Source organism: Anguilla rostrata, chromosome 10 (assembly GCF_018555375.3).
Source record: "Anguilla rostrata isolate EN2019 chromosome 10, ASM1855537v3, whole genome shotgun sequence".
Classification (NCBI taxonomy): domain Eukaryota; kingdom Metazoa; phylum Chordata; class Actinopteri; order Anguilliformes; family Anguillidae; genus Anguilla; species Anguilla rostrata.
In genome coordinates this window covers 18,368,194-18,656,551 of record NC_057942.1, presented here as the reverse complement: position 1 = coordinate 18,656,551, position 288,358 = coordinate 18,368,194, and the positions used below count along the sequence as shown (strand labels likewise).

The 288,358-nt window shown below is 39.8% G+C and overlaps 1 protein-coding gene across 1 annotated transcript; it reads right to left on the bottom strand.

The window, feature by feature from the left end:
• Nucleotides 1–138,040: 138,040 nt before the first annotated feature.
• LOC135265192 (BMP/retinoic acid-inducible neural-specific protein 1) lies at nucleotides 138,041–265,460 on the bottom strand. The gene is made up of 8 exons (XM_064354588.1): nucleotides 264,972–265,460; nucleotides 224,189–224,456; nucleotides 200,061–200,251; nucleotides 195,310–195,479; nucleotides 176,518–176,623; nucleotides 157,822–158,058; nucleotides 155,164–155,386; nucleotides 138,041–142,811 (listed from the first exon to the last, which is right to left on the bottom strand). Exons 2-8 carry the CDS (start codon nucleotides 224,404–224,406, stop codon nucleotides 141,671–141,673), a joined length of 2,286 nt encoding a protein of 761 aa, XP_064210658.1. The 5' UTR covers nucleotides 224,407–224,456; nucleotides 264,972–265,460; the 3' UTR covers nucleotides 138,041–141,670.
• Nucleotides 265,461–288,358: the final 22,898 nt, after the last annotated feature.

Genomic DNA, 288,358 nt, shown 5'->3' with positions numbered 1-288,358 from the left:
CAGCCTCCTCCCCTCCCAGTTCACAAATTCATCCATAAACAGCTCTTAGCTGTTTTAATGGTCTTCTTCTGAAAGATTAATTATGCTAACTACATATTTTCCCAAAGGGCCATGCTCACCACAGACATGATATAAATGTCCTTTTAATTACTCCATTAGATACGATTAGACCCGTTTCTTTTTTGAAGCTGGCAGTATTTTGCTCTTCTCTCTATATGCCTTCCTCTTTCAGAAGCTGAAAGATTACACCTATTTAAAAGCAGACAGACTTATTTCCAACAAATAATAATCCTTGTTGCATTTAGGTACTTGTGGCCCCAGCATATGCCTTTTAAGAACAATATACACATTTTATAAAGCAGCATTAGCTATTTTTTGATTTGAGAAAACATGGAACTATAAACATATTTACTTCTGTAGCCAACATAGGTCTGACCTGTATACGGCTTTTGAAAGTGCACCAAAGAATAAGCGACATAATACAGAAAAGCACTAACATTGATGACACGCACACAAATTTTTTTATTCTTTAGAGAACACTGACTGAGATTAATGTACTCTTATCTAGTAATGCAGTACTGTCTGCCACCCTGTGGCAAAAGGGCATTTTATAAAGCAATTTATACAGGGTTTTTGAATGCCTTTTCTGTGATGCCAATTTTCAGTGACAATAAATGGATTAATTAATTCATTTCAGCCAATTCCTAAAATGTTTTTGTTTACTGCTTGCCTTTGCTGGATGCTTGTTGACTTGAGCTGGATGCTTGATCTGAATGACAGGTTGACCTTTTTAGTCCATCATTTTGTCCATGGAGACAAGTATGGAAGAGACATTAAGTATACATGCACACTAAGATTCAGCCTACCTAGCATGAATTGTGTCCTTACATTTTGTGCAGATATTCTAATATTCCTTATTTCAATTTTGTATTCTGTTGCTGGAGTAGTGCACTAGTTCATTTATATGTAATTTCACTCATTTTGTTGCAAATGAACCAAATTGAACAATTTACAGCCTGTTCTCATAATCATGTCAATTTTGATAAGGTTCTGAAAGCTGAGCTCACTGTCTGGTTCAGTCAGAGCTAAGAAGAGTCAGATGGCCCACACTGTGTTTCTGGAGGGGACTTGTTACTAAACATATGCTCAACTTTGCTAGCGAGTTGAGAGACAGTTCCATCACCTTTGAACTAATTGCCCATTAACAAAACATTGACAAATCTGTCATGAGCCTTATCCCAGGTTTTATCCAAATTTCATCAAAATGATATTATTACAATTAAATATAGATGGGAACACCTGCTTCAATGCTTTTAAAGGACTGTCAATAAAAGAGGAAATGCTATCAGTCAGGAAATAGGAAACAATGCATGATGATTATCAGAAATAGTCTGATAAGGAAACAGCCTTCCTAAATAAGGTACTCGGGAGCAAGACTTTCACTGAAACATGGTTGAATAAGAGGGAATGCTGTGATTCTGACTGAAGAGGTCAGAGTTCTATTCCACTTTGATTGGGTTAAACAAATAACTAGAAAAATGATAGGTTGTGTATATTTAAAAAAAAACGAATCAATGGCGGTGTAGAATGGTGGTGATTATGGGAAATTTGTGCACCCAACTGCCATCATTGTCACTCCTTCCCCTCTACACTCACCCAACAGCAGTTGTGAAAACCATCAAAACCGTACGCCACATGATCCAAAAAGCTACAATCATGTTCTTCAGGTGCGCAGTTATTACCGATTGATTTAATGAGTGACTTTATTCACTGACTGAATAAAGGTTCCTTAAAAAATGTTAAACATCTGCTGATACATATACTCGTCTACCTGGTGTTGTAAAACTTTGGATGAATGAATCCATTCGAAAGACTTTTAAAGCCATTCTGAAACTGCCAATTTTATGTCTAACCATCTACAGACTGGCAGGATGAAGCTGCTCAATAACTACAGGACTGATTGGGCTGCACTGACTGGGAATTGTTCGAGAAATTGTACGCAGACATTGATGAACTAGCAGATGTGGTTATCTGCCATATGGAAGATGGAAGAGTTGTACTTTTGTACCAAAAATAAATTAGCATTTTATCACAGGAATAAAGATGACACGAAAGAGGCACAAAGGAGAAGGAGCATGCGATTAGGAGGGCCAGGTAGAAATACCAGGAGACAGAGGAGGAAAAATTGGGATTGGAAAACACTCGCTCATCTCGGCAAGGGATTAAGGTAATGGCAAAATGAAGTGCATTGAGGAAGAATGAGAATTGAAGATTTTAAATCAGATAAAGACTATGCAGAGGCCCTTAACATGTTTTATACAGTGATGATTTTTCAAATAAATGTGCTTACATGTGATCTAATGGAAAAAAAAAATACTTAAAAGTGCATGACTGGATTAAATGAGCTGACATGGCCTACAATTATGCTTGTCAAGACATTTGTGTGGCAAACTCAATTTCATTTTTCACATATCTCTGTATATTCACAAGGTGCCTTTCGCATAGAAGCTGGCTGCAGTGGTGCCCTTTGCTAAGAAACACACTGTCATTTGTTGAATTATTTTAGATACTGTAGCACTCATATATGTAGATTGCCAAAGTTTGCCGATAGGAGTAAAAAACTGTAACAGTAGATGATACTATTTTAATTGTATTCATTTTATATATAAACACTTGAAAGGAAGCATGTTGACTACTATTTGTTGCCTCCATATCAACATTTAATCCCATTTAGTTGGACTGTTTTGACTTTGCTTTTACGACTTCCTGGCCAGCAGATCCCAAAGAGTGAGGTGAATGCAAATCAAAGGGACATAATTTTACCTTTCTCTCACTTCTGTACATTATACCAATGATGACTGCAGATGCAATAAATGGATAAACAGTGATAAAAGTGAGAGAGGGTACTGTGGTGCATCTGGTGCAGGATCCTGCCTGTGATGTTTTGCGAGGGGGGCTGGTTGGGTTTCGACTCAGGGCTGCATCCTTCAGAGTCATCGTGAAGGTCTTTATGCTTTCTCTGTCCAGATGCCAGCCATCCTATGGATCCCAGGGTCTGAGAATTGGGCAGCATGCCAAGTGCATATTGGGGAGCATCTGCCAATCATCTTGGAGGGGTGGAGGTGACTACCTTGGTATCTATAACCCCCCCCCAAACAGCTTTCTCTGCCACTTCTCTCACTGCCCTGGCTGTACCATGCTACAGGGCCCTCAGGTCATAGGTATCTGTGTATTCTCAGTAGGGGGATACAGAGGAGGCTCCTCAGTGTGCTGTGGTACACCCACTCGGGGAACAGCTTCCTGGGGTCAATGAACTTCCCATTAGAGTCCATCAGCAGAGCCACCTGTGCAGTGTTCCCTGAAACAGGGTTAGGGGATACAAAGAAACAACATAATTCACAAGGCATTCAACATTCTCTTTCAATTGGCCATTCTATTACAGTGGAAAATAAATGGCAAAAATGGCAACCTAACAACATAGCACAATTTCAATTTTGTATCAAATTGTATATGAGTGTTGATTTATTTCTGCTGTAAATAGCTGTGGTATAGCAGAATTAATCACTCAATTTTTTTTTATTTTTTAGAATACACAACTTCAGGGTTACTTTGCTTCAGAACTGTACCACACACTACCATTCGACAGTTTAAACCATTGCTACACAGTGGCAACATGTATCATAGCGCTGTCCATAGGTGTTCAGTAAACGACATCCAGGGAAAGATGCTATTTCCATCCCAATGCAAACCAGATCTTTGCAGCCACAATCTTTTCATTCAATCAGAACGCTGGCAGTTGAGCAGAGCTGCCATTGATTTGGCTCGTAGATGCTCTGTAATCCTTTGTGATTGCACAAGAACATCCCTCTTTCTCCCATTATGAGTCACCATAAACCTTTGGGGTCAGGTGTTGGATATGGTTGGTAACATGCCACAGTGAATTGTTCAGTCTGTCAATGGAAAGTATTGTCCCTTCTTCTTCTTTGCCAACCCTGTTCTTTCCCCTGCAATTCTGAAACCCCCCAGACCCCTGCTCCATCCTCTCGACCCAAGTCACTGGCAGATCACCAGAAAGTGAAATCCTGTTCAATTAATTGCTTCTTGGTAGGGAGCTACATTCTTTCTGAAGCTCATTTATTGCTAGGTTGATGTGAGAGCTTCTGTCTTCTAGGCTATTTGATTAAACATGTTATAGTGTGTATGTGTGTGTGTGTGTGTGTGTGTGTGTGCACGTGTGCATGCATGTGTGTGTGTGTGTGCACGTGTGCATGCATGTGTGTGCATGTGTGTGTGTATGTGCATGCGTGTATGCGTGTGTGTGTGTATATGTGCATGCGTGTTGTGTGTGTGTGTTTGTCAGGGGCTAGGAGGAGGGCTTTGCTCTGAAGATCGACTGTTACATTCTTCAACTCTTGAAAAGAATTGCCTTCAAAAAGACATTGCCAGGAGAAATCCCCATGGATTAAAATAGTTTCTTTTGCATGTGCTGTATATCCAAAATATTAACCAGATCAGCTGTGAATCACTGGTGAGCAGCATCATACTGACCATCTATCATCTCTGCTTCTGTGTACAATCCTAGAAAACATTGCTGGGGAGACGAAATGAGAAAAAGTATGCACAGACTTGTGTGTTTGATACTGGTGCACCCAATGTGCAAGAGAAACCTTCAGCTCCAGGCACATTACTAGAAACTGGTGAAGAGTGAATCCCAATTCACTCAGACAGCAGTGGGATAGGACAGGCCCTTTGAGGGCTGGTAAGAAAGAGGGCAGTGAGGGGCGGGGACTATCGTGCATTTCCAGGGCAATGAGCAGATGCGCTATCCACGGAATCGATGGGCAAATCATCCTGTCAATCATTTGTCACTCCTAATTAATGAGTCTGAACCCTGAGTTTGTCAGATGAAGCAATAATTAACAAGCTAAGTGTGGCATTCATCATGCATTATTTTAAAAGCCACAACTGCAATGTGATTCTGTCCATCCAAGCAGACTTCAATTCATTTCCCTCGTAAATAAACAGCATCCGTTTGCCAGATTAATGTTTGGCCCGTAAAATTAGATAAATTAAACAGTGATAGAGGAGTAATTTTGTAAATGGTGTGTTTATTTCCTCGTTTCTGAACCATGACTATAGTCAGATATATTGTATATTGCATTACCTCCAATGCTGAACTGAAGAGAATCACCAGATGGAGACTTTCATATTCCCCAAAGCACAATTAACACACTGACAGGGAGGAATACTTTTTTTTCTCCCACATGCTGTTATTTCACATACTTTTACACATTAATCCTTTGGTACTGAAACTTCATTGAAGTACCACTGTTAATATCCTTGCTGGCTCTTAGCATTATGTATTGGTATTATGTGGTATTTATGCCATTGGTATATTCTTATTATTATAAAGTGTAAAAGGTCAGTCATTTTATTTTCTGATTTTATTTATTTATTTATTTTTTCAAAACAGCCTTGCTGGTTTTTGGCTCAAGGAAAAAAAAGTTTAAAAAAATCATTATTGAAATATCCCCTTGAATAAAATCCCAGATTTAAATCCAAGGTCCAGCTGGGTGGATCAGCACAGTTGGTGAATATAAGTGGGCATTCCAAATTGGAGGAAAGGAGGGGAGAGGAGGGAATGTGAAAGCTGAAGCCAGGCCACTGATACCTACAAATCAGTCTAAGTACAAGTTCTTCAAGGTAAGTGTGCTGACCATTACGAAAAAAACATCATGTGAAATTTGCCTTTTCACATTTTTATTAAAATATTCAAAGAAAATCACATGTGAACTGGGCATTTACTAATTTTATTTTCTTTTTTTCTCATATGAATAAAAATGTTTATATGTGAACAGAAAATATGAAGTCATGAGGAATTTGTATCTTCACTTTTTCAAATGTGAAGTACAGTTCAAAACGTGACTTGAAACAGCATAGGTTACCATTTGCCATAGTTCATGTCTACTCTTCACATGAGGTTTTTGAACATGTGATGGGATCTACTGTAGGATCAGTTTTGCCTTTAGGCTCAATGTGGATAAGTTATTGGGATGGCAGGTATGCCATCCGGCCAAGTTACGCCTTGGCGGGGCATGCCCCATACCTATACAGCACCGAGACTTTGGCACTTTTCAGGGTTCCCCACAGAAATAACCACAACAGCCACAGACACTCAGCCCTTAAAAACATTAAATTCTGTTCATTCTGACCCCATTTCAACAGACAGAATTCATAAACAACTTCACATGTCCACACAATAAAGCCCCAAACTAAGGGGATTTTGCGTTTTCTCCTTCTTCTTCTTCTTCTTCTTCTACTTCTTCTTCTCTTTCTTCTTCTTCTTCTTCTTCTTCTTCTCATTCTTATTTTTCCTGCCGCCTATCCCACTAACAACATGTCTCCCCATTGGACATTTCACTGACACCAGCCAAATCTGCACCTACACGACCCAATCAAAAACGCGCATACACACGCAAAATACCCATACATTTTTACTCTGAAACATTTCCTGTTCAAACAGCTAGTCTGCCTGTGGCCTAGTGGGTAAGGTTACAGTCTTGGGAACATGGGGTCTTAGGTTCAAACCCAGCTTGGAACACGTTTCTTTAACCTGCTTCAACCCTCACTAATAATTGTCCACTAGCCTACTTATCAATTATTGCTTTTGCACCATATTTACCCGCCGTTCACCGTTCAGTTATTAACCGGCTACAATATTGCTAAGCCACATGGATTCAACGGGAGCTCTTCTGTGCTTACTGGCCTGTGTTCTTTAAAACCACCGGCAGGTTTGCTAATGATATTTCACGCATTGCATAGCTATGGCATGGTGCTGCACTAACGAAGTCACAGACTGGTAAACCTCCGGTTAGAGGCATGAATCCCGACTCGCCCTCAGGCAGATAATTTCCTCTTTTACACTAACGTTTTCTTACGCCTATATTTGCTTTACCAAAACTCACTCACGACCACCCATATGCATTTCATCACGGCAAATGTATTCCTTTTATTAAAAAGTTACACCAGTTCACCACTGTGCCATTTCTACTAACTATATTTCTTCACTTGGCTACCGTACAAAACTTTCATATCAGCAAACGCCACGTTTCTATTTCTACATTCATGTTACCTCGCTCTGTTCTCTATCTAGCCACATACGCTACACACAATTACTACTTATGTACATTCTGCAACTCCGCAGTTTAAACAGCTAATCCGACCGTGGCCTAGTGGGTAAGGTTACAGGCTTGGGAACACTGGGTCGATTGTTCAAGCCCAGCTTGGAACACGTTTCTTTTACTTGCTTCGACCCTCACTAATAATTGTCTACTACTTCTTAATTATTGCTTTTGCACCATATCTACCCGCCGTTCACCGTTTAGTTATTAACCGGCTACAATATTGCTAAGATATATGCATTATGACTAACCGTCTGTACGTTCAGTTATTGACCGGCTACAATATTGCTAAGCCATATGGACTCAACGGAAGCTCTTCTGTGCTTACTGGCTTGTGTTCTTCTTTAAAACCACCGACAGATTCGCTAATGATATTTCACGCATTGCATAGCTATGGCATTAGCTAACGAAGTCACAGACTGGTAAACCTCACTCACTCACGGCCACCCATATGCATTTCATGACGCAAATGTATTCATTTTATTTAAAAGTTACACCAGTTCACCACTGTGCCATTTCTACTAACTATATTTCTTCACTTGGCTACCGTACAAAACCTTAATATCAGCAAACGCCACGTTTCTACATTCATGTTACCTCGCCCTGTTCTCTATCTAGCCACATAGTATCTAGCCACTTACTACGTGTACGTTCTGCAACTCCGCATTAAAACATTACATTTAAAATCATGATTCACTCATAAGTATAACTACTAGCACTGAACATGAGAAAAAAACATTCGTGCAATAGATTACATTACAGTACAGGCAAATAATGAGTGCAATGTTATTTAACCCTCCACTTCAACAACTAACGTTCAATACCGACTGTTATATATACCATTTGATAAGGAATATAAGCTCGCTCATGGTCACTCCATTTACTTCGCACTATACTCCGTGATCATGTCAACCTTCACCTACATGCCCATTCTGCTAAAAACATATTGTTTCAACTACGGAATTTCGTAATTTCATTTTAATTTCTCTCACACTGTTGTTTTCTCTCACATGCAAAGCCTGCTGGAACATATGCGTGTGCTCCTATTCTCCACTATCATGTTTTCCGGTTCTCGTTTAGCAAAACAGCGAAGAGGATTCCTACCTGCAGATAAGCCTATCAAAATGCCTTATAAACCTTACAAACACTAAAAGTGCATCTCCACGAAATAACAGACAATGGAGCAGGACAGAAGGATAAACCTTACAAACACTAAAAGTGCATCTCCACGAAATAACAGAAAACGGAGCAGGACAGAAGGCTACACAAGTTGCGACCTAGGGAGTTATAATTCTACGGCCGTGTTGATTATTTTGTCAGTCAAGGCTCGTTGGATGGACGTCAAATCCGTGAGTACATACCATATTCCATCTGCGTTCCTGATGCGTTTATGCTTACGCCACTGCATCCTTTCTCACAGCCACTGTTTTACATATATAGCAAACCGAAACTGCTGAACGGTACACGCTCATCAGACTGTACAGATTCACACAACGATAGCCATAATCCACAACCGTTTCTTGCAGGGTCGCATTTCTCACTCTCATAATCAAACGCTTTGCAAAAAGAACTGATATCTCATAAAAAACACGTTTTCAACGTACAAAAATGCCAAGTTACTAAAAAGTATTGATATCAAAATGACGCCAAGTTACGATACTACAAACAATATAGGCTATCTTGCCTCACCGAAATGACATAAGATGTATCTCAAAGCAATGCTACCCAATATTTCCTCAGTTCTTTCAAGTCACTTGGCCCTGTGTTTTCTAATCTTACCATTTCACAATGTCATGCAAACTTTCTGTCAGATCAAAGAGACAAATATTTCGAATTGCCTCATGGAACACATTGAACATTGTACATTGAAATTAATGTATAAATTCATTAATGTACAGAACTGCTGCTGAGCAACGACAGGAAGCACATTTCTCCAGAAAACATGTTTATACTTGCTTCTGAACTGAATTTGAGTACATGTGCAAGTTATTGTATATTTGCTACGTACAATAAATACTGCATGTAAAACACATATTGTACATACATACATAGAGAACTTCTTTATCCGCATGGGGACATTTCCCTGGCAGCATCTTACATTCACATTCACGAACACACTTGTACCAAGAAACATACTATCATTCACGCAACAGAAAGCCTGGGCAGCGAAATACATAGGCCTACATACCAATACAAATTGGACATACACACACCTATTCAATCAATCTTGACTGTGAGAGAGCCATCCACACATATGTTTGGCCTGTCCATGTAGTGCATGCTTATACACAGGGCCAAGTGACTTGAAAGAACTGAGGAAATATTGGGTAGCATTGCTTTGAGATACATCTTATGTCATTTCGGTGAGGCAAGATACCCTATATTGTTTGTAGTATCGTAACTTGGCGTCATTTTGATATCAATACTTTTTAGTAACTTGGCATTTTTGTACGTTGAAAACGTGTTTTTTATGAGATAATATTGACAGGGAGAACCTTATCTTAGATCAGCACTCGTACACTGATACGTTTTATAAATAGGGACCTAGATATAAACGGACTCATCTTGGATGACGTTTGTCATGAATAGGGACCCAGATATTCCTGGAATAGTATCACTCTCCAGTCTTACAGAGGTTCTCATTGTATTGATCATTGTTTTCTCTCAGCATCTAAATGTATGTAAAGTGGTTATACATTTTGTTCTATGTCGCTCTGGATAAGAGCGTCTGCCAAATGCCTGTAATGTAATGTAATGTAATGTATGAACTTTTACTCCACTGTTTCAGTAGGATTTTTCCTTCAGCAATGCAAGGGGGAGGGGGGCATGGCTGTTTATGACAGTTATTTCATTTCCTCTCCTTAAGAAAAAACTAATCGGGAGATTTGTTGCCATTTGTCAGATTTTAGTTTCTTGCCAGGCAATCCCCTGACAGGAAATAAGGTGAGTATTTTATGTGCAAGAGCTTTATTTTTCATTGCCATTCACTTAGTTTTCTTCTTTTACTTTTATAGGTTTGAATTATCATCTCAAGGTTTCATGTTCATCTCTAAGCTGTCGCGTCACTAGTAGTATCAATGAGTAGTGGAAGGCTGGTTATTGCCTTGATTATTATTGTCCTTGTTTACTGTATATTACAAATAGAAATAATAACCTTCATCCCACTGGGGTTAGGGTCATGCTCCCACACATACCTTTTGGTTTTGTCTTGGGGAAAACACTACTGTGTCGTGATGCAAGGGGTCACTGCCAAATGGGGTAAAGGTTGGAAAGAAAAAAAGAAAACTTTTTTTGCATCAAATTCAAGGTTTGTGCATCAGTGTGATTTATTAACCTCAGATTTTGTGTGAAGGGCACGCACCATACACCTATGCACAAACTACAGACATAATGTAGACATACTATATGCAGGAGTATATGAACTTTTACTTGTGGCAGTTGTTGTATGAGAAACACATTTCCCTTATCTCTCAAGTGGTGTGGAATTGGAAGAACATAAAGCAAGTATGAATGGAGCAATGTGTTCTTTTGTTTGCTTAGAAGCAACAGTAATATATAAACGTAAACAAAATCTTAACAAAACATACATGGATTCTTACATACCATTAATGGTAGTTAACATAAGTAGGAATACAGTAATAAAAAAGCCTACCAAACGTTTACCCTTGACTATTGTTTAGTTATAAGAGAATTAGTTTTAAGAGAGAAAATGAAAATAATGATCTTTGCAGATACCATACTATATGCAGACTTTCAGATCAATGATCACCATATTTATCATAGAGCTTGGTCAAGTCTGCAGAATTGTATGAATATTGTGATTTACATATTAGACATAGATAGAACTTACATAAATGTATTAATTTGTACCATAGGTGGAGATTTAATTTCAACATTGGTAGAGATACACTGCTGGACCACCTAGTCTCGCATAGTCAAATGCCAAGTCTCACAAGCACACTAGCCTGTCACGCAATTCATTCAGACGGAAATATTGAGGGTGTCATTTCTCCCTGTCTCCACCAAACCTATGTGTGCAATTTGTATGCACATTGTATAAATCATGCTTTATGTACATTTGGTGAACTGTCAAATTTAGAATGAAATCCACTGCATAGAAATAAAGCACCTGGTTTTGTTTTCCTGGTGAGAAGGTAGAAAAACTTACTGAATCACACGTTTTCTACATATAGACGGGTGACCAATTAAAGGAAACACCAACATAAAGTGTCTTACTAAGGTGTCGGGACACCACAGACCACCAGAACAGCTTCAATATGCCTTGGCATAAATTCTACAATTCTCTGGAACTCTACTGGGGGGATGGAAAACAATTCATCGAAGGATATTCCCTCATTTTGTGTTTTGATGATGGTGGTGGAAAGCGCTGTCTAATAAGTCGGTCCAAAATCAATTGAATAGGCGTTCAATTTGATTGAGATCTGGTGACATTGAAAGCCATAGCATACGATTCACATAATGGTCATACTTATCAAACCATTCAGTGACCCCTCGTGACCTGTGGATGGGGGGCATTGGCATCCTGGAAGAGACCACTCCAATCTGGATAGAAATGTTTCATCGTAGGATCAAGGTGATCACTCACAATAACTTTGTATTGATTTGCAGTGATCCCTTCCCTCTAAGGGGACAAGTGGATCCAAACCATGCCAGGAAAATGCCCCCTCATCATAACAAGAGCCGCTGGACCCCTCACTGTAGGGGTCAAGCATTCAGGTCTGTACCATTAGCTTGGTGTATGCCACACACGCACTTGCCAACTTGTCAAGAATATGTCGAAGGATGACTCATCTATCCATATCACATTTTTCCACAGTTGTGTAGGGTTTATGCACTGCAACCCCACAATAATATTCCTCTCTATCTAGTTGTTGAAGGACTGTTCTTACTGACACAGTCAGATCGTGTCCTGAATTAATATTCTCAGTCACCTGAAGAAGTGTTGCTCTTCTGTTTTTCCTTACTTATCACACTAATGCAGCAGCATTCACGGTCATTGAATATGCGCTTTCGACCACAATTTCTGACCCTATTTTCTGATGTCTTTCCCATAGATCTAAATGCACTTTAGTCACCTATTGCAACACTAGGCAGTTGAGCAGTCTTAGTGAGTGAAGCTCCTGCCACCTGAGCCCCAATAATGAACCCTCTTTCAAAGTCACTTAGATCTTTTCCTCTTGCCATCTTGATTCAAAATTGAGGTCAACTGGACCTGCTCAGCATTCGTCATGCAGTACACCTGTATGGAAGCATCTGCATTCATTATGTTTCTCCACTCATTTATTTATGTTTTTCCTTTTTTAATTTGTCATCCGTCTGTAGGGGTGCCTATCAAACTCCCCTGTTAGAGTTGATTGAACACTGCTAGAGTTGTTTTAATACTAATTTTGCAGTGGCGGATTTGTCTTTATTGACTAAGGGAACCGACATGATGCCCTTTGTGAATTCCAGTAGGGTGAGCTGGCTGAAGAAACAAGCCTGTTTGTTTCAAAGAAGAGGCGTGTCAACCTGTATCCCCTATTTCACTGAGTAGTGAACTGCATCCCATCCTTTTGTTTTGTGTATTATACACATACACATAGGTTAGTCTTTACCCCGTGCTTTAGCTTTAGCATTTATACAGTTCAGTTTCCATCTGCTGCTGGGGTGCGGTGTGATTAAAATCATAAAGGTCAAATATTGACTACAAATCCTGATAAATAATCACCAGCCTGGATTCAGCCAATAGTTGTCTTTGTATAGAAATTTCAGATATCAGGAAAATGATCCTGCTAAGCTGCATTTGTGAAGAAAATATTAATCACAAAGATTGTTAGAACCGAGGCCACAGTGTGTGAATCCACTAATGTGAAATAAAGCTGCCGAAAATAACTTTCAAACCATTGGATTTCCAAATGTACATCCAGGTGATGATAGCTAGCTAGGGAAACTTCAAATAGGGCAGGTATCTGGTCAAAAATATATCATTTTATTTTATTTAAAGTATTTATCTGTACATCAAATTGATAGACTGACTATTAATATCAACAAAATGAAGAAAAAATATTTTGGTATATGAATACATTAAGTAGAAAAAAATCACATGCTGTTTCCTAAGCTTGTATATTCCTCTGATGATAGTTATCTTGGAAAAATGTCTTCTTGGCATAGATGCAAGACTTAAAAAAAAAAAAAGTGAATATAACATGCACGTGCAGATTCACTGTTCGGAACTGTATTAAGTTTATTTTTCTCAATTTTATTTGGAACAAAATTTTGTTTCAGCTCTCAGTAAAAGAAAGGCACTAAAGGTCTGTCACATGTCTATGAATATTACAGAAGCTTCATAATTGAAACAAATATCGGTGATTTCCCTCAATGGCAGAAGTATGGTGATTAAATACAAACACACATGTACAGGAATCAGACTGTATGTACAAGCTTCATACACTTTCATCACTTTTCATACGAAGAATAGAATGCTTTCATAACCCTCTAATGGTTCTTCCGATGTACCTGGGAGGACTGGTTGTATTGATTGAAAGTGGAGCCATTCAGGTGAATGGACAAGCTCACATAATTTGTCCAAATCAAAAACATTTCCCATAAAATGTGGAAAATGTGATTTAATTTGAATGTGAAAGATTTAATCAATATAAAAAGAAGCTAAGGAAGAAAGAGATGAATCAAAGATAGAGCAAAGCCTTTAAACTGAATATAAATGCTAATCACAATTTTATTAAGATAAAGAAGTTGTAGAAATTTAGCTTTATTATAATACAGCCACACTTTTTTGAATTGTGACAATTACTTCTCTCACTGATATTTAATCTAAGAATTCATCATAAAGCCGAACAGAACTAAGAGAGGCTCAGGGGAGAATGGATTCATTTCCTGGCTTTCTCCGAAAAGTGATTTCATTTAATCTCCTTTGCTGTTAATTTTAGATCATTTGGTGCGAACATATTTTAAACAATGCTGAGGGGCTGACAACTGCTAATGCATTCTGCGTTACTCAATTGAGAGGAAAGCAAATCTTGAGATGAGTAGCAGGCATTTTTGTGAGCATTGCTTAATTCCGCTCACACAATGATTCTCTGGGATTTGCAATTAATTGTGTCAGTGCATTCACAGAGTGAAAAATGCCACTGCTCCATAAATTAAAATCCGACTAACATAAGGTAATTTTATTATTTTTCAAAGTGCATCTTCGCAAATTGTTCCTTTGGATTGTATAATTCCCTGGCATGATATACATATATGTATAAATATATGCCAATACACTAAACAATGTCATTCCACACAAACTAATGAATGCCCAATCACTGAGTTAGAGAAGATAATCCCTTTGTAGCTCATCTGGTGAATCGGATCACCGTCAGTGCCAGCTGGACCTTATTGTTACAGGGTACATTTGTCAGGGTACAATTATATTTGTCCAGTTGGGTGGGTTTAGGTTGCGTGGGGCTCCTCATTTTGCTGTTAAATTTCTTCCCCCGGGCACTCGCTGGTGACCAGCTGTTTTCAGTGAGATACACAGAATGAATCTCCTCTGTAATACTTGGTGACATAAAGGGTGTAAAACAGTCACAAGATTGTATGGGTGAAGGTGTCAGCAGTGACCCCATATGCATAATTAATTAGTCCAGATCAGGAAGACTAACAAAAAGAGGAAAAAAACTCAATCAAATTACAGTATATATGATGATGCTGTTGTGCTGTCAATGACTCATTGAATCAAGCCAATGGAGTTTTTTATGAAATTTCTGTCATCAAAAAATAAAAATAATAAATAAATAATTCCAGTGAGTGTCATAAATACCACTTTCTCAAAAGATATTTTCCATTAAAATCTGTCATAACAAGCTGTTTCAATTGAAATATTACAGTCTTCACCTACCTTGTTTCTTTCCTCATCTAACGCAGGAGATGAATAATTGATGCAATTGGTGCAGCTGCGTGGTTTCACCTTTGTGTCAAGTGCTAAAAATGTCCACCTTTCCCAGGGAGTAGGAAATCCGCACAGGTAAAAATCTTATTACCTACTAATGAGGAACACTATTAATGTAGATCCATGAAAGGGAAGGGTAAAAAAAGAATAAATTAAAACTCTGATGAGTGTGATTATGACAAAAGCCCCATAATCATGTTTGCTGTTCATATTACCCTGAGGAGGGGGATGTAGACGAGTGAGGGATTTATTTATTGTCCAATCCTCTCATCAAACTGAGTTTCTCTTTCTGGAAAACTTTCACTGAAAGACAGAGCCTGTATGTAGACTGTGACTTCCACCAGCTCACATTACACAATTGATGTCTCCTGGACTATTTTAGGTACCACTGGTCCAGAAAAATATAAGTACAAATGCAAATGCAATGTGTGATTTAGCAGCGCAGATCAAAAGAGGTGTGACTGAATCCATATTTATACTTTTTTCATGAATTAGTGAATATAGCTGAAGCTGGAGCAGAAATTGTGTCTAATGCAAAGCAAAATTGATTGGTACAGATCAAAGGACATATGCCTGAATCAATTTCAGAATTTTTAATGGAGCTAGCCCACGTGGTGTGTGTCGGCTGGTAATAACAATATTGAACTGAAGGTGCAGTGGAGGTGTGACTGTGCTGTGGCCAATCAGGAGGTCCCCACATTCCAGTTAGTTGTATCACCACTGTTAATTTCCTATGTGCAGTACATGTCCTCTGATGCCAATTCTCATAGCAAAGTGGTTGTTGAATAAATACATTCATTCATTTTGTTATAATCAATTTATTCAAAAAGCACAGTGGACCTCAGTGCCGCTGCCTTGTTTGCTCTCTGGACCTTATTAAAATACCAATGCTGTGCTTGCCAACTAGTTCTTCACAGCTATATAATTTAGCATTATAACAACAGGGGACTAGGGTCAAAGGGTACAATCAGTAGTCACTATTGAAATTCAAAGAAAAACAGGTAATATAGATTTTTGATAGATATAGACTCCACCTTTTAAAGAGAGAGTGAAATTAGAGCAAACAAACACACGTATAGGCTTGCTCACTGCTCCAGCGGCATGACACCATACTGGGTTATGGGGTGTTATTAAACCCAGCTTCCTGATTTTGTCTGAAATAATGTATGTTTAACCAGCTCCGGCAGTGGCATGCACAAAGCTACTGCCGAAGAGTGAAGCTGCACATAATCAGGCCAGCCCTCATCAGTTTCATCTTGCAACTACAAAGACTGAGCAAGAATCGGCAAGAGAGGGGAGAAAGAGAAGGAGGGCAGAGAGGGAACAGTACAGAGGAAGGGAAGAAGATAAGAAGAGGGGAAAAATAAAAGGTTGGAAGAGGTAAAAGAAAGGAAGAGACAACAAAAGGGAAAGGGGGTGGAAAGGAATAAGGGGAAAGGAAAGGGGGAAGTGGGGTAGAAAAAAAGGGAGTATGATATAAGGGGAAAGAAAACAAAAGATGGGGCAAGAAGGGAAGAAGAAAGGACTGAGAGGAAGAAGAGGGGTCTGGAGGTAGGCTACTACATTCTCAGGAAAAGGGAGCTTTGGCTGGCCTCCTAAGACCCCTTTCTCTATGGAGATGCATAGGAGCCTTTTGGAACCCTTTCTTCAGAGAGTGTAAAGGGAAGGGGCAGTCATAGAGCATGTGGGACCTCTCCATAAACCTGAACTCCATACAAACTAAGTAAAACCTCATATTTAGCACATTAAGATCAAAACTCAGTAACATTTAATAATTCAATTTATTAACTTAAACTTTAGTACTTGTAAAAAAAGGGTCATAGAATGGTTTATACTATATGTAAATTTCTGGAATGCAAAGGCTGGCTTTATTCTCCAAAGCCAATAATATACTGTACATGGATATTCTTGTACAAAGTAATGCATGCAATACTGGCCATATAAATCATTGGATTTCGTTTTTCATTCAATCTAATCACTTTACACTTTCCAAGAATCACCTATCAACAGTCAATGCTGCTTACTAACTGGTATTCTGATACAAAAGCATTACCAATTTTGAATTTTGCATTGAAACTTTTAAAATTCGATCAATTCAATCAATACAATTTTATTTCTATAGAGAATTTTAAAGATGTGTCACAATTGGCTTTACAGTTCACCCTGGCCTAAACACAAAGTAAGTAAGAGGCAACAGTGGAAAGGCAAAATTCCTTGGAATACGTATAAGAAAAAATCTTGGAAGGAACCAGATTCAACAGGAAAATTCAACAAACAGAATGGTGTTTTATTTTTATCTTTCTGTTTAAAATGATGTGTTTCTAGTGTACTCAAACTGAAATGTTTCAAGTGGAGCACAATGAAAACTTTCCTATTAAACTGAATCATTTTAATAAATAGGAATTGGTAGACAAGGGGTGACCCTCATTCAAACAAGCATGTAAACCACGCAATGCAATAAAACCAAAAGCAGGCTCAGGGATTGTTGTTATATAAAGATGAGATTTCTGCCCTCTCGGTTTATAAGCTCATTGGCCAAGGTATACTAACGTATACTGTTCAATACAGCATTATGCACTTTTCTGATACCCTCACAATAATTGCTTTATTAATTTTCTGTGGATGAAAACATGAGTGTACTTTACCTTTAATAACTATGAAACAATCAAATTTTATATTTTATTATTTATTTTTTATTTCCATGCAGTAAATAGTAATGTATAAGAGCGCACTTCACCGTCAGTGCCAATTCATTTATGTATTTTTGCTTCTATTTGTTTTCATTCTTATGCAGTATTGCATGATGGGTTTGGGTTAAGCAGATGTTGTAGTTAACATACACAGTAACAGTGCTCGACTACCAATCAGATGTCTCCAATGAAAAAGATCACCATCAGCAGAGAGGAGTTAATTAAAGTCATCGATTATTCCAAACGGACACGTGACGAACACGGCCTGGGCCCTGCCACATACAGTGAGGGTATAATTACTGAACCCCATGCAAGGTAAACAGGATTGTATCGAATGGTTCCTGAGTAATAGCATGACAGCGTAGACACTGGATCTTACTTCATGGTACAGCGGTCTCCAGAGTGCGTAATTACATATCAAAGTGCACATGTGTTCTTACATTAATTTTGAGAGCTTATCCAAGCAATAAAAAAATGTCTGAGAGGGTGTCTGCATCACCTGTCTGTGGTGTGCGAGTCTGCTAATATAAACAGGTCTTTTCTGAAGAAATGTGCATCAGTACCATGCTTAGATCAATCATTCCATGCAAATAAGCAAATGCAACAAGCTAATTGAATATATAAACCCTCTGGCATGTAATCTTTGTCTTTTGGCTCTATTCATGCTGTGAGTTTGCAGTAATTATGGTCCAAAATCGTTGTATGACACTCCATGTTTCAAGGTTCTGTAACTAGATGTGTTATGCTAAGAGGAAGAAAACTCGTCCTGTGTGTGTGTGTGTTTCACAGACATACAGTGACATAGACATTTAATACTTCTGTCAATAAATACTCCTAACTTCATTGAAATGTGCTCATTAACTCTGTCCCAGTTTCCACATATCTTCATATTTTTAAATTTGGAATGCTTTTGACAGCACCAGCAGCTCTGACAACTATTTCTCCACAAAATAGTTGTCATTTTTTCATTTAATTTAGTGCTTAAATTAGAGGACAATGAGGGCAGACATTATCTTTTAGAAAGTGATGTGTTTATTGAAAATCCAAACATTTTGTCTGTAAATCAAATTAAAACAAACCTTTTTGCATTGCATTCCTAGTACATTCAGAAGCAAGCATAACAAGAAAGGGCAATGCAAATTACATAATACTGACAGCACACCACATTTTTGACATTATAGATAGGTCATCTTATTTTCAAAGGAGTATATCTGCATTTCAGTCATCTTTCAGCATGAGGTCAGTACAGCCTTCTTTGATTGCTCATGCTAGACCATTATCACACTATACCTTCCTAGGCATCTATGTTAATAAGTCAATTGCTACTTAACAATGATTGACAGCAATGTGGCATACTGCTATGTGCTGCATTTTACATACATAAAAAGTCGGGATATATCATGTGCATACAAATCAAAAAAGAAAGATAAATAGGCTATCACAATGAAATTGGTTGAAAAAGCTACTAAAAAAATGAAAAGACTTTAAAAAGATTAACTTAATTGAAAATGTCAAGCTTAATCTTCTGACTGAATTCAATCACTGTCAGGTCATTGTATGCTTTACATTCCTCTGTCAGTCCTGGATGATGCTCTTTATAAACTTCCCATTGTTCTCACAGTGCTCTCACAGTGCCACTGCAGTGCTGTTTTTTTGTGCAAAAAATTGATGAGTTCATAAGGACAGTTCTTGTCAAATTCTGAAATCGAGTCCATAGTGAGTTTTGTGTGCAATTAGTGGACTTGCTTGTGTTAAAAACCTTAGCAGGTTCAAGTAATGCGTGCACTGTTTGAAAGCAGAAAGCAGAAAAAAGCAGAACTCTTTCTGTTCTCTTTGCCTTTCCCTTTCCATAAACCTTTCCTGCAACTTTTAAATTTGACATATCTTTCCCTACAAAGGCGAGCAGTGAGTCCCACCGTGTTCACAAATGGGAATTCTGCAGATCCCCAAAAGAGAATACATTCAATAGACAAGGCATGCAATACAGAATTCAGTAGTACACGTTCCAGAACTCTTCATAAATAAAAAATATGACTTTAAATATATTTTCTATACTCCTCCATGCCAAGCAGTCACATCAATAAAAACTCTATTTACATGTTTCCAGCACTCATATAAATTCAATGTCAAATGTAATGCACACATTAAAATATTAGCAGTGCCGTCACATTTTATTTACTGTTCAGATGCCAATTAAGCCTCCGAGAAATCAAGTTTTATTGAACGTCATAAACCATAATTGTTTTATCTCTTTTTATGTTTGAGTATTAATAAAGTCATTAATTCTCTCAGTTCAGTAGTTGGATTCACAAAGGTTGGCTGACACCTGCTATATCTTTTTTTAACTGAATGTCACATGTATATTAAAATATGGGTCATTAATTTCGGTTTTGCTTTGCAAGGGAAACACATTAGCAAGTGACATTTGTGTTGGGTGATTTGTATATATCATAGTTTTTTTTGTTCATGTGAAGGCCATGTTTTTAAAGTAATATGCTTTTAATTTTCCAATAACTCAGGGTGAATGAAGCACTCCAGTATAGCAGCCTGAATTCATTTGATAACGATTCTTGTGGCATTTTAAATGTAGATTGCTAAAATAAAGTCATTAAAACATACTTTTAGTCATAACCAGCACAAACATAATTGCTGAGCAGATGAAGTGGATATTTATTGTAATGACTGACATCTAAAGCCTTTCACCATTTGCTCTTTATTTTAATTGAGTGATCATTCATATCACTGCTTTGACTGAAAAAAAAAAAAAAACTTATTTGAAAAGTGTTTTTCAAAACATTTCCCCATTTATGAACTTTTGAAATGTTTCAACTGATAGTTTGGATGCATTTTTTAATCAATGCTGAAGACACAATTAACAAATGTGATTAATACTATTCTTTGTTTTCCTTTCCATAATTTCATTCTTCCCAGTCATAAACTGTCACTGTCACAGATAGCATATGGCCTCATCCATAGAGATCGTTTTGCTTTATGAAGATTTTATTTTAGGACAGTGGTAACCAACCTTGTTCCTGTAGATCTACCATCCTGTAAGTTTTCATTTTGACCCAAATTTGGCACACCTGCCTCTACTAATTAGCAGCTTAACAACAGTCTTTAGCTGTTGAATGAGGTGTGTTTTGTTTGGGTGGGAATGAACACCTACAGGATGGTAGATCTCCAGGAACAGGACTGTAAATCTCCAGGAACAGGATTGGTTACCACTGTTTTTGGGCATCATGCATGCGTGATATTATTAATCAGTTCATACATCATTATAATTATCCATCACCTTCTCCCTTCCCACAATATGAGTTAGTCTGCAGTTTATGAAGACTTGTCAAACTGTGCAGAGTTTTTGAGTAGCATTACACACTACAGTACTCACAGCCTCAAGATTGTTGCTCCATCCAGGTCAGAATTCAATTCAATTCAATTCTTTATTGCCATGTCAACACAGTTGATAGGAATTCGCCTCAGTGCAGGTCTTAAAAACAGACATTAGTAAATAAAGTAGATAAAACAAAAACAGCAAAAACAGTTATCACATTTATACATGTTTTATACAAACATACATAAAACAATACAGTCAAAGGGCCAAAGAAGATTTCAATTTCAGCTGATTAATTCAATAAAAAGCAATAAAGGTAACTGATATATAATCATTATTGGCAACCAATGTATAAGGTAATTAGTCATGTAATAAGCAGGATAATCCCCTCTAAGGTGGTCAGCTATTGGAAAATAATGACGAGTGTGGTTCCTTTCAAGGTTTCTTCATATCTGGTACCAGAGAGTTTGTCCTTGTCACTGTTGCCTTAGGCTTGCTTCTGTGGGGGTTTAGGCCAGGGTTGTTCATGAAGCGTAATGTGACAATTTTTTGTGAAATGCACTATATAAATACATTTTGATTTGATTTGATTTTGACCTTCGTGGATAATGACTTTCTTCGCCTCTGCGGTGATCATTATTTCGTGATAGCTGACCATGAATATTGCCATGAATATTCTAGAACATGGCATTAACTGAAACAGTTAATGATCTTAACAGTAGACTCAAATTACAACTAGATACTCATTTATGTTTTTTTATTTTTTTGTTTACGTGTAATTCATATAGCAATGTCAATCTGGTCTGGTAACTTCCTGAACGAAAGCAATATGCAAAAGTAAGCACGTAAGCACTATGTAGACTGGGTGTTGTCATATAAAATGATTTTTTGCCAAATTAACATACTGAACACATCCACGAATTTATAAGCTTGCATTACTTCATATCCTAAAATAGACTTAATTTTAGTTGGAGAAATGAATCACAATGTGAAATAATTGATTGGCATTCAAACAAAAATACTGCTTCCTCTGCTTAATTTAGCTGTTTTCAGAGATATAAAATCTTGAGTTTTGTATTTCATATCAGTATTCCCAAGATAATGGTTCGAATGGATGCACTTCTGCTATGATTTGCCACCAGTCTGGAACCACAGAAGGAATCGGGTAGCCACAGGGGACTCTGGGATATTGTGGTGATGTAGGAACGTTCTGCATCTTATCCAGAAATGGAATCCATAAACCTTTGAGGTCCAATCTTTAGAATTACTACTATCAATGACAATTAATCTTGACCCTGTGTCCCCCTATTAAACTCCTGGTTGAGGAGGTTTGTTACTAAAAATGAATTAAAAATAATTTTCGGAGATTTATATACTAAAAATTAATTGTAAGGTGACACGAGCGCACACAAACATCTGTTTGATTAATGTTTGAATCCACTTAATTTTAATTAAAAAATGAAAAATTATGATTTTGAGGGAGAAGTTGAACACATAAGACGGAAGTATAAAATAAAAACTGTCAGTTCCATTACTTTCTTCAGCTGCTGAAGAAGCTTTTTAGTTCCCACTTCAGTGAAATGCATGCATATCTCTGAGCTTCTCTCTCCCAGGGAAAGAAAACCTGTGTAGTGTCTCTAAAACATATGTATGTTTCATTTTGAATCTTCAGATTAGAGTTAACAATGTGATAATTAGATTCCAGTAAAGACAGGGAATTTAGTGTATGAATAATACATGTCTACATAACATTATGGGTGAGTTTTCTTTCTCCTGCGAGTAGAGCTTTGCATGACACTTCAGAAATGAATAGGTGTGTTGTTTCCCATGTACTTATGTAAGTTTTAAGATCTGTTCAATGATTTGCTCTTTCCATTAGCAAGCCATTTATATTCATAATTCATATAATGAGCATACATAAGTGCACTACAATGTGGACAATAGTAGAAACACTTGCATATGCGTGTAGGCATGGATCAACGCAAGCGTGCTGTATGTGCTTGGCATATTAACATCTCATTAAAAACACATTTCATTTCACATCTCATTTCAGCTTACAAAAATGCCAAGTTACTCACACTTACAAAGCACTGTCTATAAGTCATTCATTACAACTGGCTAAATATAGGCCTGCCATTAAAAGTATTGATATCAAAATGACGCCAGGTTACTGTACTATAAACAATATAGGCTATCTTGCCTCACAGAAATTAAAGACGCTGTATTCCAAAGCATAGTTTCAAGTCACTTGGCCCTGTGTTTTTTTTAATCTTACTATCTCTCATTGTCGTCATTCACACTTTGTGTCACATTAAAGTGTCAAAGTGCCAAACTGTTGGTGCTGTATAGATATGGGGCATGCCCCGCCAAGGCGTAACTTGGCTGGATGGCATACCTGCCATCCCAATATTTTTGTTCATATTTTTCTCAAACAGACTTTATTTTCCAGTTCACATGGTTTCATTAGCATCCCCTACTGGTCGCTCAGGCACCTAAAATCGGCCTGAGCTGCACGTGAAGGGTCTTTTCCGACTCGTGTCTGTGTGAGCCAGATTTGCAGACTGTGCAGTAATGCATGTTAATGATGAACATGATCAGGCATTCACAATTCAGAAGAAATTTATTTTTAAAAAGATACAAACAGACTAGTGGTATATTGGACCCGGTTTTACAAGAAATTAAAATAAACAATCAGAAACATTTCATGAAAATTTTAATGGCTCACAGAGAAGATTAATGTCATCAACGTTCACTGAATCAAGAGAGAAAATGAAAAATAAATTATCTGCAAGTTCAAAAAAAAGTGTGCAGTTGTAACATTCTGCACAAGTTTGTAATGTAAAGAATATAATTAAGTTAATTATTCTGTAAATAAACAGTTCAATAATAAAGGAACTTAAACAGAAACAGACTTTGCTTTTTCCAGCTCACCAACAGCCATCGAAACATGCTGCAGGATGTCTTAAATGAGAAATATGCCTTTTCTACAATTGGCCACGCTTCTGTCATGTAGTGCTGTGTGTCCTGTTGTATGGAACATAATGGCTTGAAAGCAAAGGCAGTGGAGGAGAGCTAATTACGTCCTTTTAGGTATTTTAAATTATGTATTAATCCCCACTTCTAGGCAAATTATAATGACCTCACTTTATTAACTTTACTGATTTTCTGACATTTTCAATGGAACATGGAACCGCAATGTTTTTAGGCAATGACAATTCAGGCAAAGCAGATGCGTTTGTAGAACTGGCATCAATACTGTGATTACATTTAATACAATACATTGTATATGTCATGGTTCTGTCTTTTTGTTTCTATTTTTCCTTTTTTGGGCCGCCAGATGGCGGTAGTTCTGTTCCTTTTCCCTGTTTAATTGTATTATTGGTTCCAATTATTCTATGATTGTTTTTCAGAGGTGTCTAGTTATCCCTTCCTTCTGTGGTCTGATTGTGCATTGTGCCCTCCTGTGTCTCGTTAGGGTCTTGTCTATTTAAGTTCTCTTCTTCCCTGACTCAGGTGCTGGTTCCTTGTGTTTTCGCTTGTGTTTCCGTGTGTGTTTTTACCGAGTGTCTGCCTGTGTTCCTGCCTCCGAGAGTTTGTCCGTGTTTCCCCATGCCTGTTTTTGTCCGCCTGTTTCTGCCCTGCCTGTTTGGCTTTTTTGTGATTTTTGGATTTGGATTTTGGATCCGATCTGTTTTTGGGATTTGCCCTGCGAGTCATTTTTTGGTTCTTCAGTTTTTGTTATTAAAGTCTGTGAATTTCCCTTTTGGAGTTCTTGGGTTTTTTTAACTCTGCATTTGGGTCCATTCCCTTGCCAATCAGGGACAGTATATACTATCTTTGTAACATGGTATGGACAAAGATAACAGTTGTGTTCCAGACATTTTTATATTTTTTTTGTGAGCGAATCAGATTGTTTCCATTGACTGAAATGCTGATGTTTCATTCAGAAGTACAGAAACCCTATTTATTAGTGCCTTTGTAAGCACAGCGACAGTGGTTATAAGAATATTAATAGTACTTATAAACACAGGAAACTGAACAAAAATACTTGACTTCTCTTGTAAGCAGGGCATATTTTTCCTATAGCCTCTATCTTCGTTTTAGTACAAACATTAGCCATTATTTGCTCTGTGCTTTCTCAAATCAAAGTCTCAAATAAAAATGTTTTTTGCTTTGTTTTGCTAATGTTCCACTGGTAATTTTTGGTATATTCACAGAATGATGAGTTATGAAAGCATTACAATACATTTTATTTATCAGATGCTTTTTTTTTAGTGCATACTGAAGGTCATTGGAACAACTATAGAAGACAGGTAAGATAAGGTACAATTCTCACAAAGTATCAGTTATCCATAGCCATGGACATCGTGTGTAGTTCACACAGTAAACATTGAATAATTCAGTAAGTTATAGCAAGTCAGCAAGTCATAAACTTGATGTGAGGCATGATTACAAGAGATATGATAAAGCGCGACAACATCAAGATCCAGATACAAGTGCTACATAAAAGTGATACTATATTTTGGGTAGCGCTGCATAGGAGGGGATTACCATGGCCTGTATGGGTGCGGTATGTGGTCAGGTATGTTTGAATCCTCCCGACGTTGTTCAGGAGGAATTTGCATTTATAGACAGAGCATTTCCCCACAGAATATTTAATAGCCAAAGAACCAAACACTTTCTTTCCCTATTTTAAATAAAATGTTTTCGTTTCGATTTTATTCTAAACAATTTAGTTTGAAAGAATGTGTTTGATATGGCCATTTTATTTTACTAAATTTCCCAAAATGGGTTGTTTTAGCCCTACATGCTGATTTCTTTACCATGACTTGTTGTAATGGCTGCTTGAAAGAGAAAGTGCTGATATGCGTTGGCTAAGTAGATAGATCGTTTTCTCATAAAATGTAGTCGATAAAATAGTAGCCTTGGCTAGCCTACTTTGAGACATGTTAAAAAAAGTATTGTTATTTCATTTAAAATAAACAGCACACTTGACAGTGATGTTCGATTATTATCCATTTATTATCCATTATTCCATACCGTACCCATTCTCCTCCCCAGAGACTCCTCGCTCCTTGCATTCGTTACAGCAAGAGGAACGAACTAGTGTTGTGTCGTTTGCGAATATTTCAGGCGTACGTCAGTTCAGTGTACCGTCACATTCCTAATACGTTCAGTGAACGAATCGCTGAACTGATAGTCTGCGAACGATAGTCAGTCAGTGAACGACCAGTTCACGTTCGTGAAAGAATCGTTTCCAGTGAACGATCAGTTCACGTTCGCGAACGAATCGCTTCAGGAAGTGATTCAGTTCAGTTCGTTCACCCAAAAGATTTATTCTTTTGAACGATTCATTCACGAACGACACAACACTAGCTGCTGGGCATCCGCACAGCTACTCGGTCGGGCCGCTAGTAATGGCAGCATGGCCGGCCTGTGGCATAAACAGTTTATGCGGTTGTTTAGGGCCACAAGCCCTAGGGGGGCCACACGACCACGAGGGGGGCCACACGATCCAATGTTTTGAGTTGTGGGATGTCAACGGAGAACAAAAAAACTGGAATATGGACACAGAGGAAGGGTCAGACGGGATCTGTTTGGTCACCTAAGTAAAGTTAAGTGAACTTATATCCTGAAAAAATATTGGCGATATCAGAGAAGAAAACATTTTCCCTGTTATTTTCTGTAACAACCTAACGTAACGTTATGTTTTGTGTTCATGTCCTTAACTTAGACTGCAACGTTGTCTAACAGTTAGGATAGCTAACTTAGTTAAGTAAATTAGCTACAGGTAGCTTGTTGGCATAATTTGTGTCTCCCGGCCAGCAAAACATAATATTGAATGTGGTTTATTTGGAAGGTTTTGCTTGTTCTGTTTGCAGCAAATTTTTGTCATGGCATTAATAACGTTACAGTTGGTTGCTGAGTTAACCTAATTTACGGTTTAGCTATAATGTAACATTGTTATAAAGTAATTGTAACGTTCAGCACTGGTGGAGGGGAACGAATTTGAGAGGTAAAGTAACGTTAATGTTTAATTGCTTGTGTTATAACGTTAGCAGTTTTGGTGAGTGGTGACATTGCTACCTCCTTCCTCTGTTTAAGCCAGTAATGAAGCAAATCTGAAAATATTCATTGAAAAGTTATAATTTAACTTACATTTATGATCGCCTCGTGTGTGTGTGTGTGTGTGTGTGTGTGTGTGAGAGAGAGAGAGAGAGAGAGAGAGAGAGAGAGATGACTGGTATGCTCTAAAACTAAACTGGAATCTTAGTTTTTGTGTTTGTCTGTCCCCTGCCTATCCCACCCTTAGCTTGATATGGTCAGATATGACCTATTTCACATTAACACCTGGTTTTACCATCCAAAATGTGAACCTCCACAAACATTGTGTATACTGTTAGACAACTTAGGCTAATCCTGCCCTTGATTAATGAATATTTTATTCAATTAATGAATACCAAGCAATACACCGAATTTGGAATTAATCAAAATTTATATAAAGTTCCATGTACTTATATACATAATATATAAATTCACTGATACTTCTTACTCTAATTCCAGAGACATCAAGGCAAGGTGATGATTTTCAGAGGGAAAAGTAAGTAAAAAAAACAAAAACAAAAAAACATACTACAGGTTGTTCCTCAGAGGATGAATGTGAAGAAGTAATTTTTAAGAAAATGAAAGATGTGAATGTTTTCTAGGTGTTTATTGTAATATAAATCATACTATTTGCCCCACTTAAAAAAATCCTGATCAGTCCAACAGATTGAATGATGCTTCTCTTATCATAGCTACCATCTTCATCTCTCATCTGGTGTTCCTTAACTAGTTGAGGAATTAGTAGAACAAAGGAATATGATACACATGACCTATTCTGTCTCTGTCCCGTCAGATAGTCTTTGCAAAAGGGCAAATGCAGCCTCTGCCGAGATCCAGAACTGCCTGGTGAGTTGCTGTGATGCATTATGGGGTTGTTAGTTTCAACAGCTTCACTTCAGGCCTTCATTCAGCCTTGCAGGTAGCACCCTTTCCCTCTTCTCACACACATCCAAACACACATATTGACACATGATATAACCGGGCCATTGCTAGGAATTCTGGGCCCCCTGAAAGAATATTGGTGTGGGCCAGCGCACGCCAACTTTTCATCGCCAAAGATCAATTTTACACAACTTTTTTTCTTAGATTATGTATGATCATTTTTTCTTTATTTTTCTTTTCCTCTATGTTCTTGACAGTGCCAGACAGAATACACCAATTAGTGCAATTTCTTTTTTTTTCAATTAACCACTCAACAAAGAGTCACTCGGTATTATTATGTAAAAATCAAGCACCTGGTGCAACACACCCAAACTCACATTATACTGGCTTAAGATACTCCACAAGGTGGAGCTGTACTCAAATCACCAAGGTAGGCAGCTATGTGACATCTCTATCTATGATGTATAGCATGTCTAATTTTGCTTTTGGAATAGCGTTTTATAGGTCAGCGTAACCAAAAAATTTCTTATCATTGCATTCACTTATACGCATTCACTCTGTGGTAGAAGTAAAAGACACTGTACCTAACAAAACGTTGTCAACGATTTTTCGTAATGTCTTGGAAAATACTATTATTATTGAGGACTTCTGGGTATAGCCTAAGCCATATGTTTGCTGATAGACCTATCTGACATCGTTTTCTGGAGCAAAACAGAAGCGGATAGAACTGTACCATTGATTTACTGTCTCTGTCTCTATCTACTGAACACAGATACAATTTCATCATTGCTATGTAAGTATTACTGCTCAAAATATTTCAGTTAAATATGTTATTTTTGACATTGAGTGTCTTTAAATAACATATTACAGTTAAATATGTTATTTTTGAAATTGAGTGTCTTTAAATAGGTTAGTGGTATCATATAATGTGGATATTTCACACTGTAATGTAAGCGTTAGTTAGTAGTGTAATAGTTTTTGTGATGCATGCAACAGTGATGATGAGAGTGTTGGAACATTGCCAAAACGTGGTGGACGGTTGAAAATTGTTTTCATATCATCCCATCCCCATACAAGAAAACATACAAGAGTACAGAGTATAGAAATACATACAAGAGTTAATTATTACACATGTTGGTACTGTACAGCATTGTGTGACAATATTGTTGCATTAATTTTAAATCTAATATCAATGTTTCATCTTAAACCTTCATAAGGGGCTCATTTATATGCTTTACAATGGACAAAAAGCATTATATTCTTTTTTGGAGAGATTTTGGATATGTTTCTGGACCCCTAGCTATTTTATACCACTGTACTGACAGAAAGCTTGTAATTACCACTTGAAAATGATGCAACAGTGAGTTTCTTGAGTAAAAACGGTTGGCTAAGCCCCAGGGCGCCTGTACAGCTAGCTTAATACTCTCACCTTTCTTCTTCTTCTTCAAAAAAAAAATCTGTTATATTCTGGGCTCCTGATCTGCTCCTGGCCTCTCTTTCCTTCTTCTCCACTCTTTTTTGTCGTTCGGGAGCAATAATGTTACACGCAAATTCTCAAAAGAGGAGCGAACCATGGACCAAACCATTTTTTTAAAGAAGGGGGTTATTGCTCGGAAAATAGAAACTTCTTTCATCAATATTGCATGATTTTGTGGCTTTGTTTTAACTCTGATGCATTAGTATGAGTATTAGTTAGGCCTATGCATAATTTAGTCATAGAAAGGGGGGCCTACATAATAGGCTACTGGGGTTTCTGTGGGCTCCCCCAAGGGCTGTGGGCCCCTAGAATTGTCATCACCTTTCACCCTTAAATGACATCCCTGTGAAACAGATTCATTTACTCAATGGTGTTAAATATTTATGGTTTGATCCGAAGTTAATATAAACATTGGTGTGTGTAGGGTAGATGGCAGATACATAGTTGGAAACCAGTGCCACCATGCGCAATGATTGGTACAAAGACATGTCATCATCATCATCAAGCCTTTATTTAATTATTGGGAGAACATTGAGGGAAAGACCCTCATGACCCTCAGACATGTCATAACAGGGTAAACAACTGTGTTTACCTTGCTATGATACATCTGTGAAAAGTGTCCACTGTTGTGAATCCACGTCTTTCTTCTTTTGGTGATTCACATTTTTTGTGACGGGAGTGCATTAGGTTCATGTTTACATTTAATAACTAGCACTCTCAAAGCTGACAGTACTCTGTGTTCATACTGCCAGAATGTCTCATAATGGCAAATGTCGGTACAGACAATTTAAATAAAGTTTGTTTATGTTTGTTTAAAGGAATGGTAAAAAATGAAATCCTACTTTTTAAGGGCTTTTCAGTGAATATTAGTGTGTCCTTTTTTTCCCTTTTTTTCCCCCAAGATGCACCAAGGATCCATCTGATTACTGGCGATTTGGAGGAGGCTTGTTCTTTATCTGCTACGTTGCACTGTCACTTCTAGTACAGATTCATTGACCTTTTGTGGTATGTTTTGATTTTACTTATTAATACACTGTATAGTTAGGATTCTGAATTAAAAGACAGTGTAATGTTTGTCCACATATATTATTTGTAATTAAGTTTCCAACCCCACTTTAACTGAAACAGTGATGTATGTTTTCAGTTGAGGATATTTCACAGTAATCATAAAAGCTTATATTTTATGAGAATTTGAAGAAACCTTTCTACTGTTAATCAGTACAGTAGTTTAAATATTAAATGTTGTATTTCGTACTGTAATTCTACAAAAAATGAATAATTAACTATTGTATTTAGATTGTACTTCTACAGGTTTTAACATTACTTTACATATTTAAACATAAATCTAAACAAAAACACTGCAAGTTAAAGTTTGAGGTTATTTTAATGTTTTATACAGTATTTTTAGAGACTTTTTATTTTGTCTTCCAAAATAAAACTGTTATTTTACAATCTTGAGCATGTGTTAACACTTCATTGAAGGTGTTTGATCATAATAATTTAGGAAAAATCTGTAAAATAACAGTGTTTCTCTGCAGAACTTTTAGTGCTATCACTTTATTGAAGGTGTTTGATCGTAATAATTTAGGAAAAATCTGTAAAATAACAGTGTTTCTCTGCTGAACGTTTAGTGCTGTCACTTTATTGAAGGTGTTTGATCGTAATAATTCAGGAAATACCTGTTTCTCTGCAATTCTCTGCAAACCTTTAATGAAATTTTCTGTAAATTTGTTTTTGCACTTTATTTTAATTAGGATATTTTACTTTAATTGTACGATTTTTGTATGACAGCCATTGCTGCCTGTCATTTGACCATTTGTTTTACAATTTTTAAAATTTATTACAGTGTAGCCTGTTGGAAATCAGAGCACTAGGTACAATTTAGTCAGGAAAATGATGAGAATTGTTGGGCTGAATGGCCTGTTCTCGCTATTATGTGACATTATGTTATATTTCATTGAAAACAGCAGAGACCCCAGTACAGATCCCTGCAGGACTCCTGTAACAAGGTGATGAGATGCAGACATAGCCCCCATTCAGGTGACCTGATAAGACCTATCTAATAGATAGGAAGCAAACCAAGAGAGGGCAATCCCAGAAATGCCCATCTCAGTCAGTGGAGATAAGTAGTTTGTGATTGACCGTGCTGAATGGTGCAGACAGGATAAGGAGGACCAGAACAGAGGAGAGGCATGAGGCTCTTGCCTTCACAGCCAGAAGGACAGTCTCTGTTGTGTGCCTGGAACGGCAGCCAGACTGGTGAGGGTCAAGCAGGTTGTTCTGATGGAGAAAAGAGGATAGTTGTTTAAGCACTGCTCGCTCAAGTGTTTTGGACAGAAAAGGCACAAGTGATTCAGGTCGATACACCAAAGGGGTCTAAGGCAGTTTTTTAAGGAGTGGGTTAAACATTTTAAAGTCTGAGGCAACATCGCCACAGGCAAGGGAGCTGTTAATGATGGTGGACAGACAAGGAAGGAGTTCACCGGATATAAACTGAAGGACTGCTGATGGGATGAGGTCTAGCACACAGATAGTTGTATGATGAGTCTGCGTTCTCTAGCATCTTGAAGAAGATCAGAGTAGCGAGTTTGTTTTGGGGTGTAGGGGCAGTGTACACAATTATCTGGTAGCTCCTGTCAACATAATAAATCACATAAAAACCTAAATATTTAGGATACACTAACCATATGCATCCCTGTTCTCACTGCAGCCCAGCCCTTCACACGTTACCCCACCACCACCTGTCACCCGCTTCCTTACCCAAGTGGGAATATTGAATTTGCAATATATTTTTAAAAATATCTTTAATTGCACTATATGTATTGTGATTTTTTTAGTGCATCTTGCCTAAATTAAAGATCTTTATTTGTGGTTTTTAAATGTTTAGAGATGGTATTGTGCATTGTGTATCTTTTTATTTAAAATATACCCTATTCAGAGAAAAAAGTTCAAGAAAAGACTTGAAAAAGTTCATATAAATATGTAAACTCTAAAACATAACCTGGAGCTAAGTAAATGTGTTTCTCAAAGTGTATGTCAGAAGTGAAGCTGGGAAAAACTGCATCACCAAAGGGCTGCTGAAAAGTGTCAATCGTGTATATTTCTGTGGGAGCGGTTTACAATTAGAAACAAACTGTGTGCTGAGTTTCATAATGGGCACTGCATAATTCTGAACTGCATCAGATATATTTGTGGATTGTATGTGAATGTACAACGCACAGTGCACTTTGAACCTCCCTACATATGCAGTGCTTATGAAAGTTCTATATGCTACTTGTTAATGAGCTATATAAAGTAGCTATTGTGTAAGACCATTCAAATAAAGTGTTACTATTTGTTTTCTTTAGCTTTAATGTATTATTTTGACAAAGCAAGGTCCGTATAGTTTGCATTTACCTATCCATAGTATATGATACAAATGGTTACACTTCATTAGGGACAAGGAATGGTGTCTCTGGAATACATTCTATTTAGCTTAAATGACATTTAGAAACTTGAAGATTAAACCATGTTATTTAAATAAGGATCAAACATTCAGCCTGGCTGACTCTTTGGTCTGTGACAGGTATCTATACAATGTCAAGATAAGTAAATATAAAACAATTTTCTTGCATGTACATCAAAGGTTTCTTATTGCGGTTACTGTGCTGCAGTAATAGTGCCTTTTTATATGCATGTCTAGGCAGAGCATTTGAGAGATTACTGAACTGTAATCACCAGCACCTTGTCTCTCAGGCTCCTGTGCTTACACTACATGGCTCGGGTTGACCTGATACATGTTCTCGTGCACAGACTGGACCTACTGATATGTGGCCATGTTTACCTGCACTCTGACTTTACTGGCCATAGTGTATATGATGTGGTTACGATGCCCTGTTATTTTTAACATGGTATACATTATATAACCTATCGTTAACATCCTCATAGGATTTCACTGTGTTTAAGACCTCATTGACACTGGGTACTTCTACTACTGCAGTGCTGCTACAGTATTTGACAGATCCTGAGAGAAAGTGAAAACACAATACAAAGATAAAAGTACAGTAGTTCCTCAGCGGGTGAAATCGTCCCAAATGAGACAGTGCAAAACTATAACTACACACTACTCTCACCACTGCTGTACTACTAAAACAAATAACAATAATAATAATAATAATAATGTAGCGCAACACATATCCCACAATGGTCTACAGTGGTGGGGAACACTCATTTCAACCATCAGTAATGTGCAAACCCCACCTGGGTGATGCATGGCTGCCATTTTGTTTCACGTAGAGAGGGAGAGATTTGTAGCTGGTGAAGAGCCTAGTTTTCCCAGTAATATCCACCGTTATGTGAGCAAAACAACCCATCATTTCCAGAAATTCAATTAAAGAGATTCACTGTGGATCCAATCAATCTTTCACCCTGGGGTGCAGTTCAGACAAGTAAGGAGGTCAAAGGTCTGGCTCACAGCCTCCAAAGAATATTAATATGAGCAAAAACAAACAAGCACCCTCGTTTAAACCATACACCATCCTGCTGAATACCCTGTCTGTAAATAAATGAATCAGCAACAGGAAATGATTAATTCAGGATATCCAGTGTTGTTGACAGAGTGGAACACTAGTAATAATGCATTTTTCCCCCAGCAGTCATTTATGCCTTTTAGCCTTATTATGAAACACGTTTGACAAATAAGTATATGCATATAAGGACAGAACGGTGTGTTTTAAAACCAGTAAATATCGCAATGTGGTATAATGGTTAGGGAACTTGGCTTCTGGCAGTGCTTCAGTAGTGCCATTGTACCCTTGATCAAGGTACTTTACCTGAATTTCTTTAAAAGAATATCCTGCTGTATACATGGATTTATGTAAAACAAATATAAAAAAAAATGTGCAGTAAGCTGCTCTGGATAACAGCACCTGCTAAACATAATGCAAATGCAGCACAACCAGCCATTTGTCTCATAGAATCACTTTGTGTTTGGCAGAGAGCTGCATCAATAAAGATGTACAGATGGATCATGTGTACAGTGTAAACTCTGAAGGTACCCTGAAGAGGGAAGCCTGCCAAGCACATAAATAACATAATCCCGCTGTGTTCATTTCCTTGTCTATGTAAATATAAACGGAAGATCAAGAATACGCTAAAAAATAACTAAATACCAAGAAGTATCAAACGAATCTCTACATGGAAGTGGGACAAGTGGTTGCAATTTAATGGTGTTCATTTCTTCTTTTTTTATTTTATTTATTTTATTGTGCAATCAAGTGGTAACCGAACAAGTGGAGACAAGTACAGGGACACCTAAACAAATGAAAGGGATTGTACAAAGTAAGACGAAGACAAACAACAAAGACACAAGAGGAATACAACATGGGTTCAAACTGGTGGGTATGTAGTAAGAGTCAAGAATCGAGAGGGAGAAAAAAATAATAATGAAGTAGAAATAAATAAATAAATAAAAACAATAATAAACAAAACCATTTTAAGCAGTTTGGTATGAATGTGGTTAATATCAGGGTTGTCAAGGATGACTGTGTCTGTGTTTGTGTGTGTGTGTGTGTGTGTGAGTCTATGGACTGAGTGTGGGGGAAAGAAGGAGAGAAAAGAAAAAACTACAATGACAGATATATAATACTAAAAATGACAATTACAATAATATCAAATAGTTATATTACTTGTCCTAGAAATATTTTAATTGATAATAGTAGAAGCAAACAAAAGAATGGTCATTAAATATTACAAATATTATGAATATTGGGGGAAGCTTCCATACAGTACACAATGAAACAGGATTGCACAGTAACAGTGGAAATGTAAAAGGTAGGATTAGGGCCCAAAGAAGAGTAAAAAAAAAAAAATTTAATAAACTGCATGGTAATTACAGATATATTTTCTGACAGATTGATGCATTTAGGAACCTTCTGAAACTGACTGCAATAAACAATATACTAGTGTTCAATAAAATAACCTCATAGAATGCACACAGATAAAATACAAAATACAAAATTAAGAATGTGTCATTTCTGATTTGAAAAAAAGGAATGAGGGCATGAATGAGTAAATAAGTATAGTGAGTGTTTTCAAACTATGGTTGGTAGACAGGCAAGAAAAACAACAAGTTGGAGGAATCAGGTTTGTAAGATATCAATGAGGGATGACCAGATAGGGTGGGGTTCTGTTGCAGTGTTATTGATGGAGGTGGATAACTTTTCCATGGAGATGTAATCTATGAGTAAGTTTTTCCAGTGTGCCATATGTATGGTGCTCCTCGATTTCCAGTTCATGAGGATAGTTTTCTTGGCAATAGTTAGGGCCACGAGGAGTAATCTAATGCATGTGGCAGCCCAGGAAGAGGGCTAGTGACTCAGTTATTTCTTTCCAGAAGTGTTTAATGGGTGTGCAGTGCCAGGTGGCGTGAACATAGCTCTCCGGGTTGTTTGTGAGCAGTGTTTACAAATTTCTGATGCAAATCCCATTTTAAACATTTTTTGCCCAGTGTAGGGGACATGCCGCTACTTCTCATAGTGGGGCACCAAACTGTAGACGATATACATCAATATCCTCACAGGTGGCACCAGCATGTAATAATCAGTCTCATAATAATTATAAAAACTATAAATTAGCTATTAAAATTAATAACTAATTATTATTAAAATTGCTAATGTATAGTTTGTATAATTATTATGAGACTGATTATTACATGCTGGCACCACCTGTGAGGATATCGATGTATATCTTCTACAGTTTGGTGCCCCACTATGAGAAGTAGCAGCATGTCCCCTACTTTTTGGTGCCCCGTGTGAGGCACACTGGTGATTGTGCGATGCTCTGACATTTGTGTAAATTTCATCAACTTTATATGCAGTGATTCCTAAGTGTTTCATATCTCTGTTTTCAGCACAAACTCAGCTACAATAATAAGACAGCAGTAAGTAGGTCATAATCATGTGTGGATTGTAAACTGCTCTAAAATCACACAAACTGTAAACAGTAGTTTTGAACATGCACAGGAATGTTGTAATAAAACACACTAAACAATTGTGACTAAGACTTTTGGTCACTGAAATGTGTTCATCAAGGTCTTGGGTATCAAAAGATGACAAAATATTTTAGCAAATCCAATGAGAAATATAAAATAAATTGCTAAAAGTTAGTGTTGTGACTACTATTTTTCAACACCAGGTGAGAATGGGCCTTTCTGTAATGAATATGCATTGGGTAGGACGACCTGCCAGCTAAGTAGGCTATCCACACCTGGCCGCATGCCTCCCCACCACTAAGACAAAGACTCAGTGAGCCATTTAGAAGACAGAAACAAAGACATCTTTTGATTTTCAGAACATTTATTGAAGCAAACTATACCCATGGAAGATGAGGTGAGACCGGTGTACTCTTGCAACGCTTGCGTGGCCTCTTAGCTAGTGGTGAACTAGGCCATGTTTCCTGATCAGCATCTCTGTAAATATGATAAAAACAAAATTGTTAGGAAATGTGACATCAAATCAAACTTTATTTATATAACACATTTCCTTCAACAGGTGAAAATTAAATGTGCTTTACAAAAAGGGGCAAACCACTAACTAATGAAAACAAAACATAGGAAATGTGACATGGTTACATCATATACAAACAAAGAACCAAACAAACACAACCACACGCAGAGGGGTAGCCTATAATTTTGAGAAGCAATGGTTAGAATCGTTCGTAGTGTGGGAATTTACAAGCGCGCATATTAGTGAATATTCCTACAAACTCACAGAGAATGTAATACAGCACACATTTACAAATAATGCAAGCTATCAACGAAACAACATTAGCTAAACTAAATAAACATTGATATTCCAGCTCAACTACACGCAACTCATCAATAACTGTTGTAGTCTGTATCTCCCGGTCACTTGTCTCCCCAGTACTGTCTCTGTGTCTGTGTTCCCTGAGCTGCTTCACTCCCCTGCATTTGTGTGATTTCACTATTCGGGTGGTTCCGGGTTTTCGTGGTTTCCCCCCCTTCCTTCCAGTCTCGTTTTTACTTACTTCCTACTTATTTCTAGTTTTACTAATTTCTACTAATCTTTACTAACTTATAGATTGTAAAGTACTAACCTCATTAATATACTAACATGTGAATATTACTAATGGACTAACACACACCAGTTTTGGGTTTTTGATAGTTTAGATCACTATACTAATACATTAACCAGTCTCCCCTTTTCCATGCTGCGCTGTAGCTCCGCCCCTTTTCTTTCTAGCCTGCTCTAACGCCGAGTTCTGCAATTGCCTGCACCTGTCTCTTGCTCTGACTGCACCTCTCTCTCTCTGCACGTGTTTTTACCTGCTTAACCCAGGCCGTCTATTATCATTGTTGTCTATGTGATTCCAGTCCGCGTTTTGTCAGTCCCCTGTCATTTAATTAGTTATCCTAATGTTCTTCACCTGGATGTTGTTTGTTACTCCTCCCTCACTCACTTAACCCCTCCTTGATTGTTACCTTCCCCAGTGTATAAATGTCAGTCTTTTCCACCAGCTCACGGTCAGAACGTTGATCGAATTCATTGTGCCGATATTTAGTAAGCCTTTATTTATCGAGATTCCTGAGACACCCCTTCTGTACGACTTCGAGTTTGCCTGCCCCTTTTGGTTTGTTTGCTTCTGGTTTGACCTTTGCTTTGCTTTGACTTCTCTTTTGCCTGTCCCTTTGTACCTTCGCCGCTCTGATCTCCTGGTTTTTGATTTTTTGCCTGTTTTTCACAATTCTTTTGGAAACTCGATTCGGCACCGTCCTTTCTCTGATTACCTGGCTTCTAACCTCGGACTGAATAAAGACAATGTTTTTTGGATTTCCTTAGTCTGCGTTTGGGTCCTTGCACAGAACATCACAAATAACAATGCCTCAATCTGAACTAGGCTAGATCTGTTTAGCTAAGTGGTTATTATATTGCTATTTCCCGAATTTACTTACAGTATGCTAATATCGATTGTGCAAGGACATCAGTTTTAGAATCCTAGCCACGCCACGGGCTATTTATTACCAATATGATCGAAAAGCATACAGCCTACCGGATACTTCTAACACAACCAGACGCAGAGAGCCTAGCCTATAATTTTGAGATGCAATAGTTTGAATCGTTCGTAGTGTGGGAATTTACAAACGCGCATATTGCTGGATATTCCTACAAACACACAGATACGTTGCAATACAGTACACATTTACCAATATGATCATAAGAAATATACTTACGCATGAAGTTGATCCTCAGCTGGATCAGTTCGCTGTTCGAACTTCATCAGTGTTGGCTTCCGGACGGACCATTTTCCAAAATTAAACAAAATGTTCACCTCAAAAGAAGTGAATTAGGCAACATTTTGACATTCTATCCCGCTTTCGCAGACTTGGCATTTCTCAAATGGATCTCGCATCGCCCCTCCTTTAGTCTCCTTCTATGGAGAGTAATTATAATGTTAACATGTGAATGCAAATAACATGTGAATACGCACGCAGGTCACCCTGAGGACCTGTCAAGGTAACCCTCCAATGCGGGAAATCTGCAAAAGTACTCAGATGGTTTGGGAGATTGTTGTCTGTCCAGTAAAGAAAAGGGGGAAAGCAAGACTTCCCACTTGAAGCCAACAGGCTCAAGTGTTGGTGGAAAAAACCGCAGTTCACGTCTCACAAGACTACCCTTTGCAGCGCCACACAACAAAGGGGGGTAATGATCATTCTCAGAAGGATCCGCTGAGCAGACGCCATGCCTGTAATAGTCGCGGTGACTGTAGGTTCAAAGGTGAAGGCAGAAGGCCTGACTCAAACTTTTTGGACCGGAACAAACCTGAATTTCACTCTTCAGATTCGTTAGCTGACTTTCCTACGTTGTCCGACCACCACAGGACTTTATCAGATGACGGTAGAGACATCTCTGATTATCTCTCTGATTCTGAATGTATTGCATTGCATTGCAGGTATTTAGCAGACGCTCTTATCCAGAGCGACTTACACAACTTTCACATAGCATTTTATATTGTATCCATTTATACAGCTGGATATATACTGAAGCAATTCCGGTTAAGTACCTTGCTCAAGGGTACAACGGCAGTGTCCTACCCGGGAATCGAACCTGCGACCTTTCGGTTACAAGCCCAGTTCCTTACCCACTGTGCTACACTCCGCCCTAGCTACTCTGAGTCACGAATCAAGAGGACCTTCAACCTAAGAACCTACAGAGGTCACTTCTCGCGTTCATAGGAACAAAGTAGCGACAACTGTAGTCCCCAAACTTATGCAAACTACAAATGCATAAGTCCCTAGTTTTAACTAAACCATTTTTCCCATAAGACTGCACACCCACTTGAGCTAAAGGGGGTGGTGCATGGTAGGTTAAACAGGTTTACTGGCATCCTAAAACATACCTTGTAATAGTTAGACCCACTCTGCTTTAATAGTAACACTCAATTGTTAAACCATCACCATAGTTTAATCTTCGTAAGTACACCTGGAACACTTCCTTTGTAGTGCTCCCAATGTGCTCTCATGTTAGGTAGGCAGTGTGCTACTTAGTGTCAGGGTCTGGGGTAGGACTCAGAAGCAGACCAGAGTTACAAAGACTTGGCGATTTATTTTCAAAGTACAAAATCAGAGGCAGTCTCGAAGTCAGGGTACAGGCAATGGTCAAAGTCCAGGGAATCAACACGATCAGGCAGAGGTACAAAAACGGGAGCCGGGAACAGGTCAGAAAACAGGCGAGAGTCGAAAATCCAAAACTAGAGGCAGAACAGGCAGGCTTAAACTCGTAATCGAAAACAGGACAGGCAAAAAGTCGAAAACCGGGAAAGACAACACACTTGAAAGGCTTGAAAGGCTACTCAGAAAAACAGAGGCCAAACGGCATGACCAGATACTCGTAGTGTCCGGTGGGTGTGTTAAACGCGGTCTTCCACTAGTCTCCCTCTCGTATGCGGACCAGATGGTAGGCGCTGCGGAGATCCAATTTAGTAAAGACGGTGGCCCCCTGCAGGAGCTCAAAGGCGGAGGACATAAGAGGAAGCGGGTAACGGTTCTTTACCGTTATTTCATTGAGCCCCCGGTAATCAATGCAGGGTCGAAGAGAGCCGTCCTTCTTGCCCACGAAAAAGAACCCAGCGCCAGCTGGGGAGGAGGAGGGGCGAATAATTCCAGCGGCCAGAGACTCACCGATGTACTTGTTCATCGCCTCGACTTCAGGGGGAGACAGCGAGTAGAGACGACCCCGAGGAGGAGAAGTGCCAGGTAGCAACTCGATGGGGCAATCATACGGGCGATGCGGGGGCAGCGCTGTAGCTCGGGCCTTTCTGAACACTGCCCGAAGGTCCTGATATTCGGGCGGACCAGAAGCCAGGTCAGGGGAATCCTCCTGGGGCGCAGGAGCAGAGGGTAGGAGACACTGAGCAGACCGGAGACAATGGGTGTGACAGTAGGTGCTCCAACCCATGACACAATTTTCTGACCAGTTAATGTGGGGGTTGTGTTTTACTAGCCAGGGGTGGCCCAGCACCACCGGAACCTGGGGTGAGTCGAACAGATACAAGACAATCTCCTCGCCATGGTTGCCGGAAATGAGAAGGCTCACCGGGGCCGTGACGTGGGTAATGGTGGCTAGCCTCTCTCCATTCAGGGCGTTGGCCTTTAATGGAGTACGCAGAGCGACGACGGGCAGTCGCCACTGGGCGGCCAGGGAGGCGTCGATGAAGCTCTCGTCCGCGCCAGAGTCAATCAGAATGGTAACGGGCCGCCGCTGCCCCTCCCAGGAGAGGGTAGCAGACAACAGAGTGCGTTGGGCTGGGGAGCTTGGAATAGAGGTGACGCTCACCAGTACTCCCCGTTCTACTGGTGAGCGTTGCCTTTTAACTCACAGGTGGAGAGGAAGTGCCCAGCCTGGCCTGTACGAGAGGGTAAAATTGAAACGGGCAAAGAACAAGGCCCAGCGAGCCTGGCGAGAGTTGAGGCGCTTGGCCCTCCTGATATATTCCAGGTTCTTATGATCCGTCCATACCAAAAAGGGAATCTGGGTGCCCTCCAGCCAGTGGCGCCACTCCTCTAAGGCCAGCTTCACGGCCAGCAGCTCACGGTCTCCAATGCTGTACTTCTGTTCTGTGGGGTTGAGACAGTGTGGGAAAAAAAGGCACAGGGGTGAAGCTTGTTATCATGACTAGAGCGTTGTGACAAAACCGCCCCCACTCCCACATCGGAGGCGTCCACCTCGACAATGAACTGGCGGGTGGGGTGTGGGCAGGAACCAGGAACCTAAGGGGGAAAAATAACAAAAGCACACCCAAGCACAAGAACACAGAAAACACAACCGCAAGCGAAACAAAGTAAACCGAAAATAAAAAAATAAATAAAAACTAGAAAATAAGAAATAAACAAAAAGAAACAGGAACACAAAGAGAATCAGGCTGGATTCCTGACACTTGGTACCACTAAGGCAAACCACAACCTAGACATGTCCCAGTATTTCACAAGTATAATAAGATCACAATGTCAAATGATCATCATGATACAGCCATTAGGACTTTACAGTCATTAAACAATCTGGTGACACCCTTCTACAGCAGCACCTGACTGAAAGGGCTAAAACTATGTCTGCCTGGACCAGACCAAGTCATTACACTCTAGTCTAAATGTCATCTGTTCCGTAGCGTACCTACAACATGGTGTTTTCGGACCTCTCCAAAAATGGCTATATCATCACATCTGGTACAGACCGAATGCTTTCCAACATCTTAACAGACCATTTATAACACCCGCTGGCCTACTAACATTCCTGTTCCTCAGTAACCCTGATGAATAGGCATACATTTGTTGGTGTTCTGTTTTGTGCTATATCTCTGTCCACTCTCATATTTTGTTTATTTCGACCTTGTCTTTATAAATGTATTATGACATGTTGTTCCTGCTTAGCCAAGTAGTTAGTACCAACAAAATTCCCAGAATGTTTACAGCCAGTATGATAATGCTCAGTGTGTTCACAGCCAATATGAACTGCCCAGATGTTACATGCCTGATCGAACTGTTGTGAACTTTTCAGCTATGGACTGTACTTAACTCCTGTGCTCTCAGGGATTACACCAGCAGTATAATCCTGAGACCAAAAGGGGGGATGTAGGTACTACAAAAGACAGTACACTACAAAGCCCATATGTCTACCTCAGAGTGACTCACGTAACCACGCCCCCTACTACAGCTTTCCTGTAACAGTATTGGCTTACTGTAAATTCAAAACGTGCAGCCTATAATAAAAACAGAGGTTGCCATTGTTTCGATCTCAATTCTCTATTCTCTCTCATTTCTTCTCTTTCCCATTCCGCTCTCGCTTCCATTGTCCTCTCCCTGGACTCGCCACCCTTCTCCCATCTCTCTCGTGTGAGTCCACAGGCCAGGAACAGTTCGCAAGGCCTGCAACGGAGCACGGCCTGAATATCCTTGGCTACCAGCTGAGAGAGGAACGAGGCGCCCGAAGCACTATGATTTGAGGTGGTCGAAGAACCAGGAGAGCCATGCATGACCGACGCATCCTGCAGAGCGAGTCCCAAGAAGCAAGCGTCTACCGGAGGATCCGGTTGCGTGTTTTGGAACAGAAAGGGCGACCAGTTTCCCCTTTCCACCACAACCTCCACAGACTTCGCACTGGAAAACAGGAAGCATTTTTAACAACCAACTTAAAGCAAAGGACACTCAAGTAAGGCTGTAACTCTGGGCTTAGTATAATTAGCGACGGACCAAATTTAGCCACATTTATGATTGGATGTATGTAACTGTGACGGTTATTGTGTTTAATGATTAATGTAAATGTCGGGGGTCAGGAGCAGCCCCAGCTCACTCCCGCCACCTAACAATGTTTTTTTCTGCCCAGGAACCCACCCACCACCAGGAGATCAGGACAAGGCAGGTAAAAGGTAAACTTTTATTTGTTTTTTAATTCATAAAAACAGAGCACGCCACAACCTCGCACCAACCCCACCCTTTCAACATCCCCCCGGCTTCCTTTATCACTCTCCCACTCTGGCCCTCCCCTTCCTTTCCACGGAGCCCCGACACAGGTAAGAGCGACACACCCCTCACACACCACACACTCCTAAGCCGCTGGGGTTCCCCTCACACATGCCCACACTCAGCATAAAAACAGTGTACCCACTCTCACAGGGGGAGTCACTAACACAGGCGGGGTCTCACACACACTCACACCTCGCACTATCACACACGCACCAGACAACATAATTTAAATTAAAGATAGGATGTAGTTGGCCCACACCTCGATGCTGTGCCACTCTACATCCAAAAAAAAAGAAAAAAACCCAAACCCCAAAGGTCCACTGTCTCCCACTCTCCACGTCAGTTTCTGGGCTGCTGGGCGGCGCCCCGGACCACTGTGCCGTCCGCTGCACGTTATTGCCGTCCCACTGTTCGCCACGCAAAATCCCTGCTGTGCCCTGAAGCTGGAGTGCGAGTCAGCGCCGGCTCCGTTCCTGGTCCGCGCTTTGCAGTCTCAGAGAGTGGGAGACTCGCTGTTCCTCCGCCCTCATCAGGACTTGTGTAGAGTCTCCCCTCGCGGCATTGGTCCTCACTGAAGTAGCGCAGTGTCCTTGCCACAGGACCAGTCCAGCTCTGCACAGCACCGCTCCTCCCAGAATCCCACCACATTTTCCAACTCGGCCCGCAGCTCGCTCCTCGTGGCTCCAGTGCAGCATCCGGGACCGCCAGCCAGCCACCGCCAGGACTGGAGACAGCTCAAACAAAAAGGAAATAGAAATGACAATAACAAAATTTAAAAAAAAAAACCCAACCTCAACAAAACCAAACTAACTTAAAGCTAAAAAACCCTCATCTGAGGAACCCAACATTCATCCCTGGCGTCTCTCGCGTTCTCCCTCTCACCTGCCTCCTTAACCCTGCAAGCTCGTAAGGGCAAACACGAAACAGCTGCGCCACACCCCCAACTCCCGCGACCGGTGAATCGGCTTACGCCCTGATCTGCGTGTGCACCCAGACTCCAATAATCAATCCCCCAGCGAATCCGGCTACCTCCTGACATTAACGTTTCGTTTGTTCGGTTGGCTCTAAGCCACAGAACATATCTTGCATGCAATCTATTTTAATTACTAACCGGTCATAACACGACATTGACCTCTATCAAACATCTATAGATAGCTATTCAGTTACCCTATATCTGTTTGGTACGCTTCATACGCCATTGCTTCCCACTAGCTTTGTCTATATTCAAAAACCCCTCCTTTCATACTCCATCTTGTTCCTTTGTTCTCCGTGAACACGTGTCCGCGGTACACAACCCCTCACGTAGGAGAACATCCCAACATCCCTCACTCACATACTCACACGCACACACAACACCTACACAGACATGCACTCACAAAGTTTGTTATACATCATTGTAGAGAATTGTGCTTTGCCTTTTCGGTAGCTACTTTGTGTTTAATAAGCTTTATTATATTTACACGGTTGTCTGTATTTATATTACCCTTGTGTTGAATTGAGTCAGCCGCTGCTAATCCAAAGAACTTAATGCATACCTTCACCCCTTAGCTAAATCATCTATATTAATTTAGTATTAGCTGAATGATATTGTGATTCGGTTAAGATTGACTATAATGTGTCATTTTAATAATAATTAATTTAATTATTAATTTGAATTGCTAATTTATAGTTTGCATAATTATTATGAGACTGATTATTACATGCTGGCGTCACCTGTGAGGATATTGATGGATATCTTCTACAGTTTGGTGCCCCACTATGAGAAGTAGCGGCATGTCCCCTACACCAGTGACGTGAAATCTGTGGTTCTGTGGAGTATCTTGAACTGTATAAGTTGTAGGTTGTCATTTTTGGTCATGAAGTAGATGTTTTTGCAAATTTGGTTCCAGAAACCGGGATCAGAGGTAAAAGAAAGGTCTATTTCCCATTTCCTTGACGGTATGGCTAGTGTTCTATCAGACTGTGATATTATTTTGTATATTTTGGAAAGGAGTTTCTTCGGCGAAGGAATGTGAATTAAATCTGAAGCTGAGGGAGGAAGACCTAGATTGGTGGCCATAATGTTACATTTGGATTGAATGGATGATTTTAGTTGCAAATATTCAAAAAATTGTTTGTTTCCTATGCCGAAACTTTGGACCAAGTGGGAGAATGAAGCCAGGGAATTATTATAGAAGATATGTTTAAGATGTGTGATGCATCTTTTAGTCCATGTGCGGAAATTGAGTGGTTTCTTGTTACTTAGAAAGTCAGGATTGTTCCATATGGGAGTAAAATTAGATGGTGCAAAGGCGATGTTTGTGATTTTGTGGAAATTCCACCAGGCTGTCAGAGTTGCAGGTATTGTTACCGTTTTCAAACAAGGATCGTGTTTGATAGTTTGACTAAGAAATGGTATGTCTGAGATCTGGATGTCTTTACATACGGTTTGTTCTATATCTAACCATGTGTTATCAGATTGATTGGGGTGGATCCATTTGTATACTGAAGCTGATTTGCGAGAATAATGAATAATGGTAAAAATGTGGAGCTTCCAGTCCTCCTTGTGTTTTGGGTTTTTGCAGAGTAGCCAGTTTAATTCTTGGTGTCTTGTTTTTCCAGTAGAATTTGGAGATGATTGAATCTAGGGATTTGAACCAGGTGAGGGTGGTTGAGTTGCAATAATTGAAAATAGGTAATTTATTTTAGGAAGTATTGTCATTTTAACAGTAGCTATTCTGCCCAAAATAGATAGTGGTAGGTTCATCCAACGGTGGAGGTCATCATTTATTGTTTTGAGTAGTGGGGTGAAATTGAATCCAAACAGCTCTGACAGCCTGGGGGAAACATGAATACCTAGATATGTGATGTAATCTATGCATAATGGCACAAGTGGTGTATGGGTTGCCACATCATAGCTGTTACTATGTAATGGAAGGATGGAAGATTTGTTCCAGTTAATAGAGTAATCAGAGATATTGGAGTATGATTCAATAAGCTTCATTGTTTCTGTAGGAACAGCAGGATATCATCTGCGTAGAAACTAATCTTATGATGTGTTTTGGGTGTTTGGATTCCTTTTATGTGGATGTTGTGACGAATGGCTGCTGCTAAAGGTTCAATGAAAATGGGGAGTAGAGAGGGGGAGAGTGGGCATCCTTGCCTAGTCCCCATATGCAATGTGAAGCTTTGTGATGTTTGTCCATTGGTGATGACAGTAGCTGAGGGAGCGGTGTATCATATCTTGACCCAGTTAATAAATGATTCCCCAAAGCCAAATCTTTGTAGTGTGGTAAAGAGAAATGTCCGGTTTACTCTGTCAAAGACTTTTTATGCATCTAAGGTGGCTATGATGGTATCTGTCTGTTGAGCTGAAGAGTGCATTAGATTAAACAGTCTGCGTGTGTTCCTGGATGCATATCTACCTTTAATGAAGCCAGTTTGATCTGGGTGAATTATGGATGGAGTGACTTTTTCTATTCTGTGAGCTAATACCTTGGCGATAATTTTTATATCTACGTTGATGAGAGAGATGGAACGGCTTTGTTGGCTTTGTTATTGGGCATAAGGTTGAGGGCAGTGGAAAGTTCATCCTTCATTATTGGTGAGTCAAGTAAATTGGTTTGTTCTTTACTAAGCTGTGGCAGGTCAATGCTGTTGAGAAATTGATTGATGTCCTCTTGATTTAGGTCTTTTTCTGATGAATATAAATTGGCGTAAAAACATTAAAACATTTTATTTATCTCCTCGGGTGAATTTGTGGGCTTCCCTGCAGTCTCTTAATGGTGGAGATTGTTGCTTTTATTTCATTTAATTTGATTTGCTGATTATTTACCACATTTATTGTTATGGTGGAAATTTTCTTGTCGAAGTCTGTCTATCATGAATTGAGTTTTCTTATTTATAATTTCATTTAGTTTGAGTTTATACTTTCTTAATTCATTCTGGGTTGACTCTGTTGGGTTATTGCATTAATAATTTCGAGTTGCTTGATTTTTTTGTTCCAGTTCAACTTCTTGTTCCTTATCTTTCTTTTTTTTATAAACAGAGAATTTAATTATTTTACCTCTTAATACTGCTTTTCCTGTTTCCCATAGAAGAGTTGGTGATGACTCTGGGGAATCATTTATCTGTAGGAAGGATGCCCACTCTTTTTTAAAATAGCTGTCAAACTCTTTGAGGGGTCTTTGAGGAGAGATGTGTTGAAGTGCCATCTGGTGATGGGTTTATGTAGACTGGTTCTGTTCCATGTAAATGATACGAGGGCATGGTCGCTAATAATGATGGGGTGAATATTTGAATCCGAAATATTAGATATAATTTAATTGCTGGTGATGAAGAAGTCAATGTGTGAATATGAGTGGTGGACCAGTGAGAAAAATGTGTATTCTCTAGCAGTTGGGTGTTGCAATTGCCAACTATCGCCAAGACCAAAATTGCTCATGAACTGTTTTATTTTATCTTTGGATTGCCATCTATGGTTATTGCTTGAAATGTTAGTTTAACACAGTTATGGACCCATCACTTGACAAAAGTCGCCTCCTATTATGACTGGGCAATGAGAAATGTTTGAAATGGAGGGAAAAAAATTATGAAAGAAGGATGGGTCATCAGTGTTTGGGCCATAAACATTACAGACTGTTACTGGGATATTGTTGATTGATATGTTTATGATGATGAAACGTCCTTCGGGATCTGTGACGGCGGTGTTGTGAACAAATGGCACTCTTTTTTTATTATAATACATACTCCTCTTTGTTTTGTGTTGAAATGAGCTGAAAATACATGATCAAATTGTGGTGATTTTAGTTTGCTATGGTCTGATGCTGAGAGGTGTGTTTCTTGTAATAAACATATATCTGCTTGTAGTTTGGTCAAGTGATTCAATACCTTTTTTTTCTTTGCCTGAGAACCAATTCCACATATATTCCAGGTTAGGAATTTGAGTGATGACATATGAGGAACTGGACATTAATGCTGATACAGGAGTATGAGTGTAATTCTCATGTGTGCGCGTGTCTGTTTGGTGTAAGATGTATGGCACAGCAGGATTTGCAGACACAAAACACAAAACAAGGCAAAACAAGCAAATGTAAACACAAAAAGAGGAAACAAAGTGGGGTATAAAAAACATAACGAAACAAAAAAAAAACAGAACGAGGTACTATGAGAGTGCAGTGCTGATCATGGCAGTAGGGTGCAGTGAGACCTAGGTGCAATAATATGATAGGTATAATAAATGGTATGTGTTCAATCGAGTGACTTTAAGAGAGGGGGGGGGGGGCTAGAGTGTGTGTGCATGTGTGTGTAGGTAATGGGGCGGGAGGGAGGGAGGGAGAGAGAGAGAGAGAGAGAGAGAGAGAGAGAGAATGATATATATTACAATACTTTTTGGGTATTATAAATGGTATTATCTCAAGTGACTTTGAAAGAGAGAGAAAGAGAGGAGGGGTAGACCAGGGGGATGGTTTGTGTGTGTGCGCGTATGTAATGGGGCGGGAGGGAGAGAGAGAGAGAGGGAGAGGGAGAGGGGGCATCAGGAGAGAGAAGAGTTGCTTGCGTGCGCTGGGGGGGGGGGTCTAGAAGAGCCAGGGGGTTACGTCCTTATCTCGGCACAACTGTCCATCTGTAAGGGTTGGGGGATGGAGACTAAGCGCAACCGAACAGGGATCTTAATAAAGCGTCTCACTAAAACTGAACACGCCACAAAATCTCTTCCGAGATCGAGGAAGGGTAAAGATAAACGAACGGAAACAACTACTACTTCACGGGAATATCCCAACTAAATAAGAGAATCTCAAAAGGAGGACTCCGAACCAAGGGGGAGGAGTAGATAGGTTCTCCAAAACTCAGAACAAAAATAAAATAAACAATAGCCCAACGGAGTGAGCTGATGCAGACCCAACCTCCAAGCACTGCACTCAAAAAAACCTCCGTAGCTCAGAGAGAGAGAGAACTAACTGCACAACTCGCAGAACAGATCTCCTCCTAACTCTCTACCCCGTGACAATCCTGACTAAAGGAGTCACGGACGTGCTAAACCAGATACCTCCCTTATATAAGTTTCACGCAAGAGATTATTAACGCCTATGGGCATAATTCTTGGACATGAAAAAACCATGACACCATCGATGTATAATTTGTCCACTGAGATTATTGCTTTTTTACCTTCTGTCAGTATCCGTTTTCGAATTGGAAATAGTTTTTTGCGTCTTTGTATGATTTCTCTTGGATACTGGTCATTGAGTCCACAGTCCGTTCCTTTAAGCTGCTTTAGTTGTACTAGTTGTTTTTGTTTGTAGTGCTCAAATTTCGCTACAATTGGCCGTGGTCGGCTATTGGCATTTTTTGATCCCGTATGGTCTACATGGTGGAATGTGATGTTGACAGTTTCTGCAAGTAGTTTGAGCTGTTTGGTCATGAAATCTTTGACTCATGTTTTGGGGTCGTCTGTGAGCTGCTCAGGAATGCCGGTGAAAACTAAATTGTCTCTCATGCTGTGTGCTTGTAGGTCTAAAATAGTTTCTTTCATGGTTTTATTTTCGGCAATAACAGAGGTGAGCTGGGTGGTCATAGCGTTGACAGAATGTTGTAGTAGGGCTGAACGATGTATCGATTTCAAATCGAAATTGGAGATACCAGCGACCGATATTGTGGTGGAAATGGACGCTAATACTCTTGAGAGGGCGGTAGCCGCCCAGCAAGCGACCATTTCTAACCATGGACAGGGGTTACAGCTGCTCCAGGCACAGCAGGTAGCTACGGCTGAGCAGCAGGCACTGATCTTCCGTAGACAGGAAGAAATGTTGGAGCGACTGAGCAGACAACAGGAAGTACTAATAGGGCTCGCAGACAGCTTTCGCCAGTTGGTGAGCGAGTCCCGCTCCCCGATGGCGCCAGTACCGTCACCAGTGGCACAAGCACTGTCACCCACCACACTCCCCCAACCAGGGTTACCGAATGCTAGGGAGCCTAAATTACAGCTTCCGTTGCGCTACAGCGGGATGGCAGGAAAGTGCAGAGGCTTCCTGTCTCAATGCCTAATTTTTTTTAAGTCACAACCCTCCCGTTTTACTACCGAGGATGCTCGGGTGGCGTTCATTTTATCTCTACTTACCGGGACTGCTCTGGCGTGGGCTGATCCTTTAATTCGCGCACAGGCACCAGTGATGAACGATTCCCAGCTCCTGATGCTCGAGATGGCCCAGGTCTTTGACCATGACATCTCGGGCAGGGAGGCGGCTACCCGGTTGACCCGGATCAAGCAGGGAGGCCAAAGTGTGGCCGAGTTTTCGATTCATTTTCGGGCATTGGCAGGGGAGACGGGGTGGGCAGAGGAACCACTCATGACCCTGTTCATAAACGCCCTGTCCGACCCGGTAAGGGACGCCTTAGCCACTCTAGAACCACCGGTTAGTTTGGGGTCACTGATTTCTACAGCAATCCGCATAGACAACCGGGTAAGGGAACGGGAGACCTTTTTTGCTCCATCACTTCCGGGCCGGGATGTCAATGCGGGGCTCAATCAGGTTGCTCATAAGGGGGAGGAGCCGATGCAAATAGACAGCTCGGCTCTTGGGCGGACCAGGAGAGATAAGTCATGGAGAGGGCGGTGTTTCTTCTGCAAACAGCCGGGGCACATGGTCAAGAATTGCCCGAAGTTGACCGTAAAAGCCAGTCTCACTAGTGGAGCGGAAGTCACCAGTGAGACATAATAAAGTTACAGACTTTCGCACCTTTTTATCTGTGGAACTGGCATGGAGAGGGGCTGAAGTCCAGGCGGAAGCCTTTTTAGATTCTGGGCTCAGAACCTGAATCTGCCAGTCCGTTCCATGTCCCATCCCCAATCCCTCATAGCACTTGACGGCCGCCCGTTGGGCACGGGTACGGTGAGGCAAGTAACTGAGTTGGTTTCGATGCGTATTCCATTCCAGGGGCACGTGGAGCGCATTCGATTCTTTTTAGTGGAATCCCCCGCGTACCCACTGGTATTGGGACATTCGTGGCTGGTGGAACACCAGCCCCATATTAATTGGGGTAACAAAATTAATCCTATCGTGCACTGGGGGTCTCGGTGTGATGACCACTGTCCGCAGGTGCGCTCTCCTTCCTCCTCTCCTCTCAACGAGACCGATATGGGGTCTGAGTTGGACGAGAAGGAGACTGGGTCGGGTTGCAGTCCGGCATTGTTTCCTGCGGTCTCTGAGGAGCCAGAGGAGAGTCTAGCTTGGGACTCGGTTTGTGACTGGAATCCGCCGGCAGACGAGTGGGATGGTAGTTTTAATTCCGATTTAGAGGAGGAGTTTTTATCACAGTCTTCCGGTGGTGAGGATGAGGTGCAAATTTTAGGAGCGGTTTCCGTTCCCCTTCCTCCCAATGTGCCGGAGGATTACAGAGAATTAGCTGAAGTGTTCAGCAAAAAAAGGGCCACCACACTGCCGCCGCACCGACCATATGACTGCGCCATAGACCTCTATCCGGGTACTGTGCCTCCTAGGGGTTCGCTATATTCATTGTCGATTCCCGAGGGCGAGGCTATGAGGAGGTACATTCAAGAAGCATTGGCTAGTGGGTTTATTAGACCCTCAACCTCACCGGCAGGGGCCGGATTCTTTTTTGTAGGAAAGCAAGACGGTAGCCTGAGACCGTGTATTGATTACAGAGGTCTCAATACGATCACCATAAAGAATCGGTACCCGTTGCCCCTTATGAATTCGGCATTTGAGCGCCTCCAATCGGCAGCTGTATTTTCTAAGCTCGACCTCCGTAATGCGTACAATCTGGTGCGCATACGTGAGGGCGATGAATGGAAGACAGCTTTTAATACTCACACTGGCCATTATGAGTATTTAGTGATGCCGTTTGGCCTCACTAACGCCCCTTCTGTGTTTCAGGCGTTCGTTAATGATGTGCTCAGGGAGATGCTGGAGAAGTTCGTATTTGTCTACCTGGATGACATCTTAATCTTCTCCACCAATCTCTCTGAGCACATCAAACATGTCAAGCAGGTGTTAGCCAAACTCCTAGAGGCTCACCTGTTTGTAAAGGCAGAAAAATGCGTGTTTCACGCGGACTCCGTCTCGTTTCTGGGGTTTATTGTGTCTGCAGGAAAGATCCAAATGGACCCGGATAAAGTTTCTGCAGTCAAGAATTGGCCAACCCCGGATTCGATAAAGCAAGTCCAACGATTTTTAGGATTTGCTAATTTTTATCGACGGTTTATCCGCAATTTTAGCTCCGTTGCTGCGCCCATCACGGCGCTTACTAAGAAGACGGTGGGGGGTCAGTTCTGCTGGAACCCCCGAGCGGAGTCGGCATTTGTGGAGCTTAAAAGGAGGTTTTGCTCCGAACCCATTTTAATCACTGCTAATCCTTCGTTGCCTTTCATTGTGGAGGTTGATGCCTCTGAACTTGGGGTTGGGGCCATCCTATCTCAGCGGTCTCCCCAGGATCAGAGGGTGCATCCCTGCGCTTATTTCTCTCGTTCTCTGTCTCCTGCCGAGAGAAATTATGACGTTGGGGATCGCGAACTACTGGCTGTCAAGTTGGCATTAGAGGAGTGGCGTCATTGGCTCGAGGGAGCGGAGCATCCGTTCACTGTGTGGACGGATCATAAAAACCTCGAATACGTACGAGACGCAAAAAGACGCAACTCACGACAAGCACGTGGGCGCTATTCTTTGCGCGATTTAATTTTATTTTGACTCATCGGCCAGGGTCGAAGAACACTAAACCTGACGCACTCTCGCAGATTTTCGACAAATCTGACGAGGACCGCCCACCGGAACCCATCATTCCGGTTAATCGGATCCTCGCTCCGGTTTGTTGGAAAATTGAGGCGGCTGTTCGTGAGGCGCTACGTCGGGAGCCTGACCCTGGAGGGGGCCCTCCTGACTGTCTCTTTGTCCCGACTGAGGTACGGGCTCAGGTGCTGAAATGGGGGCACTATTCGCGGCTCACGGGTCACCCCGGGGTCCACAGGACCAAAGAGTTTTTAGCCAGGCGATTCTGGTGGCCAGGTATGGACAAGGACGTGCGAGAGTTTGTATTGTCTTGCTCGGTCTGTGCCCGTAATAAGAATCCACATCTTGCACCATCTGGGCTGTTACGTCCACTACCCGTTCCTAGACGGCCATGGAGTCACATAGCTCTGGATTTTATTACGGGACTGCCACCATCCGAGGGTCACACAGTTATTTTAGTTGTGGTAGACCGTTTTTCCAAGGCTGCCCATTTTATTGCCTTACCTAAACTGCCCTCAGCACCGGAGACGGCGCGGCTTATAATTGATCATGTTTTTAGGGTACATGGTCTGCCGCTGGACATCGTGTCGGACCGGGGGCCGCAGTTTGTGGCGCGGTTTTGGAGGGCATTCTGCGCTCTCCTGGGTGCGTCGGTGAGCCTTTCGTCTGGGTTCCACCCAGAGACTAACGGGCAAACCGAGCGCACAAATCAAACACTTGTGAACACTCTCCGGTGTATGGCGGAAGCAAATCCAACAACATGGAGCCGGTTCCTGGGATGGGCTGAATACGCACACAACACCCTGCGTAACGCTTCCACAGGATATTCTCCGTTTGAGGCTCAGATGGGGTACCAACCGCCGCTATTTCCTTAGTTGGAGGATAACATGGGCGTGCCGGCTGCGGGGGCTTTTATCCAACGTTGTCGGGCCACCTGGAAGAGGGTTCGGGCATCGCTGTTACGCGCCAGCGCCAATCAAAAGAGGCTGGCTGATAGGCGTCGTCGTCCGGCCCCATCTTATCACGTGGGTCAGCGGGTGTGGTTATCCACCCGGGACCTGCCGCTGCGGGTGGAGTCCCGGAAGCTCGCTCCTCGCTATGTAGGGCCATTTAAGATCATCCGCAAAATCAACCCCGTCACGGTGCGGTTGCAGCTCCCGCGGGCAATGAGAGTGCATCCGACCTTTCATGTCTCCCGTCTCAAGCCTGTTCTTATCAGTGCGTTGGCTCCGGTGGAAGATCCTCCACCTCCCCCGCGGTTCCTGGAGGGGGGCCCGGTTTATACGGTGCGGCGCATTTTGGCTGAGAGACGGGTAGGCAGGGGTACCTTATTGTACCTTATTGACTGGGAGGGCTATGGCCCGGAGGAGCGGTCATGGGTCCCTACTAGGGACATTATGGACCCAGAACTGATAAGGGACTTCCACAGACGCGGGGCTGAGGGTTCGTCTGGAGCCGCCCCTTAGAGGGGGGGTCCTGTCATGGTTCTGGGGTGTAGTGGCCTTGTGCTGCCACTAGAGGGCACCTGGCCTTTGAGAATTTCCAGGTGTTCCAGGTGTCTGATTTCTCAATTATTTTCACCTGGGGAGGTGCCTTTATAAGCACTGCCAGAACACCCATCTGCGCTTCTGTGTAAAACCTCATTATCACAAAGCCGGTACAACATTGGTATAGGTGCTCGTTGGACGAATTACAGAATTGTGTTGTGGGTTGGTTCTGTGTCCTGGGTTAAGGCGATTCAGTCTCTTAGCGCTGTGTACGCATTCTGACGCCTTAAGAGTATTCATACTTTTCTTTTGAGCTCGTGTGAGGCGGTGGGTATTGGGACGTTGTCCCTGGTGTGTATTTTGTTTGCGTTTTTCTGAGCTGCATCTCAGGTTTTTCTTTCGCTGAGTAAGTTTTGCGACTCAGTTGTCTATTTTCTTTTAAGACCAGTTTTGGGTTTGGTACCAGAGCCTCGCCTCTGTACCACTGGTCCTCTTCTTTTTTCACCCTGGTTTTTACGGGTCGCTTTTGGTTTCACAAGCCAGTTTTACGGCTGGACAAGGTGGCCCTTCGGAGTGGCTTTTTACTCCGTGTTTTTTGGTTCTTGTTTTTGATCCTTTGTGTGCGGGAGTTACTCTCCCTAGGATCTTATTTATTTTGTGTTTTACTTGTGGGTGTTTCCTTTCCCCTTTCCCTTTGTCCTTCGGGACTTTGTGGCTAAACGCTTCCGGTAGCGTTAGCTTTTCGTTCCCCTATATTAGTCGCTTCTGGTTCTCCAATACCCCCACACCATTATAATACAAGATGCCACATGCAATATAAGTTATTGTATTTTGATTACATTGATTGGCAATTTTTTAAACGTTTACATAAAATGCCCAATTGCTCAAAATTACATCACATTGCAAAACTTAACAGCTCTCATCTCTGTCTTTTGCAGGAGAAGAGGGCTCATGTCAGCACCACAGACGCCGTGCTTCAAAGTGCAGCAGAGGCAGAGCCATCCACTGTGAAGAAGGGAAAGCGGTCATTGGGCAGCTTCTTTAAGAGCAGCGCTGTGCCCCCTGCTTCATCCACTATGCAGTTGGATGCCATAGAAGCTGAACTGAACAGCTACCTGATGACTCCTACCATCGATGGAGAGGAAGATCCCCTGGCCTGGTGGAAGGCACACAATGTTAACTTTCCGATGCCTCACAAATTCCTGTGCATACCAGCCACGAGTTCGCCATCAGAGAGAGTGTTTAGTGCTGGGGGCAATGTAGTCATGTGTCAGCGTTCATGTCTGAAACCAGCAAAGGTTGACATGCTGGTTTTCTTGACAAAAAATCTGTAAAGACCGCACTTAACAGAGTCACAGCTTTTGTGATAATTGTTCTATGTTCTATGCCAATTAAACAAATGTAATAAATACATGTTGGAAGCAATTCATATCTAAGTTCTCATCCTTGCATTAGAATATACAGCAGTTAATATTTTGATGGTATCTCATGTGGTAATGCAGTGAATATTGAACTGAAGTTTGACTTCAAAAAATTATATCGCAAATCAAATCGCAATCGCAATATCTGTCAGACAATCGCAATTAGATATTTTCCCCAAATCGTTCAGCCCTATGTTGTAGTGATTTGTTTTCTTTAGTGAGTGTGTCTATTTGGTCCTGACTGAATTCCAAGCTTTGGCGGAGTGCCTGGAATTCCCTGTGCAGTACTTCAATAAGTGTGATTCTGGCGTCAAGTCCGGTAAGTTTATTTTTGATGGAGATAAGTATGTCGCTTACCTCTGTGCAGCATGGTGGTTTCAGAGATGTGGATGGCATTGTATCTGGGCTGGAGAGTGAATCTGCCATACGGACGCTTTTGGAGGTCGGGGTGGATTTGGCTTTACCCTGTGTATCGTTTGTTTTGTCCTTATTTATGATGCGGAGTCTGTTGAAACACTCGTCTATAAATTCTTCCAGATGATCCAGGTCGCTTGATATTACAGTCCAGTTTTTTTAGTGGAAAAGGGGAAGAATAATACAAAAAGGGGGGGGGGGGGGGGAGAAAAAAAGGGTTTTATGTCCAAGTAGAGATGTTTGTTTTGTTCAGCAGTCTAGCAGCAGCGCGCCGCCATCTTGAGTCTCGCACCATCTTGTGAGAATTGGGTTCGCAGAACTGCCATTCCGCCATTGGTGTTCATTTCTTGATACCGGTGTGTGAGTTGTGGTTTCATTTGGCTTTCGGATCCATCATGTGTCTCTAGCTTTGGCACTTTTTGCAAGAACCCTCCTCCTTGGATTTGAATGAATCGAATATTGCAAAATAAAAACTGTTGTAACTGTGTGTTGAGCACTTAACAAAACATTTTTTGAACAACCAATTAAAAAAAGAACAAAAAAGACCACAGAATAAACAACTGCAAAACAATGCATAGAGGCTTCATGATGACGTGTACGATATCCAATCAACAAATTGCAATTGGTGGGGTGCAACCTCACCGTCAATTACTTCACAAACAAAATATAAATGAAACAGCAGACTTTGATAACCTGACACTTCAAATAATACACACACAATATTACAAAACCTCACCCATCACCTCACCAGAGAGGTAAGAGGTCCTCTTAGATCGCCTTTGATGAATTTATTTAACGTAACCTGAAGTAGTTTTCTCTTCTAAACTGGCAGGGTTATGATAATGTCAAAGCCAAAAATAGTAGGAATCAGTTGTAAGGCCTGGGCACCATTTTGGAGAAATGACGTCACATCACGATCACTGTGTGACACTGATCACATGGACTGGGTACTTCCTGTCGCTGCATGTAAAATGTCCGTTCCTGTCTCTCCTCGCCCCTTCTGCTCTTTGCTGCTCGACAGAAGAGACGTTCACAAGGCACAGGAGTTTGGTTCCAGAGCCAACACTGTGTGTAGAGCTGAGCCCAACTGTTACGACCCCATGGGTCTAGGGGTGCATGGGGTATGTAACTGGATGTTAAAATAGCCGGGAGATGTTAATGCTGTATAAATGGTAACAATAATAAATCAAACACAGACAAAAGCAGCAACTCAGTGCATGGGTGTTTTACTGTGAGAACCAAAACAAAAGGTGCAACAAACTAATACAGGACATACAACATCCCAGACACACACTACCAGGGTCAACGGACGCTGGATGTTGCCAAAAGAACAGAAAAACAAGCTAGCTAAACCAGAGAGTAATTTAATCTAGTGTATCAAGTACACAAACAAAAGGCCTATCTACTCTAACTAGCAGACTGAAAACACAATTGGTTGGCAATCACCCCTAAGGACTAGTGGATCTATAGACAACATAGCCTACGGGGACAGGAGCCCCCAGTCTTACCTGTCCCAAGCCTTGGAAGTGTACACAAAACAAGACAAGTTCAAATGAGTGATTAACAGAGTCAAATACTACACAACACAGAGCAACAAGTCAGACATCCATTATTACAAATAGTCACGGTTTATATAGCAGAGGTGGTGAGTTCTGATTGGTTGTCCAGAATTGACACGGAAGGTGGGGATTGGTGAAGGTGGGACTTGGTGGATGGTGATTGACAGGTGAAGGCAGGGAAGTCCACACAAAAGAAACACATGGCACGTAACACTTCCCCCCTTAAGAACTAACTTAACACATTTATTTATTTATTTTTAAGTTAGTTAACACACATGGTAATATTATACACCACTCCATTCTAAAATACCAAAGTACATAATTACCCTTTTTTTTTTTTTTTTTTAAACAGGCGTACACACATTGTGCCAATTCCCCTTTACATATACACAATTCAACACCTGACATGATATATATTTATTTATTTTTAAAGCCAAGATACAGTTGTGTTGCCGCACTATTACACACAAAATGTATTCAAATGCTTTAGTTACTCAAAACTACGAGACAACATATCAGCCAGTACATTGTCAGTTCCTTTTATATGGTGAATATCTAAATTATATGCTTGTAGAATCAGCGACCAACGCATAAGGCGCTGGTTCTGAATGTACATTCACGACAAAAACACTAATGGATTATGGTCTGTAAAGACCTCGACAGGGGTAGAACTCGAGCCAATGTACACCTCGAAGAACCGCAAGGCTAATAACAGCGCAAGTGCTTCCTTTTCGATGGTGCTATAATTTAGTTGGTGTTTATTAAATTTTCGCGAGAAGAAACTGACGGGGTGATCAATTCCATCTAGATCTTCTTGCAGCAGTACCGCACCACCTCTAACTTAAACGGTTGCGCAAGGTCTGGAGCTGCGAGTACAGGCGCACTGCATAGCAAAAGCTTAACAGCCTCAAAAGCTATTTGGCAGTCTGAGGTCCACACAAAAGGTTTCCTAATACTAAGCGCACTCGTTAAGGGTGCCACAACAACCGAGAAGTTTCCCGAGGAAACGGCGTAACTCACGCCTACTAGTAGGCGCAGGGAAACCAGCAATGGCAGCAACCTTTGCTTCCAATGGCCGAACTTGGCCATGACCCACTTGCTTTCCCAGGTACGTTACTGTCGCTTTGCCAAACTCACACTTGGCGAGATTCAGAGTTAGCGTTGCTTTGGCCAACCTCTCAAACACAAAGCGCAGCACGGAAACATGGTGGGCCCAATTATCTGACCTAATCACCAAGTCATCTAAATAAGCATAACAATCCGAAATACCCATAAGTATCCACTAGCTAAAACGTTATATTGGAGGAAGTTATCGGGGGTAACCAACGCTGAAATCTCAAACGCGCGAGAAGTCAACGGCACTTGCCAATACCTCTTCAACAAGTCAAGTTTAGTGACAAATTTAGCGGCACCAATGTTATCGATGCAGTCCTCCATTCTCGGTAGGGGGTAGGAGTCTGGCACCGTAACCGCATTGACTTTTCGAAAGTCAGTGCAGAAACGTGATGTTCCATCAGGTTTCGGCACAAGAATACAAGGCGAGCTCCATGGACTAGCACTGGGCTTAGCCAAGTTATTTTCTAACGGGTATTGCACTTCCCGCCTCATAGCCTCACGTTTTGCACTATTAACCCAATATGGGTGTTGTCTAATAGGGGCGGCACCGTTCACATCAATGTCATGATGTGTTACGGTAGTCTGAGAGGGGGTATCACCAAAAAGATTTGGAAACTCATATATTAAATTAACAATATCAGACCTTTGAACATCTGATAAGTGAGCAAGGTGGGACGACAAATCTGACAAAGTCTCCGAATTGGTGAGTCTAGCACACTGCTGAGGGGCGTTCCGAAGCACGAGGCCATCCTCATCCTCTGTACAATCAAAACTGGGGTTACTAAGTACAGGGCTAATGCTAGAAACTCGTGACACAGGCAGAACTTTCTTCACATCCTCTGACTGAGGTGTCTTCTTAGAATGATATGCCTTAAGCATATTAATATGGCACACTGACGTGTGACTGACGCTTACGATCGGGTGTTCGAATTAATTGCTTTCACTTAGTTTTTCTTCCACAGTATAGGGACCAGAAAAACGAGCAGACAAAGCAGATCCAGCAATAGGTAGCAAAACTAGGACCTGATCACCAGGTTTGAAATTGCGATCAACAACCTTCCAATCAAAACGACGCTTCATTTCACTCTGAGACAAAGAGAGCGACTCTTTAGCAAGGGAACAGGCATGATGCAATTTCTCTCGGACCTGACTAACGTAATCCAACACATTAGGCTTTATATCCGAGTCATACATGAACTGATCCTTCAAAACTTTTAAAGGCCCCCTGAACAGTATGCCCAAACACTAGTTCAGCAGGGCTGAACCCTAACGATTCCTGTACCGCTTCTCGTAAAGCGAACAGAATGAATGGCAACCCTTCTTCCCAACAATTTCCAGTCTCCAAACAATATTTGCGGAGAGTCTGATGCCAACGCTCTAGTGCCCCCTGGCTCTCAGGGTGGTAAGCACTTGGGATCTGATGCTTAATAGCCAGAGACTGCACAAACTGTTTAAACTGTTTTGAGACAAAGTTAGTACCCTGATCCGTTTGGATAAGTTTAGGGAATCCAAATATAGAAAAGAACTTAGTCAATGCTTTAATTACGTTCTTGGTAGTGATGGTGCGCAATGCAATATCTTCCGGAAATCCATTATTACAAACAGTCACGGTTTATATAGCAGAGGTGGCGAGTTCTGATTGGTTGTCCAGAATTGACACGGAGGGTGGGGATTGGTGAAGGTGGGACTTGGTGGATGGTGATTGACAGGTGAAGGCAGGGAAGTCCACACAAAAGAAACACATGGCACGTAACACCAACTATATCTAGTTGGTACCTCTCAGCCTCACACACCAGCTATGGCTCCTTCCCCACCAGAGGGGTAACGTTCCACGAGCCAAGAATCAGTTTCTGTCATTTGGGCAGATGACACCAGAATCTACCCTGTTCCTACCCCCTAACCAACGGACATTGCACCCAACCCCTACCCTGAACCTTTCGGGTGGTGGGTCCACATGGTTGTCCCATGTAATCTTTTCGGTGCTCGCCTGTGGACACCACCCCCAGACCTGGCTCCAGGGATGTGTCCTGGTAACCTAATTCCATGTAGGGTCAACTGCACATTGTGATTGTCTACCATAAGTAAGGGGTTTGTTGGATCATGTTCGTCTGGGTCCTCACCCCAGACCTGGGAGACCCTACCGGGGGTCCCCGACGACGTAAGTCTGGGGATTATAAAACCTTGCATGCCCTTCCGCCATGACAAAGCCACATGGGCTTAACCCCTTAGCGCACAAGCCAAATCTTGCCAATCCTTGCCCATTTAGGGGGTACCCTATTTAAAACTTCATAACTCCAGATGTGAACACCACAGAGACTTGAAAAATGGCTTAAATGAAGCAAGACATTTGTACAATTTACAATACCAATGCAGATTAGTTTATATTCATAATTTTGGAAGAAATAAAGTGCCACAAATGCAATTGTCTAGACAAAAAATCTAAAATGAATTTGCAATTTTTTAGTTTGCAGTGAAATACTGAGAGATTGCATATATGCAGCAGGTTAAACTATACATGTGCTGGTTCAAAAACGTCTTTACTTGTTATTTATTTTGCTTGTTATCAGAAATAGTCTAGAGGGACTCTGTTGTTATTGTTTGCGGAAGTCTGCCAGAAGTTAGGGCCAGGACAATGCACATGCGCAGTAATGTTTGTTCATGTTGTTACCGTTAAAAGCATCTATATTACACATGTATGTGAATATGCACAGGCTGAAAAGTATCCCATTATTTTAGAGGGCAAACTATTGTGTGTAGAATGTCTCCTACCTCGCTCCTTTTCCTCAGTGAAAAGACAGATGGGGAATCATGGGAGTTAAATATGACATACAGTGGCCTTGTGCTTTTCATTATTTGCTTTATATTAACTGAAATAACAAGGGATGAAGAAGACATATTTAACTGGGAAGCAAAACCTAGATGAAAGGAAGTGCAAACAGGCCACCCAAAAATCTGAATGTTTAAAAATGAAACAGCAGGAAATCATCTTAGTCTTTTGAAGGCCTGAGTTCAAGAAGACAGTCACACTTTTTCTAGTTATGACTGAATTGGCTCAAATGTGCATTAAATCAGAAAATATCAAAACCAAGTTGGACTTCTGCTGATATTGATATTCATGAATCTGACACGAATCTAATCTAATCTAATTAAATTTACTGAGGCTTCCGAAACACCAATAGGTCTGTACGCTTTCAGTTCTCATAAAAATTTTGGTTTAAAAAAAATTACTTTAAACAATTTTAATGTATTTATTTTGTGCTATCCAACTTCAGTCGAATCCAATCCAGTCCAACGGTTGCATAAAATTTGCAGCTTGAGAAAATGCTGAGGTTACAGGGTACCATTGGTGTTACGGCTGGCTCGACTGGCCGCAACAAACAAAGTCCCGATGGATCAAAAACAAGACAGAAACTGATCTAAAAACAAACCCAGACATTTATTAATCTAAATTACAAACAAAAACCCACAAAGTTCACAAAACCAAAGCTCTCCCCACAAATCACAAGCCCCAAAAGAAAATCTCCCCTGCCTCATACTACTGGGCTTATATTGGGCCACAGGCAGGTGGAAGCAATCAGGCAATTAAGTAATTAAGCAACTACCTCCACCTGCACTACCCAGGCAAGCAGAGGCAGGGGACGTAACAATTGGCCTCTGCTGGGAATAAATTTGGTGTAAACTGAGTGTGTCCACAATGGGTGAAATACACAGAATGCCCATTTTGAGCCAATACGATTCACTGGATGAACTTATGGCTGTATAAAACCCAAGCCTGAGGGTGGAGAACAGAGATGTGTATACAGACAACCATGAGTTCTCACCAATTCGCATGGTAATATAAGCGTGGGTTGCCAGTTATATTTCAATTTGTTATTAATTAAATGGACATTTGAATGTGATGTATCACCCTGACAACCACTGAGTGTTTGACTGAAAACTCTGTGTGTGTCTTTGTGTGTGGAGGGGCAAAAGGAGTAAAAGACCAGTATTATCTCAGCTCTGAAATTCAGTGCAGTTTCTGCAAAAAAAAAAAGCAATCTGTGTTTCTTCCCACCACACACTATTGCCTTAGAAATGCACAGATAATCCAATTACCCTCTCTCCAATGAATGTAGGAGGCTGCCCCCGTAACATATGGAAAGACTTTCACCATTTTTAAAATCACTCTGTCAGGGGGAAGAAAGTTCCACCATATGACCAAGCTGAATAGTGAAAGGAATGTGCCTGACACTGTTACACTGTGGGTAATTTAGTTTAGCTCAGCCGAGTCCCAGGAATAATTCAGCATTCCTGAGATTCACGTCTTTCAAAGGCTGACAGTATTTTTTTACCAACTTTTAGGCAGGAGTAAAGTGTGTGTCCCTTCAGTGGTGATAACTAATCCCTTTTCCTCCAAATCTTCAGGCTGGGAGTGCAAACTATTCGCTTATAGGAGAGCTCCAGTCAACAAGCACTGACTTGCACATTACCTGCCAATGCAGAATTAGTGGTCCAGATGAGGAGCAGTGTAAGGTGAGGATGCAGTCAGGAGTTCCTGGTGGAACCACATGCAAGTGATATGACTCTTAGACAGGCTGTGATATATGCCCTTTATTTAGGTCCATACATATTGCACATGTGGTGCTGTGAAATCAGCACACAGAATCATCCGTGCGAGTGAGCAATTCTGTTTTGCTCTCACGAGCATGGAGCTATGACGTGCGCGAAACTTGGTTTTCCTCTGCTCGCAAGTCAAGTCGATTTTGAGACTTTGGAGTCTTACAACACAGCATACCAATATGTAAAGTATAACTTCAATGGTCCCCACATCTGGAAATAACTGGGAAGTTCACCCTTTAAAAAGGACATTCGAGTGCAGAGTGGCAACAAATTTTGTACAAACACATATACTGTATGAATAGCAACAAGATGGCCTTAGATAAAAGTTGCCCTTGGAAGTAAAACTAGTCTGGAATTTGCTTAAAATGTAGAAAGACACCTAACACACCAAAAACAAAAAAGAAACCTTAATTAGGGCCACAGGCAGTGAAACGAACCAGGCTATCAGCTGCTCATGAAGGCCAGACTCCATGACAGCAGAGGGTAGAAAATTCACAAATACATACCACGTGACATCACTGGTAACATTAACTTAATTCAGTATCCTCCCTCCAGCTGGCTGTCCCACTTCTTCGAACCCGCAGCATCTGGTCCTTAACGCTTTGACTCTTCTCTGTCCTCATCCCTCGGTGGTTAGCCTTCCCCAATCATCCTGGAAGGCAGATTCACTTGCTGTTTTCTGCAAATGTCTAAAAATCCACCTTTTCAGACTACACCTCATTATTTCTATTTAAGGAAACTAACCTTTCAGGCCTGTTACCTTGCAGGCCTTTAAGCATGCACCTTGACAGTGGCACATATAAATGAGTATAACTTAGCCTAGTGGTGTTTGCCTTCCATGTACCATGCACTTATGTAAGTTTTTTTTTGGCTAAAAGCAGCAGCTAAATGACTTAATTGTAAAGTGATTTGCAGATGTATGACTTCCCTGACTCCATCACTTTAGCTTTTTAATTGTAAGTGCTGTCCCTTACTGCTGAATTGAATCATCACTCTCCACATTACAAAATATTGCTTGCAACTATTTGTATTTAAAATATTTTCTCTGCCTGGGCAATCCTTAGCATTGTTTATGTTCACTCTCAAGCAGTTCCTTAGCTATTGAGGAACAAGTAGCAAGCCAGTGTGAAAAATTAATAGCAGCGTAATAGCTAGCTCAAATTGGTGGTGATCTATGTGAACTAGCTAGCTATATATATATATATATATATAGTTGGTGGCTTATGAAGCTTAATGTTTGGAGGTAATCTATAAAAGCATGATTACAATGAGGAAGGTAAGGTGGCTATTATTGAAAAGCAAAACAACATTATTATATGTATTTACTGTTTCCTCTTCTACTGTTTTTTTTTTTTTTTTTTTTTTGCATCCCACAGCAGTCACTGCAAATAGGTCACTAGCCCCTGGAGATAACAGACCATTGGGAAAACAGAGTGTTCTCTGTGTTTAATGGAAGGATAGAAGCTGTGACTGGGACAGCATCACAATCACACATCCTATGATCCAGCAGCTAAAAATACATAATTGTTGCTGTCGCAGCGAGGCATATCTCCCAGCGTCAACCCACACAGACTGGTTGGCCTCATGGGACATACAGAACACATGACTTCACAGGACAGACAGACTGCATGACCTCATGGTACTGACAGACTACGTAACCTCACAGGACAGACAGACTGCATGACCTCATGGTACTGACAGACTGCATGACCACACAGGACAGACAGACTGCATGACATCATTGTACTGACAGACTGCATGACCCCATAGGACAGACAGACTGCATACCTCAGGGGACAGACAGATTACATGACCTTACTGTTCAGATGGACCACATGACATGTACAAATAGACAATGACCACAAAACACAGATTACAGCTGAATGTTTGGAGAAATCATGGTCACTCTGGGTACAGATGGGGTTTTCGTAACACACATGCATTTTCACATGCCTGTGGAAACAAAAACAAAAAAAGACTGTTCCAGTTCATGACATCAGTGAATTAGCTCAAGGATGACTTGTGGCAAGACACAGTTGTATACAGCCGTGATGTCCTCCCTTCAGGCACCAAACAACTTGCATTTTGTGGCCTCTGGTGCATTTCAGCATTCAGAAGGGAATGCAGCTGGAAACTCACAAGCCACATTTTCTAGGGCATTGACTCTTTTTCCTGAGCGCAATGGTGCATTAGATCCCACAATACACAGAAATTCCCTCACACAAGTATGAAGCAGCATTTTTCTAATACTGCAGTGTTTCCAAATCTTCAGAGTACAACCGGCTATGCACATGTCCCATTGATGCCAGAATCAATCAATGAACATTCAAACAGAAGCAGACTCATTCACTGAATTTTCAAGAAGTTTGCAATGCAGAGAATGCTGGAATAAATGTTGTGGCAGTGTACCCAGGGAGCACAAGGAGTCTCTCATCTTCAAGAACATTTCTCTCCATCTCCATTTCAGAAACTGAAATACATGAAGGCTGGTTATTAGGTAGGCTTACTGTATCATTTACTAAGACCTCCAATTCCTCTTTGGGAAACTCATATTCCTTTTTACACACAATTTTAAATTGTGGTTCCCTCACCTGTGCCTAAAAATGTCCCTTAAATATTGCTGATGTGTTCATTTACATAAATACAATTAGTATCTCATTCCACTAATTGGAAAACAGAATGCTAGCCTGCCAGCTTGTGCCATACAGCCACTACAGATGATTCAGAATGCCGCTGCCCGACTCATCTACAACCTTCCCAAATTCTCCCACGTTACTCCTCTGCTGCGATCACTCCACTGGCTACCGGTCGCTGCCAGGATCCGGTTCAAAGCCCTGACTCTTGCCTACACTGCTGCCAACAGGACAGCCCCCATCTACTTGCAGGACATGACTCGATTCTATGTGCCTGCTTGACCACTCCGCTCTGCGGCAGCAGGGCGCCTTGTAACCCATCCCACCCGCCCAAAGGGATCACAGAGCTTCTCCACCCTAGCTCCCCAGTGGTGGAACGAACTCCCCGTCCCTCTCCGAACCTCCCCCTCACTACCCATCTTCTGCCGTGGCCTGAAGACTCATCTCTTCAGACTATACATAGACTAACCACCACCACGCTGTATATTTAAATCTCTCTCCCCCCCCCCCCCCTTTTTTTCATGACACTTGTTACATGTTGCCCCATCCCAGCACTCTTTGGTAATTTGTATTTGTCCTAATACTGTAGCTTATTCTTCTGCCTAGTTGGCTTTGCAGAGGTTAGGTTTGAATAGTGTTCACTGTGTGAACTAAACTGTGTTCTTGGCTAGAAATAGCTGTACAAAATAAGTATTGTACCTTACTGAACCTGTGTTAAACAGTTGTCTATGACCATGAAATGCACTTTTTGTAGGTCGCTTTGGATAAAAGCGTCTGCTAAATAAATGTAATGTAATGTAAGGTAATGCTACAGTATTTAGCACTATGCTGAGTAAATCCCAAAGTGTCAAAACATTTTGTTTGAAACTCCCCTTCTCCCACCCTATTGATAATGTGGTGGCAGTGACACATTTCCATATGAACTACCACTCCAAAATAACAGAACACAAAGATGTTTGTTTACATAAATATTTCTGATGCCCACACAGTGAGTCACCAGGTTTTATTTGGCATCAGAGTACAAAAGCAACCTTCAATGCAGAATTAAAATGTCACATTTTAGTGTGGATGCTATCCGCCCTGCACTTTCTATTGCTATTTTCTATTCTTCCAGTTCAGTTTGCAGTGCTGTCTTTACGAGTATCAATGGTGGGATCATGGATGACAATGGAACAATGAGAAATATCCTTGATATAATTAATTTTCTTGACTGTTTTTCTTTCTCATTTAATCAGGACACACCAGACAGTCTGAAGCTGTGTGTGTGTGTGTGTGACAAGCTTTTTAAATATGAGCATCACTCTGAACTACCCTGCACTTTGAATGTTTGTCCATTGTACATTGTGTGGGTTAATGCCCCTATAGATAACAAGCATGACTAATATCATTAAAGTACTTTTCTTAAATTGCTACATCAAATAAGAAAATAATTGTTGAACATAACTTATAAGATATTTAATCAGGCCAAATACCCTGATACTACTTCAAAGAATGATTTAAGAGTATACCTGCATTAGGGATGTATTTGGGCATATGTTGAGTGCATGTGTGCGTGTGTGTGTGTGTGTGTGCGCGTATGTGCGTACATGCATGCCTGTGTGTGAGTATGTCTGTGTGTGAGAGAGAGTGAGAGAGAGAGAGAGATATTTCATATTTGTCATTGTCTGTGCCGCAACTCCATCGGCTTTTTGGAAAACTTAAAGAGACTTTCATCTACACCTCAAGGGATATAATTTACATTATTTAATCTCAGACTCACTCTTTCAGCTCATTAAAGACAATGTGTGACAGAGACGAGACAGAGGAGCTGTTAATCTTTATCTCCAAACACAGTGGCAGCTGTCAAGCTATGGGTTTCAGAAAGTGTCAGTGTGCGTTGATTTGTGTTTGTTTTATTTTTGGACTCGGCATCAATTTTATTGGCTGACGAATGAATTGCCATCACTACAGCGAGACTCAAGGTTCTGAACATGAATGAATTAACAACAAAGAAACCTGCCACTCTGTATGACTTCAACCACATGACTAGCCCTGCTTTCATATGAAATGGGAAAAAATATTGGTGAAACTTTGTGTATTAAAATGTTTGTTTGATAATTACATGAAGATTTTGGTTTCTGTTTTACTTAGCTGCTAAATTGATGCCTGTTTTGTTCTGTTTGTGGGATTGTAAACAAATAATATTTCAAGAACCAAAAATAAAAATATGTTCCAGAAACAGTGATATTTCATGTGAGGAAATAAAGAGTTCAACTAGTGTGTGGACAATGTGAAATCTGTATTTTAAACATAAAAAAATAAAACAAAGCAGGAAAAATTCTCTATCTTACAGCCTGCCTGGTCTCCTAGCAATACATCCGACCCTTTGTTGTCCTCTTCTCTGGCAAGTCAGAGTGCTCATGTGCATAGCAATAAAGTGCCGCAGTTTGAAGTCCTAAAACCCGGACGTGAGTAAGCATTTTTGAGCTATGGGTTCCCTCTGCAGATTTCCAATGCTTTTTTTCCCAAAGGGAGTTCAATTTCTGAAGGAAATAAGGCCTCTGGTTAACATAAGCTTAAGAGTTTCAAATTTTGTTCTATGACATAAATTACACCCATTAATACCTCTAACCTAAATTTCAAATTTTTTATATGCTTTAAACAAGTTCCTACATTTAAAGTACAACAACAGTCACATTCCGCCAACCACCACTCAAGTTTCCATACTAGACCATTTGCACGTGACAACTGCTTTAGTTTCAAATTAGCAACTTCTTAGCAACTTACTTTTATAAAGCATGTAATTGATTTTCTAAATCTTTCCAATGCCACCTGACTTATCTAGATGCACTTAAGAAATGGTTTTTATCACTCAAACAAAACAAAAAAACAAATATTTTATAAAACTTACAGAATACTGAATGCTGTATCCAAATGCACCAAAGGTTTTATCACGGTAACAAAATACAGAATATTGGGATGGCAGGTATGCTATCCCCCAAAGTTACGGCTTGGAGGGGCAGCATGCCTAATACCTATACAGCAAATTTGGCTCTTTTCAGGGTTCTCTAGAGAAATAACCACAATGACCACAGACTCTCAGCCCTTAAAAACATTCATTTCTGTACCTTCTGACCTCGTTTCAACAGACAGAATTCACTATCAACTTCACACATCCACACAATAAAGGGACAAACTTAGGGGCCCCCTTGTGAAAAAAATATCATGCTGAAGTTACTTAATTTAGTATACTGTATACATGTACTTCAAGCATACTTGAGTGTGCTCTTTTGACCCACGTTAATTTGTATTTAAGTTGTAATAAATACATTAGTGCTATATCACAATTTTAAGTATACTTAAATTGGAACAACTTATAGCATATTTAAGTACACTTCTGAGTGATAAACATGAGCATATTAAATTTGTGTTATTAACACACTCTAAGTGTATTACAAGTCACGTTTCAGAGTATTGTCAAGCGACAATAAGTATAAATTAAGTGTATTAAAAATCTGCTATTTGAATACTGAACTTATAAAAATATTATATTTGAAGTATACGTATTTTTATATTTGAAGTATATTAAAGTATACTTAAATCATACTTGAGTGTGTACTTCTGACCCACTTTAATTTGTATTTAAGTTGCAATTAATACATTAAATTTGTGCTACATTACAATTTTAAGTACATTAAAGGTATACTAAAGTATGTTAAATTTGTACAACTTCTATCATACTTAAGTATATTTCTGAGTAGTAAACATGAGAATATTAAATTAGTGTCAATAAAACAATGTAAGTGTTCTGCAAGTCATATTTCAGAGTATCCCCAAATATCAGTAAGTATAAATTAAGTGTATTAAAAATGTTCTACCTGAATGCTAAATTACGGTGGCTCTGAAGTGCAAAACACAAATACAAAAAGAAAAAGCAAAAACAAAAACTTTCGGCCCTGAGCTGCAGATTCTGAAGTGCAAAACACAAATACAAAAAGAAAATGCAAAAACAAAAAGGAGCAGCCCTGAGGTGCAAAACACAAACATACAAAACTAGCAACCCTGAGGTGCAGATGCAACATACAAAAACAAAAACTAGTATCCCCGAAGTGCAAAACAGAAACATACAACAACAAGCAGCCCTGAGGTGCAGATGCAATATACAAAAACAAAAACTAGTAGCCCCGAAGTGCGACAGTGCACCTCGGGGCTACTAGTTTTTGTTTTTGCATGTTGCATCTGCACCTCAGGGCTGCTAGTTTCTGTATGTTTGTTTTTTGCACCTCAGGGCCGCTCCTTTTTGTTTTTGTATGTTGCATTCGCACTCCAGGGCTGAAAGTTTTGTTTTTGCATTTTTTTTTTGTATTTGTGTTTTGCACTTCAGGGCTGCATGTTTTTGTTTTTGTATGTGGCATCTGCACCTCAGGACCACTCCTTTTTGTATTTGTATGTTGCATTTGCACCTCAGGGCCGAAAGTTTTTGTTTCTGCGTTTTCTTTTTGTTTTTGTGTTTTGCACTTCAGAGCCACCGTACTAAATATATAAAAATAGTACTTTTCTTTTGGATTGTAATACATAAAAAGCAGCATTTCACTATACTTATATTGTCATAATTTTGCATTCATTGTAAGATTTAAGTATATTATGTGCATACCTTGAGTGAATTATAAACACATCTACAGATATACTTCCAACACCATACAATTGTATCATCAGTGTAATAGAAAAGTATTTAAAATATGTACAAAATAATACATAAATATGTCTGTAGTCATTTTAAAATACTATTACAGCAATTTAACATTTAAAGTGTTCCCATATTGACACTAAATGGTAATTAGAGTATACTTGTTTTACATGCGGCTGAAACGAGACACTTGTCAGGATCTTTTTTCTTTTATTTCCAAACCTGCAGAACACAGCCTTAACATGCACTTCCGCGTTCCTATGGACTACAATTGAAAAAATGAAAAAATAAACTGAATAAAGTAAAAGTAAGTAAAGCAAAGTGACAGAAGTCGCCATAGATGGGTATAAACTAGATAAAAACGTGGCCCTACGTACGCAGATCAGTGCAATCAAGAAAAAAAGGAAAACATTATATAAAGTATAAATAACATAAATCAAATTTAAAAGAGAATACTGAGTGCTGGTTGTCTACGCAGACGTTTGGGATCCGCAGTCCTGGCTCAGCTTTTGTTGTTACATTTTCTTCTCAGAATATTCCTGATATCCTGAGTGGAAGTGCCATGAAAGTGTTCTAGGACACAGTCAATTAAAATAGGAAAACAAGAATTGGAGTTTCAGTCTCAAAATACAATGGAATGTTTGACACATTGGTAGTAAAAACATTTAAAACTAGAAGAGTGCACTCAGTAGAGTGCAGATCTCCGCCAGGCGTGTTAGCTTTGCTGATGCAACAATAGAGGCTACACAATCAATGCAACCAGACAAATACAATATTACATGTTTTTACCATGTGCCACCGAAAATCCCAAAAACGCCGATTCAGTGAATAAAATACTTGCAAAATATTTGAGAATTCAGGTCATTGACCTGCTGTCAGCATGCACAACACGTATTAGGCTGATCGGCCCAGTAGTATGCGAGATTAGCTGCGGACAGATACACACATGCACACACACACACACACACATGCACACACTCGACCAAAGGCATAATCCCCTCCAGGCTCTCGCTTGGTGGAGCTAACTACAGTAAATAATATTTTATACATTGAAATATCTTTACATTGCTATGATAAATCGAGAGGAATCCGCGAATGAGCACCTCAGTGAAACGCCAGCCATTCAAGATTGCTGCATTGGCCGTCTAGTGTATGTTTTTTTTTTAAATCGAGTGTCATGGAACGACTCAGCTGCAACAAGCGCTTGTCAACAAGCTGAATTTGGCTTAAAGCCATAGTTCACTTTCTGGCGTTTTTTGCTGTAATTTCAGTGTTCAGCAATGTGTTCGACTGAGTGAGACCATTTGTACGTGCATAGACAGGTTTTTTATACTCATATCCTCGGCATCTGACATCCAACAACACGGCTTGCTTTAATGTAGAGGATGAGTCATAGCAGTATAAAAGTCAGGATTCCAGAATCCCAGTCTGCAGGGATCATGCATTAATTGTTCCATAGTCACAGTCACTGCTACACCAGGCTCTGGCATCTGTCAGAGTTTGTTGGAAGCCTAAATGCTTTTGAACTTAAATTAAATCTAAGTGGAATGTGTGCTTACTTACTATGAATTGTATGACTGCTACTATTGGTTGTTAGGATTATGTGATGTAAGTTTAACGTGATATTTTTGTTCATTTGAAGTGTAATAAATCTATTTAATTGAAAGCATTTTCATCCGTGTGGCTGCTTTATAAATATGAAATCATTATACACAGCACGTTCTGGTTTACAGGTGCCAACATAACAGTTAAAATCTGCTTTGCATGCAGGGAGGGAGCTCATTGTGAAAGGTAGAAATCTTGGCAGATTGGAATTGTGTTGTTGATGTCACACAGGAAGTTGCACTATGATAGTTGGTACACCCTGGAAAGAAATTTTGGTACACCCTGGAAAGAAATGTATGTGCATGCACGCAGATTATTTTGATATACATTTTAGCACAATATATTTTAGTGTAGTTTAAGTATAAGCATGTCTACTATGTTTAAGTAAATGCTTTTTTTTTCATTAATTTGATCAATGCTTTGTATAAAGGAATCACAATTTATACAACATGAAATGTAAGTATACTTTGACTCGTATATTGAAGTATATTAAAGTTCACATTAAATAACATGAAATACAAGTATACTTTGAATAGGTATACTGAAGTACAAATGAATGGACATTAATATCAAGTATATTTTGAATAAGTATATTAAAGTATAAAGTAAAATTCAAGAAATTCAAGTATACTTTGAATAAGTATGCTGAAGTACAAATAAAAATGAAGTATACTTTGACTAAGTATATTCAAGTATAAATGAAAAGACAAGAAATTCAAGTATACTTTGAATAAGTATACTGAAGTACAAATAAAAATCATGTATACTTTGAATAAGTATATTCAAGTATAAATTAAAAGACAAGAAATTCAAGTATACTTTGAATAAGCACACTAAATTACCACTATAAGTATTTGCAATTTAATATACTTTTTCGAAGTACACTGAAGTACAGCTTAAAATTAACTAGCATTAAAGGGGAATTACACTTTAAAACACATATGGGCTTATTTTATTTCTAATTTTCTTCTAATGAATGTGTCAACCTTCATTTTTCGATTAGTTATTTCGTTTTGTTAATATTTTACGATGTTTTGTTGCTTACCTTTACAAATTCAGGAAGTAGACCTAGGCACCATATCATTGCACGACTTCAATGCTATGCTTTTCTTCGAAGAACAAAAAATAAAAGGAAACTGTACTACTATGTGGACTTGCGCTAAAAAAAGGTCCTTGTTTCTAACGTTAGACATTTAAAACGAAATAACTAATCAAAAAATGAAGGTCGACATTCATTGGAATGACAATATAAACAAAATAAGCCCATATGTGTTTGAAAGTGCAATTCCCCTTTAAAGTGCACTTTTTGTAAGTATACTTAAATACACTTATAAATAAGTGAAATTAAAGTACACTTTAATAAGGCATACTAATAGTGTATTACAAAGGAATTGAAAATAAGTATGATTTTCATAAGTACACTAAATTACCACTATAAGTATTCGCAATTTAGTATACTTTTTAAAAGTACACTTACGTACAATTTACAATACACTTACAATAAAGTACACTTATTATAAGTATACTGAAATACCACTTTAAGTATTGCAGAATTAGTATATTTATTTTTAGTACATTGAAGTTGAACTTAATGACATCTATTTTGAAGTACACTTTTTAAAAGTACATGTTAAATATACTTTAATAGCTTTTGTATACATACATTATATTTCTAATACACTTAAGTATACTATTTTTTCACTAGGGGGATTTTGCGTTTTTTCTTTCTTCTTCTTCCTCCTGCCTGATTACACAATCTCAAATGCTCCAAGCCCACAAAGAATATATGTCTCCCCATTGGACGTTTCGGTACATCAATAAAAAATAAAAACATTGGATACAGACATGAAATTGACATATATACAAGTGCACGTGTAAAACAGCAAAACCCTTCCAGTCCCAAAGTCTTCTTCCCTTGTAGTGCACCGAATAGCACATTTGCCTTTGGAACTTTTTGGACGAGTGACAGACCCGGGTTCAAAACTCACCTCGGACTGAAGCTGACCTCTAACTCATTACACTGGCTTGTTGGCTAACTAAAAATAAAACATTTAAACTACTACTTTTGCATTTATAAAATCTTTGTGGGAAACTCATTTTTATTTCTGAAATCCAAATAAAATACACCCAAACTTTAGACAGTTCCGCTTTCAGCATTTTCACCGAGTTTAACATTAGCTACCTTGCTAATGAGATAACAGACCAAGTGTATAGCATTAGTACAGATACAGACCCCACTGACTCTTACAGAAAAACTCGGCCTGTCACATCCTGTCTCTGCATAAATGAGCTGCATTCCAAAGCAATGCTACCCAATGTTTCCTAAATTGTTTCAAGTAACTTATTTGCAATTACACTTCCTTGTAACTGAAGACACGCCCACTTCTGTGGTCTATGGGGGACAGCTGACACGTAGGATCTTTAATCTGATTGCTTATTGAGTCAAGTCAGCTTTATTGTCATTCCACCCATATACAATGCAGTTTGCAGTGGAACAAAATTGCGTTTCTCCTGGTCCTTGGTGCAATATATATATATATATATATATACACAAGACATACAGACACGGACAGGGCTGTATGCCCAGGACTAGACATAGTGCAAGTGACAAGACAGTGCAAGTTCAATAGACATGACGAGTGCAACTACATACAATACAATGCAGGACAGTATGAACAGACAGACAGAACAGTAAGTACACAATAAATAAACTAAATGGCTTGTTCCCCGTCCTTCCGGTCGCTTCGCCAGCTTGCCTTGAAGATGTGAAGAATAGACTCTCATTTTAAATATGAATTTGCTTCTCTTCGGAGGGTGTGTGGCCTCACCCTAAGTTTCTATTCAAAACGACAGAGAAGTTATTAAACATTAAATGCTATTACAGATTTTCCATTGCCAGTGACATGGCTGACCCCAGGGGGTTAACATTGACCATGCTGCTTGATTATCTATTCTAACATTTAGAGCTTTAGCATGCAACTGGAGCTGAAGAAAACATGGTAATACAATTAATGCCCTCTCCTGGTAAGTAAGAACTGGTAGGAAGTGATGTGCTTGTATTCCTTGGTTTTTCAGTATTGTTCAATAAAGAAGTGCTTATAATGGGTGGATGTTTTCTATTGTAAACTAGACAGTAGTTTTGGCTTGCCTCTCCCTATTGGGTACATAGCCACTAAGTGTGAAAACACCTGTGCTATAGTGGCACCAGCAGCATCAGCTTTGACACTCAAAGACAAGGGAGTCCATTGAGGAAGGGCAATAGAGAAACATCTCAGTACTTTCGATCCTTTGTTTAAAACAGCTTACACTTCATGGTACTAGAACAACCGTTCAACCTGCACAGCATTATTTTTTGACACACTAATATGAGTGACTGAACTGTGATGATATGCATGGAAAGAAAAATGACAAAAGGCTATAATTACCTGTGGTTAAATACCAAGTATAGAAAATGCAATTTAATGTGCGTGTGTGTGCGTGCATGTGGGCGAGCGTCTATATATGTGTGCCTCTGTGTAAGGGCTTGTATGTGTTGTGAACAGAACAGCTCATATTCTGTTAGCAAGGTCCCCTGTGACTCCGCCCACTCCCAGATGCACAGGAAGTATCATATGGCAGGCCACTGAGATCTTTTTTCTTTTGGCTAGTACGATCTACAAGCTGGCAGAGCAGGTCATGCCAGTTCCGGCCCACTGAAACTGGACCCCACTGACTTTTACAGAAAAACTCGACCTGTGACATCCTGTCTCTGCATGAACGTCCTGCAAAACACTATATTTTAAAATAGACAGAAGTTCTAGTTGGACACCTGGCCAAAAATGTTAATGCCGTATCTTAACCATATGAATATGTCTTCCAATCAATAAATAAATGAATAAATAATAAATAAACATTTGATCATTTATTTTAGCTTTCTGTGAATTTCATTTAATTTCTGTTTATATTTTTGGTCTAAATGCACTGTCCTTCATTAATATATGTTACAAAGTGATGTTAATACCTTTTCCTTGTATTTTTTTTTTATTTTTTAAAATAGAACTATCTTCTCAGCCATTTAATATTTCCAAATAAATGTATGATAACTTCATTACCATTTTGCAAAACCGTCATTTTCTGCCATCACCCTCTTAACTAATTGCTGCAGCTGCGTTAATCTAATTTCTCTGCTTCTCATCAACTTTAGAGTTCGCCAATGTGGCTATAATGATGCCGAAGCAATACTCTTTTGGCTTAGACTGTCAGGCAAGCAGGAGTACAACTTAAATATGAAACTGAAGGCAATTGTGAAATCCAATTATGGTCAGCATTCACTGGGGGACTTATATTTAGTGATTGGCTGACTAATGCTATCCTCCCAGCAAGAGTTCTTTTTTTATCATTTCACTGCATAATACACAGTGGCTTCATTTCTATTTTATTGCATTCACAATAAGCTGGGTGGGAATAAAACATGCCACAAATGTGTCTGTTTGTGACTGTGCGTATAGACATGTGCCCTTGTTGGTTGCAGTCAACATGAAAAAAATACTCACTGTCAAATTTGCAAATCAGAGTTCATTTCACACAGGAAATTTTGCTGTTTACAGTACTGCGATTCCACATGACCATGAGTGTCCGGTAGTAAGTTTTTTTTTTGGGAAGCTATAAACCCAATTAATGAGAACTCTTTTTCCAGTCTTTTTTTTTTTTTTTTTTTTGCAAATTATGCTCTTATCGAGTGAGAGAAATCCAATAATCCAGTTAAGACACTAAGCTAAATAGAATATCATGGAAATTATTCATATTCTTTTTAATTAACAGCTTACTGCTCTTGTGATTAGCTCTCTCCAGATACCTGCACAAAGTGTACTTGAGTCACGCAAACCTCTAATCCTGAGTCTCCTGGGATTACCTTGGTTTCCCTAACACCTATGCTTCCTGGATTAATTACTGTGTATGCATTACATTGTTTATTATTGTTTATGAAGCTGTATATTTTATTTGTATATTTTACCTCTATAAATATTTCTGCAGTGCCCTATCTTTTCAGTTGGAACCAGTAAATTATAAATGCAAAACAGAGCTATGTGTAACCATTACTCATCTTTGTCACTGTAGAGGAATATCTACCGATTAATCTGTCTTGATTATATTGTTTCTACATACACTATATACTGTACATGGAAACAATAGGCACAATAAAGACAAACATTAAAACTGTATACATTCTGCATACTGTTCATTGCAATTTCTGTGTAAGTAATTTCGATGAATTCGATGACTATTTATAAGAACCCAATAAGGATCACTTGTAGCAGAGAAAATTGTTTAAATTTACTGTTTAAATTTATCATATTACTCCACACATCTGTCTGATAATTCTGACGTGGCTATTTGCACCAAAGTAGGTCACATGTCCCTTTAAAACTCAAATTTAATAAGGTCTGCACTGGCTACATCTGACTTACCTTTTGTTTCACATGCAGGCTTGCCGTAGCTTCATGTTCTCCAGGGTTAGATTGTCATTGTTCTTCTGCCAGGAAATGTTAGCTTGGAGTGCTACTGTTTCTGCTTATTAGGAAAAGAACAACAGTCTTTTCGCAACTGATTAAGGCACTGAGCTAATTTAAGGTTAAATTTTGCTAACCTAGTCCGTTTATGTCAAAACATCTGTCAACCTAGATTTCCACCCCTCTAGACACCATCTATTTAGATTAAATCTATTAACCCCTTTGCACAGATGCCAAATCTGGCCAATCCTCGCCCATTTCAGGGGTTCTCTATTTAAGGCTTTATAACTCCTAATGTGAGCATCACAGAGACTTGGGAAATGATTCAAATGCAGCAAGACACCTGTGCCATTTATAATACTAAATATAAACTGAGATTAGATCTATATACACACAGACGGGTGACAAATTTATGCAGCCACTTCCATACAGGTGTACTGCATGATACAATTAAGCCATTAACATCCTATCATGCTCTGTGGCATGTATAAAAATGCTGAACAGGCCCAGTTGACCACAATTTTGGACTAAGATGGCAAGATATATCTAAGTGACTTTGAAAGAGGATTCATTTTTGGGACATGGATGGCAGGAGCTTAACTGGATAGTGTTTCAATAGGAACAGTGACTAAAGTCTGCATAATCTGCATTTAGATCTATGGGAAAGACATTAGTAAATAGGGTTGGAAATTGTGGTAGAAAGTACACATTTGATGACCCTGATGCTCATTAATTAGTGTGTTATGTAAGGAAAACCAGAAGAGCAACTCTTCCTCGGGTGACTGAGAATGTCAATGCAGGATGTGATCAGACTGTGTCAGCAAGAACAGACCATCGACAACTACATAGAGGGATATTATAGTAGGGGTGCAGTGCATAAACTCCTCATTACAAAGAGGAATGTACACTGGAGAGCACAGTGGTGGAAAAACCATAGGCACTGGTCCACAGAGATGTGGAAAAACATGATATGGTCAGATGAGTCATCATTCATCATATTCTGGTGGACGAGTGCATCTGTGGCATACACTATTAAAAGAGTACAGGTCTGAAAGCTTGATCCGTACAGTGAGGGGGTCCTGTGGCTCTGTTATGCTGTGGGGAGCATTTTCCTGGCAGTGTTCGGGTCCACTTGTCCCCTTAGAGGGAAGGGTCACTAAATAAATACTAAATAAAGTTATTCTGAGTGATCACCTATGATGAAACATGTATATGCTGATGGTGAGGGTCTCTTCCAGAATGAAAATGCCCCCATCCACAGAGCACGAGGGGTCACTGAATGGTTTAATGAGTATGAAAATGATGTGAATCATGTGCTATGGCATTCACAGTCACTAGATCTCAACCCAGTTGAACACCTGTGGGAGATTTTGAGCCAATGTGTTAGGCAGCACTCTCCTCCATCATCATTAAAACACAAAATGAGGGAATATCTTTTGGAAGAATGGTATTCCATCCCTCCAGTACAGTTCCAGAGACTTGTAGAATATATGCCAAGGCACACTGAAGCTGTTCTGGAAGTTTGTTGTGGCCCAGCACCTTACTAAGACACTTTATCTTGGTTTTTCCTTTAATTTGTCACCATTCTGTATATGAAATATATAATAAATATATAAATGAATGTGTAAGTAATTATTTTGGTTTGGTGCTGAATTGGTCTGGTTTAGGTATTTCCTTTGCGTGCCCCAGCATGTACTAACCTATGAAACAGGGAGCATGATACATCTCTTCTTCTGAAAGGGAGAAATGTAAAAAAAACTCAACATATCATCCAAGACCAAACCCTAAAATTATGTGTACAGCAGAGCACCTGCTGTTTCCTAAAAGATCATACCGATATCCCTCCAGCACAGAGATGGAACAGGAGGTGTTACCTTGGATCAAATGCATAACTCATTTATCTCAATACCCAGTCAGGAATCAATTTCTACAGTACAGTCTACAGTACATTCCTTGCACATATAAAATAGTGCATCAGCAGTGGTTATTGAAACCCACAGGTAATTCTCTGTGCAGATTTCTGTAGTTTCAGCTGTGCTTCTTTGGAGGGAGCTGTGTGTTCACAGTCCTTGCCATCAGCACAAAACACCCCCACATAAATACCATCTTTAGCTAACACTTATTGTTAGGTAACTGACCTAAAAATGGCAATGTCCCTCACAGACTGACATGCTGAGCTGCTGTATTTATTAAAGATATCATAATTTCCAGACTATACAGGTGAAAGGCACTGGCAATGTCAATTTCATAAGAGTACCAATACCAAAATGTAGCAGCCGACAACCAGAAAGCATTTGTTTAATAGCTAATACAAAAGGAAAGAACAGCCACATCACTTAAACGTTTATGCAAAGTGGAAACTCAAGGATGATAAATGTATGACACATTTGCCAAACAACAATTATAAGAATTTAGGAGGCCTAAATTACAAACATAAATCAATGAATAGTAATTGTTTTATTAAGTGCTGTAATAAGACAGTAATGAGATACAGCCCAGTTTTTGAAGTCCAAGGACGGTGTCTCTTAAGCCTGTACAGCCATTCAAAATCATTACTGCTGACAAAGTGGAGTTGCCAAAGTTCACCTGAAGCTCATGGGATCTGTAAGTCTATCATAAACTCTATGGTGGTCATGGTGAGCCTCTTCTTTCCACACAGTCTGCAACTTTCCCAACAATAGTGGGCTTCCACCATGCCTCACATATTGTGAATTCTGAGGTCAGAATAAAAAATACGGTAATCTGGTTTCGGTCTGGCAAATGACTGTCAGTCCATTTCCTTTCCCTCTGAGTCCACTGCAAGGAGAACCGGACGAGTTTCAATGTGCGCATGACCAGATTTGGCTGATAGTTATTCTGACTGCTCAAGCAGAGCAGGCAGAATAACTATGCCAAAGAGGTGTGAATAAAGAAGAAAAGCAGGAGATAAATTTCACATTCTGAATTGTAATAATAAATCATAAATGGGAAAAAAAATCATTCAGGGGTACTTGTTGAGGACTTTCATGGGGTATCTCCATCTTAGAATGTGTTAATTCTGCAGGGTACAAACAAATGTAATATAATAATTCCAGTCTAGATGTGGAAGATGACTGCTGATGTGAATCAAAGGGTAATGTTGCCTGAACCGTCACCTCTGACCTATATTGAAATGTTGGTTTCAGTTCAATGAATGTTTATTCCTGTAACAGGTCACTGTTTAGAGGAACCAAATACCAGTGATGTTTAATATATTAGATTATGTATTTAATTTATGTATTTATTTTGTAGTCAGATATTTAATACCTCTACCTATCTTATTCTTATTTGTAAGTTTAATGTTCAGTGATGCTATTTAAATATTTTTTTTTTACTCATACTCATTATTCATCTCATTATCTAACAGTCACACAATGTTTGTGTTGCTAAAGTCATCTTATCCAACTCCATAACCAATTGACACCTTTATAAATCAATCATACAAAAGAAAATGATTTACATATACCATATACTTTAAAACTGCATATCTCATGTGGAAGGGAGTGGAATTTGGGCAAGGAGTGGAAAAGGGTACACCACTGGAATGGCCATGACACCGTCAAATTCTCTCCCAGAACACCGTTCCGGTGCACAGTTCAGGACCAATGACATCACTGCACACTATAGGCTTATATGTCATGTTATAGAGGAGATTTTGTCATTTCAGATGATAAAAACCATTATAGGCCTGCTTTCACTCAATATCATAGATCAGTAAAAAAAACCTGCAGAATTTTGATTTAAAAATTGCCTGGAGGTCAGTTAAAAACTTGCATTTTCAATCATTTTATTGTATGGTCAGAACTGAGAGAAACTTGAAACATGAAATGTTCTAAAACTCTGTTTATAAGTCATGATATGTGCTAAAAGCCAAGAAGGGTGGGGGCACCTTTATAATTCTGATGCACTGATCTATTCAATTAATTTAGTTTTAATGTAGCACTATTTGCTGGTTTTATCAAATCCTCTCTTGCTCATCTTCTGACTAAATATTTTAAATGTGTCAGCATTTTATTTTCCAACTGCTCCCTTGTGTAGAATGGCCAGCTTACACTTCTGATCTCCTCATCACTCAAAGTAAACTTAAAAAAAAGACACAGATAAAATAGAGCTCTGTATGTTTTCCATCCATTTACAATGTTCAGCTTACTCACAATTCGCATCCTACATTTCTTTAATGGGTCCAGATAAAGTTTTGAGTTTGGACCATCGTAGAACTGTGTTCTCACCAGCAACATACTGCCCCAGAGTACACTAGGAAGAGGACAGAGACTGCCTTTTTTTTAGCAAACCAAAGTTTGTTCGGTGGAGGATTCACACCTGTCAAAATGAAGCAAACGAAGCAAACTTATAAAAAAGTTTGATTGTTCTGCATCAAACAAGGTAGCTGTGAAAGCACCCTAAAACTCTAAAAGTGTTTGACTCTAGAGGCACCAGGTAAGAAATAAAAAGGAGTGAAATTACGACAGCGTGGCTTGTCTGGCTTCCCGTAATTTCACTCCCCCATATCTCTTTAATGCAGGGACTGATAGGCTGAAAAAATCACTACAGTGGCACATTCTGAACCCTAGTTTAAAAGTTTGAACATATTTGACTCTAGGGATAACAGGTACGAAATTAAGAGTAGAGTGGAATTATGGCAGCATGACTTTTCTGGTTTGCCATAATTTCACTCCTCTTTTCGTTTCTTATGAGTTGGCCATAGAATGAAATTCTTTCAGAGATTCAGAATAGATGTGACATTGCGTTACCTTAGTAAGTTTGCTGTGTGTCAGTGCCTACATTAAATAAATATGGGTGGAGTGAAATTAGTCAGAAGAGCCATGCTGCCATATGTCACGGTTTCTGTGCAGGTAGATCATTTTTCTGTGCCTGCACCGGCTCAGTGGTTAGCATTCCGATTAGCCACTCAGCTAATCGTTATTTTGGTGTGTGGGGACGATTAGTTCGAGCTTGCAGATTAGCCACTCGGCTAATCGTTATTTTTGGTTCCTGTGGGAGGATTGTTCCTGCTTGAACATTCCATGCATTCCTGCAGGGTTACCTCTGATCTGTTTCACCTGGGGGTTGCTCACATCTTCCGCTGATTACCAGCCACACCTGTGGCTGGGTATTTAAAGCGTCAGTAGGCAGTGGAACAGTGCTTGAGTGTAACGTGTTTTGCTCTAGCCAGTTCCCTGTCGTATTCCTGAGCAAGGTGTAAGGAATTTAAGAACAAAGATATTTAAAAAAGAATTCTGACTTCAGTTTGTTTGTTTTTTTGGAAAAAGGTATTAGGATGGTATAGGTCCAGATTCTGAGGCCGGCGGTTTTAAGGGGTTATTGTGTCACCGTTGGGGCACAAACCTTTCTGCCCTTTACTAACCAGTTTTCCCCCCTGGTTTTAGTTGGCCTCAGAACTTCTTCTGTTTGTTTTTGAAAAGACATTTTCTTTTTCTCAGCTTCGGTTCGAAGTTGTTTATTTTTCATTTCTCATTTCCCTGTTCCTTTATTTTCCTTATATACTCCTTCTTCCTCAGTTACCCGTTTAGGGGTTTATTATTCATTATTTGGGATACGTCCCCTAGGAGTATAGCACCCCCTTCTTATTTCGTCTCTCACGAGACTCAGTGGTTACTGGAGTGCCCTTTGGTAACTTATAGATCCCCTGTTTGGTCGCGTCTGGTCTTCACCCTTCCCCGCCCTCACACCATAATTTAATTCCCCACTTTATTTCTTACCTGTTGCCTCTAGATCAGTGGTGGTCAACTCAGGTACTGGAGAGCTACAGGGTCTGCTGGTTTTTGATTTTGCTTGGTACTAAATTGATCAATTAAAGCTGATTGCACGGTTACCTCACCTGGTTTCTTTGGTCTAAGCGGCTGCTGTATTTAGGGTGAAAACAAAAACCAGCAGACCTTGTGGCTCCCTGGGCCCAAGGTTGGCCACCCCTCTTTGAGTGAAATGCTTCCCGAGTTAAAAAACCAGTGGCCAGAATGTGTCACCTCAGTGAATTTCATATCTAGCAGTCCTTGTATTAAAAGACATGGGGATTTGAAATTATGGCAAGGCAGCTATAATTGAGTGATAATTTCACCCATTAAAGAGTTGTAGCATAGACTAGGAATAATTACATTGTCCTCTTCATTTTTTACCTGTTGCTTCTAAAGTGAAATGCTGTCTGAGATTTAGACTTGTGTGGTCAGAATGTGTGCACCTTAATGAATTTGGTGTCAATCAGTCATTGTATTACAAAGATATGGGGGCAATGAAATTACAGCCGCTAGAATTGAGCTTTAATTTTAAACAGCTGTACACTAGAGATGAGAATGGGTCTCCTGGTTAAAACTACTGACCACCAGTACATTAGATGGTGGAGTTAAGGAAAGTCAAAAACTTCACCAACTATTAGTCTTAACATCAAACAGAATTTGAACATGAAGTTACAGCAAAACAACAACTGAGAGACAATCATTAATCAGTTTGCTTGTTTTGTTCCATAGGACCGATTCCTTCATATAATCTTTCTTGTCAAACATATCATAATGAAACAATGCTTTCACTGTTTATCTACTTACTATTTATGATAAGCAGATATAAGGTTGGCACTGAAGTTAAGTATGGAGAAATTAACCAGCATTTTTAAAAAATGAATGAAGGTGAAATAAAATAACCTGCCCACCCTGACAGGTCACATTTTGCTATATTTAGCACAGCACCGTTTTTTTCCTTCAAGCTCTAATATAATATATATGGAGAGCAGAATTGGCTATTGGGCAGTTCTTTTTAAGTTACAGACCACGGTCACAAAAATAAATGCTTTTAATGTTGGAATGCACATAAACCCACTAAGCCAATTAAGTTATAGCTGAGATCACGCCCCGGACCCCTCCTACACAGGGGATCCCCCAGTGAATTCTGCCCACTGAAACCACTACTAATGTGTGATGTAGTATGATCACATTAAACATGTGTTCATATTACTACCACCTGCTAGTAGAACCTTTTCGTCATTTTCTCTCGGCATGAAAAGACACAATACATTAACACACACACACAAATAAAATGTAGAAATCTTTACAAATGAATTAAAAAAACTGGAGGAAAAATAAGGTGGACAAGAAAGTCCCCATCATCAGTCCAACTTTTCAAGGTTGCATATTTTTTCCATTAAAACCTTTCAGCTTTGTGCCATCAAGCTGATCAAAACTAAAATGTGAAGAAAATAGATGAACTCAAATCAAAAACAGTGATGGTTTCCAAGCCCTAAAGCAAGTTTTGATGGGTCATGTTCACAAGGGTACCCACCCCATGTTTTATCATAAGCAATATTTATTCTAAAATGACAATAAAGGGTCCTTCAAAATGTATTATTGAATATGAAGCATTATCTCAATCTAAGTTAACTATAAATGCAATGCATTCTCAATCCCAAATAATGATTACAGGGCCAAGTGACTTGAAAGAATTGAGCAAATATTGGGTAGCATTGCTTTGGAATACATCTTATTTAATTTTGGTGAGGCAAAATAGCCTATATTGTTTGTGGTACCGTAACTTGGCGTCATTTTGATATCAATACTTTTAATGGCAGGCCTGGACTGGTCTTGTATGTGAGAGTAACTTGGCATTTTTGTACGTTGAAAACGTGTTTTTTGAGATCATTTCTTTTTGCAAAGCGTTTTGAGAGTGAGAAATGCGAAGTGACCCCGTAAGAAACGGTTGTGGATTATGGCTATGCTTGTGTGAATTTGTACAGTCTGATGAGCGTGTACTGTTTAGAAGTTTCGGTTTGCTATATATGTAAAACAGTGGCTGTGACAAAGGCTGCGGTGGCATAAGTGTAAACACAACAGAAACACAGGTGAAATATGGCCAGTGTATGTACTCACGGATTTGACGGCCATCCAACCAGCCTTGATTGAGAAAAGAATCAGCAAGCCCGTAGAATTAGAGCTGCCTAGGTCACAACTTGTGTACCCTGCTGTCCTGCTCTGTTGTCTGTTATTTCATGGAGATGCACTTTTTAGTGTTTGTAAGGTTTATAAGGCATTTTTATAGGCTTATCTGCAGGTGGGAATCCTCTTCGCTGTTTTGCTAAGCTAGAACCGGAAAACTTGATAGTGGAGAATAGGAGCAGACGCATATGTCCCAGCAGGCTTTGCATATGAGAAAATAACAACAGTGTGAGAAATTTGGATGAAATGATGAAATTGCGTAGTTGAAACAATGTTTTTGCAGAATGGGCATGTAGGTGAAGGTTGACATGACCACACACTATAGTGCAGAGTAAATAAAGTGATCGTGAGCGAGCTTAGTTTCCTTATGGAATGGTATATATAACAGTCGGTATAAAGCATTAACCGTTAGTGGAGGGTTAAGTAACATGTGAAATCTATTGCACTGATTTGTTTTTCTCATGTTCAGTACTAGTAGTTATACTTATGAGTGAGTCATGATTTAAAATGTAATGTTTTAATGTGGAGTTGCAGAACGTGCATACGTAGTAATTGTTTGTATGTGGCTAGATAGAGAACAGGACGAGGTAACATGAATGTAGAAACGTGGCGTTTGCTGATAAGGTTTTGTATGGTAGCCAAGTGAAGAAATATAGTTAGTAGAAATGGCAGAGTGGTGAACTGGTGTAACTTTTTAATAAAAAGAATACATTTGCCGTCATGAAATGCATATGGGTGGCCGTGAGTGAGTTTTGGTAAAGAAAATATAAAAGCGTAAGAAAACGTTAGTGTGAAAGAGGAAATTATCTGCCTGAGGGCGAGGCGGGATTCATCCTTAAACCGGAAGTTTACCAGTCTGTGACTTTGTTAGTGGAGCACCATGACATAGCTATGCAATGCGTGAAATATCATTAGTAAACCTGTCCGTGGTTTTAAAGAACACAGGCCAGTAAGCATAGAAGAGCTCCCGTTGAATCCATATGGCTTTGCAATATTGTAGCCGGTTAATAACTGAACGTGCAGACGGTACGTCATAATGCAGTGTATACGTTTGGTGAACAGCGGGTAGATATGGTGCAAAAGCAATAATTGAGAAGTAGTAGACAATTATTAGTGAGGGTAAAAGCAGGTTAAAGAAAAGTGTCCCTAGCTGGGCTTGAACCTAGGACCCCATGTTCCCAAGACTGTAAGGCCACAGGCAGATTAGCTGTTTGAACTGGAAATGTTTCAGAGTAAAAAGGTATGGGTATTTTGCATGTGTTTGCGAGTTTTTGATTGGGTCGTGAGGGTGAGGATTTGGCTGTCGGTAAAATGTCCAATGGGGAGACATGTTGTTAGTGGGATAGGTAGGAGGAAAAATAAGAATGAGAAGAAAGAGAAGGAAGGAAAAACGCAAAATCCCTTTAGTTTGGGGCTTGTTGTTGCAAGTTGTTTATGAAATCTGTCAGTTGAAATGGTCAGAATGTACAGAATTTAATGTTTTTAAGGGCTGAGTGTCTGTGGCTGTTGTGGTTATTTCTGTGGGGAACCCTGAAAAGTGCCAAACTCTTGGTGCTGTATAGGTATGGAGCTTGCCCCCGCCAAGGCGTAACTTGGCGGGATGGCATACCTGCCATCCCAATTAAAGATTATTGGGTTCTGGAACACTGGTCCACATACCACTCATTTCTGGCAGTTGGCTCAACTTTCAGAATTCAGATTGACCGGCGGGTCAGCATTATTGCCGGATACTTAATACATCCAGACTTACAACTATAAAGTCCCCAATGATTTGTCCATGTTATTAAATGGCTTCTAAAAATTAACACATCAGACTGTAATCATGCTAACCCATGATTATGAATCCTATGCAAATTTATGAACTTCCAATTTGGGGTCCCTCTTGGACCTGCAACAAATTTAATTCCAAGTGAACTGAAGACTTTCTCAGGATGTAATGAAAGATCTGTACAAAGAATTTTTCTCGGGTATCTTTGATCTGTTGAACATGATGAATTGTTTCAGAACTGTCATAAAACAAGCTTTATTTTCTGTATCAAATTGTTTTTTTACAAAATAGTATAATTCTTCATATTGAAATGAATAATGATCAAAGCCTGAAAATATATTATCCCAAGTGATTTTTACTATGTTTAAGGAGCTAATAAGTATGTGTATGTGTGTGTGTATGTATATGTATATGTATGTATATATGTGTATATATATAGGATATATACAGGATATATAAGGGAGTGTAAGGGAGTATAAAGGTAAGCATCACCAGACCTATCAAGTCCCATACTGTTAACATTTCAGGAGGACTCCTATCTCGTCGCAGTGATTTACCTTTCCGCATGAGAAAATGGAGAGTCTAATTGCTTTAGTTTGTCAGATGGGACAGATGGCAAATTCAGTGAGTTCAGGGGGAAAAAATTTAATTTCTTCTTCACCAGAATTTTCAAACTTGTAAAATTAAAGCTTGTGGAAAAACTTTTTTACAATTTGAGAGGGTTCAAAAATTATAGGAATTCTGGTTGTTTAAGAACCGAACACTTACTAGGGCAGTTTCCATGTTCATTATAAAGCTACCTACCCCTAAGGAACAAGAATTGGACTAACTCTTGGGAACTGTTTAAAATTCTCAGCCGTGGCAGCTTCATAACCAATTTTCTGCATTACTTTCGGCCCTACAATTTCATTTTCAAGTAGGGCAGTGAGCTTTTTGCATGTTTTTAAGTTTAGAAGAACAGGACGTAGATTCTATGAATGAAAGCCTTCAGTACCTCCCAAAATATCAGGACTGACAGAATGATACCAGGTATGAAGCTTCTTTAATTCCATCATTAATACTTTTTGAAGCATCACTCTGAAAGAGAGAGAAAAAACAGTAAAATAGCACCTCTTTGAATGTGGTCCCATTGGTACTGATATTTGTAATCAGCACAAGGCCATGATCCGTCATAAGCATTGACATAATCTCTGTAGATGTAATGCATTTCATAATAACAGGCAAACATAATCTATCTGAGAAAAGGACTTGTGGCAATGTGAAAAAGCATGTGGAATCATAAACGACAGGATTTCTGAGTATCCACATACTTAGTCACTCAAAAAATACTTGAACTATACTGATGTAAAAACAACACTGTAAAAAAGCACTTCTAACTGATGTGTCAGTATGTGGCTCATTCGCATAAGTAAAATCGCTTCTCATGATATTTGGGGCACTGGTAATCTCAAATTTCAGAATCTCTTGTTAACATGAATTGAAATGCATGCCTCCTTGTCAGGAGCATAGTGCGCCCAAAACTTTTCAGGTGGCACAAACTCTAAAGTGGCTGGTTTATGTTCAAATACAAATATTTTTTTCTTCAATCATTTGTTTCTAAAACTAAATATTTAGTTCACATTAACTAGCGAAGCCCTTGGAAAAGTAAGTGGATCGGAACTATACACAGTATGTGTTTGTGTGTGTGTGTGTGTGTGGGGAGGGGACAGAGAGAGAGAGAGAGAGAGACAACCAAATGTGATTTAAGAGAATGGTCTTAGGTGCCTACCTTAACATCTGTCTGCATGCCTACAAAAGACATTCGTCGTTCTCCCTCGGTTCACTGATACAGTCCTCAATGCCTAAATTGCAATAGGTCAGAAAAAATGGACAAAAAAGACGGTGCCAAATGCAGCATCGGCACGTTAGGCTCTAGTAAAAACCATGTCCTGTCACATTAGCTAGCTAGCTACCTAAGCTAGCTAATATTAGCTGACTAGCAGTAATGCAAAGTTGCAAATAATTAGCTAGCAACTGAATAAACATTTTTGAGCGACTTGTCCTTGGTAATTGAATATATTCCAAACCCAAAGTTCAAGTGCTGTCATTTTGCAGTGTTTTGCTTAATTTTATTGGCATCATTTAAAAAAAAAAATGTTCTCATTTTCCACATGTTCTCCATGACTGAAAAACTAGTGTATGCATTTCCAGGATGCGTGTTAACCCCAAGCTAGTAACCCACCAGGCCGAATGAATGATAAACACCACCACAAAGCTAATTTTACAAACTAGATAACCAGATGTTTGAATGTATTTTTTTTATTATTATTTCATTTTGCCACCTTCACAGACAGTGACCTGTCATACTCACCACTCCATTTTGCCAACTGACTGACTGAAGTCCCTCAATGTGTGCCGCAAGTCGGGTACCAACAAAGATGCTCTGATGCTAAGATGTCGCCATGTCCTCTTATTTTTATCTGGTGTTAATGTTTGTTTTGGGTCACTGTACAACCCTGTCCCATTTAGGTAATATCTTGTGACTCGTTTATTATCTCTGATGCCAGCTGACTCTTGGGAGGAACTGGTAACATGGGGAAAAGGGGATTAGGAGTTTACTGCAATATGTTCTGTGCCATATTTATGTTTCATATATCCCAAAGTCATCATGAATATTACAAATGATAAATTCAAAAAAATATAAAAACACTGAAAATTTTGTAGTTTATATTGTGGTTACAGGTTTTATCTTCCCATACAAATTGGAGATTGTGGTGGCAAGAACTGGTTAGGTGTGCTGTACACCTACATTGGAACACACATCGTTATGGTGGGTGTATTTAAATTGAGGTGCGAAACTAACAACATAGTGTTAAGATGCCCCAAGGGAAGAAATTACAGCCAGCACTATGAATTTTCTTAAACCTTCAGTTGACTAGGAACTGACATTGTGATTAAAATCTCTTTTACAAGCGAGACCTTGGCAGGTCAGGGCCAAAGCAGTAAGGGGCATAAAGAAAACAACAACAGCAAAAATAAGCAATAATGAGCAACATATAATCATAAACATAATTGCCAAAATTAGAAATAGAAAATATTTCACAATTATAAGGCAGTGTCAATACAATTTTGGGATTGGAATCAAAGGCTAGTCACTTAGACAGATAAATGATAAAATAAAAAACAAAAAACAGCTCCCCTTTTCTTAAGTTGCAGCTGATCAATAGGAGGAAAAATCTAGTAAAATCTTGAGGTCAATGCAGAATGCAGCATTTTTATCTTTTTTAAAAATCATTGTTTTTTTCTGCTTTCCTGGATAATTAGGTTCTTGTCAGCATAGTGGAGCAATTCCAAGAGTAAAACCTGAGGTCTGCTATAACCAGTACAACCTTTGTTGGCAGCAGAGAAGACCGGAACAAGGTAGAAGATCAGATAACCCCCCTCCAAAATTGTTGCATCTGTTCACAGTGTGATTGCATGATTATTTGTGTTCTAACTGAGTATCTTATTTTGTTGCTCATCTGCAATTACATGAGTCCTCACACCTATGTGCATCTGCAACAGCTTAACAGCTTGGGTTTATCAGCATGTCATATTGACTAACTCAAATTTAACTTCAAAGGTAATGGTGATTACAACCTCCTGTACCAAAAAAAATAATAATATGAAAAAACTAAATTCCCCACAGTTAGATTTGAATGTCATAAAAGCAAGGGACATTGAATTTATGAATAATGAAATGGCTATGGTATAAACAGTAAATAAGGAAAATAAACAGTAGTCAGTAGGCTAAAAAAATAAAATAAACAGTCTCCTAATTTCCTGCACTTGTAACCCTATGAGTCGGTCATATGATCCCTTTCCTATCCTATCCTATTTATTTATTCATTTATTTACTTTCTTTATTCTGCAACTATTTTGGCTGGGTCGCACAGTGGTGCTGTTGGTAGCACTGTCACCTCACACCCAGATGGTCCTGGGTTGGAATCCCAGCCTGGGCCTTTCTGTCTGGAGTTAGCATCTGTGCCCTGTGATAGATTGGAAACCTGACCAGGGTGTATTCCCTCCTCTCACCCATTTTATGCTGAGATAGCAATGAGTGGGTATAGATGATGGATGGAAATATTTAATCTACTTAACCTTTACCAATTCAACATCAAGACATTTATAAAATGTAATAGAATAATTAGTATTAGATTTAACACTGTGTGGGAACTGTGTTTTTATATAGTTCCTGAGCATCTGTAATTTTGTTGAACTGGCATGTACCTGATTGGAACTATTTTGCGGTCAGTAAATTAAAACAGTATCAATACATTTGCACATTTAAATTCTTTATGCCTTATATGTTTCTAATAATTTATTATATTTGAGCTCATAATAAAGGTTGTGTTTAATTTCCTTCCAGAACTGAATTTAATGCATATATGATTTATTATGAATAACTCAATAACTAATTGAGTCAAGGAGGTCTCGCACAATGACGGTAAAAGTTAAACGTGCTGCACATATGAAAAAATGAATAAGCAAAACTTCAATCATTTTAAGAATGGTATTTTAGTGTACTGAGTTCTGATTATGAAGCAACTGTGTGCAAGCTCCGATTAGCCATTAAACAGCAGTTAAAGATGCATAATAACACAAGCCTAGAGTACAATGTGAAATTGTGAATCTAGTTGTTCTGTACCTGTTGGTAGAGAGTCATTTTTTATGACTTCAGCAGAGCCAACCCTTAGTGAGTCAAAGCCCCTCTTCATCAAAATCAGCTAATGACATCTAGGCTCCCACCTGTGAATTGGCAATAAGCCTAGTCTGTGGTAGAGGTAAGATATGTGGTTATTCCTAACTTGATTGGCTATTATTATTATTATTGTTGTTGTTGTTGTTGTTACGTCATTAAATTTGTATGTAAATGTATTGAATCCCGGCCTGGGCCTTTCTGTGTGGAGTTCGCATGTCCTCCCTGTGTCCGTGTTGGTTTCCTACCGCAGTCCAAAGACATGCAGTGTTCCTGCATCTCGCCCAGTGCACGCTGGGATAGGCTCCTCCACCTTGAACACAAATAAGCAGATATAGATAATGGATGGATGGATAGACTCCTGGTGCTTCATACATGAGCTTGTGTAAGAAAAATAGAGACAAAACCTTATTTTAATCTCCCTTATTACACTGGGATAGCCATTGATCCCAAAGCTGATTCAGGCCCACTTTCATTAGTTTGAGTACCTGCTATTAGCACACACCTGAACTTTCACTCTGATCACCCTGGTGAATGAAAGTGAAGAAAACTAGTTTTTTTTTTCTCAAAAGAAACTGCATGATTAGACACTTCCTGTAAAAAGTGTTAAAGTGAAGTGTGATTATAATCTTTTCTTCCCTTTGCATGCGAGTCCCTTTGAATCTGCAGAATTTTTTTTTTTTAATCAGCACTCACGCGCAAATCAGCCCATTGTTCAGGAAGGCTGAGAAAGTGATGACGGGTCAAACAAGGGCACCATTCCCCGTTTGAATGAGTGAAAAGGTTCTGTCATGTTGTGAATATCCCTGCATGAACAGCTTTCACTGGCTCCGAAACAGGCTTTCCTTGAGATCTGACATGCAGAGACCGATTTGCCGTGTGAGTTTAGGAATAACAGTTTCATCAGTGTGCACTGAAACCCGCCCAGTTTTGGATATAAGGCTGAGAGTCCAGCAGAGCATAAATCACCAGCTCTCACCTTCACTCCGCGTGTCTGTGAGGCGTGGCGTGGATATCCCTTACCCCTAGGAGATCGGTCACCCCTAGGTATAGACTCCACCCAGGAGGAATATAATTTGGGTGGGTTTCCCTTTTACTTTTGCGTTCTGATTTTGGTGCTCTGTTAAGCAAGATATGTGATAAAAATGAATTTGTATTTATCTGTGCAATAGACACAGATTCACACACACACACAAGCACTCAGAGACGCCTGCAATATACGAACAAAACAAAATTCATATGTTCATTCACGTGTTATTTGAACAGACTGCAGGAAAAAAAAACTAATTTAAATACAGGGATGCAACACGGAATCTTATAGTTGGAGGCTGCTGCATTTCTACACTTGAAATTCATTATTCAGGGATTAAGCAGAATTTTGAACTGCACTTTGCGACAATGACGTTGGAAATGCTGACCTTGTACAGCCTCTCTTTGTCATGCTATTAGGAACTGAAAGCCCCTGAAGGGTGATGTCAGCATGCTTCTAAACAAGCAAGTTTGCCCAAGCCGAATTGGAGATGTGACTGCAGTAAGCAGGTGCTTCACTTTCTAAACTTGTCTTGATATTGTAGGTTCATCCATTTTTACAGCAGTATTTGTCTAAGTACAGTCTTTGTTTTAGGTTGGTCATAGCTCTGATCATGCTGTTTTCTGTGTCCAAACCATCTCTTTTCCCCTGCTTCTAATCATCCGACATGCAGGTTCAAAATTGATTGTTTCTCACTTTTCTATCACACCGTCTCATTTTTAACCCTGATGTGGCATATATATTATATTTAAACGTCTCAGTGACATGTCCCTCTTTGTCTCCTCTGTTGTATTTTTCCTTTTATGTAGGTTTTCAGTTATTGAACCAAAAGGGACCAGGGGGATTCATGATGACGCGCTTCGCCGGGTGCCAGCCAGACCCGATTGTGTGACCCCCCTGGTTACCGTGGTGATCTATCCTCTCCTCTACCCTGGGACTGTGCTGCTCAGCTTCAACTTTCCACTCTGTGCCCTTCACATCACGGAAAGTACAGAAAGGCTGAGCCAGCACCCTCCTCCCACCGCGTCACAGAAACTCCATGAAGGTTGCGGGCTGTGTCCTCCACACCCATCCCCTCTTCCCCCTCCCACTGCAGCCTCTGCTAGAAAATAGCTAAACAGTCTCTGTCAGGCTTGAACAAAGTGCCTAATTAATTGCTTTACATAAGCTAATGCCCCATAGAAGAGCTGAGTGACAATTCTGAAGCTTGGGGACAGGAGGGGGGAGCAGTGGAGGAGAAAATGAAGGGATGAAATGAAGGTAGAGATACCATATCACCAGTGTGCAACCTGGAAAACTGTAATGCCGTGTCTAGACATAGGGGAAAATGGCAGCCAGTATGATATTGTAGGGAGTCAATTTGAGATGTGTTTGTTATGGACAAAGGAGGAGAAAAATGATGGTCTTTAGGAGTTGTTGGTGAACAGGGGGAAGCACCTTAAAAGCATGGCTCCTGATGACACTGTCCTCACAGAGAGAGGGAGCCCCAGTGTTAAATGGCTTTGCCGTTGTATTTTGGTCGTGGTGAGTCACAATCTGCTCTGTTGGTTATTGACAGGCTTGAGCGGGTTGATTCATCTCGTTCCTGTTTAACACAGTTTATCACTATCTCCACTGAGCAGGGCTTAAAGGTTTACCTATCGCAAAACACCATACAACTCTCCAGTATCAGTCTGGTTCTCGATAAGGGGAATACTTCTCTACCTAACAGTATGGTGCTGTCAAGTAAACCCTAACAGTTCAGGGTTTGAATTTTCACATTCTCTCAAACCTTCAGAATTGTTTTTGTATATATCACATGCATTTATGTGATTCATTGGACATATCTTCCTACACTGGCTAGTGACAGAGAAGAATTTATGAATGCAATTATTAGATGACACGAAAACAAGGAAGAACTCTGAGATGAAATTCTGATACCGCAGCTAAATTAACTATTCCACGTCACTTTTTTCAGCTCCAAGTAAAATATTCAGGCAACTCCCAAAATAAATGAAACGCTTAAGTGAGGGATACTGCACATAGTGATAACAGGTGCACTCACACAGCTGTGGTTGCTGAGTTATTTAAGCAGTTAACATCCAAGCGTGCTCACGTTGTGTATGAAATGCTGGGCCCATTTGGGCTACCATGGCTAAAACAAGAGATCTTAGAAACATTGAAAGAGGGGTGGTAGTTTGGCAGGAGCTTCAGTGAATAAGACTCCTGAATTTCCTGATTTTTCACAAGCAACATTGACTAAAGTAATGTTATTGAAGTCTAAGACATCGTCAACAAGGGGCAACTGTGATCTAAAGTGCACACTCATCAATTGTAATTGCTGTGCATTGGGGGTTTCCCTCGTGCCCCCTACTGGCATGGGCGGCAGCTCCCACAGAATGTGGATTAAGCCAAGATCCACAATTTATTAAGAGATGGGCTGCAGACACGATGGAAATTTGAGTGCCTGAAACTTGTTTCTAGCCACTCGTTCCCATATCAGCACTCAAGGCAATATATGGCAGTAAAACAAAAGGAGCCTCCCCATCAACCACTTCATCGCTTATTACACACTAAACCACATCATGAATATTTTTTTAAATTCTTTCTCCAGTTATGTTGTCTCATTTATTTTTGTAGGAAAAAATCATATACCATATGTCATATATTATATATATGGCTTTATTTTGGAGCAGTGCAAACCAGGTGGAAATTGCCTTTTTAAATGCTTAGGGTAAGGGGGTGAAGATGCAAGGCAAAATGGACAAGTTTGATTTGATTTTATTTTTATTAGGATCCCCGTTAGCTGATGCTAAGTCATCAGCCATTCTTACTTGGCTCCACATATAACACAAAACATTTATACAAACATCTACTAATAAGTAAGCTAAAATAAAATAAATAGAAATAAAACATGATCAATTTAAGATAGTAATCACAAAATAAAACAACCACAGCAATAGAAACAAGTTAAGATACAATTGTGTCAACTTAGAAAATTCAAGACATGACTTGCAAGCAATTCTGAATCATTTGACAGTAAATATCAATCTAGGGTGTGAGCAGGCAGTTCCATCAAGAATTGTCTTTCTGCTAGAGAAAGAGATATTTTTATATATTTGTTTTTTTTTCCCCTTTATTTTCGCAGTTATCTGTACTTTTAATAGTGTCTCTCCCTTGGGGTTATCTCCTGGTTCCATAACAAATAGCTTATCTTCCTTTCATCTTGAGCCTAATTTCCCCGTTGAATAGTGATTATTTGTCTGTTCCAACACCTTTCCTTGCTTTGTGACACCCAGTCACATTGCTCAGAGGTTTAGGTGTCAATTGATCAATCAGCTCGTTAATGGCTTCACACATGAACATTTCATACGGACCACAGTACGAGGTGAAGCCGTTCTGTTGCAAATTTAGAAATTATTTTTGAAGCTCCTCACTGGATTTACAATTTAGCAATTACAATGGCTCAGCTGAGTGATGTTCGCCTATCACAGTACATTCACTAACAGGGCGGTCTACTTAAACAGCCTCCCTCTACTCATTCGGCTGCTCCTCCTGCATGCAAGCGCTGCATGTTGCATTCACAAGTAGCTAGCTCAACAATACGGCACCAAACCTGAGATGCGACTATTGACAGTAATATCAATACCGGTCATTCTTACCTGGCTTAAATATACGATGTCCACCGCCGACCAAGATGAACATCTCTTGACAGAGGACGATGCCGTAGAGACGCAGCCGCAGCCCAACGGTACAACCAGACACGTCCAGGACGAAAACTCCACTTCCGTCCGTAGGAGCTCCCGCCTGGCAACCCACAGCCCCTCCAACCGAAGCGCTTCTAACTGGCCGGTGGAGAAAATCCTGGAAGCCCTATTCCGACGTGGATTGCACCCTCCCCTCGGAGCCAGCCACAAAGAACTCTTCAGTTTTCTGATCGAGAAGGTTTCCGATCTGGATACGGCCACAGCCGCAGAAGGTCCCGCAGCTGCACCATCCGCCCCCAGAAAGCTACCGCCCCCGAGTTCCCTGCCGCAGCCGCCGCCCCCGCCAAAAGGGCAAGAACACAACAGCCGACCAATCCAAATAAGCAAAACGAAGACCCAATCCTTGCCGCCTTGCACAACATGGACGGAGTGTAGCACAGTGGGTAAGGAACTGGACTTGTAACCGAAAGGTCGCAGGTTCGATTCCCGGGTAGGACACTGCCGTTGTACCCTTGAGCAAGGTACTTAACCGAAATTGCTTCAGTATATATCCAGCTGTATAAATGGATACAATGTAAAATGCTATGTAAAAAAAGTTGTGTAAGTCGCTCTGGATAAGAGCGTCTGCTAAATGCCGGTAATGTAATGTAACATCCAATCTTCCCTCTCCCAGATGGACGTCCGGATTCAAGCACTAGAAGCTCCCTCTTCTACCTCAGATCCCCGCTCCGCTACCTACTTCCAAGGGAACAACAGACCCGACATCTCCCCATCCGCCGTCGATGACGTCAGCTACGCGCCACCTCCTACCGTCATGGCACCGCGGAGGACGCTGGCAACTGCAGTCCCCGCGGCCCCGGCTGGGGTGCCCTTCATTCCTCCAGCGGCTGCCATTTCTCCCCAGCTGCGAGCTTCCATTCTGGCAGCTACTGCGGAGACGGGCATCCCAAGTCTGTGTGCCCCAGGCGAATGCGCCTTGTAAACAAGAAAAAGCATTAAAGCCATCTACATTCTGTCAACATTCCAGAGCTGGGCAAAGCTCTGAAGCAGCATCCCAACCGTTCTTTTGTCAATTATTTGATAACCGGGTTGATTCACGGGTTTTTTTTGCTGGTTTATCCTTTCTCCCTAAAGCGTCCTGTGTTTGCCCTAACCTTCGGTCTGCTCTACTCGAACCAGGAATAGTAGACGAACTGCTCTCACGAGAGTCTGAGAAAGGCTATATGATTGGTCCATTCGATAGCTCACCATTTCCACTTTATCGTATCAATCCCATGTAAATACTCCGGAAAAAAAACGCTTAATAATGGACTTATCTGCCCCTCACAACAATGACGTCCTTTCTATTAATAGTCTCATTCCTTCACAACAATTTTCACTATACTATGCCACAGTAGATCACGCTATCGAATTCATAAAAAAATACGGTAAAGGCGCCTGGCTTGGTAAAGCCGACATAACAGATGCTTTTAAAATCATGCCTCTTCATCCTTCTCAGTGGCATTTATTCGGCGTAATGTGGCATCAAAAAATGTATTTTGCGGTTAGGCTCACCTTTGGTTGTCGCAGCAGCCCTCGAATATTCGATACATTATCGGAAGCACTTTGCTGGATACTCTTAAACAACTGTAAACTACCTTTCGTTTTACACCTACTAGACGATTTCCTAGTAGTAGATTTCCCCCATTCCCAGCCAGATCGCTGCATTACAGCTTTAAAAAACACATTTAAGGAACTGGGCGTTCCTCTATCGGAGGAGAAAACTAAAGGCCCCGCTAAAGCCATCGAATTTCTGGGCATTATCCTGGATAGTAACCTCATGCAGGCATCGCTGCCATTGGAAAAACTGGTCCGCATTCGCGAAGCTATTAAATCTGCGGCGGACGCAGAATCTCTTTCAAAAAAGGAGTTGCTCTCATTACTGGGGCATTTTAATTTTGCAACGCGAATAATCCCTCAGGGACGTTCCTTTATATCCAGACTCCTCGACCTCTCAAAAACCGCAAATAACTTGCACGATAATATCACCTTGGACGCAGGTTGCAGATCCGACCTGCGATTTTGGTCTAGGCTATGCGACAATTGGAACGGTATCTCGTTCTTCCATAATGATCAGGTAGAAACGTCAGCCACCCTTAAGTTTTTTACCGACGCAGCACCCTCAATCGGTTTTGGGGGATTCTTCAATAATCAGTGGTTTGCAGATGCATGGCCTAAAGAGCTGCAGTCAATGACTTTAAATGCCCACTCTACAGCACTGCTCGATTTATACCCCATAGTCGTCGCATGTATCCTTTGGGGAAGCCGCTGGCCAAGGAAACAAATTCTAGCCTATTGCGATAATGAGGCAACGGTGAAGATAATTAATAAAGGGCGTTCATTCGTTCCCTCACTTGGATCTGCATCACAAATAATTTTACGCTCCGCGCCGTTCACATACCAGGCCTCAATAATCGAATCGCTGACTCTTTGTCCCGATTTAAATTCCAGGAGTTCCGAACCCTGTGTCCAGACGCCGCACCTTCCAGCCTGCCATGCCCAACCTTCGACCAAACGGTGCTAGACTAAATGCCGCCTTGCAAACATACCTGTCTTCCGCCTCCCACTACATGAGATCAGGACTGGCCAAATCTACATTAAAAATGTACGATTCGGCATGGTATTACTTCTCCTCCTTCGGCGCCGCATTTTCAGTAGCCGTCTCGCCCATCAATATACCAATCATCTGCGCCTTCGTAGTTCACTGTTTTGAATCTAGAAAAATGCAGCCTTCCTCCATCAAGACACTCGTAGCAGGAATCCAATTCCATTTAAGATGTATGGATCCCTCGGTCGGTAGCCTGCTCGGGGATCCATCCCTTCGTCTGCTCTTCAATGGCTTGATGAAAAGAAGCCCTGAAAGCATAGACAAACGTCTCCCCCTCACTATCTCTCTAACTCACAAACTGGTATTGCACTTAAGACAAGGATGTTTTAATCCTTACACAGATTCACTTTTAGAGGCGGTATTTCTGACTGCCTTTTACGGCTTTCTTAGGTGTGGGGAATATACCACTCGCACTGAGAATTGACCCGTCCCTCGATCTCACATACTCAAATTTATCCTTTGATTCACAGTATTTTAATATTCACCTCAAACGCTCCAAAACTGACAAAAATGCTAAAGGAACTCCCATCATTATTGCGCGTACTGTTCTCTGTCCCTTCTCTTCCATGGCACGGTGCCTGTGGTGGCGTCCCCACGCGAGCCCGGACGAGCCTCTCTTCGCCACCGACAAAGGGAATGCCATGACGAGATCATGGTTTGCTGCCCGCCTTCGGCTAGTTTGCCAATCCTGCTCTCCGGAGCTATACACCGCCTACTCCTTCCGCATCGGGGCATCGACGACAGCTGCTACGCTCGCCCCAGTCTCCACTCTGAAAGCCATGGGGCGCTGGTCTTCTGATGCTTACGAACGTTATATTCGACCGGGCGTCGACGAAATAATTTCAGTTCAAAAAGCTATGAGCTCAGCTGCATAGAGTAAAGCATTCCGCCTCCGTCATACGTCTAATAAATGTTCTGCAAGTCTGGCAACGAGTGAGGTTTCATTTACACTGATGCAGTTAGTAGCTTAGTATATTTCCCCTGATTCATTTTAAATATTGGCGCTTGGGGGAAATACCGACAAGCTGTCGGTACACATAGCCTAATATTACTAGCCTATCTCACATAGCATGTTCCCCTGGTTTATTAATTAATAATACATCTAAGTATTGGCTTCAGGGGAACGTTCCAACATGCGTTGGCACACATAACCACTGATCCACACAAAAAAAAAAAAAATACAAAAAAAATAATAATAATTTGATGGCCTCAAGCCGAAAGGCTCGACTGGACGAAGGGCTTCCTCCAGGTGGTCGTACACATAGTCATCACGTCATCGTTGAAAACGTGCTTCGCATCACTGCTCTTACTGCTGCTGCTACTACTGGCTCCTCCGGTAGGCCTATGCAACCAGTGAGGATTCATTTACACTGACGTAGTCGGTAATATATTTCCCCCGGTTAGTTCAAATCTCGGCGCTCGAGGGGAAATACCGACAAGCTGTCGGTACACATAGCCTAATATCATACCACACATAGTATGTTCCTTTGGGTTATTAATTAATAATACATCTAAGTATTGGCCTCAGGGGAACGTCCAACATGCTGTTGGTACACATAACCACTGATCCACGTAAAAAATAGACTGCCTCAAGCCGAAAGGTTCGACTGGACGAAGGGCTTCCTCCAGGTGGTCGTACACGTAGTCATCACATCAGCCGGAGACACTTATTAATAGCATGTCGGCATATGGTTGTTTTGGGGTTTGGCTGCTGGCCTCCCGGCCTTATCCACGCGGGCTGCGTGGTTGGCGGGAGAGCTCCAGAACAGAGCCATACCACCAAACATAACTGTATTGCCTTTATTGTCAATAAAGTTCTACTTGATGACAGAACCTGCCATTTATGTTTAAAGTCATCACTATCCCACTTATTTCCTTATTTCAACCATCTGTAATCTTGGGCCACATTTCCCTAATTGTGCATTTGTAGAAATTCACATGAAAAGCATGCACCAAACAAAATGGAATGAGGCTTGGCCACTTGCAGCTATTCACTAATATTAGGCTTGTGCTTTTTCGCCTCCACCATCTCTGTTGCTCGTATCTTTGAACTTGTATCTGTTGCTGGCACAAGTACTAAAGAAAAAGAAAACCGTTAGACTGTTATGATAATTTCAATACATAAACAGAGGATTTTTAACACAGTAATGGGCAACTTCTTGGTTGAGAAGCTATTGTTGCAGAAGGGCCAATTTAAAACAACACCAAATGCAGACACACTTAATCGCAGTAGAATGTATTTACCAGATTTATTGTAAGGCATGTTATTCATTTCATATGTTTTCAGCTTAAAGGTCATCATTCACAAATGCACCTCTTGATTTCAGGAGAGCTTAGTTTAAGTTTTATTTATTTTTATTTTATTTTTTTAAATTTTTCATGATTAAAGTCTCATATAACGCAAAGAGAAAACAGGCTTCACTCTCAAATTTGTTTGAAGCTTTCAGAGTGCTGGACCAAAAAGTGTAAATCAATAAAGTTGAAAGAAAAGGGCCACACTTAGATTATGCAAAGTGCGGCCTTTTTCTTTCAACTTTAATGATTGAAGTATCATCTGTATGTAGAGTCAAAGGTACAAGAAATGCATGGACTGTGGGTAAGAATTTAATCTGAGCAATTTAACTTTACAGCTCACAAAGATGCACTTCCCAAAACCAAAGCTTAGCACATTATATGAGTTAGAATAGATACTCAGAAAAAAAGTACTTCAATCTCATAATTCCCTCCCCTTTTAAGTTTCTTAAGTCTGAATAGGCCCCCATGGTCTGTGCAATCTGCTCACCATTGATTTAGCACATTAACCATGAACCTTCTCCCCTAATACCATTTCCTAGCAGTGGCTTTTTCAGAAGAACAAATTGACTTGAATCTGTCACTCAATTTATGACACGCTTTAGTGTAGGAACATAGAGAAAGGGAGACCAACTGCCCACAGGAAGCATTCTTCCTTTGCAATTCTTTTCAAAAGGCAAGAAATATCCGTTGTTTTCCCCCCTCCCGTGTTACACTTTCATGACATTATAATGTGTGGCTTTGTTTGTTGTAGACTCTTCTCTCAGTACTGAAGCAGTGAGGTAACACTGTAGTAAGTAGAACAAGGGAACAAGCAGCACTGCCAGCCAACTCTTCTCCACCCTCCCAGATTCAGATTTGGCAGGAACAGGCTGCAATATGTTGATTTTTCAGATGGATGAGACCCCCCTGTGGTGCATTCTGGGAAAGATGTGGGTGAGTTTGGACTCCAGCTGATAAGTGCAGCAATAAATTGATATCCTTGATCCTTTCACATCTGTGTGTATTCTTGCGTGTGTGTGTGTGTGTACGTCAGTGCATGCAGATCTCTATCCTAACCCGTATACTCGCAGGTACACACACACACACACACACACACACAGAGCCATTAACAATAATGAAAAACAATCCTTTATGGCAGAGTAGTTGTGTGATTAAATTAATGCGGGTCTCTTGATAAATAAGTAGCATTCATCTTGTGCCTGGTATCCAGGACCAAACTATACTTAAAAAGTGCAGCATATGAACTGAATAAACAAATGAAATAATGGAGCACAAAAACAGAATCTAGATTATCACATGCTTATATGTGTCAACCTTACAGTCTTATTTTATTTGCTTATACATAGTACCAGAATAGAATGTGAGTAATACTATGCCTGTTTAGTACAGTAAGCAGTTAGTAAACAGGTGATATCAGATTTAATATTTTATACATTTTATCACCAATTTACTTTTTTCTTTCACTTGATACAATGAGTACCAGTATATAATTGCAAATAATATAACAGAAACCTTATGATTCTAGATAATCATATATAGATGTGTAGGAGAAATGAATAGCCTTGCACGAGGCAGCACTTATGTAGGGTATATACTTCTATATTCTCACATTGGGCACCACTTATGTAGGTGTAGCAGTTTAACCACACAATTAAAAAAGTCTCATAAAAGTACAGTTATCTAGAACATCCAACCATACACTTGGGACATCAATTAATAATCAAAATTACAAATATTAGTGATCAAGTAACTAATTTAAAGATTAAAAGATTACCTGAATGATATATGTCTTGGATAGAATATTTTGACTTGCCTAAAATAATTTATTAAACAAACATACAAATGTGGAGCATAGGCCTACACAAACCCATATAACCGGGGTTAGAAGTATCCTAAATATGGGAAGGTTGGAGGGTGCGCGCGTGTGTGTGTACGTGCATGCCGTGTGCGTGTATACAGGTGCAGGTGCGTGTGCACATGTCCCTTTTTCTGTGGTTGAAAGGAGACCATGTGTTTGGTTGTACTCTATGGTTACTAACAAATACAAACACTTACACTGTGAACACAAATAATGTGAATGCACAGTGGTAAAGGACAAATATGAGCAAATTCATATTAACCTCAGTAAACACTAACTAAACTTCTATTGTCTGGAAAGTTCGGTCAGCCTTATTGTCTGTCCATCCACATGGGTAGCGGTCTCTGGTGATCTTTAGTGGGTCCTGGATTCTTTTTTGTGGAGATTTCAGAAGTGAGGCGTGCAAGCTGGGTCCTTTTGCTTTATGCAGCAATGATGTAGTCCCCTAGGGTTAGTCATCAGAAAGGTTCTTCTTCGTGTAGCTTCTCAAGGTTAGCCAACACAGTGCCAGCTGTACGGTGGTTTCCACACAGGATGGATTAGGCTGTCGCCGCCGTAGGTGAGCCAGGTTGGTAGAAATTGGTTACTGCATACAAGAGACTATCAGTGCGTTAGATAAGTCGGGGGCAGCTCGTTCTTAGGCATTCTGCAAGCCTTGGAATTGGATCTCTACAAGTTGTGAGAACTGGAGTTAGGCCCGTGGGAGTCCCACAGTATATGGAAACTCAAAGTACAAGTGATTGCTGTCAGTCACTTTTATTCACCTGGGGTGCGTCCCATTACTTTTCCCTCCACTCCCCCACTAAGGGTGTGTCCCAATACTCAAAAATGTATCCTTCACTCATCTCCTCCAGTATTGGGACACTGGAGGGAGGGAGAACACAAAGATCGGTTTCCAGGGCATGGAGGAGATGAGGTGGTATTGGAAGAATGGAGGAAACATTTTTGGAGTATTGGGACACATCCCTGGTGGGGGAAGGGAATCTTCACATGTGTGTGACGAAGATTAAGAACTAAGCGCACACAGATGATGCCATCTGATGGGTCAGATACAGACTGACTGAGAGTACCAACAGATGTATGAGCAAAATATGAGCATTTTATTGCAATAGTAATAACAAAAATATATTCAATGTCTACACGTTATAATTAAGGATTCATTTAAAAGATTTGTATTACTTAAAAAGTAACTTCAATTGATTCATTTTGAGTCGAAACTCAGTTGAGAATTACCAGTGACAATTTTGCTGTGTAAACCAAGTATTGGTCTGCATGTTTATACTGAGGACAGTGGCTCAAAGTTACAGTGGAAAAGGCTATGCTTTATTTTTCATGTGAGAACTAAAATATAAAACTGCAGTGGGGGAAGCAGAGTGGGCTTTGCGAACAGTAGCTCAAGGACAAAATGATAATGTGTGTTTTACTGTTTGATAACTGCAGATGGAAATCATTCTCCATTGCGTTTGAACCCACGTCCTTGGCTTCTTTTGGTGTTGCGGTTTGTTTCTTTCAGGGTACGGTGGCCTTGTGCTCTGCAGGGAATAACAAGCAGACGATGTGAGAATTCTCTGCACCACACCGTGTAGGAGCAAAAATTGAGCACGTGCTGCTGCACAGAGACTGCAGATAACTTATGACCTCAACTTCAACCTTTGTTTAAAAAAAAATAAAAATAAAAGAAAACTTCAGAAATCCTAAGCATTTCCTGACATTCAGGTGTGTTTTGTGTCACTCAAAGTAGCTCAATGTATACAAACACTGTTTTCACTTGCCAGTTTTCTCTGAAATAACTACCTTGTTTCATGTGGGAAATGGAAACATTTCATCGAGAGATAACACATAGAGCAGCTCTCCTCCTCTTTTTTTGTAAATGTTTTTTTCCTTGAGTCACCAATTTTGTTCCCTGGGCTTTTTTCGCTCACACGGTAATGCAGCCGCAGGTGCACGCAATCCTGATCGCAGAGAGGACACTACCTGGGGTGCATATACTCCTCTGAATGCATGCAGGACTGCAGCTTGCACTCTGCTGGTGCTAACACCCATGACCCAGTGACTGTTTACACCTTACAGACCTCACAGTGCTACAGGAGAGAGCTAGTGCTGACTGGAGCAGGGGAATATTTATCGCAGATAAACACCAGTAACCTATGGGCACCAGGGGTGTCTTTCGGAGTGTCGAAGCCAGTGTATATTCTAGTCAAATAGATTCCATAAGACTTCTGTCAGGTCAGCAAAAGGTCAAAAATGAGTATTACAAAACAACCATGGTATGTCTGGCTTAAAATATTTTTTTTATAATATGGAAATAATGTATTTCCCATTTCTTTTAAAAACTTTATATATATATATATACACATCAGTGGAGCGAAACAAACTGCAAGCAGTCTTTGGGAGAAGAACTGTAAGATGAGACAGGTAGTTAAGTTGCAATATTTCAGCTCTCGCTGGATGGATAGATCTCAGCAGGGGGTCCCAGAAAATGAAAGCTAATCATTAAATAAGGTTCTCTTTCTTTTGCCCATGTGGCATTTGTGCTCCTATTTCTGTGACCAGAGGTAGGAAAGCTGTTAATATAGAGAAAATAATGGTTTGCACAAGTACTTAGACCTTGGCACATTCAAAAATACCACCATTTATTTTGCTCTCTCAAAATATTATTGCAGAGCAGTATACATTTGAAATTAATATCCTTAAATTGCTCATTAAGGATATTAATTTCAAACGAGTGGCATGATCAGTAATTAAGTTTTGGATCATACAGTATGGAAACATTCTTTCTATAAAAATAATGAATAGATAATTGTGAGACAAAATTAATTTGTGTTCCAATTATGAATCTATATAAATTCCAATGCAAGGTTATGAATTTTTATAAAATTTAGGCTTCAAAGTAGTAAATTGATGGGATGTGTATGTGTTTTTGTGACAGCATGCATGCTTATTTCTCTCTGTCTGTGTGTGTGTCAGGGAGGTGCTTTATATTTACCAGGTCATTGACAGGACTAAATAATTACCATTGATAAGTGAAAATGTTGTACCCTTGAAGGGCATCTGGTGTTATGGGCCTCAATGGTTATGATCTCAGTGCAAATACAAATCCTATTACAAGTGTACTCAAAAACACCCCACCACCAGCAATCTGCCACCCACAAGCTCGCTTATATTCTCAGACAACTGGCTTGAAATAAGAGCACTCTTAAATACTGTCGGCTCCCACTATTGGAAACTAATTTGGAAACGTGCCCTTGAAAGTCAGTTTGTATCAGCTAAGGTAATGAATACTCTCAGGATCAGATACAAATAATTTTCTTGAGCAAGATTGATCATTTATTATCCATTATCCATGGCATCACATTCAGAACTTCACCTTCCAGAAATTCTGCTTGCTCTTTAACTGCTGATAGAATTCTGCAGCCCATTAGACTTTCTATAGATAATAGTGTACCTTCAAGCATTTTTACATTTTGCCATTGTTTAAGTAATTATTTTTGAAATCAAAAATTTTAATACAATTTAAAAAACAATACAGAATCTCAATCCATTACACTGTAGATACTGACATCCATTATGGTAGAGAAAGCCACTGCACAGACAGGCAGTTGTTTTGGCAGCCATTATGGTGCAGATGGGAACAGCCATTACAATGCATTAACATGGCAGACACTATGGTGCAGAGAATGACAGATTTTTAACATGGCAGACACTATGGTGCAGAGAATGACAGATTTTTTTACACCCAAATAAATAGCAAATTTCAAGACTGCCGTAGCACCAGAAAAGACACACTATGAGAACATCAGGAACACAGAGTGAAATGTATTTTTGAGAGCTTACTGACTATCTAATTGTGGGTCACTAGCAAGAGGTGAAGGTTCACTTTCAGTTCAGAACAAAATAGGCAAAGACATCCCATCACTATCTGTAAACACCTCCAGCTATTCTCAAATTCATGTCACTGTTTCTGTGTTGGTTCAATTAAAGTTGTTTTCAAATTACAATTAAAACTTTATGAAAAATAAGGAAATATCCTAAACACTCTTATGTGTCTAGATTTTGGAATCCAAAATTACAAGCCTGAGAGGGGCTGAGAAGAAGCATTTTAGTTAATTTACATTTTAATTTATTTTTATTTTAATTACTTGCCAGTTTACACCAACGGTGACAATGTCAGAGAAAAAATGTATTAAGCAGATATTAGTCATCTTCGTTGTACTTTCAGCAGTTGGTATGGCTGTCAGCGTGCGTTTTCTCAATTTCGGTCTATGGGACTTCATTTCCCCGACAATCGCCACCCGAGGGGACAGGGCAACTCCACACAGTCTGCAAGCATTGGCATGGCTGTGGGCTGGATTACTTCTCTCTGTTTGAGTATTCTAACACCAGGTCTGCCGGGAATTCTGGGAGGAGAGAATCAGCTTCAGCACCTCCAGGTGGAACAGCACTGAGTCACCATGACAACCGATTAAGAGTCAATTTACTGTGCACTTTCTCAGCTGGCTGGAACATAGACCACAATCTGCTAGGCTGTGCGAGATATTCTATGTTAGGTATCGTTTTCAATGACCTGGAGCTCTGTCGAATAGATCACAATGTCCTGCTGAAGGTGCAAGATTCTTATTTGCACCATATTCTTGTTTCGATGAGTCATACCTTTTTGAAAGCTGTACCTTGATTACATCTGTGATCACTTCACAGAAGGGGAGCTGCTTCTGGATCTGTTATAGCCAGGGAAGGATGTGGGTGGAGCTGAGTGAAATGGGTGGGGCTGAGCAAAGTCAGTGGGCCTGGGTGCATTGGGTGGGGCTGGATTTGGTTTGGTGGTTGTGGTTGCTCAGATACTAATAGGCATTGTTGTTTGTTCAACTATGTTTGTGGCAGAAGCTGAGAAATGTACAAATATGCATAATATAATCTATTTAAACAAGATTTTATGACAGATAAGTAATTTCTTTCATAAGCTGCCACAGTATAAGCAGTATAATGTACAGCTAATGAGTTCACTGTCACAAAATCAGGCCCGGCATGGTGATACCACCCTAACGCGAAGCAGAGGGGTCTTAAAAATGCAGAAGGGGCTTATTTCGAAACAATTAACTCACTCGCTGTACATTACATGCCTATATCACAGTTACTTGCCACAAAATTTCTGCAACAAAATATTTAAATAGACTTTTTAAATAGACTTAAAAAAATTATTAACACATTTGTACATTTCATGCTTCCGACAGAGGCATAGTTCCAAAAAGCAACTATGGATTTTTGTATTTTTGTAACCAGAAACAGGCTGGTTCACAGCATTTAAAATTTTGCATAGTTTACACTATTTACAAAAGTTGAACTGGACATTTCCTTTTATTGTAAAGTGTATCATGTTAAAGGGAGCTTCTGGGATGCTTCTGGTCAGATTTGGAGAGTAAGTTGATCCCATAAACTGATCCCATAGCATAATCTGTTTATTTACATTTTCTTTTCTTTTTGTTGAGGCTTTTCCCCCTGTATTACCTAGTTAATGTTAGTTACAAAGTGACATTCTGACTACTTGGCTATGTAGTGGTAGGTAAACTCAGACTTGAAACAGTGGTCAATATAGAGAAGTAAGTAACATAAAAACAAATTATGCCATTGGATAATTTGGATATTATGCAGTTATTCAGCCTTTGTCGGGGTTTGGGGGGTTAGGACCCAGGTGCAGAGTGAAACACACGAAGCTGAAGAGGTAAGATGAAAAAAAAAAAAAACTTTAATTTCAAAGAGGAACTCGAAAAAAAAACTTGAAACACGGGGAACAAACAGTGAGGGAAAACAACAGTAGGATCCAGTAAGGTACTGAGCTTAAATAGACAAGAGGGATAACCAGACACAGGTGAACATAATGCACAATCAGACCAGAGAGGGGAGGGATAACGAGACACAGGTGAAAACCATGATTGAATAAGTGAACACAATAAAACAATCAAACACAGGAGAAAGCAATCAGACCAATGAACATGAGAAGTGATGAAATGTTGTCCTCTGGCGACTAGAAAGGGCATAACCGTGACAGCCTTTTATTGTTTTGTTTAAAAAAATTAAGTGTTCCAAATGAAAGGGACCAGTATTTTGTATTAGCTGGGTAATATCCATGATAACCTATTTGTGAAAGTTCTAAATAGGTTTACAGGATTAATAGGATATCTTATGCCCAGTTAGTCTGCTAAATGCTGAATATTAATATATTGTTATTTTTGCTCAGTTTTCACATTTGTCGTTGAAAGTGCAAGTTGGACAAATATTTTACCAAATATAATTTGATTAAAATACTTATTATAAAGAAATTGATTTCTGTCAGGTCCCGTTGGCTTTATTTCCTTCTTAAAGAATGGAGAACCCCTCGATGTCAATCCAAATAACTTGTATGGCCTCACTGATTTGGTGAGCAGGAGGTCAGATTATAGTAGTATCTACTACTGTTATTTTCTACTATGGAAACGATTGTAGTAAGTACCACAGCATACACAAATTGTCAGATTAATTTTCTGATGTCACATTGCTCAGTTTAGACAACAACCTCCTCTTAACCCCAGCCAATGCCCCCTTTTGAGCCAAACTATGGGTATCACTAGGGGGCAACTTCATATCCAGTGGCGAAACTGAGAGCTTGAAAGTTGGCCCCATGCCTAGGACCAACAACCGTACACTAAATGCCCAAAAGTATGTGGACACAGGACATCCAACATCTCATCTAATATTATGGGCATTAATACAGAGTTGTTCTATCCTTTTCTAATATAACAACCTCCACTCTTCTGGGAAGGCTTTGTACTAGATGTTGGAGCATTGCTGAGGGATGTTGGAGGGATTTGCTTCCATTGAGCCTGAAGAGCAATAGTGAGGTCAGACATTGATTGGATGATTAGGCCTGGACCACAGTTGGCTTTCCAGACTGTAACATGAATTTTGTTTTCTAGTATAGCTAATTCTAAGGCTCTACCTTTAAATAAGAAGCTAAACATTGCTAACAAGTTGCCCTTCCCTTTAGTCTTTTCCACGTGAAATTGTAAAAAAGTCTGATACTGTTTATATAAGTAAACTGATAGATATGAATATTTTCAATTTTTAGGGTTGACCACTTAAATAATAACGAAAGCTAAAGACAGTCTATTTCTAGGTTTAGCTCTCACAAGTTTTCTAACTTGACTGTCTTGCTATCCTTAGTAATTTTATACTCAACGATTAGTCCAATAGCCTTTGCTAAATAACTATTGTTGATTTCACATATGTCTCAATAGTAAGATTAGCATGTTTAGATTAATATGACCTCAAAAGATATGATGCATTTGAGTCAGTCTGATGATTTTGGTTCATTCAGAACATCTCTTGCACATTCATCGGTATTATGCTAATTCAGTATTGCTAAATTTTATGGTGTAGCGTTTTTTGGAGAGTTCATATAATAGTGAAGGTGGTGAGATGTCATTGACATTAATATTCTAAAGTTATTTAGAAACATTTTGTTCAAAAGTTTTTTTAACCTATTGAACAGGAAAGGATACATTTGTTCTGTATTCCTCACAAAGTTTTGAATATTTCCTGAACTATAAGTCTGTATTTCATACACTGTTCGTTTCCCAGAATCCTTAACATTAAATGGCTCAAAATGAAATGCCTTTTATAAAACGATTTTAATCAAAGTTCTGGAGGATTCTTGCCAATTAATATATGTACTACTGCATTGTTAATGTATCACTGATCAACTTTATTATGGTTAAAATCATCTGAAAGTACAAATTATCTTTTATTTTGACCCTGACAAATGCAATTTTACACTATACACTGAAGGTAAGATGGATTGTGTGTTGTTTCCTATTTCACAAGTATAATTGAAAGGTTATTAGATATGTCATCTAATTGCATCTGATTGTGTTGTTGACTACTACTCTCTGCGTTTTCAGATATTTCTTCTTAATTTTGTTTCAGCTGTTGTTAGTTAGAGAACATAGTTGTGCGTTAAAAAAATCTTTTCCCCTAGTTTGACTTAGCATAGGTTAGGTCAGAATAATGTTCACTGTGTCAACTGGACTGTGTTCTTGACTATGAAAAACTGTGTAAATCGAGTATTGTACCTTATGGAACCTGTGCTTTGTAGTTGTTCCAATGATCTTGATATGAACTGTTGCACTTCACTTTGGATAACAGCGTCTGCTAAATAAATGTAATGTAATGTACTGTCCTTTTTTTCCAAGGATATGGATGAATCTCAAAAGTACATATATTTCACAAAGATAAGTTGCGTGTGAATATCCCCAGTGATATCTGTGTCATTGTTTTAAATGGGTTATCACATGTCAGCTTTATGTCACTTTATTTGAATTGGTCAATGTACTGAAGAACTCAGTGACTTTCAACATGGCACAGTCAGAGGATGCCACTTTCCAACAAGTCAGTTTGTCAAATTTCTGTCCTGCTTGAGCTGACAAGTTCAAGACTGCCTCTGGAAGCAATGTCAGCACAGGGACTGTTCCTCGGGAGTTTCATGAAATGGGTTTTCGAGGCCAAGCAGCCGCACACAAGCCTTAGATCACCATGTGCAATGCCAAACGTCGGCTGGAGTGGTGTAAAGCGCATCACCATTGGACTCTGAAGAAGTGAAAATGCGTTTTCTGTAGTGATGAATCGTGCTTCACTATCCCGCAGTCTGACGGACAAACCTGGGTTTGGGAAATACCAAGAGAATGGTACCTGGCCGAATGCATAGCGCCAAATGTAAAGTTCGGTGGAGAAGGAATAATGGTCTGGTGCTGTTTAGGCTAGGTTCCTTAGTTCCAGTGAAGGGAAATCGTAATGCTACAAAATATGACATTCTAGAGAATTATGTGCTCACAACTTTGGGGAAGGCATTTTCCTGTTTCAGCATGACAGTACCCCTGTGCATAAAGTGAAGTCCATAAAGAAATGGTTTGCGAAGTGTGGCGTGGAAAATCTAGTCTTACCTGCACAAAGCCCTGACCTCACCCCCACTGAACACCTTTGGGGTGAATTGAAATACTGACTGTGAGCCAGGCCTTATCGCCCAACATCAGTGACCGACCTCACTATGCTCCTATGGCTGAATGGAAGCGAATTCCCACAGCCATGTTCCAAAATCTAGTGTAAAGCCTTCCCAGAAGAGTGGAGGCTGCAAAGGGGGACCAAATCCTTATTAATGCTCATGGTTTTGAAATGAGATGTTCAACAATACAGGTGTGGTTGTGCATACGGGTGTGATGTTCTGGTGTCCACATTCTTTTGGCTATGTTCTATATATTTATACAACAAATGCTGCTGTTATGTGTGTAAATCATGTTTACCAGCAACATAGGGAATGGAAAACTCATTCTTTAATTTCATTGTTTTATCTCTCTCACTCTCTCTCCCATTTCTTTCTATCTGTGTTGGCGGTGATTCATCAGCTTACTGATTACTTTCCTGTCCAGACTTCATTCAGACAGGTTTCTGGTCCTCAACCTGACAGGGGGCCGATGGAGAAGCAGATGGTCAGAGCAGCATGGAGCTCCTTCAGATTGGAGGTCCTCAATGACCTGACCTTATGGTGTTGACCGCACCCCTGTCAATTTGGCACTCCCTCCTCTGCTCACCCTCTACTCCTTTGGTAAAGAAGTCCAGTCCCCCCTCATGCCAAGTTTGTGAAACATAACATATGCTTTCTTTCCCCCTGTTTTCTCTTGCTCCTCTCTCTCCCAGATAACAGCTTCTCAATCTGTGCGGCTTATGGCAGTCTACTGCATGTGCTGTGATGTCACGAGTGGAATGTTAAACGTAAGAAAGCTCTGCTGTCTTATTCTCTCTCTCTCCCCCTCTAGGTCACGTATGCCTTGATCAGATTCACCACCTGCTCTGCAGATGAAGAAGAGCCCGTTGTACGCTACAACGTGAGCCCTCTTGTTCTGCAAGCCAAGCAATATTTTCCTGTTCCCCTGGAAACACCTGCCTCTCAATGATACACAATTCCTTAAAGATTTGTTGTACCTGGACTGTCAGTTTGACCTTTCTCCCCCCATGTCCTCTCAGTCCGCCCCTTGTTTCCACACTGTAGCTTCTCCTTAATTGCTCATGTCAGCCAGCATCACACTCCCTTGTTATAGGCCCTCTATTGGTAACCTGACAGAAACAGCACTGCTGAGGAGTCTATAGCCTGAACTCTGTACACAGTGAGAGAGTAACCGTATGTGCTGTGGATGGATGAGTGCTTTAAATTCCGTATTTCCCATTGCTTTACACTGCCCTGGGGGCGGAGGGAGCCATGAATGAAGATGAAGGACGTGCCATTGCGCTTTTCAATGCATGCGTGCCAGGAGGCACATGCGAGCATGTGCGGCTGCTGGTGTGCATGTTGGGGTGGTGGGGGGGGGGGGGGGGGGGGCAGGTCGGAGATCCAGCCCTGGATGGAAGTAGATGCAGTCTCCTGATTTACCAGTGGGATGGGGTGGGGGTGGCGGGGTGGCAATGAGGCCGTTCTTTAAAAGGCGCCCCCTGGGATACTGGAGGTGGAGGAGTTCCTGGAACACCAAGCCAGAGCTCCCAGCATTAATCTCTCTCTACATGTCCCAGCTGGGAAGAGCAAGAGGCTGTCAGCACGCAGCCCCGGCGTCAGATACGGCCGTCGCGGCAGACGTCCTCCGGGTGCTTTCGGTGACAGATCTTGCAGCCGACTGAGGTTATTAGCATGCTTCCATCCCAGTGTGCACCTGGGAGAAGGTCAGAAAGTGAGGTCATCGCGATGCAAACATTCCCTTCCCGCCTGTCAGTCAAGTCTGCCGGCTGAAAGCCGGGAGTACTCCCCGGGTGCGCCGTGATTGCCAAAAGCGACAGGTTTGCAACCGCTGCAGGATTCCGCAGGCTTTCATTGAAATCCCAAGAAGGTCGTCTTTGTGGAGTGATAAGTACAAGGAAGAGGCATCTCTTTATTTTCTTAAAGGCAAGAAATAGAAAGGCCCACACCATGTACAGATATGGAATTCTCTTGTTAGTCACGGTCTGGACATCACGGTTTTCAATATTTACTTTTGCCTGACCTCCATATTTGCAGTTCAGAGTTCATGCTGAATTAAGCCCTCAAACTAGAGCACCCTGACACATACCGTACACAGTAAAATGTTCTGTGTTAAATCAACTCTTACAGAGTACATATGGTCCCTATTGGACTCACATATACTCTGTTAGAGTTGTATTAACACTGGACATTTCACTGTGTATGTAATGGTTAATGTATTATACTATATATTATGCACTACTGCTAATGTATTACTGTATTATTTTAATCAAATGTATTCTCATGAATGGATTAAACAGAACAAGCCAAATGGTCCTGCAGTCTTAGAATCACAGATTATTTAGATCAGCCAGGTGGCCAGGTTCTGTGTAATATTTTGTGTTAAGATCTTCCATATAGAATAGCAGTATAGCATGCAGACTGCACTACCAGAGTGATGTGCTTTAGGGCACTTGAAATGCTGAGTACTTGCATTATCTAACCACTACTTTAGTAACCTTCAGTTAATAGCACAGAAAGATAAGACTGAGAACAGTTGCTAACACCATCAGTGGAGCTTCATACATGAAAACACTGAATGAATTAAAATAGTCAAAAAGTTACAAATTCAATGAATAGACACCTTTACTCTCCAAGTTACAATATTGGCATAAAAAAGGATCATCATTTTGCCAAAAATTCTAATGAATGACAACAAAAAATGTGAATGACTTTCACATTTGCATCCAGGGCCTGTTATCCTATTTTCAATTTCAACTATAACTCTTTCAGTTGCCAATTGTGCCTAGAAAACTATGAAGGCCATATTTATAATTACACTCAATATATGTAAAATGTGACTCAGTAAATTATTTTTTATCTTTTAAATATTATTATTATGGTTTTCTGTGCTTATCTTCTTTATACAAAATAGGGATGCCTTTAATCCATTTAAATCTTAATATCTTAATCCCTGCTTAATCAAATAGATTAGCAGTCATTTGGAAAAAAAAAAGTAATTTTGATTACAGAGGCAGTCACGGCGCTTTTGAATTGTCTTAGATATTTTTAAGACCCATTTGTTCTGCCTCTATTGATTCTGCATAAATGCATACAAAATATAATATGGATTTATTTCTCAGAGGAAAAGTCCTTTCTCGTGATAGGAAGGTAAGTGTGGTGAACTAGGACTGCAAATAAAATAAATAAATATGAATTAGTAAATACATTTCACATATTAGAGAACCCTGCATTACTGCAAAAACATAATCTAAGAGTAGAAGATGGCAGGGTGAACCTTCCTACGAAGATTCATTCATCAATATCTACTGAAATGTATTTGTTTTTATTTTAAAACAGTTTATTGGGGACTATCCAGTAAATTATATTTTAAAATGTAGTGGCTTTGTGTAGAAATATGACTCCACTCTGAGTTGCACATCAGAGATAGATGAAGGGTCCTTTCCTTTTTGGAAATAGTTATGAGGATTCAGCTGGCCCAGTGCTGGAGTGGTTCTCCTTGTAGCTGGATGGTGTCCTTCGCCTGCATACTGACACTGCGGAAATTCATCCTTCTTGCCCAGCTTTTCTCCAGCAAGATTTCTCCAAAAATTCTACAGCACATCATTTTATCATTTTATCCAGTAAAGTCCATGCTAGTGCAGCTGGTGGAGAATGAGTTTGATTGTGAGATCGCCATTTCTGGTCTGAACCGGCATTGGTTCCTGAGGAACAGTGGACTAATTTTATATTACAAAATAAAACATTGAAGCATTCAAAAATGTCCTCCCCACAGATGTATTCATCTGGGTTGCTTCTGTTGAAGCAATACAGACAGCTTCACAGATTGACACTGGAGACTTGCAATGCATTATCATCTTCTGTGATCTCCAGCTCAAGTCAAACTTGCTAGTATGTGAAATGCAATTTGGAGCAATACAGAAAAAGATCTAATAAAGCCTTATCATGACCTATCCCCAACAACGATATGCATGATAATTTCACTACACATCACCCTGGCAATATTATAAAGTAGGATTTAGACTGTGCAAGGTATGGACATATTTTATTCAGATGTAGTTTTATTATAATTGTGCATACAATATGTACAAATGTTAATAAATGTACATAAAAGCACACAATTCATGTCATGCTACAAAGAGGGGGTCGGCGCTTTATCTAGGGGCACGCTGTCTATTCAGCACCGCAATTGCTTTATTTACTGAGGAGAGCTCCAGGACCATGGACAGCGTCTGCCCAACTCAAAGGCACAGCAGCAACTGTGGCTCATTACACATCATGGCAGCTGCTACCACTAAATTACGATCACTGAGTAGATGTGCTTATCCAGACAAATGTACAGTAGTGGAGAACTACCCATACTCATAATTACCCATAGCCTAATAAATGGCTTTATGTAAAGGCTTAAAATTCCAACAAAATAGCAACATATGAAATGCAATAAAAGAAGTTTCCACTACAACGTACATTGAAAAACTTAAAAAAAAATAAGGTCCACCTCGTCCTGAAAGTTAATTGCATTTTTGGTCTAGTTTCCTCACCCCTCAAAGAGGAGCAAATAAAAGGTAAAGCAAGCAATCTGTTTTTTTCTGAGTTCCACCCATTCACTTCTTTACACAGTAACCACCCCTGGCACTGTGTTACTAAACACTGATTTGTTTTATTTTCAAAGCATTCCTGCATCGATTTGTTAGATAAAGGGAAGGAATTCCTGTACGCTGATATCTTTTTCTTGAATTGTATGCCAAACATTGAGCCATTCATGATGTGTGCTGTATGAAGCAGTTCTCAAACATGTTTGCATTTTAGTATCTACAGACAGTGATTACGTCAGCCAGGTGAACATGGAGCAGCATTTTGAAATGTAGCTTAGATATGTATTTATGAAGTTTTAATATCTTTCAGATGGACAGAATATTTCTTTTCTTACTTTCTCCCACTCAGAGATTTGACTATGACTGGCAATTTTATATTGATGTCTGTTATAAACTCGACTTGATTTTAACAAAAAGGGAGCAATTACAATTATTCAGGAGCAGTGAGTAATTGTAATTGCGCTGTTTGATTTCAGTCATAAAACCTAATCATAAAGTACCTGCAAATATGTAAGAATTATTCAGGTAATTGCCAACCATGCTTGCTAATCAAGGCAATGTAATTATAGTGTATTGAAATGCAAAGATATTTTGACTAAAATATCTGGTCTGTCTGTTTCAGAATCTGGTATGCTGCTTGTATATATGCAGGAAAATTTGGGCCAAACCTAACATCAATATTGGCAGCAAAAATCAATACCTTTACATGTTTCACTGTAAGTCTTTAAGGACAGAGGGCAGGAATTACATTATTTGTACATAAAAGGGTATTAAGTAATATTGACACAAGTAAGGAGAACTCTGGAAACAGCTGAAGAAGAATACTTCCGCTGTTGATAGAAGATTCACTCAGTTACAAGGCACCAAAAGCATATCTGTCTAGCTTTGCTTACCAAGAAGCTAGATACCGTGTCTAGCTTCTACACTTAAAGCATAAGCCAAATATCTCTGCTAACCCTAGCCCTGAACCTCAAAGGGAAATCGGAGGCATCTTACTCCAGACTGCATCAAACTGAATTCCACAAATGGACTCAAAACACTGTTTAGCAGCAATCAGACCCCAGATCAAGCTTCTCTGCTCTTCTCTGTCTTAATCAACTCTATGCAGACTAGTTATCATTTCTGTAAACAGGAAAGCAACATTAAAAACAGGTTTTAAATTGCTTTGCACTTACTATTTACCAAAAGTAATTGGCTTGCTAGCTGCCTGGAAGTTATAATAAAGTGTTTCCCTTTTTTAAGAACAAGTGATATTTCTCAGTTCACTTGAGCCAAAAAATGTGTTTATCCTTAACAAATTACATTAAGCTAACCAGATTTGATCTGTTTGATCTTAAGTTGTGTTGCCCGACATAGGTAGTTATGATTGGGTACTTTAAAAAAATGTACATTATTATTATTATTATTATTGTTGTTGTTGTTGTTGTTGTTGGGGGCAGAATGGTCATCTAATTTTATAAAGGCATGCATTGCTCTGTGCACCTGATACTGAGCTCTCTAAAATGAATATTCTTTAACTCAGCTATCACTGAAGTAGCAGAATGGGATGAGTTCAGTTTTGCTCCCACTGCCACCCCCTTAGTTTGCTATTAATGAGCTGAAACGGCTGGGTGGTGAAATTCACAGAATATTATCTGAGAGACATTCATGACTATGCATTAGTTCATTAGTGTAGCAGGCAAAGACCGTCAATTCACGGCTGGTCTCTTTTCCAGTTTTGCAATGTTAGTGCTAATATTTTGATATATATATATATATATTTGTTAATGGAGGTTTGATGGTTATACACTTTATTTCTGCTTTAAAAAAAAAAAAAAAAAACAGCAGATATTTTCATGTCTCCCTCAGGAAAGTAGTCCTGGATCAGGACCTTTGCTAAAAATTTTAACCAGAGAATTTATGAGAATGCACCTGTATAGTCAATAATTTAACCACTTGCTAAATTTGCTTACTTGCCAACAGTTGCTTGCTAATACATTTTAACCTTTATGGTTTACATTGAAATATCAGAATAATGTAATTTGGCCAAAATATACAATCCTAAGCCTATGCTGTAAACCATAAAAAGCTAACTTTGTTTGCCATAGAAAAACAAAATAAACCAAGCCTGATTCTTTAGTGTGTAATTGTGTGAAGTTTTATCTGATTTGTGTATTTACATGAGGTCAGAGGGAACAGAATTAGATTTTTATAAGTAATGGTCTGTAGTTATGTCTGAAATTCTTCAAGGGACAAATTCTCTGTGGTCTTGATTAGTCTTATATATGTGCTATTGGCAACAACAAAAAAAGAAAGAAAAAGAAGTATCAACTATTACAACTACAACCCCAATGAAGTGCATGTTTCAGATGACAGCAATAGTCAGGCAAAGGCTGTTTGTCTGCGATTCTGTATTCCACAGCATACTCTGTTAATCTAAACCACAGCTGAATTAACAAGAACAAAAATGCTTTGTTTGTCAGTCAGACCTCATTTTGTGCATACTATAATTCTCAGCACAGCCACAGGTGGATTATGCAAAGGGGGCATGCTCTAAAAATTGAAAGGATCTGAGTGCCTTGTTTGTGAACACTTTATCAGACAGCCTATCTCTACCATGGAAACCGCACACCTACCCCCTACCCTCTTCATCCCTATCACCCACCCCAACCCCACCCCCCAACACACAACCTCTTGCTCCGTGTCCTGCTGGCTTTTTAAAGAAACAATAGCAGTCAAAACAGCAAAGATTTTGGTGGCAACAATAATGCCTGACAACCATCTTCAAAATGTACATGCTACAATCTGAGAAGAATGACACAGCAGTGACCTTGGATGCAACTACTCATCTTTTTGAGCAACAAAGTGGTTTAACCCTGCAATGGCCATAGTATCTCACAAGCACAGTATCAATAAACCACAGAGGTTAGAAATGACCTCATTTTGGAGTGGATTAGCACATTGTGAAAAAAAAAAATGTTACATTGACACTGCACAGATAGAAGTGGCAGCTTTTGAAGCAGGTTTGCGCAGCATTCTATACATTAAAATTGTATATCTTCCTAAGATATAACAATTCATGTTGTCCCCTGTAGAAGACATGAGTCTCGGGTCTTTATCTTAATTTTTATTTTTTATATTACATTTTTTTGGCAGATGCTTTTATCCCAAACGACATACAATGGCATACACATTGACGTACAAGATCCTTGGAACAATTACATAGCACAAGTCATTTAATTACAATTCTCATAAAGTAGGAGCTATCCAAAGGCATGAACATCAGGTCTAGTTCACACAGTAAATCATTGGCTAAGTAAGTGAAGTTATGGCTAGAAGGGAGGCATAATTACAAAAGATATGATAAAAGACTACAAGATAAAAATGAAGATACAAGCGCAATATGAAAGTGCTAGAAGATCAAGAAACAAGATACAAGTGTTATATGAAAGTGATACTCGATTTGGGGTAGCTCTGCACAGGAGTGTAATGTTATAGTTAGTCATGGTGGAGTCTCAAGAGGAATGGGGAGTTTGTTCCATTACTGGGGACCTGGGAGGGAGAAGCTCTGCAGTCGGGACAAGTGGGAACTATTCACAATGAGGGCAGTAAGTGCAAGTGACCCTGCTGCAGCAGAGTGGAGTGGTAAAGCTGGTGTGCAGTGTTGAATTGTCCTGTAGGATAGGAAGGGGCAGTCCTGTTGGCTAGAGTGCAGGCCAGAGTCAGGACTTTGAGAAACATATATTCTACTTCGCTGAAACCTACAATACCAGGGACATTCAATCAGTATAAAATGAGCAGTGTACATGGAATGTGCAAAGCAAGTTCTGTCAGGAAACTCAAAATTGCTGCCGACCAATCAGTCGGCCCCAGTAACTGCGTACTCGTGCATTTCTACAATCAACCAATTTCATACACACAACACTTGTCTCTTTTATTTCTACATTTATTCATATTCATGTAAATATATATATATGAGTTGTCCTGACTGAAATTACATTTTTGAAAATGTTTTCACTGAAACATCGAAGACACTTGTTTTATGCTAAAAAATATATTTTTCTGTCTGAGGGGGATATGGAACTGCAACAGCTATGGGTGATGTCATGGGGTTAGGATGGATGAATTCAGGGGTTATTAGGGCAACCATTGAGTTATGGAGCTTACCGATGGGGGGAGGTTGTCCACCACAACACATGGAGTGAATGTTTTCTTGTCCACAAGAACTGTGACTCAAAGCAAACTGCACTTGCACACACGAGTACAGCTGATACCAAGTAGGGAAAATCGGTTTAGTACCTCATTCATGTGTAATGTCCAACAAATGTTTTGTCTTCACTTCATGCAGAAGTAAAAATTTAAACAGAAAAAAGAAATCTTCTGGACCTCTTGAGCCTCTGACCCAACTAAGATAAAGCAAAAAGGAGCTACAGAATAAAATTACAATTTAGAGACATGAAATTCAGGAAGACAGCTCCAAAGACAAAGGAGCCGTGCATATATTATACAAAGAGCTTCTTTTCAGTTCCTTTCAAAATCAATCCCGGCTAAAATAGGTTGGCATGCCTGAATAGCACAGCTGAAGAAAGGATCTGTCAGACCTGCTGTGTTTCATCAGGCCCTGTCTGACAGCGACCGCAATCAATTCACAAAATGTTTCTCTTTCATTTCAGAACCGATTTATCACTCAATAAACGCCCATTTGAGTTTTGCTTCTAATAACCAGAAACTTTCAAACTTTTTTGCTTTCAGTAAAAGAATGTCAGATTCCTGCGTTTGCAGGCCTACTGTGTGTGAGTCTCCTTGACATGCAGTCCAAATTTGACAGTCACTGTCCTGGGATGGCAGCACTGCATTCAGTCTGAACCTTTGTAGTTGAAAGGCCGTGGAGATGCGCAGCTGTCGCAAGCAAAAACAGCACCGCACTGATTAGAGAGCTTGGAATGCTCACTGCTTGCTGCTGGAGTGCTGGAGGTTGGTTCTTTATGCATCTTACATGAGCATGTTATGTAAAGTGTCTATGTGCATGTCTACCATGTAATGTATATGTACATAACTGAGACATAAAATCTACCAGTGTTTGAAATTCTGCTGGAGTGATGCAGCAACATTCTTCTACAAGAAGTAGAGAGTAGAGAAAGTAAATCAACTCAGACCTTAGTGATGGTGAAAAAACTGTTCTTACTGTCTTTGAATTCACATATGGTAAATGAGAAGGCCATGGAAAGTGGAAAAGATCATTGTCAGTCTCATTAAACCATTGGATGAGAGTGCATGCTGTGTGGATAGGGGCATGTATAGCAGCAAAGAAATGCTACAACATGGCATGGAAAGGATCGCTCAGAAAGTCTTTGAACCCTTTGAAGTGTAGGTTTTTTAAAACATTTTTTCAAAATTCTAAGTCAGTGTTCTAGAACTTGACTGCATAGTAATGATTGTTATATAAGCATTAGAATGTTCAGTTAAGAACATTATAATCACATGTTTGTGATCCAACGCCTTAAAGGGTTAACTACAGATAACCACTGACTTTGCCTTTTGAGGGGATGAGTGTACCTGAAACCATGCCTGGACATATAACCTATTCAATTTTGGAAGCCCCAGAACTCTTCACTGTTGGAACCAAGCACTTATAAGCCAATAGGCTTCTGCGTGCTAAAGCTATAACAATCAAGTAGTGATTGATATGATTTCCTGACCATAGTTGATCTTCCCTGATGATTTCATTTACTTGGAGTTCAATGCCGACATCACTTTAAACAGTTCCTAGTGAAATATCGCAGTTGAGTTGTTTTAATCACAGAAGCCCTTGCCAAATGTGCTACAAAAATTATCCCCTTTTCAAAGTCACGGAGGTCTTGCTAGCCATAATTATAGGCAATGCTAGCCATAATTACAGCCCTGCCAAAAATTTTGTCCATTACCCTGGTCATGCTGGGATATTATTTGCTTAATTAACTCCGGAACACCTGTGTGCAAAGACTTGCTTTTCATATACTGTGGTGACTGCACACACACACACACACGCACACGCACACACACTTTTTATTTGTTTATTTGGCAATGATGTTGGTTGTATTTGCATATTCACTACACAAACAACTTGCAGAGGATTATGTTCCTGGCTGTCTTGCTTTGCTTCAGCCCACAGTGAGCTCATTGTCTATTCTGCCGTGAGAACAGACTGATAACCGGGCCACTTAGTTTGGTGATCTATCTGTGCTTAAGTAGCATCCTAGACACAAGAATGTGATTTCTGCTTAAATGAATGACTCCTTAATGCAGAAACACAGTTTCTCTTTTAAACAAAACTAATAAATTCAAATAATAAGGAATAATCTTCCGAGTTCCCAACCTTATGGCAGTCACACCAAGCCCACATTTATAATGGGGAACTTCATCAAGCAGAAGGAATGGCCTTTAGCTGGTTGTAGCTTTCACATTCCCCTGAGCCATAAAAGGGGTCAAGACTCCATTCATATGTTGTATTTGCACTTTGTTTTAATTATCAGTTGATCTGGTTAGCATCGATGGCATTGACAGCATGTCAGCATCGACGGGGTGGATTAGCTGTTGCTCGCAGTTGACGGACCCATCAATGTGTCATTTGCCGGACAAAATTAGGCCTAAAAACTAGATAACCATGCTATGGCATATAATGTAATCTTAGGTAATGATTTTAAGCAATTTTTAGAATGAAGACTGCACACACTCTTTGCTGCTGTATTTACTTTAAGACAATGCAACCATTGTTTTAGCTCTGTGTCAAACAAATTTGAAAGCATAGAGTGTCTTCTTTTTTTGAGGCATTTGAGTGTTTTTAGTAATTCTTAGTGATTGTAATTGTCAATACTTCTTTATAGTGTATTGGTCAAGTAAAAGATTACAGACCAAACAGAATGGACTACCAATTAGACACAGAAATAGAATATTATGGATGATTTCTAAGAAAACTTCAATTTAAAGAAAACAACATCTCAGTATCAATTATGCATTAGTATTGAGTGTTCCTTAGTGCTGAGTAAAAGTTCAGGTGTTGATCCATGGATTACAAACAACAATTTGTTTATCAGTTGTTGTCTTGTTTGTGGGTGAAGTAACAATTTCATGAAAATTGTTTTAATACTACCGATGCTAGGAAGCAGCTGTGTTTTAAACTGAAATAAGATATTTTTAATCCCAAAAAGTGAACTGTCCCTTTAAGTGACTGCATGTTGACAGACTTGTATTATTAGATGTTACCATTTTAACGGTTACCCAAAAATAACTGGACTTAATGGACTCACTAAAAATTAAGCAAGTCTGAGCTGAAAGAACATTCCTAGTGTGTACCGCATAATGAAGGTTCTCATTCACCCTCAGACATGGCTACCTGATTGATCTTGCTTTAAACTGAAACCAATTTTATCCAATGTGAATTATTTTATCTCTTTTAAAACATGAGACCCTGGCCTCATTGTACAACAACAAAAGAAAATGAAGTCTCTAATCATGTCTGATTGGAGTCATCTTGCAGTGGTTATATTTAATTACGGCTTAATCTTGTTCTAATCAATTTTATTTAGCAGTGGCTTAGTTTTGCAACAGCAAAAAAGCAAAACTGGTGATTATAATTCATAACCATGAAATTAAGACACAGCCTTCTTGACAAGGGAGGTCAAGCAATTTAATGTGGACAAATAAATCACAGTTTATCTCTTCCTGTCAGAGTTGAATGCTATGCTGAGACTACTTTCAAAAACTCCATATTAATTAAACAAGTCAAACAGAATAAACACAGTCAGTAATACATGTGAAAAATAAAATACCAGAAGGAAGATACTTGGGGCCAGAGGTCTTAATTCAAGGTTGGTGCTTTCTGTGTTATACCATAGCATGTGAAAGAAACACAGCACCTAGTTTGAACTAAAGAAAAAAGAAGTTTAGTTAAATTCTGAAAATGACCAAGGATGATATGAAATGAAATCCTCAGGTTCACTGAAAGAATCAGTGGTGTGCGGCAAAATTGTGGTGCGGAAGCCAAATTTTGTTATGTGACCCTGCAGGCTCAAAGCAATGGTGTTTGGGGTGGACACCACAATTCTAAATTTAAAACTAAAAAAAACTAAATTTATGGGAGCAACATATTTTATTGCTATTAATCTGCAGTCAGTTTGGTATTCTCATTTCTCAGATGTCACTGCCCCTTTAAGTATTTTTAATGACCATCAGGCACTGTATAGACTGGGTCTTATTGTGATAAGGTCAGAGTGGAACTGTTCAGCTTCTGAGGATGTGCCAATGTGTGATGTTTCTAACGCTCCTTTTCCACTCTTAGTAACACATGGTCTTTCACTTGTAGAAACGCATGTGTGAAGTTAGCACTGTCGTGAAACGTGGCTACAGTATGGTCTGTTATAATAACTAAATACTTTGTGAACGGAGATTGTTGTGGCCTTCCTTCATTTATATATCTCTCAGCCAGTAGAGTACCAAGCAATAGGATTTTCAATGGGCCATACCTCTATACAGGCTCTCAGCAGTATAGAACAGGTTCAGACTGATTCATAGTTTATGACCCACTGGTATAGTGGCTATGAGCCCTCATGAAACACCTGGTCCTCTCTCCTGACTATTATCTCCTGTTACAGCAAACCTAATAAAAAGACCAAAGAGCCTGATTTATTGCAGTTCTTTAATAGCGCCCCAGCCCAGCCACTCCCCATCCCGCCGCTGTGGCAGGGGCGCAGGCAACACAGTATACTTGGTGGTACACTAAGCCTCCCTTGGCTCGTTAACATGCTGACAGACAGTAAGTCGTTAAGTCCTCCTGGAGTGAGCCACGCACTGTCTGCTCTGCGGTGGGAGTGAGGTGGAGGACAAGCTTGATGACATCACAGTGCAAAAGATCCTCAAAGTTAAATATGTTAAATGGATAGTTCACTTTCTATGTTTTACAAAATATATAGAATTTCAACTTTATTGTATAATTGGACCAGGCAGTTTCTTATTTAGAGCAAAGATTTTATTTTATAACTAGAAAGGTTAAAATTCCTGAAGGAATTGTGTGGGCTTGCTTAAAATTCCAACTGGCCATGTCCTCAAGCCTCAATGCCTTTCAATGAGGGCGCATAGCTCAGAACAAGCACAAAACCGTCCAGACCCACCTCGTACCGTAGCGTTACATATACAGCCGGGGATCAGCAAGTAGCTATTATGTTCCAGGGATTAGTCATATCCTGAAAGTGTCATGAGTAAAACTTGGCTAACTATATAGCTAGCAAGCTCTGGCATTTCCTTACCTCTGTAATGTTATTTGTTGTCCTCCGTGTGTCCATACATCACTATCGGTGGTTGCATCTGTGTGTCGTTAGCTCCTACTCATGTGTGCAGGATAGTATCCGTACGCGGGTTGTAGCTGTGTGTCCGTAGCTCCTACTCATGCATGCAGGATAGCATCCATACGCGCTAACTAGGTTAATAAAAGTAGGCGAAACACTAACATGTTAGGGTTAGCTAAAGTAACGTTAGGCGATAAAGCTGTGCTTAAAAATCTTGTGCGGTTGGAAGTGCGTCCTACTAAACGTCCATGAGTGAGTGAGTGACAACCTGCACATGTGTCCTACTAAAGTGTTCCACTAAACATCCATGAGTGACCACAAAAATTGCTCACAAAAAGTTGTGAATATTTAAAAAATCTGAATACAAGAAACAATGTCTGGAACTAGCCGGTCATTTTGCACCGTAGCGTTACATATACAGCCGGGGATCAGCAAGTAGCGATTACGTTCCAGGGATTAGTCATATCCTAAAAGTGTCATGCGTAAAGCTTGGCTAACTATATAGCTAGCTAGCTATGGCATGTCCTCACCTCTGTAGCGTTATTTGTTGACTTTCGTGTGTCCATACATCTGTATTGGTGGTTGTAGCGTCCGTGAGTCCATACATCTGTATCGGTGGTTGTAGCTGTGTGTCATTAGCTCCTACTCATGCGTGCAGGATAGCATCTGTACACACTAACTAGGTTAACAAAAGTAGGCGAAACGCTAACATTTTAGGGTTAGCTAAAGTAACTTTAGGCAATAAAGCTGTGCTTAAAAATCTTGTGCGGTTGGAAGTGCGTTCTACTAAACGTCCATGAGTGAGTGAGTGACCACCTGCGCATGTGTCCTACTCCTAATGTCCTTAGATTTCCAACTTATTTTGTATGGCCAAAAGCACACAGTTGCTAAATGCAGCATAGGCTAAATGGACCATTTTCCTGACATTCTAATGTAATTGTTCAGAAATCATATTGAAATGCTACTTTGTTTGATTTCAACAGTGTTACAGGTGAGTCCCTTCTCCTTCTTCTTTTTCATCTTCTTCTTCTTCTTCTTATTATTATTATTATTATTATCATTATTGGCTGGACTACAACAGCGGGGCCAGCCCTACAAACGCGAATGTTTGTGACTGAGTGACTGAGTGAGTGATGAAGTTACATCATTGTTCGGCCGAGTTATGAAGTCACACCATTGGTCAGCCAGTCCAGCCATATACTAGGTTTTGACCTGGTCTTGTTATTTTAATTAACCATGTATGGTTTATTTGCTTTGTCTTTGTCTCTCTCTCTTTCTACGATTTTGTAGACTGGGATATTTAGAGACCCTTCATGTTTTTTGCTTTCATTTCAAGACTATTGTACTACTCATGCAGAGATTTTTTTTTTTTTTTTTCCTAGCAGCAATTACCTTTCTTTTTGCTGCCTGGAAGAACAGACACTTATTTCCTGTAATCTTGTTTACTTAGACATCTTGCATGAGGCTGTGCAGAAGTGGGAAGGCTACACAAGAGAATGCAATTTGATTCCAAATAAAAATTCCTTTTATTATGTTGAAAAGGAAATGTATTACATGGCATTCAAATATTGTGAATTATTTAATGTAAAAAAATAAAATAACAGAGTACTTCATTATTACACACAGTGCTTTATTATTACACACTATTTTGGCAGTTATACACATAATTGTATATTACAAACTGATGGTAACTCAACATGGTGGTGAATTAGGTTGCCCAACTCAATTTCGGTAATTTTGTGACTCGAGGGAATGACGTAACTGTGGCGCAGTTACAAAAGAGACTGTTTTCATGACAATAAGTGATGGGAGTGGTGGGGGTTTGGTTTCATTATTCAGATCACCCCATTACTGTTTCAACCTGGCAGGAATTGTGTTTACGAACCAGGGAATGTGAAAAGAGTTCACATTTACTATAGCTTTTTGTTTCTTTGCTGTTAATTTTCTTATATTACTACTGTTTAAAATAAGCAAACAATAAATAAAAATAAAAAATCACTGCGTTGACTAAGTTTAATTAGTTTCAGACATGCACTGGTTTAAGATGAATATACACTCACTAGGGAAACAAATCTGCAGCCAACCAGTCCCTGCTCTCTCGTGCACTCCGTGCCATCATCACATATGACTCAGCCTCTCTCCATATGAAACTCCTGGAATGTGTCCTCTGTGTGGTCTATGTCATGTCCATGGCAATGTAGTGAACACAGCATTGAATTTCTGTGTGTTATATCGTAAAGTATCACCCTACCCATCCAAACTTCTGAAACACATTTTTCACATTCTGAAGGTTTGCTCAATCATTGACCTTGCCCTACCGAACTCGCGATTAAAAGCAAGTAGCCATGGTTTTAACAAAGCATATCTTACGCTATATGATGGGTTTACTGTCAGCCTGCCACCTTCCTTGTGTCTCCCATTCAGGTAGCTAACACTATACAGATGCCCTGTCCATAGCCAGCATTGGGCTGCATAACTGAACACAACTGTGCATATTACCTATAAGCAGGTTGCACAATAATAAAAATGAGAGGACCGTTGGGTTCAAAGATTACACTATAAAAGGTGGTATCTTAACATATACAGGAAAAAAGTATACATCTATTTGTGCTGATTAATGCTTCCAGGAAACACCCATCAAGTGTTCATTAACAACCTGTCATCAATTCTGATTTTTACACTCAAAGCAGGCTCATGCAAGTGAACAAGCAAGAAGAGATTTTGCAAGATGAAATCTTATCTATTTAGAGAGAGAGAGACAGAGAAAGGCATGGCAAAATATCCAGGAAGAAAATGGGCCACAATTGAGCATTAAAATTGAAGTTATATTGCGGTGGGTTGTGTAAATTGTGTGAGTAATGGGGACCTGGTCAGAGGGAATGTTGGGTGATTTGACATGGAACTGAGTGCAATCAGAAGTGTGTACATTAAACACTAGTATTCTGTTGTAAAACAGTGGAAATGTTATTCTCAGTAGCAGATATGTCTCTGTGTTAAGCCGGTATGCCAGTACACGGACCATTGCATTATGTTGGAGGCCATTCGTCATGTTGTTTCACATATCGTATCAACAGCTACTTGCATTTTACAATAGCTATATAGTGTGATATATAATCTAATGTAACATCTCTCAGCCGTTGCAGGCCACAGTAATCGCCAGAGACCATAAAATAAACCATTATCATTTCACAAAGGTTATGCTTTTCTCTTCCTACCTGAAAGCTAAGCACTTCATGTGCTTATACTGCACATTAATATTAACGTATATTCAGAGGAGGTCATCCTAACTTTGTGCTGGCAAAAAATTGCCTACAATATTGTTCGCGGTGAGATCTCACCTACCTAATTTATTGGGATTAGTCAGGTCTCTTATGGCCTGATTAATGAAGAATTAAAGTTCAACATTTGAACTTCAATTGGAATTGGGTGTTATGGTCACATAAGACCACAATTTGAGCTTTTTGACCACACCCACCAGTTATGGAAAGACACTTTCATCAGATGCTCCCCCAACCCCCAGCCGTAGGGAAAAAAAATCTGGAAATGGATTGTTCCACAGACAGATTCCAAGTGTACCTCACTATCCAGCAAAATGGTTTTCAATCCCAATTGAAAATGCTTTTTTTTTCCAATGCTATTTAAGTCGCCAGGCTTGAACCTGATTGTAAATGTGTAATTCGAATTGAAGAGAGCAGTCAACAAGCACAGACAAAAGGATGAGAAGGATTCTGAAAGACTTTCTATGGAGGAACACTCAAATATCCTCCTCAATATGTTTACTAATGTTGTAAAAGATTCATATCTTACTCTTTTTCTTTTTCTCTTTATCATTCTATCTCTTCTTTTGTTGTCCTGTTCTCCCCTCATTCTTGTTCTCTCGTTTTTTCATTTTATGGGCAGATTTGATGAGTCTGGATTCTCAAATGCAGGCTCTGATATTTGCCTGCTCAGTGGGTGAAGCACAGAGGCAAAGTAACTGAAGCAAATGCACTTTATATTCACTTTGCTTCCTTCACTTAGCTTCTTTTTTCTTTATTTCCCTTCTTTATATTGCCAGACTCACAGACTGACAGAGAAGCATTACAAAGAGCATATGTCCATTTCCAAGAAAACCTAAGCCAGGCTTTATCTCTCCAGAGAAATATGATATACGCCTACATGTCTGATAGGGATACAATCATTTTCATATCAAAACAAAGCAATAATGATTTATAAAGTGCATTTTACAAAACATTTTTTTCACAATACGCTTCTTAGCACATAGAATCCCCCCCCCCCTCCACACACACACACACACACACACACACATATACACTCACCAGCCACTTCATTAGGTCCACCTGTTCAACTGCAAACTGCACCCGTTAACTCAAATATCTAATCAGCCAATCGCTTGGCAGCAACTCAATGCATTTATTAATGTAGACATGGTCAAGACGATCTGCGGAAGTTCAAACCAAGCATCAGAATGGGGAAGGAAGGTGATTTAAGTGACTTTGAATGTGGCATGGTTGTTGGTGCCAGACGGGCTGGTTTGAGTATTTCAGAAACTGCTGATCTACTGGGATTTTCACGCACAACCATCTCTAGGGTTTACAGAGAATGGTCCAAAAAAGAGAAAATATCCTGTGAGCGGCAGTTCTCTGGGCGAAAATGCTTTGTTGATGGCAGAGGTCAGAGGAGAATGGCCAGATTGGTTCAAGCTGATAGAAAGGCAACAGTAACTCAAATAACCACTCGTTACAACCAATGTATGCGGAAGAGCATCTCTGAACGCACAACACGTTGAACCCTGAAGCAGATGGGCTACAGCAGCAGAAGACCACACTGGGTGCCACTCCTGTCACCAAATGAAGTGGCCGGTGAGTATATATATATATATATATATATATATATAGAGAGAGAGAGAGAGAGAGAGAGAGGAATACTGCAGAACCATGGACAGTGCCGGCCCCACTCGCAGGCAGAGTGGCAGCTGTGGGTCATTGCCAATCATCGCAGCTGCCACAGATTGCTTAATTTATGGGCTACAGTATGAAGTTTTTTTTTTTTTTTGCATTCAACACAGACCACATGTGGTCCGTGACCGTCAACACTGGTTCTTTTTTTGTGCAATGCTTTCTGAAAACAGTGCTTTTTTGTTTTTGGGAATTTATATTTTGAGGCCACATGCGCGCACACACACACACACACACACACACACACACATAAACAAGGCTCGAATTAATCATGTTTACCATATCGTAAATATAGTAAACCCTGAGTGTGCTAACCTGAAGGAATAAAATTGAGACTTTTTTAGCTGGCACTCACTAGCTGCTTGTGTTAGCTTACTAGCTAGTCATATGCTTATTGCTCACCAGTAACTGTGTGAGTTTACATTTAGAATGGTGAACAGAGTATTTATATTTTTTTAAATTAATGTTAATTATCCAACCGTCCAACCGCCCGACCTGGTGCAGGATTACCTGGAATTGAGTGAGAAACAAAGAGAGAAAAGCGGCCCAGAAATCACTGGGGGCTTCCTTATTACAGGGTTTACACCCAGGTGCTCTCAATTAGAAAGGGGTGCACCCCACACACTGGCCGACTCCTGTAACTACAATAAAAATAAAAACAATATTAGAGACAGTCGTCACAAAGGCAACATGCCGAAACGTGTGTGCATGATTCTGCATTGAAGAAAACAATTTAAAAAATAAATAATGTCTTTTTTTTTAAGCTTTGTAGCCATTTTTTGAGTGCGAACCAATTTCTTTTCATTTGATGATATTTCACTGGTTTCAACGCACCAAACAAATTAAAACGGGTGAGCGTGGTGATTTCTCTTGCTGTAAACTGATTTCATTATTATAGGCTTATAAACTGTGGGTCTGCGAGGTGTTCTTGAGATTGTGAAATTAGGCTACATTGTGAAATTCTCCGATGACACTGCCATTCTTGGTTTATTACATAGAGATCAACACACCACTTTACCACTCCGAAATCGAACAGTTTGTGCATCCTAAATCCGCGGGACAAATCTTATATTATCTCATCTTAGTTGGCAGTAACACCAGACTAGGAAAGCGACTGAAGACCTGCCAACTCACTTTCTTTTATTCTTTCAGCTGAGTGAAACTGTTATACACTTGAAAGATATACGTATCAACAACCTGGTTAAGATATGTAGGCAATTGGTATGATTCTTAGTACTTGTAGTTGTTTACATTTAGTATTGCCACATTATATTGTTGATAGCAGATTAACCAGATTAGCTGGCATACAGTAGGGTAGTATGTTGTCAAACATCAACGCCCAGGCAAACGTGAGTATGAGCCTACCAGCGGGGGGCGCTGTTGCAGCAAATGTTTGCAGTCAAAATAATATCTAGCTACTACCTACTTTTAATGCAAAAATATTAAACACCATGCTTTTAAGCTGTAATCTACAAATCCTGTTGTTTTTTCAAACACAAAAAACTCAACCAAATCAGTTTCAACTTGTGAATTGCAATGATTATATATCTGTGTTGTCCTCGTATTGTAGGCTTATCTTATGATTTTTATATGATGGACCTATGTGTCTGAAATAAAGTTTATCTATCTATAAGGTGCCTGTCAGAAAATATGTGAAAAAAGATGATAGAAATGTGCAAATTTAATTAATTCAAAATTCACTAGCAATTGGAAAATGGCAGGATTCGATCCAGTGACCTCTTGATTTAAAGGCAGGTTACTAACCCACTGAGCTGACTTGTGTGGGTATGTAAACATACAGTCAAAAGATACAGATTGAAGAGAAGAGGTGACAGTACAGACACAATAGCCTACTGCATTCCGCCTTATCGGACCCCATTAGTCACTAGATTACAAATGACTACAAATACTTAGGAACAATACCCCATCTAGCTTGCATGGTTTGATGCAAAATTGCGAATAGCCTACCAAAAATGCAAGATCCTTATCAAATAGTCTATGGGGGGACCCCTTGCTCTAGTTTAACAAACAATTTACCATGATTAATTTGATCTAAAGCTTTGGACGCATCCAGGAAACACATAAATAGATTAGGCGTGTTGACGTGTAGATGTAGGCTGCGTGCACATGCATGCATGCACTCCACTTATAACGCCTACCTGCACGCCTAGTATCTATCTATCAAACTGTTAGGTGTAGTGTTAATGAGGCGTATGTGTGCATATGAGATTACATGTACAGGTAGGTGTCGCGTATGTGTGGCATACTTCAGGTGTGGCATACGTTACGCGCACACGCCTTCGCAATACGTGTGAATGCCTCAGCAACACCCCCAGCGCAACACCTACGTGACATGCGTGTAACGGCTGTGTCTCCATTGTGAGTCTATGTAAATTGTAGGTGTGCGTTCAGAGGTTTGATCTGATCGCGAGGTCTTAATTAGGCACTAGTGATGCGTTTGAGTATAGCTTGGTGGTACATATTATGCCCCATAATGTGTGTGTGTGTGTGTGTGTGTGTGTGAAAACCCTTGAAAGCTTGAATACTTTGAAAATCTTCAGTGCCTTCAGTTACTAGCTGTGATTGTACAGTCTTCTGCTTTGTTTCTGTGGTGTCCACTTTTCTGGTTCTATCCTTTATTACTGATGAACTGAAGAAAGAGAAAGCATCTGAAGGGCTTGTTTTCAAGTGTTCATTCTAAATATTAAGATGCTGTTGAGTCCCTCTCCATGGAAGGCTTTTATGTAATTCACTGCAGATGTTGAGCCATTTTAAGATGTTCTCACCTCAGAAACACCCACTGCTTAAACACAGAGAGGGACAAGGGGTGCTCTGTTCAGCCAGCCCCAGCTTTGGATAACTGATAACTGTCTGTCTTTCAATGCAAATGTGTGGGCAAATGGATATAGCAGTTCAAAGAGACTGTGTTTTGCATCATGATGGGGTTCAGGGCCATGATACTCTTTGTGTGGAGCTGTAGCGTATGCTTGTAGCATTCATTTCTGAATCAGGTTTGGACGTTGTCATTGTCAATATACATTCTTGTTCTTTCCACATTCCAAAAAGGAAAGCTGTCTGTCTCATCATCATGGTGAGGCTTCTGTAATTCCCTTTCTGGAGTGTGATTTCAGACAAAATCTCCCCATAAAATTGGGAAAGGGGTATCAAAAGTGAAAAAAGAGCACATCTTGTTTAGTGACGCGCAGACCACGGAACTTGGTGAGAAAATTGAGAAGTGAGAACAGCTAAGCATCGTAGCACAATCAGGTGTAAAAACTTCACCTATCCGGTGACAGCCCATGTTGTACATGCTAACTACCCATCTTTTCTTTTCACTTTATTGGCATTGAAAATGTTAATCTATCCAGGAGAGGAGGTGACTTTGAGAATTTGCTGGTAAAATGTGAGACATGTTGAATACATTTTTCAAAGACCGTGGCTCCAAGAGGTCAGAATTTGTAATTTGACCTTAGACCTTATTTATAGATATTGATTCTATTTATTTGCAGAACAGTTACTATTATGAAGTGATGTCTTCGAAATCTACATTGATTCCCCGGCATTTAAAAATAACCCAAAAAATGACGAAAAAATGTTAAGTTGGTGAAAATTTTTTTTTATAAGATGATCTGTTGTAATTGAACATGTAATGACTGGTCTAATGTCATCTCATTTTGTCTATTTGTAGTTCACTATACATTGGTACCTGCAGTTACCAAGGTGTATGTGCATAATATATAATGCTTCTGAAGGAATTCTTATTGAATAGATTTTTATAAACATTGTATATTTAGTTTCTTATAGTATAATTACTTTTTTTTTTTTTCTAAATTCTATGATTAAATTCAGGTTTGTGTATGTTACATGATTTTGATTGTCTGACTCGCAGGTGAATTTAATGTTTGCATCTCGTATGTATGTGTGAGATGATTGCCGTGTTACGCCCTGACGAAGGCAGCTTGCTGCTGATATCGGAGATAAAAATAAGGGTGATCTGAAATGACTACTGAGCCCCAGACTGTGCTTTATGGTGGCAGAGCCAAACACCTGCTTTTAATGTGGGATGGGCTTCCCACTAATCCAGCCAGCCCAAATGAATCAGAAGGATACTGTGTGAGTTAGCCTTGAGCTCTGAAACTCTTCCTCTGTTCCTGACAAGGACGGGCTGGGCCTTGGAAAAAAGACAGGCTTTTCTCTGGTGATGAGCCTTGCATCAGAAAAAGACTTTGTCTAATAGGCTTGGATTTTTAAGGAAAACAATGAAAATCTTCCATATATTATTTCCCATGAAATACTCCAAGTAAGCCTGAGATCAAAACGTTGATTTCCATATGAAGTACAAACTTCCCAGCCAACCCAGACATTGTATCCCTATTAAGCATACAGTGTGTACCTTGTAAGTCCACTTTCATTTTTTAAATTTGAATTACAAAGAAAGAATCAATTATTCTGTTCTGTTTTATGTCCTGACCAATCCATCAACTTGTTGTATCCATGCCAGTTTGATTTCTTAGCCGATTGTATTTATTGTTATTGAATTAGAGAAGTGCGTGCACATAAATCCCAGTGGGCTTTTTTAAAGTTGCGCAAAACTTTGCTCTGATGGAGACATTCAGAAGATGACATGTGGGAATTTTCTTTGCTTTTTAAATGTGAAAATAGATTAATGTTTTGATAATTGTAGATTATATCATATATGTATAAGACAAATATTGCCTTTTTTTAAGGAAATAGCATTTGTCTCAGTTGAGCTGAATTAGTACAACATCACAAAAACTACTCCTTCCATGAAGAATGTACAAAAATATAAATATCTGCAAACATAATCAATACTCACCTTACAAAGTGCTGCAGCTTGCTTTTTATTTTAATAGCTTAAACAATTGTTTTCTAAATATCTTTTTTTTTTTTTATTTGAATTTATTATCCCCACTTTTTAATCATAGAACACAGTTTTTCCAATTAAGCCCACCATGCCCCCATTAAGCCTGGTTGATAAGAATTTTTGAAATACATGGCAAGACAACTATGTTTTGATTACACTGGCATGCAGTTAACTTATAATAACCACAATTAAACACAGCGATAAACAGAACAACGGAAGTGTTGCCTTGTGAAGTGTCTAAAAAATTACAGTTTGCATCCATGCATGCTAGAGCCACCTTAATCAAGAAGGCACAGCTAGAAACCTCTCTGCAGCATTTTGATGTTGACAAAGAAATCACTGAGTTATGATTAATCAGGACAATGTACGATTAAGTGTGAAACTATGTTAAATGCTAGTTACAAGTTATGTCAGTCAAGTTATGTTTGTTTTAAGGGTATTCTGTTATCACGCACACATATCAAAGCATTTGTTTTTTTTTTTTTTCTGTTAAGGGGTTGGTATCTGCCACTGACACAAAAACATGAAATAACATGTGGAAAAGGTCCAAGGGGTGTAGATCTTCAATAGTCTTTATATTTTCTCTTTACTGTGTTCTTTCAATAATTTCGGAGGTGGGCTTATTTGGAACATCTATTGGCTTAATTATTATTGCTTAATTAATTAAGCCCAGTCCTGATACATGTTTCAATCTATTTCTTAATCTGAATTGTTAAAAAGGTTATAAATCAGGTCATAAAACTTCAAATGAGACACAAGTTTATCGGCAAAAATAAATTTGATAATATATGAAAAAAAAATATCTAAACTTGGATTTGGGTGGGCTTAATTGGTAAACGTACAATAAATCTTACATAAATGTTTTCTAAGGTATTTTTAATTTATTTTATTTTGTGTTGGTTTTTTTTTTTTTTACTATGTTGTTGCTTTAGACTAATAGGTTGTCCCTAAAGATTCAAACAGGCTACATTTATAGGTAGTTTTTAATTATCATTTATTAACTCATTTACTAGTGTATTTTAATTAGAGAAAACTCTTGATCAACCTCTGAGGCAGAAAACTGCAGAATAGCAGAGTCATATTTTGAAAGCCAAGACCACGACAAAGGTTTGTTCAAGGTAACAGAACTCCTTAAGAAAAAAGTGACCATCACACTGGAACATTTAATTCTAAAAACACAGGGCTGAATATTTTGTTCACAATGGACATCTGTTCTTGTTATTCATAATGCCAAGAAATGAAAATGCTTGGAAAATTCCGACAGCACAGGAGAACAACTTGGCTTGCCAGCTCCTCCGGCTGTAGCATGGCTTTGGATCATGTTGGTCTGGTCAGCAAAAGTACATTTGAATATCAAAGGGAATCACTGAGTGTGGAATCCTCTGATAGCAGCGACCTCAGGATTAAAGAGCACAGACTCTCAGTTCAACTATGCCAGGCTTACATCTAGTATCTCCCCTGCTGTTGCTGGACTCCACTGCTGACATGGATTTACTGACGGCTGTAGTAACCCAAAAGCCCATAGCGCCCAACAACGCTTCCTGAATTCCAGATAAAATGCAATAAATGTTGTGTTTTCTTCAAATGATTCAGTTGGAACTTGTACCTAATCTACGATATAAAGAACGCCAATGGCAATTTGGCTTTTGAAATAACAGATCAGATTTTCTTTCATGTTATTTGGATATATTGTTTGTCCTCAGTGGCTGATTATCGCAAGTTAAGAATGTGTGCAGAAACACTGGCCACCATTCAGTGATGTTTCACAATAACTGTAATGTGATGTGCCCATTCAATGCTCCAGCAACTCATTATCTTTAATGCACATTCCCAAGAGAACTACTGTACAGAAAATAAACTCTCAAGTCTAGTTATACTTAAAGGTTTCTTTTGTTGTTGTTTTTTTTTTTTTTGCATCTAGTATGATGCAGACAGCACCACACTGGGCATAAAATGCAGACAGCAATTCACATTTCATTGTTTCATTCATTGTATGGTTTCCATTCAGCCAAAGCACTCATGGAGAAGGTCAATAATTAGGTCATCCAAAAAATATTACAATTATATATGAACTTTTCATTTATTTTTTCACTTTACAACTTTTACATCCCTACCTTATTTCAGTAAAATTACTAACTGGGGTCGGTTCGGTAAACAGCCTGAAGTCGATTACTTAAATCGGGTTATTCTAAATTCATTGATTGTATACATTTGTTTTACTCAGGGCTTACATACATCTCCTTCACATAGCTGAATTTGCTTTAAATTATTGGCAGATACTGAAAAATGGAATATGTTATATGTTATTTAACATCTTCCATATGAAAATAAGGAAGATGTTAAAACTTCATAGGTTAAAGTAAATTGCTTGAACATCTTGGTTTAAAAACTTACATTTGGAAAAAGCCATTTTAACATGGCATTTTTCTTCCATCATGTGAGGTATTTCGTAGAATATTTGATAGAAGGAAGTGCCACGAGATACTGACTCTTAACCGCACATACTCAGTTTGCAGCAGCTACAGTAACATTATAGTGCACTACATTACAGTTGCAGGTAGTTAGCAAATGTTAGCTAAATTAACTGAAATACCCAATGATTTAAGCTCATGTCATGTTGAACAGAAATTTTTAACCACATAATATGTGGTGGGTTTCCGGATAACATTTGATTTTAGGATTAACAAGTGAGTTTACGAGGTACTTAAGTAATGAACATTCTCTAGTTAAGTGGGTTTCCCAAACACAATCATTAGATGGACTCTTAAGAGGAATTTAAGACTTCTTTTCAATTATTTGTGGATTTAAGTTGACCCTGATTGCAGAATTCATTCTCACAACATTACAGCACCGTCAACATACTCTTCTGCACGTTTAGTTCAGGTGCAGGATTCTCTGAAGTGCAGCCATGGAAATTTAGACCCTTCTCCACAATGAAGTGGTGGCAATGTTTTGGCCTTATTTATACAATTATAGAGGTGCAGCAATTTGTTTTATTAATGAAAGATAATAATGAGATGGTTACCTGCTTATTATTAGCCACAGATGTGGACTCGAGTCACATGACTTGGACTCGAGTCGGACTCGAGTCACAAATTTGATGACTTTAGACTTGACTAGACAATATCACAATGACTAATTTGATTAAAAATAATCAAGTTATCAATGTAACATTATTATGTTCAATTTAATACACGGTCCTTCCCAATCATATTCAAATATTTTTATTTTACGGGTATATATATTTAATTTTTTTTAAATAGAATATTTACTCTCAATATACATGAAAAAGAAGAGACTACGAGACTACTACACTTTTTTGGTCATTGTAGGCTGTGATTGTAAGCATTAATCAAAAGCGCATGTGAACGGATCTTTGCTATGAACGAGTGATTCTAGACGGCTCGTAACTTTAAGAATGAAGTAATGAGACGCTTTCATTATGAATGTGTTTGGGAAACCCACATTATTTAAGAGGGATTGTAAGAGGCATTGGGAAACCCACCACTGATTTTTGTCCTTTCCTCCAAGAAACTAAATTACTTAGCATAGCAGCTTTAAGTTGGTAGTCAACTAGCAAAGTAGCTTGTGTTTATAAGGCTTAGTGACACTAGCTAGCAAGTTAAAAAATATGAAGCATAGCTAATAACATAAGCATCTGCTTTACAAAGCAATAAGCCAAGCAAGTAACAGACTGGTGTTCAAGTGGAGCCCATTTTATAACATTTGCTAATAAACATCAAAGGGCTTACACCAGCACACGCGCAAGACACGCACTAGATCAGTACTAACAAATGGAGGGGAAGCAGCAGACAGCTTTTGCTTTTGCATTGAACATGTAACACTAAATAGCAGCCAAGCCAAATTAAAATTTAAACATTGTTTAAGTTGGAAACAACAACAAAATGCAAACAAAAATTGGACACATAGGGCAAAAGCTGACAGGCTCTACACATTGTAACCGAGGGATCTCTGTTGAAGAATGAACTTGATAGCATTAGCCAGCTGCCTTACAATTAACACAGAATAGAAGCATCTAACTTCAGTTAGCCTGGGGGTGAGTAGGCTACATTTTTGTCCGCCTGTTTTTTTTATGCAACTACCTAATTTTTATTAGACTAGTCTTATAAGCACAATAAATAGGATTTATGCAACCAGCCCTGATCTAATTCTGATTTATTAGTTGGATTTAATAAAGCTTTAGTCTTTAGGAATGGCAGTATTCATGTTGTTTGTTCTGCTGGAGTAAATTCAAGGCCTCTTAGTCACAATTCAATGTTTAATTGTTCTTTATGTTCATTAAAGGAAAGGACAGACATGCTCGACAAATATGGTACAGTCTTCTTGTTAAATGGTTTAAAGTTAGTCCTTTCTCGCCCATTAAAATGTTCTCTTTTTACATTTTTTTTCATTTGTTTAATAATTACATTTACAAAGTTATTTTACATCAAAAAAGCAAAAACCAAGAAAGAAGGCAAAATATTATTTTTTTAATTAAATAAATGGAAAAAGAAAAAAGACATGGTCTGTTGTCAAAGTCAGTTTTTGCTGTTTTTAGTTGTAGTTGTGGTCATTGTTGTGGCTGTAGCTGCAGTTGTAGTTAGACCTCAGCAAAGTTTCGTGGTCAGGTGATCAGACTGTTTGAGGATCTCTGTGCTGTACATGTCCAGAGCGTGGTTGACCCGGATCATCTCGCTGTTGTTGAGTTTGAGGCGGTGCTTCAGCATACAGGAGAAGAGGTCCAGCTGCGGCTTGCCGGGGGCAACGGGCGGGGCCAGGCGGTTTATCCGGTCTCTGATGTCCAGGAGGAGGAGCATGACGGACGAGGAGGAGTAGAACTGTGTCCCCTGGGTGTAGGACTGGTTGACCTGCTGCACGGCGCTCCGCAGCAAATCGGCATTGAATCGAAGGCTGTACCCAAACACCTGCACATCCGAGATCTTGATGTAGATCTGCCTCTTGTTGGGGTCCGACAAGTCCACTGGGCCCTGCCCCGTGTCATTACGCAGGGTGGTGGGCACCTTGGCTCGGCTGCGCAGGTAGATGTGCACCGTCTCAAAGAAGGTCTTCCAGCGGTTTCCCAGCAACAGGGTCCAGTTGTAGCACTGGGTGTTCTGCAGGCGGACCCGCTCCCAGCGGGGGTAGCCGTGCTCCCCAAAAGGCATGCTCCAGCCCTCCGAGTGGCTGCCGCTGAAAGGGTTGACGTAGACGAAAAACATGGGGTCCACGCTGCTGTTGCGCATCTGGCAGATCTTCATGGAGAGCCCAATTGCCATGTGCAGGTAGTCCATGCGGTTCTTGTTGCTCTTCAGGGTCAGCGACATCCTCTTCCTCCAGCGAGGGTCGAAGAAGGTGTCCAGGCGGATCTCGTTGCTGATGAAGGTAGTGTGCACGTAGAGCCGTGAGTCCATCTTCTGCAGAAGGTACTTGAGCTCCAGGTCCTGGAAGTCCAGGTCGGTCTCGAAGCTGACAAATTGCTCGCTGCGCTCCGAGTCCACGTTCTGTGGCTCGCAGCGCCCGCGGTACAGCTTGTAGCCCTTGTTGCAGGACCCACAGAGCGAGATGTTGGCCAGGCTGCACATAGCACAGCTGTTGTTGCCACCGATGACGCAGGGGATGGGTCGCTGGCACAGCGTCACGCCTGTGTGGCACACACACGTCCGCTGGCTTTCCAGGAAGGTGCCCCAGAACCCGTTCTCGTTGCAGTACAGGAAGGACTGGACCCGGTTCAACCACTGCAGCACAGTTCTGTGGGCCGAAAAAAGAAACAAGGCCAGTTAGCATCAGTCATGAGTCAGGGGTACAGCTGACCGCACGGCCAATTTTCACACCAGAGTGAAGCTGTTATGTGCAGTCCTGTCTGTGAATATTTGATCTCATATGCCTTTAGTACAGTGTTTGTAACCGAAACACAGTTTCCAGTAGTGAGAACGCTATTTACAATTCAGAATGCATCACCCCCTCCACCCCAACCCTCAGATTCCTCCCTTGTCATCTTGACAGTCTCGTTAGATGAGGGTGAACACTTACGCACTTGTTTAAGATAGTCACACCTCATTAATGAGACAGGAACAGGACAAGGTCAACTTCACATGCAAATGAATCTACTCGGTAAGATTCTCACATCGGCAACAGGAATGACAGATAAACCCACCCTGCTAACAAAAAATTGAAAAGACAAAACAAGAATTGTATAATATTTCTGTTCTATATCTTGTATTTAAAATGTCCCTGCTTATTAACATTTTGGATTGCCTACCGTGGTGGGAGCAGAAAGAAAATTAATATAATTTACTGTGAAATGACAAACGCAATGGAGTGTGTGAGAGGGTTTGTGTATGAGTGTCTGTGTTCAGGTGAAGATCTCACATCCAACAAAACAGACACAACAGACACAGAAAATCTCTCTATCAAGGAAATAAAATATGTAATAGGGCACCATGCACTCTCATGTATTTGTATCTATTTACTTATGCCTAAAAGTTCATAAACTTATGACATTCAACACAGAAGTGTGGCATCCTTCTAGTAGGAGCAAGATTGAGTAAAACACACACCCATTATTAAAAACTCTCAGAGATGCACTCAGTAAAACAAAATGCTTTATATTAAAATACATATATTAAAACATGCACATGGTTTTTTGTTAATTATATTGTTATTTGTCTGTTTCTGTGCTTATTTAAAACAGATCACTTTCACATTGAGCAGTAAACCAATTTGCCAAAAGCAAGCAATTGATTTTATTTATATTATTATTGAGTTTGTCGCAATGTAGGTAATAACATTTTTAAGATGTGTTTTTCGTTAGAACGAGATTGAATTATTGTTATTATTGTTATAATTGCTAATTATTTAATTATTGTTGTGTGGTTCACTTACTGTTGTGAATCTTTGTATTAATATGGCTATTATTGGCCTATCATTATTCATCACACAGCATACAATACTTTAAATACAATCAAATATTATATTAAAAATAAATGAATCTAAACCAGGTAACCTTTAAATTTCTGAGTCGACAACCAATTCAAATACCTCATCTGTCTTTCCCTTTCCCTCCGGAGAGAAGAGAACATATTCGCCCATCGCTAGCTTGCTTTTTATTTATGATTCCGCACTCATATTATCTGCTCTTTTTCTGACTTTGTTTTTGTTGGTTTTATTTCGTCGTCGATAGGATATCCCCCGCGTCCATCCCATTCCTATATATCATAATCCAATTGATCAAGTTAGTGCGTAGGCAGTGCACAGAAAGCCATTTGCACTGAAGCTATATAATCGGTTAGTTAGAGGGAGTTCATGGGTGATTAAACATACATTTTAGAAGAGAAAGTCGGTTATTGATTGACTCAAAGAGCAGGAATCAGCACAATGGACAGTCTTCACATGTAAAAATGTGAGTTAAATACACACACATATACTTAAAAAAAAAATACTGTTTGGTCCATGACCGACCCAAAAAAATTGTCATACATTCTTGCCCCAAACCCAAGTCGGGTTCGGGTCCCTACAGACTCGGGCTGACTTTGAGAATTGTCAGACTTTCACTGTCAAAAGTGAGGACATTTTCATTAGCTAATTTTCATGCTAGCTAACATCAATCCAAATAATGTTAATAACTTTCCAGCGTTGCCTAGGGCAGAGTACACGCTCTTTTGAGGAAATGATGCATAACAAGACCAGGTCAAAACCTAGTATATGGCTGGACCTAACACACGTCATCCGGCCGACCAATGGTGTAACTTCATAACTCGGCCGACCAATGGTGTAACTTCATCACTCAGACACAGACATTCGCATTTGTAGGGCTGGCCCCACTATTGCGGTCCAGTCAAAATGGCGTCAAACACATATTCCAATCCATTGCTCAGCTTAGCAGAGAATGCACATTTCAGAGCGCCTCAGAGACAGATAGAATAATAATACATACTTGAAATAATAAATACGACATTGAGAAAAAACGAAACAGAAAACAAAATATCAACTCGCCATCCCTGCTACCTCCATGCTGCACGCAGAGTACCGTATTATTTATTTAGACATTGGCAGACTTCAGCATAAATTTTGTCTTTTGTTTATATTCAATATTAGTAATTGCAGTGAGAAACTACAGCTGTAGACACAAGACAGTTTGTTATATTATGGTAGTAACGGAACAAAGCGGACTATATATATATATATATATATATATATATGTATATATATATATATATATCATCATTTAGCGTCATTGTTTTATTATACCATTGTTCTATTTATATACTATTTAGAAACTGAAATACTATCAATACAAATGGTTTAGCTATTTCACAGCATAATGACGGATTCAAAGACTAAACGAACTCACCCGATATTGTCTTCAAATGGATCCATGCCATCCAAGAAAAGTAATTATTCATCCTCTCAAAAAGCTTTTACTAACAAACTTTAGTAGCATGCACTCTGGCACTGTCTTCCATTGCTTCCCCGACCCTCCCCTAAAACCTAGTATATGGCTGGACCACCGGCCGACGTCACAGGCATGCCAACTTTATCACTCACTCACTCACTCACTCACAGACATTTGCATTTGTAGGGCTGGCCCCGCTGTTGCGGTCCACCCAAAATGACTAAATATGAGATATTTTCAAAAAATTTTAAATATTTTAGTTACGTGGCACAGATATAGTCACACGATTGTCCTTCAAATTATGTTCGCATTCACACACTGATGTGTCCCTTCTCTTCTCTACATTTGCCGGCTAGAAGAGGGAGGAGCAGCTCATGCAGCAAAATGGCAGTCTGCTATGTCACTTTGACATTTTAAAGAAAACATTATGAATACATAAGTGCAGTGTGCTTATAGAAATAAACAACTATGTGGGTGAGCCACCAAAATAAATTCATTGTATGGGAAACACTGATTGCTCTAAGAAAACATTAATTCCTTGATCTCACAAAAGGAAATGTGTTGAATAGTTAGAGAAAATTGCAAGAAATGTCCTTTTTGACCTTCAATTGGAGTTCCAAAAGATTTGTTTGAGGGAGCCAACTTTAATTGCAAGGTTAGAAAACTCTTCTCACTGTTTCTTTCACTCTCTAACCACTAACCACCCCTCCCCCCAAGACTTATCCAATTTATCCTGCAGCCTCTCAACCTGTCCAGTCTCTCTTCCTCCAGGAGGTAACCCTCGGGGGAAATGTGGTCACTATGGTCAAATGATATCATAATTTGCTTAGTGTTTTAAAAACTCAGACGTTTCACATCAGTTTTTCAACAATGAACCTTGCATTTCTTCATAATGAAAACAATGATTTCAAAGGTAGGGGTATACTGTCAGAAACCCATGCTTCAGCAAAATATCATAGGTTACAAATATATTGGGGGAAAATACTATATAATTGTACTGCAATTCTTCAGTATAGTGGTGAAATTCATCACCGTTTGTTGAATTATCATTACAGCTAATCAATTTTCACACAAGCAACAACAGTTAGCATGTTGGATGATTAGTAGTAGCTTTTCAGGAAAGGGCGATCATGATTTGCATCAAAAGGTGTATAATGGCGGAAACTGTACTGCTCATGATAAAATCCTTATATTGCTCACTCCTACAACTCAGGGGATATGTTCACTATTCCAGCGCGCGCACACACACACACACACATCAGAAGGCATGCTTGTATGTGTGCACAAACTTGCAACATTTATTTTTCTTTTTTCATATAAGTAAATAAGTTAAGACTCAAAGATAATGCTATCTTATATGTGTAATGGGGACTTAAGACCAAGCCACTTGCTTTGATTGATTTGTGCCACTTAGTCCCAGTTGTTTAACAGAAATATACCACTTCACTCATGTGCATGCATAATAAATGTGTTCAAACTAGTTTTGTAGTTTTGAAATAGCTTTTTTTCTACATAACCAGGAATGCTGGGTTTATAAAGTTGTATTGTTTGTTTGGCTGCAGGACTCAATATATGCTGCATATTTTTCTAACAAAAAATACTCTGAGATGTTTGAGAACAGCATGCAGCTGACTGTTTTTGTATTCATTCGTCTTTCCCCAAAAATGCATGGCTGTGTAAAAGCCACTATGGAGAATGAGATGGAAAGTACAACTAAGTTTTGTTTGTTTTTTCAGCACATGGGGCCATAGGTGGTTTTACCATATGGCACAGTTAGGCAATTGCCTGTAGCCTCCTGTGCCAAAGGGGCTCTGGAATTTGTTTTTGCATCACTGTAAAAGAAATGTGGCTTGCTCTTAACAATATCAGTTGAATTGTCCCCAAAACATATTGCAGTGGTGGTTAGCTAGTTAGCTAGCCACTGCAGCTTGTTCAGTAGGTAATACATAATTTCAGTGTTTACTTCCTGGTTTCATTCTAGCTAGCAATTAGACAGTCTAGTTAGACAATCATTGATTAAGTGTATAAACGGTGTATAAATGGTGCTTACGGCCACAGCTCGCCCAGTCCAGCCAGTGTGTTGTTTAGTTATGTTTCTGCTGTCTAATAAACACGCCATAGCTTTGTAACAAGATCCACCTTGGGGGTATGGCCTACTACGAAGGAGGCTTAATGTACCCAGGGTTCCTTTGCGTTAGCTGCCTTGACAGAACCTAACAACTGCAGTCGTGCTTAACCATTATCATGGAGGTGATTATCAACTTGCTAGGTGAACACGGGTTTTGTTAATCAAGCTCTGTGCACGCTCCCATATAGTGTTTATTCATAAACTCAAGAATTATGAGGCCCAGGCCATTGTCCCATAGTTAAGGGAAGTAGATATGGCTGTGTAGGGGTTCAAGAAGCTTGCATATGTTCTGTATTATTTTAGTTGAAAATCTTTCATATATATCAATATCTTTCTATATCTTTTTCATTGGAGAAAGCCAGGGGATTCATTTGCTCTATAAATAATATCTGCTCTACAGAAACACTCCTGAGCTCTATGGGATCCTGCGGGAATGGTGACATCTTTTTTCAAGGACTTTATTGGTTACAGGATGCTGCTTCTACGTGTTTCAGCCCAATAGCCTGAACATAACCTGCCCCGAACCATGTACCCCATGCAGCATAAATTAACATGGTAATATATCCCAATTTAAAGTGAGTCAGTATAATGATACGGTATGAAAAACCCAGGGTTTAAGCTTGAGTTACTGTAGCTTGCTAACCCCGTAATCTCACTTCATAGTACACAACTCTGGTCTGTCAGTCTCTGAAATTGCTACAATATTTGGAGTTTTATACGCCACTGAAAAGAGGAGATGCTTAGCTCCTCCAAACTGCAGAAACATTAAAAAGAAAACTGTAGTCACCCTTTATTTCCAACTTTCACAACCAAATGTTGACACAGCATGAGAAATGTGAATAACTAATATCCAAGCTGTTACTCCAGGTGTAACCTATTAGACTATATAGGCCTACCCTTAGTTCAACAAACATATTATCAACTTCATGGTCGCTCATAAAAAATAAAAATAAAAATCATAGTCTGTGAACATGGCAACCTTGCACAGAGAACGTATTGGAAACAACATCCATTAAATCTGTGGTAGCTACTTTGGCAGTAGTATTTTTCTGACATGCAAACATCACTGGGAAATATGCCTGCATGTGTTGTTGTTCAATGTCACGTGTCATTTTTTAACACGTCATGGTACAGAATGATGTAACTAACAGCAAGCGTTGGTGGTAAAAATTTAATAAAACAAAAACTAGTGTTTGATTTTGCAATGGGATTTGAATGTTAGCTAGTTAGCTATTGGCGAAAATGGCCTAGCAAAGATACACATTCCATATTAAATGGACTATTCCAACTTGACCTAAGGCCTACATGCACAGGCTGTACTTGTACCAAATCAAAGTAAACATAATGGATCATTTTCTGAGTGGAGCAGAGAAGAGAAATAGAAAGAGAGAAAAATAGACCAAGCAGTGCAAAGTGATGTTGACACAACAGCAGCTGAAGTTGAAGCAGAGAGGATTACAACTGAGCTAACTAGCTGCCCACACACACACACACTAGAGGATTTATGGACTTTTCCGCTCCAGAGAATAGAGGGTGTTCAAATATTTTACCAAAGAACTCATACTCTAATTTTGTATCGAAAAAATTAACAATTATAGTTATGATCACTTTCGTGCCCCATTTGAGATCATTTGAAGTCCTTTAGTTAGAACAGTTATAGTTGTCATTTCAGCATGTCCTATAATTATATGGCTTTGTTAAAAGAGAAGTGCTGCCTCCAAATAGTTTTTGTTCACTACTAGCCATGATTGTGCTAAGTATAGTAGAGAAGGGCCTCACACTGGTCTTTGACTGGGGCCTCCAAATCATTAAACCATCCCCAGCATGAGCCATAATCTATGCAAGGAGAAGAAAATAAGGCCCCTCACAACATTCTTGTCTTATTTTTTCACCTGACATTGTTTATCCTAGGAATCACACAGTAGGTAGAAGTATGGGGATCAGAAGGGTGCAAAGGTGCAGAGCTTGTAACTGCATTTACACTCTTCCAGTGCACTGAAATGTTTGCTAATGGAAAGATTACCAACAGCAGCCATCTGCAATTACAGTGGCCTGCCATTATTGAAGTAAACTAGCTTTTATTTTATTTATTCTGGAAATTAAAAAAGCAAATGGACATTCAGGACAAAAAGACTAATGTTACGATTTGAGTGAAATCCCTCATCAGCCACTTTTTCACTTTATTTATTTATTTATTTATTTTTTTATTTTTCATTTATTTAAGAGACCAGAGCAGGCTGAATAAATCTGAATTTGAACTCAGAGTATCCATTTGTGTCCCTGTAATGGTTCGGAACAGTTAGAAAGCCACTACTTGAGCCTTACACAAATGCATCATTTACGCATAGCTGTCCAGAGTTCCATTAATACCCGAGGATGTGCTCAGCATAGTTTCTACTTTGCACACATTTAGGTCGTTGAAAAAGCGCAGAATTCAAAATACTGACTTGTTGTCTTCAGAGCATGCTTCAACACAGCCATGCATTTTCATTTATTTTTAATGCACCCACTATTCCTGTATGTGTGTGTGTGTGTGTGTGTGTGTATTTATGTTGTTTGTAATTAAGTTTGAAGAGCCAGCCAGAGCCGATGTATAAGTAGCCTAAAGCAATCATTTTCAAATGAATAAATGAACCCACGTTAAAATGTAACGCAATAAAAAAAGATTTTTCAAATCATTTTGCACATATATAAAGATATATTGAATCTCATCAGTATTTGCATTTAAGATTTTAGTGAAAATTTTCAGATCATTTTGTACATAAGATTTAAGATTTTGGTGGAAATATTTCATGGATTTAACTTCTGTGTTGATTATTTCCTTTTTCAGACATTCTGCTGTCTTGAAGAAAGCTCCACAGAAGAAAAACTTGTTTTTTTTAAACTGTGACTGACGGAGGAAAGTGGAAACAGTAAACTGCAGATATCAGAGTCCATCACTTACTCTCAGATTGACTGAGTGATTAATGCAGTAATTATATTTTACCACTAGAGGCACTATAGGGCAAAAGGCCAATGACACAGCTCGTGTTACTAAATTCTTAAATTCCTCCACAGACAACTTCATCCTGAAGCGCACAATGTCCAGATTAGAAATTATTATAACTCAGATACTGGTTTGGAGAGACAAATGGCTTCTTGCATGCAATAACCAAAAAAAGGCAACATCCCTCCCACTGGAGCACAAACCTTTTTTTGGTTTATCTCTGGTAAATTATTATAACAGCTTAATTAATTTGTATCGCACCATTCATACATAAATGTAACACAAAGTGGTGGTGACACATTTAAAACATACTCCTGCTTAATACCTTCTTCCTGCACCACCACAGTGCATCACACCTCTGTGGTGATCAGAGATGGAGCAGCTTTTAATTAAACATTGCTCTGTAATGTGGGCCTGACACCTGTTATTCTGAAGTGCGTGCAGCAAGAATGCATCCGCTTTCATCACTCACCCTCCGTTAAATTCTTAGACACTTCCCCTCACCACAGCCTCCAACTGTTCTTGATGTGCGCTCTGAAGTGTGTTGAACATACACACCAACGTGCTGATAAGTTTTCAAAGCAAACATTGTCGCAGCGTGAAGGGACGCATTACCACAGGAGGGTAATGCGCTGTTGACAGTCGCAGGGTGAGCAGATGCTGACATCCTAAGTGGGAACACGTCAGGAGGCTAAGACTGTTGTGCTAATTTCCTCTCACTTTTATCTGTGCAGCTAAAAGACCTGGCAAACTATGTCAGTTGGTTTGAGCTTGCTTTCACTGCCTCGCTATTATGTACCCTGAGTGATGCTGAAACTTTTTACTGCAACAGACGGTGGATGTGAACACCTTTCAAAGTCATAAAAAAGTTTTTTTTTGAGAATTAAAGCACAGTTCTTGGAGGCCACGTGTGTGGCTCAGAGGAGACAAGGTCTTCCACATGCATTTTATGACATCATTTATTCACAATTAGCTTATCCTTATCTAGGGGAACTAAACATGACCTTCACTGTACAGCGTTTCATGAGATTAATTCATATATTCAGACATTTGTTAAAGCAATATGCATTATGGATGCGATTAAGGATAAAACCTTTCTCTAGTTTGAGTTATAACATGCAACATACCATCCTGACCGCATTACTGTGGTCAGATGTCAACCTACCAAAAGGGCATGAGATTTACAGATTCATTTACAGATTTTCAGTTGGTTGCAAAAATTTTCAGTTGGTTGCAAAGATTTTTTTAGACCCTAGAACAGGGATGGGCAATTCCAGTCCTGGAAAGCTGGTATGTATGCAGGTTTCTGTTTCCACCAATTACCCTGGCTAAACGAGCTAACTGGCTGTAGACACTAAAGCTGGATCACTCCTAGATTATATCACAGTAAAATGATTCATATAGGGGCATAAGAACAGTTTTTGGCTATCATTCATGTGCTTATCAAGAAATATAGCCAAAATGTCAGATGGCCTAAATTTTAGGGCTAATTAAGTAATTTAGGCCAGAAATTGGCATGAAAACCAGAAACAGATACAGCCCTCATAGCCCGACTCTGCCCAAGACCATCATTAAAGAGTATATTAAACTCAGCTTTGAGGAAAATTGGACTGGAAAGGCTGGCTTTGACAGAGAACTGACACTTCTGAAGTCACCCGTTTTATAAATCTGATCGCATGCCCTCATCATTCATAGGTTGACTGATAACAGCATTTTGAAAAGATGTGACAATGTTGAACTTGCTGGTTATAAACAGTGTTCCCCTGTTCCGGATAACCCAATTCTGGATAGTCCCTCCCTCCTTAGACAGTCCCACTGAGTCCTCCAGAGTCATGTAGTGAAGCAGGAGTTGCATCGAAAATGAATCATACTGTAGGCTCAAGCGAGGTAATCGAACACCAGTCCCAGCCAGCTATCAAAAAGCCAATATTATCATTGCAGATTCATTAAAGCTATTGATCTGACATCTTCAAGCTAAAATGAAAATTCATCAGCATGCAGACTCTTACAGAGACGCCTGCCAACTGTTACATTTTACGTGTAGCAGCTACAGAGCTGTGCCTGTAATGTGAATACAGTACATGTAAATATAAAACGTTTCTGTTTTTTGTGTTTTTTTGTCTTCTCAGCTAGCTGACAGCTTGTTTCTTTTTCAATATATTTGCACTGAACAGTCAAAAAAGTCAGGACTATTAGTTCTAAAGAAAACAGTAATTTAACTGATTGAGTGACATTTCAATGTAGAAGCAGCAGCTCCCATGTAGTGAATATACACCGAGCAAGATGTACTATATGCTGGCTAAAGCATACATTTGCCTGTACTCTGCTTTCATATGTATCCATAGTACAATAGTGGCAGTAGAGAAGATACAACCAAGCACCCACTAATTCAGAAAGACACATTTGTATTTCATAAATTGTGGTGTGATATGACTTTTAGGATAAATCTCCTTTTTTCTTCCACCCCTGCGGCTACTATTTTCTTCTCTGTAGTGCTGGCCCCTCAGCACGTTTGCTGTCATAGCATATTATGAAAGCTAAATGTAAAAATAAAAAAGAATACATGCCAATAAAATAGGATTGGAACATGGATGATGACTGACTGACAGATTTTGAATATGTAAGGAAATTGACAGGCATGTAACTTGGCAGTCTGTGAACTTAACTTAAACCCCAAATAGAGCAGTGATATTATACCCTCATACAGTTTACACATATTTACTGACTTACTAACTTCAGTAAATATTCATCTGTTTAAATGAATGCCATGTAAAATGTTAAGTTGTTTGCCATGAATAAGGCATCTTCTAATTAAATAAATAAGTCATGAAATTAGGTAATTGCTTGGTTGCAGGGAAAATTGTTGAAAGTTAAATTGAATCACTCATTACACATTTAGATTTTAAATGATGGATACATAATTTTTAAACAATGTCTTAATTGGTTTATCTCTTTATTTTATTTTTTTCCATTGCAGTTGAAGCACTTAGAGGCTAGCAAGTGCAGGTCTGCTTACTGACATACAATCAGTGGTCACGTCTTTATGTAAACCTGTGATCTAGTACCAGGTAGGACCTCCCTTTTCCTCCAAAATGCCTGAATTATTTGTGACATGGATTCAAAAGGGTGCTGGAAACATTCATATTTTGGTCCCCATTGACTCGATAGCATGATGCAGTTCCAGCAGATTTCCTGGCCACATATTCTTGCCGCAAAAAACTCACATTCCACCTCATTCTAAACGTGCTCTACTGGATTGAGATCTGGGGACTGTGCAGGCCATTGGAGTTTTAGATGATGACATTTCACACTATCCTGCTAGCAGTATCTATTTGAAAGAATTAAGATTGTGGGGTGCACATGATCAACAATGCTCAAGTGAAATTTTAAAATGATGCTTAGTCGGTATTAAGGGGCCTATTATGTGCAAAGACATATTCTCCACACCATTACACCACCACCAGCAGCCTGAATTGTTGACATACGGATCCATTGATTAACACTGTTTGGGCTATATTTTAACAATTTAAGCACACGGTCTAAGGCGCATGGCGCAAGTGCATTTAGGGCGTGTTCAAATCCACTTTTGCTAGTTTAACGGTGGATACTCTGAGCGCAAAGCAAGGCGCATGGTTCAAAGGGGTTGTACTTAGTCTCTTAATTAATCATAGGTGTGTTTTGGGCGTAACATGAAATAAACCAATCAGGGTGTCATCTCCAGGATGCGCCTCACCACACCTCATTTTAAGACCAACAGGCGCTCATAAGGGTGCAAGTACATTTTCTATTTAAACAACGTGGGCACTGGATGGGAAAATGACAACTGCGTCGGTCTGAAACTAGCAAAGACACTTGCGTTGCGCTTGGCGCTGCTTTGCGCCGAGTGTAAGATAGAGTCCACCATGTCTTCTGACCCTACCATCTGGTTGATGCTGCAAAAATTGTGATTCTTCATACCAAACTATGTTTTTCCTTCAATCATGCAGTTGGTAATCACATGCCCACTGTAGCCTCATTTTCCTGTTTTTAGCTGATAAGAGTGGAACTGAGTGTGGTGCTGCTGTAGCCCATCCACTTCATGATTTAACACGTTGTGTGTTCAGACATGCCCTTCCGCAGACCACTGTTGTAAACAGCTGTTATTTGAGCATGTGTGGCCTTTCTGTTAGCTTGAATGAGTCTGCCCATTCTCCTCTGAACTCTTTCATTAACAAGGAACTTTCACCAACAAAATTGTTGCTCACTGGAAGTTTTTTGTTTATCGCACCATTCTCTGTAAACTCTAGAGACTATAGTGTCTGAAAATCCCTGGAGGCCAGCCTTTTCTGAGATGCGGGAATCACCACATCTGGCACCAAAAGCAGAAACTAAGAGTGTAAAACTACTTTTTGTAGCTAAACTGAAGCTTTGCTTCAAAGGATACACATTTAGATGTTTCTGATATTTTTATGTGTTTGGAAGTGTATGTCAACGGCAATTGATAACAGAATATAAAAACACTAAGTTCTTACAAAAACCATGAAAGTCGAATGGAAATTTCTCTGAATTCTCCACAGTTTACAACCCTGGCCAGCAGGGCTGCTGGGGCACCCACCTCTCTCGGGGAAGCTGGTGGTTGGGATTGTGGTGGCAGCGGATGCTGAGGCCGAACAGCTTACGGGCGGCTCGCTGCATCTTGGCCCGCTGCGTCTCCAGGGAGCTCTGTAGGAGGCGGTAGCGAGACTGCAGGTCCCAGTCACTTCCCCACAGCAGGTGAACGCTACTCACCGGCAGGAAATGGGTTGAAGGGAGTCGTCTCAGGAATGACTTGAACTCATCTGATAGAGAGAGAGAGAAAGATGGATACAGAGAGAGAGAGAGAGAGAGAGAGAGAGAGAGAGACTTAATATCTTTAAGAGAGAGAGTTTTAGAAGTACACACTCACCACCAGCATCAAATATATTAACTGTTTCTAATTCCAATCCCTGAATTCCATTTCAGCCAGTTTTGAAATTGACTACAAATCACTTTACTTTAATAGCCCGAGGGAGGCGATTTACAATTGTCACATTCTTTAGTCGTTTCTCCTCCTTTGTCAGGATTACATCACTGCTTTTTAATGAGATTGTAGTTGATTTTTGTTTTTTGTGTTTCCTCTCTTGGCAGAAATACTTCTGTGCTTCTGAGAAAATTGAGTTTAGTTTGTGGCTCCTCTGTTATATATAACCCCCAGCTTTTATGCGGTATTTTATTGCATGTTAATAATGTATCAAGCAGTCAGCATGTCAGGTGGACACTGTAGCTGCCCTCTCAGGAATAACTTCTTTTTGTACTCCAAAAAGATTGTAAAAATATATTTGATATTTGCTTTATGCAGCTATGTTATGACTATTTTTTTCTGCCGTGGGATCGATAAATATGTTTACACCATAGAGAAAAATCCATTCACAGCCCTCCAAAATGAGAAGCAGAACAAGCGTTAACAGACAATTTTATGTTCATCCACGTAACTGCAGCCCATACATCTTTAAGAAGCGACATTGCATCAAGGTCCCGACTGGTCAGTAAAGAGCTGTACCCCCTATCAGAATGAGTATAGGTGTTCCCTGGTGTCTTGCCAAAGTTACTTATGACTCTCTAAATCCAGCCATCTAATCATCCTCGTGTTTAACTGGCTGACTCCCTCTCCAGTTTAGCCAATGTTTGCTGAGTGTTCCATCATAGCTGTCGTGTCATTGATATGAACTGAAGTCATGCTGCATGTCAGTGGGTGGATTGAGTCCTCTGAGGTAGAACTCAGCAGGTAGTTTTATGTCCTGCTCACGGCCACGTTCACAATATTTCCAACTACTCTCACCGAACAATTTTATTTGTCTGTCCTTTGCCTCACTCTGTAATCGTAAGAAAAAAATGTAACATTGCATTTTAATGTCAAATACATTCATAAACTGAACTATTTTTGGGTCCCTTACTAGCCCTCCTGAGTTTCTATCAGTGCATGCTATTCTAAGATCTGTGGTCACAAATGCCATTAGCTGAACAGGTTTAGCTATGTGTAGGAGTGGTTTCAGGTATTTAAGTTAAGTTATTTAAGTAGATTTCAATTCACTTAAGGTATTTACTGTTGCACGAATCAGTGTCAACATTGGTGTGTAGGTGGAGATGGCTTCACCCTATATCAGTGCTGTACTTGAAAAGTGTATCATTTGTTAAATATTTAAAATGTTTTTAAAAAATTGTAAAATAAAACATCTCAATGAGGGGTGTCCTGCACTTCAGCTTTAGGACTGCTGTATTATTATTATTATTATTATTATTAGTATTACTTGCTTGGTTGATGTCCTATGGGTCCTTGTCTCCCAGCTGAGTGAAGGAGCGAGTGAATGAATACACTGCATTTCAGTTGTGATTGCTTTCTTTAGCTGGTTCATTTTGGACAAAATAACAGCTTATCACTGGCAGTCTGCAACATGCTCTTTGAACATTGTCGGTAGAGAGGAGGAGAATTGACCGATATGAGTTTCAGTGATTAACATACGCTGGTCTTCCTGTCGAAAAGAGCTGGGGGGCAGTGAATAAATCACGCTGCTGTTTTTCTGATTGGCTGGAATAATTAAAGTCTTCAGCCAGCCATGGGGTTTGACATAAAATGAAACTTCTGAAGTGAACCAAATTGAAGGACTAACACAGACACAGTATGGTCTTTGTAAAGGGAGAGCACCTTGCATGAAATAGTGGCAAACAGTGTGCAAGGGCAGTGAGTAGACTGAAGGCAGAGCTTGAATTCAATAGCAAATCATTTTCAGAAGTCTGTAGCAGCTGGGAGGCTTTGCAGTTTTAAAATGTCCTTCCTAATGTAAGAAGGGAATGTAACACCACGGTCTCCATCTGCTGACCCATTACTTACATCAAGGACTGCCGTGTATTTGGCGACACTCGATTTGGGGGAGGTATTTGTTCCCTCAGACTTCCCCAAAAGTAGATGAAAAATTCCATCTTGAAGTAAAGCCCCAGATGGGCATTCCTTTATATAAATGACCCGGTAATCTCAAAACAGAGAACCACTTCAGAGCAATGTAGAATGATCTGTGTTTGTATTATTAGATTTCTGTATATTTTACGCACATTTGGATGCAGTAGCTATAAAATTAACTGACCTGTGCTTTCTTCCATGGGTTCCTACTGTACCTGAGTTTTTACACTCCCGGGCTCTTATTCGTACAAGACACAAGATTCCCAATGTTCTATCTATTATGAGGGTTTTTACTCTCACCTGAGTTTTCAAAGTCCTTGTAGGAGGTTTCCCAGGACTCGGCCATCCCCAGAAGCGTGTTTTCCATGATTTGTATGTCAGTAAGCGGACAATTGCATTGTGGGAACTCCTCAGAACACTGACAGAGGCACTGACTGTTCCGGCATACGTACTCCCCCTCTCCATTGCACATGATGTAGCTGAGAGCTGACTGCACAAACTTCTCCTGGAGATACTCTGGGAAGATGACCTGCAGGCCTTCAGTGAGAAAGAAGGGGGGGAGAGGAGGGGAGAGAGAGAGAGAGAGAGAGCTGTTGTAGTCATGAAAAGCAGTTTGTATCTGAGCAGCTCTCCAGGCACTGTATTACACAATATATATATACAGAGAGAGAATATAAAAATTCTATATGTATATTCTGAGAGAGAGAGAGAGAGAGAGAGATTGAGGGAGAAAAAAGTGTAGCTTAATAGCTGTCTGTAGTCTGTGTAGAACTAAAGCATATATTTGTAACTGTGTAGCTCTTCCATTATTTATCTGCAAACCATATCATATTTGTTCGTACAAATGCTTCATTGCCTTGTCTCTCAGTAGAGACAGAGGAAGGATACAGATTGAAAGGGAAAGAGAGAGACAGGGACAGAGAGAGAATCGAGCCTCTGTCTGTTTGCTTCGGCAGCGTTTCGAAAAGGGCCCGCGTGATTCGTGGCGGCCTTCCGCATCTTCATGGGAGGCCATGTTTAGCACAGACCAGACAGAGCACGCTAACCTTGCACAGAGAGAACAGTGCTCAGCGCTCAGCCTGTCAAGAGTAATCGTCGAGAGCTGGAGCCGAAATGGATTGTTCCCAACCGTGAAAGCCGTACTGCGGAGGGCCCCTTTCAACTGTCAGGGCCCCGGGAGGCGGGATTCATTTGGCATGATGTATTCCCAGTGCTGAAACTTTAATGTGATTTGTGGGAGAGTCCAGATGGCCGGTTCAAGGAGCGACTCTGCCTGCTGACAGTAACGGTGCCAGGGAACGGGTCCACCGCAGAGCAGTGCTCGGGACCACGCCCTGATATTACATCATCCCTTGCCGCCCTTCAAATATCCCTGAGTTACAGAGCGAGAGGCACTCCTCACTTTCTCATCCAATTATGTAACATTCTGCAAGGATGTGCTATTTTCTTTCCTCAGTCAAGACCATTTTCTAATACTTCTGTTCTGTAAAAACATGCTTAAGACTCATTTTAAATGCATTGTTGCATTGTGCTACCATAGTTTTTTTCCCCGGAAAAAAGTAAGGATCATAAAACAGTGAGACGAGTCTGTATGTCCTAAAACTGTTATTTTTGTTCTTATGTTGTAAAATTATTTAAAAAAAATATATACAAAATTGTTAGTATACCTTTGTTGGTTATAACAGGTTATGTTTGTCTACCTTATTGCCTCCCGATTAAAGAAATGGTAACAGAGCATTAAAGTAATTGGTCTTTGTTAAAGCTAAATAAACTGCTGATGCTGTCGTTTTTGGGGGGTGGGGAAGTGAGGAAAAAAAGGGGGGATGAGGGGGGACTGGGGGATAATCTAAAGGACTTTTTAAAAATTGTTGTAATTCACAGGCGCTGATCCATTCTCGCATTTTAAAAAAATAAAAAATCTATTTTACAAGATTAGTAAATAAAGATACGCTTAATTAATAATTGCTTGACAAATATATTACATAAATACATCTTTTATTCTTGCTGTGAATTCATAGATTCTTATTTATTATCTTGGTATTTCACTCATGAAAAAAGATAAGAGGACAAAATGAGGTCTGCTCCTGGGAGTCTTTGATAAGTGTTTCCCTGTGTCGGCTGAGTGATTATAGATCTCTCAAAGTGATGGCTAAGTGCGTTTTAAGTAAGTTTTTGTATTTCAGGCAGCCAAATTGCGCCTGAACCCCGAACACTGCCTGCGTACTCTTTTTAAACATCAGTGCACTGAAGTGCACCTCCGAACGGGTTGTGAATGGGCGTGACCGAGCATTGGTACAGTACCGCATTGTGAAGCACGCCTCGGAGCTTCGATTTCATCAAGGATCAATTGTGTGATATGTGCCCACAAATTCACAAAATAATTTTTAGTTAAACCATGCTGGCATAGCAGCATACTGGCCAAATGGCATTCAATTTACACCAAGGCCTTTCATAATTATTTTTTTTTTTTTAAAAGACCTAAAATGTGAACTTGTGAACTGACAATCCGATTTATCCCTCCAAAGTGGACTGTCCCATGGCATGTGTAGGTCAAAGACAGGGACATAGAGAAGGCAATTAAGAACAAACCCTCAGGCCTTCAACCAGACTTCAACGCAACTGATCACATAGTGACATGTGTTTTGTGGCTTCTCTTTTTTCATATAGCGAGTCTGCGGTATTACTTCTGGGGTTGGCTGTGGAGTAGAGATTCAACGGTCATGTCGCTTGACCAGCCACAAGCCGGGTGTTTATCTGAGAACACTGTATGAGCCTACTGAAGGCTTCATCCCCTCACACCATCTGAAAGACTGCAGGTGTCATTAGTGAGAGATCCAGATCATTCAGCCAGCCAAGCCCTGATGTCACCAGCAGGTTATTTCAGGTGTAATACTTTAATCTTGAGTGTTCTATTTGTGTGTGTATGCATAACACACACACACACACACACACACAGCAGGTCGATGAATTGCCAAAGGGCGTGTATATTATTGCGAGTGAATTTGATAAATTGCCACAGGGTACTCACACACACAGAGACACACGCAAACATGTGTGCGCACACACACACAATTCACACATGCATTCTTGTTGGGTAGGAATAACCGCCGCAGGATACAGACAGGAACACACACACACACAAACACAGATACACACAAAGATTGCCACAGGGTACATAAATACAAACTCTTGCCTGCTGAACTAATCGCCCCACAGGACACGCACATAAAAGTGGCAGGACAGGGTCAGAGGGTTGCCATGGCTATCGGCAGTCCCTTGACTCTGTCGTACTGTGATGTCATGTCTACTCCATAGCGAGCGCGGACTCTGACTTCAGCTCATTCTCTTGCCTCCTCCGGGTTAATTGGAAGCGCTGTGTTTGTGATGCAGCCGACTGCCGCTCTCCTCCGCAGGCAATGCGGCTTCTTCGCCGCATCAATCGCCGCCGCATCATCGCTGATTTGTGGAAAACAATGACAGACAGCGTGCCCGAAACCCCAGGGATACCTTCTTATGAACTGATGATTACAAGCTACCCGTGCAATAAACTCACTCCCAGACTCAAAGTCAACGGCATCTTGAGAAAGAGGCCGATCAGTATCTGCTGGTAATGAAGGGTGGCAGTTGAAACTAGTCATTTCTCCAGCACACGAGAGAACTCATTTTTATTCACATATTGTTTTATTTTATTTATTTCTGCAATCCACTGTGGTGAAAGCATAGAGGCACGCCCAAGCCCTATTTTCAAGTTTGCGGCCTCAGGACATCCAGAAACGTCTCACATTTTCAGAATCAGAGATTATGCTTAAACACATCTCAGTTATGTTCTCCAGCAGGTTTGTTTTTTTAGTGCGGATGCTCCGTTTTGTTAACCTTGATGAAAGACACATCACCGCAGCGACTGGGGAAATTAAAAGATTAAAAAAAAAAAAAAAAGACTTTTAATGGGTGGGAAAAAACTTCCAGGCATTAAAGCCCTTTCATGCAGATAATAAATATGAGGTGTGTGTCGTTTCATATCCTTGCAAGCAAAGATTTGCTGTCACGTCTTGCTGAAGTAATTAAACCAGGACATTTGCTGCAGGACCGTGGAGCTGCAGAGCGTCTGGTTGCAGATAACAGGCCCACTAATGACTGAAGCGTCAGAGACACTCAGATACTTGGCAGCTCTATAGCCGCTACTGGACTGGGAGTGAAAGCCTTTCTCTCACACAGACCACACTAAGGATTGAAGAGACCCCCCATTCCTCGTCTCCTTCCCTCTTTCTCTTAGGCCCTACCAAATTTCCTCCGGCTCTGAAGCAGGAGTTTTACAGTGTGACTAATAGATCTCCTGCTCTCTGCGATCCATTCCTTGTGCTCTTGAATCATCTCTCTCCATTTTCTTGGCCTCTCTCCTATTCTGCACAGTACTTTCATGGTAAGAAAGTCACATTAGCACTTTCAGTACCTATGCCACTAGTAATATCATCACACTTGAAATGCCTTCTGAAAGCCTCCATCTTAGGAAGAACTGAAAATGACACTTTTACTATGGCTATATATATATATATATATATATATATATATATATATATACAGTACCAGTCAAAAGTTTGGACACACTGCTTAAACCAGTTTTTCCATGATGATTTTTAAATGAAAATGGAAATTTTGTAAGCTCATTGGGAGGGGGGAGGGTGCATTGTTTTGTTATTTAAGTATCCTGGTGCGTACTGGTGTTCATGATGACGTCTATCTTAACAGGTGCTCCAGGACCTGCAGAATTTTTCATATTAAAAAAAAAAAAAAAGACCACCCGCCATATTTCAAAATGCATGGGATTTATTACTACATCAGTTTCACCCTTCTACCCTCCATTGGAAATATATGGTACTGCATGTGGTGAAAATGATGTAGGAATATAGTGTTGGCAAGTTGGACATCTACTTTGTGCATGACACAAGTAATTTTTTCAACAATTGTTTACAGACCGATTATTTCACTTTTAATTCACTATATCACAATTCCAGTGGGTCAGAGGTTTACATACACTAAGTTGACTGTGCCTTTAAACAGCTTGGAAAATTCCAGAAAATGATGTCATGGCTTTAGAAACTTCTGATAGGCTAATTGACATTATTTGAGTCAATTGGAGGTGTACCTGTGGATGTATTTTAAGGCCTATCTTCAAACTCATTTTTTTTGACAACATGGGAAAATCAAAAGAAATCAGCCAAGACTTCAGAAAGAAAATTGTGGACCTCCACAAGTCTGGTTCATCCTTGGGAGCAATTTCCAACCACCTGAAGGTACCACGTTCGTCTGTACAAACAATAGTACGCAAGTATAAACACCACTGGTGGACTCGATGGGGGGGGGGGGGTCCTGGTGCCCCCATGGTTGAAAAAGCATCGCTAAAGTGCCCTCTAGAGTGGCGGAAACAAGAGGAAGTGCCCTATTGGCTGCCCTTCACATGGGGAAAAAATTATTGAATGCCCTCTAGGGCAGTGGGTCTACTAATCAAGGTGCTTAGCAATGACTCTAGTGATTGATTAGTAGAATCAGGTGTGTGCACCCACACTGGCCCTTTCTGGATAAGACTGGGGACCCCAGCAATAAATTTAAACAGCTTGTTAAAATTCTGGGATTGCAGTTGAATTTGGAATGAAAACCAGCATACATAGGGGTCCCCCAGGACCAAGTTTGAGAACCACTGCTCTAGGGTGCCCCTTCATGCAATAAATTGTGATGATATGCCCTCTAGAGCAAGAAAATTTGATAACGTCTTAATGAGTGCCCTTCTAGTAGAGAAAATGTGATGCAGTGCCCTATAAGGTGCCCATACAATGGTCTAAACTTGACGTTCCCTATGGGTCCCCTTCCAAAGGAAAAGGGTACCGTTATGAAGTTCCCTCTATGCCGCCCCTACATGACAGTGTCCCAAAGGGTGCCCTTTCCAGTAGAGAAAATGGGATGCAGTGCTGTATAGGGTACTCCTATAGGTGAGAAAATATCATGAAGTGCCGAATTAGGTGCTCCTCTAATGGAGAAGTGCCCCTCCAGTGGATAAAATGTTATGCAGTGCCGTACAGGGTGTCCCTACATGCGTGAGAATGTGGGGAGTTTCCTAATGGATGCCCCTCCAGTGGAGAAAATGTGATGTGGTGCCACATAGGTGCCCTTACAATGGGATAAACTTGAGGTTCCCTACAGGTGCCTTTCTGATGAAAAAACTGATGAAGTGCCCTCTTAGATGCCCTTCCAAGTGAAAAAACACGATGCATCATAGCTTTTTGCGTGCTGGTGGGGCCCCATGTCATGCAGTAGGTGCCCTTTTTATTTTTTCGCCCCTGCCCTTCAAACAGCCTGAGTCCGCCACTGATAAACACCATGGGACCATGCAACCGCTCAGGAAGGAGACGCGTTCTGTATCCTAGAGATTAACGTGCTTTGGTGCGAAAAGTGCAAATCAATCCCAGAATAACAGTAAAGGACCTTGTGAAGATGCTGGAGGGAACAGGTACAAAAGTATCTATACAGGGTTCTTGCACCTTTTGAAAAGTCAAATTCAAGCACTTTCAAGATGCATTGTCAAAACATTTCCAGCACTTCACAACTTTGGCAAGCTAAAATTGGTAGGTAAATTAACATGTCAAACCAACATGTATATCCATTTACCCTCACCGGTTGTATTTCATTTCTTAAGACTGATTTTATATAGGCTAGGCCTATATTGTTTATTTCATGTTCATATTTAATCTAAATTTATAATTATGATATTGTCAATAATATTGAGATAGGCCTATGAATTTATTAGCCTAATCATGGTAGCCTACACCAGAAAAGAGTAGTAGGCCTACAATACTTTAAACAACTGACTAGTAGGTTCAAGGGCGTAACCATGTTATAGGGATTGGGGGGGGGGGGTCCTAATGCGACAGGGGTCTGGGGGTCTGACATTTTTTAAGCGCATTTCCCACTATTCTATTGATATTTATTTATTTTTTCGGGCACTACATTGACCTTTCCACACCTCGTATGAATTAAAATCATCAATGTTATATTGAAGCTGATATAATTTTTTCTGTCTTACTTAAAGGGCATGTATGAAGCATTTAAAACCGCAAGCTCTGTTTTTTTAGTAGATACTACAGCGACCCATTAAGTCTATGGTGATTTAACCACCGCTCAACTCTTTATGTAAATAATATCTCATAAAAAAAACACGTTTTCAACGTACAAAAATGCCAAGTTACGCACACATACAAGACCAGTCCAGGTCTGCCATTAAAAGTATTGATATCAAAATGGCGCCAAGTTACGGTACTACAAACAATATAGGCTATCTTGCCTCACCGAAATTAAATAAGATATATTCCAAAGCAATGCTACCCAACATTTCTCAATTCTTTCAAGTCACTTGGCCCTTGGAATATATCTTATTAAATATATATATATATAACAGTCGGTATAAACCATTAGTCATTAAAGTGGAGGGTTAAGTCATGTGTGGAATCTATTGCACTGATGTGCTTCTCTCATGTTCAGTACTAGTAGTTATAATTATGAGTGAGTCATGATTTTAAATGTAATGTTTTAATGGGGAGTTGCAGAACGTACATACGTAGTAATTGTTTGTATGTAGCTAGATAGAGAACAGGGCGAGGTAACATGAATGTAGAAACGTGGCGTTTGCTGATGAGGAGGATTTGTACGGTAGCCAAGTGAAGAAATATAGTTAGTAGAAATGGCACAGCGGTGAACTGGTGTAACTTTTTAATAAAAGGAATACATGAAATGCATATGGGTGGCCGTGAGTGAGTTTTGGTAAAGCAAATACAAGCGTAAGAAAACGTTAGTGTAAAAGAGGAAATTATCTGCCTGAGGACGAGGCGGGATTCAATCCTTCAACCGGAGGTTTACCAGTCTGTGACTTTGTTAGTGCAGCACCATGACATAGCTAAGCAATGCGTGAAATATCATTAGCAAACCTGTCCGTGGTTTTAAAGAACACAGGCCAGTAAGCACAGAAGAGCTCCCGTTGAATCCATATGGCTTTGCAATATTGTAGCCGGTTAATAACTGAACGTGCAGACGGTACGTCATAATTCAGTGTATACGTTCGGTGAACGGCGGGTAGATATGGTGCAAAAGCAATAATTGAGAAGTAGTAGACAATTATTAGTGAGGGTAAAAGCAGGTTAAAGAAACACGTTCCTAGCTGGGCTTGAACCTCTGACCCTGTGTTCCCAAGACTGTAACCTTACCCACTAGGCCACAGGCGGACTAGCTAATTGTATTGAAAATGTTTCAGAGTAAAAAGGTATGTGTCTGTGGCTGTTGTGTTTATTTCTGTGGGGAACCCTGAAAAGTGCCAAACTCTCGGTGCTGTATAGGTATGGGGCATGCCCCCTCCAAGGCGTAACTTGGTGGGATGGCATACCTGCCATCCCAATAAAACAACTTTTAACAGTGCACACAAAGTTTTTATGGAAAATATTCGTTAGCTAGCCAGTACTGCTTTTTGATATCATTGATAGCTTGCTACATAGTTAACGTTAATGTCATTAAATCTCAGTTGTACGATTAACTCGTAACATAATGCCTAAAAGGAGTGTTGTTGGCGGATGCAAGAACACATATGCTGAAAAAATCCAACTAGAGCAGCATCTAGTACAGTAAGCCTGCATTTTTAGCCAAAAGTGGAAAAAACATCTCTTGTTGAAATGGCAACCTCATGACAGATTTTTATCAATGCTGCTGCCTGCTTGGGGTTTCCCCTTCACCAGCTGGTTCGCAAGCCACACACATCAAAAACAGACCAACAGATCAGAGTGGAGCCGTGTGCAAAAGGAATCAATTGGGTCTCTCTGATTTATTTTATTTCTTTATCCAAAGTGATTTCATTCAATCAGATTGCAATTTCTTATTATGACAATAATTACATTAACACATTTCAAGCACTTTCAAGTGCTTTATTCAAAATCCAAGCACTTTCCCAACCTTGAAAACACCACATTAAAATTCAAGCATTTTCAAGGATTTGAAGAACCCGCAAGAACTCTGTCTATATCCACAGTAAAACGAGTCCTATATCGACATAACCTGAAAGGCTGCTCAGCAAGGAAGAAGCCACTACTCCAAAACCGCCATAAAAAAAGTCAGTCTACAGTTTGCAACTGCACATGGGGACGAATATCTTACTTTTTGGAGAAATGTCCTCTGGTCTGATGAAATAAAAATGGAACTGTTTGGCCATAATGATCATTGTTATGTTTGGAGGAAAAAAGGTGAGGCTTGCAAGCCGAAGAACACCATCTCAACCGTGAAGCACAGGGGTGGCAGCATCATGCTGTAGGGGTGCTTTGCTGCAGGAGGGACTGCTGCACTTCATAAAATAGATGGCATCATGAGGAAGGACAATTATGTAGATATATTGAAGCAACATCTCACGACATCAGCCAGGAAGTTAAAGCTTGGTCGCAAATGGCTCTTCCAAATGGACAATGACCCAAAGCATAAGTTCCAAAGTTGTGGCAAAATGGCTTAAGGACAACAAAATCAAGGTACTGGAGTGGCCATCACAAAGTCCTGACCTCAGTCCAATCGAAAATTTGTGGGCAGAACTGAAAAAGTGTGTGCGAGCAAGGAGGCCTACAAACCTGACTCAGTTACATCATTTCTGTAAGGAGGAATGGGCCATAAATCCAGAAACGTATTGTGAGAAGCTTGTGGAAGGCTACCCGAAACGTTTGACCCAAGTTAAACAATTTAAAGGCAATGCTACCAAATACTAACAGAGTGTATGTAAACTTCTGCCCCACCGGGAATGTGATGAAAGAAATAAAAGCTGAAATAAATCAATCTCTCTACTATTATTCTGACATTTTGCATTCTTAAAATAAAGTTGTGATCCTAACTGACCTAAGACAGGGAATGTTTAGTAGGATTAAATGTCAGGAATTGTGAAAAACTGAGCTTAAATGGATTTAGCTAAGGTGTATGTAAACTTTCGACTTCAACTGTGTGTATATATATATATATATATATGTTATTTCTAAGATCATGCACACAAATGCATTCATGATCGGTTGCCATCGATTAAGAACTTACTTTTTATATCTTCCTCTGAGATTGCAATTTGTTGGGGAGCAGATAGATTCATTGGGTATATTTTTATTTCCAGGGGGTTATACAGATCTAAGTGCATAGGACATCTCTGCATTATCAGAGAGCTACAGAGATCACTCTGTAGGGTGCTGCTGGGTGTCTGAAATGCCCAGTCATTCACATAGACATTCACACGAAAGCGCAGTGTGGCTAATTACTCTAACAGCAGAAAATTGCACATATAAATCAGCAGGCCCTTCTGACGGAGGGCTGAGGGCTGCTTCTAAAAGGAGCATGGTGGAAATTGTATGTTGCCGGAGTTTCCAAATTGAAGCTAGTGAGAAATGGGCAAAGAGACACCCATGGTAAAAATTAAAAGTGTTCTTTCACATCTAATTTTTTAAAGGGGACAATTTTGCTTCTCTTTCCACTGAAAATGCATTTTTATTTTTTAGAGAAGCACTTTGGTATGCATTTGGTAGCGCTATTTCACTGTGGTGATTGACTAAAGCTCTGTAGTGTCTACCAGGAGAATTTCTCATCTGTGGTGATTTTAAAAATGAGCAGCACAAAGAGATTATTCCACAGTCAAAAAATACTAAAGGGAAAAAAGATATACCACAGTAAATTAGGAAACAGCAGTAACAATGGCCAGTTAATAAATGTGTAGGAGTGGGGAAGAAACAATCTGTGCTTTGTGCGAATGTCAGTGCACTCATGTGACTGCACGACAGCTCTACATAAAAATAAAAAAAAAACAGTATCAAGAAAAATAGGCAATATGCACTGAATTACTAGATACAGGAACATTTACCTACACTGACAAAGTAATTTAAAAAAAAATTCTGGAGCAATCAACAATTTGCACATTTTTAGTGGCATAAAGAGGATAAATTTGGTTAGAAATTAAGTCCCTTTTATTTTTTTCCTCCTTTTTCCCCTTTCCCGTTGAGAGCAATCTGCATTTATATAGCTCTCAAGCGCTTGAAACTACAAGGCCAGCAAGAAATTAGGTGAATGTGACAGCAGATAACAGGAGAAAATATGAGAGAAAAGAGGCTGTCAGCACTGCGACTGCTAAATGAGAAAAGGGGGAAAAAAACCTGATCAATATAACAAAAGGATGTCTGGATATACGTCAATCAGAGAGAGGCTCCACCCTCCCTACTGATTACCAGACCAGTTGCCCCATGAAGGAATGCAGTCCTAATGGGTCACATGACTTACATTCAATTTAAGCATCAACCTCCATGCCTGATAGGCCAGCACTCTTTTGGTTGCCCTGATTGCAGTAGGCGTCTTGTGGGTCAGTGTAGAATGCAATGCTTTCGATCTATAAAATCACAGAGCATGTTCTTTAGATTAAATGCTTTTAAAGTTATGTCTGTCTCGAATCACCCAAAACTGCATTACTTTGCACCCATTTATGGATGAATAGAAAATACTTCATTGGTATTTTCCTTGTAAGTGAAAATGTTTTAGACAAACTAAAGATATCCATTTATTGTGAGGTTTGAAATAGGGTTGAGGGCAATGGACTAAGATTCCATTAAGTAACAGAAACATTGCTTGTGTGTGTGTGTGAGTAGTGGAGGGGGACAGACAGAGATGGTGAATCTGTGTTGGCAGAGAGGGAGAGAGACAGAGAAAAGAAAGTGTGGGCGCATAGGTTTCGGCCTATTTTCTTCTCTTCACTCTGCTGGTCATATATATAATTCTATGATTCTTTTTTCCTTGTACATGTAGACATGTTATTTATTAATTGATCAGATGCATATGGAAGCCACAGTGTGTCTGTTTATGCCATGTTCATAAAATCAAGGGAGAAAGGTACTATAAATACAGTGTTGTGCTGAGCAGACAGACAAGCTTTCTCTGGCTTTATCTCCTTTATTTTATATTTAGCACTTAGGAACAAACTGTGTGCCCATGCCCTCCTAACACATCCATATAACATTTTCATATAGTGTATTTGTAAGTCTCTTCAGATGCAGGGAAACATCCAAATGACAGCAGTTCTGTTTTTGGGACTCATGAATGATGGCCACTTCTACAGTAATGGTACCTGGAGAAAGTGAAATGGAGAGAAGATGAGAGGCTGAGTGGATAGAAGGAGAGAGTGGGGTTGGAGAGTGAAACAACACCAGGCAGAGATAGTTGGGGTGGGGGGGGGGGGGGTGGGATAGTGTGGTGTAAGGGGATGACTGCCAAAGGGACACTTGGGAGAATCTGCTTAACAGTTCTCCTGGTACTAGAGTTTTCCCATACAAGCATTTTGGACCTACATAAATACTCTCTGTGTTCCTTGTCACAGTTTGTTGTATTGTATGTCTTTTCTCTTCGTATAGAATTGTGGACCTGCTTTGTAAATAAAATGTTTACCTTTTAGCATTGTTGGAACTGCCTATCCTTGGTTATCACAAACTGTCATACTGTAAAGTATGTGGTTTGCATCTCTGCGAGAACAAATCAGTGTATGGGTTTCATATGTGGTTTTGGGGTAACACCGTTGTTACGTTCGCGTGTGAGATGCGGGCGTGCGTTTTTCCCCCATCCCCCAATCAACTCCCTCCTGCAATCATGTCTCCTCCAATCATGCCTCAGCTCTCAATTTAAAATATCCCCATTTTGTTCCTGCAGGAGCCTTCCGTTTCCTCATTTGTGCTGTGTGTTTGGGCAAATGCTAGATTGTGTGTGTTATTTGAGAGAGTTGTGTTGTCTAAAATTTCGTCCTCCCTGGTTCACTTCAGAGACCAGTGTTAGGTAAGTTCCGGGGGCCCCTATACACGTGTTGACACGTAGGGTAAGGGCTCTGTCTAAGCACATTAGTTTAGTGGTGGTGTCGCCCCCTGTATTTATGACTGCTGGTCGCAGTTAGGTTAGTTAGACAAGTTTTGTTTTCTGTATTGTTAATTGGTTAGTTATATTACAAATTTGTAGTTAGGCTATTGTGTTTGTTATTTTCGGCACCACTCCTTTTTTTTTTACTGGTCTCGGTTGTGTGTCTTGGCGTGTTTTATGTTTGGAAATGTCTGTTAATATGTGTAAATAGCCCTACCCCCCACACAGTAAAATCCCTTTCACCGTAGTCCGCCTTGTGTGTCTCTCATTGTTCTCACAAGAAAGCTTATATATTTAGTTACATCTCCTGGTGCCAAACATCATTTTAAATATTGCACCCTTAACCCCTAGAAGGGTCGTAACAACCGTTAATGGGTTTCTCACTGGGCATATTGATAGTTTAACTAGCTGGATGTGCAATTCCCCTGTGATGTTAGTTTCAGTGTCCAGGTGTATTCTAGTATTATTTAATAAAAACAGTAACTGGGTCATGGTCTGGGATATTTAGTCTCACTAACCACATGGAGTAACTTTAGTCTGTGCACCCTGGAATAGCCGTTAGTTTCAGTACCCAGCTATACATATTTTCTGGGCTAAAATAACTTCTTCATAGCCCAGACACACTTATTTACAAGATTCCTGGACACGTAGCAACTTTACCAGCTACAATAGAAGGTTGTAGTGTCAGCGAACCATTAGATTAATGCCAAGCTCTCGGGGGTTCAGGGTCTTGCCACCTATTATTTCATATAAGCATATCCCAGTCAATGCACGTATATGTGAACCCATATAAACATAAACATCCACGTTACAGGTTTTGAAATGAATGGAGTCAGATAAACATGTTTTTTTCTCTCCAATAAAATGTAAATCCCAACAGTGGGAGGGTGAGATAGTATGAGGGTCAGAACAAGGGGTGAGATGGTGGGATGGTGAGTGTGAGAGCTGAAATTGTGATACAGTTGAGGCCAAAGGTTTACATACACCTAGGCTAAAGACATTCAAACTCAATTTTTCACAAGTCCACACATTTCATGTTACCTTACGTTTCCTGTGTTAAGTCAATTGGGGAATCTATTTTATTTCCATAAGAGGTCATTTCAAAATAATAGCAAAGAGACAGATTTATTTCAGCTTTTATGTACTGTATCAGATTTTCAGTGGGTCAAAAGTTTACATACATTTTGTTAGTATTTGGTAACATTGCTTAACTTGAATCAAATACTTGGGGTAGCCTTCCAGAAGCTTCTCACAATACTTTACCGCAATTTTTGCCCATTCCTCAGGACTGGTGTAACTCAGTCAAGTTTGTGGGCCTTCTTGCTCGGACATGCTTATTCAATTCAGTCCACAAATTTTCTATAGGATTCAGGTCAGTGCTTTGTGATGGCCACTCCAATATTTTCACTTTTTAAAAGCCTCACCCCATTCCTCCATACATAGTGCTGATCATCATGGCCAAACAGTTCAATTTTTGTTTCATCTGACCAGAGAACACTCCACCAAAAGCCTAGGTCTTCATCCTGGTGATCAACTTCCTTGCGCGACAGCCTTTCAGGCCATGGCGATGTAGGATTCTCTTAAAGGTGGATGTAGATACTTTGCCACCTGATGCCTCCAACTCCTTCTACAGTTCCTTTGTTGTTGTCTTGGGGTTCAGTTGAACCTTTCGGACCAAAGTTTGTTCAGCCCAGGAAGTTAATTTGTGCCTCCTTTCTGAAACATGCAGTGTCTATGTGGCCTTTTTTATATTTGCATACAATTGTTTGTACAGATGCTCGTGGTACCTTGAGTTGTTAGGAAATTGGAAGAATCAGACGTGTGGAGGTCCACAATGATTTTTTTCTGAGGTCTTGGCCGAGTTGCTTGGATTTTCCAATGGTATCAAGGGCAAAAAGACAGTGGCTCTAAAGGTAGGACCTTGAATAGAGCCACAGATGCCAATTAAATTCCAATTAACTCCTAATTATGAATTATGGCCAATCAGAAGCTTCTGAAAAGTCATTACATCGATTTCTGGAATCTTTAAAGAGACAGTCTTTAAAGATTGTTTAAATAGACAGTCAACTTGGTGTATGTAAACTTTTGACCCACTGGAATTCTGATATAGTGAATTAAAGCTGAAATAAATCTGTCTCTAATTGATTGTTTTAAAATTACCTCCGATGTGAAGAAAGTGGTAGCCCTAATTGACTTACCAACAGAAATGTATGGTAACATAAAATGTGCGAAGTTGTGAAAAACTGAGTTTGAACACAGTATCTTTAGCCTAGGTATATAATAAACTTTTTGCCTCAACTGTATGGGGAGATACTGAGAGGACAAGAGATTGAGAGAGTAAGAGAGCAAGATAGCGAGAGGGTTCAAGGTTGTCATCATGAGAAAAGAAAAATGCTGATATCGTTAGAGAGGGAAAGGGGATGATGGCTGTCAATGTTGTCATGGTTCTGTGTTTTCCTGTCTGTGTTTCCCTTGTTGTTTTGTGTCCTGCTCCCCCCTGTTAATTGTATTATTGTTGTCTCGTTATTCTATCATTGTTCCCACCTGTGTCTTGTTATCCCCTCCTTTTCTGGTTTGATTGTTTTTTGAGTTCACCTGTGTCTTGTTACCCCCTGTCTATTTAAGTTCTTTGTTCCCTTGACTCGGGGGCTGGTTCCTTGTGTTTGTTTCCTTCTAGTGTTTGTTTCGGACTTGCATGTATCTGCCTGCCTGTGTTTTGACCTGCTTGTGTGTGTGTGACTGTGTTTCTGCCTGTTAGTTCCTGCCTGGTTTCTGTCCTACCTGTGTTCTGCTCTGTGTGTTTTGAATTTTGAGTTTTATGTTTTGTGTTTTTTGGAAGTGCCCTGCGTGGCCTTTTGGTTTCCTGTTTTTTGTCCCCTGTCGTAAGTAAAGTCTTTGTTAATTTTCCCTTTTTGAGTTTGTGTCTTTTTTTTTCCTCTGCGTTTGGCTCCTTCCAACCCGTTACCTGACAAATGTACACTGATTGGCCACTTTATTAGGTGCACATGCTCATTAAAGCTAATGACCACTTCCTCCAACTGTGAATCATGTCGCTGCAAATCAATATATAAAGCAGTCCTACTCAAATCAGTTAAAAACAGGAAGATGAGGCTAAAATTGACACATGATCACCAAGACTAATTGGAGAAACATTGGCTGTTCTGACAAATCTTGATTTTTGCTTCTACCTGCAGATGGTATGGTCAAACTTTGGCATAAACAGTACGAATCCATAGATTCATCCTCCCTTGTGTGCAGGCTGATGGTGGTGTAATGGTGTGGGGAACGTTTTCTTGGCACACATTAGGCCCCTTAATACCAACTGATCACCATTTGAATGCCACAGCATACCTAAGCATTGTTGCATACCATGTGCATCCCTTTATAGCTACAGTAAACCCTGTTTCAAATAGATACTTCCAGCAGGGCAATGTGCCATATCACAAAACGCACATCATCTCAGGCTGGTTCCACAAACATGACAGTGACTTCAATTTACTCCAGTGGTCTGCATAGTCCGAGAGTCCCTAAATCTGCATGAACTGCATGATGCCATCAAGTCAGCATGGACCAAAATCCCCAAGAAATGTTTCCAGCATTTTGTAGAATACATACCACAAAGAATTTAGGCTATTCAGGAGAAGGCCCCCTACCTGGTGTTAACAAATGTACCTAATGCAGTAGCAACCAAGTTTTTGGGCATGGGGCAGCAAGTAATATGGGGGTACAGTAGCTAATGTTTATGAGAGTCAATATTAGGTCTCATCTCTATAAAGATGTATTTTACTATTGTATGCTCTGTAGCCTCACCTACCCCACTCCACACAGAAAAGAGCCCCATGCCCAGAAACGTCCCGAAAACATTTTGGAATAACAAATACAGGTTAAGGTGTACGCATTCTGAGAAAGAGCATAAAGATAGAGATTGCCAGTGCATCACAGGTATGCCTTAGCATGGTTATGTTATAATATTTTCAAGGTAAATATCCAGAACAGTATACCTACTAAATCATTCTTTATTGTTTCAGGAACAAAAAAGGTGAAGCTATCAGTATTATCTCAGCCTTGAAGAGAATCTGTTTCCTCTTTTCTTCTCCTGACAGAGATCTCTGGGATACATAGTAATCAACAGGGCCTTGTCTCAATATGCCTGCCAGCAGAATAACAATCTCAAAGGAAATGTGTTGACTCTGGCCAGAGGCATTCATGGGTTACTCGGGTTGTTTTTTTTGTACAGACTGAAAACAGCCCAGTTCATTATGAATTTTAATTAAACTGAGGCAACGGAATGGACGAGCATGTAAGCTCTTTTCATCGACTTGCGCATACCTGAATGCTAATTAAGAAACAGAACCGCTTCTACTCACTTTGGACTACTGGAATTATTGCACCCTTACCATTCCTGGAGAGACAATCACAGAACCAATTAAAATATTACAAAAAGGCAGGTTTAATACTCCAAGAATATTATGCTTAATGTCCTTTGATAAAACAATTGCTTCTGTATACTTATCCATCCTTCCATCCATTATCTATACCTGATTATCCTGGTCAAGGCCTATCCCAGCATGCATTGGACGAGAGGCAGGAATACACCCAATCTATCACATGGAACACATACCATTCACTCATACTTATACCTATTGGCAAGTTAGAGGCAATTTAGCTTTGTAAATTGGTGTGGAGAATAAGGTAAGTGAATTAAGTGAAGAAATAATATTGACAGAAGGAGAATGCTGCCATGATACCACAAAACTTTGTTAGGTAACATGACCATATTCAGCTCAATTAGAAGTGCAACAGTGCTAATGTGCTAACAACATTCCTGAAGCAGCAAATGCAACTTAACTAAGCTAACTGAGAACCAAAATACAAATCCTGAATACATGCTGAAAACATCTATAACGAACAAACAAAGTTACAAAACTATTATAAATGGAATTAATAGATAAGAGAGGAGGACTATGAGAGGATTGGAAAAAGAGGGGAGCTAAATTTCTGCTTTCTTCTTTGCCTCGATACTTCCTCAGGGTGCACAGGGTTAGCTGGCTTTGAGAACCACACCCCAATTAGCATCAGAGCGAATCTACCTCCTCAACGTTAAAATAATAAGATCTTTCCCTTCTGATGCTGCTCATGGCGATCAAAACCAATAATCCCTGTGCACTCTGAGGAAGTATCACTAGCCCGTTGCACCCCAAGTAGGTACACTGGCCTGTTTTGACCTCAAGAGCGAGATGATCAGAACCACCTGTTTATGACCCATAAAAATCATGCCCAGTTATTAGCACTGTCTTCTGGCACACAGTAAAGTTGAGCAGTGGGTTTCAGACAAACTGTGAATGGAAATGGGACTTGTAGTAGTTCATCCATGCATTCTGTTTATCTTGGGGTTTCCTGAATGTTTTTTTTCTTGGCTGTGCAGTGGCATTCTCTCTGTTGTATCACCAGGACCACTTGGGGCTCGATGAAGCAATTTTATTTGCACCCTCCAGCACGACCTTTGTTAAATAAGTGCCAAATAGACAGGGGGCTGTTTCACTGTCACAGAAGGGCAGGCGTAATCCTTTCTCATGACTCAACCAATCCCCACTGTCTGCCCACTCTGCCTGCTTTTCCAGAGTTGCATTTGCGAATGAATGGAATTTAGTGTTGAAATTCCGAAAAGGGAATTTTCTGTATTGAAATGCTCAGCCCTAATGTCGTGCTAAACAAGGAGACATTTGGGCAAAGGGTTGGGGGTGGCTATTCTACACAAGAGTCTAAATTATCTGCTTCTGACAAATACGGTTGCTGTCTTGCCAATTTCAAAGGTTCAGTGGATATCTCATCTGCTTCCTTCTGGCTTCATGCTGGCTGTTTCTCACATCAGGGTTAGAGAGCTCCTTCCACAGCTTCATGTGTATGGAAATATGCACATAAAGTGGAAATATGCACGTGGAAGTATATTTACATGTGAATATGGTGGTGAACAACTCCTAACCATTTCCCATTTGCAAAATGTGTGTGTGTGTGTGTGCGTATGTATGTATGTGTGTGTGAGCATGCGGTACTCTGTATTACCTTGCAGATGCAGCTTGCTCTCAGGGCTCTGCAGGAGAACGGAACTCACAGAGTCCAGGTTATCATAGGTGCTGCATCCCAGTGGTCCTGTCCGAGTTTCTGTCACCTGTGAGAGAGAGAGAGACAGAGATAGATAATGCACAAGTGAGCACAAACATGACCCCAGGGAAAAAGTCAATGAGTGGAGTGTGGCCTGCCTTCTCAGACACATCCTTTCCAAGCTACTGTAGCAAAAGCCCCAGAGTTATTACATCAGCACAAGCTAACGCTCATTAGCACATTTCAGACTGACTCCTTCTCTGCTAGGCCCAGGAGAGCGGTTATGGAAATGGGGCTTAAACTCCCAGACATGAAGCTTTAGAAAGAACATCAGCCATTCCTGGCCTGTGTGCAGCTCACACGGAACACGGGTGATGCGTGACACGTGTTTAAGGTGGAGCGGGGCCTAAGTACTGATTTTCACACATCTTCACAAAGAGTGACTGCTATCCCAAACCACATTTTCCGTCCCCAAGCTTCTACGGTTTTTAAATCTTGCAAAAGGTTATTTATTGATTTATTTATTTGTTTATTTTTACAAACTTTATTTCCCTTACTGTGAAATAAACATATGATTTTTCATGGCAGACCAACCCTGCCTGAATCAGTAACAGCTGTCCTAGTTAAAGCACATGGAGTAGTATCTGTCCATCCAGATTTTGCTAAAATGTTAAGACTTCTAGATAATCACTGCAGCTCTCCTTGTTCAAGACTTTATTAAAAGTATTCACATAACAGTGTTTTTTGGTAGAAGTTGTTCTCAATTATCTCAAAAATCTCAACTGTGTGCAAATTAATCTCTCTGGATGTTCATAAGTAATACTACTACTACATAGATACTACTCCGGGTAAGTGGAAGCATAGCTTAATTTAATTTTTGGGTGAACTGCCCCTGTGAGTTCCAGATAAAAAGTGAAAGCTGTTAGATCATCAGTCATGAAATAACAACAGCATCATTCATTTGTAATCCCTTTTTAAGATAGCAGTGTGTCCGTACAGAATGTACTTCAGCACCACAGGAAAACTTTTGGGGGATCATCTCAAAACTCCCTGACTAAACAGTGCACTTTGTATTATGGGAAAAGGCATACTCAACAACTACAAAATAAGCAAGTGGGAATTTGCCTCTGTGGTGAGAAAAATGCATTTATAATAGCTCACTTCCCATTCCAGGTAATGTCATGTCAGACACAATATGCAAAAAAGTTATATGTTTATATATTTATTTGGATTAACACTTCACACATCAGGTCACACATGTTAAACAATTAAAGATTTTATTTAAGGACTAATTTAGTGTTACTACACTGTAAAACATGAGCCAATACCATACATACAGTATACTTCCTGTTTGACTATTTCCCTGTAGTGTTGGGAAGTTCGATTCTTTGAAATTAATCAGTACATTCAAGTCAAAATGAATCAAACTTTCAAGTTTTAGAGTCATTCAAGTCATTTTCACATACTTTACCATTAATAAAACACTTGCTGAATATAGTATTTACTTCTTAGTCCTGCCTCTCTGGCTCTAGCTCAAATTATAAATTTTACAGCTTGTGGAAAAACGTAGGTGCTCACGACAATGCAGTATAACAGCTCACAGAGAAATAATTTATTTTTTCCTGCTTAGAAACGGGTAGTTCAAGCTCTCTCTTTAAAAGAACGTGCTCTTTAACCAACGAGGTTAACAGCTCTAGTCAGCACAACAACGTCTTTCCCATACACAGCCAACTCTCGTTTGGAGTGATTTCACCCTTGGTTCAATTACTATCTAAACAGAACCTACTGCTAAGCACAGTTTACGACTATAACACTTAAACATTTTGTAGCAACTGTAACAACATTGATTCTGCAATATCAGCTTTAATCTTGCTGAGCCACCTAGGACTCTGGGAAAGTGGACGGTGCTAACTGGTAGCTACAGTATGGAACATGAATGAAAGGCTATCGGTGGTGATGACTGATGTGGCCCCGGCTGTGCGTAGGTGCATAAAAAGTTAGACAGCTGGTGTTCTTAAATTCCAATTTGCAATTTACTCAGTATGTAAAATATATAAGCTAATAAGCTATAGCCTATATTTGTTGGTGTAACCAACTGAAGTCCCAGGGGTTTTTTGTATTTTAATTTTGTTTATTTTTCTATTTACGTATTTATCTAAATCATTCTTATTTATTCATATTATTACTTTTCTTGACTGTATTTTCTCATTTGTTGATCTTACAACAGGCTGCCTTATTATATTTTCAACTTTGATTTGATCCATATTTTATATTCCTGTATTTATTTGTTAAATTTGTTGTTAAAGAGTTGCAGTTAAGTCCAACATCATTTAATTGCTTAATATCAATCATCAATCTAATTTAATCGCTATAATCTGTTTATATTGTACAATTAAGGACATGCCGTCTCTAAGGACAAACAAAATAATAGCCTGCTAGGCTGCATCCATTGAGTTTTTAGAGAAATACCCCAAATGCTAATTAATTTTTTCCAAATGAGGAGAATATGCTCTCAAAGCACTATTTAAAAAGTTAGCATCAAGGTTGTCATTAACATCATTATAAACATCCCTGTGCCATTATTTTTCAGAAATCTACACACTTTTCTTCACTATAGAACATATATTAGGCCTATACACTTGGCGAGTCGTTCAATTGGCTACTTTTTGAGTTTTCATACCAATTTTATCTTTGAGTTCATTTGAGTCATTCAGTACATTACGCACAGTCAGTTAATTTCAGTCATTTTAGTCTTTTGTGTCATTCAGTGAATTTCGTTCATTTGAGTCATTCAGTATTTTTCCTTCATTTGTGTCATTCGGTGAATTTCATTCATTTGAGTCATTCAGTATTTTTGCTTCATTTGTGTCATTCAGCGAATTTCGTTTGAGTCATTCAGAACATTCATAACTTTGAACAAATTGAACGAAACAAATGAAAGACCAGTCTAGCGGGCTTCCGCTCCAGCACAGGTGTACACAAGCAATTTCATATAATTTATTTCATTACATAAATCGTATGCAGTGGCTGAAGGAAGAACCCATCCTCAAACTGGTTCAGTGAAAAACTGCTCAGAAATAAGTCACCTACTGTCCTTTGTAGATGAATTTCTACATAGCATACACTGTTGTTAGGCTTTTCACAGATGTGTGTGCAAAATTTAGCATGCATTTAAAAAATAAAAAGTAGAAATAAATGGTCTGTAGGCTATTTTATTAAATGTTTATGAAGTAATTTAAAGTTTTATTCACACAATAAAATAGTGTGGGAGAATTTCCAATGAATGTGTAGCTTTGTTGTTACAGAATCCGTTGGGAAATGCATACTGAAAACATACTCTTTCATTCACATTTTATTTAGGCTACATTATATCATGCACTCAAAGAGCCAATTGCTTTCAGCTTGACGCAGGCAAGTGTTTTTCATTGCAAAACAAATACATTTGGTTGAAGGAGAGTAGTAGAGTTCCAGCAACTGCGTAACTCATTGCAGATCTGGTTCCTTCACGTATTTGTTCTTCATTGTTGCCGCTGCTTTCAAGGACTATTGCTTTTTATCACACAGATTGGAGGGGCTCACAGACATGCATACGCTCTATGGAGGGGTATGCTGTTGTTGGCTAATTGCTTCTACACAGCCCAATTGTGAAAATTGTTAAAAAGGAATAGCTGCAGCTTCAGCGAATGTGAAGTTCGCAACCTACTGAGACTTGAGCCAAATGAACAAATCTTCCCATGGTGTGTCAGTACATTTCATTCACCAAAAAATTCATTCAAAAAGAACTGATTGTTCATGAACGACACACTACTATTTCCCTGCTGTAAATGATCTATCAAAATTAATTTTACTGCCTCTGTGAAATGCGAATGCAACAATTGCAATAGGAAGTCAAACACGTTCTTCGTACTAAAATTGCAGGGATGAGAAAAAAACATGTATGAATTTTCAACCCTGGTTAGTAGACATACTGTAATTGGCTGTGTTTACCGTAATGTTTTCTGCTATGAAATTTCTTATCAACAGAAGGTCCTGGGTTCAAATCCTCTCCATGGCCTTTCTGATTAGAGCTTGCATGTTCTCTCTATGTCTGCGTGGATTTCCTCCGGGTATTCTGATATCCTCCCACAGTCCAAAGACATGCAGGTAGGCTAAATTAAGACTCTAAATTGCCCATAGGTGTGACTGAGTGGTAAGCAAATGGTTTGGGTGCCCTGTCATAAAATTCCTGCCTATCGCCCAATGCACGGATGATCGCTGGATAGGCTCCAGCACCCCCCACGACCCTGCCCAGGATAAGCTGGAATAGATAACTGATGGATGAAATTGCTGCTTACAATTTCACAATTAATGAGGAAAATGTCCACACCCACCAATGCTCCTAAAATTATATTTTAAACTCACATTTTCAATTGAGCAAATATGAGTGTATATGAGCAAAACACTCACACTGTACAACCCTGCATAGTAATAAGTTCATCCTGCTATCCATGAATGTTCTCACTCTTGTTTCCTCATAAGGTTTAGATGAAGAGTTTTTTGGTTGCGGAATATTTGCGACAAACGATACATTTTGTAGCTTAATGTTATTACTGGTACGATCGCAAAGAGTAGATGTTCTGTGCAGGTCTTGCCTCTATATTACGCTACAGAGCACTGTTGAATGCTGATTGGCTGACCGAGGCTCGGCCCTTCAAATTGATTGGCTAAAGTGGGCAAGGAAGAGCCTGCCTGACACAGGTTATCATGGCACTGAAATTTAAGGTGAAACCACAGACACACATCGAATTATAGACATGAGAGATCAATACACAAATTAGCACGATATTCTCTTTAGCATGATTTAACCCAATGGGCTGGTGCTTTCTTTTTCGTATCTACTTGTGGAGGGGTGGTGTGGTTATGGTGCCATTTGCAGGCAGAGAAGGAGCGGTTTAGCTGACCTGCAGCTGCAGCTGTAGGCAATTACAGTGATTGGTAACACTTTATCTGTTCTGCCTGCAGTGAGACTGGGGTTCGGGAATGAGAAGACGTGCTGGAGCTACGTGGTGTCCAATCTCTTAACCTGCTGTGTGTGTTTTGTTTGTGTGTTCACCTGTCCGTTATGTTACAGTGCAAAATAAAGCCTGTGTGTGTCTCATACTCTTGGACTATGTGGTTTGTGGGGAGAGGAACATCAGAACCTGTTACACTACTCTATGTCTAGACCACTCTGGCAAGCGGATAACTTTAATTTCCAGCCCTGACTATAGACATACTGTTTATGGGTCATGTGTATGCCATTTGCTAATTTAAGTATTGTACACTGAAAATATACAAGTACATAATGTTCTGTTTTAATGAGTCAAACTGTTAAATGAGGCTGCATATAATTTTTTTTAATTATCGATCGCTTGCAATGGTTGTCGTACTCAATAAGTAGAACAGTCATCAGATTCACGGGTTCTGCTAAGAGCTAAGGGTACTATAGCTGTACATATTACATAAGTGGTCTTAATAATACAATTACCTGTGATGAGTGACCAAACAAATACCCTTTTCCCCTGTAAATGCAACTATTACAAATGCTCAAAATATGTGGCTGGGGAACTTGCTACTGGAATAACAGGTTCTCAGGTAATACAGATTTAAGGGTTAAACATTTTAGTTCCATTGCCACCAAAGGTGAATATGGGGAATTCTAAAATTCACTTTGAAACCAAGTCCAGTCAGCCTCACAGCCACCTGACCATAAAAAAAGTTGTGAATGTATTTAAAGTCTGTTTTTACTTGCCCAGTGAAGCTATACTGTGCAGCTTTTTACAGTTTTACAACTGCCAGGTAAAAGTCACCCTCTATATTTTTTTTGATTTGCTGAGCAACATTATATTTCTTTCTCTCAGCTAATATAAAAAGCAAGCTAGCTTGCTTGCTATATATCAAGCTAAGTTGCTGAACTACTTAGCCAGCTAGTTTACTATGCTACTTGCTGTTGTAACACCTCATTTCAAGTCGGCCTATGGGCTGCCAGAATCACAAGAACATTATATGTCATGTATTCCCTAAAACCTGAAATATCACACCAAAATGTATTTTTTAAAAATAAAAAAATATGGAACATGGAAAATGCTGCTTTCCTTCTGTCCTCCCCTTTCTATTAAAATTTCCCAGTGTCAGGAACATCATAGCAACTGTAACCATAAGAGGCATGACCTTATGCAAGTGGCAGCTGCTTCTGTCCCCAATTCACAGAAAAACATGTGGCTGCAGGACCCAATGAATGTCCATCTATTACGGTAATTACTGTTTATTGCATACAATATAATGCTAGCTAACAGCTTAGTTGTGTGTTTACTTCCAGCTGACAAAAGTCATGAAGGCTTATCAATTTCTTATTGAACACATAACAACCACTTACATAGAACTGCCTCTCGTTGATGAAGCAGATTTGTACTACTCCATATCCTGTGTACTTACATGCAGCATGGGCAAGGAGAGCTTCAGTGATTAATGGCTGTCACAATTTATATGTTTTATGTGCTGTTTCCTGTACAGACAGCGAGTTCTGGGTGGGCCAAAGGCTAGATATTTCACCTCCATGTCCTGGAGTTGACGTCTCTGATCTCACATATGCTCATGAACAAGCAAAGCTATGCCTGTGTTAGAAGTGTACATCATTCTGTGAATGAGAGACAGAGAAGGAGAAAGGGAAGACAGCGAGAGAGGAAAAGAAACATGAAAGAAAATGAGGAAAGATAGAGAGCAATGATGTGGCTCTCAAGTGTAAAGTCTTCGGTGCCCTCCTGTCACCCCTCAGCGGATTGCCTGTCAGGCAGAATTAATATGCACTTCAGTAATGCAGGTATCACTGACAGGTTAGTAACCTTCACAAGGTTAGAATCAGGCCATTTTGTGCTTATTAGCTTAGGGAGGGAACGGTTCGAAAGCGCAAGGATATTTGCTGCTAATTGAAATGGTCAGGATTTTTTTCTGTGAGCCCCAGGGAGAGGGGAGGGTGGAAGAGAAGATATACGGGACAGAGATCTCTCCTCAGGAGCAGCCAAACTGTATGGAAGTCCTTCAGCGTTAGTGCGGCTCCCAACCCGGGCCACTGTGACTATCACTGCCAGAGGAACAGGAGGAGGGCAGATCAGGTAAGTTCCTGTGTCGGATAGATCAGTTCTGAGATTTGATTGGTGAGTTCTGCTCTAACGGATGCTCAGGATCTGGCTCTTTTATACACCTGCAAGATCCACCGTTCACCAAGGAGGACCTGATGTGCACCGTGGGTACTCACCCATGCCAAGTAATATTATCAGAACACGGAAGGCTGCTTGATATGATCTTGCCTGAGCACGAATACACCGTTCCTTAATTAATTGGCAGATATTTCATTGTTTGTCATGTTAATTAAACTGAAGGTACATGTTCAAGATAGACTGAAAGTTTGTGATGAGGTATGCGGTGAAGTCTGTAGGGTGGCCAACTCTCAAGCTGTACATGAGGCCTCTTAGGTTTGAATGCTGCCATGGCACCTTATCAGCTGTGGTCCCTTTTCTATTTCTATCTGGTACTGTGTTGTATTCATTTTTTCTCCAAACCACCTATGCATATGCGTGTGTGTGTGTGTGTGTGTGTGTGTACAGCCGGGTGACAAGTTAAAGGAAAAATTTGGATAAATGAGCAGAGAAACATGAGTGCAGATGCTTTCATAAAGGTGTACTGCATGATACAGTTAAGCATTTAACATCCTATCGTGCTTTGTTGCATGTATAAAAATGAACCCCTCATAGCATGTTCCCATGGAAACCCAGCATTGGAATCTTCCAATTTGATAGAATGTGCTGGAAAGTTTAACAGACTGAAAAAACATCTGTAAACAACTCAAACGTCTGATTCTTTGCCTGGCCAATCAAAAGGACAGAGGCTTTGTATCATACACTGTTCTTATGCACAAATCTATCCTGACCATTGAATATGGATTTCATCTCAAAAACATTTGGTAATACTTCCTAGGACAAAATTAAACTCAGCTATAATGAACCTAAACCTTTTTTGTCTACAAGATAGTCACTTGAATTGATAGGTAATATAGGAGGTTCTTCTAAGTATTTCAGTTTTTTTTAATTTTTTTTTTAACCTGTGGTGAGAACTCAATTACGTGTTTTTACCACATATTTACTAGGTAAATACTGAATAATTCAAGAAGTGCCAAGTTACTTGAAACAATTTAGGAAACATTGGGTAGCATTGCTTTGGAATACATTTTGTTTAATTTGAGTGAGCTAAGATTGCCAATATTGTTTCATGTAACTTGACGCAATTTTGATATCAGTACTTTTAATGGAAGAACTAGATTTGAATGAATGACTTATAGACAGTGCTTTGCATATGTGAGTAATTTGGCATTTTTGTATGTTGAAAAAGTGTTTTTCATCAGATTTTCTTTACTTCAGCTAAAGTGAGGCACTATTCAGGGCTACCCATTTTCACCACTGTTGTTTGCCATTGCCGCCTAACTCCTTGTTCTGTCATTGCCTTGTGATATTCAAGCGATCAAGCAATTCTAGTGATCAGAATCATAGTGTCCTTATATGCAGACAATTTGGTTTTATATGTTTCTTATTCCACGTCAATTATTCCCCTAAGTGTGGAATTTGTGAAGATTTTAGGCCCAGCCTACACAAGAGTGAAACATCTTCTATTAATTCTGCCACAGTTCAGGGTTCATGGTTAGATACCTCACCTTTTAAAATATCATCAAACAAGTTTGTTTACACGGTGACACATAAATTCAAGGATCTTTTTTAAAGAAACACTCCCTCTCTTCCTCTCTTTCTTTTTTCATTGGGACTACTAGATTCAGTGAACAAAGCACCTCCGCCTCTTATAGAGCTGAGTAATGGGATACAAGTGGCATATAAATATGAAAACATAAATCATGCAAAGCTTATGAGTATGCAATGCGGTTTAAAAGGGCAAAGGCTTTATAGTACGTTTAATGCAACAATGTGCAGAAAGAAATATCATAGCTATTTTCATTTGAATTCATTATTCTGACTTGTATTGCCACATTAAATCCACACCCATGGTTTTTTAAGGTTAGGAAATGTACATCAAGGGAAAAAGGGAAAAAAAATGTGTTGTGAGCCGTTGGTTTCAGGTAGCTCTGCTGTGTCTGTGAAAACTGGCATGCTGATGTGCGTTTGAGTTTCCTTCCATGCAAACAGCCATAAAGTGATGTGTGGATGGCTGAGAGAGCGATTCAGGGCTGTTGTCTCCAAGGGTTTAAATTGCGCCCGCAGACAGGACCTTATGAACTCACACCGGCATCGTGCCGATCACGTTTTTAATCTCACCGGGTTTTAATGATGCAGTCTCTGAAGGGTTGTGGGCATCGTTCATCAACGTCGCTTTCATGTCACGACAAGATGCCTCAACCCGCGGGAAGCCAAAGGGTTAGAAAGCCCTGGACAATCGGGTTCTGGCTATGTCCCGTAGCGTCAGAGGACCACTGTAATTACTGACTGGGGAGGGTTGCGACACTGTGACCCCGCAGTGGTGATGTCAGTGTGGCAGGTCACCTCCACACTGCATCGGCCCCTGCTGGTTTGAGTGGAGTCTTGAGTCTAGTTTAACTGTACACAGCCTGCCTTCCTTGTGCATTTTTTGTTGCCTTATTCAGACTGTGAAAAAGCAGAATGTGTTACGGGAAAGAAGGGCTCATGAGAGTAGGGTTGCAGGGGGTCGAGCCCTCTGGCTGCATGGGGGTGAGGGAGGGGATTTCTTAAATGGTTTAACAGTTGACCGCCTTGTGGACTGCGCCACATGGCCTCGCTCTAAACATCTAGCCTGGACATGCTTTACTGACAGCTGTATCCTGGATGACTTTCACAGCCTGTGTTTTACATGGCTTTGAATTTCTATGAAGCAAATTCCCAACTTAATGCGTATCCCGAGAGATCATGCAAAAATAGAAGTGTGCATACTACTTTGCACTAGTGTATAGTGCAAAGCATGTTGGGGAGTACTACTTACCACAAAGTATGTAACTGCACAAGTACATACAAAAAATCTATTCAAAAAGCAGGGTCATACGATGACTTTGTATTGAGTGTACAATTTCACATATTTGTATGTTGAGTGTCACTAATTTGTATATTGAGTGTATTTATCAAAATAGTTTTTTAAAAAGTGCCCATCAGTTTGTCCAGTATTATCTCTTGTCAAGTACACTATATGGCTAAAAGTATGTGGACATCGCTTGTCTGTAGCCCCATAGTTCCAGTAAAGGTAAGTCTTAATGCTGCAGCATGCAATCACATTCTAGATGATTCTGTGTTTTTCAAACAGTTTGGGGAAGGCCCTTTCCTGGTGTAGAAGAACTTGACTGGCCTGCACAGAGCCCTGACTTCAACCCATCTAACAACTTTGGGATTAATTGGAAAGCCAAACACAAGCAAGGCCTTATCGTCAGCTTATCAGTGGCCGACCTCACTAATGCTCTTCTGGCTAAATGGAAGCAAATCCCTGTAGCAATACTACAAAATAGTATGAAGTTAGTATAAAGCGTTCCCAGAAGAGTGGATGTTGGTTTAGCAGCAAAGGGTGGACTATCTCCATATTAATGGCCATAATATTGTATGAGATGTTGGATGTCAGATGTCCGCATACTTTTGGCCAAATAGTGTATGTCAAGAAAGTAAAATTTTTGAGGACAAAATTGGTTCTAGAACTTCTTGGGAAGAACAAGAATGGACAGAGTGCACATTAAATCATGCTATACTTTTCTGTCTAAGTAAGCAGGAATGCACCTGGGGAGTTTCGACACATACCCACTCTTGAGTACTTTAGTTTAAGAAGGGTGTGATATCCCAAGCATGGACTTTCATACTTACACACACACACACACACACACACACACACACACACACACATATATATATATATATATATATATATATATATATATAGCCCCTATAAACAATTAAACATCAGTGTGCAGCTTCACGTGCAGGCCATTCTACAGGGCTCTCTGACCTCCTCCAGGCTGTCTTTCAGGAGCATTGACGTGTGTGGAGGGTGCAGTTACATAGACATGACGAACAGCAGCGTAGCCTGAAAATTTAATCAGCATTTACCTTATTAATTCATGACTTTGGCAAACACCACAACCCAGGGAGGATTACAGAGCATTAGTATGTAAACGTGTAGCCCTGAATTCCACTCATGTTAAGATAGACAGTATAAACTGCAATTCACTCCAGCAGTTGAACTGATACCTAAAATAACCTAAAGCTTACACCAGAGAAACCATTTAACTGCACCAGGCTCAGTATTGTTTCCTACAGGTACCATTTCTGTACGATGGGGTAGGGTATTGCACAACTGTAATTCCCTGAATTAACAATGCAAAGTTTTTATTGGATTTTATTGCCAATTTAACTGTAATAAAACTTAATGTATGACCAAAACTCTATGTAAGCTGAACCCTGAATTAAAGCAAGACATAAAGTGAGAACATCACAAAAAATAAAATGCTTTTGTAAAGCTGAGTTATTCATCTGCCCTGACAGGAGTCAACATACAAAATAAAGGGAACATCTAATTTCAGTGTCAGAATGGTTCCTCTGTAACATAACCCTGACATTATGGCAAATAGACTGGACCAGTTCAAAGTGCATTTTACATTAAAACAAAAGAGGGACCCATTGTCATCTCTGGTAATGTTCTTTCAGTGCTAATTTATTTTTAATGAAGATGGAGGCCCAGAATATAAAAAAAATGCTAAAGTCTTCATTAAGCAGCAGTGATACAGAATCACATTTTATCTTATGTTGAAGAATGTAATTATCAGTGGAGTGGCATGTCCTTAATTTCACCACTCAGAACCCATTTTTACCCCAGAAAAATTGCTGTCGGTCAGTCAAAGAGAGATACAAATGTTTTAGGGAAAATTTTAAATTATAAGCCACACTGTCAGTAATTTGCACATTGCGTCTCAGTTCAAATGGGCTGAAACTGATTGTTCTGGTGACCTTGATGATGGGACACAGGCAATTCCAGGGGTATAATCACCACGCAATCTCACGGAAACACTTAAACATAAAGAGGCTGTTTTTTGCAACTCACCACAAAGGCTTAATTGCGCATTTCATTTCATTTCCAACGTCATTTCATTTTCGGTTCCTTTCCCTCCTCCCGAAATGACACCTTTTGCTTTCCCAGCATGCTTTGCAGTAATTTCACTTCTGTCAGCCAGAACTATTTCAGTGCTGTAAGCAGTTTGTAAGTTTTTGCTTTTCTAAGCAGTCATCACTTTCACATGTGTGCATGTGTGTGTGTGCATGTGAATGTGTGAGCGAGTGTCCATTTTTTTTTGCTATAATATATTCTTAGTGGGAAAAATGTTGCTACTTTTGTGGAATAATTATTCCTCCCTGAAAACATTGCAATAAGGGAAAAAAATTACTTTGAAATGATTGGATGTGGAGATGTGCAGCGAGCAGCAGAGTCAGAGACTGTGGCTTTAATGCAAAAGCCCCGGGGGTAGAGCACCTCAGCACTGTGGAGAACAGGCCGTCTCTTGTGAAAAATGGGCATTGTAATCAAGAGCAGGACGTTCGCAGGGGTGCCGCGCCTCTCCTCCCGGTGTTTAGCCGAGTCGCCTCCAAATGCATGCGGTGCAGGTGCAGGTCAGGCTGCGGCATTAATAACAACGCGGGGCGCGTGCTGATGCCGAGCGGGGCGGCCGGCGGGAGACTCGGCTACGGCGGTGCGAAATGGCGGGAGCAAGAGCCGCGGGAAACGAGGGCGCCCTCCGTGGGGCTCCGACCGTGTCACCACGAGGTCGCGCAGCTTTCTGACTCTGCTAAACCACCCCATCCCCACCCACTGTACAACTTACTCATTATTTGAGAATCAGACAAACCCCAGGTGATTCTGCATTCTGGATGTCAGCACTGCCATTCCAACCCCTTCCCTAGATTAACCCTGGCCTTGATGTGTAACATACAGCGCCATGAAAAAGTATTTGCCCCATTCTATTATTGCATATTTGTCACACTGAATAGTTTCAAATCTTTAGACAAAATGCAATGTTAGACAAACGGTGTTTGATAACTTTTTGCATAAAATGAATTAAATGATCATTTAAAGAACACCTTTTGTATTTACTCAAGTCCCCCCAAGTATGACAAATGTACGGTAATTGGGGAAATCAGGAATAAGGCAAATACTTTTTTAAGGCACTGTAAATGTGTTTAATTATGTCTGCAGGCCAGCAGAAATCACCAGAAAATTGTCTTTCACCACAAAAAAAAAAAAAACTCTCTGACAACAGAAGGCAATGGGAAGGATGGATTTGTCTGGGAACACTAGCTGTTAATGTTTTCTCTTTTTTTCCTGAAATTTCTTGCTGCTTTAAGGCTTACAGACATCTGAGAGCCTAACGGCAAGAGAGTGATGTTTGGGATTACAAGTGTGAGAAAACGCATTGGATCAGGCTGACAACTTTCTCTAGAGGGGATTTATTTATATATCTTTTTTAGGGAACAAGGTTGTGTAACTGTTTAGCGAAGGTAAAGTGGCTCCATTTTCATTAGTGCCACAATGTTACCAAACCTTAGGCCACACCAGGGAGGGAGAGCATAACTATGGTTTTAATTAGCATGGCAGAAGCTGGCACTCTGACAGCTGATTCCAGACCACTCTCCACTCTGAGCCATCCCTAGTCTAGGGGATGCAACCCACTTCTCACATATTGCATTTTGGGATAATGTTGAAGGAGTGAAAATACACAGAGCTTTCAAGCATTGACATCTTTGTTCAGATAAAAAGACTGTAGTGTCCATAGGACATCTGCATAATCATCATCTAATAAGGTAATCATTGTTGGTGCAAATTGTTTACTTTTAAGCTAATGCATCTGTTTCATTTTTTAGTATTCTTATTTATTTCTTTATTCTTTCTTTCTTTCAGTACTGATTAGCCCACACAGAACATTTATCTGGTTGGAAAGGGCACAGCAGGAAATCTAAAGATTAACACATAAAAAAAGTTACTTTAAAGCAGGCTGTGATAATTGTATCAGTTGTCAGTCCAAATTCCCCCAAGCTAAAGCAAAGACCAGATGAGGCCTTTCCTCTATGTGTTTATGTAAAAAGCCTCAAAGCCATGATAGATGCTGGAATGCATTATGTGACTGCATGGGTTAACATCTTCTGCTGAGTCCACAATTATAGAAGCAGCTCTGGTTCTGGGTCATCGCTGTTTGAATGCTTACACAATATCTGGAAGAGAAAGAACAAGCCAGGCTTCCGATGTACGTTAGATATGAAGATCAGTGATAAGCTCTTTGGAAAAAATCTCTCCTAAAGATTTATCTTTGTTTTCTTCTGGAAACCAGTGGCAGTCAACACGGACCCCAAAAATGAAGCATCGCGTAGTTCTGGCAGGTCACGAGAGTCAAGCGCTCCGGCCGAATCAGCTGATGGCTCAGCTGAGTGATGTTCGCCTATCACAGTACATTCACTAACAGGGCGGTCTACTTAAACAGCCTCCCTCTACTCATTCGGCTGCTCCTCCTGCATGCAAGCGCTGCACGTTGCTTCGTAAATCCCCTCCACCACCCCAGCTCCATCCCCATGCGTCAAGAATTTGCATTCTCCATTCCTATGTGTTAAGAAGTTGTATTGCTCCATCCTTATGTGTTAAGAAATTGCATTTGCTCCATTCATATGTGTTAAAAACTGCTTTGCTGCTGGATCTGTTCTGTGTGTACCCCTCTAGGGGGGTTTGGCTGCTGGCCTCCCGGCCTTATCCACGCGGGCTGCGTGGTTGGCGGGAGAGCTCCAGAACAGAGCCATACCGCCAAACATAACTGTATTGCCTTTATTGTCAATAAAGTTCTACTTGATGACAGTGGTCCTGACAGAAATCCAGGGTAGTTGATATTCATGATTTCTGTGATCATGATCGTACCACACTGCACCATTTTAAATTCAGGTCGGTCTGGGAAAAAATAAATAAATAAATGTAAAAGCAAGAATGTTCCTCGCTTCCTTTTTTCCCCACAGCAGGTACACACGCAGCATTCAGAGCCTTCAGATGAGATCTGTCAAACCAGCATGTAATCAGGATATAAGGAAGTCAGAGACGAGGGTAGAATTATTTACAGGATGATCCACAGCGTGAGAAAAAAAGAGTTTGTCTTAAAGGACCCACAGGCTAAAGAAGGGGCAACAGAAAAGTGAGGCTGTTTTGTGTTTTAAGGATTCTCTTGATCGCTGCATGCGAATGGGAGAAAACCTTCACGGATGTATTTGGTTCATGACCAAAATTGAATTTTGACCATCATTTTCAGGTAAGGCACATTTTGTGTATTTTTGACCACAACTCTAGAATTATTTGGCCTAGATTAAAAATGTCTATAGACCATTTTAAAGGCCAAAACAATAAAATTGCATATGCTCACGTGCAACTCACTCCGTTCTTAATAAAGTTCAGCAAGAGACCATGTTTAAATTGCCACTAACCTGAGATTAAATATGACAAGCTTTTTTTAGGGGGGTGAGTTTCAATTTATCCAGTATCCATCCATTTATTTATTTTTTAATTTGTCAATTTATAAAATGTACAGTAAGACCTTAAAGTCATAAATGAGGCAAGCCAGTAGCTTGCTAACAGTTTTTTTTTTTTTTTTGTGGCAGGCTGTGGAAATCTTTGCCGCCATGACCACCATATATCCAACCGCATTATGAGGTAGCTTCATTGTAACTAGAGCTTTTAAGTAAATATGTGGTGTTGCTTTTAGTGTAGTCAAGTTGCTTTCATAAAGAGTAACTAGTAGCTTAGTTAGCTACATTCTTAAAGTAGTAGTCCAACATGGTATCTTATAAGTACTATGAGGTTGGTAAGTACTTATGATATCTCATAAAATACATATTTTCAACGTACAAAAATGCCAAGTTACTCACACATACAAAGCACTGTCTATAACTCATTCATTCAAACTGGCTAAATATAGGCCTGCCATTAAAAGTATTGATATAAAAATGACGTCAAGTTACTGTACTACAAACAATATAGGCTATCTTGCCTCAGCCAAATGAAAGAAGCTGTATTCCAAAGCAATGCTACCCAATGTTTTCTAAATTGTTTCAAGTCACTTTTTTGGTTTTAAAGAAGAAGATAGGTCAGTAGGCACAGCTGAGCTCCGGTTGTATCCATAAGGCCTGGCGATATTGTAGGAGGTTAAGTGAACGTGTAGATGATACATCATAATGCAGTGTATACGTTCGGTGAATGGCGGGTAGGTGTGGTGCAAAAGAAATAGTTGAGAAATAAAAGACAATTATTAGTGAGCAAATAAGCATGTATAATAAATTTACTTCAGGCAGGGATTGAACCTGTGACTGAACAATCCATAGACCATGACACTACCACTAAGCCACAAACTGACTAGCTGTAGAGTCTGGCAATTTTCTTGGATAAAAAGATACATTCATTTTTCGTGTGCATGTGACATTTTGATTGGCTGGTGTTGGTGAAGGATTGAAGTTGTTAATGAATTCTGTCTGTTGAAATGGGGTCAGAATGTACCAAAAATAATGTTTTTAAGGGCTGAGAGTCTGTGGCTGTTCTGGTTATTTCTGTGGGGAACCCTTCAAAGTGCCAAACTTTCAGTGCTGTATAGGTATGGGGCATGCCCCACCAAGGTGTAACTTGGCTGGATGGCATACCTGCCATCCCAATGAGGCTTAATTAAGACGGTACTTTCTAATGTGCTTTACTTATACAATTATGAGTAACTAACATTTGCTGTTTACAGGTTGATAACTAAACATCAATGTGAGCTACCTAGTTAGCTAACTTATGTTCATGTTAAAGAACATACACACTGCTAAAACAGTCATATCCTGTTTATTTATATAGCTAGCTAGTTATATTAAATAATTGGGTAATTTCAAACCTACCAGTAATTAAGTGAGTGCTACAGATCCTGGAATCCGCCACTGGTTGGCCAAGTTTCACTGCAGCAGTCCATGCAGCCCATACCTGTACTTTTTTGGTTCGCTTGTTGTGGTGTTCAGTTTAACCGGTGGCATATGGTGCAGTTGCATACGCCAGTGTTGTTATCTACACTTTACACTATCTACATCAGAACTTATATTTACTTTTACAATTTAAAAATAAGTGCATAAAAGTGCAAAAGCTTCAACGCTGACATCATTAAATGAATATAAGGACATTATATTCACATAATACTCAATACCATCAGATGCAGACAGTTCTCCCCAATTCGATAATTACAGTAGGTCAGTAATACAATTATTTGCATTGCAAAATTGTGCAACAACACTATTCAAAAATGTGGATACATGCACGAATCATTTTGTGCACTCGCACTTTGAGAATATTCATGGCGAATGTGTGCAGATTTGAGCGATCATGAAGTGAAAGTTTTGTTAGATATAGCCTTTATTGCAGGTTATGCTGAAAGCTAATGAGGTCGTTAACCAATTTGTGTGCATTTTTTCATTAATGATACCTAATGATTAAAACTCGATTTTTCTCAATTAAATTAATTATTTAATCTCTGCAACCTGGTGTGAAGAAATAAACTCTGTGGTTACCTGCCAATGGATTATTCATATAGTTGGCACACTTGTTAATCAAGGAAAATGAATAGAAACTGGTTGAGACCAATGTTCAGTTTAAAGGGAACTTTGCTACCAGTAATGTCAGTATCAATGGTGACCAATCAATAGAGCTTTAGAGCAAATAAACTCTGGTTTCAAAAGAACCATGGTTCATTTTATTTTCCAACTGTAAGTTCATTCCAGGTCGCTGGAGCACTCTACTGAATAACAAAGCACGATTAAAACATTGTTCTTGGTAACACTGCCTCTGAAAATTCTCCGCAAGGTATCTGCCATCAGATAGCTAGCTATCTTGTAAACAAAGCACTGAACTCACTGCACGTTTTCTAGGAACATGGAACACTGCTGGTACCATTGAAAATACTTTGAAATGGTGTATAGACTCAGAAAAGAGGGCTGAATAAAAATTACATAGTTGTTTAATATAAGTATAAGCCTTCTGTCAAGTTAAAATATTCCATTTGAAAAAAATGTCCCACTTTGAGATCAATGTTCATGAAGCACAAGATTCTGACTCTTTGGCGTATGCTTATAATCCAATGGGGTCAGCCACAATGCACCTTCGATATTTGTAGTGAATATGGTTAAAAAGGATGTGATGCTTAACCTCTGAATAATGCATGCAACCTGGATGAAACCTACTTTCCCATGTTTGTCTGTCTGCCCATGTTCACCAAATTCAGGAACATTCTTGAAGACCCAAAGGAAAAGGGCAGACATTTTGTCAGATATGGCCTTTTCTTTCCAGTTTCTTTTTGTGTATTTTTCTAATGCGCTGTGACTAATAAATCCTTTTAAATAACTTTTTTTATTTAATTAAGTCTTATTTCTAGCTGAACATTTAAAGGAATACGTGCCAGTCTGTGGTGTGATTTTGGTGTAGGTGGTGATTGCAGACCCTAGTATTAGTGGAGATATGAATCTCATGCAGTCCATTTACAGTATAAGAGGTGTAGGTGTTAGGTTGTTGATTGAGGTATAGGGGTATAGATTGGGGTAGAGGAGGATATAGATTGAGATATAGGAGAACAGATTAGGATGGGAGGGGCATAACAGATTTAGGTGTCGATTAGGATCGAGGATACATATCGGGGTGCATGAGGTGGGTACAGACCTTGATGGCATTGGTGGAGATCTGAATCTCATGCAGTTTCCGCATGGTCCCATCCCTGTCGATAAAGTAAGAGGACGCCAGCTGGTGTAAGGCCTCCACGCTCTGGGTGGCATTGGCAATTTTGCGGTCCAGCTTGCTCTTATCCATGTACATAGTCAGGGCCTCCTCTCCTGTGAAAAAAAGACACATGTGAACCACATTTTGCAACAATGAAACCCTGAAATGTGAACACTTAGATTAAGTGATCACAGAAAAGCAAGTTTTTATGAAGAGTAAAACATTTAATTTAAGTGTTAGTCAAAGTTTATACTGGGGAGATCCTGGTTTTGTCTAATAATATGGAAGTGTTTAAAACAGGAGTTTGATAGTGAAATGCCAAAGAAAACCATACAATCTGTTTGAAAAGTGAATGTGGGTGTATGCAAGTGATTTTAAACTGTGTATTTGCTTATGACACTGTATTCAATAGGTTAAGGAGAATCATAGACTCAAAGATCTACATAAGAAATGGTTCTTTGTTGAAAAATGTATCTACTTAAAAATAGGCTGCCGATATCCAAACACAAAGCATCACTCACCAGCTGATGTAACACCTTGCCATGTTTGAGGGTAAGCCTGCCCAAATTGCAGGGAGGAGTCCAGATGATGTCAGTTGATTTAATATGACAAATCATGATAGGAGCCATACATTCTGAACTGGCATACCAGTTGTCAGTGTCCAGTAAAGAACATGTTGCTGAGAACATGAATAGATTGGAGGATTGGGCTGCACTAAAGTAGCTAGATGGTTGTTCTTTGTAGCATTTATTAAACCAAAAATATTGTGCTATAGTGCAAGTTACATAATTTTTTTTTATACCATATAATGCCATTTTATGCAGAATAACCAAACTACACAACATGTATTGAGTAATGGTACATCTTTGTACAAGAATATAGCTGAAATGTAAACAAAAGGTAAATGTGACTTCAATTATATTAGCATATATGTTTTCAGTGAAATTACAGCTAAATTGTTTCAATGTGTATCCCAAATGCAAGAGGTTACAGAAAATGTAAAGTGTCCTTATCAATAGACTAATGAGTCAACGTGTAGACTTTCTTCAATTTTATCACCCATTAGTGTCAAATGGAGGTGAAAAAGTGTGAAACACTTCCCTCTGGTGCTCATTAGCCATCACAAATGTCTCTGTGTTTCCTATTGCAATTTTCTCATCATCATCTATGAATTGATTGACAAATGCCACCTATACTCATTTTATGTTCAAATATTTCACTTGGATGATGGATAATGAAGGACAGATTACCAAAGCTAATGTGTTTCGGGACACTTTCTTTGGCAAACTTTAAAAAGAAAACTGTGGTCCGTGCTTTTGTTTTCAGTAAATCAAACTGACCTGACTACAGTTATATCAATCTTATTCTGTCAGAACACGGCTCAGTAGCTACATGCCAGCCGACAGGGAAGAACTTTCAGGGCATGATAAACTGTGTTACAACTGCCATCTAATGAAAATACTTTTCTAAATGCTAAAGCAGCTTACATTCCTGAATGAATTTAAGCTGAGGGGCAGACATGTCTTCAGAGAGTGAGATCTAAAATATATTACTTATGTATACAAAATTGTTAGAAGGTCATTTGAGTGCGGGGTACATTGGTAGGTGTAAGTCTTAGCTTTTTGCTTAAACAGAGTAGTATATTGAGAAAGGTATAGATTTATGTTTACTTTGTGTTAATTTTGACACAATGTTTGTAAAGCCATGTGCTCACAGTGCTTATTTTTATGGAGCATTACATTATAAAAGTATAGGATTGTGCTTATGTAGACAGAGCAGTTTTGGTAGTGGCATTGGGCCTATATTTAGAGAGAACAGTATGTAGGTAAAGGTACAGTATATGTTTGATTAGATGTAGTAGTATGTGGAGAGGGGAAATGTTAAAAATCTCATACAGAGAGAGGACTTGACTGTACCAGTTTGGTATGAGAATTTAACTACAGCAGTTGGCTGCTGGGTGGCTCATTCGGCTAAGGGACCAGACTGTGGTGCATGCCCACCGGTCTTGGATTGAATCTGGTCCATACTAATTCTGACATACAAGTTCCACGTTTCATCACTATCTACTAACCCTTGCTTGTCGATCGGGCCCCTGTGGGACTGCATATCAAAGCTAAGCTAAGCTGTAGTCTGCAGTGTGACAAGAAGCAGGCTGGTGACACCACGCATTTCGGAGAACTGTGGATGTCTACACTCCCGAATTGGCAGTGGGGCTCATGTACAAACGCAGACATTCCAAATTTGGTTGGAAATTGAACAAGTTCAGCCCCACATTGGGAGTCAGATTTTATTTATTTATTTTAAGTAAAAGTAAAATGTACACCATTCACCCTTTATAGAAGCATGTAAAGGGTGAATAACCTGTAACGACACAGAAAGGCTGAGCAGACTGAATGTGTAAATTCAGGAAACCCATGGGAGGGTTCTTTAGAGACCTCAGTATCTGTCCCACTGGGACTGATTTCAGGAGAATAATATGGTGAAGAAAACTCAACTCTGTGTTTTCTTTGCTCATTTTTATTGCTTTAAATATAATCCTGCACAATGGCCTCAGGGCCCAGGAAATTCTGGTTCTGGGATTTACTGGCAGAAAAAAAAAACGGCTTGCAGTACCACACGGTGGCGAGGGACTGTATTCAGAGACATCTAGGACAACACTCAGCGTCCACACAAATGCCCAGAAGGTGCTAGGAGAAAAGATTATTCACAAAAATAAAATAAGCATACACATCAGGGCCCACTTCACAGCAGTGTCCAGGTGACTGCTGTCTGAACTTTGCTTTTGTTTTTTGGTGCCGTAAATGCTTATTTTGTCAGCTGGTGATGCAGTAGTCCAACCAGAAGGCTTCTGAAATTCAACAAAAACTCAAAAGGCAAGTGTCTGATTTGAGTGCATTTTGTACCAATAATGAGTGGGCAAAGATCCATTTTTATAATTACCTACCTGCCTGTTAAAAGCAAACATGTCGCACAGGGGGATCTGCTGAAAATCATCACTGGGCATCAAATTGTTGGAAAAAAAGTTTGTTTTGTGCTCATGTTTATTGGAATGTTATGAATGCCTTTTGTTTCTCACTTTCTTCCCCCAAAACGTGTCGACAAGAAACTTGTCACATGTTGTGTGAGCAGAATCTCTCGCTGGCATTCTATCAAATGGCAGTATATTAAAACTCTACAAAGATAGTATGTTTTCATTGCAAAATTGCTAGTCGCTGTGTTGGTTATTTGTAAAATGTCCACACCTGCTTCAATCACATGCCAGTATATTTGTCTTCCCTTTAATACAAAATTGTATTATAAATGTCAACATCAACAATCTAATAAATATGTAAGATGGCAAGAAAGGCAATGGTTTGTAAAAAACATATTAATAAAGACAATAATAATGTTGAATTATATGACTTTTATTTTTCCTTTTTCCACTATATGTGGGTGTCTTTCTCCAGTTTGGCTGTCTTCTGCATGTGGGAGCCTTAGGGCCCTGCACTCCAGGTAAAACTTGTCAGATCGTGCAGATGGTGTTCATTCATTACTTCAGCTTCATTATCTCAAAATGAGCCTTCAAGACGGGTGCACAATGAGGCCCAATCCATTTTAACATTTTGTGCCAGGTTCTGCTCTTAATTATTTAATGAAGTCAGACTCATATCTGGATTCGACTTTCTTTTTTAATTGTCCGCTGCAGACTGCACATATATGCTGAATTTTTTACAGTGGTCTGATACAGGAGGGAACCAGCGCAGGTGTAAACAGCTGTTTAGAACAGCAGTTCTCAAACTCGGCCCTGGGGACCCCTGTATATGCTGGTTTTTTGTTACAGCCAATTAGGTTATTGAATTGATGTTTTTCCTTAAACTTAACATGATGCAGGTTTGGTTCATTATCATTTGCCTAGTCTTTGAGTACTTCATTATCTACCATATTGTTTGTTTTCATGGCCATGTGTCACACTTTCACCAGTCAGGAGCCTGTTGATCCACCGCGCTCTTTAATTTGATCAGTTTATTTTTTTTCTCACCTCTATGTAATCATTCGCAATATAGCACACTGTGAATATTGGAGTTATTCATGACATGCATAGCTTGTTCTGACATAATGTAGCTTAAGAAGGTGAATAATCTCTCAAAACATTAAAAGCACAATTAAGAAAAATTAACAGCTATTTAAAATTCCGGGATTGTAATTGTGATTGGAATAAAAGCCAGCATTCACAGTTGTACCCCGGGACAGAGTTTTAAAACCACTGGTTTAGAAAACTAAGCCAGAGTAACTAGTTGCGTTAGTTGTAGTTGTGCATCCTTTCTTTAAGAAGAGGATTTCACACTTGTGATACAGCTGACACCAACAGTCTGGATACCAGTTCTATGGTTTGCAAAAGTAATAATGTGGCACAGCAAACTGGACTGTACCTATGTTGTCATGTGTGATGGATCCCTTGAACAATTATCCCTGATGTCTGCATTAGTCTGGACATCCATTGTGCATTAAAATTCAATAGGAGGCACCTACACACACACACACAGTCAATAATAATACTACTACTAATAGTACATAAATTACAGCCACTGATGAATGAGAACAGCTATTATTATTATTATTATTATTATTATTATTATTATTATTATTATTATTTCTTGCTTGGTTGATGCCCTATGTTCAGTAATGGAAAAGACCGGAAGGGGCCTGTCTCTTACCTCCCAGAGTGCCTGAGATGAGGATGTGGGTGCCATACTTCTTGATGATAGTGTCGATGAACTGCTGGGTGGAGGGGCGTCGCCCCAGCATGCGTACGCTGCGCTGGAACTCGGGCATCAGCGGAACTGGATTCCGGATTAGGCCCCGCCTCTCCATGGCCGTGTTCCTCACCTTCCAGCGAGCGAACTCTCTGTGGAAAGAGTCCAGAGGACGCTGACACCACGGAAACCAGAGCGACACAGCAAAGCCCTAACTGCCGTCGCGAAGGCTACCCTGACAGAAAAGACGAGAGTGCTGCGACACCTAGCTGAGCCGACATGCATCATCTCTGAGAGGCCGGAGTGTCCATTAAGACCCCCAGGTACAATGGGTGGCAGTTTTTACACCAAATGTACAAAAAACCAGATCACATAGGCTACACCCTATAAAACCTAAACCAACTGTTTTGGTTAACATGGAATTTGGGGGTATAAGGTTACCTGATTGAATATTTGTTGAAACTGGACGTGCAGAGCTGGAAGCTTAATCGCAAACATGGTGAGGTGCTGTTGGAGCTTATGTGGGATTGGGGGGGTGTAATTACACAGACCGGACATTCTATTGTCTGGACCTATTCAAATAATTTGAAATCTGGTCATCCCAATCTAAAACCAAGCATCTGTCAAACCTGGGGGGGGGGGGCTGTGTCAGCTTTAAATACCCTCTTCAGGAATAGATGGTTGCCTAGCATGGACACTGACCATTTCCATAATTAGAATTAGTAATATTGCTTAGATTTCTTCTAAACAAATGGCTTAAATAAACCCCATTGTCAGGGAAATAATGAATTTAGAGATATGGGCTAATATAATTGCATTGTGAGAAAAGCACTATTGGGTAGTCTCGGGTCAAGCATTTGTGAAATTGCTTATCTGTAGGATAGGGTGTTTCACTGATGATTTGTGTTCATTGTCTGAAATAAGAGCCTCTTTAAGCCACTGTGCATTTTACTTTCTTGCAGACAGATTTCCGGTTCACATAGAGGTATTGAAATGTGTTTAGCAAGCCAGGCCTACAAAACAACTGCTACGAGGCAAGGGGATGAAGTGGAATAATGAAAATATCACTTGGCAGGTTGAAGCAGTGGGTATCTACATACAATTAACTTTACCTGCATGACTCTGAGTCTTACTGTGCAGCTGGTGCCAAAACAATTTTGATTTTGACACCTTTTCCATCAAAAAGCAATTGTCTAAATCCCATTCAACAGGTCATCAGGCAACCTAAGAGGATTTGGGGAATATATTTTGTTCGGGGGGATAAATAGAAAGCATTGTCGGATTGCTCAGCATTGGGACGTGTTGATATCCCCCCCACCACCCACCCCATCCTCATCCCCGGCACCGCCCCTTCGATCAGAGAGGAGTTCTTGGTAGCAGGTGATTCTGTCTCCCTCTGCCTTCTCCGAATGATCACAGTGTTTTTAATTACCGCCACTTCAAGGGAAACGGGAACAAATGTATGCAAATTGCTTTGTGCTCTGCTTCCGAGTCTGCTCGTCTCAAGGTAAAGCTCAACAGATAATGAGGCGCGTTAGGCCTCCGTGTGCGCGGTGTGCAGGGAGGAGGAGAGAGGAGAAGGGAAGGAGGAGGGGACGGGGCCCGGGCTAATTGTGGCTTATCTCTGCATCGTTTTGAGAGCTTCGACAAACAAGTCCTCTTCATTTTCGGAAAACGTACAAATTCGCGAAGGGGCATAGCTGGAAGAAGAAGGCTTCATTGCTTTAATTTTCTGTAGCTCTAGTTCCGGAGCCTTCTGTGGTATAACTCCCAATCCATCTGCTTGTACAGTATGCCTAACCTCAATAACTCATAACCATTCTCAGCAGACATGCACATATACATGCCCTCGTATTTCAACAGCTTATAAATGTACATACATTCACACATTGCCTCTTACCCTGTATGTGTGCTTTTAACAACCAGACCTGCATGGTTGTCTCGTCTCTGTAAGTCTACATCCAGCAAAAGAAAGTACATCTGTGGTGTCAGTTCAAAGCCCAAAGGGAGGCCCTGTCAATCAAAAAGCATCCATCTTCAGAAGAACAGGCACTCCTGCAGCACCCGAACCAGGTGGCATCGGAAAGTCGATAAACCCCACAAGCGAGCTGCGAAAATTAGATATGTTTGGAGAACCGAAGGAGATTAATCAGATTTACGGTCCTCCCCCCCCCAAGATCCGTGTCCCGTATCGAGTCATTTTCAAGCACCCTCTCCCAGATTACCCGCCAGCTCTGCAGCGGTGCCATATGCAGGGGCCAACGCGCGCCTGGGCCCATATGCCTGAGATTAACGAGGCTGGCAGATGGAGCCGCTCGTGTGATTCAGCGCCGAGTTCCTTCGCCGCGAGGCTCGTTTAATAACCTGCGTGCAGAACTCACTGTACAGTGGCAAAGAGAGATTACAGTGAAGGAGAGGCAGGGTAGAGCGGGAAAACAAAGCGACAGACGCCAGTGACACTTAATCTGTCTGTTCACAAAAATGTACTGCACAATTCAACCATGTTTCAGGCTAAGTGTACACTTAGGTGCAAAGAATGTGTAGTAGAACAAAGGTCCTTTGCAGTATCCAAGACCAGGCTTGACACAGAGCTAGGCTACTCTCTAGGTGGCAGGCAAAGAGACAAGTCTGGACAGGCTTAACAGTCTGTTCTTGTGAATAAAATAATAATGGTAATTATGATCATTCCCACATAAGCCACATATAACTAACTACCTAGGAATCCCAAGGTTGTGCTCCCACCATTACCGTCACTGGGAGTGCGTTTGGTCGGTCAATGAAAAGTGCACCATTGTAGCCTAAGAGAATGTTGGGAATCTCGATGAGCGAGCACATCAGAGCTCGATGCAAGTCTCCCCAAGCGTTGCCCTAGGTTACTGCAGTATTGAGAAATAAGGAGTAGGCTTTGAAAAAGGGACCGAAAGCCCCACATGCACTGAATGTGCCGACCCACTAGGGATCGATTCTCTGTACTGAGATGACTCTGGCAAGAGACTTCATGCCTGCACCGATAATGGAGAACTGGGTTTTTACAACCCTCTACTGATTCCTTAAGTTTTTTCCATACAAATTTAAAATGGAATGTGGCTTTGTATTATGTTGTAATTTTAGCTGAAATAATAATTTATTTTGGGGTGGGGGGGATATTGAATGGTCATTGAATATTTGAAAATGAACCCCCTCTAAGGTGTTTCGATTGGATGGTGCCAAAGCAAATGACAGAACACCATGGCTGCGTCCGAATAGTCTTTTTTGCTTAGGAAGGTTCCTAACTGAGTGAAATGACCCGGATGTTTCTAAGTGGAAGCCATGATAAGAGCAGTTCAAATTCTCTAAATGCTAAGGAAAGGTGCTTCAATGCTTCCTATCTTATCTCCTTTAGCATAGGGCACACTGAACCGTCCTTTACGAAAGGAAAGGAGATAATGCCGTCCCACAATTCCTTACGGCAGCAACATTTAAAGCGAAGCGCCATTCGGCCGTTCACGAAAACAAACGATCAACATGACTGAGTTGTGTGGTGGTTCTTAAGCTATTATATGCATAGGCTTATAATCAGATCATAATCAGCATATTAACCATAACACAGAAGTCTGTCTTTCAAGAAAAATGGATGTTTTTAGCCAAATTGTGTTTTTCATTCAACATGCTTGAAACTTATGAATGATGATATGTACAGTAGTAGATTTGTAGGCCTAAAATGTTATGCCTATCTTGCATTAAATTTAATTAATTATTTTCATACAATCATACTAATTGGGATTCATGTTGATAAATATGAGTGGACAAGATGGTGAGCGTAAGCAACCATTCTCAATGTGACAACCATTTCGTTTCACTTTTGCGACTGGTAGCCTATAGCCTATTCCTTTTTTATTTCAATTCAAACTTTGGTAATGAAGTAATATTTTTCTCTGCATGAAACAACTCGGTAAGAACGCACGAGGCGAAGTATCTAAGATGCACTTTTAGTAGTCCATCTTCGGAACATTGCAGTTTTACCACGGCAGACCCACGTCAATAACATCCACCGTCGCCTAATTACGTAGCCTAGTGTAAGTGCAGTCGGATTCTCTTAGCACCGCGGTTGTCTTTTCCTAAGTCCCTTTGAATGCTCCTTCACATCTTTCCTTAACCTCATGACGTTTTCCATCGAGGTCAAGGAAAAGTGGTTAGGAAAAGACATGGGATGTAATTTTTTTGACTATTCGGACTCAGCCCAAGGCCCTCTCAGGGCAGGTTTTAAAAAAGCTGGCCAGCCATTCATATTCCCTGAGTTTTACCATTTCTCAGGAGACCCGCCCCCCCCGGCTGCGCTTTAAAAACACAGCTGCTTGGTAATGCTCATGGCCAAGCACTGCCTTCTGAGAGCATCAAAAAAGTTCAGTTAGTCTGGCCAAAGAAATTTCTGGAATACAAAAAATGCTTGTGGATCTCCTGTGGGCATCTTGTTCCGCCCACAACTGCATCTGAATTCATGGCTCTGAGGTCTAATTATAGGTAGATTGCCAGTGACATTTCTCTGAGCGTATAAAGTAGTTAATTGCACTCTGTGCATTCAGGATGTGATTTTTGCCTCCTCCCGGTCGAGCGTCTGTGCCTGGAATAGGAGAGCTCATGACCAAAGCCTTGGCTTTCTCATTACAGAAATGAGTCTCCAGCGAATGGGCTCTTGTTCAAATCCATATAATTTAAAAAAAGAAAAGGAAACAAGGAAAGAAAACAATCACTCTTAATTATTTTCCAGGCTTGCCAAGTGTTCAGAGGGCATGGCGTCTCCAAAGTGAACTTACTCTGTGATATGTTATCCCAGCAAATTGAGAGTGATTGCACAAATGCTCTACAAATTATTAAATATAGGCAGGGGCATAAGATATTACCAATTGCAAATATGAGAGGTAATATTTTTAAATTTCTCCCTGTATCTGCATTTTTTAAAATGGCATCTTCCAAATTAATCTCATAGTATAATGAGAGATGGCTAATGGAATTCATCTGTTATAGGTAAAAGATATGCATTCATGCATATGAAAAGCCAATAAAATAAAAGCAAATGCTCTCTGTTATGGATGCCTCGACATTGATGTTACGGCATCTTCATCAGGTCTGAAGCAGAGAACATAAGGAAGTAAGCGTAAATACCTCCCTTCAATAAACATGGAGTTGCCTCACCATGCTCACGTCACCACACACGTGTTAAATACAGTGCTGGAGATCTCAGCGACCCTTTCAGGTCTGTTCCAAGTACCACAATATACAAGATTCATAAACATCCATCCATTTTCTAAACTTCTTACTCATGGGGGGTAACCTATACTACAAAGGAAACTTGACAGAGCCAGGGCTTCTCTGCATTAGCTGGCTTGACAAAACCTAACAACTGCCATCAGGCTTAATCAGTATCAAGACAATGGTTATCAAATTGCTAAGTGAACATAAGCTTTGTTAAACTGTGTTCCCATTTAAAGTGGCAGTGTATTTCTCTCCTGATGAAAAAGAGTAATACAAAGAACATTAAAAAAAAAAAAAAAAATCATAATGGCAAAAAGAAACAATGCTGCTACCAACAAAGCCAGAGGAGTGTAAGAAAGAATATTGCTAATTGTGTGAATTTGTTGGTTAATATTTTATTTACCTTACCAATCATAATGAATAAATATACACTCAGTAATTTTCCTACAGTCTATTTTCCATATGAAAACTGGATCATAAAGCTCCCAAACTTTAAAGTTTATATAGGACATTAAAATCTTGCCTGAAGCACCAAAGTTCATTCATAAACTCAAGGATTATGGGACTCAGGCCTATCATTGTCCCTTAATTAAGGATAAGTGGATATGGACAAATAGGGCTCAAGAAGCTTGAATATGAACTGTATTCCTTCTGTTGACATCTATGTCTTTCATATACCATATCCTCGGAGAAAGCCAGCAGATTTATGTGGACTCTAACCTCTGCCTTGCGAAGAGACCTCCAGGAATGGAGATGTCTTTTAAAAAGGAGTTGATTGGTCAAAATGTGGTACTTTTATATGGTCCAGGGGCAGGGGCACACACACACCACACCACACTATTTTAATAAATATAAAATGTCCAAATCTGGTATTCATTACAATAATGGCCAATAACACAGGCAAATGATCTTGCTTGGAGAAAAAAAGCCATCCAGCTGAGGAACCATTAAAGCATTAGCACAATATACGGTTAACAGAGGGACTTAACTGCAGCTAATGATTCAACTAAACAATTTATTGTCATTTACATTCTCTGACATGGCTCAAGGAAAGAGGAAAGCTTTGTGATTTTTTCCCAATGAATAATTCAAAAGATTAGGAGGCATGTTAATCAAGAAAAATAGATTAAAACAATGATCTGTTTAAACGCACGATTATTTGAGGCCCAGTACACACAGTACACAGCTACTCTGGTTTAACATTCTTTCAAACTTGTTTCTCAAGCTAAGGTAATATCACCTTGTTTCATCATAGCCTAAGAGCTTTAAAGAACATGCCGTTAGGTACAGTCTTAAGGACCCTACTGTATAAATAAAAATAATCTTCAGAAAATCTGTGAAAAATATTATGCACATGCATTTCATTCACAGCAATGACAGTTACAAATGATTTGAGGACCTCGGTTAGATCAGGTGGATCTTAGGTTTGCCAATTAAATATTATATTTGAATTTGTGAAAGCATTTAAGAACAAAAATAGCCACATTTTATTTAGTTTATCCGTTCCTACAGAATGTACAGTTAAATGCAAAAGTTCTGTGACAGTGAGACATTTTTTGTTGTTTTGGCGTCAGCTTTAATTTGCGGGTATATGTTAACTGTGTGTGTTTGTGTGTATGTGTTAAATATTAAATATTTTATTTAACTAGTTTGTCAGATTTTTTTTGTCTAATTATAATTTAATTTTAATGCCAACTGTCTAATTTGTTTTACTCTAGACTCAAATAGCACATAAAAAATGCGGAAGAGTTTCATTCTCGTTTTTCTGGAGGAAGGAGGCTTTCAGTAGAATAGATTCTGGTGTGAATAGCATGGGTCTGCAATCTGCAGTCATGTATATATTAGCATGGCAGTTGATTGTTAATTCTAGTTTGGCTATATTCGGAATGGAATAGACTATAGAGTTCTAGTGCGGCTAATTTAAGCATGTGGCGCAGTTTGTCTGCTTGTGTAGGTATGCAGTCAAGTGTAAATACTCCTGTTGTTTATGTAGGTCTTCAGTGGAATGCAGCTAGAGGAAGATCCTTTAAGGATTTGTTTCTAAATGCTAAATCATGAATGAATACTTAATTCACGTTATTAAAACATCAGAAAATTTGGTTTTGTGACCTGAAGCGCAGATATCTGGATGTGAAAAACAGCAACAGCTGCAAGAGACAACAAAAATGTAGGAAAAATATACTAATCCCAGATGCTGTCTGGCTGAAAATCATTTCACTGTAGATGTTCATTTTAGGAGGCTAAAAAACCAAAAGCCAAAAAGAAGATGAAAAAGATTAACAATTTCAATGAACAATGCATCTTGGATTATGGAGACAGACTTATTTTTGTAATGACTTTTTATTGTTATGTTTTATGTTTTTTCCCTCTGTTTATCACAATCTAATCTTCTTTAATACTGTTGTATGGAACAAGGACAAGCATTGCCTTGTGTATCTAATTTATGCAGCTGTGTTGGTCAGATATTTCTCCATACTGTTTCTATATAGTTTTCATGTGCGAATGGTAAGTGGACTGTAGACATTCGAGTTGAATAAATGCTAGTTTCATGTGGTTATGAAGAGTAAAGCAGAGACACATGGGCTTGTGGTCAATTAACAGACAGTCATGTGAGGCTGGAGTGGGGACCAAGAACAAATTCAAAGAAAGTGCTGTTTTTTCTCATGGAAATTCACAACAAAAAATGTTATGTAAAAAGTGAGTAAGTAAATCAAGAGAATTACTCAAGTAAGCACATAAGCACATGCACACACACATACATACATGTATGGATATATGTGCATATGTATGTATACAGTGAGCTACATAATGTTTGGGACACGACATATTTGTTCTTGATTTGGGTCTGTACTCAAAAAATGCACATGTGGTTTAAGTGCTGATTCTCAGATTTCATTAAAGGGTGCTTTAATACATTTTGGTTTTACCATGTAGAAATAACCATGTAGTCTTTTATGGAGCTCATATATAGGCCTATATATATATGTGTGTATATATATATATTATATATATATATATACACATACACACAGACAACGATGAACACTCATTCACTGCAATGTCCACGCCTTTACTCAGACACACACTTGCATACACATACACACATACACCATCACATGCATGTACACACTCACACATATGCACTCATTACTACAACTGCCTGTTTTTAGGGTCATTTTCTGCCACACCGGCCAAAACTGACCCCGCTGCGCCCCGTCACGTCGCTTTGCTTCCGGCCTTTGACTCCGCCCGACACTGCATTCTCTAGCTGCCGCCCGTGGCACGATTCAGCCTTTCATATTCACCAGACGGCCAAAGCAGGGCCATAAATCAGTGTGCCGCAGACAAAATTGAATTCCGGGGACGATTTCGAGAAACCGGCGAAGCCCTTTCATTCACATGATAGAATAAATCTTAATCCAATACCCAGAGGAGGGCCGCGCTCGAATCGATGCATCTCATTTTCAGGCCTGTACTTTCCGCCAGCAAAGGGTGCGGGGCCCGCAGGGCCAAGCAACCAAATATTGGCCTATTTCTATGTGAGACTTACCCCTGCCTCTGGACATAATGGAAGCTGACACACCACAGGCATTCTCTAACCTCGAACAGTCACTCTTTAACTTTCATTTCTTTACTCACAAATCCCATTCCAGGGATCTTTTTTCGTATTTGATTTTTGATTTGCTTCGAAGGCTGAGCACAATATAGTTGGCACAGCTGTTATTGTCCCATTAGTGGGATGGAGGATTTAAATAAATAAATATACAAATGATGAAATGGCACAAAAGTAGCAAAGAGGATAAAACTGAGGAAGGCCTGAGATTCAAAACTGAATCTCGCAGCCTTCAGCAAAAGGATTGCTCATGGTTTCAAACTGGGGAATTTAAGGTCTAGACATTATAAATCTGAGACTGGGTGCAGAACCCACAGTACATTGCATACGATATGATAAATTTCTGTGGTGCAGCGCAGGACAGTGGAAGAGCCAGCTGTCAGCGTTCACCTCATCTGAGCCACAGCCTCAATCTCAATTGAATTACCACCCCCATCTCACCTGAGCCACACCTGCGCTAGAACCTCAAGTTCACCAGTGCTACAGCTCCATCTCATCAGACCAACAGCCTCCTACTCTCCTGAACTACACCTGAGCAACAACCTCCACCCCACCTGAGCTACAGCCCCCATCTCACCTGAACCAAACCCTTCATCTCACCTGAGCTACATCTTCCATCTCGACTGAACTACATCCTCCATCTCGACTGAACTACATTCTCCATCTCACCTGAGTTACATCTTTTATCTCACTTGAGATACGGCCCCTGTCTCACCTGAACTACATCCTCCATCTCACTTGAGCTACATTTTCCATCTCACCTGAGCTACATCCTCCATCTTGACTGAACTGCATTCTCCATCTCATCTGAGCTACATCCTCCATCTCACCTGAGCTACATCCTCCATCTCGACTGAACTACATTCTCCATCTCACCTGAGCTACATCCTCCATCTCACCTGAGCTACAGCCATCTCACCTGAACTACATTCTTCATTTCACCTTAGTTACATATTTTATCTCACTTGAGATACGGCCCCCATCTCACCTGAACTAAATCCTCCATCTCATCTGAGCTACAGCCATCTCACCTGAACTACATTCTCCATCTCACCTGAGTTACATATCTTATCTCACTTGAGATACGGCCCCCATCTCACCTGAGCTACACGCTTTATCTCCCCTGAGCTACAGCCCCCATCTCACCTGAGCTACGTCCTCCATCTCCGTCTCACCTGAGCTAGGTCCTCCATCTCATCTCAGCTGAGCTACAGTTCACAAAGTATCCATAAAACATGCGGTTTTACAGGCTGCAGCCTGTACACTCATGTCAGCACTACACATCCTATTTATAATTTAAGATCAAAGCACATCTCTGTACACAAGTTCTCATTTATATTCTAGATTTTGTTGTATGACACATCTAATCTTGCATGCCATTGACCACACAGACAGGTGATTATGCAGCTAAAGGAAGCCATTTTAGCAGCACAATGTGTAATAGCATTGCTCTTCCATGATAAATACAACACTACCAGCCTTGGCTCTCTGTCTGTTAGTATCCTCAGATGAATGTTCTGAGAAGGATTATTACTCACTTCATTATTCTGAGAACTGAAAAAAATATGTAAGGAAAAACATTGTCTCCATGGGACTTCAGTAGACATCTATGTCTTTTACTTCATTCATTATATATTGCCAATATACTACAGTACATAACATAATGTTCATGTTCTATGAAATACAAAAGCCAGCCAGGGCTTGTTTTCACTGTGCAATCTAACCACTGTGAAAGAGGTGCAGCTGATGGAGGCACACCTCAGGGTCCCACAGAGGTCGACGGAAATCATATTAATTTATTTAATATTTTATTATTGGGCATTTCATTAAACAGACATTCTTATCCAGAGCAACTCACGCACCTTTTGTTTGTACATAACATCAATTTGCACAGCTGGGTATTTTCAATGCAGCAATTCAGGTTAAGTACATTGCTCAAGGGTGCAATGGAATCAAACCCACAACCTTTGAGTTACAAGCCAAGTTCCCTAACCATTATACTACAGTGCCACCACTGCTGACCATTTTTTTGCCGTCTTCATCCAGTGTTCTCAAAGCAATGTGAAGAAGAAAAATGGTCAAGTCAGCATGGGGAAGATGAAATTGGTGACAACAGTGCTCAGTTTCTCCAACAAAGGGCCGAGGTGGGTGGGGGTGGGGCTGGTGCCCTTTCTCCGAGCTCACTTCTACTGCTTGGGCATTTAAGAAACAAACTGTTCACAGAAGAAGGAATCTCCGCCATGACAGTCTTTTCTAAAGGCAGAAGAAATGAATGGCAGACGATTAGAGCGAGGCTAAGCCCCTCTGAATTCTTGCCATGGGAGAAATGAAATATTAAGCTGTTGTATCATCCCATGGCTTTTATAAGAGGCTTCATGCCCCACATATCTGTTTTTACAAATCCCACCTGTGGATGTCTGTAGCCCCCTGCCCTTGCCAACAGTGAAACTTTAATTGAGATTAAAAGTTCTTGCTGCATAACGAGTCACTATCGCGTCGAGGGCCGGTTCTGTCAGCACCTTTTTGTGGCTGCACGGTGTTTCGGCTCATGTTCAGATAAGGAGAGACTCTGACGCGATTGAGTTTCCCCATTAAGTGCTTCTTCTGTTTTTCTTCACCCTCCTCATCTTGTTTTTCTTCACCCTCCTCAGTCCAAAGAAAGGCTTTAGTCTGAATTTTACGGCGTCCAAAATGTGTTCGGCTTTGAGCTAACGGGGATGTAGCGGTTCAGAGTATTTATGTCAGTCACTCGCACAATAACTGCATTTGGATTACAGCGACAAAGAGCATCTCCCGCCCCCGAAACATGGACACACACGCACACGCATATGCACATCCTCCCACAGCGAATTACAGCAGCAACAGAAAGCCCCATCAAGCATTCTTGCACTCTTATTCCTTTCCAAGAACTACAATGAAGCTACACAGTTGCCTAGAATACTGGTAAAGAGGCTTGTTGTGCTTTGATAACAACAGGATCGGCAAGAGATTATGATTATACATCATAGGGCACTTCTTAAAAGAGGTGAAAGGATTGTATTCTTCACCCAGTTCACATCGAAGTTAATTCAACACTGAAATGTGTGCTGCGTTATGAAGATCAAAAGCTGTGGATTTCTCCATGCCTTTGCTAAACATGTATTTCCATCTAAAAGGAGGAAACTAGGGCTTTGTTTGGTACAGGCTATATCAAATGGCATCTATAAGGTAGCACAGTTCTTTGTTTTCTGTAGGCATAGTCACTTCTTAAATTTTCATGTGTGTTGCTTTCATGGCCTCTTCCACACTTTGGTTTTTTCCTTCTGTGGTGTGACGTCAATTCATCTAATCTCCGCGGACAGGAGCCAGGATCGGTATCCTTACTTGACATTAAATTAGTCTAGAATCGGAACTGGAGAAAGTGTCAGGGTTAAGCACTGACTAATTACTAGCTCTTCCCGGCAGTAATTAACTAATCCCTCGGTGAAGGGCAGGGCTGGGAGAAGCAGGTGATTACGAGGGTTTTGTGATTGATGTGACACACACTGTTCTCTCCTCTGTGGTTCTGTTCACCCCGTCCTTGCTATGGCTTTTAAAATATTTGGGTCATGTCACAATGGATAAAAACAGCCTACTGTTAATACAGACCAGTATTATATGCAGTCTAGATGTGCTAGCATTCAGTGTATCAAGATTTGTTAAGTATTGTGATATACATGTTCATATAAATACATGTTCCCCTCCACCATTCACCTTATGCAGCTGGCTGGGGGGCCGGTTTGAATGTTAAATTTAATTCAGTGGGTGGGATGTAATCCAGTGGTTCACCCTACACCAATAGAGAGGGAGAGAGAGAGAGAGAGAAAGATGGAGAGAGAGAAAGAATAACAGAGGCAATGCCACAGGCGAATTAAATATGCCCCGAACCTGTATGCCAATCTGCATCTTGATGATCAGCCTCTCTGATCCACTCTGCCCCTCAGTTTAGAGTCCCATCCACCTTGAACAATGATGCCAGTGGCATTTTGACAGTACATAATGAGCATGATAGGTTTCCCAAATAAAACAAAAGGGTTTAGGGTTGTTTTTTTTGTTTTTTTTTTTGTTTTTTTTTACAATGCACTGTATTCCCACTGTGTCTGTCCTTTTAAAAAATAAGGATTCATACTTTTTTCCTCTGATTCACAGTGACACATGAAAAGACTGCAGTTACCCTGACTCGTTGGCTTCCAGTGACGCAGGTCCACAGGGGGTGGAGAATAACTGGCCCCCAAATTAGACTCGAGATGAGACCCCCTCACTGACTCCAGCTGAGCTGAGCAAGGTGGCCTTTCCCTGGAGTGGACAGGACACTGATGAGAGCCCGCATGGCTGCCCTGCCCTGGCACACTCTCGCCTCATTTTCAGAACATGATTAACAGCTGGATGATTAAGCACTGTCTGTGAGATTATAAAAGGTCAGTGATTTCAGTGCTTATAGCTTCAGCATATTCCATGCTTGCCAGAAGTGGGGGGGAGGGGGAAAATTACAAGAAATGGAATTGTTCCAGGTCTTGTAAAGAAATAAGATCTGATTATGAACCTGCCAAAAATGGCTCCGTAATCTGCTTTTTAAAAAAAACAATAAACAAACAAAAGAGATTATAATAATGAATTCCATTGCTTGAAAATTGTGTTGTTTTTTATTATCCAGCTATATTTCAATGTGAGAGAACTGCAGTCTTGAATATGTGACAATTACTGTACTGATGTGAAAAAGAAATGAAGAGTTATATCACTGTCAATTTATCTCTGAAATAAAGAGTACATATCCACTCAATGGTCTGTTTATTAGGGACACCTGTATGGAGTGAAATTACTGTCTTTAATATGAGAGTGCAAAAATTAGGAAAACATGCAGAAACAAGAACTGCACACTCATTTCTCAGTTCTGCTCTCTCTTCACCTGAACAGTTTATAGAAATTGAATTTAAATTGAACTGTATGTTCTTCAAAAATGCAATTTCTTTAGAAATGAAAAATGACAATCAATGAATGAACCTGAGGCAAACATGATATTCTCGTCAGGTGAATGATTTAAATGTATTTACATGGATGTATGTGGAGAATATTCATGTCAACTCTCCTATGAGGGAATGATTAATCTAACAAAGTAGGGTGATGAACACCATTAGCTAACTGGCTAATACAATGGAATTAATTATCCTACCTTGTTCATACTCATACAGGTGTATTTTAATTACTAGTCAACTATTATTGCCTTTCTCATTTTTAGATGCTATGCCTACATTTCGGTTACATTTTAGCTTTGTTCTAACATTCTGAGTCCACCATTGCTCTCAATGAGTGGCTACTATACCACTAGGAACTGAAGCAGTTTGCTAGCTAACATTCAATAATTGAGAAGCTAAAAAGTTATGGAAACTGGTCACGTACCAGTTAACAAAGATATTTCAGTAAAAACTGGTCATTTTCTTGTTAGTGTGATAGGTAATTATAACACATTTATAACATGCTCTTGTATTAAAGACAGTGATTTCACTCAATACACTTTCTCGTTAACACAGTGAATCATGTTGCTGAATTCAATATATAAAGCATGCAGACAAAAAGTGGTTGATCAAAGTGACTTATAATTTGGGATGACTGTTGGTGCCCTCCTGGGATTTTCATGCACTATAGTCTCTAGAGTTCACAGAGAATGGTGTGATAAACAAAAACATCCTTCTATCCACCCTGACTTGTGTCAATGGTACAAGCTGGTGGTTTTGGTGTATAGGTGTGGGAAGTGGTTTTTTTTCACCAAGCATTAGGCCGCTTAATACCAATTAAGCACCATATGCATCCCTCTATGGCCACAGTCTACCCTTCTTCAAATGGATACTTCCAGCAGGATAATACGTCATGTCACAAAGCATGCATCGTCTCAAGCTGGTTCCCACAAAAATTACAGTGATTTCACTGTCCCTAGATGTCAATCCAAGAGAACCCCTTTGAGATGAGGTGGAAGAGGGGGTTTGCAGCATGAATGTGTGGCAAAAGAACTGCAGCAATCATGTGATGCTATCGAGTCAGGATGGACCGAAATCGCTAAAGAATGTTTCCAGCACCTTACTGAATCCATGGTGCAAAAAAAATCACGCTGTTCTGGAGGCAAAAGGGGGTCCTACCCTGTACTGGATTGGTGTACCTAATCAAGTGACCACTGACTGTGAGTGTTTGTGTGTGCGCATATATATATATATTACATTACAGGCATTTAGCAGACACTCTTATCCAGAGCGACTTACACAACTTTTACATAGCATTTTACATAGTTGTATCCATTTATACAGCTGGATATATACTGAAGCAATTCTGGTTAAGTACCTTGCTGAAGGGTACAACGGCAGTGTCCTACCCGGGAATCGAACCTGCAACCTTTCAGTTAAAAGGCCAGTTCCTTACCCACTGTGCTACGCTCCGTCGGTGTATATGTGTATATGTGTGTGTGTGTATATATATATATATGAAATATGACTGGTTTGACAAACATTGACATTGATGCTGTATGTGATTATTCCAACTATTCAAGTGAATCATTTAATTCACTGGTATAATAGCAATGCCCTCAAACAATACAACATTGTGATATCAAACACAGACCTTTATTTCTTTTAAATTTACTTTCCAGCTCCTTAGGTTTGAAAGTAAATACAGTATAAAATCTCATCTCTAGCAAAATGTAACCTTTGAATAAAGTTGAAATAACATGGTATTTATAGAACCCAAAACTGATGTGGCAGCAGGCCGGTTTAAAAACACATGGCACAAGTGATTAAAGGAGAAGTCAGGGAGGGCACATGAAAAAAAGGAGACTGAAGTGCTGTACAGTAAATTAAAGGTGTAAAATGAAGCAGGAGAAGAGGAGAAATCAGGGAGAGGGTAGAGTTTAAAGAGGTGTGTCCATGAGATGACACAGCACTCTTCTAATGAGGTCAGAGAGGTCATTTCACTGGGAGAAAAAGCATGCAGTGTTCAGAAGTGAGAAAACACTGGAGAGTAGAGGCAACAGTGGGACTGTAAGAAAAGGGAGAGTGTGCAGATCGAGAGCACAGGCAGAAAATTAAATGGGAATAAAGGTAAAGAAGAATGGTTCAGTTAACAGAGTGATAGGCTAAGTAGCCATGCTTTATCCACCCACCCCCTGCTGTAATAGCACAGCATGTTAAATTCACTGCAGGGCTCATAAGCCCCTTGCTAGTTTGATAGTCTGTTGTGTATGCAACCCTGCAGGAACAGTCTGACAGGAGAGAGCAGCCCAAACGGAGATGCAGGTACAGAGGGAACAGCCCAAACGGAGCTATAGGAACAGCGAGAATAGCTCAAACAGAGCTGGAAGAACAGAGGGAACAACCGATCACTGCCTCAGCAACAGGGCGAACAGCTCAAACAGTGCTGCAGAAACAGCGGGAAATGTCTAGCAGTGCTGCAGGAACAGGGGGACCAGCCCTGCCGAACAGTCTGTCTGAAGAGGCAGAAAAGTCTGTATGAAGAAACAAATGACCTGGTGTCCAAAACATGTCAATGTCTTCTGGCTCAATAAAATGGTCATGTCAGAACCCAAGGGGCTTTCAGACCAGAAAAAAAGTTTTTTCATTATGTGAGCTGGTCCTGCAGGAACAGTTATATCATTCTTTCTAGGAAGAGTCAGACCCTAGTGAGAAATGAAGAGAGAACTCTGGTTTTTGTCATCGTTATTTTTCTGACCAAAAGAACAATGTTTCTGGGATCTGTCTCTGCAGTGGCCTAAGCACTCTCTTACAGTGAGAGAGTCACTAATTACTCTTTGTGTAGTTCCGTGTGGCCTTGGACATCAGTACAGTAGCATCTCAGCACAAGTCATCGAGATAATTTTTAGAATGAGGGTGACATGCAAGGTCTGGGTGCAGGCAGAAATCTCTACATTTCAGTCCCTTTATATCTGTTCTTCAACTAACACACAGGGAACAGAGGGTACCAGACTGCTCTTAGCATCATTTTAAAAGCTTGTCAGACCAAAGCCTCAGTTCTCATATGGCCACTGGAGCCAAGGCTCCCTCAACCACACACACACACGCACACACAAGCACACACACGGAACCACAATCCCGGATTAATTAGTATCATGCTACCCATTTTACAAACATTTTAATTCCATTTCCTGCAAATCGTGTTCCAGAACTCTCTTTGATTATAGAACAATGCATACTTGATGCCTTTAAAAATGCATTAATGAAATAATTTACATTTATATTGGATTTTCACTCACTTCCACCCCTGCCCCCTTGCCTTCCGTTTCTATGGGTGAAGGGGGATCCTCAGAACAATGACCATAAAGCCCACAGACCAGCAATGATAATGATCAGCAGTGATTTCGTAACATGGCTTCAGGCTTGCAACATGGATACCCTATTCAAATCAAGCCAAAACTGTTGTCTCTTCTAATATATTCCATATAGTGATTATAACATAAGCTATTTTAAAATATCATGCTGTACAGAAGTATGTGTCATGTGTGATTGATAATTAATTCTGATTGTGACCAGTGGGGAAAAGGGAAAGTTACATTTTTAGTAACTTAACAGTTTATATATTCATTAGCAAAAACTAGGACACAGGTGTCAAACTCCAGTCCTGGAGGGCTGCAGTGTCTCCAGGTGTTTGGGGTGTTCTTGGCACCAGTAGTTCATTTGAGCCATTGATTGGCTAAAGAATCCACACACCTTGTTCTCAAGACCTTAATAGGCAGCAGATCGAAATGAAACCACAAAAATCCTCAGACACTGCAGCCCCTAGTTTGACACCCTGGACTAGAACATGCAAATTTGACATAATAAACACAATGACAATATTGGTGATGAACATAAACAGGAGAATATGAAGTGTTGTAATGTCTATGACAGGTAGTATCAGACTATGAAAACTGATGAGGAAAGTGTGTACAGTTAACATGCACAATGGCATCACAGTTCAGTGTGTGTCACGTGTCTTGTTGCCGTGTTTGTGACTGACACTGTAAAACCAGAGGGGTTCTGAATCATAGGGTTTGGGGAAATGTGTTTTTAGGGGTCACCCAGGTCCCCTTCTACAGAATCAGCCTCTCAAAGGAGCTGAGGACTGATTGAACAAAGAGAACTGATTTGGCCTAAAAATGAGGCAATATATCTGTTAAAAAAGGAAACCTGGCTTGAGCTGGCCTTCTGCTTTTACTGCTGCTTCTACTACTATTACTAATTATTATCATTATTATTATTATTATTATTATTATTATGTTCTGCGATAGATTGGCGACCTGTCCAGGGTGTATTCCTGCCTCACGGCCAATGTAAACTGGGATAGGCTCCACCCCTCGCGTGGCCCTGATCAGGAAAAGCGGGTATAGATAATGGATGGATGGATGGATTATTATTATTATCATTATTATTATTATTATTATTATTATTATTATTATTATTATTATTATTATAAAGAAGAACAAGTACAATGATATTTACCTGGGTTGTGTTTGTGTGGTTTGAGAATTGCTTCATAAGAAGTAAAAGAAACAACTATAAAAAGCCATGATAAACACATGACCTGGATGTATGTATGTAACTAGTTTAAAGAAACTGGTTCGTATATTAAAAAAAAAAAGAATAAATAATAAAAAATAAATAAATACTTGTTAGGAAGGCCTGGAACCCAGCTAATTAATCTCACGCCATTCCCAAAAACCAAGACATAAAGATTTTGAGGCAGAAAATGTGCATGTAGCTATGGAGGACTAAATGTGCCAAAATTAAATAAATAATTAAATAAATAAATGTGGAATAATTTAAATGAATAAATCATTAAATAAATAAATCATTAAATAAATACTTCATTTTATTTTGAAATGATTAAATAATTCCCACCTCATGGCTATTTAATTATTTCATGTTGTATTTCCAAATGTTATTTTGCATTTCATAATGACACTTTTTAAAAATGACGTATTTCCAAATGGCATTTTTATTTCCGAAATCCCTTTTTCATTTCATAATGACACTTTTCAGAATGGCAAGCAGAGAGATGTGTAGCAATATGCACAGAGACAGAAATACACCCTGGACAGGCTGCCAATCTATTGCAGGGCACACACACCAATCACTCACACCTATGGGCAATTTGAGTCTCCAATTAACCTACCTGCATGTCTTTGGAATGTGGGTGGAAACCGGAGTGCCCAGAGAAAACCCATGCCGACACGGGGAGAACATGCAAACTCCACACAGAAAGGTGCCAAGATGAGATTCAAACTCACAACCTTCTTGCTATGAGGCCCTTAGATTTAAAAGTAAATACAAAAATTGATTCATAAAGTCATTCTATTCTGTTATCTATTTCATTTTTATAGGTTCAGTAGAAAAATGCAGTGATATGTGAAACTTGTTCCCTTTCCATGTATTTTAGTATATGCTCTCGACAGTACTGCCAATAGCAGACTTGCCTTATGCACACGCACGCACAGTCTAAGACAGAGGGACAGAGAGAGAAGTATGGGGAGTGGTGTGCAGAATGGAATGACTACACGCACAGTTTAAGACAAAGAGATAGAGACAGCAATGAAAGAGGGATAGAGAGAGAGAGAGGTATGGGGAGTGGTGTGCAGAATTACATGACTACACGCACAATTTAAGACAGAGAGATAGAGAGAGCAATGAAAAAGGGACAGAGAGAGAGAGAGGTATGGGGAGTGGTGTGTGAATGACTACACACAGTTTAAACAGAATGCTCCCGCAGCCTGAGTTAATAAGGCCCAATAAAAACTTGGCTTGATTAAACAATTATAACAAGTCATTAATAAATTATCTGCTCGCACAGTGGGGATACGAGTATTTACGCTGCTACATTTGCTCAGATAACATTAACGGCCTGCACTGAGGTCCTGGCTGTGAGACCCATCAGCTCCAATGGGCAGTTAGAGACACTCTCACAGTACTCCTCCCATCATGGAAACCACTGGAGAAATTTGCCAGCTGCTCCAACACTGGCTGTTGATTTTTTTTTTTTTTTAATTCTTTTTTAGATTTAAGTTTGTCTGGCAGAGCCAACAAAATGATTTACTCTGCAAATCTGATTCGCATCAATGAAAACACCCCAACTGGTACTGTCGGTGGAGTGCCATGCCGGCCAAGGTCGGCACTGCTATGGCCAGGATTTAATCTGTGCCATAGGCCAGATTGCTACAGCTAGCACTGTGGTTTGATGTCTCGCACGCGATCCCCAAACAGTTAGCGTTCTGCACTTCCCTCTGCTGGTTGGTGTTAGCAGCCTTTACACCAAACAGATCATACTGGATGTTTTCTTTGAAAGAGATTCTATCCAGCGCCTGTGAGTAAAATATATAAGATGGGACTTGATCAGCAGACCTACTGGCTGCTTGTAGCCCAAGAGGAGGAGGCAGTCTTCCCTTTGTGCCATGCCAATCCCCCAGTTTGGCAGCAGATATTCTGGAGGCCATGCTGTCTTTTGGCATTAAACCAAGGTCCACACTCGCCGTGGTGGCACTTTAAAGATCAACCAGAAGCTTCTAGGTTTTGTGGACAAACTTCTAATCTGCCTCTCTTGAGCATGACCATCCAGCAGTCTTTTTTATTTAAAAATATTTTTTTGTATGATCAACATTTTTTGATTTTGTGATCAACATGTTTTATGATTTTTTTTATTTTTTCCTCACTGGGAATATCTGATCCAATTATTTTTAATCGACTAAATCCTCCTGTACCGTGGGTGAAATGACAATTGCGTGTCACCCTGTGGAGCAATCGGCCACAGTTGGCACTGGCATGGTCCAGAATTAATCTGAGACTGTGGGGCTCATCCATGCAGCACAGTGTGCTGCTTTCCTCAAATGAGCCACCCAACAGCCTCTATCATCCAGCGGTCTACATACATAAATAAAACCCATTCCTTCTGCCTCAGCAGGTGTGTGGTGAGCAATTTACATGTCGGTGGTTGCTGAAGTGAGTCACCCCCTCCCCCACTGTAAATCACCTAGAGATTTCATAAAATGGAAGATAAGCACTATATGAATGCGATTCATTATGAAACATAACATGATTCACAGCCAAATGCAGATGGGTTGCAATTATTTCTGAGCTCTATTTTAGTCAGATGATAAACCGAGATCCCTGTAACCTCCTGCATCAAGCAAGAGGTTTATATTCTATACAACAAAAAAATACTGGCGAATGACTCTGAAACTGCTCCCATCTGGAATCCCTGCCACATTAACTGTTCTGCGGTTTCAGGATGATTGCCAGTACAGCAATGGATAGTCGCCATACCACACTTCCCCTGTACTCCCCAAACTCACATGAAACCGAAAGCCTTGCATTTAATTAAAATGATAACTTTTAGCGATTCATTTAGCCTGAATCAAATCATCGCCGTGCAAATCGTAAGGATAAGAACTGACGACAGCAGCCACCTCCGGTTTTTAAGCGCCATTTGAAGCCACTGCCCCTGCCCCCACCCCCAGATTTCAGAGTGCAGCCAATTGCTGCCCAAGAAATTATTCCTGAAGAAGATTATTAAAGTGCACTTAAACCCAAAACAGACTCTGAGCCATGAGACACGCTTTTACACTCACACTCCTCTCATCCTATTTACCGCTGCCAAACAGATGGGTCTGCCAGTCTGCCCTTATTAAAACAAAGAGTAAGCTGAGTGCACCCTCCAATTCATGCTACAGGGGAGCTAACAAGCTAAGGGTTGCACCGCCTGCTATGCTGCGTCACGCTCCGCATTGTATCATAAATCATATTCAGCCATATATTGGTATTGAAGCATCTTTTTCTCAGTTGCGGTGTGTGCGAATGTGCTGTTGATGCCATTTCAAGCACCCTGTTTTGCACCTGCTCCAGGGGTAGATGTGTGGTGCCCTGGCACATTTTGTCCAGCAAGCATTGCATTATGCTTTCATAATGTCCACATGAAAATTAACAATACTGTTATAACTCAGCATGGAATTTTATAAAACTGCACCAGCAACGGAACATGTGAAACATTTACTGCTCTCAATGGATATGTGCAATCATATATGGACAGATGGAAATTTTATCACATAATTACACCCTTGGACTGCTTCATTAATCTGATTAAATGATTAAATCAAGGGTGGTATTGTACAGAAACCACAAACAAACACAAAAATGTTGCAGCAGGGTATAAAATGCCCTCCTAACTAAACATGCGTGTACTGTATATATAAATACAACTCCCAGGGGTACCTAAACTAGTTTATAAATTACGGAGAGCTCCACACTGTTTGGGAAAAAGACATTTAAACCACAAACAAACACAAAAATGTTGCAGCAGGGTATAAAATGCCCTCCTAACTAAACATGCGTGTACTGTATATATAAATACAACTCCCAGGGGTACCTAAACTAGTTTATAAATTACTGAGAGCTCCACACAAAAAGACATTTTTGGCTCTGTACTCCACAATTTTAGCTTAGTAATCAAACAATCCACATGTGGTCGAAGTGAAGATTATCAGCTTTTATTTAAGGGTATTTGTATACACTGGTTTTACCATGTAGAAATTAGAGCACCTTTTATACACATCCCCCTCCCCCCAATTTCTGGGCTCCTGTTATTTAGGCTGTTATTTAAATGAAAGTAGTCATGTTTAGTACTTTGTCACGTATCCTTTGCATGCAATGACAGCTTGAAGTTTGTGACCCATCTTCTCTGGTGATGCCCTGCCAGGCCAGTACTGTAGCCATCTTCAGCTCCCACTCGTGTCCAGTGCTAGTTGCCTTACGTTTTCTCTTCAGCATGGGAAACACATGCTCCATTGGATTCAGATCAGGTGAATTTTCCTGGTTTTTAAGAAAAGTTTGTTGTTGCTTTGGTATCACTGTCTTGCTGTAGGATGAAGCACCGTCCAGTGAGTTTGGAGGCATTTGCTTGCACTTCAGCAGATAAGATTAATCTGTAAACTTTTCATTCTGCTGCTGCTTGTCATCAATTAAGACAAGTGAGCAAGGATCTGTGGCAGCCATATATGCCCAAACCATAACACCCCCACCACCAGGTTCCACAGATGAGGGGGGTGCTTTAGATCTTGGGCAGTTCCTTTTGGCTTGCACACTTTGCTCTTGCCATCATTCTGATACAACTGAATCTTTGCCTCATCTGTCCACAGGACCTTTTCCAGAGCTCTGCAGGCTATTTTAATTAATTAGCTAATTGTAACCTGGCCATCCTGTTTTTTTGGCTAACTTGTGGTTTGCATCTTGCAGTGTTGCCTCTGTAGTTTGCAAAGTCTTCTGCAGACAGTAGTCACTAACACATCCATGCACATCTGCCGGACAGGGGTTTGGGGGTTTTTCTTCATTAAGATGAGAATTCTTTGGTCATCAACTGTAGAGCCTACCAAACTCTTTGCAATTACTAAACTCACTAGTGCTCTGTTTCTTCTTTATGGCATTCCAAACAGTTGATTTTGGTTGTCTATGGTTTACTCATTGTCTGACAGTTTCTGTATTGAAAGTGCTGTAATTTCTACCTAGTGCAGCCAAAGTGTATGAAAATGCCCTTAAATTAAAACTGAGAATCACTTTGCCACGTTAATTATTTCATTAAAAATCTAAAATTGTGGAATACAGAGCCAAATCAATCAAGAAAAAACATGTCTTTGTCCAAAACATTAAGGAGCTCACTATGTGTTGTATTGCATTATATTATAAAGAAGCTGTATTTAAAACAGGACATTTTAGATCCTGTTCTCAGCCTCTATTTCCCACAAACTAAAAGAGGAGTTGCTGTGCTCAGTGCTAATTGCCTACTCATGATCTTGTAAAGCTTTGGGGAAGTACAGACGCATGACTGCACAGTAACAGGTTTGCAAAACAGTTTTCCCTTCATCTGTTAAGTTTCTGTTCATTCAGTCCTGAGTAGTAGTGTGGTGGTCTTTGATTGCGTAGTTCTGTATAATATATGGATGAGCTGTAAGAGCAAATGTGAAAAGGAGCCATCTACAAAAATGTCAAATCTATGAATCTGTGCAGCATCCATATAACACTGATCCAAATAAATAAAATTGAATAAAAATTCACTGCGCTTTTGCAGGAACATTCTGACTACTCCTTCAGAGATCTGTCTCTTTTTTACCACAGGGTTTAAAGCAAGTAGTCACCCAAATGTGCATTCAGATAGTTATACACAGATATTTACACACAAGCCTCTAAAAACCTTTCAAGTTGACATTTACCTATAGATTTTATATCTGGTTGTAAATCCTTGGCGGAATCTTTCCACGAAGGAGAGGTAACTCCGTGAGTGGTGGAAAGGTCCGCGGTCGGAGATGAGCCAATCAAATTGCTTGGAGACATGTTGCTCGGCAACGGCTGGGTCCTGGTGGGAAGACTGAACTGTGATCTGGTCCCATAGAAACAGGAAGCAGAAGACCTCAATGCACCTCCAGTTCATGCTTCTCCTGCAGCCACGCTCTGCTCATTCTTGCTCCATTCTGTGGAGACCTGCAGGGGGGGGGACAGGGAGCAAACGATGAACACTCTCTGCATCCGTACAGACATTCCTGAAAAAAATCACCTACTTCACCCTGATATAATGAAGCTGAAGGATTTATTCACAGGGTTGTTAAAGTGTGGAACAGCTTGTCAGGACAGCTGTATAAGAAGGGACCCTTGGGGTGTTCAAGACCAGATTTCACAGTGCCTGGGGTGTGTAATCTTACGGTTTCTTGACTTGGGGTGTCCAATCTTATCCAAAAATGGCTGGGGTGGGTGGAAGTGCCTTAATGCTGGGCTAAAACAAAAACCTGTGCCTACTGCGGCCCTTTTTTCAGACAGGATTGGACACCCCCGCTTCAGACAGTTGGCAAACATGATGAGTCCAGGTGAGCTGAACTGCTTCTTCTGTGTATCAATGCTCTCTGATAGCTGTAATGGTAATAAATAGCACAATCATTTCAGATGTGGGGTCTCATTTTTAATCCTTGTTTTCCCTATACCCTGAAGCTCATACTGTACTCGAGTGCAGCTGTCTGTACAAATGAGTAGCGATGCCCGCCGCCGATGGAAGAGAAGCGGGGGACCAGTTCAAGCAGCACTCTCTTCCTCCAAACTAATTGCGACCGTGATCGGTTCAGACAGGGTTGAGAGTGGCATCGGGGGAGAATGCATGGCCCGTATCACGGAGGGTGTGAAAGGACGTGTGAGCGCATCAGGCAGAATCAATGTTCCATCTCGATGCCTTTACGGCGAGATGGGGAATGCGGTGAACTATGCAGTAGAGAAACCACGGTGGAGAGGATTTTGACAGAACATCAATAATGTCGTGTTTGGTCAATACATATATGCATGTTATGAAGACTGAGTCTTGTTATTGGGGTTAGCATTCTTCAGGGTACTGTACTCTGAACAACCCATCCTGTGCAAAAATTTCTGAAATGTTTCATGGCATCATAGTAAGGTTTGCATAAAATTATTGTAATATTTATTTTGTTCCCTTCCTGAATTTTTCACCTATGTTATATAAAGGCTCACATGGTGTTTTAATTTCTTCCAGAGGTAAGTGTTTGAAACAAATTTGTGATGCTACATAATCACAAGATCACAACATATACTGGATCATTCATGTACTGGACCATTCATGCCATTATTATATGTCCAAATCGAGCATGTGCACATTCAAAAAAATAGTTAGGTTTCACAGGAAAAAGTCTTCTAAAAATAATCATATTTCTCAGTTAAAATATCACAGGACATGAAAATGAAATCTTCTAAAATCTGCATATAATCTTCCACAATATTTGGTGTTTTGCTCTTTATAACACCAGCTCTGTGTTTTTTATGATGACAGGCTTGCCTGCATTCAAAAAATATTGTGTGTACATGTAAGGACGTGCACATGTCTCTGTTTCAGTCAATTGAGCATGTACAAAAAGTCTGATGGTGTCAACTTTCTTTACTCTAAAAGATAAATCACTAACTTACAATTTTTTGCTACAAGCAATTATTTTGTCTAGAATAACTTAGTTCCATCCAAAAGTATTTGAAAAAAATATGCAAAATAGGCAAACAAATAAAAAACAACAAACAAACAAATTAAAAACTCCCAGAACATTTAATTAAAATCGGTTCTAATGAGTAAGCAAGAAAACAATCTATTGACAAATCAAACAGAATAATTCTGGCCCTCTCTTTAATCACAATTAATGAAAACAAAGTGTCCACATGTCTTAATTAAAAGGGTCAGGAATTCATTAAGGAGATAAATAAAACATAATATAACAAATTTATTTAATACTCCTCATAAAAACGGTCATGTTTGAATAGTTTTCTGACCTAATGATCTATACGGTTGAAGCAGGTCGCTGAGGCAACAACTCACCTGTCTTACAGAGTACATTACATCCTCTGTGACTTCGCGAGCAGTGTTAGCTACATAATTACCACCAGACCCGCAGCAATGCAAAGTATATCTGCGCCAATGTGGCACAGTAGTAACAGGAGGCTGCTGGTTTGAGTCCCAGAAGAGGCAGTCCAGCGCCTTAAGCAAGGTAAAGAAACCCTGCTGCATACATAATCAGGGAAAACTGTATCGAGGGCATCTGCTCAGAAAATTAAGGATTTAAATCGTGCTTGTACATATTTACTTGACATAAATGCACTTGGTTTATCTAAGCATGTGGCAAGACCACAGAGTGGTCTCCCTAGAAGCCTGGCCCTTGCTCGTCACTTTGAGAAAATTGGTAGGCACTGCAGTCACTAAGCACGAACAGAGTGACAATGACAAAGCTGTGCTATGATCAAAATAATTAATTAGACTAATTTGAAGTTGGCTGTTGCAGCATGAAACTGCATCATGAGGCAGGAGAGGAAGATCATATGAAGGAGGCGCTCATGGAAGCAATTTCCCTCGTAGGAAACAAAAAACAAAATGCTTCCCATGAATAAAATGCAAATGTTTGTCAGTCTTACATATGGAATGTGAGAACACAGATAAAATGTATGCATTATGCTTTCTGTGTTACAGAAATGTCAGAGCTAGCCTTTCTGTTCTATCAGCCACTTCATAATGACATTAATTTCTACTTTTATAGTTACTGCAATGCAAAGAAGGAGATCTGCACACCATTACAAAAAGTGTATGTGTGTGTGTGTGTGAGGGGGGTGTGGGGGGGGATCCAACACAGAGGATTGTAGGTGCAATCATGGTTACTAAGGCCAAGGGATGAAACAGACCAAGATGCAAGAAATGAAAAACATTCAGGACCTCCCACAATGGATCAGAGCACGTTGTCTGTTCCTGGCCTTGTTTTTTCCAGTGTTTTAAATAAGCTGCAGCCCACATCTTGTTTAATGCTTTTGACAAGACTGCCAACTGTGCCATAATCAGACATATTTTTCTTTGCTTATTTCCATCCATGGTTTGGAAATGTAAGCGTTGACTTATTGCAAAATGCTAACATATCCTCCTAGAGTCACTCCTAGGCAGCCGGTATCTGTTGGATCAATGCCTTTGCCTTTTTTCAGTTGTAACCTGATTTGTCGTGCGGGGTGCCAAAAGAGGGCAAGCAGACATTCCTCTTTACATCATGACTTTGATCCCCTTTCATCATTCACTGGGGTTCAGTTTGGTTTGGTTGAGTTTGGGCTGGGTTAGTTAAGTCTTATTTCTGTGGATTTGATCCCCTTTAATGTTGGTTTTTGGTCTCTTTCTTGTAGGAAAGTGAAGACCACATATTGATTACATGACAACCTCTTTAATCTGTTCTTTAAGACAGGATTCACTCTCTGGGTTCATGCTGAGAACTTGGTTTGAGGAATACAATAAAGCAAACTCCAATAACTGGCTCTCATAAGTAATAAAAACCTATTTTTATCTCGCTCATTCCACTGGCATGCTTCATTGTTTGAGAAATATTCAAATGGGAAGTTTTCTGCCTTTAAAATGACATGGCTTTTATTTTCTTCATTTATTAATCTCAGAAGTAATTGGTGCATTGATAGCACTGCATTAAGTGTTTAGGTTTCAAGAAACATATGCATGAAAATTGAGAATATGCTTATCTGTTCGTCATATTGAGTGTGTGAGTGAAAGTGAAATTGTAATTACCATTTCAAAAGCTCCTTCTTTCTTCTTAGCAGAAATGTGAGCAAAAACACAAGTGCAAGGCTGAATGAGTGAAACAGTGAGTGGAAGAGTGATTGAGTGTGTGAGTAAATGGAAGTGTTTTAAATTTGAGGGGTTTCTACCAGCCCAAAATAAAACTGGTTAATCCACAAGTCACTCACAATGTCCTCCTCCGCACCCCCTCCAGTCACCATAGTGATCAGGTCAATCTTTCACAAAGGTGCTAACGGTCTACTTTTCTTTTCCTCAGCTGTTTCTCATGTCCTGTCATCTGCCTGAGGACAGCCTTCTATAACTGAGCTCTTCATTTAAGCAAGGGCTATGCTACTACATGTTTGTATCGTTTTTGGCAGGCTCTAATATTAATTTAGCATCTCCTGTAGGAATAAAAAAAATAAACATAACACTTGCTTATACTGGTTAGTTCAGCATTAAGTACCACCTGGCTCCCTGGATCTGACAGACAGAGATGTTCCATGAAGGATTCTTGAGGGAATTTTTAGTCACCACGATAGGCGGAGACAATGAGGCGGGGGACTGAGATCAATCCTAAAGCAATTATTTTGAAAATGTGTCATAATCTTTTTTTTCTCTCCAAAATGTCAGCTATATCTGCTCATGTCAGACATTTTCAAAACAAAGCGCTCTGGAAAGAAAGAAGAAAAGGACAGTGCATTCTATAACTCATGGAGAAATGCCACAGGCAACAAGGCATTGTTGCAGAGTCAGCATGAAATAAAAGCTAATTATGCTTTCCTAACCCCACCCAAGTCTTCCAGGAGAAAACCAGAAGCCCTCTGGGATATGTACTGTATATTTAAAAAAATGTTTAAAAAGGGGAAAAAACAGCTGTGCCCTTGTGCCCATGCATTCAGGAGGGGTGGGGGGGGTGGGGGTATTTAGGCATTTAGGAAGGCACATACCTCCTACCCTTGCGTGCAGCGTTAATAAATCAGGAGTCAGACAGACAATGATGTTTTCATCTGTAACTGGGAGCAAGTTTACGGCCTGTGTTGAACTGCAGCCCCTTCCTGTCCGCACTGCAGACCAACAGGTGTGATTAGCTCGCTTAGCTAAAGACCCAAGGACCCCAGCCAAGGGAGCTAATCGCTCCGTTAGTCACACTCCGTCTCGGCCACGCTCACGATCTCGCTGACGTCTCTCTGTCGCTCATGCGTTTATGCCAAACAGCATCTAAGCAGCTCCATGTGTTCATGTTGCAATTTTATTCCCAGCTTGCCACTAATAATTGAATAAATCACAGTCTGAATTAACCATATTTTATTAACCCAGGAGGAGGGAGCATCCACCAACTCTATGCACCCTGCTGAAAGCCCCACATGCAGAGGCTGCTGGGTAACAGCAGATGTTGGAACTGCACATTAGTTACACTTCGCAGGGCAGGTAGACAGCTGCAGTGCTGTTCTGCTAGTTACCAAATTGCTTTTCCTCGATCGGCCTTTTCTCTCCTTGTGTTGCAGTACACGCTCGCGGTCACTTCATTCCAAGCACTGTGCAGCATTAAGCCCTGCCACTTGCCTCTAGGGCACAGTTATTGGCTGGTCTAGAGGTATCTTTCTTTGCTTTCTGTTTGCAGAGTATATAACACACTGTAGGCTCCTATTAATATGGATGTCAGTAGTTACACCGGCAGCAGTAGTGACCATATTTCTGCCTATTGCACAGCCGTAAAACACGATGGTGATGCCACGTCCTTTTGATGTGGGCTAAAGATATTACGCTGAGATTTATGTTCCCTCCAACAGTTAATTAAGACGTGCCTGGATGTGAACTGGAATGATTTGGGAGCAATAACTGGGCTGTAGATAGGCTGCCAACTTAAAGCATGCCGATAGGATAACACAGATCAGGGAATTGAAAGACTTGATCTTTGTACAGAAGAAATACGGTCTCCTCCTACCAATGAATGAGTCTTGGCAGCTATGGATGCTGTGGCTTCCATTAAAACTGAAGGACCACACAGAGGGGTGCATGATCTCTCAGGCGTGTGTGTGTGTCTGTGTGCGTGCGTGCGTGCGTGTATGTGGGTGTGGGTGTGTGTATGTGTTTATGTGCGGAGAGAAAGAAAGAGAAAGAGAGACAGACAGAGAAATAGTCTATGTATACATTATTTAAATTAGATTTTTCTTCCTAACCTAAGCTCTTGTTTCTTGTTTAAATGACATAGCTTTCCATGTATGACACAGCAAGTACAAACTTGCCAGTGAACGTACAAACAACACCTTAGAATAATTTTAATGCTGCAGGTCCACTTAGATAAGATTGTGTGTTAGAAAACAAAAAAAAAATATGTCACCTTGGATTCATCAAAAATGCTCTTCAATGACATTACAATACATTACATTAGGCCGACGCAGTAATTCAGAGTGACTTTCAGTCCGAGAGAAATGTAAGTGCATTTACCAGATTAATACATGCAATCGTACCTTGCTAAGGGCATCTCTCAGGCTAGTGAGTAGCTCTAGTGCAAGTTAACTCTTCTAACCAAGAACCAAAATATGCATTATGAATTCATATGAGCTACATCATTTTTGGGACAAAGAAATATTGATTTTTTGCACTTTAACCACATTTTTTTGATTACAAATCCAAAATTGTGTAATACTGAGCCCAATCAAAAAAAAAAAAAAAAAAATGTCCTAAACATTATGGAGCTCACTCTGGATGTCATCCATAACAATGCCTGAACAGCAAAACTTAAAACCAAAAATTCACATTCAAACTGAAAATCATCATAGCTTGAATTAATACAAAAGGTGAGAGTACTGGGGTTGTAAGGGGGGAACCAAAATTCAGTGGATCTGCATTCCACATCAGAAGGCCAGTTCACCAGTTTACACCAGTCCTGTCCTGACCACCGTGGTGTCTAATCCAGCACCATATTACAACAAATCAACATTCTACCTTAATATGGCAACATTCTTCATTAGGAATTCAACTTTCTCCCCCAAGATTGCAAAATTAGTCATGGAATTTACTGTGTTCTGTACCTGCGGAGATGGTGGTAATGGGGGTTTCGCATGGCAATATGAAAGAAAGGTACATTCAGTACAATAATGAAAGATACATTTTCCCATGAAATTTATAATTTGATCCGCATGCTTACCCTGATTGTATTTTGGAATTCCAGTTTATTTACCAGAGCAAGAGGCTGCCATATACCCACTCACATTCTTATTTAACTGAAATTTGGATTTTCATGACAGTAACTAAAAGCAGAACAGGTGGTTATGAGGCATATTGCCCTGAATATTTATGCCCTTCCACTCTACGAATTTAAAAGTCTGTGATCGGTTCAGTTAATTCTTAATGTAACATTAGGCATTCCATTTTACATTTCAGGGATGTACTAGACACACTCCAGAGAAACGTACGCAGTTTGCATTTTAAGAAATCAAATAATCCATATATACAACTGGATATATAACTAAAGTAATTCAGGTTAAGCACCTTGCTCCAGGGTACAATAGCAGTACCCTACCTGGGGGTTGAACCTACAACTTCACAGTCGCAATTCCATTACACTAACTATTATACTACAGTACATTAACTTGTGTTTGATAAACACATCTTCCTGTGTATATGCAGATACAGTATGGCCATGTACACCACATACTGCAAAGTCACCACAGTAAGAACAATATAAAAGCAAAGGGAACATTCACTCAGCCTTCTTGTAGAGATAGGACTAGCTGGTGTGTGCTTGATGGAGACAGTGAGCAGATTTAAGATGGCTGTGGTGCAGAGATCCCTCAGAAAAGAAGATGAAAGGAATGCTTGCCTCTGGTGCCTCCTCCAGACCACTATGCACCCCAGAGCAGTTTGGCTCTGAACCCTTCTTCAAAAAGCACTGAGCGATTGGTCCTTTTGTTTCAGAACTCACTGAGACACAGGCTTTCCAGTCGTCCAATCAATGCCTGGATTCAATCAATGCCCTTGTTATTAACACACTGACTTAAATTCAAGAATTAAACAAGAAAAAAAAAAAAGATAGGGGAGTTCAGCAATCACGAAATGTAATGATTTATTTGCTAGTCGAAATTTATAATTGTTGATTTAATAAAGGCCAACTTCACCATTGGTAGAGAAAACATCACCCTAATGTTGAAGCACACACACACACTGGTTTACTGTGTTCACACTCATTAAAACACAACTCACTTTAAAGTAACAGAATTTGTGTTATTTCATTCTAAGACTGCTGCCCAGCATGACTCAAAAGCAGTAAGAATTCAAAGAACATTAGCAGAGCTGTTAGCACAGCCAGTTTCCTTAGCAGCTCATAGACACACATTATATATCATTTCATTATTCTGTAGCGTTTGGCTGGCTTTTTTTGCGCTTTTCTTGTGAAAAACTCCTTATGCTATAACTATATCCTGCTGAACTGGTTTTTCCTGCGGGTATAAATAGCCACATACAGTACATTCTCCCCCTTGTGTCAGCTGTTTCTATAAATCTCCCCTCTCCATTTCCACCTTTATTCTGTGCTGTCATTTTTCTTTGCTCCCTTGATAAGAGATTTCTAATGGGGGGTCAACAATCACATCCTATGGTTGGAGGCATCCCCCCCCCTCCAGAGTCTTACCTCAAGATAAAAATATATCAAATGTTCCAAACGCAATGAAAGGCATGTCGTAATAACCCCTCCCCCTTTTTCTGTGGTAGGGAAGTTCTATTCTTCTGAATTACATCATTCGTCATTGAGCTTTCAATTTTTCTTCACACCACCCCAGACCTGACGGCGGTTGGCTGGTCATTCTGGCAAACGAAAACAGAATCATGGCTGGTGTAGGTCTCCCCCCAGGCCCCTCGTTTTGGTTTTGTCCCAGGCTTTCAGGACCGGCCTTCCGTTTCTGTGATGATTCTGGAGAGGGATGTGCTCCAGCAGAAATGGCAGCTTTAGATTTGTGTAAAGTGGTATGCTGAAAACCCTAAAAAAAAAAAAAGGGTGGGGGAGGGGGGATGGAAAAGGAGAGAGCGAGGTGGAGAGCAAGGAGAGATATAGGGGGAGACAGAAGGAGAGAGCAGAGGGAGAGAGAGAAAGAAGGAGAAAAAAGATAGGGAGAGGGACAGGGGAAGGCAAGAGAGAAGGAGATATATAGGAGGAGAGAAACAGAGAGGGGGAGAGGGAAGGAGAGAGAACAAAAGGAAGAGAGGGGGAAGAGAGGAGAGAAAAAAGAAGGGAGGTGGAGAGAAGGAGAGAGAGAATAGATAGAGGGAGAGAGGGGGAAGAGAGAAGGAGAAAGCAGAGGGAAGGAGAGAGAGAAGAAGAATAAAGAGAAGGGAGAGGGACACAGAGAGGTAAGAGAGAAGGAAGAAGAGAGAGATGGAGAGAGAGAGGGGGAGATGGAAGGGGAGAGATCCTGTCTTCTCAGAGCCCTAACGGCCTCTTCCTGTCACAGATATTTGCCAAGATGAACAGCTGGGGTCAGGGATGCTTGAGTTTCAGGGTGGAAGAGGATGTGTCTGTCCCTCTCATAATGACACAAAGTGCCAGCATCACCGAGAACTATTTGCAGGCCCTTCGGGACAATATGAGGTTGCCTCGGTCACAAGTTCATTTTATTTTTTTTCCTTTTTTCTAAATTTGTTTGGTGAGGCGGGAATGTCATGACCTTCAGAAATCATAGCTCAGCAGTCCGCCAGCACAATAATTAAACTCTTGTGTCGCCCCAATCGGCCAATCAGCCGAGCCGGGGATCAATGGGAGATTTAAAATACAAACCAATGCACTAATGGGCTGAGTTATTGTTCCAATTTACCTGCACCTGAAGATTTATTGTCTACCAATCTGTTCTGGAGAGAGCCGGGGAGAGGGGGTGGGCGGCAGAGTGGGGGTGGCAAGGGGGTGATCAATGAAGAGCCAACGCAAATCCATCTCAAGCTGTCATGGGAAATGCCGCGCGGCCTGTCTTTAAGCCGCGGGTGATCGAACGCCAATCGCGGGTTGGTTAGCGCAGAGCGGAGTCCGAATGTCTCCCATGGAGGGGGGCGGTGGCGGTGGTGGCGGTGGGAGCATGTTGTAAAGTCACCAAGGCTCCAGCAATAACAATGAATAAAAGTGAGAGACATCACGGGCAGGGTCTGGCGCCACGCCTCGAACGCTCGGGGTGATGGAGCGCTGGGTATTTACGGCGGGTTTCATGGGGTCAGCGACAGCCCCAGCCCTTCTCTGTTTTTGATGTATTTTACTCTCGCTTCTCATTGGTCCACCCAAAGCACGCACCACTTTACAAAGTCAGCGGAGAGGCTCGAGCGGAACGTGCCAGTAAATCGTATTTTGCCCAAAGGAAGCGCTTTTCAAAAGGCTCGCTCCGCAGCACCCCCAAATCCCCTCAGTTCGGCAGCACCCAGAACCCCCCCCCCCCCTTCGCGCGGCACGTCAGCCACACATACGCGCAGGCAGTCCGGAAAGGCTGTGTCATTCGGCTTAATGTCCGATTAATCGGGTGCGCGTCGGGGACCGAGGGGGTACTGCGGTTGCGCTGCGGTCAGGGCTGGAGAGACCACGATCGCTTTGGCTCGACCGTTTTTCACCGGAGGCGCGAGATGAGGAGCCGCTGTGGCGTGAAGATGAGACAAACTTCTGCAACCTGCTAGAAATGTCACAACATATCTTCCGCTCAGTCAGACAGACTTGAGGAAAAGAGAGAGAGAGAGAGAGAGAGAGAGAGAGAAGCCTGCATAACAAGGTAATTTATTCTCTCCAGTGCGGGGGGCAGTGGATGAGGACTTCATTTCCAAACCAGATGGTTTGATTCCTAAGTGAGAGCTGACATCCAACCTGCACGGCATCAGTGAAAATATTCAGGCCATTTACATGCGTAATATGCAATTCCCTGCATGAGGCAGGCTCAGATCAACAAACAGGGTCTCTGATTTTCACCTGGAAACTACCGCTACCCAAATATAGGAGCAGTTGGGCCTGGTTCAGCGGAACGGCTCCTGTGGCATGCGGTGGGTTCGGGCTCCGCCTGTAGATCAGCGCCCTGCTTTGTTTGCCAGCAGATTCATTCCCCACACAAACCGCTCACAGGCACAACCAGCTGCTCCAGGTTCTCGTCCCCCCCTCATTCCCCCCCCCCCCCCCACCCCCCCGCCCGGACATATGTTCACAGCGAGAGCGCAAATGGCGCAAGACTCCAGCAGTGCACCAGCCCCTCACCGCCGCCACGGCACCATAGCGCAACATGTGGCACAGGCGGCGGTCCGAGTCACGGAAAAACACGAGCAGCGCCGCGTTCGCGTTTCCAGCGACGGGGCCCTCGCGTCCTGCGACAGCCGAACATAAATCATTCAGAGGGCTATCTTCACTTGCCTCCATTCTGCTGACAACGGCTTCACCGACACCCTCTTTCTGAGTGTGGTCTCTCTCTCTCGCTCTCTCTCTCTCTCTCTCTCTCTCTGAATTATTTAATCATTCATTTATTTATTTAATTTCCGTGGACAGTCTGCCTTTCTCGTGCTTCAAAGCCGAGTGATTTCAAAAACAGGTGTGAAGAAACCTGCATGCAGCATACATCTTACATTGTACACTCAGATACGTCTGCAAATAGCCTATGAAGAATTGACAGTACAAGAGAGTTGAGAGATTGAGACGGAGAGCCCCTGTTTCTTTCAGTCTTTTCTGTTCAGTTGCTGTCCTATAAAATTTAATATAGAGTACTTTGATCCCTTCTTAAAATCATTTGAAAATTCCAGTTCCTAGCTAAAGTTCCCGTAAACGCATTTTTAATCTGGTGCGGTGTCTTGTTGCCATTTGCTTTGTTGTTTAATTCTTATAGTTTCATTTCATTGATCTGGTATCCACACTCTGAGCAAATAGGAACCTGCTAATTTCTCCTTTCAGTCTAACATGTAGGCTACTCATTTGGAAAAAGTAGCCTCTTTCATAAGTAATTTTTTGCCACAGTTATAACTGCAAATTAAAGCATTAGTTAATCTGACTGAATCTCACCTAGGATATGGGACATGGCATGCATTCCTGACAACGTGTGGTCTTAAAAGAATAAATCATTTCTGGATAATTAATTCTAAATTAGGATCTAAATTAGAGATTGTGGTTATGGTTAGAATAAAAAGCAGAAAATTCAGTTGGTCCCCAGTCTGAAAAGAGCCTCCCTGCACTAGAATATTTAGGATCTCTCAACCAGGCTAGTAAGCTGCAAGGGATCAAAGTCTAGATGCACCAGAGGGCCTGGCTCACAATGGGGCATATGTGTGTGAGAGCCGTGTTTTATCACAGAGGTAGAGGAACGTCCCAAATACTGCATACACTGAAAGAGGTGTGCGCTTTGAAGAACTGAAGAAACTTGTGCTTTTAACAAAGGCCAAAATCAGCTTTCTAATGAGAAGTCCTGAACAGCCAAGCCCTTGGCTGAACACTGTGAGACTACACAATACAGAACCTGCACCTCAAACTAGCAAAGATATTCCATTCGGCAAATATATTAATCTTCATGTGGTTAAACTTATAGATTTTTGTCTGATTCGTATTTAAATTGTAATGACAGTTTAATGCCAGTTCAATGCAAACACAGTATTTTCTTTTCGAAAAATATCTTTGATTGATGAACCTGCCAAGCTGTGTGATGCAAAATACAATTTCTTGCATTCCGAGTCAAAATCATGGAAAAACTGAAACTGACTGATGCTAAGAACGTCCGTTTCTATAAAGGGAGCATGATACAAGATAAATGGTCCACAGCTGGCATAGCTATTCAGATGGCACAGTAAACTGTTTGCCAACCAGAACCTATTTGAGTAATAGAGAGAGATTATACGTCTGATGATCTCAGCGTTAAGAAAAAAATTGCCCATCCTGTAACAGTCTGACCCTGCTAGTGAGTCAATAACACATTTATACGCAGTTGATACAAATTTAAATGAAAACGTATCTCATGAAAACTACTTATTACAAGCTTTGTTTACATATTTTCACTGCCATATGTAATGTTATATTTAGGGAAATGAATCTGTATTAGTTTGGGAACGGGACCTTAAACACTAGTTTATTAAGGGGATCTGTAACAATAATTTGAGAAGGAGATTGATAAAGGTTTAGTTAGGGGGATCTTTGACAGTTCTTATTTTCTTGGGGGAATTCATTATTAGTTTTGGGCATAGAATCTATAACAGTTGGGTAGCGTGGGGAAGATGTTGGTTACAGTAACTGTAATTTTGGTAAGTGAATGGTAAGCGGTGATTTTGTGATGGGGACAGCAAGGAGTGCTGAGAAGTTTCCTTACACTGAAGGCCCTGTTTAGGCCTCTCTCTTTCCTCTCCTCCAGGGCTCGACGGAACTTGGTGACCCAGTTTCCCGCAGCTTTTTATGCCTGGAGCTCGTACCAGTTGTGGAGACACAACACGGGCTCATTAGCCTAGCTGAATTCAAATGATTCTCTCATCTTAAAAGTTGTTTATTGTTAATATGAAGAGTACACTACAATGATGGATGTGAGCACCAGAGAGGAGTAAAAGAATGGTACATTTAGATGAATAATTCCATATATTTAAAATAAACAAATAGATAAATAAACAAACCGATAAATAATTAGGTATTGTTGTAGATTTTGCATCCCTCATTTTTATATTTTGAGATTTAATTGTCTGGTGCCAAGAGATCTGAGCTTCAAGCAGTTAAGCTGATATTCAAATGATTTGCTGTCTCTTTCATACAGACATGTATGCAAAGACAACACTCACAATAGACAGCATTTTTAGCCTTGGTATACAAGCAGTTAGCATCAATTTCTGCATACCTCTGCAAAAGCTCTATCATTCACGTTTTCTCATCTTCAGTGTTTACATCACTTATATTAACAAACCAAACTTGATTTTATGAAAAACAAACATGTATGTGCATTGTATTTGCAAGTCAAAGCCCCACCCTCTGGTGGCAGTTGGATGAGAGACATTATTCATTATCTCTTAGAGTTAGAGAAAATTCAGTCCTCCCCCAGAGGGTTCTTTGGCAGATCTTTTAGGATATGGCAGCCAGCATTACATTTGTAAATGGCACAGCACTTGGTGCCATTGCAGAGCCCTGGGGGAACACAGATAGAGGAATCTTTTATTCTCTTTCTTTCTCCTTGGATTCAATGAATTCAAATTTACCTGTGTTTACGTTTTCTGATAATGAACAAGAAATTGTTTCAACTAAAAAGAGACAACAGCAGACAGAAGCACAAAGCACAGAGTTTTCCAGGATTTACTCAAGGATTTGCATATCATTGTAAGTCAAAGGTTTAAATCCAACTTAAATTGTTTTATTTATTTTCACTTTGATTAAATGCCTATCCCTCAACAATATAATTGTCTTGCTCATTGCCTAGAGTCCATTGTCTTAGCTTCATCTTTTCCAGTTGTTTTGGCTATTGTAACTTGCTCAGATCAAAATGACATGCTTGCCCTGTGCTCTTCAGCTAAAAACACATGGAATTACAGTAAAGGCTTTTGCAGGGGAATAAAACACACAGCTACATTGAGTCTTCACTTCAGTTCACCGAGCTAGCAGAAAACTAAGTGTGCCAGCAAATCTCATGTGAATCCAACACTATGTCGCCATCAGTTAGACTCACATGCGTGCACATATTGCATGTATGAAGGAACGTGGGTTCTATTAGCCTCCAACATGGCCCCAATATGCCAGATGTCTACTCCTTTGCTCCAGTTAATGGAAACATAACAATGAGGAAATTACCCTCCAAAAAAATTAATGAATAAATACAATTCGGTATAAATTCAATCAGTTCAATCAGTCTACATTTTCTTTTGTTGCTCACAAATATGAACCTGGGTTTCTTTAACATCACCTTGCAAAATTTCTTTTTTCATTTATTTTTTCAGTTGCTCAATTTAAAATAATATTTTTTAAAAAGATTTGTATTTTTAAGTGGCAATTAAAATATGCCCAATTTGAGTGTGTGATATGCAAAAACATAAAGAAATAATTGCTGAAGAATGCAGAACATTAAATGCTTAAAACATTTTAAGGGAAAGACATACCCTGAGGAGTTCCAGTTGGACCCCACATATTTGTATGGAACATGGCAGAATAAAATTCAGGGACTGTACCATGGACTAGCCTTAACTATCATCTCATGTTAATACACAGCCTTATGGTTTTTAGATGACCTTTCACCATTCAAAGAATAATTCAATATATGTGCTTACTTTATTTTATCAAAACCCATAATACCTAATATCAATTTTTAAATATAAATAGCTAAAAGCTGAATACAACGCCTGAAAGGGTAGAATGTATCTTTTCAGGCGTTGCTGAAATTTGTATCTGAAAATGAAATACCAAGAAAATTGTTTTTCAAAAAGCAATTTTGCAAGTGACAGTTAAAGTATTTTCTAGCCTTAGACTTAATTGCTTGTTTTTGCTTCATTAAAATAATTGCCTCTTGATGATAAACAACCTGGACTTCCAAAGCAAAAATGTACTAATATGTACATATAATTTAGCTTTGGTATAGAAAGGATACAAAGGAGTTCTGACTAATTAATTTAAAATCATCCACTCAAACTGTCTGCTGAAGTTACTGTGTGATGACAGCAATGTGGCTAATAATATTTATGCTCATGTTCACTGAAATGTGCTGAAAAATAAGAAATCCTGTCACACAGTAGCACAACTCTCCCAAGAGAAAATCCTCAGTAACTTATAAACAGGGAATTTTGAGCTTTTATAGAAATATAGTATGCTGTAGACAAGAGAATGTTCTGTTTATATATCTTTGTCTCTTACATTCTGTCTGAGGTGGATTATAGCATAGTAAGCAGAACAGCTAATTGGCATTACAAACACCTCCAAACCCCATGAACCCATAAATACCCCTACCATCCATTCATCCCTAGATGACATACAGTACCATTGCCATGTTCTTATGTATTTGCTAATAGTCGAACAAGCTTTGCATGAAGAGGCACTGTAGTTTTAGAAGTTTAAATTCTTGGTCTCTATTGCCCTTGTTAAATCTGAGGCCGTCAGCTCTGAAGTGAGAGCTGAGATGAGAGCTTGGATCTGACTTTGAAGATCTTGTTTCTGTCTTTTAAGTTCTTTGCGGATGAAACGGCACTAAAGGTCTCAATGGTGGATCTGTGCAAAGCCCTTTCATGAACACACAGGCACAGCTACATTTGCTTAGGGGATGGAAACTCGCTCAATTACATGACATAGCCTTTTTTCTCTGTCTCTCTGTTTGCTGGCTTGTTGCATTTTCAATTGAGCAAAACTATTATTAAAACGCCGTTATTTCAGGAAATGGAGATTGGTTTATATTTTATTTATCTTGCTGTGACTCATTAATATTCCATTTCTGGGTTTGTATTCCATTATGCTGATTTGTTAAAAAGGAAATCACTGTTAGAAAAATAGCTGCTTGTCCTTCCTTGCAATTATAGTAATTTTAATAAACAATAATGTTTTAAAGAATATGCTGCAGTTAGATGTGGCTATAGGAAAACAGAGTGTTGCATGAAGCAGCAGACATTTAAGAATGAATTAATAAAGTGCACTTTAAAAAGTCAACTTTATTTCACCCAGGAAAACCCCTATCATAATGCAACACCTGCAGGAGAAGGAATGGTGTCTTATCTTCAACTAACAGCCCCCCAGCTCTTCTGCAGTTGCATATGTCAGTAAATACGAGGGAATCTTCTACAAACATTTCTAACACGATTAAGAACAAGAGCAAGAAGAAGCAGTCAAGTCAGTGCCTCTGGTTTCCTCTGAGGAGAGTCACTTTTCTGGAGGAAAAAAAAATGGATTCATCATAGGGTGCTTGGTTATTAAAGACGCTATGGACAAGAGTGGGCAGTGGGGGAGGTATGTGAAAACGTGGTGTCTGGTTGCCTTGAAATCATTTTCCATCTGTCCATTTTGTGCCATCAGATAAATCAGTTTTGTGTTCCCCTGAGACCTGGCAGAAAAAAAGCCTACATTTTTTTGACATTTTGTCTTGGATGACAAAAAAACATGTTGCAGAAAAAATATTTTCTGGAATATTTATTTATTTATGCATGTAAATATAATTCATTTGGGGTGTAGGTTTCAGCAAAGTACAATATATGGTTGTTCAGATTAAGTCCAGAGACTCATGTCAGGTGGCAAAAATGAATTGGCGGGTCTGACAACATGGAGGATATCTGACAAACATGACCTGACAAAAATGACATTTCATATTCCACAGCTGTAACAAATCCCAATTCTAAATCATTTTTTTGTATTTATTTTGAATTGTGTATATGCCTGATTAACAGATGTCCTTGTCCAGGGTGAATTCCTTAAGGAATATCCAGTTGAATATTTATAAAAGCAGTTTGAGTTTTGCATCCTACTAAAACAAACTACAAACACTCTTTGTAACCTCAAATTCAAACCCACAACTTCCCTTTTAAAAGCTCAGATCCCTAATCTCAATGCCTGACTGCAGAGAAGTTCATTTACTGGGTCTTCTGTAGTCATCTGTCACCCCACTCTAGCCAACTCTAGTCAACCCACTTACCTCTGAAGTGGGATGAGATTAACTGTTATAATTGAGTGAAACACAGTATCGACAGAGAGAAATACAGAAAACTGATTTTTCAGAAATAATTACAATAAACCTAGTTAGGGTTTAAAGCTTGAATGTTATCTGAGTTTTTTTATATTTACCAGATTCTCTAATCCTTACAAAAAAGGTTAGAAAATGCAGAAATGATACCAAGTTATCAGTGTCACAAGTAACGTTCAGTCAGTTATTTAATGTGCCATGGTAGGCGCATGAGAGAGACCCCTAAACCACTGAAGACAGCAGTGTCGTATAATGGGTAAGGAACTGGTCTTGTAACCTAAACCTAAACCCACTTAACCTGCTTTGTCTCAGTATATATCCACCCAAATAAATGGGTGCAATATAAATGCTTTGTAAAAGTTGTGTAAATTTCTCTGGTGAAGAACTTCTGCGTAGTACCTGTAACGTAATGTACTGTAATACAACTGCAATGGCTGTTGCTAATATGATATTTTGTTCATTTATTGAATGCTTATTATTCATTAAATACATATTATTTGAGATCATAAAGTAGGCCAACATAACAGATTGAAAGGACTTTTTATTGTAAAATATGATATAATAATTATAATAATGTTAATTTATGTAAACTGCTTGAGGAATATTGTAGTTTGGCTAGCTAGTTTCTTATAAGTAGTTTAGAATAAAAATAAAAAATAAAAAAAACTTTTGCAAGAAAATAAATTAGAGCTCACAGAAGCAACCAATCTCATTGCAAGGCAGCAAGAGGACCTCGCTCACAAGCCTTGTATATTGTGTCATCAATCAATGGGACACAATCTATTGCCGATTTTTGCCTATTCAAAGTTGAAAACAAAACATATTTTTGTTGTCATGAGTTTGACGGTGTAATACACTGTGAGAACATAACAAAAGATATACTGGTAAAAACCAGCAAAGCCTAAATTGGGGAAAGTGAGACACAGCCGATAAACAAAACAAACAAAATTGATCTTATATTCCAGACCTAAATAAATTTCATTGTTTTTTTCTGAGCTGTTTTTGAGTGTGACTTTGGATTTTATTTTCAGTTGCAGCTTCTACAGCCACATGCCATATATATATATATATATATATATAAGAGCCGCCAAAGTTAACTCATTAACTCAAACAATTCATTTTTAATGATTAATGTGTTAAAAAAAAGTTTTATGCAGTTAATCTCTTTTTAATCTTTTTCTTATTTTGGTGGTAGTTCAGCTCTAAAACCGGATTTCCTACCAACCATCCCATCTTTAGCCATTGTAAGATAATCCTGATCCTGGATCTTCTGCTGGAGGAAATGTCACCCAGCAGAACCTACTGTATTTTGACCTTGGCATGCAATCATAGGTGAGTTGGCTATTGGTAACAACCAAAGAAACACCTAAGCTACTTTTATGACAAGGACAATTCAAAAGTCACAGAAGCACTGCGCATCAGTACCAACTGCAAGCTAAACAGCGACAGCACCTTGAACAGATGTACTGTTTCAGAATGTAACAATCACTGAAAGCCTATCAATCAGACTTCATCATGCTATAGATTGTTATTGCGACTCATCGAGATTTGATGGATACTCTGTAGATAGCATGTGCCTACCCAACATACACATTACCCTCTCAAGATACTGTTGTTTGATAATAGCCAACATATGAAAACGAGAAAGCAGCTGAATTGAAACACGAGCGACGGCCATGCAGATCAGTGCAATAGTGATCAAAAAACAGGTCCACTGGTAATGCTAACAGACTAATTTTTTGAAGCAACAAGCTTAAATTAAAAAAAATAGGCAGTAGTAGTGACCTTACATTATGGCACACATTTTTCTGAAGCAATAGGAACAATGCACTCAGTTCACTTTTAATGATTATGTGATTTTTAAGAATAATTCTGCCTAAATATTACATTCATTGTGCTCTATCACCGCATTTTATGCAGTGCAGTATCATGATATTGCTGATCATATTGAGGAAGATTATGTTCAATGTGTTCCACAGTTCTTTAGTATTCGCTTAAAGAATAATAAGTCAATATAAAATGATTAATCACAATTAACCATCAAAATCGTGAGATTAAAAACACAAATAGCCTGCTCCAACAAACTGCAAATTATGCTGCTGTATATGAAGCAGTGATTCCCAATCATGTGCCTTGGAGGGCCGAGAGTATGCAGGTTTTCCTTCCAACCAATCACTCCCTCGGCTGATTTCATTAGCCTGTCTGGTTGTAGTTGAGTAAATGGCTACTACTGAAAAGTACTAGCAATTCACACAGTGAGCACACTTTCCAATGGTAAAAACTGTAAATGTACACTTTTCTTTTCAACTATGTGGGTTCATCTAACGACAGATAGTACTGAAGGATCAGCATAATGAAAACAAAAAAATAGTCATTTCTGGAACATGATAAAACATGCATTTTAATGCATTTCTAGGTGCACTGAAATGAGCTGGATTGTCAGAAACATCTGCAGACTGCCGATCTCTCCATTTCCCCTCACCAGCGGCGTGTATTTTCTGATCTTATGGCATGGCAAGAGCCATCTCTAAATTGCTGTTGGCTTCATGTATCATTCGAGAACTTTTGTTGGTTAATAGCTTTCAGTTCCTTTGTAATCAACACATGTAGGCTGCATTGTTTATGGCATTAACGATACCTATATTTTACTTTTCGAGATTTCAAGAAGGGGACAATTTTTTGCTAGAAGCTACCAACTGCTCGCAACTGCTATTATTACTAGTACAGCTACAACTAGTTTGAATTCATATTGCTCAATGCTATATTTCTGCCTTCCAAATGCAGAGACCAGGCTTCAAGTACCATGAGGGCTGCATAAGAATACCTCCATTTTTGGCCAAAAGAGTAGTGGAGAATTGGACTTGGAGTTGGGAGGTTCAGATCCCCAGGTGCAGTGCAGCCGTCATACCCTTCAGCAAGCTACTTAACAATGAATTGGTTCTGTCGATGTCCAGCTGTGTAAATAGATGGTATGTAAAAATGTAAGCTCTGTAAGTTGTTGAGAGTGAGTGTCTATTGAATGTAAAGAGTTGTTGCTACAGACAGGTATTATTATGCTGAGCTCTGTAATTATGTCTTTTCTAAATTGTCAACTTAATAGAAAAAAAAGTTCTTATGCGATGCCATTTACAGTGTCTTTGGTTATTAGTTATTAACTAATTAATGATTTATAGCTAAAAACGAAAGCCTGCTTTATAAAATGAAGGTTAGGGCAAGTATCATTCCAAAATTATTCAACTAAAATTATGTGACTTCATTCAAAGTTATGAACATTTTCAGAGTTCTGAATATCTCCCATTCCTGATGGGTTCACATCTCAGAAGTTTTCATGTAGTATGGGCCAAAGGGGGGGGATCTCTTGCACTGACACAGACACGCACGCACACACACACACGCATGCGCACGCACACACACACATACACATACACACACACACATTGGCGGGGCGTACTCAGTACTGATTTACTGCACACTTTTTGTTTTATATTGACAACTCTTGTCTTGAGGCATTCTAAAATCTAGCATAAACAGAATGGAGGAACCATAAGCTTGCATGCATGAATAACTAGCTATCAGCTATAACTAGCTCCTGTCTACTGAGCTAGCAACAGCCAAATATTTTTATTTTTAGTATTTTTATGACTACAGGCATTGGACTCAAATGGAATAGTTGAGGCAGGTAGTGAATTGACACCCACAGCACCTGCAGCATCTGGTGCAGCTAGAGATAGCACTAGTGTCGCTCAGACAAAGACTATTATAAATTGTCATTGTTTCTTTTGGCTAATCATTAAGAAAGGTAAAATAATGCCTGGTTTTCTTTCGGAATACTGAAACTGATAATGTTTGATAAAGACATATGCAGTTGAGGCCAAAGGTTTACATACACCTAGGCTAAAGATATTCCAACTCAATTTTTCACAACTCCACACAGTTCATATTAACATACATTTCCTGTGTCAATTAGGGAATCTACTTTATTTCCGTAAGAGGTCATTTCATAATAATAGCTAAGAGACAGATTTATTCCAGCTTTTATGTACTATATCAGATTTTTAGTGGGTCAAAAGTTTACATACACATTGTTAGTATTTGGAGGCATTACCATTTAATTGCTTAACTTGAATCAAACACTTGGGGTAGCCTTCCACAAGCTACACAATATTTTGCCAGAATTCTGCCACGCACATGCTTCACATTTGGGATGGTGTTCTTTGGATTAAAACCCTCACCCTTTTTCCTCCATACATAGCGCTGATCATTATGGCCAAACAATCAATTTTTGATTCATCTGACCAGAGAAAACTCCTCCAAAAAGCTAAGTCTTCGTCCTGGTTATCGCCTGCAAACTTCATCCTGTCTTTTTTATGCTGGTCTTGGAGTCGGGGCTTCTTCCTTGCGCGACAGCCTTTCAGGCCATGGCGATGTAAGATTCTGTTAATGGTGGACGATACTTTGGTACGTGATGCCTCCTTCACCAGTTCCTTTTTTGTTGACTTAGGGTTCAGTTGAACCTTTCTGACCAAAGTTCGACAGCCCTGGGAGTTCATTTGTGCCTCCTTCCTCAACAATGCTGTGTCTGTGTGGTCCAAAGATTTTTTATATTTGCATACAATTGTTTGTACAGATGGTTGTGGTACCTTCAGTTCTTTGGAAATTGCTCCTAAGGAGGAACCGGACATGTGGAAGTCCACAAGTTTTTTTCTGAGGTCTTGGCTCAGTTGCTTGGGTTCACCCATGGCATCCAGGGCAAAAAGGCAGTGGCTCTAAAGGCAGCCCCTTAGGTACAGCCACAGGTGCCAATAAACTCCCAGTTAACTCCTAATTATGGCAATTGGCAACCAGAAGCTTCTAAAAAGTCATTACATGAATTTATGGAATCTTACAAACTGTTTAAAGAGACAGTTTACAACTTAGTGTATGTAAACCTTTGACCCACTGGAATTCTGATATAGTGAATTAAAGCTGAAATAAATCTGTCTCTAATTGATTGCTTTAAAATGACCTCTGATGTGAACAAAATAGATACCCTAATTGACTTGCCAAATGAAATGTATGGTAATATGAAATGTGCAGAGTTGTGAAAAACTGAGTTTGAATATCTTTAGCCTAGGTGTATGTAAACTTTTGGCCTTAACTGTAGATACTGGTACAGACAGTGTTGTCTAACGCACCCCTTGTAACCAATATTTTGTGCTGTCAACCCCCAGTTAAAAATAAATAAATAAAAATACAACAGGCAACGCTCATATTCAAACATATATATTTTCCATGTGAGAATTAAAAAAAACACATGGATAACACTGTGATTGGTCAGCTGATAATCTGAATGTGTCTGGGGAACATTGACATGAAACGTTAATGGGGTTTAGGGAAAGAAAACATGCATCCCTTGTGAAATTAATTACCTTTGCACTGGAGAAACATTACTGGCTTCAAAAAAATGGAAACAGAATGTCCTGGTTTCACAGCCAGAGCCATCTAAGAACATTGAGTTTGTTTTGTGAATGGTGGTGGTGGGAGCGGTGAGAACAAATCTAAATTTATTGCTTGCTTTGTTGAGTGAACACAGGAAATGTTACAATGAAGCGATGATTGGATAACATATGAAACCTGAGCTGTCTATTTCATTCCTTCTTTGTTTTGATGAGTAATTTCGACCCAAGGTTCTTTCTGCAGGATTGATTAATGCTAAAACTTCTGATTGTTTCAATAAAGATTCAGACAGTGTTATGTTATCGGTTAGTTGATTTGTAGTGTTATAGCTAATGGGCTGGTTGATTTACACTGTTATGGCTATAGGCTGGTTTATTTAGCTTTAATAAGATCATGATTTGTCAGTAGGAACAGGTAGTAAGAACAGAAGGTTAAAAGGTTTATAAGCAATGTTCATCCTCCAGAAGCTGGATGAACTTATCTCACATTTTCGTGTCATCATGGTCAGGCTCATTGTACCACAGGTTTATGTGCTTGCCAAGCTAGGCTACGGGCGTGTGAAAGAAAGACAGGCTCGGTGAGTAATGTTGTTTTCTGCAATGAGACAGTGTTTTTTTATTATTTACTATTATTCCACAACTTGGCATGTGCTTTTATCCAGACTGACTCACAAGACTAACACTACTAAATAAATAGGCTAATACAACATGTTGCAGGAGTAGCAACTGAACTCTTTTAACACAGCCATAGAGTATATACAGATTAGGAAATTATTATCATCTAAGTAAGGAAATGCACTAACTACAAAAGCTATTGCCCTCGGAGGACCATAAACTGTTGGTAGTAGGGTAAAAAATAATAAATAATATTCACAAGCTTTGTCAACCAAATGTACAGAACATCTATTGTTTTACAAGGAGGGACTGCATGTATCCCTCACCTGAAATCTGTCATATTTGCAATGTTTATAAGAATAATTGCCAATAAATTGCATGGTGTTTCAATTTAGGTTAACTATTCTTTGGATCTGAAAATGTTAGTGTAGATAGTAGCGAGCGTGTTTCTAATGTACTCCTCATGTTGTCTGTTGCGAAAGAGAGCATTCAAAAAAATGACAATGAAAAACGTTAACTTTTTCCATGACATGTTTGACATCACCAAACAGTATGCTTCTAAAGAGCAATTACATCATGCTGATGCTAAATTAGAGACTTACAATGATCTACAAGTGCAAATAAATAATCATGTTCACGCGGTGCTAGGCAATGCTCAATGAGAGAAATATTTATTTGCATCACACTACCATGCTCACGGTGCTTAACAAAGATCTGAGATTTAAACGGAGTTAATATAATCCTGAACAGCTGTCTGGTTCAGACAGGAGTCTGCTATTAAATTCAGCTTGAAAGTGGTCACAAGAGATTCAAGCAGGCTGTCAGCCACGGAAATTATCGACAAAATGAAAATCAACAAATTACCAAGGGTAAAAGCTGAGAGATGTAGGTTAGCACACAGGCTCTCAAACAGCAAGAAATGGACTTTGAAGTACCAAAGGACAAAAAATAAAAAAAATAAAAAATAAAAAACAAGCCATGAAAAATAAGGAGTCAATGAACAACCCTCTCTCAGGCAGCCAGGCCAATGTCTCTGGAGTTCTGAATCAAACCCCTAAATTTAGCTTGCAAAGGGAGCCTATGCATCAGCTCTGCTCTGGATTCAGAGAACAATTCAGTGTGGTGAGTGAGCATATTCACCTCCTATATCATTACTGAAATAAAACGGATACCCACACAGTAGAATGGATCTAATTGGAAGAGGGCGGCTTGGATTCCGCCCGCATTCCTCTGTTACATTGACTCAAAAATGTGCTCTTTATTTTTTCACAAGCACTGTTTAGCAAGTCATTTTGTGGGTTACTGAACTTGCTAAACAGTGTGAACAAAACTTGAATGGGTTCGGAATTCAAAATGAATGGTAGATGTTGAATCCAGGCTTGAGTAACTGGACTATTTTAGCAATTTTTCACACCTTACCATCATATGACAATATGATAATCCTGGGCCACTGTCATTAGAATAAAGGCCTGCATTCAGGGATTTAGCAGTAACCCTTTCTAAAAAAAATGGTAGTTTGATTAATTTGGGGGGGGTGGGGGCAGGGAAATTCTCAGGGGTGCACAGCTGTGCTAACTCATACGCCCTTTCCTCCCTCATCCGCTCTGCCCCCATCAGCTGTACCGCCCCCTTGGGAAACAGGGAACACCACTGCGCCTTGTCATCTATCTCCCCCCGGCCCCACCCCCAACTCTTGCCCAATCACACAATGGCAAGGCTCAGTAATAGCTGCTTTCTGCCAGTTGCAGAGAGGGAGTCAGTGGGGAACACAACGCTCAGTGTAATTACCATTAAATCAGTAGCACGGCACTCCGCTCTACCGGACGGAATCTTGCTGTGACCCCCACCGAAAAAAGCTCCAAGCCGACTAGGCACCCTCCTGGCATGCAGCTCAAACTGGAGATTTCAGAATTCAGAGCACCAAAGAGGGTGCTTGGAATTTGACAGCCCCCACTGCAATTTGTCTTTCCACTATGTAGCTACAGAAAACCATACAGGAAATGCACACAATCTATAAATATATACAATGCAGTCCATAAGTATTTGGACAGTGCTTTCATTTCTCTTGTTTTGGCTCTGAACTCCAACACCCAGGATTTGAAATGAAACAGTGAATGTCAGTTTAAAGTACAGACTGTCTGCTTTATTTACATGCAGGTTTGGTGATCCATATAATTATTTAAACCCGTTTTATACATAGTCCCCATTTTAGGGAACCAGTTATATTTGGACAAATTAACGTAATCTTGGTTGAAAATCCTTTGCATTTGTTCACTGTCTGAAGCCTGATAGACATCACTAGACGTAGGGTATTTTGTCTGGTGATGCTCTGCCAGGCTGGCACTGCAGCTATCTTCAGTTCATGTTCATTTTTGGGTCTTCTTGCCTTCACACTCGCTAAGTCAAAAAGAAGTTCAGTTTGACTCAGGTCATGTTATTGACTTAGCCAGTCAAGAACATTCCACCTTTTGGGAATGTCCAATGAGTTTTGAGGTATTTTGTTGGATCTGAGATAAGATGGTTGTAAAATTCAATATCCATCCTATATATAAAGAAGAAATGCTATATCACTTTATTTGTAATGAGGCAATAATGTATAGTTTAGTAGGAAGTCTTTTTCAGTTTGCTTTTTTTTTTTTTACATCAGCCATGCATCCCTCTCCCACCCCCTCCATTGTAGCAATAATGCACATAAGCCAAGAAAATAAGCAATGCCTGGACCTGAATAAAGGACCTCAACAGGCTAATATTACAGTACCTTTGCAAACAAAATGATGTGTCATGCACATATCTCACCAATAATTTTATTATGACATTTAATGTGGTGTTATATTACAATGATGTTATTGTGCTTCTCAGCCTTGCATCTCTCTCCCACTCCCTCTATTATAGCACAGTAACTTCTGCACATAAGCCAAGAAAATAAGCAATGTCTCGACCTGAATAAAAGACCTTAACAGGCTAATATTACAGTACCCACGGAAACAGAATTATGTGGCATGCCCATATCTCACCAATTATTTTATTATGACATTTAATATGGTGTTATATTACAATCATAAACTCTGTGTCATGCTCTTCATAGCCTACATAGTTACATTAAAATAATTAAAGCGCAGGACATACATCACGGATGTTGTAACTATGTCAGACTAATAAACTCCAATCCCTACGAGAGCAATGACTAAGAAACTCAGAGAAGGACAGGGCACAGAAGGGGAGTGCATGCACCTTCAGAAAGTGGTCTATGCCTTTATTCAGGGTAAACATGCACAGTGTGCATCCTTAAGGTTGATGATGATGTTGTTTTCTCCTCTCTAATATCTCTTAGGTTGACCGTTATCCCCATGCCCATGCTACTTTTAGGGTATGCAGAGGAATGGTTACTCTTGCTTATGATTGTACCCAAACTCTGTTAAGTGCTTTTACAAATAATTTGGAATACTCTACAATAATTCTATGTTGGGAAAATTAGATAAAATGTGTATCCAACATCGGGCTGAACATGTCCAATTCCCACCATGTGGAATGTCCAATTAACTATTTCAATCCATGTTTCTCCAACAAAACACAATGTGTTTGAAGTCCCTTGCTGCAGTTAATGTAATGACAGTGACCAGGGCACCCTTGGCTCTCAGTTTGCATTGGCACCTTTGTAAAAAAACAAAAAAAAAAAAACATTTATTGATTAATTTACAAATTTCGCACCCAACTTGGGGTTGAACATGTCCAATTCCCACCCTTAATTTTGAATGTTTATTACCCGTAACCTTAGCCACATTTATGTGTGAACCTCACTGCCGATTCAGGTGAATGTAGACATCCACAGTTCTCCCTCAAAACACGTGATGTCACCAACTTCTTTTCAGACTGCAGGCTACAGCTAAGATTACATAGAACTCAGTGGGAAGACATCTTCATATGCAGCTTTGGCATGCAGTCCATGGGTGCTCGATCCACCAACAGGGGTTACTAGAAAGCAAAGAAATGTGGAAGCCTATCCGAGTGAACCCTGGCATTGCAATCAGCAACTGTGCATTGCCCTATGGAGCTACCGGACACAGTTGGTGCTGACAAGGTCAGGGTTCAATGCAAGACCATGGGACGTAAACTAAAAAGTCATGAATGTAGTAACAAAGCAATAACAACATTTTTTTATGTTAGCTAAGTTAACAAATGCATTGACAGCTGGTTTGCATGATCTTTGTTCATGGTTGTTAGTAAGCTTCCACATTCTCACCTACACCATTAACATTTGGGATGGCTTAATGTAAAGTTTTATTTATTTGTTTGTTTTGAAATAAGGTAGTGTTTCAAAATAATATACGGTAATGATTGTAAAATGAGCAGACATTAGGAAGAATTTTTTCACACAGAGAGTAATCAATGTGTGGAATAGCCTTTTCAAGACTAGGCTTTATACAGTGTTAGATACTATCTAGTCTGTAGGTAATCAGAGCACTAATTTAGTTAGGAAAATGGTGAGCATCATTGGGCTGAATGCCCTGTTTCATCATTATGTTATGTTATGTTATGTTATTTAGAAAATGTTTGGTTCACATGCAATGTATTGACAATGTATTGAAAGACACAGCTAAACTCTTTCTGGTTCCATGTCTTCAGTTTCATGTCTTTTTACTGCAACAGTTTTTCCACCACATTCTATGTCTCACATGCCTCTGAAATTAGTCCACTAGTAAGCTCACATTTTTTGTCAGTTTTCAATACCAGCAAGTTAAGTCTTGTGTATGCATGTGTCAGAAACTATTCACACCTTTACCATGCCATTGTACTGTTCATGAAGGTTATTCACTCACTTTGTAGCACCTGTTATAAAGCAAGCACTGTTCACACCATATAATTTATTTCTTTATAAGCATTATTTAAAGGATCTCAGTATTGTTTTTACTTCCTATGCAGCACAATCTGGGAAGAACAATTATTGTATAATACTTTTTTCAGTATCACTTAGTAATGATTAATTAACCTTCATTGATTCAGTAGGCAATTGTCTAGATACTAATTAATGATTACTACAATTAATGACTTGAACTAGAGCACCATATGTATTCTGCATCCATTTTATAGATAATTATAAGTATTATTATACTATAGCTACAGATGCAGTTACAGATACACATACATATTATCCTCTCAAAGCAGGGAAAGTATTTTTATAAAATGCATAAGTGTTAGCTATAAAAACCAGCAGTTTTACTAAACTACTTTGCTAGTTTACAGAAACAAAGCAAGGGCATTATAGGCCAAGTTAATTTATATAAGCAATATTATGCAGTATAATGAATGTAGATATAGCTGCTCTGCTATTAAAATAGGTATGTGTCCTTTGCAGTAATAAGGACAGAATATACAGTTCATTTTATGAACATGTTAGCATTTAAAGGTGCAGTGTGTAGAATTTAGTGGCATCTAGCGGAACGGACTTGGCAATGCCACTAAATCCTACACACTGTATCTTTAAAGAGCAATTGCACTCACTGTTTCACCCTGACTTCGCCTACTAGACAATTTTGAAAAATGCTTCCGGGGGTGGGTGGAGTAAGTATGTCCATCTCATTTGCATAAAGTATTTTCTATGCAAATTAATTGGTCAGCGTATCTCATGAAACTTGGATCAAACTGCCAAACTAGTCGCAGCAGATCAAACATTAATTAAGATTCAGCAATTACATGTCCTATTTCAAACGTCAAATGTTTTCAAAAACATATTTTAGTGGACTGTTTCGGTGGAATATGAGAAAGTATTAAAGTACCACCATGTTTCTCCATTTTGAAAACATTGGGCCGAAAGCTGATTAGGTGCCGGCAGTGTTCCATTGTATTAAAAAGTAAGCAGACAAATTTGTGGGTAGCAACAATTTCCCCAGTCAATGTTTTGACAAAGACATTTACCACTTTTTTCAGGCAAATTATGTTATTTCAGAAATGTTAAAATAAAGGCATAGAATAAAATGTTTAATTATAAAGTAGGCAAACAAACATGCTCAATTTTTTAAAGCGATCTAGGGTGTAATTACAATAGGAATGGAACTTTCAATGTTAGAAAAGAACTGCAGAAGAACATCAGAGTTACGGACTGACTAGTCAATCTAGCAGGGTGTTTTACAGCAGTGTCCATGTTGAACAAGCATTGTGAAGGTTTTGAAGGAAATTATTATTTTATTATTATTATTATTATTATTATTATTATTATTATTATTATTAATAATAATAATAATAATAATAATAATACTAAGGAGGAGTAATATTTTTTTTATTATTGTGTGCATTAATGCTTGTTAGTTAATGGGATTGTAATGTGTTGAGAGTATTTTGGAAAGACAAATTACAAGTAGGAAGAGAACACCAGGAGTTCACCTAGAACACGTTTTTTCCATGGATTAGAAAAACGTTTTTAATGCAAAAATATGAAGGTGAGAGAGCTACAGTAATGACTTGTTTGATCATATCCACATTAAATGGACATTAGTATATAATTATATAAAAAAAACTCTTTTTTTAAAAATAAAATTTAGTAATCTGTGTCCATCAAAGAAAAATAAAGTGCACAGAGTTATTGTAGTAGCTATCAAAGCAGTCATTTTTAGCCATTATTCTGAGCATATATATTTTTTGAAAAGATGACTACAAATACAAAATACAAAAATGTCTCTTTACATCTACATTGAGGTGCAGCCAGAAATTAGGCACATAAGCCTGTTGGGATCAGATAAAAGATTGCTATTGTTTCCCTCCGTGGAGCAAAAAATTACAAGCTTAAGCAAGCTGAACACTGGCGGAGATAAAATCTTTCTCCGCGGCAGTGTACCAATAACACTAAATCAGGCTTGAGAACAATGACTGTTGAAGGCTATATAAACAGGAGCCATGTACATGGTACATCATGGCTTTTGAGACTGTGAGCTATTGAAAAAATCTAGGAATGGTACAGATTTTTGCTTCACGTGATAACTCTTCAGCTGAACACTTCCTCAAGAGGTTAAATCGACTACTGTTGCTTTAGTGCACGAAATAGGCTTCTGCGTGTCGAGAAAATTGTCAGCGAAAGGGCAGCTTCTCTAAGAGCAGTCATTCATGTAACTGCCACTACACCCACGGTGGAGAAAGAGGGAACAGATGTTTACCTGCGCATAGCAGTATGGGAAGGGAGCCACAGGGTGCCGACAGGAGGATTAGGAGAGAAGGGAGTTTTGTGTTTCTGAAGCTGGTAACAGCACCTTCCAGGTGGTTATAGAGAGTAATAAGAGGAACTCTCTGGATGCCAAAAGAATACAAGAATGCTGGGTATTGAGTGCTGCAAAATTGGTGTGCTGTGTGTGTAACTGCCATAGGTTTCAAGACAGCATCCTGTTGAAGCCGCATGCCCGCAGCCCACATACGTCAACGTGTTTCCATGCTTGACACACCAAAGCCTGCTTTGTAATAGGCAAGCTCCAGTGGTGGGGGAATGGGAATAAGGGAACCAATCGGAAATGGTATCGCCAAAGAATCAGAATCAGAATCAGAATCAGAATCGTATTTTATTGCCAAGTACGTTTACACATACAAGGAATTTGTAACCCAGCTTTCCACCTTTAGTGTGGGGTCTGAGGTGTTTGGGATGGACATTTTGGGATGGAGAGGGGCTATTGACAGATAGCGTGGCACATTGACAATGAGTCCTTGACATTTGTTTTCCTTTTGTGGGATGAGGTTAAAGGTCAGGTGGCAGACTTTTCTGACAGGGGCAGGCCACACATAATTGAGGGCCGCGGTACTCCAGCCCAGGCTTAGCGTCGTGGCCGCATCACAGGATAGGCGAGCGCTCTAATTCTACAGAGCCGATGAACGCACAAGAAGAGGCCGTGCTATTTGTTATTACCAAGTTTAATTTATTTATTTGTTTACTTTCTATTTATTTAATCCTGGCATTGGTGCTCTCTGCTGGGCAGACTGGCCCGGTGTAGCTTGGAGCCAGCTGGCACGACCGCCCATCTCACCAGGTTGCCATTGTCTATTAATAATCCCGCTGTCCGCATGCTCTGGAGGGAGAGGAGGGAGATGGAGCCAGTGGGCCTCCATTCACTGCAACATGAGGTACAGGACTCTGTTCCCCGTGGACTGATTTTCATTCCAACAGCTTAATCAGCCTTTGTTTCCAAAACAGCTGTATAAACCGGTGCTGGTTCGCTCCAGTATCAGGCCACAGTAAAATGTTTTTTTATCAAGGACACATGTGCAGCCTGCAGCAATAGTGCATGACAGGACATTAAAAAGTGTCTGATCAAATAAATGGTAGGTCTTATTAAATTATTAAGAGCAGGGGTCGGCATGGAATCTGAAACAGATTGGCCCTCACTCCGCACCCCTGCTCTAGTCAGCCGCATCAGTCTGAAACACAGCAGCATCTCTCCACACAGAACTCCCTGCACCAGCCTACAGTCGTGTGTAGAAAAAAAGTGTCAGTCTAGCACAGAGACAACTCTGACAGTCACACACAGAGCAGACTGTGTCAGTCTAGTACAGGGATGAATGTATCACTCGAACACACAGACCTCTGTGTCTGTCGACCACAGAGATCAATGTGTCAGCTGAGCACAGAGACAAATGCAGCTGTATCATTCTAGCACAGGACTAGTGTGTCACTGTAGTGCAGAGATGATGGTGACAGTCAATCACAGAACCAACTGTGTTGGACCAGCACATACTACACTACTGTGGTATCATAATTTGTAATTTATGTTTTTTGTTTAACCATCATACAACCAGGCAGGCCAATTAAGAACAAATTCTTATTTGCAATGACAACCTGGCAATGCAGCGTTGAATGTGTCTGTTTAGCACAGAGAAAACTTAATTCAGCCAAGCGGATTTATCTCAAGCACTGTGTAAGCAATACATGCACCAAATCTTTTATTATGTAATTACATTATCGACCAGACATGTGGTCAATGAATTAAATACCTGTCAGTTTAGAATTAAATAAAATTTGAACCCTTCGTATATTGGCCATAAATCTGAATGTCATATATAGTTCAGGCTAATATAAATTATATATTGTGTGGATGAGTACAGTGCCACCTACAGGCCGATTTAAAAACATGGAGAGCTTCAGGGATCCAGGGCATGGTTACCTTCCCAAAGGAATGGTTTAATTTAAGAAGATAATTCTTTAGTAAGATCATACACAGCCTACAGAAAACCTATCCAGATTGATACTCTTGACTTTATGGTGAATGTTATTTTGCAGGGCAGCAACACAGCCTAAGTATACAGTTAATATTTGGGGTAATATAATATTACAGCTTGAATACCTTTCTATTCCCTTTTCCAATTACAAAGAGTTCGCACAACCCCCAAGGGAGGTCTTAGGACATTTTTATTGTATTTTATTTTATTTTTATTTTTCACTACAGCAAGCATTCCAGATGCAATTCAATAGCATCAACTCTGTGATTTTTTACTACCTGAAATTCTGCTTCTTTGCAGGCATGCTTGTAAAAGTTTATTACGTCTTTTAAATTACTGGCTCTTGTACAAGTTAGGGTTGTTCTAGTCATAAATACATTAAGGAAGTGGAGCAGAAGTCATAATTAAACACTGTTAAATTAGCCGGGTGCGGTTCAGGCCCCCAAAAAAGGAGGTGGGTCAGGCTTGTTTAAGACTTGCTTCAGAGACACACAAGTTATCCATCTGTAGCACATACCAATCTGTTCAACTGAAATGGCCAAGATGGTGTAATGGTGTCATTCTTGTATTAAAACAAAATAAAAGAAAAATATTTCAGGAGATTATATTTGATGGACATGGTTCTGGTTATACTAGACTTTGTCTTTGCTCAGAGGTACCGTATAACAACAGAATCTGGCTCATAATTCTGGATAGGAGCTCCCAAAGAGACAGAAGAGTTGAAGGTCATCTTTCTACTTCCTGTTCAAGTCCCATCATTTCTGTCAAAAGACCTAATTGTGTCTGTGGCATGAACTGTAAAAATGCTTAACTGGATAAACCTTAAATTCTTGCTTCAATATGTTACACTGATATTTTTTAGGTTTTCACAAATTAAACATTTTTAGGTTCATTTGAATGCCATTGTATATTGCACATAACTGAGACTGCATTGTACTTTATACTTCCAGTTTCGAGTAATGGAACTTGTTGCACTGTAGCACAGTGGTGGAGTGGGTTGCCTCACAGCAAGAAGGTACTGAGTTTGAATCCCGGAGTTTGAATGTTGCCCTTATATCTGCATGCGTTTCCTCCAGGCACTCTGGTTTCCACAGTCTGAAAACATGCAGGTAGGCCAATTGAAGACTCTAAATTGCCCGTAGGTGTATGAATGAATGGTGATTGCGATAGATTGGCGACCTGCCCTTTCACCCAATGCACGCCCGTGCCTCTGACCAGGATAAGCGGGTATAGATAATGGATGAAAATTGATAGCCCACCCCACCAGAGCCCCAAGTTTACTATGGTGGCAAAATAACCGACTGGTCAGATGGATTTTGGTACTTCAAAATGGAATTTCATACGGGCATCAGAATATGAGCATAACCATGAAATTTAGTTTATTGCCTGACCAAAAAAGCCCAGGCAAGTGTAAGAAACGTTGCAAGTTCCCAGAAAACTTTATGCCCAGGAGAGGGCAAAAATTAGTTCATTCCACGTTTAGTAATTGGAATAAAGATTGTTGTTTAGTTTTACTTGTTTAATTCTACATTCATTAAAATAAATTTTTTGGAAGTTTAAAGTGTTTCGTGTTATGTCTTATTTAAATTTTTTCGGTTGTTTGCAGATTTCAAAGTGTTTTGTGTTGTGTCTTATTTAAATTAATTCAGATGCTTGCAGATGAGAGAGACTGCTTAAACAATAGAAATTAAGGCAAAAACTGCTAAGCAGAAACGGCACAGATTGCAGAAAAAGATATGTAACAGAATGTTCCATTTTCACTCGCGTTGTTTTACTTTTTCAACAACTGGGAAAAAACATCAGCATCCGCCTCTCAGATTGCTCCCTATGTCCTACTATTTAAGCTTACTCAGGTGTTTGAATAATCAATTATTGATCTTTGTGCCTTTTTTCATTTTTCTGCAGACATGAGATCCTTGTTTATGGAAGGCGTGGTCCCACAGGACCCCCCATATCTTTCTTTCAGCCGTCTGGCTGCAGGGCTCACCATGTCATGCATCATACCTACATAACTCTGGAATGCTGTGGGTGGAGGGGGTGGGGGGGGGCTCAGTTGACAAATTAATGGCTGTATGTTCCCTCGCTGGGGGCCAACAGGAAATGCAATCTGGTATGCAATCCCTGTCTGAAAACAAAGGCGCTTTGAATTTTGCCTCAGGTAATGTTCACCTGTTCTGAGACCAAAAGTAAATGTATATGCTGCATGGCATTGTGGGATACTTTGCCATTGTTTGGAAAATGCTGGCCAGGATTCAGTCAACATTTATTCTTCAACATAGAATTACCAATTGTTTGTTGTTTTATTCATAAATTCAATCATTACAGATTCCATCACCAAATTTAAATTGAACATCAGAAAACCATTTGCATTTATTTTTAATTAAAGGGCATGTGTTGCATTTAGGCCAGTGACATAGACATAGATTGAAGCCATGGTACTTAGCTAAGCTAACTTTGCTAAATTCCCTCTGATTAAGTTATTTTTAAATACCCAACCTCAAAGCTAAGGCTATTTTTTTAGCTATTATTATTATTATTATTATTATTATTATTATTATTATTATTAAATCACAACAATTCCACAGGGCTTTTAATTACTTTACCTGTGTTATGTCATCACTTTCTAATACAGACTGCTTTTCAAAATGTCACTATACCTTAAATTATTTCAGATGAGAAAAAAAAAATTATATAAATTAGCTATAAATCAATAAAGTAAATTAACAAAATTAAAATAAAACTATGTATCTACTCATTGCTTTTCTATAAGCATTACAAACTTGCAAGCAGGCATCCAAAGTTAAGTAGCTTACTAATGCAGCATTATAAAGCTGAATGCACACTAATTAAAAGATTCAAAAAAGGGTAATAAGTAAAAGGCGGTCTCACTTACTGTTTGGGGTCCTGTGCACATTAAGACCTGCATAGTCAATGCATAAACAATTGAAATTCTATGCTAAAAGGCATGATGTTTGGTTCTGCAAAGACTTGTTCTTAAATAAAAACAAGCAATAATTGTATCATTCACAAACACACTTTTGTGAGGTACATTTGGAAATTGCCAAACCATTTGATTGTGTTTGTGAAGAACAGCAACATGTCTTTAATTTTAACCCACAGTCAAGTGCTTACATAAGCACAGGCCGAGGTTTAGACCTGGTTTGAGTCATGGCCTTGGTTATGTAATTCAGTCAACTATAACATAAAGTCCACAGCTGTGAGACATAACTGTTCTCAGTAAACCAGGGTACGAATGCCAGACCTCCGCGGTGATATACATGCTCACTCCATTATAGTTTAAATATGAAAACCCTATGAAATGTATTTCCACTGGAGGAATAGAGTCTCCATTTGCTTTTCACTTTAGCCTCTGTATTGCTGTGACAACCAACTCTTGGTACATGGGCTTGATGTCACTCCAGTCCACTGAAAGTCACAACCCAGTATGACCAAATCTGTACAAGATGCAAGATGTGATCTGGTCCTTGATACTTCCTCAGTTTTCAGGACTGAGAATAGAGCATTCTCTCATGAAAACTTAAAAACCAAAGATATATTTTAATCAACTACATTAGCATGATCAGAAAATAGGTTGCAACTAACCTTATGAAAATATCACCAAGTGAACACCCAACATGTGACAAGTACACGTGCACTATAAAAAATAATCCCACCTATAAAATGAGAGTGGAAAAGGGTCGTCTTTGCTATTTAAATTCACATGTTTTGTCTTCACATGAAAATTGTGAAGAAAAAATAATTCACATTTTAAAAAGTCAGTGACGTGAAAATGTGAAGATGCAAAAAGACTCAATGTGACCTATTGTCGTTTCACATGTTGAAATTTTCATTCACATACTATATGTGAAAGAAGTCAATCACAGTTCTCATGTGATGTTTTTTTCACATGTGAAAATTGTGGGTTCACATGTGAAAAGGCCAATTTAACAGATTTTTCATAAGGATATTCACAACATATGGCAAATAGACTAATTATTGCCAATTTTTGTTGCTGCATTTTTTTCAGAAATACATTGAATATGCACACAGATGCACATATACACACACGTCACTAAAAATCGCTTTCTCTCTCTCTCTCTCTCTCTCTCTCTCTCACACACACACACACACGCACACACTAATGAGCAGGCACACACGCTGCATACACACACTCTCTCACACATTTCCAAAGGGAAGGAAAAGAGGCAGAGAGGAACAGTGGCCTTTGTGGTGGACAGCACTTATTATTCCTGCCCAGGCGCTGACGGCCTCCTTCATCCTCCTGCACGTCTGCAGTCGCAACAAAGAGTCAGTGTGCTCCCCGCTGCAGCCTCTGACTGCCCCACTCTGCCTGTCCTCCTCTTTTTTTTTCCTTTTTTTTTATCTATGTGAGTCAGGACACCGCAACCTACAAAATCATCACAGAGAGCCACAGCAGCAGCACCACTTTGCACAACCGTAAATATTCTTATTTCATCACAGAATCAAGGCACCGCCGTTCACCTCGGTGAACATCAGTGTTTAATTAGTCGCGGCACTGATATAGGCACGTGTGAATGCCTGAGTTTCATCAGAGTCACATTACCTTGATAAACATTCTCATTTCATCACAGAGTCAGAGCATTACCATTCTCCTCTGTGAATATTTGTACGTAATTAGTCACAGCACTAATATACACACGAGGTCACTGCTATTGACCTCTGTGAATACTTGCGTTTAATTTCAGAGTCACAGCGCAAATATACACATGCATGGATATTTATACAGTATTTCATCACACATAAAAGTCACATTAACTTGGTGCACTTGTGTGAGTATTTCAAAAAAATTAAAAAAAAAATCATATTGTCAGAGCAATGCAGAGTGAGTGTTCCTACTCCTGAGAATCCTGCAAAATGCCTCACTCTGAGAGATGATTCAGTTTCTCGTGTTTAATCAAAGAGACACATAAAAGGAAGAACAGGTACATTTGCAATGAATTTCAGGACAGCATTACTTTTTAGCCAGTTACACAACTAATCTTTTCAGATTTCAAGAACACTAAAAAGTAGTAAAAGATTTCAAATACACTGAAATGGTTGAGCAGTATTCAAGCTCTGATCTAATAAACTTGACTGGGAGACTAGTAACCTCTTCTATCAACTGAAGCCTGGAGCAATTTTACTTGAGTGGTTCACCATATTTTCTTTATTACCATCTACTAATTTAACATTTAATAAACTGCTGAGTACACATAGTAACTTTGTTCATAATTCCTGGATAGTTATTGTCATATTTAAATATGGGCATCATATGCAAGTGTCCTAATTTTATCCAGTGCATGAACGTTCACCTTTAGATAGATGTTCTCCATGCATGAATACCATTTATATGCTAAAGAAAGTGTATACAGTATACCATATTCACCCATGCTTTTCACCTGCTGGAGGGGCCACTTCAAAATCCAAATGGCCTTAATTGAGTGGCAAACAGACCATGGCTGAAAGGCTTCTCTAGGCCAAAAATTGGGACATTAATGGAGGGCTTTTACATCAAAACAAAGGATTCTGAAACGCCACAGAAGGAGTACATTGAATGCATTCTCCAGCATGGTGCATCCATCAGCAGTGTGTATCTATCCTTAATTGAGCATTCAAATTGCATTGTCTGTCTCTGACAACCTCTAAAATACTGCTTGACTTTCTTTACTGCAATCTTGTCTGTGCATTCCTAATGGTTTTCATACATAAACCAGCCTATTTTTGTTAGCCACTTAAATAAAATTTGAGTTAATCGATCTAAATGCGTCTTTAATGTGGTACAATTATCCTCGAATGTCCCAACTCATTAAGGGGGCCCACAAAGCTATAGAGACAACAGAAAGCCAGAGAGTTTGTTAGCACTGCAACAAATTTCCGTTGTGACAAAGCATCCCTCTGATCTATTGTACTTTACATTGTCAGCTGAACCACTGACCTTAGTGTTAAGTGAAGTCACAAAAAGGATAAGAAAGATAAAGAAACAGAAGCACAATAATATACTGTACTACAACTACACTGTGCAGTCATGCCAAGCTATTTTTTAAAGCGTTAAAGATGAGATTTGACATGGATCAGCCGTAGTGTTTTTCCTTTTGTTATTTGTTAATAGACCGAATAATCCCGAATCAACAGAATTGTTTGTAGCAAACAAGGAGATTAAAAAATCAGAAAGTGAAATGGCATTTGTCAGATCATATACAAAGACACAGAGCTCTCAATATGCCATTTACTATCTATAATATGCTGCATGGTGTATTGTTAATGCTGCATTATTAAGCATCATGATCCTTCGAATGTAACATTGGTTCAGAATGTCTGTTTTTAAACATACATATAGATATATACGAATACACTTTTTAATGTTAAGCTCACATATGCGCAAACACTTGTAAGAAGTAATATTGACATGTTCTCCTCTGACGATCGACTTTCTGGATTTCTAACCAATAATACTTTCAATGAACCCTCCTTGAATAGCGAAGTTCGACCAGAGTAGTAAAAGTCCGCGAGCTCCCCCTGCCGCTCAGTTTGACAAATACAGATGGATGAACCTCCTCAAATCGTGTTAACCCCCCGCCCCATTACACCTATCTTTGATTATTATTATTATTATTATTATTATTATTATTATTATTATTATTAGTAGTAGTAGTAGTAGTAGTAGTAGTATTGTTATTATTATTATAAGTCATTTAAACATATCAGTAAACAATAAAGTTATATAGGCCAAAATAACTTGTACAACAGTAACATAATATTATTAGCAATAATCCAGTTTAGTACCATAATCAAACTTTTTTGGTGGAATTCACTGGTTTTGACAGAAGGACCATGGCTTATGTGGTTACAAGATACATTTCAGAGTATGCACTTCCAAGAGTGGTTGAAAATGTGGAATACATATGGAAACAAATGAGATACGTTATTTTGTTGATACAGCAGTCAAAAACAATTCTCTTTGGAACAAAAAAAAAAGCTGAGTGTTCAGACGATGTCGAAATAAACGTGTAATTGTGCTCCCGGTGCTGTATAGCCTACGTGCTGAGATTTCTGCTGACTTATTGACCGCGGCGCATGTAGGGTACACAACGGGTCGTTTGATTTTCTCGATACTGAGCGTTTTCTCCTCAGTCAGTGATGCTAATTCGGTGCTCCAAGTACTTCACTTCAACAGCCACAAGCGATATAGGATTCGTGCTGTCAGCGAATCATCCGCACGGCGTTCGACTTCTTCCGTACATAAGCATTGTTGCAGCATCTCGTTGTGTGCTTTGTGTGCTTACACCTTACACATAGACAAATAGCCGTGAAAACTAACAGGGACATAACTCCTGTGTCTGTACAAATAAATAAAACAGGTAAATTAAAATAATTTTGGGCTACTCGGTCCACTAATTATTACATTAGATTTAAAACCCCGGTGCAAGATCATTGGTATTGCAGGCTAAATCAGTTTAAACGCACATCCTTGGGGTCTAGGGGTCCTATTACGCGAGCACCTTTGCAAGGTCTGTTCCCTTCGTGGTCCAAAGGAAACCGTGCTCGGACTGAACACATATTTGACTTTTCTTCCTACATCACCTCCCCTCTTTCCCAGGCTCTATACTGTCTCTGCTAGCATTTCTATGTGCTGCTTGACTCATGTAAGAACAGACGTCGATTTCAACTATAAACCATGTCCACCTTTTTATATGCAGACACTGTGATAATGTGTTCGAGGAAATGCAGACCGTGTACAATGATATGGTGATACCGAAAAGAATACTGACCCAGGTGAAGGGAAGTATAGAAGGGAAGTATAAATCAACGCAATAACAAAACTGACCTAAGGACACCCAGCAATATTGCGCCTAAATACAACAAAATAATCCGGAACCCAACGCTAAAACACTGTTCTTTCAACATTACCATAATTACCAATGCTGCATTACCTCCCAACACTGAGCTCCTAAGGGAACACGCTGAGATAACCCTGCGTATTCACCGATTTCTTAACTTCGCGTCTAGATATAACAATTAGTATCTACTGAAAAATGCTCATGCTTACCTAAAATTTATTCTCCTATATGGTTGGGATCCGAAGTCCCCGGTGATTTAATCTGTTGTCAAAAAACTTGGGCTGGTGTGTCGGTACCCGGTGGTCATGCTGGTAGCCCAATCTTTGATGCAGGATTGCGGATGATTCGACAGTCCTTCTCATGCTCAAGAGGGAAAAAAATCCAGTTTTTTCAGTTGGGTCTGGTTATAACCATCAGTATACACATGGAGACGATGGGAACCAGAAGAGCGCGAGGGGATTTATTGACAGGAAGAATGAATATCCGATGTGATTTAACGCGATCGGGAGCGGGCGGGGGGCAGAGCGAGCGCTGCGCCGCGGCGGCGGAACGGCTCAGGTGGAAAAGTATAGGACGGTTCCCGGGGAAGGTAGCAGTAAGGCAGACTCGCCGAAGAGAACGCAAATGGGAGAGACGAGGGGGAGGTGCTGAGATCACAGTTTTGTATTAGAAGAGGATGGTTGTGCTAGTCAGCGAAGGGGAGGTACTGGAACACAAAAGTGAATGGGACAGAAAAGGAGGTATATTCGTGTGTGTGTGTGTGTGCGTTCGTGCGTGCGTGCGCGCGCGTGCGTTTGTGCGTGCGTGTGTTTGTTCATTTGTTATGTTTTTTTAAAATCACAAATGTTCTATAATCGCGAGTTTTATCTAACGTAACGACGATTTTGTTATCGCCCATCGGCCACCACACATTAGGATACTAAAGAATGTGGCATTAAACTGAATTAAGGTGAATTGGTCTCTAAAATTAATAATTTGTCACTACATAGAGATAGATATCGCTTTTAAGTGCTATATGTAATTGGATTTTATCAGTAACACAGGAGGTTCCTTTTCTAATGGCCATACATTAGCATGACATTTTAGTTTTTCAATGTTGGTGAATATCAGATGAAGTGGAAGTCTGAATGCAAGAACCTGACGTAAGTGCAGTGCTGAAGATTGCTTTTAGTTGATTTGGTCAAGTTGGTGTGTGTGTGTGTGTGTGTGTGTGTATGTGCGTGCATGTGTGTGTGTGTGTGCATGTGTGTGTGTGCGTGCCCATGTCTGAACATATGTAAGCGTGCATGTGGAACTGTGTGTGTGTGCGTACGTACTTGTGTGTGCGTGCTGGTGATTGGCTTGAGTTTATGCTTCACTATCACTGCGGTCAATTTGATCCCAAACATAGATGTAATCAATTTCATCAGTTTATAATGAATATTAACAGTGCTATCATATTAGAACAGGATTACCAATAAGAGACATAACGTGTGCAAAATTCAACAGGTTTTTTTTTTTCATTTATAAAATATTTTTCATAACCAATTCATGTGTGCTTTACACATACTGGTTTTATTGAGTTGTGGTCAGCGGTAATTGTCTTGTGGTGATATTTCAACAACAGTTCATTGCTCATCCTGCCACTTGAACAGGTGGAATGTGCTGTAATGGGGTGACCACTTTACAATGGTTAGAATGTCACCATTATGTAGGGACAGGTTTTGTTTGATTATTAAATCAGTTGGGTCTTGTCATTACTGAGTTATATTTTAAATGAAAGAATGATGAACTGTAGTTGAAGCATCATCGTAATAACTGACTTCTTCTCAATGCAATGGAAAAAAAATATATAACTGCGGAATGAAAATGACAAGCTGTTGGGTGATGTATTTAATCAAATGTTTATAGCATATACTATGAAAAACCACAGGTGCATTATGGGAGATATGGCCTGTTGCAACAAGAGAAATTTGAAATGATTATTATTGTAATTATTATTTGACTGTTACAAGAATGCATGTTACACAAACAGGGATAGGAATCATTGTTACAATTAAGGGGAAAACTATGTTTATACATAGGGATAAGACAAAGAGCTGAAATCATTTGAGTATCAGGGTCAGGGGTGTGTGCACTTTATACAGACAAAAAGCAAAAGTTTGTACCAAGACTGCTGTAGTAAATGGTGCTCTCCAGATTACTGAACATAGAACGCTGTCCAGAGTGCTGAAAAATGTATAAACCGGACTAGAGTCTGGACTGGAGCCCCATCCATAGTTCTGAATGCTATGTGTGTGTGTGTGTGTGTGTGTGTGCATGTGTGTGCACTGTGTCATATACTATATATATATATATAGTATATGACACAGTGCTGTCCATATGCCCCAATACATATGGACCCTGCACTGTTTTATTTTGTTTCTTCTTTGGGGGTTGCACTTGCACAGCAACAAGAGGATGATTGATTGAGAGGAAGATCATGTCAGGGTGCCATCTGTGGTTTGTAATCAGAAAGCATTGGCAAACAGCACCCAAACAAATGCTGTGGGTGAACTGTGGAGCCAGGAGAGCTCAGTAGAGTTATGAGGCCGAAAGAAAGCACAGTAAAATCTGCTCTCATGATGTAAACAAAACCACCAAAACTCCCCTTTAATGACTTCCAATGTATATTCTATCAATTATAATGACATATGCATACTGTCATATTAAATACTACATTTGTGTACACTTAAGTATTTAAATACATTTAAAAAGAAAAATATGAAATGCTGAACTAAATCCCTGAGGCTGAGCAGAATTTTCATTTACATCCAAGTCTAAAGAAATATGCATTGTGTATGCATTATCCACATTATATTATATCACATTTATAGGGGTAGTCATATGTTTCCATCTAAAGGTGATTTTGAGGGGTAAGATGTATGTGCAGTCAGTAAGACAGGGGGAATGAAATGACCTGAAGTGTCTCATATATGTGACACATGAGATTTTCCCTTAAGTCTGATGATAATCCATTCGCTAATTTTAAAGTACTAACTTTACACAAAATACACTTGAAAGATTGAGACATTTTTTTATCACAAGTAATCTTTTCGCATTTGTTATGTATGTGTAATTGCATAAGCCTCAAACAGGTTTAATAATTTGCCTGCTGTGCATTATAGTGCAAACGTGTGGTACCACATTACTTTGATTAATCGCTGCAGGATCCATTTAAAAACTTTCATCTGTGCAGCATCAATATGAAGCTGTGTCTGTTCATTGGAGGTGATAATTTAACAGTGCAGCTATTATGTGTGACATAAGTTCCAAATAGCTGAAGTGTATTCATCTAACATGATACTCTATTCTGCATTGTGTGAATGAAATTATTTATATAAATTCCACAACTCGAAATAGAAAAGGTGTGCATGGCTTACTGCAGAAAATACAGTTACCATTGTTTTCAGAGGTAAATGTACATATGCTAGATTACACTGTCCCTTCCCCCCCCCCCCCCCCCCCCCCCCACACACCAATGGATAACCCCAAAGAGAAACAATTCAGATTTTTACCTTGGGTGAGACATTTAGCGCCATACTCCAGTCAACCATGGCACAATAATTCCATCAGCATAACGTGCCACATTTATAGGGGAAACCATAAAAACAGTAGGTTGAGTGCCTGGGTGGGGGGCAAAAAATAAAAAACTAACAGTGCTCTACTGGGGACAAGGAAATTGCACAGATTGTTCAGGGTGACTTTAACACAGTACGAGGCTGCTCATATTGTCACTGGATGATATTATGCTGTGGTGATTGATGCCACTGTGGAAGCTTTAGTGCGTCGCTAAATGGCTTTGGCAACAATGCACCCCAGCCAGGAGGGCACACGTGTGAGGGAGATGCAGAGGGAGGAACTGATCAGGGCCTTAGTGTAAAAGGAGTTCACACCTTTTCAGGTTAAATGTTTAACTTGCCTGTCTCACCCGCATCCATTGACTCAGGGTGCAGGGATGGATTCAAATATCACATGATAAGAGCATGCGGTTCCCTGATGGGTGAACCACTATTCTCTGGTAATAGAGTATTTATTACCATGCGGATATGCGTGAACCTTTTTGGACCCATATACAGTAAAGTATAGATGAGTTAACCTTTATTGCTGTTTTCGTGGTCTTTGCTTATGGACCTGGGGGATTGATTAATTTGCACAAGCTCCATCTCCTATAACAGTTTTCTTGCATATTCTTGTACTGGCACCCATAATAACCCTTTTGATTAGTAAAAGTGTAAACCAAAGAAAACCAGGACCTGGTGAGAGTTAGGCAGCTTGGTGTGATGTTTTGAATGTGAAATCATAAAATGAACTCTTCCTTGAGTTTCTTGAGTCCAAGGGCATAAAATATGGTGAGGGGGATGTGATGGGGGGTTACAACCCCCCAATGTTGAATATAGCATGATAATGACAAAAATAATGTCATATAATAAATATGGGGATTTCATGATATGATTGGGATGTACAGATTGAAAGGCTGCGTGTTTGTCACGGAATGTGCAGCAGCCACAGATTCTGTGACTTTCCCCAATTTTTACTATTTCTGTGATTTCCTCTTTTTTAGTGATTTCTGTGATTTTTCTGCAGTTATTGATGTTTTGACTGGACTGTCAATCTTAACACAGCCTATGGTATTATTTGTGCATGCTTGCACATTTTAACAATAGCTTATTGCCAAATGCTGGGAGAAATAAAAGTTTCTGGAATGTGCTTGGATCAAGGTTCTCATCCATACCAGTTGTTGTTTGATGGCCCTGCCAACAGTGTTGATGCCCAGCGTTTCTTCCCCCATTACATCAGTGACAATGGGTGCTTGTGATCAAATACTCAAACTATGTATAACTCACTATGTATAACATGTTATACCAAAACAAACTTTAAAGAAATGAAAATGGACACACGGTAACCGTGTTTTATTTCAGTAATGCCATTTGAACATGCTCCATTTCTGACAATGATGTGTTAAATTAAAGGCAAAAAAGCATGTGCTTTCTTTTCATGATCAATGTATTTCACTCCTATAGGCCGTTCCTTGCAGCTGGCTACTTTTTCTTAACTTAAAGCTACAGCTACAGTGGATTTCCCGATATATAAACAGACATACAAATACACTTGGACACATGCACTTGCCACACACACACTTTGACAGGCACGCCTGCAGAAACACATGCATGTTTCGTCTGATTTCTGCATACTAACATGCCCAGCCTGATTTCCACACGTATGCAAAAGCAACAAAACAGATATATGCATATGCACACAGATATGCATGCATAAATATGTTCCACTGTGTGTGTGTGTCCTGTTCTATCAGATACAATAGTACTTACACTTAAGATATAACTGTGGACACTATGGGTGTGTGAACATGTCAGAGCTGTCATTGGTGCTAAACTGGTCCTCATATTATCCTGAGATCCAACAATTCATTTTTTGTCCCCTGGAGGGGGACCAAGACACCTGTATTGAAACAATGAAAACACTTTTTTTCGGCTAGGTCTCTGGAGGAAATTCAAATCAAATTGGTGATTTTGTTAAATACTATTGAATAAATCAAGATTATTTTTTGAATGAAGCTACTATTAAACTGAAGGCACAGATTTAATCTTTTGTGTTTCTTACTCAGTTTTGACTGTCACAGTCCTGGTCTGGGTCTTTGCATTGTGGTTTTGGTCCTTTTCTTTACCGTCTTGTTCCTCTTGATTACTGTTGTCATAATGATGTGTTGAAAACAGGCACATAACCGATAATTTGGGAAACTTTCTTTGTCTTCAAAGACTATCTGTAAGTAACATCGTGCAGATGAATACTCTCCCCTCTTTGTAGTGTTTTTCAAAGACATCCTGAGAGCAGGAGTACAAAGAAGCCTTCTGCAAGATGGGACTCTCACACAATTACCATGATGTCAAAGTGGCTGAGTACTTAACATGATCAATGTGTTTCTCGATCTCTCTGCTTGTCAGACTTTCTCGACAATTAATTCTATGGCCAGTCTGGCTGCTCCAGCACTTCAGGAGCTCCAATCGGCCCGAGTTCCAAGAAAAACAGCATGCAGATAGAATCTCTTCAATACCAGGAAGAGAAAGAAGAAAATGGCTTTCCAGCAGAAAATGAAAGAAAATCAAGGTTTTACAAAAAAATAAAAAATACAGTGCTGTGATGTCTCAAATATTTGATTCAGTTTCTTTAAATACTTGCGTTGGTGGATTTTTTTTTTTTTTTTTTGCTTGTTTATATGCATTTATATATTTTTGCTTTTGAGTACTGTTAATGCTTTTGAGGGTGGAAAGTCTGACATGTTACATGAATGAGCACAGTAGTAAGGTGCTAGAATTCTTTTAACATTTAAACATTTTTGAAGCTGCTTTTTGCCAGATTTTTCACAGTCCATCATCTCAGGGAATGGTAGTAGCAGTGACCAATGCTCTCAGTGTGCAACGGCACTTACTTAAAAAAAAAAAAAATTAATTTCAAAAATGATTTATTTATTTTAATAAATGTGTTTTATTTTATTAATTTGAAATATCCAATTATCTGTAACTACAGCCGTGTTCACATGCAAACATCACTGCAGTGCAGACATCTTCAGTTCTCCTCCAAAACACATGGTGTTGCCAGCCCACTTCTTTTCACACCGCAGACAACTAAGATCACATAGAGTGGAGTCGGAATCTTATGCACATTCTTGTATGTGGCTTTGACATGCAGTCCTCAGTACCCGATCAACCAGTGGGGGTCGCTAGATAGTGATGAAACACGGACTCCTTACTGACTGATTGGGCAATGCAATCAGCAAGTGCTCTTTGCAATATGGAGCCACTGGCCACAGTCAGGACTGGCACAGTCCGGATTCGACCCAAGATTGAGGGGCAAAGCGGTGCCTTGACTGAGTGAGCCACCCAGCAGTCCCAATTACCTCCCTTCCTTTCAAGTCTTTTATTTGACCTCTCTTTCACAGGAGGCCTTCATTTAAATTACAATCACAGAATTTACAGCCTCAGGAAACACTGCATATATACTAGCCTGTGAAGACTATCACGGGATATTAGATCAGATCCTTCACCTGCTTGTGTATCTGCTAGCATCAGCTAGCAGGAAGTAGCCACCGGTCTACACTAAGACGAATAACAGGATTTCTCCCCCGATCCTTTCCCTCTCTCTTTCGCGCAACTCAAACCAGAGAGGCTCAGTCTGTGAACAGGGGATGCGGATTCCTGCCTGAAACCCGATCACGGCGAGGGAGCATGACGTCTCTTTCCGCTTCATCACAAAACACGGGCTGTGGAGCTGTATGCCGGTGACAACAGGAACTCCTCAGTACACAGTCTACTCACGGTTCTCCCAGCCTGAGACTATTTATATTATGATAATCTCAATCGCAAAACAATGAGCAGTCTCTCCCGCCTGCCTGGAATACCCTATGAACAAAGCCGCAGCAGGATTTCAATACATTTCCTGTGTGCACAGTTTGACACCGAGCCCAAATTAGCACCCATTGGCTAAAATTGTCCTACATTAGCTTACTCATCTGTTATCTTAGTGGACACAGCTGTAAATACTTTGCTTTTATGCAGGTTTTGGTTTAAAGGGGACGCCACATTCTCATTTACCTCTGGTAGATTTATATTCATTGGAAGAATAGCTAAGGCTTCTCCCTGAATAAAACGTATCACACTCACCTTATATTACATTATTTTAACATGCATATTTTGTCAAAACAGGGGTGGCATGGTGGTCCAGTGCCCTGTCACCTCACAGCAAGGAGGTCCCCGGTTTGAATTCTGTGTGTGGAGTTTGCATGTCCTCTTGATGTCCAGGTGTGTTTCCTCCGGGTGCTCAAGTTTCCTCTCACAGTCCAAAGACATTCAGGCTATGCTCATTGGAGAGTCTAAATCGCCTGTATGTATGAGTGTGTGAGTGAATGGTGTTTGTGTCCTTTGTATCATAATCATCATCATTTTTGATATGTGGTGGAAATGACCTTAATTTCCCCTGGTTGGTGAGAACAGTCCAGCAGACTTACACAGAATATTCAGTTCAGATACCTTTATTTGGCCGAATAGGAGAATCCACACAGTGCAACAACGCCTCTGTATGAAAGCGCTCCAAACAGGTGAAAAGTCCTTCATTTTATACAGTTAAAAGTGAAGTTATTTATTTATTTTTAAGTTTGGTTCATGTAAAGGAGGAATATTACAAAGATATGTGGTCAAATGGAAGCACAGGACTGTGGATATATAGGTACAAAACACATATCTGCCTTTGAACACATCTTTCAGGAAATTTTGCAGTATGTTTCTGTGGTCTGGGCATCTGGTAAATGAACAAATGGGAGGGAAATTGAATAAAACTCATAGGTCACATATTGTAGAAAAGATGTGCTGCTCATGGATGTGCTGTCCACTGACAGCCTCCTGACTGACTTTCTCTCACAGACGTGACGCAGGTATAAGTGTGTAACCATCCGATTCAGGTGACCCGTGTAGGAATTACAGCCTTTTTTATATCACCCTAATTAGTTTTTATCCCCCCACTGCAGGAAGGTTAGAAGGTTACATCTTTATAAGTTGCCACTGTTTAAATGTCTTCCGCATCCAGGAACCTGCTATTTAATTGCCACTACATTGATCAAAATCCTTTGCACATTCTTCACTTTTGTTGTGCAATGATTTGGGTGACGTCTATGGGAAAAATTGCCTTTTCATCTTTAGGATTATCAATGCTAACTCATCCTCTCCTTTCCCTTTGCGCTTCTCTTACTGGATTAAAACTTTTGAAGCATGATGAAGAACGCATGGCAAGGTCCATGCGAGATAGCATGTACTGTTAATGATTGATCAGTCCAGATGATAATATTCAAAATGATAAGTGGCTTATGGAAATATAACATTATCTAGCTTTATTTATTTATTTATTTATTGCATAGTGAGACAATGATCCAATTAGGCAGCTCTCCATTTTGAATAACTACTTGGTACATGGTTGGTTAACTTGTTGGCTTGAAATCAAGGTGTCACATCACTATCAAGGTTTCTAAATGTGCTACATGGTGTCTAAATCCCCCTACGTAAAGTAACTGACAACAAAGTCGTTTGAATTTTGCATTGCATTGCGTTGTGACACGTGATTTTCTGACAGCAGCCGCTGTCCACCAACCTATTCACGGCAGCACACACACACTCCTCCTCTCTCCTTGGCTCTGTACCACGATACCCGCATTAGCTGAGGCAGCTGCGTGTTGTCTCTGCCATTCACATCCTTGCAGTTCCACATCGTCGTAGCTTCTCTGGTCCAAAACCACAGGGACTAATGTCATCGTCAACATTATATATTAAATCCCGTTCTCCTTGGAAGTCGTCAAGCAAACTGCTTGCACTAACAATATTTCACCGGCAATGATAGGTTCACACAAGGTGGCTATTCGAGTACTTGTTTCCCTTTTCCTTTGGATGCAGGCCAGAGGCGCTGTGTCTGAAGACGAAAATTTGATTTCTCTGCACGTCTCGAGCTGTAAGAAGCACACGTTGCTCTTTGGGAATTACTGGTTCTTCAGAGTTTGTGTGGCTGCCACAGTGGCATGAAATACTGTATGTCACTGGCAGATTTTTGCCAGATTTGGGAAATTAGTCCATTTCAAATTATAAGGATTCTTGAGCATATTATCAGTGGACAGACTGATGAATTTAAAAACAACTTCAAGGTTGTGTTCCCTTGTAATGCTCATCTCTTGCTGCCTGCATTATCACCTATGTGCTGGCTTGTTGCTGATTAGATAATGTCCCTCACTGAAAATGTACCTGTCTTTGGGGAGCTTTTCACACAACGGCAAAGGCTTGTCTATCAGATTCTGTTCAGTGCAATTTGAACCAGATATTATGAATATTTAAACATGTTTAACTTGCATTCTCTAGGCTGGAGGGTCGGTGGCCTTATCCTGTTGGTCCCAGCGCGTTGCCTGTTCCGCTGCACACTGTGGACAGCAGAACCAATCCATACCCACCTGAGCATGGGGCCTATTTACGGTGTGTGCATCAATGTCACCCTTATGAGAGGACAGTTGCACGTTTCGATTTGATTTCTGCAGGTAACATGATTCCATTTTAACCTGTACCAGTCCTTGACTGTAGGCAGGAGAAGTCAATTCTGTAGTGTGTTACTAGGGTACTCTTTGAAAATCTGAGAAACATACAAACCCAAGGGGGGTTTGGACAGAGGGATGCAAATTATAATTGATCTGCTACACCAATTACTCAGCTTCACCAAAGCAGGTGTGTGCTGTACAGGAGTGTAATTATACTGTCGTTATAATTCATCTCAAACTGACAATGATGTCAGCTCCACAGTCCCCCGCATGTTTTTACCCTGTTTGCACATTATTTTTGACAAGAGGGGGAAAAAAATCGACACATCGGAAAAGCATTGCGAATTTGGCCTCGAGTCTTTTTTGCACTGTTATTTATTTTTTTGCATGTGAGCAGGTTTCAGTTTTTTTTTTTTTGTTTTTTGTCAGATGGTGCATTTGACATGACTGAAATAAGGAGTGGCTCCAGGCAAGAACCAGAATACCAGCGACAAACAAAAAAAAAACCTCTGTGTCTGAAAAGGTCAGGGTCTAAATCACCAGCAAATTCTGATGAATGAAGGACAAGGTTTACAAAGAAGAAAAAATACAATTAAAATGTGCTCACAGGCCATAGTGATAAGGCTGAACTTATAATCGCATTTAGAGACCAACCAATGGAAAAACGGAATGTTATTGCAATGTCCTTGAAGACAGAAGACAGAATCTGACACAAAATTGTATGTTTTGACACATGATGGTTCTTTTTATAAATAGCTGTGTGCATGTTTTTTCTCTTTTTGCCTCAGTGTGTGAGAGACCCTTTTTTGTGTATCTGGTTTGTAAGGATAGTGTGACCTCGGATGAGGAATGTGATTATTAGATTCTGGGAACTGAAACAGGCTATGATGACATCTTTTATTGGGTTTATTAACCCCAAAAGCAGCAATTATTCGCAAAGAAAAGAGGGTAAAAAAAATCCTTCCTTAGTGTGTTGCTCTATTGAGCCTGATAATGTGTTCCTAAATAGGAAAAACAATTATGTGTTGTCACTAATCTCTTCGTAATCGAGGACAAAGAAGAAAATAAATTGTAGCAAAAAAAGGATAACCTTTCATGTAATTCAAAGCAATTATTCGCGTTTTATATTTGTAATCTCATTTAATGCATGTCTCATTGTGACTGTTTTGTTTGGATACATTTGTGTCTGTTCTGTGAATGCTACCCTGAGATTTTGAAAAATATAATCTTTCATCATTGGAATAGGCCTACATTACTACAGGTCTCCCCCTCAGACTGAATGGAATCTTACCAAAACCAAGCCAACAAAGCAAAGCCAACCACAAAAAAACTGTCCCTTTTTTGTAGCAGTCCAGGCAATGAACAATGCCGTTTCTTTTGATTATGGTATCCCTTTAAGATATTGTCTTTGAATATAACCTGATAGCCCAGACTGAGAAAAAAAAAACAGAATTTAATCTAATATTCACAGGAAGCACACCCGATTACCATATTCATGATCTCCACATTTCCACCTCACTTTTTGTTTGAATAACCCCGACCGCCCACATGCCGTTATCCAGATTGAAATCTATTTTCACGCTGGAAGATGCAGGAAAAAAAGAGTTAAGCGGATAAGTACAGCGGGAGCACTATGAGAAAGATCGGGACATTTGGTTAAGTAACTTGACTGTCAAAGCGAATTCCTCGCTAAGGATGCGTGCAGAACCGCAGCAGACAGCTGCAAAAGCCGTCGGATACCGCCCGCAAAGCCGGCTCTGACACTCGGGTTAAACAAATGCGTGTTTTCCGCGGAGCCCCAGGACCCACGGAGTGTGAGGGTTTCAGAGCGCTAACGAGCTAACGCTCGTTTTCACCGGGGACTGGAGTCCACTCTCTGTTCGTTTCCACCGCTGTCGATCTGCAGAGGCTCAGCCGATGTCTCGCGTGCAGTGTGGCCCCTGCTGTTTATTAAAAACACAGAGGGCGCAGAATGTCTTCATGCCCGATTCGATGCGCTCAGATTCAAAGGAGAAGCTTGGGTGAGACGGGGCGCGGTAGTGGCTAAGGAGTCACCTGGACCAGTCACTGGACTCGAAGTTCCATGTTTAATTCCTAGATTGAGCAAAAATAGCTTCACCTAAATGCTCGGGTATATAAATGGAATATCACTTCAAAAACAGCGTGGCCTATATAATCACCCTACATAGAATGGAATGGAATACCACAGAAAAGTGCCAAATTTAAAGAAATGGAAAATAATTTTAGATTTATCCACAATGGAAAAATGTATCTTACCAGCAGGATATGTAAAGCACATATACAATTTGGAGTTAAGGTACACATAAAACATATATGGCATGTTTACCACATAACTTAAAGTTGAAATAAACAAAAACAAAGTATATCTTGGCTAAAATGTGATAATTGCGTAGCGCTCTAGAATCAAGAGTAAACAGGGGTAAATGTTTTAGAGTGTGAGAATTGAACAGACCACAATGGTTTCAACTTCATGTTCAATGTCAAATGAAATTACAATGAAAAATGGATGAGAATCATAAAAGGAGTTTCACCCCATTCTAACTGAAACATGTTAATATTCCATATCCTGAATGCAAGAATTGACCCAATTCTTTGCATTTCTTTGTTTTATGCCACTTTCATCCATCATTCAAAAACGTTATCTGAGTGTGCATCAAAGTCATATTTTACAAAAAAAAACATTACAAAATGTATATTGTGTGATCATTGAATGTGTTTCAACACTAGGAGGATTGCAGAACCTAGCCATGTCCAAATGTATTTATTCATTAAATCTATGTGATTCTGTTTTACAGAGCAAATAAATAAATAAATAATACTTAATAACTTTACGGTCACAATCTTACCAGCAGACACTGATATTAATTCTGCTGTCAGTGCAAAGCTGATGATGAAAACATTTGTTAGTTATTGTGCGACCAGTGTATTATTTGTGAAATTTGTGTAGAAATGTATCACACCAATGAACAGATGAGAGAAACATGAAATCAAATGTCTGTTATTTCAACAACAGCAGAAATTAATGCAACAGTGCAGCGGTAATGTGCTGCTCAATAGAATAATTAAATCATTGATTTCATTTTTCTTCTGTACCTGGAGACCATCCAAGCTTCAGTGATATAATTTATGGAACTTGGCTGTCAGTTTCATTCTAAATTTGAGCATACACTCAAATTGGTTGTTTATAAATTTTATGAATATTTATAAATGTAATTATTGATTGATAATGTTTGTTCTTGAAATATGTGCACATGAAAAAAAATCCCATAGCAAGCTCTTAATTGCCTTTATACTGCATTGCATGGTTGCAGATTGTACACTTTCTCCAGAATTTATAGTTTACCTGTATATCCTCTATAAGAATATAAGAGCTATTAACACAATGCTTTTCATACTGTTTGTCCAAATCACTTTCAAAGGACAGAGGGAATAAGACATTTTCAAAGCCATTGGGATGTACAGACCTTCAAAGCATGCTATGAAGGGCAAAAGGTCATAGGGTCAAGAGATTCATGTGAATTATAAAATGGTAAAACAGGATTAGTCTTGCACAACATCTCATTGTGAGTGTTCACATATGCTGATGTATTTATTTTCTCAGATGCATTCTATTATTTCGCTATACACTGTTGTTGTATGATTGATTTGCATAGCCTTTCATAAGTACTAAATAACTAGATTTATGATTGTGTGACATCGAGCCTCATGTTGTTGTTTTTCTGCCTTATTGAAACAAATTGGAACATAAATTCACTTTGAATGATTACAGCACTCACAACTGATATCTTGTTTGATGTTGAATAAAATGCATCTCTATGGCTTGCAATACCACTTTCCAGATGCTAATTGTGTGAATGCATGCTATGAGGTTTTTGTAGAGGTGTGCACTTTTCTGCATTGAGTTAAGATATAATAAATCACAAAGTTTCTGTGTAAATGAGAGTACACATGGTTTATGCACAAAGGATTGATAAATGAGGCCCCTGGTACTCATGGTTAAGAGAAATGAAAGGTATAGAGTTAGCAGAGTGAAATAAAGTGGGGTGGAGACATGTTGGGAGAGATTATTTGAAAGTGATAGATAAAATGGCTGTGTACTGAGAAACCAGCACATTTGGGCTGTTGGGTGACTTTCCCTCTTCATCCTGCTTTGTTGGCGTTCAGTATGGCGACTTGACCCACAGCCTGGAATTGATTCCTGGCCATGCCAGAGCCGACCGTGGCCAGCAGCCCCATTTTTGGTGCATGATTAGCCCTAGTGCTGCCCAGGGAAGGGAGCTACTGAATAGCTGGGTTACCCCTGTCTCAGTTCGGCAGAGAGACTCTGTTGGTTGACTGGGCGCCTGTGAAAAGTGTGAGCTATGCGTACCCTTCAGATAAAGTGGTGGCTCAGCGCAGCTGGCAAACCGCTGAATGCAAAGCAGCAGTGGCCTGCACCGTGCGCCTCAGAGGCGGGCGTGCAATGGTCCGTTCTCCTGAATGCGCAAAACCAATGAAGCAAGCACACCAACACAATTGTGTGTCCCAAATAGAGAAAAAACTAAACTGGGGATAGAGGCTGCAGCTCTCCGGTGACATTCATGGACACCAGGTGGCTACAGACAGCTGTCCTGTGGCTGCTCAGCAAGCACATGAGAAGAATACATGTGCTCAAAATGCTATGCCCATGATAGAGGTGCTGGTGATATAACGGTGACTTGAGACACAGCTGGTGACCTTATATTGGGAAAAAACAAGGGAAGAATCATTATAAAAGATACTGGCATGGTCAGTGTTGTAACTGTGATATCATTAAGCAAGGTGCTTTATTTTGTAGAAAGCAGATCGGCTTCATAGAAAACAGATTGACTCTTAAATATGACTTAATAGTCACCGTATTCAGCTTTCACATTTTCAGCTATAACTTTTCCAAACGGAACCATCAATTGCATTCTATACCTTAATCAAATGCCTGGATAAAGAATCAATCAATGACATGTTATCTCACTGTTCAGCTAGTATTTAAATATGTGCATGAATAGCAGTTATCACAAAATATGTAAAATATGTAAATGAGAGCCTGCCTTCTTTGTCGTTTGAGCAGTGCTTGTCATCCCTCCATAGGACAGGTGCACAGAAATGTATTGCCACCTACTGCATCAGATGATGAAATGCATGTCATGAAACAAATTTTACAATTTGACAAACTGAACAAAACATGAAAACTAGATTCATACGCACAATCACATTAACACAAACAAGGCACACGTTCACGTCCTCTCTGTTTCTTTCTTTGTCTCTCTCGCTCTTGTTCACACACACACACACACACACACGGATACAGAGACGTGATCCATGCTGCAAAACCTTGTTTTTTGACCTCGCAGACTAGAAGTGGAAGAACATAAACCATTTTCTGTGGAAGACTGGAACAGTTTTCCCTCCTTTCATGGTCTTTTCTTTATTCAGACAGGGCAGCAGAGAGGGTAACAGCTGTAGAGGGAAAGACAGCTGAGAAAGTCCCACAGCAGGGGTCGAACCCCTGCACACAGGGGGACTCACACATGGCTCTCAGTACGTGTCGGCAGCCTTGCAGACTGCAGCTGTGCATACTCTTATTTCCACAGCAGTTTTGTGATTTATTGTATCTGAACTTGATGTGGAAAGTGCTCACCTCTACAGAAACCCCATACCATTCAATCACACAATTAGCATCTGGAAAGTGGTGCCAACTGTGGCCAGTAGGTTCATAGGGTGATTCACAATTGGCAGTTACATTGCCAGGGTCTTGGAGGGTTCAGCTGGTTTTGAGGTCCGTGTTTCATCACAACCTAGCAACTCGTACTGGTCGATTGGGCACCCGTGGACTGCACACTACAGCACAGGTGTCAAACTCCGGTCCTGCAGGCCCACAGTGTTTGCTGGTTTTTGAGGTGTTCTTGGCACCAGTGTTTCATTCAAGTCATTGATTGGCTAAGGAATCCACACATCTTGTTCTCAAGGCTTTAATTGGCAGCTGATTGAAAGGAAACCACAAAAGCCCGCAGACACTGCGGCACCGGTGGGATTCAGTTTGACACCCCTGTACTAAAGCCACATATGAAAGGTCTTTCTCTGACTGCACTCTGTGAGCTTAGCTGGAGGTTGTGGTGGGAAAAGAAGAAATATGGTGACCACGTGTTTCAGAGGAGAACAATGGATGCCTACACTCCCCCAAATCAGCAGTGGGGTTCAGGCATGAACATGGCTGCGGTTGCGAAATGTTGGCCATTCCAAATTAGGGTGGGAATTAGGCATGCTCAGCCCCATGTTTGGCACCAAATTTATTAAAATAATTTATTTAAATTAGTTATTAAAACAAATAAATACATAAAAAATGCATGGAAATATGTTTCCCTTAACACAGACTAAAGATAAATTCATATTTATGATGCAAAATATATTTTATTTAACCTTTTTGAAAAATATTAAAGACAAAATATTCACCCCCAACCCAGAGTCAATACATTGTACATTGCCTTTGGCAGCCATTACAGCTCTGAATCTTCTTGGTTTTGTGTACATGGATATTTGCCCATTTCTAATTAGACGCAGAGTATCGGACAGAAAGTCTTCAGGTTATAACACAAATTTTCAGTGGGATTTAAGTCTGGTGTTTGGCTAGATAATTCCAAAATACTGAGTTTTCAAGCCATCCTGTCATGGTTTCTGTTGTGTGCTTTGAGTTATTTACCTGTTGGAACATGGATCTTTGCCCTAATTGCAGATCTCTTGCAGACTGAAAGAGGTTCTCCTCAAGGAATTGCCTGTATTTAGCTCCATGCATATTGCCGTTGATGGCAATAAGCGTCCCAGTCTCTCTTGCTGAAAAGCAACCTCGCAGCATGATGCTGCATCCATAAGCATGGTGCTACCCAGGTGATGGGCAGCGGTCTGTGCCAAATATAGCGCTTTGTTTTCAGGTCAACAAGCTCAACTTTGGACTCATCAGACCACAACATGTTCTTCCAGAAGGTCTGTGTTCATCAAATGGCTTCAGGAAATTTAATGTTGCCTTTATTCTGAAGTTGCTTCAGTCCAGTCCAGGGCTACTCAACTCTAGGTCCTGCAGGCCACAGTTTCTGCAGGTATTTGCTCCAACCATGCACTACCCCATCTGACTTTACCAATGAGCATACTTCTTGAACAAATGAGGTAATTATCAAAATTAGTCATTAGTAAAATCAGGTGGTGTGGTGCATAGTTTGAGCAAATACCTGGAGACACTGAGAGCTGCAGGACCTGGGGCAGGAGTAGTGCTTGTCTAACGCTTGTGGGGAGAGGACACATTTCCCCCAATTCAATTAATGTGCTCTGAAACTCTATCAGTGTTTTATCTGGCCTCTTGGTCACTTCTATGACAACTGCCCTTCTTGTCCAGTTGCTCAGTTTGGCAAAATGGCCTGATCTTGGTAGTACCTGGGTTGTGCGTGTTTTAGTTGTAAGATCTTACAAAGTTCTGATATTTATTCTAAGATCATGTAATTGAAGATAGGTGGATTCAAAATCGACATAGGTAGACCTCATTAACACATTTAATGTGATCCTTCAAGGCAGTTAATAAAGTTATACCTGGTCCAATTTAGGTTGTAAATACAAAGGGTGAGTATTTATCAATAAAGTCATTTTCAGTTTTATGAATATAATTCATGAAAATATCCAGATATTTTAGTTCATTTTAACATGCAATTTAAATATATTTTAATTAGATACAACAACAAGAGCAAAATGAGAAATAATCAGTGGGGAGTGAAAGATTTCACAAAGGCACAGTACAGTATGGAGATTAGAAGCCTTGTCCAAGTCTAATTTAGTATCTGGCTCTCTCTGTCTGGTCATAATATCATTTGAGATTCATCAGGTTTATTCGAGGAGGTAATCCCTCACTGTCCACCTCAGCTGATGTGCGGTGGTGATCGCTCTGGCACTAAACAGCTGCCATGCATCAGCCAAATAAGAGCTACACTCCGCTGGTGCTTGAGATTAGAACCCCACCTCCACAGAGAGCTGTGAGATCCTCTGATGAAAGGCACAAAATAAAAGTGTAATCCCTATTCATCGCCGGAGTTTGGTGAGGAGTCTGGTCTCCATGGAGGAGAACGTAAATCACTGTGTGAGAGGACTGGAACACGCAAAAACATACTGCTCGGAGAAACTGTAATTGCCAATAAGCGCATTCATCAAAGAGCAAGCCCAATAAGTAAGATTGTTAGTGCTTTGGACACGCAAAAAGACTTTTTCCACTGCTTTAATAAAGTTTTGTCTACTCTCAGACAGCCTTAACCTTATGTTAACTATTGAGCAGTTATTGATGGGCTACATTGACTGTTTTATGGAAGACACTGTTCTAGGTTTGGAAATAATGATGAAAAAAAGAAGAGGCAAAAAGACCACGAGGCAGAAGGCACCCACCTTGGGCGTGAAAGTTATCATAAATCAGACAGAAATAAACTCATGAGCAGTCTTAACTGCCACACCGAGCCACACTCTGCTCTGCCTCAGGGGTTTGTTTATCAGAAATCCTGGCCGATGCGCACACACGCTCAGCGGGTGTGGGAGAAGAGTGACCCACCTCTCTCCCGTCTCTCTCCCAAACCTAAACTCTGCAGAGACGTGCCCGGAGACATCTGCGAAAAGCATACGCGGTTGGCCCCAACCCGCTCTCCTGCTCATTAAAGCTAACATTGGCTTAACATCCCAACACCCCGCGGCAAGATTCATGAAGCTGGACTTCACACACACATGCACACGCCAATGCACACATACAGACCCACATTCACACAAACACAGAGGCATACAAATAGCTCCATGAACGACTGATGAACACTGGCAGCATGAATCCAGGGAAACAGGACGGTGTATAACAGGTGCTTTTGTATTACTGACAGCTCTGGAGCCACCTCACCACGTTCCTGACAGCAAACAGAAAGCCATATTAAACATGCTTCTGCTGTATCACTTGAGTTTGTGGTGTGTCTGTCATATGTCACTGTGGACAAGAGCATCTGACAAAATGCTAATAATTTCAAGTAACACAATAAAATGCTAATGCAATACTAACGAGTCCAACTCTAAACATCTTACTGTGAATATTAAGTAACAACAGTTGTATTATGATTGGTGGGGCCTTTTTTGGAGGACAACAGGATTTTGTTTCCAATGAATAATGAATTCCTGCACACACCATTGCTTTTTTTTTTTTTTTGCCAGGAGCTTCTTCTGTGGAACCATAGAATGAATTGTTTTTTGATTCATAGTTTTATTTATTTGCTTACTTATTTGTGAACCCAGTTCAATCGATTTTCTTTGGGCTATGCTCCATTTGACTACACTGAAAACGTTGTTATAAACACAAAAAAGCAACAAGAGATACCCCCCCTTAGCCTGCATCCCTGTCTCCACACATGCACATACACCCGTATGCATGCACACACACACACCTAACACCTTTCATTCACAAAACATTCTGCATATGTATTTTTGTCCTGATTCCTAGAACATCACTTTTAACCCATTCAGGAGGATATAAGGCATATGATGATCATTGTTCATATGGAAGACCAATGGATATTCCTTTAATTGGGAAAGTTAGCAGCACTCAATAAATATGGAATTATTAGCATTCTCAACATTTAAAAAATATTATTGGCATGTATTTTGCCAATTGATTTGTCTCCTTGCTCTTCTGACTCTGCTGTAGAAGCCTTTTCCTCTCACATTATTGCCAGTTAAAATTGAGGTCAGAGTCAGTTCCATTTTATCCTAATAGACCGCCCCACTTTAAAATGTTCAGTTTTTCTCAAGCCATTTTGCCCCTTTTTTATTCTTATTATTAATAAGGCCACAAATATTCATAAGTGGAAAAAAAAATAAGATTAAAATGGCATCAGTGGACCGCAAGGCCCCATAGTAACAGGACAGAAGCTCTGGGTGGAGAGTTTAAATGAGGGTAAAAGAGGTACAACTCACACACTGTTGCTGTCTGAAACATCCATCTTGCTGTGGCTTTTAGCTTTGGTGCTTATCACAGATTTCAGAGGACCCTCACAATAAATATTGTCAACCCCTTAATTTATTTCATGTAATGCCTTTCAAGGATCTCACAGGGCTTGGATCTCAAATATATTTTTACAGTAAAGGAGAAGGCTACGCACCTCAACCAAAGGCCAAAACCAGGTAATGTGTGGCGGCCTTTTTGTAGCCCAATGATCACCAAACACCAGATGAAGTACAGAGGAAGTATTATTTACATTTACATTGATGACAATGGTCTGTTCATTTAAATGTATGTACAGTATTGCAGTCCTTAAGTATTTGGACACTTGCATTTTTTTGTTTTTTTGTTTTTGTTTCTGTACCCTGGATTTGAAATGAAACAATGAATATGCAGTTAAAGTACAGATTGTCAGCTTTAATTTGTGAGCATTTACATCCATTTACAGCAGGTGAACCTTGTAGGAATTGCAGCATTTTCATATGCAGTCCCCCATTTTGGGGGACCTAAAGTAATTGGACAGTTGGCAGCTCAGCTGTTTCATGGCCAACTGTGAGTTGTTGCATCATTTAGTTCATGCACAAGAAACTAACAATAGGTCTAGAGTTGTTTCTAGGTGAAAAACACGCATTTGCTGTTGTCTCTTCAGATGGCCAAAATTTTCATTTCAAATCCAACGTACTGAAATACAGAACCAAAACAACAAATAATGTCAGCCCAAATAAATGATGCTTTGGCCATATCTTTCAATAGATACAGTATGTATGTAGTGCCTTCACCAGATGTTGTGTGTAACAGGGGGAAATAAAGCCAGTAGGATTCCCCAAAAGGCCAGGCTCTGTACATTCATTGTAGCAACAGTATTTGAGAATCCTATTTGCAGTTTGAGTCTGCTGTACAAATAAAAAGGTGTACAACCCCCTTGGGTAATTTTATGTTTCCAGTGTTAACTTTGAGGGATGACTTATTTGTTGTTCCTGTTAATTGTGTAAAAGGTCAGCTCGAATGTAAAGGAAAATCAATGACAAGACATTTTGGCCCTAAATTAGTTTGTACAGAGATGGGAGTAGAGAGCCAAATCAAGAAAAACAAAAATACACATTGAGCTCCATAATGTTTGGGACAACAACATTTTTTTTTTCTTGATTTGTTTTTGTATTCCACAAATTTAGATTTGTAATCATATACTTCACATGGTGCACATTTTCAGCTTTTATTTAAGGGTATTTTTATACGTTATGGTTTCACCATGTAGAAATAACAGCACGTTTTGTACATTTATGCATGGTGGAACCAATGTGTATAAAAATACACTTAAATAAAAGCTGAGAACGTTAATTTTAACCACATGCAATAGTTTTATTACAAATCTAAAATAGTTGAGTTCACAGCCAAATCAAGAAAAATGTATTATGGAGTTCATTGTATGAGTATGTGTGGGGTAACTGTGAGGGGTGACTGCTGTACTTCCAGGCAGACAGGTACAAATAGCTTGCATGTAAGAACGCTGTATACCTAAGACTGTCTTCTTCTGCAGTGGCTTGGAAAACCTTTCAAAATTCAAGGCTGAGTTGTAGACATACAGTAAATAAGTTACTCTCCTGAAAGGTCGCAAATAGCAAGCAGGAATGACGAACGGTCTGAAATGGAAGTTGTTCATCCAGACTTCCTTCATGCTCCCCTGAGTGCCATCTGTGTTTTTAGTTGTTTCTTTTTTCACATTAACAAGGCAATTCAAATAGTTCAATAGTAATTACATCACTTAATATGTCTTAAGCAGACATCACACTCTGCGCTCCTCCGTTAATTAAAAGCCTGCCTCAGCCAAGTAATATTGCAATCAATTAACTGATCAATGAAACCAATTTGATTCATTTGTGTGGCTGCATGTCACATTGGCCCCATGGCTTCATTTTCTCTGTCTCGTCCTTTTTCCTTTCGATGTGCTATTGTAAGTCCTGTGCAATGGTCCAGCAGTTCAGTACTGTGTTTCCTTTTTTAAGGCATGGCATATATTAACAGGCAAAACCAGTGCACTTGGGAAGGTTCTTTTTACAATGTTGTATACAACATTTGACTTTGTCCGCTCTGTACTGAAAATTTTTATTCCACTAGTTTGGGCTCTGTGTTTCTTATTTTTATAACACAGGGGTGATCTTGACCATCTCTAAGTGTTTCTTTTGCGGACTCGCTGAAGCCAAGAGTTAGGAATATATTACACACTACACACATATCAATTATTTATTATCTGGTGAGATTTTATTTTATTTTATTTTTGGATTAGTATGTCATTTATGCAATGGGTTATGCATTGGGTCTCATGCATGTTGTAATGTACATCCTTTATACAGATGATTGCAGGAATCAGTATGACGATAGACACATCATAAAGTTTGCTAATGACTCAGTCATTGTGAGCCTCCTCCATGACGGGGACACTGAACATGGGCCTGTAGTGCAAGATTCCGTTAAGCGGTGCGACAGCTCTTTCCTCCAACTTAACGTGCCTAAAATTAAAGACATGATCATTGATTTTAGAAAAGAGCCTCAAGTCACAAAGCCTAATGTTATCAATAGACAAGATGTTGAAATAGGAAACAGCTACAAGTACCTAGTGGTCGATCATAAACTTCCATTTGAGGAAAATACAGATGCCATTTGCAAAAAGAGCCAGCAGTGTCTGTTTTATCTAAGAAAACTTTGGTCTTTTAATATATGCAGGACGATGATGACCCTATTTTATAGGTCGTTCGTGGAATCAGTTTTAACCTTTAATATGGTGGCTTGGTTTGGTAACCTGAACAATAGCAACAGGAACAGATTGGGCAGGATAGTGAAGGTTGCTAGAAAAAATCATTGGTGTACAGCAGAAACAACTGAAAGACATATACCAAACAAACTGCACGTGAAGCCAACACCATTCTGGATTGCCACGACCATCCTATATACCAGTGGGTCCCAACCTCGGTCCTGGAGTACCCCTGCATATGCTGGTTTTCATTCCAACCACAAATGCAATTCCAGAATTATAATTATAAGTTGTAAATTTTTCTTAATTAGGTGCTCTTCATGTTTAGAGGGATTATTTACCCTCTTCAACCACATTATGTCAGAAATAGCTAAGCATTCCATGTTCACGCTGTGCTTATTGTGCTACATTGCAAACAATTACATTAAAAGGTAAATTATTTTTTTAATGGATCATATTAAAGACTGAAGTGAATCAATAGACTTCTAATTGGTCAAAGTGTGGACACCTGGCCACTAAAACTAACCATCTGGAAGATAATGAAGAGTTCAAAGACAAAGCAAATGATAAGGAGCCGAACCTGCATTGTGTAAATAAATTTCAGGAAAATAAAAACATGTTAATTTTAAATCATCTGGGCGTCGATTCAGAGTACCCAAATTTAAGTGCAACAGAACAAGAAACTCCTTTGTCCCTACCTCCATTAATCTGCTGA

Bases quoted from the DNA above. Each gene is read 5' to 3' on its own strand.
- LOC135265192 (XM_064354588.1), bottom strand. From the start codon at position 224,406: ATGAACTGGAGGTGCATTGAGGTCTTCTGCTTCCTGTTTCTATGGGAC. The intron at 200,252-224,188 runs GTAAATGTCAAC...CTCTTTCCACAG, and splicing joins ACCAGATATAAAATCTATAG to AGAGTTCGCTCGCTGGAAGG. The intron at 155,387-157,821 runs GTGAGAGTAAAA...TCTCTCTATCAG, and splicing joins CAAGGACTTTGAAAACTCAG to ATGAGTTCAAGTCATTCCTG.